Here is a 283,514-nt window from a genome sequence, read left to right as displayed (position 1 = left end):
CACTGGCTTCCTTGTTACCAAGACATTCATGGAATGTCCCTACCTCAGGGCCTTTGCACTTGCTGTTCCCCCTGCCTGGACCTGCTTTCCCCTGGCATCCTTATGGCTCCCTTCCTCATTCTCAAGTCCTTTCTCAAAGGCTACCCTCTGACCCCTCTACCTAAAATTGCAACCCTGCCCCTGGTCTTTCTTTTCCCTATTTCCACTTGATTATTTCCCCTAGACACACCATATATTTCGCTGACTTATTTTTGTCTGTTTTGTGAACATAAGAGCCTGGTATAAATTCGACCCTCAACAAATCTTTGTTGAATGACTTAATTAATAAAAGAGAAACAACTTTATTTCTTGGGTCCCCACTCCCTGACTTCTGTCCCTCCTTCTCCCCAGTACTGCTTCTTAACTCAATGAAGAGGCAAGTTATACAATCCTAGTAGCTGCTGAGAGGCTTAACTTTCTAGAGCCTCAAAGTGTGGTGTACAGACCAGCAGCATCAGTCTCTCCTGGGAACTTGTCAGAAATGCAGATTCTCAGGTCCCACCCTAGACTGCATTGTAACACCATCCCAGGGGACTCATATGCACATTGAATTCCAAGGAACCCTCATCTAGGCTATTTGACCTCAGGCCAAGAAAGGGGGACCAAGGGTCTCTCAGGGACCCAAAGTCAGAACATACAGGTGGAACTAACAAGGCTAGGAGCTGGCGACAGGCAGAACGAGGGACCAAGACTGTCTGTCCATGTGTCTCTCCCCACCCAGTTTACTGTCTCGGCTTCTCTCTGACCACTCTCTGTCCTGCTTCTTTCTGCTTGTACATCAGCCCACACGGACCCCGAGCAGCGGCTCCAGCCCCTGGGACTGTGGCGCCCTTCAGCTTCAGAGACCACCAGCAAGCAGACCCCAGGCCCTGGGCCTCTCGGTTCAAATTCTGCAAAGAGATCCTGATTGCTCAAGCTCGTGGGTCAGGCATCCAATCAGCTGTGGTCAAGGAGTGAAGGGGTCATGTGGGACCAACACGGCAGCAGGGCCACCCTGGAGCTGTGTTCTGCAGGATGGAAGGAGAAGGCGGTGGAGGAGGAGGATGTGGAAGAAAAGGTGGAGGAGGAGGAGGATGTGGAGGAGAAGGTGGAGGAGGAGGATGTGAAGGAGAAGGTGGTGGAGGAGGAGGAGAAGGTGGTGGAGGAGGAGGATGCGGATGCGAAGGAGGAGGAGGAGGATGTGGAGGAGGAGGTGGAGGAGGAGGAGGAGGTGGAGGAGGAGGAGGAGGTGGAGGAGGAGGAGGAGGTGGAGGAGGAGGAGGTGGAGGAGGTGGAGGAGGAGGATGTGGAGGAGGAGGAGGATGCGGAGGAGGAGGAGGATGCGGAGGAGGAGGAGGATGCGGAGGAGGATGTGGAGGAGGAGGAGGGGGTGGAGGAGGTGGAGGAGGAGGATGCGGAGGAGGAGGAGGATGCGGAGGAGGATGTGGAGGAGGAGGAGGGGGTGGAGGAGGTGGAGGAGGAGGATGCGGAGGAGGAGGAGGATGCGGAGGAGGATGTGGAGGAGAAGGTGGAGGAGGAGGAGGATGTGGAGGAGGAGGAGGAGGTGGAGGAGAAGGTGGAGGAGGAGGAGGAGGTGGAGGAGGAGGGGGTGGAGGAGGAGGAGGATGCGGAGGAGGAGGAGGATGCGGAGGAGGAGGAGGATGCGGAGGAGGATGTGGAGGAGAAGGTGGAGGAGGAGGAGGATGTGGAGGAGGAGGAGGAGGTGGAGGAGGAGGATGTGGAGGAGGAGGATGTGGAGGAGGAGAAGGATGCGGAGGAGGATGTGGAGGAGGAGGTGGAGGAGGAGGAGGATGTGGAGGAGAAGGTGGTGGAGGAGGATGTGGAGGAGAAGGTGGTGGAGGAGGATGTGGAGGAGGAGGTGGAGGAGGAGGAGGATGTGGAGGAGGAGGAGGGGGTGGAGGAGGTGGAGGAGGAGGATGTGGAGGAGGAGGAGGAGGATGCGGAGGAGGAGGTGGAGGAGAAGGTGGAGGAGGAGGAGGATGTGGAGGAGGAGGAGGAGGTGGAGGAGGAGGGGGTGGAGGAGGTGGAGGAGGAGGATGTGGAGGAGGAGGAGGATGCGGAGGAGGAGGAGGAGGATGCGGAGGAGGATGTGGAGGAGAAGGTGGAGGAGGAGGAGGATGTGGAGGAGGAGGAGAAGGTGGAGGAGGAGGAGGATGTGGAGGAGGAGGAGGCGGTGGAGGAGGAGGATGCGGAGGAGGAGGCGGCTAAGCTAGAAAGGAAGGCTGGTGAGGTGAGCACATGCACCACGAGCTTTGCAGCACTGTCTCTTTCCCTTCTTGCCCCGAGCTGTGGCCTAAAGAAGGCTCACATGGAGTCTTATGCACAGTCGGTGTCCGCCTGCTCAGAGGCCTGGAGGTGGACAATTATGTCAAATGCCCGCCATAGACATGTGGGTGTTCTCCTTCAGGGAGCCTTCCCCCCTGGCTCTGTCCCCGCTGGGCATTCCTTCCTGCCACCCTCCTAGGCCAGGTCCCTGGATTTAGGCCTGGGGATCTCAGACTGGAGGGAACCTTAGAAGCCCTCTAGCCCTGCATTTTCCGAAGTGTGTTCCATGAACATTTGTTTTCACTTGAACTCCCTAAAAAGGGTTCCCTGGTCTGGAGAGTTTGAAAAATCCTTCTTAGCATGCCCTCCTCTTGGAGAATCACAAGCTTGGCTGCTCATGGAAGTTTCTGACAAATCCTGCAGAAGAGGAACTTGTCTCCCTATGGCTAAGCCAGGGCTGCCCTGAGTTTCCCATGGAGCCCTTGCTTTCACATAAAAACAGCATCTCCCAACTCTGGTGCTCGGTGGAGCCCGCTTTGGGAAACGCTGGTCTGCTGGACCCCTCTTTCCGTTTTATGGGTGGGCAGACTGAGTGTGGTGATTAGGCCTATGTTGACTGCACGTAACTGAAAAATAAAGGCTTAGAAAGGCGGAGTTTGTGTCTCCCTTTTGTAAACAAGGCTGGAAGTGGACAGACGGGTGCCGTGCCCGGCAGGGCTCCTCAGACGAGCCCGGAGAGGAGCAGAGAGGCAGGGACCTGAGGAGAGCGGGAGCAAGATGAGGCGGGCTGGCTCTCTCCGTCCTCCTGTGTCACCTGGGAAGCCTGTGCTCGGCACTCACTAAACACCCCAGACCTGGGAAGAGTTGGTGGCACAAAACTTGAGTTCAGTTCAGCCAACATTGAGGCTCATGTAGCTGTCTTTGGGCCTCTGTCTTCTGATCCCTGAATAGAGCAGCTGGGGCCCTCGCCCCTTTTTTGGGGGAAGCCCAGCCTCCCCTCGCCTTAGCTGCAGGGACTGATACTGGAGACTGGCGGTCCTGCTGGCTGCTGCTCGCTCCCGTCTTCCCCTCCTGATGCACATCTCCACCCTGGAGCCCACGGTGGCCTGCTGCCCTCCGGATGATCTGTGTGGGGCCATCTTTCTGAGTCCTTCCTTCTGTCCTGTGCCACTAACCCAGAGACGTGGTTAGGGTTTTGCCGAGGTTTGGAGTGACAGAGGCGATTCCGGCACAGAGCTGAGCAGGTGACAACTGCCAATGACGTATTAGACGTCACTGCCCTGAAAATTAATTCGCGGTCCCCCACCTCACAGGGTTGCCCCTTCTGAGGTCCTTAGTTATCGCTCTCTTCTCAAACTCTCTGTTTCACTTGACGCCCTTTTCTTCCCTTTCCTAGTTGCCGTCTCCAAAATGCCTGTGACTTGCTTCTGCAGAACAGTTCTCCCTTTCTCACCCAAACCAGGTTTCCAGGAGGCTTAGCGATGCTGAAACTCACCAGGGAACACGGGACCTGGAGCAACCAGTGGGGACTGAGACATTAATTTTTTTTTTAGCATATCCCAGGTCATATCCTTGGAGCCCTTCCACCCGTTTATTGACCACAACACACGCCAGGGCTGAGGTGGGGCTGGGTGGGTTCCTCTCATCCCATAGAGAGTGCCTCCTATGGGCACTGCTGGGTACTGCATCTAGACACACAAGTCACACCAGAGCCCCTCCTCAAGGAGCCCAGACTCTGGGAGGGAAATTTAGCTCCAGCATTAAAAAAATAAGGAGTGGCAAGTGGAGAGAGAGGAGAGGGGACCTTGGGTATTCAGAGCAGTCAGAGTTCTTCAGGTTGGAGGGTCAAGGAGGGCTTCCTCTAGGAGGTGGTATTTGAAGGGGGCCAGATCAGATGGGTTAACTTAGGGACAAGCGTGGGGGCGGCCAACCAGGGTGATGTGTACTTTTTTTTTTTTTTAAACCCTCCCAGCTCCACTTCTGACAGATTTCACCTAAACCAGCCTTGCCAAATCTCAAGCCCCATGAAACCCGTTTCTGTTATAATCTCTCTCTCTTATCTCTTCCTTGCCTTCCTTTCCCATTCTCCTCCCCCAAAGGATGGGAAATTTTCAAAGAAAAAGATGTGTCACTGTAAGTATACAGCCCAAGAAATGGGCCAGATAAATTATTAAAACACATAAAAAGACAGTGGGTTGTGGGGTGGGAAGCTGGTGGAGGCCGAATAGCCACCCCAGGTGGACGGGGGGCTGGTGGCCCCTGGGGAACCCCTCCTCAGAGCCCTGGACAGGCTTCTCCTCTCTGGCTTCTCGCCCCAGGGCCAGGTTGGTGGGGGTGAGGGTGTCACCAGCGGCAGCGGAAGCGGAGTCCCAGGCGCCTGCTGGCCTGGGGAGGGCCGGGCTGAAGGTGGAGGGGCCTTTGTGTTTGGGCTGGACGCTTGGGATTTTCTCCCAAGACTCAAACTGTAACGGCAGAGTTTTAGTTCTTGCTATTATCTCTTTTTGAACTGTAGAAAGAAATTCCCAAGGGGAAGAAGGGATGCTTTTTTCTCATGGAAGAAGAAAGCCATGACCGGTTTAAGGAAGTAACCAACTTTCTGAGCTCTGTGAGGAGACCTCTCAGAGTTCTGTCTGACTTAGCTGCTCCCGGGCACCGGTGGGGGCTGTGCGTGCATGAGAGACCACAGCAACCCCAGCCAATTCCCTTTCCTTTGGAGGGTCTACAGGAAGGCTCCCCCTCTGCCTCAGGCCTCAGAACCCCACCTCCCTCCCACTCCCCACCCCATCATCCTGCTCTGGTTTTCCCCTTTCCTACAGCTCACGGGCACTCACTCTGGCACCATTGACATTTGGGGCTGGGTAATTCTTTGTTTTGGGGGCTGTCCTGTGCATTGTAGGATGTTTAGCAGTGTCCCTCGCCTCTTGCCAAATGATGACTTCAGACCTTGCCAAATGTGCCTTGGGGTACTGGATAAAGGTATTGGATAAAGAATTGCAATATAAAAGAGACAATACTAATATTTTTTATGGTCCCAGCCCTCCTTCAATGAAACCAGCCTGCTAACAGTATTAATGTACCTGCTTGTAAGATGAGCCTTCATTTCCACCAAAAAGGGTGTGTAAAAAGGAAGTTTGGAGGATGGAAGTAAGACACTGCTGGCTGAAGAGATTTATGACTGGAGGGCCTTGCCGTTCCCAATGTCCTTCTGAGACATATCGATGCTCCAGAGCCGTTATGTCCGATATAGCAGCCACTAGCCACACATGGCTACTGATCACTTGAAGTGGCTAGTCGGGGTTGAGATGTGCTCCAAGCATAAATACACAGCAGATTTCAAACACTTAGTGCAAAACAAAGAACGCAAAATATCTCATTATATGTTGAAATTATAATATTTTTGATATATTGGGTTAAATAAAATACATTATTAAATTAATTGCATCTGTTTCTTTTTCCTTTTTTTTTTAATGTGGCTACTAGAAAGTTTAGAATTAGTATGTGGCTCACATTATCTTTCTATGGACAGTGCCGCTCTAAGGAGCCAGCAAAGCGGGCAGAATTGAGCCTCCATTTTACAGATCATAAAACTGAGACTCATACAGAGAATTCGGTCAACGGGGCAAAGCTGGTCTCCTCACTCCTAGCGCAGGGTTTTCTCTTCCCACGCCCAGGCTGCCCGGTACCAGGACGAGTCTAACAACAGACCCAAGGGAGTCCCCAGCAGAGCACGCATTCTTTCTGAGAACCACAAAGGTGGGGTGGAACCCCTTGATGTCGCCCTCCCCTCCGCAGAGACCTCCCCAGACAAAACAAACAAGCCCTTGGGTCTGGCGAACGGCAGCGGGGAGCGGAAACCAAGGAAGATCAAAGACCTAGCGGTTACCCCCTTCCGGGCGGCGCAGCTGGCGGCGCGCCCCGACCCGGGAGGGCACCCACGGGCCCCGGGATCAGCGAATCCGAGTCACTGGCTGGCAACTCGTGGCTTTCGGAAACTTGTGGCCGCCAGCAGTGGGCTGGGACCACACTGGCCCGAGGCGCGTTGGGGCCTTCTCCTGGACTCCCAAATCAAAAACTAGAGGGGCGGCGCAGGGGGGCATGGGGCGGGTAATAAGCGAATATTTTCTGCAAAAGGCAGGTCGTGGGAAGACTGGGAGGGAGCAAGCCAGCAGGCGCGCAGCAGATGCTAGCAAGCGAGCAGCGTCTCCTCTCCCGACCTCAGTTTCATCACCTGTACATTGGATCCTCTGAGTCCTGCCCTGCCCGCTTCAAAGAGAAATTGAGCGGAGGCAAGGCACAGGACTGTCAGCGAGAGGAGCGGTTGTTCTAGAGAGGGCAGGACCCAAGAGGGTGTCTGTCCCAATACGCCTGCTGGCCGGAGCCCCCCAACCCTGGTCCCCAGCCCCCGGCCGGTGGTCGGAGACCGCAGCGTGGAAGAGGGCGCTGTGTCGGGCCGGGCCTCCCCTTGCCGCGCCCGCCCCCGGCCGCCGGCCCCGCCCCCGGCCCGCCCCCTCCGCGGCCCGCCTCGCCTTTGATGCGCCGCGCCCGGCCAATGGGCGCGCGGGGAGGCGCGGGCCGCGGCGGCGGGCTAGGGGCTCGGCGCGCCCGGGCGTCAGTCGGGACGCGGCGACGGCGGCAGGAGCGCGTCCCGGCGCCGCCTCGGTCTCCGCTCGGCTCGGGGCTGCTCCGGGAGGAGAGCGAGGCGCGGCGCGGCGAGCCGCAGGGCCCGCGGGCCGGGCGCATGGCTTAGGGCCGCCCCCGCCCCCGCGGCCCCAGCATGGGGAAACTTCACTCCAAGCCGGGTCAGTGTCCCCGCGCGCGCGCCGGCCCCCGCGCCCCAGCCGCCTGCGCCCCCGCGATTGCTAACTCTCTGCCTCTCCTTTCTTTCCGGCTCCCGCCGCCGCCGCCGCGCGCGACATGCCTGCAGCCGCCGTGTGCAAGCGCAGGGAGAGCCCGGAAGGTAGGGGCGCGCGGGGCGCGGAGCGGGGGGATGGACCGGGAACCACCGCGGACGGCGGCCGAATGGCCTAGCCGGCGGGATCTGATTACCAGGGCCACCCCTAGCCCCAGCCCCAGCTCCGGCCACCGGTCCCACAAATCCGTTCCCGGAGCAGCCTTCGTGCCGCCTCCTCTGTCCTACCTACCCCTTCCCCGCGGTCCTGTGCTCTCTCTTCTGACCCTCAACCCCTCCTCCTCTCGCGCTCCCAGTCCTCCGCGCTCTCTGCGCCCATACTTCAGACTCCCAAGCCCCTTCCCCCAAGATCCTACCCCCTCTCTTTCCGGCCGTTAGCCGCCTCTCTCGAGATCTTGGACCCTGCGCCCACCGCGCCCCCTCTCCTGACCCTCAGTTCCCGTCTTCCCCTTACCCGGTGCTCACTGCACCCGTCTTCTGACCCTCACCCCTCTCCTCCGCAGTCCCGGCTCTTCCTCCCGGGGTATTGCTCCCCCTTCGCGCTCCCCTCTGGGTCGCTGCTCTTGGGGCTTCGCTGAACCCCCTTCTCCTGACTACCTGCGCCCCTCTCTCGGAGTGTGCCCCGAGTCTCAACCCCCTCCCGGCCCCCGCTGCCTCTGCCGCGCCCACTCTTTCCCTCCTCTCTCTGGTAACTTTCGGCCCAGGGGCCAGACTCAGGGGCTTCGTGTCGTCCCCGCCCCAGGTGACAGCTTCGCCGTGAGCGCCGCCTGGGCTCGGAAGGGCATCGAGGAGTGGATCGGGAGGCAGCGCTGCCCGGGCGGCAGCTCCGGACCCCGACAGCTGCGGGCGGCGGGCACCGCTGGCAGAGGAACCCGGGTACGATCCCCACTACCCCCCTTCGCCCTCGGAAATGAGTCCCCATACCACCCACCCCAACTTTTAGCATCCTCTTGGCACAGCTTCTAAGTCCAGAAATCCCCTTTCCAGCTGCCCATGCCCCACCACCATGATTCTGTACCCCCGGTGCCTCCGGGAACCTTACAGGTGATGCAGGTGGCAGTCTCCTGTCCAGTTGGTTTCAGAGGGTGGCCTGGGGGAAAGGTCCTGGGTGAGGAGGTGGTGCAGGTCCAGTCCGCGGGGAAGCTGGTTTGTGCTGGAGGTATTGGGGGGCCTGCTCTGACTTCTGCCTTGTGTCTGTGGCCAGCACTGAGAGGTGGCTCTGGAGACGGGGCTGGGAGTGGGGGAGAGAGGGAAGGCATCTAGGGGTGTCGGGTAGAGGGCAGGCCTGTGCTGGCCTCCAAATGTATTCCTAGTGTCTGTGGCATTCATCAGTACCATCTTTCCAGGAACCCCAGCAGAGCAGGCTGCCGTCTGGGTGCAGAGCTTGGGGGGCACTGAGACCCGGTAGACCCCTGCGCTTGGCCCACAAGGAGAGAGAGGGCCTCATTCTGCTGTAGCCTGGGCTCACCCCTGAGCCTTCACGCAGTGGGTCTCCAAGGTTGGAGTTGTTCCTGGGGGAGCGGTGGACGTGACAGGGGAGTGAGTGAGTCCGACTCCGGCTCCTGGCCTGGGCCTGGTGTTCACAGATGTCCTGTGAGCTCTGGAACTCCGCACGGGGCTCTCAGATGGTCTGCGTGGAACTCGAGCCAGCCAAGGATCAAAGGATGAATCAACTTTTTGATGTGACATTTAATTTTTTTTCTTTAACTTAGAGAGGAACAGACTGAGTTTCAGGCCTGGTTAGTTCTTTGGCCTTGCCCATGGGCTGGGGAGGGGCCAGTGGAGTTTTCAGATGTGTGTGTATCTGGGTGGTGGGACCTGGGCTGGGTACAGCTTGGTTGCAGGGGCCGGCGCTGGGAGGTGAGCCTGCGGGTGAGGGGGACTCTGTGCGTGTATGAGATACCCTCTGTGTCTGGAGACACTCCCATCTCCTCCACCACCGCCGCTTCGCGGGCGCTTTCTCTCTCCGTTTCTCTTCATCCGTTGGCTGGGTTGGAATTGGAGCTGCTCTCCCCTAGTAAAGGTCAAAACTTGATGGGCGGGGGGCACTGCCGTGGGGGCCCTTTATAAACAGAACCACAAACCTCCCTTTCTTCCCCCACCATTTCTAGTTTTTGATCTACTTATTTATTTAAAGCCCACTGAAAATGATCCGATTTAGCCGTATGAACAAATGCATTTGTGGCTCAAGACAGAGGCCGACTGAGTGGATTTCCATTAATCAAGTTTTGAGTTTTTTCGGCCTGTTTATTTTTACAAAATATTCCTGCAGAATGACATTTATTTGCAGTCCCTTTTTTTTTCTTTCCTAAACTGCCAGGCAGCTTGCTCCATGCTTTAGGGGAAACTTGAAATACAGCGCGGGCTCACTTCAATTGACTTTTATCTTCAAAGCCATAACAAATGTTACCCGCATGTTTTTGGTGGGTCTCCTTGGTATCCAGTACTGGAGGATGGGAGGGAGGAGGAAGGAAGGAGAAGGAAACAAAAGTCTGTCGTTTTTAATTAAATAGTAGTGTTCCCAGCAAGAGGAATGTGAGCCAGTAAAAGTTGCCATTGGGGGAAATGAGGGACGGTGGGGAGGGGGCCCAGCTTCAGTCTGTAGCTTTGGTGAAGTCACGGAATTTTGTTGCCTGGTTTCTTCCCCCAGCTGAGGACAGCACGGGATGCCCCTCTCTCCTGCGCCCCCTCTCTCAGAGAAGTGCCGAGGGGCCGTTCATGTGTGTTCAAAGCACTTTTGAAGATGTGAGACGCAGAGCCATCAGCGTGACATATGTTGGGTGGTGGAGGGTGGGCCCTGCCATCACGAATGTTAAGAGGAGGGAACCTCTGCTTCCTTGAGAGTTGTGCTTGGTGACTGGGACCCGGGTGCCTGGGTTCCCACCAGCCCTGGCCCATCTGCGTCTGTAGAGGTGGGGACAGCCAGTCCACCCTGGGAGAAGTCATCGTGAGCCCTAGGGGTGGGGCCACACAGTCAGGGGTCTGTGGGGCGATTTCGGGTGGTACCTGGAGGAATATTTTTTATTTTGATAGTTATGTATTTCTTGTACTGGAAAAAAAATAGGGCATCAAACCCATGATTTCAGGAGTATTATTGTTTAGGATGAAGCTAAGTTGAAAGAAATAGTCTAAAGTCAATTCTGAGAAAAATATTAAGTACAAGTGGTCAAAATTGTGCATGTGGGAATGGAATGCCCAAAGTTTGGGAAACACCAAGATGCTGAACAGCACAGCAATGGGCAGCCCGCAGTCTAGGTGCACGTCCGTGATTCCAGTGGCACGGAAGGGGTAGCTGCAGGTCCTTCTGTTACATCATCAGGGTGTCGGAGGGCATGGGCTCCAAGGTCTGCTGGGTTCCGAGGGCTGACAGAGGTCCCCCCACCAGCCCCAGGCCCATCTTGGGGATGGCCTCTGTCTCCTCTCCTTCACCAGAGTGGCTGGGGACGCAGGAGTGGTGTATCCAGCTAGCATTATTATTATTATTGCCCTGATCACTACTGTTTATTAAGTGCCTGTATATGTCAGGCCCTCTGCTTACATTATCTTAATCCTCCTCATAACTCCATAAAGCTGGTGTGGACTCTGATGTTCTCCCTTTCCGGAGCACTTTCTAGGACCACAGAAGCAATGCATGTGATGCTCTGTGCCAGAGCATCTATCTGGAGGGTTCTGCACTCACTAATTCCCAGCGAGGTGACATGCCGACCAGCTGCTGAGTACTTCAGGGTGAGGCAGGTCGTGGGGCAGGCAGAAGCAGGAGCGGCCCCTGCTTGCCTTCTTCCTCCTGGACGGGGTCTGAGTAGCTTAGTAGCAAGGTCCTGAGGTGTGAGGGGGGGACCTCACTGGCACTAGCCTAACCTGCCCTCCTGAATACAAAAATAAATGAGGTCAGGCTCTGCCACCACAGCTTGTCACCTGGAATAAGCCAGTTTACCTTTGTATACCTTAATTAGCTCATCTGCAAAATGGGTGCGATACCTCTCAGCTCTGGCAGGGTTATGGCTCTTCAGAAAGAGCAGAGCTTGGGAAGAAAGGTACTGAGGGGTTTCCTTTGAAACCAGAGCCGCCCCCCATACATTATAGACTCACTTGGAGGAACACAGGCTGGGGTTCTGCCCTTCCCGTGGGTACAGGATGAACTCCAAGGAGATAGGAGCTCAGAGGAGAAAAATAATAAGAAATGCGAGGTGTACAAGTGCCACGAAAGAAGACCAAAAAAGTGAGCAATTTATGTGCCAGACAAGGATAGAATTAGAAATTAAAATAAGCATAATAATCTCAAAGAGATAAAGGAGGATATTGGAAACACGAAGCAACAACAGGCAGTTACAAAAGAAAACCAAATGGAAATGTTGGGTCTGGAAAATATAATGGGTGGAATAAAAAAAGCATGAGAGATGGATGGATTAGCCTAATGAACACAGAGATTGATAGGAAAACGTGGAAAAGCAACTCTGTGCACGTGCGTGTGGTGTGTACGTATGTGCTTATATGTATGTGTACCCCCAGGTTTAAGACAGTCCTCCCCACCCCTGTGTGGCCCTTTTGTTCTTTTATGGCAGGGCTGCCTGAAGAAAGAGGCTGGATCAAAGGGGGCTACCAGGCGGTTTGGGAATTTGGTTGGGGGCACCCAGTGTTTTGATATTTGGGGAAGGTTAGGAGGGTACAGGCCCGGTTGGAGCCCATGGGGGTGTATTACGCTGGGTGATGTGGTTGGAGGCTGGCCCAGCTGCTGCCCGAGTGCCGGATTCCAGGGGAATTACCCTTGAATGATAGCAGTTGGCACAATTAAAAGGCCTCATGTCTTCAGCATATGGAAAATGTTAGGCCTCCTTACGTGGTTTCGAAGCTATGTGCCGGGAGGTGGACTTGACATTTGAGGTAAGGCATAAATTAAATATTTGGTGTTTCAGAATTAAAAGATGATTTGCTTTGAGGCTGGTGGAGGCCTTTGGGCCTCCACTCGCTGGCATCTTCGAGCTCTCCATGGAGGGTCTGCTTTGCCGTGGCCCCCAGGGCCAGCAGCTCAGCCCCTCCTGGGAGCTTTCTTCACCCTTGGGGAGTGGAGGGAGAGACGAGGGAAGCTTGAGCTGGGCGATGTGCCAGGTGTGGCGTCTGGTTTCCAATAGGCCTGGGTCCCTCAGGATGGTGGGTAGTGGGCAAGGGGGTCGTGTTCTGAGAGCTTTCATGCCTCTCTGATGTGGTCTCTGGTAGAGGCTCTGAAGAGGGTCTCATCCTCCCTCGGAGACCCTTTTTCTTGGAGAGGGACGCTGATCCCCCTGAGTCAGGCTGTGTGTGTGTGTTCCGTTTCCCAGCATTCAGGAGCAGCCCCTCTCCGTTCGCGTGTTGCACTAACTGTAATCAACCCGGAGAAACTCAAGCTTCTTTCACAACCACGGCATGTCCCACGAGGTCTGAGGACTTGGGGGGGGGGTGTCATCCGCTCCCCCAGTGGGGATGTCAGGGGTGACAAGAGGAGGTGGGTGATGGATGGACAGAGAGCAATCTTCCTTGTGCCATGAGGCTCAGGCGCCACACTGTCCCCTTGAGCACTTCAAACTGTAAGGCTGAACTGTCAGCAGCAGAAGAAGCACTTTCCGAGTGATACGTGTTCCTTGTAGGAGCCCCGGGGCACACAGAGGGCGCTCACCGCCTATTTGCTGGGTGAATGAAAGAATGAAGGCATAGAAGATAGACTAGGTCCCCATGCCCGCCTCCTCCTCCCTCAGAGCGTCCTCCTCAGCCAGATGGAACTTAGAAGCAGGAAGAAAGGGAAGGGTGGAATTAGGTCTTTGCGTTCAGGCACTCAGCTGTTGATGAATGATTATCAATAATGAGTTGTTATTAACCGTGAACTCCCTGGCTGTGCCAGCTGTTGAAGACACGGTGGCAGATAAAAGAGATGTGGTCCCCGTCTTCCTGTGGCTTCCAGTCTAATCAAGCAGACACAGCAGAACACGTAAATAGACTCGTGAACAGACAGGAACGCCTGTGAGAAGCCGTGTGAAGGCAGCATTTCCACCCAGACCTGAGAGACGGTGCGGAAAAGGTGGATGGGGGAAGGGCACTTGTGCAAGGAAGAGCTGCCTGAGGCCCCAGGCTCGCTGTTGTCTGTGGAAAACGGGTGGTGGTTGGGTTGGGCAGTCAGGAAGGGCCTGTGGGCTCCAAGTGGCTTTGCAGCCTGTGGGGACTGCAAGTCTGTCCTGGTGCTCAGTCTCTGAAAAGCACTGCATGTTAGTGGCTCTTGGCACATTCGAGCTACCTGTCTCTCTGGACAAGTGTGTGGGGTGGAGCCGCGTGGGCAGTCAGCACGCTGCCCCAGCCACCAGCCTGCTCCTCAGAGCTGGTTAACATGGAGTGTCCTATTCAGGGATTTGGGGACAGTGCTCCAGCTGTTTGGGGGTGTCAGCTGTAGGGCCAGAAGCCCAGCTGTGGCGGGATGTGGGAGGCCTGAGGGGTGGGATTGGCTGCTCAAGGGCAGAGGGAGGCACCCAAGTGCCAGGGGACATGAGGTAGGGACAAGCCAATCCCAGAGAGAGCCCATCCTGCCCCGAACTGCGGGAAGAGGGCCCCTTGCCTTGGTTTACCAGATGTGTCTGAGAAAGGGGAGTGCCAAGTGACCCTCTGGTGAAGGGGCTGGTGCAGCGGTCCACGAGGAGATCTGCTGGCACTGGTGCGTCAGGCACCCCACAATCCTCCTAGCTCGGGCGTTCCTGGGGCCTCGCTCACTGGCTGTAGGTTCACAATGTGCTTTGGTTTAGAAACTTCAGGAATTTGTAGGTTGCTTGTTGGATTCCAGAGCAGGCGCTTCCGGCTGCCTCCCCGCCTTCCCTTTCTCTCTCTCTCACTCACATGTGTTCTTTTTGTGGCTCGTGTCTCTCACAGACATTCTTTCTCTTCCTCTCGCTCTCCCTCTCCCCCTCCCTTCCCCTGCTCCTCACTCTCCCCCTCTCCCCGAGGAAGGAAAAAATTCAGACTCTCACAAACAAAATATCTGCCATTCCATCTGAGGGAGACCTGAGGCCGGAGCCCAGAATATCCTGGAAGAAACGCCAGAGAGAGCTGAAGGCCTCAGTTGTTTAATCTGGAAGGCGGGCTTTGATGTCACCAGGCTCCGTTTATCCTGGGAAGCTGCCTGCTTCTTTATGGCCGGCTTCAGACTCTCCGCATGGAGAATGGCCCGTTCCTTCAGGGGCTGGAGGAAAAGCCTGATCACTCCCCACGGCAGGCCTGGTGATGCTGCCGCTCCTGCCAAGCTCAGGTGGGGTGGAGAACCTTTTCCAAACAAGCGTTTCCAGAGACATAAGTAATTCTTTGATAACTTCCCGGGAAAGCGGAGGGCCTGTTTATCCATGTGGGCCCCCATCACGGGGTTTTGCGAGGAAAGCCTTCAGTCCCTCTCCTGAAGTCATCCTTAGCACACACGAGCTCTCGCCAGCCGCCTCTGCCCACCGGGGTGCGCCCTGGGTGTGAGTTTGTTTAGAGGGCTCCAAGGAATTGGTCTGGGCTTCACTTTCCTTACTTGTGGAGCCATGTGGACTCTGGCCTGTGTGCGTGGCCTTGTGTGTGGCTCACGCCTTTCAGAGGACCCCAGGGTACAGGGTGGGCTTCACAGTGGTGTGGCATCAGCCAAAAGGTGCCTCCTTTCTCTGGGCCTTGGATTTCCAGCAGAAAAGTAGGATAAAATAGTTTATTATAATTCAGCAACTATCTATTGAGTGCATTCTATTCAAATCGTTCATGCCTCTGTGCCATAGATATTGAGTACCTACTTTAGGCCAGATATACATTTTCTCTGTCAATAGAGCATGGTCCTTGTTTTCATGGAGCTTACAATCTAGTAGGAAAAGATACGTATTTTTAAAAACAATTTGCACAATAAATTGTGATATGTGTCTCAAAGGAGAAGTACTGGGTACTTTGAGAACTTTTAATGGGGATCAGACCTAATCTGGGTGGCTATTAATTCCACAAATATTTGAGGGTGCTTAGGATATTATGGAAACTATCAGGACTAGGACATAGTTCCTGCCTCACAGAACTTAGAGTTTAGTGGAACCAAACTCTTATCGTTGCATCTCGTCTGTTTTTCTTATCTTATTGCATTGGTTAGGATCGCCTATACTCTGTTTAATAACCATTAAGTATGATGTTCATTGTCTATCTAGTTAAGAAAGCTTTCTTCTACTGGCTTGCTAAGATTTTTCAAACTAGGAATAATTACTGAATTTTATCAAATGCTGTTGGAGTGTTGAAGGAACTGGTCATTCTTTGCTAATACAATGTATGACTTGGATGCATGATTTACATCACTAGGTTTCCTAGTGTTCAACTTTCTCTGCACTCCTAAACTAAATCCTTCCTTGTCGTTATAGATTGCTCTTTTAAGATGTGGCAATATTTAATTTTCTAATATTTTACTTTGGAATTTTGCTTCTATATTCATCAGATAGGTTGGCTCATGGTTTGGGAAGATGGATACTGAGCAATGAAGACAATGTTCAGGGAATGTTAGAGGACACTCTGGGGCTCTGAGAGTCTAGAGCAGGGAGTGCCAACTGGTCTGGGATCAGTGGTGGTCTCGGCTGTGATTTAAGCCCAAAGTGAATGGGGGGAGGGGCGGTGGTGAGCAAGGCAAGAGGAGGGGATGTGTAATTTCAGTGCGAGTGTTTGTGAGATGGACCAGCAGCATTGTGAGAAAGCCCTGCAGTGAAGAGGGCAGTTCCTTTGAGATGCTGATTGAAGTTCAGTCAGCCTGAACTTGGCCTTCAGGCCAGTTGAAGTTGGCCTTTCCAGTCATGTTATGGAACTTTATCTTCGTCCAGAGGTGAGACAGGTGGCAGGCCCTGTGCTAGGGGCCAGTGGGACAGACAGAGGTGAGCCCTGTGATCTCTGGGGGAGCTCTCGTGCGGGGGAAGAAGGAATGTGGGGATGGGCTCTCGGTTGTAAAAATACTTCGGAGGATAAAGAGGAATCAAGTGGTGACTGTATTCTGTGGGCTCAGTGAGAGATTCTGGAATGTCTGCATTGGTCCAGGCACAGCGCTTGGTTCTCTGGGGGTCGTCCAGGGGACCCTTGAGGAGGCCACAGGCAGGCAAAGGTCCAGGAGAAGTAGAAGGGGGCATAAGGCAGTACAAGGTGGTGGTTAAAGAGTGACGACTCTGGGGCCTGATGTCTTGGGTTCAAATCCTGGCTGCACCATTTTCTAACCACGGGACCTTGGGCATAGTGCCAAACCTCTGTGTCAGTCAGCGTGATAGATGTGCTCCAGAGAGTTTAAATGAAAAGACTTCCACTGGCATGGAGAGCACCCGGGGACTGGTGGGTCCCTGGCACCAACGGGAAGCTGTTACCACCCCTAGGGCAGAAAGGGCTGGGGGAGGAGGTGGCGTTGGATGTTTTGGATAGGATCCCTGTAGGAGCTGCAGCTGAGGGGCAGGGGAGGCCAAGCAGAAGCTATAAATATGCAGCATTAACCGTAGTCAGAGACATGGTGCAGAAATAGTGAGGGGATGGGGAAGAAGTACCCCAACCTCTCTCTCCTTGCACCCTCCAGTTTCCCAGCAGGGCCTCCTGTTGGCTGAATCCACAAGCCAGAGCCCAGGAAGCCGCAGTGAACTGGTCCACAGGGCACAGAGCAGCACAGAGGAGGGTGAGGCATGGATGGGGTGGGGATGGCAAGAGAATGACCAACTCTGTGCCTCAGTTTCCTCATCTGTAAAGCAGGGGTGATAGTAGTGCCTGCTTCCTAGGGTGGTTGTGAGGACTGAGATTGCATACTGGTTATAACTGCCTGGCATGTGGTAAGTGCTCCATACAAGTTAGCTATTAAAGTTAGGAAACTGTAAGAGAGACACAGGGCTATGGAGATTTGGGGAAGACTTTTTGAAGGAGGCAGCGTGTGAGTAGGGCTTTGGAGGATGGTAAGACTGAGACCAGGGGTCAGAATCTAAAGGACCTACAGGGGCCAGAGAAGTCACATTAATGAATGCAGCAGGCTGGGTGGGAGACACCTGGGAGGGGTGGGGACTGGGGCGCCCTGGGGAGCACACGTCATGTCTCAAGAGGGCAGTGCCACTCAGCCCCAGCCAACTGTTGCCATTAGGAACGTGGCCCTGGTCTTGCCACATCTGATCATTAAGAGAATCCAGCCATCTGGGTTTTTATGTGAAATCTTTCTAATTTAAAAGATTTTTGTCAATCAAATAAAATTTTTAGGAAATACCCTGTTTGGTGGTGGACCTAGATAGCTAGATTTGGCCTGTACCTTGGCTTGTGGATTGCTGATTTAGAACTATGAGATTTTGGTGGGGTCTGAGTATGTTAGTGATAGTAGTACGTACAAGTGTGTACTAAAGGTTCTAAACTTTGTGCCTAATGCTTCACATGCGTTCTCTCCATGTGTTGTATTAATCCCCCACGTCCAGATGAGGAGACAGGCTCAGCAAGTTCAAGTCACGAGCCCAGTGGACAGAGCTGGAGTCAGGCTGCATCCACGGTGGAGGGTACGGAGGCTGGGTGCTGGGGAGTCGTGGACAGTGTGTTTCAGTTTGGCAGGAGAACAGGGTGGGAGCGGCAGGTGGGGTGGGTACAGTGAAGATGTGGTTTGGGCCTCTTTATACTGAGGCTCAGCAAGTGCATGAAGTAGGCGCCAGAGTTGTGGTCAGAGCTTTCAGAATCAGATCTCCTGGGTCCAAGTCCCAGGGTACCTCTCCTCTCCCCAGCTGGGTGGCCTCGAGCCGCGTGATGGCTTACCTCTGATCCTCAGTTTTCCCGTCTGTGGAATGGGTGGAGTCATCGTTCCTGCCTCATGGAGTTGTTCTAAGGGTGAGATGAGTTCACTCTGGCAGATCAGGGCGAATAAAGCTGGTGTCATCCCTGCTCTTGGGTTGCAACTCTTCCGTGATTTTATTTTCTTATTGGTGCCTGTTGGCTCTAGCTTCTCTCCTTTCTGGCCGGGTGGGAGGTAGGGGGAGGACCTCTCGGTCACAAGGAGTCACGTCAACCTAGAGGTGATGTGCTGGCCTGCCGGGTGCCGTGTGCCCCTGGCCTTGAGTGTGGAGCTGGGGCCCTTGGGAGGGCGGGACAGAGCATAGAGGGCCCCTGTTAGCAGGATGGGCCTGTCCACCACAGGCCACAGGTGAGGGCTGGGGAAGGCCACAGCCGCCCCAGGGGCCTCAGGCCCAGGGTGTTGTCTAGCTCCAGAAGGCCGCATGGGCTGGCGGGCCCCTGGCACAGAGGCTTGGGCTTGCGGCGGCTCCAGTTGGTTTGGGGTGCTGTGGGGCTGCCATGCCTGGCTTCCAGAGGGACCTGTTATGGGGCAGTTTTGACCTAGACCCCATTGTTTTACCCTTCTTCTCCTGGTGATGTAGATAGACTTGCAAAGCAGAAAGATGATGTACAAAATCTACTACAAACCAGGAACAAAGTTGCTTTTTCTGTGGGCACTTTTTGCTTCTCTTCTCCGTCCCCAGCCCCCGAAATCCAAAGGAGCCCGCTGCCTCGGGCACTCCCGGGTCCGTGCCTCCTTTCTGGCGTGCTGTGGCTACAGCCTCAGTGTGGCTGCGGAGTGCCGGCTGTGTGCCGAGCCTGTGCTGACCCACGGGTGCAGCATTGTCTGCTCTGTGCCGGGCCCAGGCCCAGGGCTGTCCACACCACTCAGTTCTCACAGCACATTAGAGCACGTGCTAGTATTCTCCCCATTTTACTGATGGGGAAACTGAGGCGCTAAATAAGTCTACCTCCTTGCCCAAAGTCACTTGGCTTGGAAGTGGAATCTGACTCCAGCAAGATTCAAATTCAGGTCGGTCTGATTTTAAAACTGTCTTAAATCAGTATAGATGAGGTTTTTTTCTTTCTTAAACTATGTGTTGCAATCCCACTCATGGCTCATGAAATCAATGTAGTGACCAGCATTTAAAAAAATGAAATAGAAAAGAATAAAAATGTGAGAGAACATCACATTTAGTAAGAGTAAATATTGCTTTGTGTTACTTTCTGTTTAGTTTATAGACGTGGATATCCATGTCTATAGATAGATAGATAGATAGATCTAGAACTGTGTATATCTACACATACATCTGTACCCAAACCCATCTCTTCAGGGGCCCATTATAAAATGTCATTCTTACTCTGGGTCATGGTCAGAGTGTTGGAAAACACTGGTCACTGGTGCGGGCTCTGAGCCTGAATGGCAGCTTTCAAGTCCTAGCTCTGCTTCTCACTAGCTGTGTGACCTTGGGCAAGTTCCCTAAACTCTCTGTGCCAGAGTTTTCTTTCTCGGCTTCAGGGCCCTCTGGTCTGTCGACCTTTTGGTCAGCACACGTTCCCCCAGGACTGCTGGGTGCTTTCTCGCTCACCCACTCCCTACGCTCAGGGCGTGAGGAGGATGAGGAGTCCTTTGGGGACCCCGTGTCCTCTCACCCGAGAAACCAACCTCTGAGCATGAACAGCAGCAGCTGCATTCCGGGAGGAAGACAGGGCAGAGTCTTTGGGGGCTGGACGGAGCGCTGTGCTGGGAATCCTGGGCTTGGGGGTGGCCCTGGCTTAGCTGGTAGGTGTCTATTGTGACTCCTCCTGGCTCTTGCTTCCTCCTCTCAGAATGTATTGAAGAAAAGGAGGGTGTTTGGGTCATCTTTTGCTGTGTAACAAATTACTCCAAAACTTACTGACTTAACCATTTTGTGATTTGCTTGAGATTATGCAGTTTGGGCAGGGCTTGGCGGGGGCACCTAGTCTGTGGCTCCATGTGGCGTGGTTGGGCTGGCTCACACAGCTAGGGCCGACTGCAACAGCTGCACTCGGGTCATATGTCTGAGGCCTCAGTTCTCTTCCAGGTGGCCTCACCACGTGGTTAGCTGGGGCTTCCCCGTAGTATGGCGGCCTCAAGGTAATGAGACTTCTTACACGGTGGCTGGCTTCCCCAACGCTGCAGAAGTGGAAACCGCCAGGCCTTCCTGAGGTTCAGGCCTGGAACTGGCAACACCACATTCTCTTGGTTAAAGCAAGTTGCAGGTCCAGCCCAGGTTTGGGAGAAGGGACTGCACGGGGGTGTAAATACTGGGAGGTAGGAGTCATTGGGGGCCATCAAAGTAGTCTCCCAGACAGGATGTGGTTTCCTGGCGAGAAACTGCTGAGGAACTGAGTAGAAAAAGGACTGAAAGGTGTCCATTGGCTCTGGGGTCCTGGTGGTCACAGTTGGGTTTGGCAGGAGCCATCCTGGTGGAGTGACAGCAGAGGAGAGACTGGGGTGGGTCCTGAAGGGACCGAGGAACACTTGTGTGCGAGCAGAAGCACATGCTTGCAAGAACATACATGGCTGCATTATTTGGAAGAGTGAAGCATTTGTAACAACTCAAATATCCATCGCTAGGGGATGGCGAATAAATGGTGGTGTAGCCATTTCGTGGATCTCTCTGCAACTGGGAAAACCAGTCATCGCCTCATGCTGATGCAAGGGAGGCCCTGAAATGCTGCTGAATGAGCAAAGCAAGAGTCAGACATAAGTATAATGTGGTCCTGTTTTTTGCAATATACAAAGGTCTATTCAGGCCTTTGTCTATATATATTGCAGGTGCATTGAGAAAGTTCTGGAAGGATACACTGTCAAAGGCTGCTTCCCTGAGGACTGGGGTGGTGGGAGGTGGGGAGGAGAGAAGGAAATCTGCTTTTCACATTATACATTTTTGCATTGATTGACTTCAATTTTTCAGTGAGCATGTAGAAGTTTTGTGTTTTTCAAAAAGCCAATACATTTTAAAAGAGAATGAGAGGTGAGGAAATAGCACGTGTAGGCAGCTCTATGGAGAATCTTGATTGGAAGGGGTGGAGAGAGAGGCCAGTAGCTGGAGGGGGTGTGGGGTTGGGAAGGACTTGGGTCTGGCCTGAGGACCGCCTGCACCTGAGCCTCCTGAGTGCTGTTGAAGATGCAGGGCCCTGGGAAGCCCCTGAATCAGCCTCCCTGTGTTGGGTGCTGACTGTACTGCCTGGACCCTGTAGGAAAGGTGATGAAGGAGGGCGCAGGAGCGGGGCGGGCTGCGTGGAGATGGCACTCCCCATATGTAGAATTGCGGGGATCAAGTAGTGGCCCTCTGGAGAAGCCGGCACAGTTCCTGACTTATGACAAGCTCTCAGTCGATGGTTCTGTCTCCTTCTGTGTACTCCCCCATAGCGGTGGCTCCTTAAGCCTACGAGTGGGTTTAGAACTTTGTGGACAGTTATTGATACTTGGCCTCTCTGTCGAGGGCTGCCAGGCCCCTCCTTTTATAACTGGAGGGATGGAGATGTTAAAATCCAGCGCTCTGGATTAGCGCCGTCCAATGGAACTTGCTGTGATGCTGGAAACGCTTTGTCTGCAAGGCCGACATGGGAACCATTAGCTGCCTGTGGTTGTTGAGTACTTGGAACGTGGCTGTTGCAACTGAGGGACTGAATGTTAAATATGTTCCATTTGAGTTAAGTTAAATAGCCACACGAGGCTGGAGGCCGCTGCACTGGACAGCCCGGCTCTGGACCAGTGGAGGAGATCCTGCAGTGCAGTGCATCTGGCTAACCCCAACCTGAGGGGGCGTCAAAGGAGTTATTTGCAGAAGGCAGTGATGGAAAGAGAGCTCTGGCCCCGGGAGAGCGCTGGTGAAACCCTCCTTGGGGCGTTTCCAGAGCCTGCTCCTTGGAGGCCTGGCTTCGCTAAAGCTTGGAGGGAGGCAGCCGGCTGGCCACGGCTGCGGTCAGTGATGGGGAGGATCGTGGGGTTCCTTTTGGGTGGGTGGATTGGAGCGCCTTCTCCTGGTGCCATAATCGGGGGCTTCTCTGCCTTCTTAACTTTGGAGGTCCTGCTTGGCAGCTGCTTCTGGGGTTCTTGGGTGAGGACTCGTCCCCTTGGCTCTGGTCTGTGGCTCTAGAAGGCCAAATGCACAGCTGGGTGGGGCTGGAGGCAGTGGCACCAAGTAGCCAGCTTTTCTCCAGTAGCAAGAGCTGGTATTTATCCCGAGCTTTATGATTTGCAAAGCCTTCCTCTCAGTAATTTGTCAGGCATTTAATATTTGCAGAAACCTGGCCAGAGTCAATATTAATACTACGGGGAAACTGAGACCAGACTGCAGAGTTCATGGGGCGGCTTCTGTGTGGCTCACCACTGTATTCTCAGGGCCTTCGGCACTGCTTGGCACGTGGCAGCTGCTCATGGAACGTTTGCTGGGTGGATGAGGCTCAGAGGGGCCTAGCATCTTGGCCAGAGGGCACAGAGCCTCAGAGGGGCAGGAATTCAGGTCCTGCCCTCCAAATCCCCACCTCTTTTCACAGAGCCACACTGGTCTGGGCCTTTGAGGAGAGCCTCTGCTTACTTCTCCCCTGTCCTTCAGAAAGGGTCTCCTTTTTTCTTTTGGTAAATGAAGTCGTGCACGTGGTAAAAAACAAAATAAAAAGGAAAAATTCAAAACAGTAAAGGGTATGTAATCAAAGGAAGCCTCCTACCCTCCTTGACCCCTGGCCTCCTGTGCCCCTCTTCCAAGGCATCTGCTGTTTCCAGTTCCTTGAGGTGCTTCTCACTGTGTTCTGTGTCTATGCACACCTATCCCACTACAGACAGCAGACTCCTGGCCAACAAGACTGGGAAGCATTGGTATCTGTAGGTCAATTGAAAACTTCATTTAAGATGGAGAATCATAAGAAGGTGATAGAGACTGTAAAAATTTTCTTTTAACTTCATTTGCATGTTCTCATCTGGTTCTATACCGTTTTTTTTTTTTTTTTTTTTTGGTGAGGAAGATTTGCCCTGAGCTAACATCTGTTGCCAATCTTCCTCTTTTTTTGCTTGAGGAAGATTAGCCCTGAGCTAACACCCATGCCAGTCTTCCTCTGTGTTGTATGTGGCTTGCTGTCACAGCATGGCTGATGACTGGTGTAGGTCCACACCTGGGATCTGAACCCACAAACCCTGGGCCACCGAAGTGGAGCGTGCCGAACTTAACCGCTATGCCATGGGGCTGGCCCCTGCACCTTGCTTTTTTAACTTACCAGTGTGTCTTGGAAATCATTCCATATCTGTACATGTAATCTTACTGCTCTTCACGCTCTCAGGACTTCCACTGTAAGGATGGACCATAATTTATTGCACTGATCCCCTGTCGTTGGGCATCTAGGTTATTTCTGAGCTTGTGTCTTTAGTCTTCTTTAGCTCAATGGTGTGCATTTCTGTAGCTGTGCTTCTGTGCACATCCCCCTGCCCCAGAGGCACACGCCACCTGCCCGGATGTGATCTCCAGGTGTGACTCTACCACTTTTCTGGCAAAGCCAGAGTTTCTTCCCCAGGCTAGTGCCTTCAAAATCTGGGAGGGAAGCAGCTTCAGGTGGGGTTTGTGGTTAAGTAAGTGCGACCTTTTTCTGTGAGGATTAGTCAGGATGCTTTGGGTCTTAAGCCCATCTCAACTGTTTTGTACAAAGGCACGTTTTTGGCCTGTGTGCCTGGGAAGTTCGGAGGGTGAGTTGAATTCAGGTACAGCTGAGTCCTACAGCTCCACTTCTGTCCCAGGTCCGTGGTCTGTGCCTTCCACTCTGGCTTCTTGTGGGTTGGCTTCATTCTCGGGCGGACTCTCCCCAGTGTGGCCCCTGGCAGCCTGGGCTTCCATCTTCAGCTGGAAGAGAGGGTTCCAGCCAGAGTCCAGGCTAGGCTCCCATTGTTTTGACTGGGGTCACGTGCCCAGCCCAGAACCAGTCCCTGTGCCTCTGGTGGTCCTGGGTCACGTGGCCACCCTCGATTAGGGGCTAGGATCGGTCTCCCACCCCAAACCTCAACGTCTGGGAGGGAGAGGGTGGGTAGTTCCCTAAGGAAAAACCGCCTGTGAGGAGAAGGCTGCGGAATGCACACTGGGTAGATGGAACCAACATCTGTGCACGGCCTGGCCCCTGGAGTGAGACTCACAGACTGCAGCTGCACTGGCAGCTGGCGAGCGTGGGTGGGCAGAGGGCAGCCCGACAGTTAGCTGACCATCTGGGGAGAACCACTTCTTGCCACTGGAATCTGGAAGACCCCGTGTGGTTTGCCACCTCCTCCATGCAGCCCATGTGGGTCACGGCCTTCCTTTCAAGCTTCTAGCTCCTCCCGATGATCGTAGGTCAATGGTTCCTAATCCTCAGGTAGGTAGCAAGACCATTTTGGGAATCCGCTAACCTGATGGTGTCTGTCTTCTCAGAGAAATGCCCTTACACCTTCACCTCCAATTTCAGGGCTCCTGTAGCTCCCAAGTTAAGAACGCCTGCCTTAGTTTGTATGAGTATTTTTTTACCTCATTATTTAACTTTTTATCCTTTCTGGGTCTTTTCTCAATTCCAGGGGCACAGAGCTCTGACCTGGACTTCAAATCTGAGTTTATACTGAACTGTGTTGACATTGGGCCTCAGTTTCTTCACCTGTAAAATAGGAAAGGAGTAAGGCTTGGCATGCAGTAAGCGCTCAGTGAACATACCGAGTAGCCCGGTAAGGCCTCTGGAGCTGCTGGTACGTTCTGGAAGATTCCCAGTAAACCCACTCTGTCTCTCCGGGGCCAAGGCAGCACCTGGAAGGGGCTTGGTAGCTCTTGGATGAATGAACAGGTTTAGAGGGAACATCTTTGTTCGCTCCGGAGTCCCCCAGGGATGCTTCTCCATTTCCAGATGGGAACACTGAGGCCCGGGAGGTTTCAGTGACTTATCCAGGCATCGTGGGGTTAGTTTGGGTTAGTCATGATGCCTTTACGCTCTGATCTTAGGACACTCCTCACTTACTTTATAAACTGTGCCTCCTGCCTAGCCAAGGACAGGCCACAGGTGAGGCCACTTGAAGGAGTTCCCCAATCTTGGTGAGTACTTTCCGGCGCCTGAGCCCCAGCCGGTGTCTCCGCTGCCCGCCTGGCTGGACACCAGGTCCAGGGTGGTGGGTATTGTTCTGTGGAAATGCAAACTGGTGCTTGGAGAGCATTAAGACACCAAGCCCCTGCGGTTAACAGCAAATTAATCACAGAGTTAAGGAGGGACTGTCTGGGTAGACATGACTTCATGAGCTTGTCATAAAGTCGGCCCCTGCCATGTTTCATTCTCCAAGACTTTTGACTTTCAGAAAAGGAACCGCAGATAGAGTTACCAAGTTTTACAGAAATATTTTTACTGGGCAGAAGATTGCTTTATGGTGAGAGCCAGTTATTTTAGGAGACAAGCAAAGAGCCCTTTATTCTCACGTTCTGTGGGAGGAAAATATTATGCTAGTAAGCCCGCTTCTTGGAGGGGCTGTTGGAGAGGCCGGCCCGCGTTTCTGGAGTTGGGAGTGGGTGACATGAGATGGTTTGGGCCTGGGGGCCCCTGAGCACGCGCCCACCTTCTCTTAACCCTGCCTGGGGATTTGGGGCTTGTTTTGCAGGCAGAAGGAAGCCTAAGGTCATAGAGCAGGGAAGGGAGGTGTTCGGAGCTGGGCTTCGACCAGAGGATGCAGGGCCGAGAGAGGCAGAAACGGGAGTGGTACTCCAGTGCATGAGGCCCCAGCGGAGATCTGGCAGGCCTGGGGTCAGAGCGGGCTCTGCCGTCGACCAGCTGTGTGGCTCTGGGTCCCCCCGTTTTCCATTGTGTATTGGGGTAACACAGTTATCCGTCCCACGGGCTTGTTATGAGCATTGAATGAGATCATCTATGTCAGGCGCTTCCTCGTTTACTCAATCCGTGATGTCCGTGGTGATTGTTGGAGGCGGGGAGACGGGCTTCCTTCATCCACATTCCAGAACCGACATCCTGCGCTTCCTTGGCTGGGGCCTTCCAGAGCAGTGGGTGTATTTCCTGAGCCCCAGTGAAGACTTCTGGGCTGATAACGCAGTGGGGGTTTGAAATCTGGGTCACCCCAGCAAGTGGGAGATTTACAGGCCTCATTCCTTGAGCTCCGGTCCAGTTCACGGAAGGGACTCTTCTCTCCTGGAAATTAGGGGAAAAAATATTGGCTCGATTGTACTCCGGGAGGATGGGTTTGACCTTTGTGGATTAAGACTTTGTTCTCCCCTCCCCCCTCGATGTGGAGGAAGGACTCCTGCCAGCAGTTTGTTTGTGTCTGGAGCAGCCGTGTGCCTGATAAGGAGCCGGCCTCCTTGCCCCTTCTTGCTTCTGACCACAATCCCTTTTAAGTCGGCGGTTGGAGAGGGTTGATTTATTTCATTCTCTTCCTCACCTCCCTTTCATTATTTAGAATGTGAGGGAGAGTTTATCTTGTTCTTCAGGAGATCTATCGTTTCGGCTTCGGAATGGTATCCAAGTTTACAGAATGGAGTCTGGTGCCCAGAGCCTTCTGGTAAATATTTTGGGAAGTTGGATTCCACTGGCGTTCTTGCCGGTGGGTTGGGCAGTGGGTGCTTTTCCATGACCGGACGATTGAACTTGGACTCTTCTCGTGTAGTGCCCTGCACGTGGGCTACGTGCTGCACCCAGCATTCCTGCCTCTTAAGGGTCCACGTGCGCTGTGCCTTCCCCCGGGAGTCCACCCATTGCTTCTTCGCTCCCTGCAAGTACACAGGCCCCTTCTTCATCCTCCGAGCCCTGGCTTCCTTCTCACGCAGCCTCCGTCACTCATTCACTCCCGCCTCCCCGAATCCTTCCCCCAAGGCTGCCCGCCTTGTTCCTAAAGGCCTGCACATCGCTTTGCTGGCACCTCCTGTGTTCTGACCTGGGTTGGCCGCGTCACATAGGTGGGCCCTGGGAAAGATCTGTGTTCCCTCAGCCTCAGTTTCCTCATCAGGAAAATGGGATGGAAATAATAGAACCCTTCTTCTAGGGGGAGTCTGAGAATGAGGAGATAATGAGGGGAAGCCTCAGGGCCTGGCGTGCGGTAGGGCTTGGTAAACACTTTTCTCCCTGGCACCCCACCTTAGATGATAAGCTGCTCGTGGGTAGAGGCCGGTTCTTACTCATCTTTGCGTCTCCTTGAGAGCGTCTTAGCGTGCTGTCTTGTCCACGGCAGGCCCTGAGGACAGACTAAGTGGAACCCGCTGGTTAGGAGTGGCAGTGACTCTCCGAAGTGTTCCTCGGGTGGAAAAAGTCCCTCAGAGCTTGATTTTCAAGGCTTTGGGGTAAGATAAACAATATTGCTTTAGCAGAGTGGTTAGAACACTCTGGTAGCCACCAGCCTCACACGGCTGAGCCTGTGAAATATGCCTGGGCTGGATTGTAACTACACGGCAGATTTCAAGGGCTTGGTATGAAAACGAAGAATGTAGAATTTCTCATGAATAATTTTTACACTGATTACATTAATGATAATATTTTGAAATGGCAATATTTTAGATATATTGGCTTAAATAGCATTATTAAAATTAATTTTATCTGTTTCTTTTTTTTTTTTGTGGCTACTAGAAAATTTAAAATCACATAAATGGCTTGCATTCTATTCCTATTGAGCAGCGTTGGTCGTGATTCTAGACCATTCTCAGTGATGAGGATATTGCCCCAAGGATGCAAAAATTGGTTTTTTGGGGGGGCACAAAAAAATCTTACTCTTTTTCGGTATAAAGCACAGACATACATATAGACCTCCGTAAATATACAATATATCTATGGTATTAAAATTTCATGGTGGGGTGATTAGGAAGAAAGCCTAAGTAGGCTCTGTGTGGGGCAGGGGCAGACAGTGAAGACTGAGAAATGCGGCTGCAGAGACAGCTAGACCTGAAGCAGATGCCGGCTGTGCCGCTGATTAGCTGTGTGGCCTGGGGCGAGTTCCTTAACCTCTCTGTGCGGCTGTTGCGTCATCTGTAAAATGGGAGGAGAAATGGTCCTTCCCTCACAGAGCTGTTGTGTAGATTAAATGAGAATGCCTGGGAAACACTTCACTCAGTACCCGACACACAGAAAGCAGGCAATAAACAGGGCAGTTATTGTTATTCATGTTAATGTGTAATAAGCAAGGCCTCTGCAGGCAGAACACGTAGGCCTTCCACTTCCAGAATTGACAGAGTGACCATAATGTATGTTAGCCTCTGTTTTTCTACCTGGAAATGTGTTTCTGGGAGGGCTGTGCCCCACTTCGTGCTGAGTGTGGCGTGTGGCTGGGGGTCTCTGATGATGGGCGCCCCCCACCCCACCCACACAGCACCGCGCCAGTTGCAGGGGTTTCTACACCGAGGGCCGGTCGTTGGCGGCCTTTGCCGGGCTCCTGGCAGGCCCCCCGACTGTTGGGTGTCTAGCTGTCAGGGCCGGGCCAGGGCTGTGCTGGGCATGTCCTTCTCGGGGCTGCCTTCAGAGGGAGGAAGGTGGAGGGCAGGAGGGGCTGCCCGTTGCTGCTCGCACAGACAATTGGATTAAAGGTTCCTTTCAAGGCCTTGGAATTGTCGGTGGCATGGGCCCTGGTCTGGGGACTGCAGATGGCAGCCTTCCAATAGCAAAACCAGATTCCGTCTTCTGAGAGCACGGTGGAGACAGATGCTGAGGCGCTGCCTTCTGGGAGGAGGTGGTGGGGAGAGGCAGTCAGCACCGCAGCCAGGATGAGGATGACTGACTGGCCCCGCAGCCTGGGTCTCGGTGGCACGGGGCTTGGGTGGGAGCCTTGGGAGTTTCAGGTGGTCTGGAGACCCGGGCCCCCGACTTGATACCTCCTCTCGATGTGGCTCGCACACCCAGACATAACATGTCCAGAACTGTCCTCTTCATCTTTTCGTGAAATCCACGAGCACCCCAGGCCTTCCGGGCCCCGTGACGGCCCTCCCTTCACCTGTTGCTCAGGTCAGAACCTAGAGGTCACCCCTGACTCCTCCTCCCTCCCTCAGCTGAAGAGCCGACAGATGGACAACTTTTGTCCATTCTCTGATTAAACGAACCTCAGATTTGTCTGCTGCTCACCACCGCCCCTGTCCTGGTCTATGCCACCATCAGATCACACGTGGAGGAGTCCAGCGGCCTCTGATTTTATCTTCTCTGCTGCAGCCAGGCTGGTCCTGCAGCACATTTTACAGAATCGTGCTCCTACTTCAATCCCCACCGTGACTTCCCATGACCTTTAGAGGAGTGTGTAGAATCCTTCCCATCGTCTATAAGACTGAGCACGATTTGCCCCTTTCCCACCTCTCATTCCTACTGCCTTCCCCCTCAATCCCTCTGTCCCAGCCACTCTGGTCCTCTTTTGAACACACCCATCACGCTCACTCCTCAGGGCCTTTGCACATGCTGTTCCCTCTGCTTGAGGTGCTCTTCCTGATACTCTGTGCCTGGTTCTCCCTCCTCATCCTTCAGGACTCAACTTCCACACCATGGCCTCAGAGCAGCCTTCCCCGAGGCCCCACTCAGAACCGGTCTTCTTCCTCACTGTTCCTCCCTGCTCTTTCCACTTCCTTGGGGTGCTCATCACCGTTGGTCATTAGCCATTTATTCACATGGTAATTGAGTGACTGCTGGCCTCCCACAGGAACAGCGACTCTGGTGTCAGGGGTCGTTACTCTTACTAACTCGTGGGGCCTAGCCTGGTGCCTGACACATAGCAGGCCATTAATATTTGCAGAATGAAATTGCTGTGCTGTGTGCTTTGGACAAGTTCCCTCCCCTCTCTGGGCTTCAGCTGTCCTGTCTGTAAGTAGGGGTGGGGGTGGTTGGACTCAGACACTTCTACATTGCTTCCATCTTGGATATGTTTTGGAATTGACCAGTGCGTTTTCTTTAACCCCATGTGTTACTTGGGGCCTGCTGGAAGGCTGGGTGTGGCAGGGTCATTTGCCCTGCCCCCTTCCTTTGTTCTCTAGGGGTCTGCTGTGGGACCCTGGAAACAGAGCAATCCTCTGGGCAACGACTAGCCGGTCCCTGACACCCCTGTGGTTCCTCTTCTTGTGCAGCTGAGAGGCAGCATGGTGTCAGGCTGGAGTGGCCTCTGGGTCAGGCAGAGCTGGTCCAAAGCCAGTCTCCGCTGAGCCCAGGGAGTGTTGAGGATAGAAGGGGTGCTGGCCTGCCGTGCGGAAGAGGGTGGAGACTGGGCTCTGGAATTGGATGGGCTTGGTCTGGGGCCTGCTGCCTACCGGTTGTGTGACCTTAGGCAAATTTCCTAATCTTTCTGAGGCCTCAGTCTCCCCATCTGTAAAGTGGGACTGCCAGTTGACCCTCCCTCTTGGGGCTGGTGTGTGGATTCAGTAAGATCTTCCGTGTGAACCCCCGTGGCTGGCATAGACGAGGTGCTTGGGAAAGCTACTCTTATTATGACTAGTAATTATTCCCTTCAAGATTGCTTCTTGGGAGAGAGAAGGAGATAGAAGAAGGAAAATCTTACTGAAATTGTTCCCCTAGTGGAAAGGTCTTTGTTATTTCCTTCCTTGCTGGAAAAGCCCCACGTCTGCCCTTCAGTACCACCCTCTCCCCTTCCCTCCATTGTCCCCCTGCACCCTGCCTGGTCACCAGGTAACTCAGTTACTCCAGCTGGAGGTTGCTGTGGAGACCTCTGTCTGCTGAAATTGCCCTGTGGGTGGGTGGACATCTTGTTCACCCCTCAGGCCCAGGGGCTGCGGTCAAGGGTTAAGGGGACACCAGAAGGCTCCGTTTGGAGACTCTGGGTGGCCATCGTCCCCTCGAGCTGCCCTGCAGGGTCAAGGCGGGTGCCTGATCTCTGCCCCGCAGGACCTTCCCCCGTGGACTCCCCTCTTGGGTCAGGGCTGGGAGAGGGTCCCGTCCTGACAGCCCTTGGGAATCTGAGACCCTTTGCAGATGTGCAGCTTCCTGGGGGGGTTAACGTGTGCTCTCAGTGCAGCCTCTGGGCCCTCTCGAGTCTTTCTGGCAGCTGTTCCTAAGACCGCCTCTTGTGCATCCGAATAATTGGGGGAAATGAAACCAATAAATGACTTCTGGGTTCACCCCTGGCGATTCTGCTTCACCAGGTGTCTGAGAACACTACAGAAGTGGGTCAGGCCGCCTCTGCCACGGGGACTGAGAGGGAGGGCTGGTGATGCAACGACCATCAGGGTGGTGTTGTCACAGATGGGGGAGGGGAGCCTGGCCGAACAGTGACAGCTGTTGACTGTATGTCTGGGGGCAGCCCAGGAGTCTCTTTTTAACACGCGTACACACGTATGTGTGTGTATGTATAGTACATGTGTATATAGACATGTACATTTCTAAATTTTATTTGTGCCTTATCGAGACTTTTTGAAGTAGACATTCTCACTCCCATTTTACAGATGGTAAAACAGAGGCTCCGAGTGACAGGGTACCTTCTTCCAGGTCACATGAGTATCGGATGATGGAACTTGATAGTGGCTCCAGACTCAGGACGGCCTGTGCTCATTCCACCTCACTGCTACCTCTCTCGGGACTCAGTTTCCCTGCCTGTCACATGGGTACACTGCACTTGCCTCGACCGCCACCTGGGTGGATGGCACTTGGAGAGTGGGGCTGGGGTTTGGAGACTGGCAGGTGTGAGTCACCCCTCCCGTCTGAGGTGAGCTCCGTGAAGTCAGGGCTGGGGCTGAGGTGTCCTGGGAGGGCCTGTTTGGTTTGGTTGACATTTCCGAGGGGTGCTGGGCCTCACCGGTGCCCTGGCTGAGCAGACACAGCCGTCGTCCCCCAGGGACTAAATTTAGGGTTCCTCAGCCGTTGGCCTGGCCTCTTCTTGTTTTTGGAAAGTCTCCATTTTGTTCCTCCTGCTGCGGGCACCGAGGCCGGGCTACAGCCAAGTGACCGTCCTGCCCACTCTGCACTCGCGCGCTCCGGCCTGAATTGGTCTTGTTGGAGTTAATTAGCAGCTGGCCCCGCAGGCCTGGCCTCCCGTGGGCAGAGGCGCTGGGCCTGGGGTGTGCCAGGAGCCGGGGGGTCCCCTCCCCACACCCCGGCCTCGCGGCCGCCTCGGGCAGAGGCCCTCCGAGGAGGCTCTGGGGTTTTCTTTGGCACTTGGAGAGCAAATGGCTCCCTCTCCCTTTTCTTCTGAGCCCTGTAAAAATAAAAACTTAAAAGACCCTCAAGTTTGAACAGTAAAACCAAATACATGAAACCAAGCTGTTTCCACGTGGGGGCCCCGGACTGTGAACACCCAGGTTTGAAACTTCCTCTCGTTGGAATTTATGAAAGCCTTGGCAACTTTTCCTTTTCCCTTTCAACAGCAGAATTGGCTCAGGGCATTCTTTAAAAGCATAACCCTGGTGCTGCTCACAGCTTGATTTAATACAGCTTGAATACAATAGTAACTTCTGAACCCGGCTCTCTTCAGAGAGAGCTGGAAACTTGTTTCATGACACCAGTAAGTAGGGTTTTTTCTTTTTCCTTTAGCCAAGAAGTATATTCTAAGATTTATTAGATTCTCCACTGCCCTCCCCCTAGTAACCCAGATTTTTGCTCGAAGTAAAGGAAACTTGCTCAGAACAAGTTCTTTAGCTAGGGGCTAGAAGATGCGGAGACCAGTCCTCTGGGGACGTGTTGGCGCTGAGAGATTCACAGGGCCCCGAGGCCGGCTGCTTTTGTGGGAGGGCGGTTCACAAGTATTTGCTTCTGGGCCAGACCCGCGCAGGGCCTGGGCCTTAGGAACGTCAGCAGGAGGGTAATTGTATTTGGGGGAGAAGGGGCAAAGTGGGGGTGGGGACGTTGGTAAGGAAAATCTCTCAGCCTTCCTGCCAAGGGAATCCCGTCCCGGCTTCTGGGGATGGGTCTGTCAGCCTGCGTTCTTTGGAGAGGGCATTTGAAAAGCTGCTGATGTTGTGACATTGTCCCCCTAGAAATAACTCGGATTCCTTATCCGTCTCTGCCTTTGCTGTATGAGTCTCATGTCCGAGGGCTCCTTCCCAGGGCTGTGGGGTCCGAGCTGGGCCTTCAGGGAGCTCAGGGGGTCCAGCGTTGGGCAGGGGGTTACGTCCTTTCTTGTTTTCCTTGTGGACTCAGCAGAGGCCCGGCTGCTGACCTGCACTCACGTTTCTCGGCTCTCACAGCATAAAAAATTTTTAATTAATTAGTTACCAAAATTTGAAAATTGGGACATTTCACATAAAAATCCAGATATGAGAGGATGGAAGATCTGAAAACACGAAGTCTAAATTTTGGCGTGGCCACCATTGGGTGCACTCTTTTTTTTTTTTTTTTTTTTTTTTTGCTGAGGAAGATTGGTCCTGGGCTAACATCCGTGTCCATCTTCCTCTACTTTACATGGGACGCCGCCACAGCATAGCTTGATAAGCAGTGCATCCGTGCTTGCCCGGATCCGAACCTGCGAACCCTGGGCTGCTGAAGCGGAGCATGCGCAGTTAACCGCTGTGCCACCGGGCCTGCCCCGGGTTGCACTGTTTAGAGTGGGGCTTCTTAGTGGGAGCAGGGGACATTGGGCAGTGTCTGGAGACATTCTTGCTTGTCACAGCTGGGGGGAGTGCTACCCGCATCTGGAGTAGAGGCCACGGATGCTGCTAAACATCCTACAGAGCACAGGACAGCCCCCACAACAAAGATTTCTCTGGCCTCACTAGTGCCATCCTGCTGTAGGGGAGCATGTGGGCACCACTTGGCTGCAGCGGTCCCACCAAGCCCACCCCTGGCTTCTAGAAGATTCTGAGTTCCTGTTAGCTTCTGCGGTTATTCCTGCCTTTTGTTCAAAGTTGGGACTGATGCTAATTTGCCCTCACTCCTCCCAGAGCCCTGCTCAGGCCCTGCAAAAATGGATGCTTGGTGTCTGGCGGATGTGTGTGCTGCTAAGCCCCAGAACAGCTGGGGGGAGCAGCTTTCACAACCGCCAGGTCAGGTCACAGGAGGGCATTTGGCCCGTCCCCCCCGCAGGCAGCAAAGTAGATGCAGACCCCCAGTGATAATAATTCCTGGCTTCAATATCCGTAACTCGGGAAAAGGTGTAAAATATTCCAGAGCAAGAGGGGTTGGTGGGAGGGACAGGGGCTTCGATCAAAACCCAGCTCTGCCCCTCCCAGCCGCGTGACCTTGAACAAGCCCTGAGTCTCTTGAGCCCGTGGCCCCCACTTGTCAACAGAGGTGGTAGGAATACCTTTCCAGCAGGTTGTTTGGGTGGGCAGAATACACTCGATAAATAACTAATTTTTTTCTAAAATGACTTTTCATGAGTCGTTCTTAATCAAGATAGTAGGCATGATTAAGTACCCAGGGGTCTTAAAGTTGACCGCTATCTGGGGGCACTCAGGTGGGCTACAAGTGGGAGGTGGTGGCTGGTCTGACTTAGCAAGGTGTGTTTTTCCTGCATTGCTTTTGCCTTGAGCTGCTCACCCTGGTGAGGATTTGTTTTCTTGACCCGTGGCATTTTCTTTTCTTTTCTCTCCTGTTTTAAACTGAGTAACCCTAGTTGTAGCAAATAAACCTTGAGGTTGCAATGGCTCAACACACTGGAATTTTATTGATCACTCACGTACCAGTCTAACACAGTATCTTGCTTGGAAAGTGACTTGTGCCCACACAGTGATTTAGTGGCCCAGGCTCCTTCCATCTTGTGGCTCGTTCGTCTGCCAGGTTGTCTGATTCCATAGCTTCCAACTGGTGAAAGGGGAATGCGAGAAATGGAAAAACTCTGAAAATCCCTGGCTGTGAGATGGCATGTAGCATGTAATCACATGACCCCACCCTGATGCAAGGCATGCTGGGAAATGTAGTCCTGTCTGGGCAGCCACCTCCAGGTGACAACCCCACACTGCAGAAGGGAGCATGAAGCTTTGGGGGCAGGTAGCTCTCTCTGCCACAGCCCCTGCTTGAGTCCCTGTGCCCTTTGCAAAGGCTGTTGGTTCCTGGGCCTTCTTTTCTGCTGACTTCTGCTTCCTCAGCTGGCCATGTCTAGCTCCATGTTCCAGAAGCTCCTGCCTCATTTCCCATGTGGAGTGGTGTTGCCCCCGGGGGGCTGCTAGTGCTTTGCTGAGAGACTCACACCCAGGTTCCAATGGGATGCCCACACTGCGTGTATATCTCGTGCTGCTCTGGCTGTCCATCAGATTCTGAGAACCATCCTTCATGGTTCTGAAAGTGCCCAGGAGGCCTCCTGGAGTCCTGTGGTCCTCCTGGGCAGCTCGGGTGCTGACTGGGCTCAAGACTGGGTCACTTCTTTTGTGACGCCTCATCTCGTCAGGGGCTGCTTTTGTCACTGGGAATGCAATTGTGGCCGTGTCCCCCTGGAAGTCACTTGACACCCATGGGCCTCATCTGTAAACATAAATAAATAAACATTCAGGTAGAGCCCTGGCTGCGTGTCACGAGGGCCATCATGAGGATCTAGTGAGCCCATCGTCATACGAGTACTCCTGTAGTCTAACCTGCTGTGCACAGGCATTCTGTCTGTCCTGCGGGCTATGCCTTCCTTTGTAGTTCTCTCCAGGTGGGTCTTCTGGTTTTATTTTTGGTTTGAGAATGGCTCTCATTTCTGGAAGGGACCTTAGTGTTGTGACACCGTGACAGGTCCCCTTAATGGCCTGGCCACTCCGGCTCCCACTGTGTGCTGGGCTCAGAGCTCACCCCTTCCCGCATATGCCAGGTCGAGCTGGGGGAGCCTTAGCAAAGGCAAAGTCTGCGTCTCTGGGAGCCCTCAATGCGTCCAGCATAAGAGCAGGTACGTGCAGGGAATGCAATTCATGTGATCGGTGAACACGAGAGACAGCACCCAGGACAGCGAGAGCACTCGAACCCTACAGCACTGTTCCCAGAGGGCCCCCTGCCCAGAGACACCTGGGAAACAGGGGACACACCAGTTTAATGAGTGTTTTACTCCCTTGACAGAGATTGCAAATTGGTGGCCTGAATCTAGTCCCCAGAATGTTTTATTTGACCCTCTCAATTTTTTAAAAATTGAAATATTTAAAAATGGGGGATTTCACTTAGAAGTCCGGTTTTCTGACTTCTTTTTAAAAATTGGAAAAGCTGGTAACACTGGCGTCAACTTCTTAGCCGGCGGTATTCAGCTGGAGCTGCGTGTGGCTGTCCCTTTGGACAGGGTGTGCACCCCCAGACTCTCGCGGTGCCCCCCAGTCCTTTCTCTCTCCGTGGCCCTGCGTCATTGCTCTTGCATACGTTTTCTTATAGAGATATCTTTCTTTTATTTTTTTGTTTTTTGTGAGGAAGACCAGCCCTGAGCTAACATCCGATACCAATCCTCCTCTTTTTTTGCTGAGGAAGACTGGCCCTGGGCTAACATCCATGCCCATCTTCCTCCACTTTACATGGGACGCCGCCACAGCATGGCTTAACAAGCGGTGCGTTGTAACGCGCCCGGGATCTGAACCGGCGAACCCCGGGCCGCCGCAGCGGAGTGCGTGCACTTAACCACTTGTGCCACTGGGCCGGGCCCCGAGATATCTTTCTTTTAAATAAATATTTCTATTTCTCTCCTAGAAAAAAATATTGCTGTCAAAGCTGGGGAGAAAAGATGAACCAAGGTGCTTCTTTGTTTTAAGAAAAGTGAGAGAGAGGGTACTTCTTCATGGAGATGAAAGTTTCTGTATGCTCCCAATGCAAGTATTAAACCTGGTCCACTTCACTTCTTTCAATAACCTAGCTCCTGTAGGATTGGAGCTGTGACATGTGCCCTATGTTGATGTAGTGCTTTCTACAGGACAGTATTTCTCAAATATAGTATCCCACTAGATATTCTGGCTGGGAAAAGATTCTATGCTAAAGTAAATTGGGGAAACAATAGATACAATAACCAATTAAACAAGTTTCTTTACTGCAGGACTTCTCAGAGCCTTTATTGTGCTAAGGTGCATTGTGCATCTCGAATATGGGGTTTTAGTATAACTCAGTGATTCTTCAATTTGGTAGCCAGTTTCCCAAGTGTCTCTGGCCAGGGGGACCTCTGGAAGACAGTGCTATAGGATTTGAGTGCTCTCACTGTCTTGGGTGCTCTCTCGTGTTCACTGATCACGCGTATTGCATTCCCTGTGTGTACCTGCTCTTACGCCAGACGCACTGAGGGCTCCCAGAGATGCAGACTTTGCCTTTGCCAGGGTTTTGTCTTCTGCCAGCTCCTCACTGAGATTCTGAGTCCTCCTTGCTGTGCGGGGCCTCTGCCACTTGCTGAGAAGCGACTTGGATTGAGAGAGCTGGCTAAACAGCCTGTGCCCGCTCTCTGTGGTCGATTTGTGGCTCTGGGTACTTTGTGGGCTTCCACAGAGCTGGTGACTTGTTTTTCTGATCCAGGATGATGTTGGGCTGTTTTGCAACAGCTCTCAGTCGCTGTGAGCCTGCAGGGCTTGAAGAGTGGGATCTGGGGAGGGCGGAATCGTGTGTGTAGGAGCTTGCCTGGTTGACCTCCCTGAGCTGTGCGTGCTGTAAGGTGTATTTCCAGCCCGGGAACACGTTGGTCTCTTTGCCCAGCCGTAGCATGGCGGCTCATGGACCAGATGCGAGCCTTGATCTGCTGAGCTCCCTGGGGTGTTTCCGAGAAGGCCAGAGTCTGTTGCCTGCCCAAAGTTGTCTCAACTAATTAGTCCATTAGAGCCGATGGGCCTCAGATCATGAATTTGGAGCTGTCTGCTAATTACGTCTCGAATGTGATTTTAGTTAAACGATTAAGGGCTCTCCCAGGGCTGCCCTCCCTGCTGCCGTCCCTCGGGCCTCTGCCTAGAGCTCTCGCCAAGATGAGATTCTTTTCCGTCCTGGGAGAGAACTGCCCCCTCCCAGGGCCCCAGGGAGGCTAGATCTTGCAGGCGCTCATTTCCAGACTGATGTCTTTGTGAAGAGCGTGGTGGCCTCACACCTTCCAGATGTCCCTGTGTATATGCAGGGGTGGGAACAGCGCCATCCACTGGTCATTCCACACATTCATTCTGGAAGGGGCCTCAGGGGCCTCTGCTGACCCAGCAGGTATTCTGGGGTCCAAAGGCTGCTGCGTTCGTCTGGGTGTTCATCCCAGAACTGTCTGTGGTTCCGGTAGGAACACGCATTTGTTTAGTCAATGCGTGTGCTGCAGACCTGTCCTCGGCCTAAGGTATGCGTTCCTGCTGCACTCCAGGATGTGTGCTGCTGCTGACTTGGCTGTTAGGCTGAGTGCGCTGTGTGTAGGAGGCAAGAGATTGTGCTGGATTGAAGTGGCTGTAACCGCTTTGTCACCCTCCTGTTGAGAGGAGAGTTTATTCTCCTACCTTGAATCTGGGCAGGCCCTGTAACTGCTTTACCCAGTAGAAGGCACTGGACGGAACACCTCAGGAGGCCTGGCAGCTTCTGCCCTTCAGAGCCCCCAGCTGCCATATGAGAAGTCCAGCTACCTGGAGAAACCACGTGGAGAGCTCACATGCGGAGAGGGAGGCTCTGAGACAGAACGGAGCAAGAGAGAGGCCCAGTTATCCCGGGGTCTCAGCTGAACCTGGTCTTCTAGCCATGCCTGCCAAGGCTTCAGACATGGAGTGAACCAGCCCCGTCGAGCTCCTGATGACTGTGCCCCAGCCTCTGTCTGCCAGCAGCCACACAAGAGACACAGGTGCCGCCGCCAGAGCCGCCCAGCTGAGCCCAATCCATCCATAGCATCGTGAGAGACTATAACGTGGTGGTTTTAAGCCACTAAGTTTGGGGGTGGTTTGTTATATAACAGTAGATGACCAAAACAGAGGTGTAGTTAATGTCAGCTTGCATGGAAGACACATATCGTGTCCCTGGCATGTGGCAGAGCATTGCCTCCTAAGTACAGAAGAGAGCAGGGGCAGAGCAATAAATGGTTCCACCTTAGGGACACAGCACACAGGTGTGACGGAGTGACTAGGGTCATGACTGCAGATGTGGCTTGAGCCCTTCGTGGGTGTTGTCAAGAGTCCTAGGGTTCAAAGCCTGTTCTGAATACAGAAACTCATTGGCAATCCCTCATTTAAATCAGACCCCTTGATTTAAATGGGTTTCTCATTCAAAATACTATCACTGTTCACCCTGTTAATCTCAAAAGGTTTATTTCCTATGTCAAAAGAGAATGGGCAGTAGGGGAGAGAGTGTGTGTGTGTGTGTGTGTGTGTGTGTGTGTATATATATTTTATATATATACACACGCACAGTCGTGTGTTGCTTAACGACAGGGATATGTTCTGAGAAATGCGTCATTGGGTGATTTTGTTGTTCTGTGAACATCACAGAGTGTGCTTACACAAACCTGGATGATACAGCCTGCTACACACCTAGGCTGTATGGTGTTAATCTTACAGGACCGCCGTTGTATGTAGGGTCTGTCATTGACCAAAACAGCACGAGTGTGTAAATAGTTAGCTGTTGCTGCATAACAAAACACCCGAAGACTTAGTGACTTACAACAACCAGCAGTTATTCCTCATGCTTCTACAGATTGGCTGGAGCAGTTTCATTGATCTGGGCTGGGCTGATCTGGGTTGGGCTTGCTCATGGTTCTGAGGACAGTTGGCAGGTCAGCTGGCAGCTGCCTGGTCTAGAAGATAGTTGGCTGAGACAAATTGACCCTCCTTTACGTGTGTCTCACATTCTCCCAGCAGGCAAGCCGAGCACGTTTGGTCTCAGTGACCGCATCTAAGAGAGGAAGTGGAAGTCCCAGATGCCTCATCAGGTCTCTGCTAGCATCACATTTGCTGCTGTCCCATTGGTCAGAGCAAGTCACATGGCTAAGCCCAGATTCAGTGCGGGCGGACACCACCAAAGGGTGTGGGTGCAGGAAATGTGGACAAATCAGGGCCTTTAATGCAGTCGGCGTGACACAGCTGGGCTGAGGGATGTTTTTCCTGCCTACAGGTCCTGGAGTTGCCAGTTTCCAAATGTGTAACTTTTGTCATTATTCACCCTGTGTCTCAGTTTTCTCATCTATAAAATGGGCATAATAATAGGAGGGATGTTGTAAGAAGGTAAATGTAAAGCGTGTGGCACGATCCCTGGTGCAGAATGAATGCTTGGTGAATGTCGGCAATTGGTATAATTATCAGCCCACTTGTAAGTGACCCTGGGTCGCAGGCACGTGGTAATTGGTGGCTACCGGGCTGGTTAGTTTCTCTTCTTTGGCCTCCATTGATAAACAAGCCGTCTGTTCCGTCTAGGGTGGCCCCTGCTGAGCTCGTTTCTCCCTGACTGTGGACAGCAGGGGCCTTGTGACACCCCAGCCTCCATCCCGCAGCACGTGTATTCCCAAGGGCTCTGGCCTGTCGTCTGTGACAAGTCCCAGACACCCAGACCAGGGGTCCCCAGACGTGGGCCTGGGTGCCACGGGCTGGCTGCACAGAGCTCCTGATCAAGGGACCTCTGTGGGGCCCAGGTGGTGGCATTTTCCCTGGCCCCCCTAAAGAGTCAAGGATGCTGCTAGGTTCAGGATGTGCTTCTCTGGAGAAGAGAAAAGATTCTCTTTTGTTTCCTTTTTCTCAAAACTTGGCCTTTCACGGATTTTGTTCCAGGGTGGGGAAACCTGTCATTAGATTCAGATTTTGACCAGGTGGGGCCTGCCACCATTCAGGCACTGAAGGACCGAGAGGGGTGGCCAAAGCCCCTCACTGACATTTGTACCAAACATGTGGTGAGGGCAGGGGCTGGGGACACTGGCAGCTCCAGGTTTGTCCACTCAGGAGCTGGACAGGGCCTTGGTGGGAGTGCAGGAGAAGGCGCCCGGCAGCTGGGCCCTGTCAGCCTTGCGGAGCTGTGGTCCCTGCCGGCCAAGGAATTCTGGGCCCAAGTCTGAGATGAGGCCACTTTGGAAGCACATCCCGGGCCCTGGAAGATTCTGAGTGCCCTGGGCAGCCAGCCCGATTGGGGACTTGGGGCCGGAATGCCGGGAACTGAAAGCTGGCCTGACTTCTGAGGCTTGTGGAGCTGGCTCTCCAGAGGCCTCGCTGCCTCCAAGATCCAGCCGCCAAGCTTTTACCCAGGCCGGGCCCGCCCCTCCTCCCCAGCGCTCCTCTCCAGCCCTCAGTCTCACATCCTTTACTCTGTGCCTCGGCCCCCTGGGCGGACGGTGTGGTCTGTGTCGATTTGCTCCTCTTCTCTCCAGTTAGAATCTGGTATAGTAACAAACACGGTAGCAGCAGGAGCGACAGGGAGAACGGCTCCCATTGATGGAGGCTCCGTGAGCCGCAGACATGCCGAGCGAGCGCTCTCGGTTCGTTATTTCCTTGAGTCTTGGCGCTGCTTGCTGAGCGTGACCAGTCAAGCCCACCCTTCTTTTGTATCACGAGGACGTTTGTGTCCACTTTCCGTGTTTATTGATCAGATCCAGTGCTTGCCGTGTGCCCGGCGCTGTCCTGAGTGTTTCGTGAGCTGGGTGCTGTTATCATCTTCCTGTTCCGGTCAGGAGTCTGAGGCCCGGGGTGGTCAGTTCACGTGTCAAGCTGCGATTTCGACTCCGGCTGTCAGACTTGACCCTCGGCCGCGCCGCCTCCGGGTCTGCGTCCCTCTGAATGGGTCCGGGGTCTGACATTTTAGAGGACAGGTTGCCATCAGGGTTTGCTGGTTTCACCTTGCTCTGTGAGCCGAGCACAGATTGCAGTCACTTGAAGGCGCCAGGGAGTGGGGCTGGTTAGGGGAGGCGCTGGCCCATGGGTGGGGGAAGGGGGACTTCTCCTGGGGATTGTCACTGTTTGTGAGAGCTTGGATCACTGAGCCAGAGAGGTATCTCCTTGCTTCAGAGGGGGCGAGGGTGTCTCCCCACCTGTCCCCAGCCAGGGGTCACTTGGCTCTGCTTGTTACCTGAGGACCACCTGTGCCAGAACTGTCTGGAATCTAGGATGAGGAAGGTGTTTGGGCTGGAAGTTTAAAAATAGGCCCCCTCATCTGTTCAGATTCCTAAGGCCACAGAGACTTCTAGGCTCCCAAGGGCCATTGTTATCCAGAGCAGCCCTTGGTGGGGAGGGAGGCAATACTCACCTTCCTGTCCTCACAGCAAATGTAGGAAACATCTTCCTGGCCTTGGGATTAAAGAGGAAAGTCCAAGCCCTTAAGCCTGGCTTCTTCATGAAGCGGGAATCCGGTCCAGTACATCCTGCACAGACGGCCACTCAGCCTCTGCTTGGATACCTCCTGTGACGGGGAGCTCACTATCCTGAGTGGCCTCTTCCTTTGTTGAATGGCTCCGGCTGCCAGAAGGAGAGAGAATTTGGGCCTTCCCTGATGTTGGTCCTGCTCTGCCTTCAAAAGGCACCCAGAATTGGCCTTCTTCCTCTGCTGAGGGGTTGTTCGTCCCCGCGGGAAGGCAGGAAGCCGGCCTCTTCTACCCTCTCCTGCAGGCCAGCTAGGGTCCTCAGCTGCTCCTTGAGTTCCCGCGCCTTCACCATGTGCTATCAGCTCCACCACTCTGAAGCTGGGCGCCCTGGAGTAGGTTACGTAGCCTCTCTGAGTCTTAGTTTCTTTATCTGTGAATTGGGGATAGCGATAGTTCCTACCTCAGACCTCTTGTGAGGGTTAAATGAGTTAATACGTGTAAAGTACTTAAAACAGCGCTTGGTCCCTGCTCAGTAAATAAAGATCAGCTCTAATGATGCAGTCGTCTTTCTGGTCCTCCCAAGGCTGGGGCCTCTCAAACTTGAATGGGCTTATGAGTTGCATGGAGATCAGGTAAAAATGCAGGTTCTGACTTAGAAGGTCAGGTGGGGCCTGAGGCTCTGCACTTCTAACAACTTCCCAGACTCTGTGGAGACTGCTGGCCCGCAGTCCACACTTCGAATAGCAAGGCTGGTATATCCATGTCTTTCTTTACATATGAAACGTCATTTTCCAGGTGGGGTCAATCTTGTCCCAGTGATAGTAGAATTATCATCTCCCATGATAAAGGTATAATACTTCTATTAATGCAGCCTAACGTTGTGTTACTTAGGGGGGAAAAGTATTATCTGGGATATCAAGGTAGCTTTTGTCCTCTGGCTTCTGAGTCCCAACCAGTGATTTATGGAAAAATTGTCCTGCAGTTTGCATACGTCCTTGATGGATCTGAGAGAACCCGAGGGTCTCTGAGACACGTGCCTTGCCCCTGGACTTCCCTCTGCTCCTGGACCTGGGATGTATCGCATGACTAAGCCATGGCTACACCAATCAGGGGAGCCCCAGAGGGTCCTGTCGAGCAGATTTCCCTCAGGGCAGGGGCGGCAAGCACAGCGGGTAGTAAGTGGAGCGGGTCTGGTGGGTGATGGGTCGGCCCGGTGCTGATGCGATTCCCTGACCTCCAGACGACCTCCGCGGGGAGAGGAGCATCTTCGCCCATCGTACTTTCATTGCTCAGTCCATTGAATTATATGTCAATAGACAAACCAATTGTTCTTAAAGATTTAAACTCCAGTTTCAAGTTGAACTCCCATGGACAAGGGGGACTGAGAAATAATGACAGATCAGATACCCCAGCAGCAGATGCGATAGTTATCAACAAATCACTGCATTTACAGTTAAACCCGGTCCAAAGCTGTGGTGTTAATGTTATAGCTTGAACCCATTGTTTCGTAGTTTCTGTGTCTGACCCCGCTGGGCTGGGGTCTGCTCAGAGCTGGAGCGGAGCAGCAGTTCAGCATGGTGGGTAGAGCACAGCCTTGTGCTCCAGGTGGCCTGGGTTTGAGTCCCAGGGCTGCCACTTCTTAGCCACTTGGTCAAGTTTCTTCACTCTGTGCCTCAGTTTCCTCATCTGTAGAGTGAGGAAGATAGCAATGTCTACCTCCTGGTCGTTGTGACGATGAAATGAGTTAGTAGATATGAAGCACTTAGGATGGTGTACAGCCCGTAGTCAGTGCCACACAACAGTGGGCCCCCTCCTGTTTTGCTGTGATCTCACTGTGGCTAAAAGAAATCTAGCATCTTCTCAGAACCTGACGTCACAGGATGCTGCTTGTCAACTGGTTATTCCTGGTGAGCCTTGGACCTCGCTGCTTCTCCCATGATTCGAGGTTAAGCTCTTGATATTCTGGCTTAGCTGCCTCCCCCCGCCACCCCCCAACTTTTAAAAAGTATTTACTATAGAAAATTTCAATCATACACAAAAGTAGAGAGACTATGGGGATGAGTCCCCTTGAACCAGTCACTCAGGTGCAACGGCCAGTCAGCTGTCTTGACTTCCTTTTTAAGTGTTCAACTCCACTTCATAATGGAGCTTTTTAAGCCTGTGCCATTTTCGTGGGTTTTCTTATTTATTTATTTATGCTTTTAAAAAATCTTTTTTGAGGCTGGTCCGGTGGCATAGTGGTTAAGTTCACATGCTCTGCTTCAGCCACCCAGGGTTCGCAGGTGCAGATCGCATGCGCAGACCTACACACCACTCATCAAGCCATGCTGTGGCGGCATCCCACGTACAAAATAGAGGAAGATGGGCATGGATATTAGCTCGGGGCCAATCTTCCTCACCAAAAAAAAAAAAAAAACAAACACCTTCTTATTTTTATTTTACTGTGGTAAGAATGGTTAACATGAGATCTACCCTCAACACATTTTTAAGCGCACAATATGGTATCGTTGACTGTAGGCACAGTGCTGTGCAGCAGATCTCTGGAGCTTATTCATCTTGCTTAACTGAAACCTTATGCCTGTTGATTAGCAGCTCCCTGTAACCTGCCCCCAGCACCCACCATTCTACTCCTCAATTCCATGACCTGCCTGTTTTCCATACTTCATGTAAGTGGGATCAGGCAGCATTTGTCTGTCCGTGACTGGCTTATTTCACATAGCATAATGTCCTCCAGGTTCGTGTGTGTTGTCACATATTGCAGAATTTCTTTCCTTTTTTCTTTTGCTTTTCGAGATGGACCCTGGCACCAGGGTGTGTCCCCCAGAAACCCCCACCTGTGCCTGGGCCCATCCCCACCTGGACCCAACCCAGGACCCAAACAGGGAGCCATGAGTAGGCCTCCAGAATTCCTGGCATCTGTCCCTGGGTCTGGGCTGTGCAGGGATAGCCCGGGCCACAGGCGGGGGCCTCAGCTGGACGCCCTGGGCTTCTAGGGTCCATCGGGCTCCAAAACAGAGCTACTCTCCTTGCTTTTCAAGGCTCAGTAATATTCTATTGTGTGTGTATACCACATTTTCTTTACCCATTCATCTATTGTTGGAAATTTAGCTTATTTATACACCTTGGCTTTGTGAATAGTGCTGCAATGAACATGGGAGTGGTAATAATATCTTTGAGATCCTGATGTATTCAAAGGGCTGAAAGAAAAAAACTGCCAACCAAGAATACTATACCCAGCAAAACTGTCCTTCAAGAACAAAGGAGAGAGAAAGTCTTTCCCAGACAAACAATAGCTGAGGGAGGCCTCCAGACCTGTGTTACAAGAGATGCTAAAGGGAATTCTTCAAGTTGCGCTCAACAGCAACACGACAGCATAAAAAAGTATAAAACTCATTGGTAAGGGTAAATATGTAGACAAACACAGAATGTTGTAATGGCAGTGGGCAAATCACTTTTAATTCTACTGTAAAAATTATGAGACAAACGTATTAAAAATAACTATAGCTAGAAATATGGTAATAGATACATAGTATAAATAGATGTAAATTGTGAGAACAATAAAATAAAATGTAGCAGGGAGGGGGAAAGTAAGTGTTGAGTTTTTGTATGCAATTGAACTTAAGCTTAAAGTAGACTGTTGTAACTGTGAGATATTTTAGGTAACCCCCATGTTAGCCACAAAGAAAATACAGAAATTACACGAAGAAAAAGAGAAAGGAATCAAAGCATATCAATACGAAAAATCAACAAAACACCAAGGAAGACAGCAGGAGAGGAAAAGATGAATAGAACTACAAGACAAACAGAAAAGAGTGAACAAAATAGCAGTATGAGTCCTTCCCTAAAAGAATTACTTTAAACGTAAATGGATTAAACTTCTCATTCAAAAAACATAGAGTGGGGCCGGCCCTGTGGCTTAGCGGTTAAGTGCTCGCACTCTGATGCTGGCAGCCCGGGCTCGGATCCCAGGCATGCACCGATGCACTGCTTCTCCGGCCATGATGAGGCTGTGTCCCACATACAGCAACTAGAAGGATATGCAACTATGACATACAACTATCTACTGGGGCTTTGGCGGAAAAATAAATAAATAAATAAAATGATAAAAAAAAAAAAACATAGAGTGGCTGAATGGATAAAAACATGGCCCAGCTATGTGTTGTCTACAAGAAACTCCTGGGTTTTTGTTTGGTTTTGTGTTTTTGCAGTCCAGCATGCCCCGTGGTTTGGTGGAAGCCCCATGTGGCCACTGCTCACAGCCTGCTCCCCTGGCCTGGTCAGGGGCACTGTGAGACAGGGCTGTGCCTTGCCAGCATGTCCTGTAGTTAGAGGGACCATCCCTAGGGCTGGTCTCCTAGGAGGAGGTGGCTTGAGTCTGGACAGTTCCCGCTCCCCTATAAAGGGATCGGGCAAATGGATCACTTGGGAGCCCTTTGCTGAGGCCTCTTTTGACCTTAGCATTGACCCATAGGCAACCTCTCCTGCCAGTCCAGCCTTCCTGTTTTTGGAAGAGGCCCAACCCTTTCCAGGACTGATGGGCTCAACCTCATTTCCCCATATTGATCTTTCTGTGCTTACACAGATAATACAAGGACATATCCATACCTCATATAAGACTGGCTTATGCCCAAAGGAAGAAGCAAAAACACTCACATACATTCATACCCTCCTCTACATCAAAACCAACACATGCTATAGATATTCACAACAGACATCCTTTTTGTGTGGAGGGTGGGTCATTCTTCTTTTCTATTGCAAGTACATCTTTATGGACTTCATATTAATCTTTATTTCTATTTATTGAACAAACATTTATATAGAGCTTCTCATGAGGCAGGCACTGCTCTAAGTGCCTTGCAAAATTAATTTCATCATCGCAACAACTCCATGAGGTAGATATTGTTATTTCTCCGTGATGCAAAGGAGGAAACTGAGGCACGGGAAGTTAACAACTTGCCCAGCATCACACAGCTGGTAGGTAGCAGAGCCAAGACCCAAACTCCAGGCAGTGTGGGGCAGAATCGGGGCCCCACCCTGCTCAGTGATGCTGCTGGCTCCTTGTGGCACCAGTGTGAGCTCATGGCCATTGGGACTCAAACTATTGTAAAATTAACCCGATGATGATTATTTTTCGAGCCGCGCATTGTCGTGCTGAGGCTCTGGGGTCCTTGCTGGGGTAGCTGTGTGTTTGCTGTTTCTCAGTCTGTGAGCTGCATGTCTCACCATCTGCGGCCACTGCAGCGCCCCTGGGGCAGGGTGTTGGGGCCTGGGAGAGCCATTTGCCGGGGCTGATCCAGAATCTGATTGAGGGACGCATTCACATCCCACAGACCTCTTTCCTTCTCCCCGAGGCACTTTTGCTCCTGAGACAGGCAGTCCTGAGAGACTGACCAGTGGCTTTGCGAGTGGGCGGTGGCCCTTCAGGCTGGCCTGGAGACACCAGAGGAAGGACGGAGGTCCTGGCTGAGTGGACCCTATCATGAGCCCATGGGATCATGGACTGTTGTAGCAGGAAAACCTTTGGAGACACTCTCTTGCCCTGCCTCCCTGCTTTGTACAAATAGGTAAACTGAGGCAGAATACGAGGTTCCCAGGCTAGCGTTTTTCTTCCTAACATAACCACTTGTCTTCCAGTGAGCAGGACTGGGAAGGTAGGGCAAGACTACAGAGGGATTTGAGGTGGTCAGAAGTAGGGAGCCACTGAGGGCTGTAGAGCAGGAGAGTGACCCTGTGAACATAAAGAAGCAGTGGCCATCTGGGTTGGGGTGTGAGCCAAGGAGCTGGTGTGGCAGAGTGCTCTCCAGGTGGCTGACCTCAGGCTGGGAGCCCGCTGAACCAAGAAATCAGGCAGGGAGGCTGCCCTGGGGTGGGCCAGGAAAGCTGTGTGGGAGGGGGCCATGCAACCCAGGGGGGCGCTTTCTGCTCTTGAGTTAAGGACCCGGCTGTGTGTGGCCTGTCGTGGCCTTGGTCTCAGGTTGGGGAGGCCCTTTGCACCTGCCCAATTTGCATTCTGGGCCGTCACTTGGCTGCCGCCGAGGACAGAGCTGGCGGAGGCTGCGGGGGGGATGCCGGGCTTGTGTTTTGAGCGGGAGCCAGAGCTGGATTCTGGGACAGGCGCCCGGCCCAGCTCCAGTGCACGCTGGCTCCAGATCAGTGAAAGCTGTCGCAGGGCCAGTGCGTTGCCGCCACCACCGCCTGGGGGCCTCTGAGCTGGGTGGGGCCCCCCGGGGCCCTGTCCCCAGAGTCCCTGGCTCTGAGAACATTATCAGCATGTGCTAGCCTGCCGGGGCAGGTCCTACCCTGTCCCACGCCCTCCCCACTCCCTGATTCATAGTCCCCTTCGTCGCTGCTTGACGTCTCACCCAAGATGGTTTTATCAGCGCGGAGAAAACAGAGGACCTGCGGAGAGGAGGAAAAGGAGGGTTAGCCATTGACTTTTTTGGCTGCCGTGTTGTGGGTTCCAGGCGCTGTGCCAGGTCTGGAGGGCCTTCAGTAATGAGGAAGAATGTGCGGTCCCTGTCCTCCATGAGTTTGTCTGGCCCAGTGGGAGACTGGAGTAGTCAGACGGAGTGCTAAGGACTAGAATGGGGGCATCGCCGGCGGCCGGGCGCACAGTGGGGGACCACGCTGAGTCTGGGGGTCCCGGTACGCTTCTCCAAGAGGGGGCATTAAAGCTGAGCTGGGAGAAGGGCTTCAGAGGTAGCTAGAAGGAGAGAGTGGGGGGTGGCCTGGCCAGAGGGCAGTGATGGGCAGGGGGTGGATGGACAGGATGGAAGGCGTTGACCTTGGGGGCTGGGGAGGTGGGCAAGATGAGCTGTAGGTGGGCTGCCACTGGCCCGTTCACCCATGACGGTTCCAATCCCTCCTGTCGTCCCGCCTGGTTATTAATAGCGCTTGCTTTCACTCTCCAAAGTGTCGCAGTTGGGCAGTAAGATTATGTGGGCACCCCAGATATAGGCAGTAGTATCCTCATTTTACAGATGAGGAAACCGAGGCTCACGGAGACTTGTGTTAGTTGTTCAAGGCCCTGGGATGGGGACGGGAGAGAGCTGGGATGGGAACGGAGCCTGTCTGACTCGCAAGCCCAGGCTTTCCCACAATCCCACACGTCCTGCCATGGTAAAGTATAAAGTCATAGACATACGCAACTTAAGTATTCTCTGAGCATGGACTCTGCCCAGCCTTGTGCCAGGGGTGGGTGGTGTGAGAGGAGGCTGGAATGAGCAGGACTCATTCAGTAGCCCATGACAGAGAGCAAGCTCAAGCTGGCTTAAGTAAAAAGGGGCAATTTAATGGTTCATGTAATTGAAAAGTCTAGGGAAACAACTAGCTTCAGGTATAGTTTGATCCAGGTGCTCAGCAAATGTTGTCAGGACCCATTTTTCTATTGCTTCACCTCCTGGATCTGTTTTCCTCTGTGTTGGCTTTTTTCTTAGACAGAATCTCCCTGTAAAGAGAGAAAATGTTTTCCTCAGTGTCAGATTCCCTCCCTCACATCTCATTAATGTCAGCAGAAAGAGAGCAGATGTCCTGGGATTGTATGTCTCTGGCCCAGCCTGGATCATGTGCCCAGTCTTGATCAGTCCCTGTGGGCAGGGAGGTGCAGAGTTCTCACTGGTCAGGCCTGGGACATGTGTCCACCCTCGTGGTTAGAGGGGGCAATCAGCCCTGTCCACACCTCATGGATAAAAGTGGTGGAAGGGTAGGGTTTCCAGATAAAGAACAGGACAACCAGTTGAATTTGAACTTCAGATAAATAACACGTAATTTTTTATATAGGTATATCCCAAATACCGCATGAGATATACTAAACAGTTAGTGACTCTGAGATTCAAATTTGACTGAGAGTCCTGTGTTCTTATTTGTGAAGTCTGGCCAGCCTGTGGAGGGCTGCCTCTCCAAGCAAAATCACAGTGTTTCCAGAAGAAGGAGGATGGATGCTGGGGTGGGACTGTGTGTCCATCACAGGTGCCCACTGCAGAGGCACAGAGGGACAAAGAGCCTTCCTTCAGCTGGGATTCCTCCTGAAGGTGCAGTCTGTGAAGTCAGCCCTGGGAGCTGCAGATCTTCAGTGAGAGGGGAGTCCCTGGGGGACGAGGTGCCCAGAAAGGGCTTCCTGTACTTGAATTAGCCCCCAAAGATGGGGAGAGGCATTCTTGAAGTCGGGGTGGGAGGTGGGAGAACATTGAGCCCTGACATCAGGGCCCCTGGCCCCTCACCCTGTGGGACTGGCCGTGGGGTGACCTGTGCCTTTGTCTGAAACTAACCAGCTTGCTGTCCATCAGCCTGTCTGCTCCCTGTGAGTTCACCAAATGTCAGGATTCCTTCAACTACCCAGGTAGTTTCAGTGCAGAGCCATTGGTCCTGCAGAAGCAGAGCCTGAGGCGAGGATCCTGCGCAGGTGGCTCCGTTCTCCCAGGGCAGACCAGTAAGGTAGGGGAGGGAGCAGGGCAGAGGAGGGCAAGAAGGCAAGCAAGATGTGATTTCAGGCAAAGTCCTGGCGTCAGCCTAACCCTGCAGGGAGCTCTGGAGGGTAAAGTGTGCCTCAGAGTTGGTCCCCACTGGAGACAAGGAACCTAGGCTTTCCTTATCCCGCTCCAGGCTGTCACTGGCTCAAGGCTGCCTGGCAGGGGGGCGGGGTGGGAGGGCTTGGGTTCTCTGAAGCTGCAGACAAAGCCCTGGGGCAGTCCTGTGAAGAGACCGCACAGGTGTGGGCTGCTGGCGGGGAGCGCACACCGAACGTGGAAGTGGGGGACACACAGAAATGGTAAGAGACCCTAGGGGAGCCTCCATCGCAGGGCCTAGAGAAATCGGGGAATCCGCATGCTGTGAGCATCTCGAGGGGGTTCCTAATGCAAACTGTCTGTCAAGGCTTCAGAAGTCCTGCAGCCAAGAACCCGGGATCTTCCCCAAACCACGTGGGCCACAGAACCCTGCTCCTGGGAGCACCAGCCTGAGGGTCTGAGCACTTGTGTCCTGGCTTCCAGGGGAGGTGAGGGCATCCGGTCTTTATTTCTGGCCCCTGTGGGGACTGGTTTTGCTGGCTCTTTTACTGCCTGCTTTGGAAGTTCTGGACTCTGATTGTGGCTCTGCCACTCTTTAGCTTTGTGACCCTGGGCAAGTCCTGTCCCTTTTTGAGGGACAGTTTCCCCATCTGTACCCTGAGAGGTTCTTGTTTTTTTTTTTTTTTTGGGGGGAGGAAGATCAGCCCTGAGCTAACATCCGTGCTCATCCTCCTCTTTTCGCTGAGGAAGACCGGCTCTGAGCTAACATCTATTGCCAATCCTCCTCCTTTTTTTTCCCCAAAGCCCCAGTAGATAGTTGTATGTCATAGTTGCACATCCTTCTGGTTGCGGTATGTGGGACGTGGCCCCAGCATGGCTGGAGAAGCGGTGCATCCGTGCGCGCCCAGGATCCGAACCTGGGCCGCCAGTAGTGGAGCGCGCGCACTTAACCGCTAAGCCATGGGGCTGGCCCCCCTGAGAGGTTCTTAACTTAAAGTTTGCAAATGGGCTTGTAGGGAGAGGGTCAATGTGCAATTTTATTCGTGTGGCATTTTTCTGGGGACGTTCTTAGAGGGATTTGGGCGTTCCCACGGATCAGGACCTTTGAACGATGGATCTGGTCTGGCCCCGACACCTGTGGTCTGAGGGCTGTGTGTGAACGTGCTGCAGGCCTCTCTTCTACGTCGAGGAACGCACCAGGTGTCACCTCCCAAGAGCCCTGGCCTTCCTCTCAGGAGGCCTTGGTCCCCCCAGCTGCATCGTGTTCTTGCCTCTCCTCTCAGAGCCACCATCCCCCCACCTGTAAAGGGGGGAGAGCTCCCCGTTGACCTGTCAAGGTGTTGACAGAGGCAGATGGCCCAAGGACTGCAGTGGGACAAGGTACAGCTGTGGTAGATGGACTCACTGCGGTGAATGTCTTCTTGCCCCCAGGCCCGAGAGCATGCTCAGATCTTGGATGCTGGCCACACAGCGTCTCCCAGACCTCCCTGGCTTCCCAGGGGACCCTGTGACAACAGGAGTCCCTGACGTGGGTTGCTGACTAGACCTGCAGGGGCAGGCAGCTGCCTTCTGGATCCCCACAACCGTTTTTTTTTTTTTTGAGCTCTTTGCATGCCTGAGAATGGAAACAGTAGGATTTGGTGTGCAGGGGTTGAGGTGGGGAGGAGAGAGCTGTTACCCTCCCCCGCTCCCAGTGACAGCCCGATTTGACATGCTCTGCTGGCCTCATGCCATTTCTGGAATCAAAGTCTTGTCTGCATTACATGACCACAGAAAGGGGTCTTGCCAGCCCCCCACCCTGGCTTCCTATGCATGCACGGCCGAGAGCAATGAGAAGCAGGCAGGTTTCTGGCCGGGTTCTCCTTGTGGTCTGTGCACGGTGTGGCTGTGGGAGGGAGCGGTGGGGTCTGGGGTGTAGAGAAGCCCATTGCTTCCATCTTCCCTCCCAGCTGGAATCAGAAAACTGCCCATTTCACTGGAAAGTTGCAAACCTCACCACCTGCTAGGGCCAAGACCCTTCTAGCGAACTTCCGTGTGTGAGTCCTCCTGGAACCAACCTGGGTGCCCATTTCTGTTTGCTGTAATCTGTTTTCTTCAAAATGCTTTGCTGTTATTTCTGATTATAGAAATAATCATGTGTGTTCATGGCAAAAAAGTTGATGGTCTTGAATGCAGTGCCCAGGCACAACCTCTGGGGATGTTTTGGTGCCCGTCTCTCCAGATGGGCCTCTCTGACTATGTCGCATGGAAACACATGCAGATAATTTTAGCGGATGCAATCGGATTCTCTCTACTCTTTGGCAACTGTTTTTCTCTTTCAAGAAAATGCGGGGAATGTTTTTCTGAGTCAGTAAATATAGAGCCACATTTAGTTTTTCAACACATATTTGCTGAGTGCCTCCTCTGTCAGGCTTTGATATGTGGTATGTCAGATGGTGGTAAGGGCCCCAGAGAAAACTAAGGCAGAGAAGGGGGTGAGGGAGTGTGGGAGAGGGCCTGCAATTTTAAATAGAGGGGTTTGGAAGACCTCACCCAGGTGATGAGGTGACCGTGAGTCACAACCCGCAGGAGGGAAGAAGGGAGGGGGTAGCTGGAGAAAGAATTCCAGGCAGAGGGAACAGCATGTACAAAGGCCCTGAGGTGGGAGTGTGCCAAGTGTGTTTGCAGCACAGGTGGCTGGGGCAGAGTGAGTGGCTGGGGAAGTAATAGAGGAGGGCAGGGAGCAGATGGGGCAGACAGATTGGGTGGGGCTTTGTAGGGCATTAGTAGGACTTTGGAGAATGGGGTGGGGAGACGAGGGCAGAGACTAGAAAACAAATGCCATCGTCTTGGTGAGAGAGGACGGCCTCTCTCCATGGCCTGGAGCGTGTGGGGGACGTGGAGGCGGTGAGGACCTGTTGGTTTCAGGGTATATTTTGAAAGTAGAGCCAACAGGATGTACTGTGGATTGAACGGAAGGGTTGAAAGAGAAGCGGCAAGATGAGTCCTGGTTTCTGGCCTGAGTGGCAGGAAGGAGGGAGCCGCCCTGGTTGGACCCAGGGAAGACAAGAGGGAGGACAGATTTAGGTCGCAGGAGTCAGTGTGGACACGTGAACTTTGAGACGCCTGTTGAGTAGCTTGGTGTACATGCCCAGTTGGTAGTGGAGCTGCACCAATCTTTTTCTTTCTTTTTTTTTTTTGGTGAGGAAGATTGGCCCTGAGCTAACATCTGTGCTAATCCTCCTCTATTTTATATGTGGGACGCCACCATAGCATGGCTTGATGAGCGGTGTGTAGGTCCATGCCTGGGATCCGAACCTGCGAACCCCCGCATCATTTTTTTTAATGGAACAGCCACTTTAAATGCTTAATTTATTTTTAGTATCAAACCATTGCACGTTCTTGGTTAAAAAAGAGAGAGAGAGAAGAGAAGAGAGACAACAAAAATCCAAATAGTCCAGGAAGCTGGGCAGCAGAAGGGGACGGCCCCCCAGCTCCCTGTTCCTGCCCCCGAGGGAAGCCACTGTTACTGCAGTGTAGCGTGTGCTTCCAGAAACGTTCTGGAGAATACGCCTCTTTTGTTTATTAACACAAGGGAGCTGGGCTCTTGGCTGGTCCTCACCTGCTCTCCCACCTGACGGCCCGGCAGCCCCTGGGCCCTTGCCCCCAAATGGCGCCTTTAACCTCTCTATTCTTTCACGTCTACCTGCTTATGTGACCCTCACAGCACTCCTGTGTCGCAGGCCCATTTTACAGACGTGGACACTGAGATGTCCAGGCCCAGATCTGGTGACACGTACACAGCTAAGATTCCAAAAGCACTGAGTCCTCTGGGAGTGCAGAGGTGCCACCCTTGATTCTGCCCAAATCCGGTGCGGTGGGGATGTAGGGAGTCAGCAGTCACGTGGTGGGGGAGGGATACGGCTTCACCCGGCGGTCAAAGGGAGGGGGCTCTCCCGGCAGAGGAGAGGGCACAGGCGGGTTTGGAGGCCCCGAGGCGGGGGGTCCAGCCTGTGAGAGGGGTGATGAGAGGTTCTCACAGCTGGGGTGTGGGGGCGGGGAGGAGGAGGCCAAGAGGGAGGGAGGGAGGGAGGCCGGCAGGGCCCGGGATCAGAGGGGCAGGAAGATGACTCGGCAAGAGCTTAAGGGCCAGATGGAGTGGACTGAGTGTGTGTGTTATACGAGAGTGTGAGTGTGTGTATGTGTGTAACAGGAGGGTCCCAGAGTCTGGCCCAAACCGTCGTTCTCTTGTTCTCTCGTGACGGTGAGGACTCCTGGGATATACAGAAGGAGAGGATCTTCTTCCATCTCCTTATCTAAGTTAGGAGAAGCAAGAAGCCCAAACCCCGCTCTCCCAAGGCTGAGAGAAATATCCCCCTTCCCTGGTCCCCAGGCCGCACGGGGCTCCCCGCTGGGCTGGCCTCGCCTGGGCAGGGGCGCACGTCCTCTCCCCATGACGAGGTGGCCCGTGGTCTGTGGGGCACCGTTCTCTGGTCGACAGCTGCAGTGCTGTGTGTCACAGCGGCCTGGCTCACAGCCACCCTGCTCGGCAGGGCACGCGCACTGGACGCTGGCAGCAGAGCCGGGGCCTGTCCCGAGGCCAGGAGCTGCTGGCAGAGGCAGCCCCGGCTGCTCTGTGATCAGAGGCGCACCACAGCCCCTTCGGCCTCTCCTGTCATCAGCGCCTGGCTGTGCGGTGTGGCAGGGCGGCGGTGTGGCGGGCTAGCCGTGTGGCCGGCAGTGACATGGCAGGGCGGGCGGTGTGGCCGGCAGTGTGGCCGGCAGTGGAACGGCGGGGCGGGCGGTGTGGCCGGCAGTGGCATGGCCGGCCCGCGGCCAGGCGGGAGGCAGAGACTGAGAAGTGCTGAGCGCAGGCCGCCTGCCGGGGAGGCCGCTCGAGGCCTCGTGGGGGCGGTGGAGGCCCTGCGGGTCTGGCTTTGATCAGCTGCACGGTGTCCCTGAGGACGGGGGCGTGGAAGGGAGGCTGGAAGGGCAGAGAGTGAGAGACGGGGGCCAAGAGGGAGCAGAAGTGACGGCTGCGTCGTGTCGTGCTGCCTGCCTGGCGTGTGCTGAGCGCCTCGCCTGCCCTCTCCCCCCTTCACGGCAGCCCCGCCGGGTGAGCGCTGTCGCCTCCACGTTCAGGTGAGGAAACAGAGGCACAGGCAGGTGACGTCATTTGTATGAGGTCACACAGGATAAAGCGGAGGATCCGGGGCTTAAAATCAGACTGTCAAGTGACTGACTTAACTTCTTTAAGCTTCAGTGGCCTTGTGGCTAAAGTGGGGTGACCGTGGCGCCCGCCCGCAGGGTTGGGCATTCGGCAGTGCACCTGACTGGTGAGCAGAGCCCTGGGCATATGTCAGGCTCTTACGAAAGAAATGCTGGTTGGGAGTCCTCTCTGTTGGTGATCTCAGTTACTCCCACGCCTGACGGGCCCGTCAGATCCTGGTTTCTCCTGGAGAAACTCCTTTGAGCACCGTCTAGTAGGAACATTCCAGTCACACCAGCAGCGACCTCTCCAAACCCCTGCCCTGCTCAGCCCCGAACAGTCTGCCTCGTGTGGGGTCATCTCCTCGTGAGAGTGCTGGAATCCCAAGGGTTGGAGATTAGGGTGGATTCTGGGTAATGCCAAACTTTGCCGTTTTCTGTTGGCATTAGCCATTTTTCTCCAAGCCCAGAAATCACGTTCCAAAACTGTGAGCCCTAGGGGAGGGCCTGTGGCCGGGTGGGAGGAGCGCCTGTCGGGCCGCGAGAGCGTTCTTTCGTCTATCCTCACCAGGTGCTCGCCTCGCCTGGTGTCTCCCCTTCCTCCCCCCACCCCTTCCCACGTGTCAGAACCAGCCTGATCGCTCAGGGTAGGGGTGGGGGGCAGAGGACTTGAACTTGAGGCTCGTCAAACCTTGTGGTTCCCAAAGCATGATCCACACTCTGCTGGGGGGATGGGCTTGAGGGAAGTGGTGGGCATCTCGTATCTTAAGGGTTGTGTATTTGTTTAATATGCATTATGTTTTTTTAAACCCCAACTGTAACTAGGACATCACACCTGTGACTTCACGGGATCTTACTGCTTATGGCAAGACTAGGTTTAAAAAAAGAGAGAGCATCAATTTGAAGAAAAGCGTTAAGTACTCATAGTAGCCCAGATGGGACGGGTTCTGGGGAGGTTGGGACGATGGCGTGTGGATGCCCACAGCTTGCTGGGGTGACAGCCCGGGAGTGGACTCTGCTGCCCCGTGGCTGCCTGTGGCCAGCAGTGTCTCCAGGACTGGGCAAACCCATCTGTGAGGATTATTTGTACCCTGTAGGGTCTAGGGCCTGAGGCTCGGCGGAAGGGAGCTCAGTGGCTGCAGAGTCAGGCCCCAGGGTCGGAAGTCCTTCCGGCTCTACCGTCCCACTGCCCGCCCGCCGTCCACCTTCCTGATCAGCAGTCCCTCCAGTCCAGAGAGCAACCTCAAGCTGCAGTCCCCGGGGTGTGGGGGCAGATCCTGGTACCAGCCCAGGGATTACATCTCGAGCAGATAAAAACAGGGAGAAATCCAAGGAATTTTAATTACCGCACGTCTTTGGCGTCTTGAAGGCCTGGTCCTCCTGGGCCAAACCCGCAGGCCGGCTCTGCAGGCCGCGGCCACGGAGCCCCGTCCCCTCCTCCGCTGGCTCGCTGGGCTCCCGGCTGGGCTGGGGGACGCTGGTGGAGGTGCCCGCTGGCAGCGCAGCACCTTCCTCCCTCTGCCTCGCAAGCTAGGCCGGGAATCTTGGGCTCGGCTTTGAGGAGACCATGGCTGGGTTCTGGGGCTGTGGGGGTCAGAGCTTCCAGCCGCAGGTAACGGAGCCCCACCTGAATTGCCGTAAGCAGCAAGGGCGATTTGGTGGCTTCTGTAACTGTCCCGTCCCCAGGAAAGGCAGGTGAGGCTGGACCTGGCCCCAGGTTCACCCCACAGATGTTTATTGAGTGCCTGCTTTGTATCAGATGCTGTTCTAGAGCAAAACAGACCCAGACCCCTGCCCTTTGGGAGCCCACTTCTAGAGACGACTGGGCCTGAGGCCTTGGACGAGGGCCCTCTCCTCCGCGCTGCCTCCGTCCCCGTCCTGTGTGAGCTCTTTCCTGGGGCGAGCCGTCTCCGGCAGCTAGAGATGAGATTAGACGCAGCCTTGGCACCAGAGAAGACTTCTTTCCTGCCAGTTCTTGTGAACGTGATCCCGGGGGACCACTCCAGTTGGCTTAGCTGTGGCATGGGGACAGGTGCTGGGCACTGGGCGACCTGTGGCTGTGGGAGGCTGCAGTGTCCTCAGGGGAGTGGCCGAGAGTCCTGCCCCACATTTGAGAAGAGATGCATTTCTCTTTGGAAGCAGCCCCTTGAGGTCTAGGTTCTGCTAATATCCAGGAGGAATGAGTCTGTTTCCCTCCCATCCCTGGGGAGGAGGGAATCTCCAGCCCCTCTGGGCCTGTCACTGGAGCCAGGGCCCCCAGGGGCCCCACTAACGCTGCCGCCAATGCCCCGCCCTTTCCTGATGGTTACCTTGCCATGCCAGCTTGTGTGTTGTACAGGTTGGGGTGGGGTGGGTAATTCCCTGCACTTTTTGCCGTGCTTGTGGGTTGAGTGGGCTTTGGAGGCCAGAGAAAGCCCTGGGGGGCAGAAGTAACAGATGTCCACAGGTTAGAGGTGCATGTTGGAGGCAGGTCATTGAGGCCCAGAAAATAGACGGCCCTGGTTTTTCTCCCACTCAATTCCTGGCTGTAGCCCTAGAGAGGGGGTCTGCCCCATTGCTGGGAGGGGGGCTGGAGCCCTGAAGGTCTGTTCCCCAGGGGACAATGAACATCATCCTGGCCTGCTGCCCCATTCTGGAATCGAGGAGCCTGGGGCCTGGGGCGTTCTAACCCAGCTCTGCTACTTTCTCTCCTTAAGTGACCTTGGACCAGTTGCTGATCTCCTGGCTGAGCCTCAGGTCCCCCTTTTGTAAAGTGGGTTATTGTGTGGGGTTTTGTTAAATTAGGTCTTAATGGCCCAAGTAACATATGAATGTACTCATCTTAAAAACTGGAGGGGCTGGCCTGGTGGCATGGTGGTTAAGTTCATGCACTCTGCTTCAGCGGCCTGGGAATCGCAGGTTCAGATCCCGGGCATGGACCTACGCACTGCTCATCAAGCCATGCTGTGGTGGCATCCCACATACAAAATAGAGGAAGATGGGCACAGATGTTAGCTCAGAGCCAATCTTCCTCAGCAAAAAGAGGAAGATTGGCAACAGATGTTAGCTCAGGGCCAATCTTCCTCACCAAAAAAAAAAAAAAGGAGCAATTCTGGTAAGGCTGAAGTTTCTGAACCCCATTCCCCCATCTCTCTTCCCCCTCCCCTCCCTGTGGGTAACCGTGGGTATTGCGTACACTTGGTGATCTTATGGTACGTGTGTGTGTTGGGTGTTTTCTTGGACGTACAGGCAGCATCGTACTCTGTGTGTCTTCCATGGGGCGTGGCGCTCTGCGTGTCGGTGTTTACAGATCTGCCTGGTTCTTTTGAACCACTGTGTGGTATTCCATTGTGTGGCTCTAGCACAGTTTCCTTCGCTGGGCATTCAGCAGGTGTCTGACTGTTGGTTAGTAGGAACAGTGTTGCCCTCCACATCACTGAACTTGAACGTGCCTCCCTGGTGCACACATGTGAGTGTTGTCCCAGGGTGGACACTGAGGCGTTGAGTCACTGGGCATTGGGTTTGTGCAAGGATCAAACGTGAGAATATTCTGAGCACGTGGTGGATGTAGGGTGCTACAGAGAGGGAATACTTAGTGTTCCCCACCTTTGCATCAGATGCCATCCTGGGTGTTTCATCTGCATTTTCTCATTGACTCCTCTTTGACATCTAAATCCCCATTTTAGAGAAGAGCAAGTGATGGCCAGAGGGGAGTCAGCTGCCTGACTCCCGGTCCGGCGAGTTCTGGGAATGGAGCATCCCTGCCCTGGACGGCCGCAGCTTGCTCCCTGCGAGGCCTGCCCACGGTGGCGCCGGTCCCCAGGAACGCCCGGCCGGGCTGTGTCTGTACAGCGTGCTGGGGAAGAGGGAGCTCGCCAGGAATTTCCTGGGGCAGCTCGAGGGCAGACTGCTCGGATCTCAGGGTTACGGGGTGGCTGGGTCCTGCCTCCCACCCTTCTCTTCCGCCGCCTGTCCCAGCCCTGTGCATTCTTGGAATCTATAAGTTGTGCCGTGTTCCGTGGGCACCAGGAGTTTCCTTTGAAACCCATGGCACCAACATCTGTTAGCACTTAGGGAACAGGAAGATTGACAAAGAACTGCTGGGGCAGGCGGTGGGGGAAGACGTTAAGCTCAGGAGTATGAAGTCTCAAAGACAAAGAGGAAAAACCCCAACCGAACTGCAGCCCGCTCCCCCAGGCCCTGCTTTGATGTGGTTTCCCGTCCCTGGAGGCCTTATAAGGCGTTGTGCCTGCAGCTCTGGGCTCTGGGCTGGTGCTGGCCACACACTCAGGCCCGGAGGAGCTGCCCTCTCTTCCTGGGGCCCAGTGTGGGGCACACGAGGGGCAGTGCTGGAAATCAGGAGACGCAAGTCAGGGGCCTGTGGCCTGAAAGGCCACCAAGCCTGGCCACTGGGCAGGGAGCAGCCTGACACCGGGCTGGAAGAGGCAGGAGGTCTGGGCATCAGAACTTGGAGCAGAGGCTGAGGCTGACTGTCCTGGAGGCCAGAGGAGAGGGGGCCTGGGACCAGGGGGCCAGAGTGATGGCTGGGTAGTCAAGGGAAGTGAAGGGAAGTCACTGCATGGCCCCACACTTGGGCTTCTTACAGGGCAGTGGGGAAGGGTGTGGGCTCTGCATTGGGCCGCCTGCCTTCAATCCTGGCTCTGACACTTACTAGCTGTGTGACCTTGGGCAAGTCATTAACCTCTCTGTGCCTCGGTTTTCTCATCTGTGAAGTGGGGATAATGTACTACCTTAAGGGATTCCCTTTAGGATTAGATACAAAGCACTAAAAACAGTGCGCCAGGCAGGAGGGCAGCGTTCTCCATGTCTGTGGGGCAGCTTGGGTCTGGTGAGCCCTTTAGATTCTCCCAGCAGTGTTCTGGTAGCCATCTGACAATAGTATAAAAAGTCATAGACACTAACTACTGATCTTTTGAGCCCCAATTGTGGTATCAGGCACAATGGTAAGCACTTTATATTCAGTGGCTTACTTAATCCTCACACCCACCCAGAGATGTCGTGAGTGCTAGCGTCCCTGTGTACAAATGGGGAGACTGAGGCACACTGGCCCAGATGACGCAGCTTGTGCGAGGCAGAGCTGGGATTTGACCCACGGTCGGACCAACTGCATTTCCATGCCCTGTACCTTCCTGCACCTGTGGGGCTCTTGGCTGTTGAGGGGTCTGAGAGCCTTCCTGCAGGATGGTCCTGAGGACCTGGCCCCACACCTTGTGTGCAGGGCTCCTGGCCAGGGCTCGGCCAGGTCCCAAACCTATGGCAAGGAGCTGTGGGCCTTTGAGTCCCGGGGACAGATGGCAGGACTTGGCCGCTGACCCCCTGGACCTGCTGGCCATGCTGTTTCCCTTGCACCTCCCTAAGTGTGATCCTTGGTCCCTGGCAAGTGCCAGCACGCTTGGCCTCCTCTGTCCCCATGCCCACAGGAACCCTGATTCTACAGACAAACTCAGGCTGGGCATTGAAGGAGCTGGCTTGAACCTCGGCTCTGCCCTCACTTGCTGATGATCAGAGCCGCACGCCTGGCCTCTTGGAGCCTCCTCCTCCTTTAAACACAGGACTAGTGGGAGCGCCGTCCTCCGGGGCTCTTGCGAGGACTCCATCAGTCAGCGCCTCGTACCCCGTGGGTGCTGGGGAAGGATGTGAGGCTGTCATCGGCCTTATTTTCCTGTCTCACATGGTCCTTGAGGGTTGGGGGCACTTTCTTTGTAGGAAAAAAGGAGAACAATTATACCCCTCACTTTACAATTTGCAAATCATTTTTATGAACATTTATTCCTTGAGAGATGGAAGGAACAGGGCTGGTGTGATGATTAAGGAAGATTATATATACATATATATAGATAAAGTGCCTAGCAGGGTGCCTGGCACATAGGGATGCACAGTAAGTGTCAGTTGTCTTATTGTTGTGGTGGTGGGTTATCACTGTGCCCATTTTACAGATAAGTAGACTGAGGTTCCAAGAAGGCAGTGGCTGGCCCCAGGGCCAAGGGCGAGGGAGGCAATGGAGCCAGCTGTGATCCCGTGACTGGCTTAGCGTTCTGCGTTGCCTCTGACCTAGTGATTCAAAGCTGGAGGACCACAGACGCTGCGCTCCACAGGCCGTGGGCTGTCCAGCTGAGTGGATGAAATGGATTTTTGCCGTAGTTGAGCACTGGCACTGCACAGGGTGTCAGCGGAGCATGGTGCTGAAGAGCTTTCAAAGTGTCATATAGAGCAGGGTCTGGTTTAGTGGGAAGAAGCCGACCCCAGAACCTGCCAGAACTCTTCTTTAATATGCAGAGACATTCCTTTAATATGTCAGAGAGCTAGGTCCTCCAGCAGACAGCTCCTCTCAGAGAGCGCTGAAGCCGTCAGCAGAGCGATGAATGGGTGCGTTAGATACACTGCGAGGCACCGTTGCAGGGGTCCCAGACGGCTGCTTTGTTGGCGCTGACGTTTGGAGTCTTGAAACTCCTCCGGTGTGCTAGTAAGAAGACGCGAGGGCTCAAAAGCATCCGTCCCGCAGATGCTGTCAGCCTTGCCGGGAGGGGTCAGGGTGGCGGGCCGGGGTCAGCGCTGAGTCCGCTCTCCAGAAGCCCTCAGTGTGACGAGGTGTGTGGTTCTCTTGAAGACGGCCGCCTGCTCCTGTGAGGAGGTGCTGCCTGCCAGCCTTTCGAGAGAGGCAGCGTCCGTCTTCCTCTGGCATGAAAGATCGGCTTTAATTGGCTGCTGGGGCGTCCCAGCCATCTAATGATGCCACCTGAGTGCATCCCTTTCCTGTCACCGTCTCCCAGTTCCCCTGTCATCTTCAGCTCCTTTAACGCAAGCAGCCAGTTTACAAGCCCCGGAAATGTTTGGTGATTATAATAATTGGCAGAGGAGGAGAAAGAAGCCATCCTGAGTGAGGAATAAAGTTCTGAAGTCAGCGGGGCACCAGGAGTCTGAGTGCACCACCACATTGTGACAACCTTTAAGAAAGAATGTGTAATGCCCCAGAATGATTTGAGAGAAGAAAGTGAACAGAGCAGACCAACCCTAATCCATAAAATGTTAGCTGTTTATCTTTAAAGAACAACACGAGACTTACCCCCAGCTGTGTCTAATTGATAAGATCAGCTATACAAAGCGTTGTCCTTCTCTTGTTAATCAAGGAGAGCAATGGTTTTTCTTTTAAGCATCTAAGATGCAGTTTTTTTTTTTTTCTAATTTTTCAAGGAGAGGGTGTTTTTTCTTTTTCTCTTTGCTTTTTTTCAAAAAGAGAAGTTGGTGACAGCTGCTGAGTCTGGGCTTCTTGATGGCTTGGCTTGTCATTTTGTGGTTCGAGAAGCGCTGGCACAGCATCGTTGTGGACATCAATAGAGATAATGCAGTGCAACCCCACAAACCTCGTCTTTCCCCGAAAGGAGGAGCATTTCCCCAAGTAGGTTCCTTGGAACATGAATCGCATGTGATGCTTTTGAAAAACAAAACTCCGTGGTCTAAACGGGTGTGAGGAATGTAACATAAGCTATACTTGGATATTCACAGTGTCCGTTATCATAGGAAGTCCTGCAGTAAGGGATCTTGTACTTTGTTTAAAACAATCTTTTTTTGATCACAGAACTCTTCTTGGCAGAACACCAATACATACAGGAGACAGTTTGACAAGTGCTGGTCTAGCCGCTTCCATATCTAGAGTCCTCCTGCTGGGGTGGGGTCAGATAGATGGAACCTTTGTTGACATCCCAAGAATTTCCCAGCCTGGGGTCCAACCAAACTCACCTTGCCAACCTGACGACACCTGAGTGGCAGCCCGACTAGGCTGGTTGGGGGCAGCTCTGCCATATGGGATGAGCTTCCAGACGTGTTTAACTCACGTGTGGGGACCAGGCAAGGCATGTGCAAGGATCAGGCTAGTTTCCGGAAGGTGTGTGTGCTGGGGAGACGCAGGAGGCATGGCTGAAGATCAGCTGGAGCCAGAGCACGCACACTTCTGGTTGTTATACTGAAGACTTGGGTTTATGTTAAGGGCGGGAGGGACCCACCCTAGTACAGACTAGGCCCTCTTGATAAACCCACAGGGTCAGCCTGCCTTCTGACTGCTGGGGACCTTCTGTTGGAGGAAGGATCCCAACTGAGATCTCTTCTTGGGGCCCACAGGGGAGGCTTGTTGGTCCTGAGTCCATCAAGTTGGCTCGAAAGGATAGATGAGGGACATTTTCTGATCTTGTCTCTGTCTTTTTCCAGGGTGGAGGGTGGACTTTCCTTTCTGTGGGAGAAGTACGGTCCTGTGTAGTGTTTCGTGATGGGCTGTAGGCTGAGAAAAAGTTACTTCCTAAAAAGCACCGTGAGAATTCACTTTTCAAGTGTGATAGGATCCATCTCAGTTGACCTAAATTCCCATCGGAAGAAGCAGAACAGGGTTCCTGCTTCCTTGCCACCAGCCAGGCACATGTTCAAGATGCCACCTTTACCAACCCAACATTGGGTTCCTACCTGACCCCAATACTTCCTTAATGTCCCTGCTTTGTCTTCCTCTAGGAGCTCGTGGGCGAAGTTTTCAGAGAAACACTCAGCGAGGAGGAAGAGGAAGGCTTTCGGCTAGAAGGTACCAGAATCCCTTGCTCTTCCCCCAGGGAGTAATGAGGTAGGGAAGGGGCCATCTGGTCTACCGTGTGCCCATGTACCTTCTAGAAAGTCTGTAGACCAGGCAGAGGACAGGACTCTGACTCTCGTGGCGGGTGGGCTGAGGGGTGGGTGGGGGTAAGGAGCAGGAGGGATGTGTGGTGCTCCATGGGGCCGAGCCCAGGGTGGAGCCAGACTGCCGAGGGTCGCTGCCTGGCCCTGCTCTGTGTTAGCTGTGGAACCTTGGGCAGGTGGTTTTACCTCAGTTGCCCGTTGAGGGGTGAGGTAGTAGCTATTCATGGGCTCCTCAAGCTGTGTTAGGCACATAGTCAACACTACATAAAGGAGCTGTTACATGTCCTCATTTCTCCATTCCTGTCACTCACCTGGAGCACAATCGTGTACACCCCCACACACAAACACGCGCCGCTGGCCCCTCCCCTTCTCCTCTGTAGCTCTCAGTCCTTCCTCCCTCACGGGGAAGCACTGTGTTGTAGAAAGATTTAGGACACTAGAGTAGAGTGCCAGCGGGCCACTGGAGTGCTAACTCTACCGGGGCAAGCCACGTCACCTTTCGGAGCCTTTGTTTCCATGTTTGCAGGGTGGGCAGGAGGCCTTTTCCCTGCCTGACTCCCTGAGCTGGTTCAAGGAACGAAGGGCATCTGAAAGCGCTTGCTAAGTGGGATAGCGTTTCCATTTTATACTCAGAGAAGAGGATCGCTGAACCGTGGCAGCCTTAGGATAGCGAGGACCTCTCTGCTGAGGTGAGGCCGGCAGCTGGCAGGAAAGCTGGGGGGCCAAGGGTCTCTCGGGGGGATCTAGGCCTTGGGGGTCCTGTGGGGCCCTGAGAGGAGAGCAGACAGTGTCAGGGGATCCTCAAGGGGAGCCTGGGCCGGACTTGAGGACTGTGGCCGCATCCGGCCTGAAGGCTGCTGTAAATGAAGACTTTCGGGCTCCACCCCAGGCTTGCTGAATCCAGTCTGCTTTTAGTCTGCTGCCCAGGTGACTTGTATGCACATTACACTTTGAGAAGCCTCTGTTAAGAGATTCACTCAGTTGCTCAGGAGTTGGAGGCAGGCTGGGGACCCAGGTATCTATGAAACTTTGCTCAAATACGAACAGGTCCTGAATCAAGGGGGAGGAGCCCCATGGACGGAAGGCTTTCCCAGACTGTGGGGTGTTTCCCTGGAGCGTGTTTGTCTGCAGATCTGGTGGCTGCACTCAGGGGCTTAGTAGCTTTGATTCTCATCATTTCCTGGGCCCTCCCAAGCCTCAGCTGTCATCCTTGCCTCTGTGGAGAGATGCCAGCACTGTGCCTAGAGAAGATCTGGGGAGTCAGGTAAAAGTTGCAGGCCCTGGGGATTGAGGTGACCCCAGATATGGATTATGTGGGCTTTAGCACTCGTTCCATTTATCTATTCATTTGCTCATTCACATGGTAACTTTTTAGCAAGTTCATTCTCTGGTTCATCCATCCCTCCATCTATTCCATCCATCACCCACTCACTATCCACCCAGCCACCCGCCTGTGTGCTCATCTATCCATTCATCTACCCGTCACTTACTCATCATCTTCCCATCACCCACCCACCCACTGATCCATGACCCATCACCCAACACTCATCCATTCATGTGTTGCTCCACCGATCACCTTCATCATCTTCCTTCCATATATCGCCTATTTATTCATCTCCCTACTCTGCTGTCACCCATCTATCAGCCAGCCAGCCCTTACCTATCACCTGGCCACCCACCTACAGCCAATCATCCTCTGCCCATCTATTCATCATCGGTCACTCATCGCTTAATCCATTTAACCGTCCTCCAATTATCATCTGTCTAACTCTCCATCTGTCTTTCTATCCATCATTTATTTATTTATTTATTTTTAATTTTTTTTAATTTTTTTTTTTTGTGAGGAAGATTGGCCCTGAGCTAACATCTGCCAATCCTCCTCTTTTTTTTTGCTGAGGAATACTGGCCCTGGGCTAACATCCATGCCCATCTTCCTCCACTTCATATGGGATGCCACCACAGCATGGCCTGACAAGCGGTGCGTCAGTGCACGCCCAGGATCCAAGCAGGCGAACCCCGGGCCGCCGCAGCGGAGCGCGCACACTTAACCGCTTGCGCCACCGGGCCGGCCCCCTATCCATCATTTATTGAGTCCCTGGTTACTGCCAAAAATGAGACACTTCTCTGTCCATTGATGCTCAATCTGAAATCTTGTAATTGATTTCAAATGAGATGTCTTTCCCTGCAAACATACATGAAATGACCTGCCCAGGGAATCCACCTCCCTCTGATAGGGAGGGTCGCTTTGTTCAATGTCTGCGTTCAGAGCATAAGCCCTGTTGTAATGAGGTAGAAGGAACGCTGGCCAGGAGCCCCTCCCAGCTCCAGCAGTGACTTGCTGTGGCTCTGGCCAGGGTGCTCCCTCTCTGGGCCCCCTCGCCCTCTGTAACGTGATGTGCGGGGACGTGGAGCTGGACTTGGTGGGTGCTCAGATGATGTGGGCATCTTGTAGAGAGGATGAACCGCTGTGGGCGGCACTTACAAACACTGGTTGACGGGTGGGGGATAAATATGAGATGCCCAAGGGTCCCAGCTCCTGTTGGGGACAGGATGTGAGGTCGGTGGCACTCGTTCTGACCCCCTGGGCCACCGTGTCAGGCTTTGAGGGCAGTCTGGGTGCCTTGCCAGTCACTGATGGTGTCCAGGCACATCGGTGCCACCACTGACGAGGGAGGGGTTGGGAGCCACTAGCCTGCCTCAGTGTCCTGACTGGAGGTTGGACTAGGTTGTTGGTGGTCAAGCTTTTCAGCCTCTTTCTTCAAACAAAAGCTTACACAGAGGCACAGAATGTAAACCAGTTAGATCAGGTTGCAGAAAGATACAGCACGTTATAGACAGTAGGTTATCTTGTGTGTAAAAAAGTACACTGAACGCTACTTAGATCATTGCCTATCTGGAGGCCTCGACAGACAAAAACAGTAGGTCCTCTGGACATAGGAGGAGGGGACTCAAATTGGGCAGAGAGATCAAAGAGGACTGTAGTATTAACTGTAATCAATGTTTTAACTTTTATAAGAAGAATGTAATCTTATATTCCTTTGAGATGAAGGACTAATAACAGAATTGAAAAGTGAGAACAATAAGTAAAGAAAGCAGTGAGAGTGGGGCTGCTCTGAGTTACATCTGGGCCTGCGAGGCCCTGAGACCCCTGGAGGGATGCTGGACCCAGTGGCCTGTCTGTGGTTCTCTGGCCACCCTTGGCGTCAAGGTCCGAGGTCGCCCACCTCCGGACGGGTGACGTGGCCGTGGACGCAGGCCACCACACGGCCAGGCCCGGTGAGGGCGAGTGCTGCCGAGTCCTGGCCGGAGACGCGTCCACCTGGCCTGGAGCTGGGGCTGCGGGCGTCCCTCCGTGCTACCGGCCAACGAGAGCTAGCTGAAGCCTGAATCTCTCCTTTGTCTTCCTCTTGGCCAAGTTTATCGCCTCTTGGCGGGCTGGAGGGCTGTTTAAGGGGGAAAAAGGGCCATCTGAGGCGTGAAGATAAAAAGAAGTCTTTTGGCCATCCCAAGAGAGGATGGCTTTAGCTCCTGCGTTGTTATGTAAAGCCGGCCCTAATCCTTAACTGGCCAGCTGGGAGCTCGCGGGATGGGGGATTAAGGCTGGGCTTGGAGCAGGGCTGGGGCTGGAGCTCCTTTTGAACTGGGGAGAGAACAAAGTAAACATCAAAAGTTCCACGCTCTGGGAGCTGGCTGGGCGTGGTGGGGGTGGGACACACGGCTGTAGTGGGGAGAAGTGGGGAGGGACCCTCTGCTGACCCAGCAGGGGTCTGAGGACAGGGGAGGCTCGGCCCCATGCTTCCCTCCAGCACCCACCTGACCTCCCCATCTCCCCAGTTGAGCAGGACGACAGGTGGTGGCAGCCCGTGGCTTGTGGTCCAAGGTGAAAACTGGTGCCAGGCCTGTTTGGCAGACTCATGTCACCAAGTGGCCTCCGGGAAGCGCTGTGTCTGGCGGTATCCCCCCACCGGCACAGGCTGCAGCTTCTGCTCTGTGTCCATCGGAAGAGAGAGACCTAGAAATGGTCACAGGCCCCTTCTCTCCGGGTCCCGTCTCTCCCTCCCACCTAGTGCTGTCCCTGCCCCCGCCCGGCCTCTTGGCTCACTCCTGCCTTTCACCCTCTGGCCTCTGCCCCCTGACCCTCCACAGCGTGTCTGTTTCTTGTCTTCCGACCTCTTTGCTTGGGGGTGAAAGCAGGCAGGGTGCAGCCTGCTTGGCATCTCCTGCAGAAGGCTGACTGCACAGAACCCAGTCCAGCCTGCAGTCCTGCCCCTCCTAAAGGAGCCCACAAGGCCACTGAAGTCAGGCAGCCCCTCCTGGGACCAGGCCCTCCCTCCAGGCTTCTGGGGCTGCCGCCAGGCAGGCCTCGCTCTGGTCCTGCCCAGGTTGGCCTGGCAGGGCCCGTGGAGCCCGAGGGTGCATGTCCCTGGAGTAGCTGGTCCTGCCAAGCAGGGCAATGGTGTCGGGACCGAGACCTGGGGGGCCGAGCAGCCCCACTGTGAGCTCAGGGCCTGTCTTAATATACATGGGCCCGGAACTCTGTCTTCCCCCGACCCCATCAGAGTCCACAAGAGTCACCCTCCTCCCTTTATTCTCACTTTCTGGGAATTTGCAAGTCAGACCCTACATCCAGCCTGGCTTTACCACAACTCCCTGTGTGACCTTGGGTGAGTCACTTAACTTCTCTGTGCTTCAGTTTCATAGCACTTCTTCCTCAGTGTTCCTGTGAACATGGTGAGGTCATTTATGAAAGCCTAGAGCACAGCCCAGAGTAGTGCCCAATGTATGTGAGCTGTCGTGATTCGTGTTTCATGGGTCTATCTTTCTTGAAGAGGGGCCAACTGGTATTTGTAATTGTTTACTAGTCCAGATCAAAGGCCCATTGTCAAAGCTTCTTTAATCCTCTTAGAATCTCTGAATGTCTACTGCTTCTATTGTGTGACGTAGAGTCTGGCATACCATAAGTGCTCAATAAATACTTACCAGAAGAGTCAAGTCACTGAAGTCAGGCCACCCCCTCCCTCAGGCCGCCCAGCAGGTCCCGTATACCCCCTTGGAGCCCAGGCCGGTCCCTCCCCAGGTGTGAGATGTCAGCCATTCACAGAGGTGAGGAGCCCCCGGAAGCCTTTAGTCTCCTTCATTTGTGGTGGAAAACAGGCCCAGAGAGGGGACGTGACCTGTCCAACGTCTCACAGCGGACGAGAACAGAACTCAGGCCTCCAGTTCCTCCTCATTCAGCACGTATTTACTGAGTACCTGCTGCAGGTGTGGGGCTGCCTGGGCCTGGCTTCCCAGCCGTGGACACAGTGGGCGGGCCCTGCTGGGAGGGAGGCAGGAAGTGAATCAATAATCTGGGGAGTGAGCACGCGGGTGTCAGGTAGTGGTGCTCTGCGAAGAGGTGACACCCAGGGAAGGGTCGAGTGTGACAGGGCCTCTTTGGGGAGGTGACATTTCAGCTGAGATGCAGATGCCAGGAAGAAGCCGGCCATGGGAGGATGTGAAGGGAGAGCAGCCAGGAGGAGCGAGCAGAACCCCAGAGTGGAAGGAATTTGGGGTTCAGGGAAGAGCAGAAAGGAGGCCCGTGTGCAGGAGGAGATGTGGGGGACGCGGGTGGGCCAGCCAGCGAGGGTGGGACCACGTGCTTGGGTGCGATGCTGCTTTTGAAGAGAAACAGCTAGAAAGTGTTAGGGAGGTGAGTGCCAGATGCTGACTTCCATTTTAACGGGATGGTTGTGGCCTCTGGGAAGGATGGCTTATGCGGAGGGAGGAAGGAGGCAGAGCTAGAGGTGATGGAGGTGATGGCAGGGCTGGTGGGGAGCCGTGGGGCTGGGAGAAGTGGGCGGGTCTGGGGGGTGGGGGTGGATGAGGGAAAGAAAGGGATCCCAGACACACCTTAGACTTTGGCTTAAGGAACTGAAGAAATGGGGGGTGTCACTTCTGACCTGAGGGTTTTGTCAGGTGACAATCAAGGCGCTCGATTTTGGACATGTTGGGCTCAAGATACCTGCGTGACATCCAGGTAGAGATGCCAAGGAGACAGCTGGACCCCGAGTCTGTGGTTCAGGGAGCAGTTCGGGGAGAGAGAGAGGCAGAGGGAGAGGGAGAGAGAGAGGACTTCGCAGACGGCTCCCCCGACGCCCGGGCGAGGCCGGTCAATCGGCGGGGCTGGCTGGGGGTGCCCTGGAAGTCGGGGAGGAAGGGAGTTCACTGGAGAGCAGCAGGGACCCCCAGACGCAGGGGCGGGCGGGCCGGAGCCCGCTGGCGTCCCTCCCTCAGTTCAGAGCCTGTCCTGCCGACCAGCGTCAGCCTCCGACTCCGCTCCACCGCAGTCCCCCGGCGGCCTGGTTTCAGCGGTGACAGCAGTTTCTCTCAAGTCTGTTCCTCATAAAGGCTCAGCTTGAACAGTGGAAACTCTGACTTGTGTCAGATACCGAGGAGGCTTTCGTAGTTTCAAGTAGCTCGGGGTTAGATTTTAAAAGTTGAATTTCATCACATGTTTTAACTTGGGCGGGGACGGGGGGAGGCTGGAAGGGACATGATATTTTTAGCCCAAAGAAGGCTTTTTTCCCTTCCCCTCTCCCTCTCCCGGTGTTTCCCCCTCTGTCCCTGAACAGATGTTTCGTCTCAATCCTATTCAAACCTCAGAGCAGAGTGGCCATCCACCGTGTACTCGGATGAGAAGAAAAGGCCAGAAGGCTATTTGTTGGGAAGGGTTTTTCTTTTTTCTCTTTTTTTTCCTTTCCTCTTTCCCCTCAGTCACAACTGGTCCTTCAATAAAATCTACTTAGAGTAAAATGCAGCCCGGGGAGGCAGGGTTGTGGAGAAAAAGGCCCTGAGTGGCATTTCCGATCTCAGGAATGAGTAGACACCTGCTGGGGGAAACTGCCAGGAGCCACCCTAGAGAGGACTGCAGCGGGTGAATTATTGATTTGGTGATGGATGTTGTCTTTCCTGAGAAGCAGAGGCTCAGAGTGATGGATGGTTAAGTCAGGATTCTTTTGGTTCTTTTGGATACTCAACCCAAATTCGCTTAAGCTTTGGCTCATGAAATTGAAAAATCTTAGGGTAGATCTTGCCTAAAGAGGGCTGGCTGGACCCAAGAGCTCAGACCGTGTCCTCAACACATACGCACTACTCACTCGCTCCCTCTGTCTCTCCCTCCCCATCATCTCTCCCGCCGCAGCCCTTCGGTTAGTCTCTCCTGCTACCCAACTCCAGGTATCCACATGCTGTGGGCTCAGCCACTGCAGCTGCAAGAGAGCTCCTGAGGCTCAATATTCTCGCACAAGTTTGATTCTTACTTTCCTGGTCGAGGTGGATCTAGGTTTTGTGGGACTTGAAGCTTTTCCAATTTTAGGGGGTCTTCTTTAAGAAGAAGAATACACAATTGTTTTATAACTGTCAACCATATATATATATATATATATATATATATATATATATATCCCGCTAAACCTAAATAAATATATCCCCAACTCAACCTCCCTTTGGCTTGATTCCAGAAATGCCTGTGTTCACTCCAACACCACATGACACAAGGAGGGGACGTATGAGAAGTCAGAATGGAAAGAGACGGTGGTCTTAACCGACTGAGGATAAAATACCTAATATTGAAAGTGTCACAAAAACAACCAACCATGTGAACCATTGCTAGGGCCCATTCCAGCATGGGCGGGGCCTGTGCAAGTGAGGGGCCCATAGCTTCATTGGCTTCACGGTGACCTCTCCCTAGTACTGACTAGGACGGGCCCCAGTGGCCGTCAGGATGAGAGAAGCTGGGTGGGGTCTGGTGCTGGGTGTATCCCCGAGGCTGAAGTAGACTCAGCCTTCCATAAACTGCATGGATTGAGATGGGGGCGGGGGCCCCGCCAAAGGAAAGCCAGATGCTATCATCAGGAGAAGGAGAATGGTTGCAGACAGGCAGGGACAGCTGTCAACTATTGCGGTAGGACAGAGAGGAGAGAACAGTGGCCGGGTAGTCAGGAAACTGGGATTTTAGTTCTTCTGTTTCTGCACCTTTTGGGTTCAAATCCTGGTTCCGCTACTTACTGTTGTTTCGTGATGATAGTGCACCTGCATAGAGCGTGCCGGGCATTGTGTGTTGGGGCTACAGGAGGAGGAGTCAATTAAATGAATCAGGATAATAGCGGTTATTACAGGCTCACTGTGCAAGGGAAGCCTAACCCAGCCATGAGGGCATTCTTCTCAGAGATGGCGAGGCTTAAGCCGCAGACCTGCAGGATGAGCGGGAGTTGGCGAGACTGAACGAGTGTTCTTGGCAGGGATAACAGCGTGGGAGCACGGCAGGGTCAAAAAATGAAAAGCAGTTCCGTGGAGAGGCTGGGCTGAGAGACAGCCGCGGGCAGATCATTTCAGCAGGGGAAGGGCTTGATCAAGTTTGCTTTTTAAGCTTAGTTTCCTCTTTTGGAAAATACAAACAGGAACACACCCCGCATGGTGTTAGGAAGTGGACTTAATGAAATAATATATGTACACACTAACTTCACCAGTGTCCCCAGTACAGCCCACTGCAGTGTGCGCTGACAAACACATTCGTGTATCTCTAGCACCCTCGCTCCCTAAGGAGAGCCTCCTGCAGATACTGCAAGAAACCATTTGGGGTGGAATGCACATATGATATCTTTCTCTTTTCACTGGCAGCAGATTACCCGCCTAATTATATTTGGCTAGGCTAATATTAAAATTCATCTGCATTCCCTCAGCAGCTGCTGTTGGAGGGCTGGGGAGTCAGAAACATCCTGGCAAGCCACCCTGGGACTAAAATATTTGCGGGAGATAATCTGTACGTGGACAATTGAGAAAGGCCTGTGGATGTGTTAGGGCGAGCATCCAAGCTCCAGCCAGGAAGCTCTGGCTTGTGTTAAATTGTCTGCTGTATCAACAGAGAACTGGTCAGGTAACCGGGCTAAGAGAGGTGTCTGCTATGCCCTGGAGTGTTAGTCATTTCAGGCTTTTGGTGGGGCTGATTTAGTCATAACTGTGTTTCAAATTTGTCTCTTCTTCCAAAGTTTAATATCAACCAGGCCTTTCTGGATCGTGTTAAAACAAGCTGGCATTTGCCGGTATCATCCAGGGTTTGGATTTTAGCCAAATTTGGGATTCGGGAAAAGACTTGCCCCTTGTCAACCCTCCCCTCTCCCTTGCCAGTTCCCAGTCTCAGTCCCTCCAGAATTTCTGGTGTGTTTGTCGTGCGGCCTTCCTCGTGTCTCCTGGGGGATTTGGTGCAGCCTCGCACGCTGCACTGGAATATCTGCTCTGTGCGCGTATGGTCCGTGCTGTATACTGTGGGCAGCCCGCGGCCGGTAGCCAGCAGGGCCCCAGCACTCAAGCAGCTTTGCGTCCTGGCTGCATGGATGTGGCAGGCTCCTGCGGGTCAATCGGAAGATCCCAGATAGGACTGCACAGAATAAAGTGCTAGACTGAATGGGTTTAGGCAGCGCTCTGCTAGCAACAAATACCCTTGTGCAAATTAGAAGAGGGGGCCCCTCCTCGTGACACCTTTCTGCCATCTGTCAGAAAAATGTAAGCAATACACCATCCTGTGATGTCCAGCACGTGAACAGCGCCTCCTGGAGTTGTCCAGAGCACAGCCTGCGTCCCACAGCCCGCCTCCCAGTGACCCCAAATGACCCTGACCCCAAGCCCAGGGGCAGAGCCTGAGGTGCCCATCCTGCTCAGGAGGGGGGGCTGCGCGAGGGTGGGTCTGTTTTATTTGACGGTCCTTCTTCTCGTGCTGTTTGGGTGGCGCCAGCTGTCAGCGGCTCCAGCTGGGTGGGCTGTGCCACCCTGCGCCCTGGGTCACTGCTATTTGCCAGGGTAAACAGTCCCGAGAAAGTGGCATGCTTCTCCCAGCTTGGGGTCCCAAGTGAGCCGGGGATGCTTCCCACTGGGCCCGGGGTGGGGGCATGGCAATGGGAGTCTAGACCCCTGATCAGAGTTGCCACCATTCAGGTCTTTGCCCCCTCTCCCCAGTCCTCCTCAAGCACTGTCTTCTTTCTCTCTCTTCCTCCCCACCCCTCCCTCTTTTTTCTAAACTGGGGGAGGGGAGAGGGAAGAGACTGTCTTTGATCTCAGCGGAGGAAAAAAGTCTGTTCTGTTCAGGCTTTTGGCTAACACAACAAACAGTGTTTAAAATTTAACTTTGCTTAATTAATTAGTAATTCTGTTTAATGCTGTCTGATCTCCCTCCAAAAGGTATTTTGAAGCTTGAGAAGGGAACATCAAAGGGAGCCGGGTGAAGATGGTCAAGTAATGCATTTAATCTGGCAGTTGCTGGGGGTGGAGAGATGCCAGGCTGGGAGCTAATGTGGGAGAGAACCATCATCTGGTAAACACAGCCCTCCGGCTCCTCGTGGCTGGGGTGTGAGGCGGGGCAGGGAGCAGCTTCCAAAGAGAAGGAGCTCCGTACGCTGCCCCAGGCTCATCTGGGCTGAGAACTGGTGTTAAGAAAGCAGAGTTGACATTTTCTTTCTTCCATGGCTACTGTGTAGGGTTGGGCAGGTTGTGTACTGCACAAGGGTTTCCAAGTAAGCAGGTGAGCAGCACGTAAAATCCGGCCTGCACCCTACTTATCAAGTGTGTACCCTGGTGGGGGTGGAGGGCTGCATTTACCAAAGTGCAGTTCACAAACTCAGTAACGGGCCAGGAGAGTACGTATTTTAGGCTTTGTGGGCCATACAGTCTCTGTTGTGACTAAAGTCTGCCATTGTAGAGTGAAGCAGCCACAGACGATGCGTATGAGCATAACTGTGTCCCAATAAAACTTTATTTACAAATACAGGTGGTGGGCCGGGTTTGGCTCACGGGGCAGTTTGCTGACCCCTGCTCTAGGCCACCCAAACATCCTTCAGAGGCCCGTGAAGGGCTCTGCCTCCTCCTCACGCTCTCCCTTCCCTTCCTTTTTCTCCTACCTTTCCCCCTGCTTTTCTTTCTTCTTTCAAATCAGCAGTATCTCCTGTTGTTACTGCGACTTGCAACTGAAGGGTGATCAGAGTCCCCTGAGATTACGCCCCCCAAAAACCAGCTCTGGGAAGAATATCACTGGGCTGAGCAATGGAAGAGACAGAATGGGCTCGGGCCCTGGTGCCAAGCCGGTCTCGACAAAGTATCCTTCTCACTGCCGGCTGGCTGGACCTGGGCAGCCAGCAGCGAGCACCGTTCACCCCTCTCCCAGCTGCCCGTGAGCAGGGGGTCTGTTCTGCACAGGGATGGCTGGGACCGGTGGCGGTTTGACATCGTTTGGTTTCGGAGGTGGATATAGAAGCAGGGCCCCAGAGTGCCAGCCCCTGCCTCTGGCATTGGGGTCTGCGTGGCTTTCTGATCGATTATCTGCCGCCTCTCTGGCCATTGGGCAGGGGCAGTGAGAGGGTGAAAGGCCCTCTTTGTGGGGGCAAAGGGGTGCTGACTGTCCTCATGCCCAGCCCCACGCTGGGAAGGGGCCCCCTGTGGGCATCTGGGTGGTTTTCTGAGCTGAGATGGAATGAGGGACCCCCTGGTGAAGAGAGGACCATCCAGGCCACCCTGGTCTTTGGAGAAGACGTAGGAAGAGGGTGAGGGGTCGAGGGGGACGTTTTCCAGCTGCCTGGGAGAGGAGAAAGGAAGGGAGGCAGGGAGGCCCTGAGGGAGGACAGGCTGTCCGCATGCGTGTGTGGAGGAGGGTGCCCCGGAGGAGGAGCGAGCAGGGACAGAGGTTTCTTTTCTTTGGGTTTTATCAAGTGGAACTTGAAAGGCAGCATGGAACCTGAAGCTGGTGTTCTGATAGCTTCCCTTTGAACTTGAAGTTCGGCTGCGATAAGCCTGGCCTGCTTACGCCTCCAGCCAGGACCTCTGCGGAGGCAGGCAGCTGCTGTGAAGGTGGAGCTGGCTTTTGTTTTTCTTTCTTCTTTGTCTTCTTCTTCTCCCCACCCCGGGGCGGGGGGAGTGAATAGAGGATGTTGCAGGCCCTGACAGCACCGTCAGCTGGGAGCTTGGCTCATCCACATCTTTGGCAAAGCCAACATTTATTGAACACCACTGCGTGCAGGCCATGGTGCTAAGAGGCACTTTTCTCATCGCCCTCCCAGTAGCCACATGAGGGACAGACCGTCGCATCCCCATTTTACAGATGAGGAGACTGAGATCCAGAGGAGTCAGGCACCTTACCCCAGGCCGCCCAGGCCAATCAGCGGTAGAGTCGGGAGATGAGCCTAGGATGGGAGTCCAGATGTGCTTGTCCACTGGGCCGCTCCCGCCGAGCTCAGCTGCGCCCACTGCAGCTGCTGGGGGCTTGCAGAGCTGAGGGCTTCCCTTATGCTGGGAGCGGGGGGAGACCTGGCTCCCTGACTGGCGCAGACAAGCCTCTGGACCTTTTTGTCTCATTTTATCATCTTTCAAATGGGGGTGACGGAGGTACCTACTGCTTTGTGGGCTGGTGGACACGCTGCGCATCACACCCTGCTGGTCCCATGATGGTGACAGCTCTGGCCCAGCAGGACACCAGTAGATTTGGGATGGAGGAGTCAGGGTGGCCCAGGCTGTATGCTCGGCTGTGCTTGGGTCACTGCCTAATCACCCACCTGACTTCCCCGGAGCTTGGCGTCACCCTGGAGACACCTCCTGGCCATCGAGGTGCTCGCTTTGGAGAAGCAGGAAGCGCCAGATTTGGTTTTATCCACTGCGTCAGAAGTGGTCAGCAACAGGACCTTCCCCCGACAGCCACCCCAACGGGAGGATGCCTTGCCCCACCCTGGAGGTCTCCGAGGAGCCAGATCTTTTAGGTTTGTGCTCATTGGCCTCGTTCTGTGAAACCACCAGGGAGGAGCTGGGGTCTGTGGTGGTGACGGGGTCTCTGGTCAGAGCCCCTGACAGCTCTAGGGAGTTGTTGCCTTGCTGTGGGGGCACCGTGGGCTGGGCGCTCCCCGCATCCTGCTGGGTGTGCCCTGGATGAAGAGAAGGAAGGGGGCACCCAGGCATGGCTGCCCCGGCCCCCAGGCCCAGCTGAGAGGGCAGCTGAGGATGGAGGCGGGTCAGCCAGTGGCCGCCGTGGCCTTCCTGTCCCCGCCTGTCTGGACTGGGGACCGGAGCATACTTATCTTTATCTCCTGCTCCCTTGTCCTGCTCCCCACCCTGGGCTGCCGTATGTGATATGATGCTTTTGTGTCTGTTTGTATTCCAAAGGCCTCAGGTTTTAGACCAAATGTCCTGATTCCCAAAAAATTAAATGTGGAGGGGACCTCACTCCCTGACTGTTCCTACCAGTGGCCGGGCCTGTTCCTAGCCCTTTCCAGTCTTAGCTCCTTGGGTCACATAGAATCCTCTGGGGAGGGGACTGTCATGCCCATTTTACAGTTGGGGAAACTGAGACATCTAGAGAAGTCATGTGACCTGCCCTGGACCACACATGGTGGAGGGAGGCTCAGGACCCAAGCAGAGACCACCCCCTCCCAGGCTGGCTGAAAGAAACGACGCCAGGAATAGCACCAGGGGCTGCCTCGCGGAGGGGTCGTGGGTGTGAGTCAGGCTGCTTGGGTTCAAATCCCAGCCTCGCCATTTACTAGCAAAGCACTCAACCTCTCTGTGCCTCGGTTTCCCACCTGGGAAGTGGAGCCACTGGCAGTACCTGCCTCACAGGGTTGCACTGAGGACCCAGCGAGTCGATGGATGGCAGGTGTTTCGTCAGCACTGCCTCAGGCCTGGGCCTGCGTGAGGTCACCGCCACGTCTTTATGCAGGGAGGCCACCAAGGTGTGAGGGGCGCCATGGGAAGTGCTTCAGATAACTGCCGGAAAGGGCCAGGAGCGAAGCGGGAGAGCGTGGGCCCAGGCCCGACTTGGGGAGCCCCTACCATACCTTCCCCTGCTCCACTCCTAATCTGCAGTGGGTCCTAGTCTGCAGAGCTGGGGTGTGTGAGTGTCGGGGGGACGGGCCGGGGGGAGATGCAAAGCCCCCGCCTAGTTTCCTGGCCTGGTGGCCTCCTTTCTCCAGGCTCCTGACTTCCCAAGAAAGTCCACCCATGGTTGGGGCCGCTGCCCAGGCGTTTCAGCTCCCCACTTGGCCCTCCTGGGCCCCCTGAGGTTGGGCATCGGGGGAGGCCCCTTGAGTGGGAGGCGGGCTCCGTCTGCTCACCTGTGAGGCAGGACAATGGGATCACCGTCCTGGGGAGCTGAGGGATCTAAAGAGAGAGGGGCTGTGAACGTGTTCTGGAAAAGCATGGCCCGGGGAGACCCGAGGCCCCTTATCAGGCCGAGATGAAAGGGGCAGAAGGGGCCGCAGGAGTCCGGTGAGACATTTCAAGATTTGATGGAGCTTTGTAGGCTGGGCCCTCAGTCGGGATGACGGCTGCCACCCTGGGCTGCCCACCTGGCTCCTCCTGGGGGTGTTTGTGGGAAACCGTGTCCGTAGGTCACGGGCTGTCACACCCTCCCTCCCTCTGCTCCTGGAAGGCCACACAAAGGGCCGTGACTTTTGGCGGAGGGGAGGACCCCCTGGGTGAGCAGAGTCTGAATGAAAGGCATGGGTGAGCTCGTTCCTGTAGATCCCATTTTGCGTGTGCGTGTGTGTGTGTGAACGTGCATGTGCACGTGCTGGTGCACACACATGCCCTTCACCATGTCAGCTGAGCTCAATTCCTGTCCCCACTCCTAACCACCCACCGATGTGCTCTATGCTGGGCCTGGGCGGGCGGCGTCTTCTAGGAGGCCAAAATGACAGCACAGAAGGCAGCGAGACTCTGCAGAAAGCGGCCGTGGTCCACGCGCTCCCTCTCGGGCCTCCAGGAGCACCCCTCTGCCCTCATCCACCCGACACTGCCCTGGGGGCCGCAGCCTGCTTCTCTGGGCTGCCGAGGCAGAGCAGAGGACGGAGGCCTGAGAGGCCCACTAGGGTAACCTGAGTGGCCAGCATGGACACCCCCTGGGAAGGGCTCTGCCTGGACATTCCCAGAGGCTGGAGAGCAGAGCAATTTTGACTCCAGCAAACGGGCAGGGCAGGAAGGGGCCCCAGTGCCCTGGCGGTGGTCCTCCACACAGGTCCAGACAAAGCCACAGCGAGTGCGATGGCCCCGCAGCCCGGGGACTGGGCGTGGGGAGGCCCGGAACTCTCCTCCTCATGCTGCCTCACTTGCCTCCCCGCAGTGGCCCTGCCGCCCGAGAAGACGGACGGGCTGGCCAGCGGAGATGAGAAGAGGATGGAGAAGTCGAGCGAATCTTGCCCGGGCTCCAAGAAGCAGCTGAAATTTGAAGTAAGTTTCATTTCCTGGCGCCGGGCCCTGGAGAGGAGAGTTTCTCTTCTCGGTGGTGGTTTTCAAGGGCGGGAACTGAGGCCCATCCGGGTGGGAAGGCCCCTCACCTCCTGCCCCAGCTGGGGCCGCCTCGGCTCAGCACGAGCCCTGAGGACCCCTGCTGCCTGCCCCCATCAGCCCCGGCCCCCAGCCTCTCAACGTGGGGTGGTGGCCAGAGGGTCCCACGGGGCTGTGGCCGGTAGTCTGGGGGAGGGATGTGAGAGTGGACAGGGGAGACCTCGCTCTGGCCCTGGCGCTGCTGTTACTGTACCCGGTGACCACTTCCTCTCTGGGCCTCAGTTTCCTGGTGGGTGAAATAAACCTTTTCTCCAGCTCCCGAGGCTGTTCTGGGGAACGTGTGGGGGCTCTCGGGTGGGTGGACAGCCAGGAGGCAGGAGGCCTTGGGCGAGTCCCTGACTCTGTCTGAGACTCAGTTTCCCCACACGGTTAACAACAAAAGGGACGTGACCTCCCAGGACTCACTGTCCATCCCGCCCCACCCCTGAACAGTGTATTAAGCTCCTTCTGTGCACTGAGCACAGTGCACAGTGCTCTCTTGCTGAGAGCGAGACCCAGACCTGCCCGCCAGAGCTTGCCGGCTCCTCTCCACTCTCCTTTTCCCTCCCACCCTCCTCCCCTGTCTTCCTTCATGAGACCATTGGGGTGCAGCTCTGGGGCCACAGGCCGGGGTTCATATCCCAGCCATGCCGCCGCCTCACTTTCCTCCCCTGTGCAGTGGGGACAGTAACAACATCTATCTCATCGGGATGGTGTAACATGATGAGTTGATGCATGTGAAGTGCATACGGGGGTGTCCAGGACCGAGTAAGCGCTTTCCTTCTTCCTTCCAACCAATGTTGATTGATACCTGCTCATTACCACGGGACCCAGCAGTGACCTGGGGGTGGTTCCTGCCCTCACAGAGCACAGTGTGGTGAGGGGGACAGATGAGTGACCCGGACCCAGAAACTGCACAGTTGGTGATGTGACGGGGATCTGGGAGCATGGGAGTGGGGGCGGTCACCTAAGTCAGGCCGGAGGGGTGTGAATGATGGACACTTTGGCAATTCCAGACTCTCTGTGTGGGGAGGGCGAGTGTCTGAGTTGGCCTCTGAGTGGAGGAGGAAGAGTTGGGAGAGGAGACACATGGGGGCACCTTTGGGATAAGGAGGGCACTTCAGGCCGAGGGAACAGCAGGAGCAAAGTGCCCACATGTTATGTGAGAATAACAGGCTGCATTGTGTGGCTGGCACGTGGAGGGTGGGGAGTGGGGGGAGGTGACACTGGAAAGGGAGTAAGACGGGTCACAAAGGGCCCTCAGTGCAGGAGCTGAGGGGCAGGCAGCGTCCAGTTGAGGATCGGAGTTGCTGGCTTCTTCCTGAGTGCACCCGGGTCCCTGCAGGTCGTCTCGGGATGCTTGGCAAAGCCGAGGCCCGAGCCCAGCGGCAGAGGGAAGGCCCAGACTGGATGGCTCACTTCCCTGGAAGCCGGAGTGGGTCTGTTTCTGGAAGGGGGCCGGCTCACTGCCTGGGACTCCTCCATGGCCCATGAGGAGGACTCACCTGAGGGGTCCTGGTGGGGGGCAAGAAGACGCGCGTGATAGGGGTGGGGGAGGTGGGGAGAGTTTCTGAACTTCAAACCCCAGCTGTCTGTGGAGCCGAGCAGAGGGGCCGGGAAGAGCGAGTCAGGTGAACACGGTGGGGTGGGGGTGTGTTTGTGTGTGCAGGAGCGTGTGTGCAGATGTGTGTACGGGGCGAGTGCTGTGCCACATGAAACGGTGCCTCGGAGAGCAGAGTGGGCACTTGGCAGGCACCAACGGGCATGTCACAACCGAAGGAAGGCTGACTTTGAACTCAGCGTGGGCCGCCCGAGAGCTGCGGGCAGGAACTGGCTTGGAGCTGCAGAAGCCGGGCCAGGGTTGCCGTGCTCGGGCACACGCCCGCCGGCGCTCAGAGGCCAGGTTCCATCTTCTCTCGGGGCCTAAGCCTGTCCTCATGCCGGGCAAGCCGGGGTGCAGGGAAAGGAGAGGTGGGCCGAGGCAAGATGTGGAACAGAATGGTCTGGGAGCATCTTTGCTTGCTTTCATAGAATCTCGTGCATCTTAATGGCCCTTTGTGGAGTCTCTTTCCCCAAATGGCCATCCTTTCTAGAACTCTCTGTCTGGTGTTTGGCTGGCCCCTGCATACGTAACGCTGGTGACTTAGCTCACACTTCCCAGAGTCCCTGTGGTTGGACACCTCGGGTTGTGTGAGCCATGGTAATGAAGTCATTGTTCTGTTAATCATGACAGCAAAGACAGTAGCAGCTACTGCCATTGATCAGACTTTTCTCTGCCCAGCGGTTTCCGTACTTGTTTCCAATTCCTCCAGAGCAGACCCCGGGACAAGGACTTGGGAGGTGATGCTGGGAGCAGGGAAGGAGGGAAGCCAATAACAGGTTAAAGAGGGGATCACCACCAGGGCAGCTGGGCCTCAGTCTCCTGGGGACCCTCCAAGAGCCATGCAGAGCACGCTCAGGTTTGTCCCTATGGGGGCCAGGAGGCTGGGGTCTTATCTAGCGGCTTGGCCCCTCCCTTGGTCAGGTCTGGCCTGGGCATTCAGTCCCCGGCTCCTCAGGGCTGCCCTCGGAGCAGGAGGTCAGGATCTGTCCACCACAGCCACGGGGGAATGCCGAGGTGGGCCGGATGGACATGGGGTAGGCCAGTTAATGCTGCCAACAACACAATGAGGTGGATGCTGTCGTTTTCCATAATTTACATGAGGGGAAACTGAGGCACAGAAAAGACACACCCGGGGTCATGCAGCTGTGGAGGGCCATGCAGGGGCTGGCACCTGGGGCTGACTCTGGCTCTTACTGGTTACCCTTACCTGCCTCCAGGTCAGGTGCCACCCTGGGGGTCCCCCCACAGCTTCCCAAGTTACTGTTCCCTGTGTCTTCCAGGAGCTTCTAGCCCTTGGTCCAAGTTCAGTCTTCCTGAGGCCTCAGACCCCTCCCCCTTGTGTTTCCTTTGCCTTTGAAGACCCAGGAACTGTCTGGCACCCCTGCAGGCATCTCTCCCCAGGCCAAACCTCCCCTCCCCTCCCCTGCCCTCCCCTGCCCTCCCCTCCCCTCCCCTCCCCTGCCTGGCCTGCCCTCTCTCCCTGGCCCATCATGTCTTGTTCCTTGTGCTCTTCCTTACGCAGGGTCTGGGGAGGGCAGCCCCGTGACCTGGCCTCTGGGTGTCACAGCCACTGGGTGACCAGCCACGCCCATGTGTTGTCTGTTTGTGTCCAGGAGCTACAGTGTGACGTGTCTGTGGAGGAGGACAGCCGGCAGGAGTGGACCTTCACCCTGTATGACTTTGACAACAATGGCAAGGTCACCCGAGAGGTGAGTGTGTCTGCCTGGCCTCCGGCCGCTGGCCACGCCCTCGGGCACAGGAACATTCATCGTGAGACTGGCCACGGCTACCCCATCCCCTTCTCCTGAAGTGGGTCCTGCTCCTAAGGGCAGGGTGACAGGCAGCCATGGGGAGGGAGGGTGGAGCAAGGCTGTTGGGGCTTCAGGGAGACCTGCAGGGGCTCCCAGAGCTGCTGGTGAGTGGGCAGAGGTGACAGAGAGGAAGGGGCAGGAGGCAGGCGCAGAGCCCCGAGGCCTCCCCGGAGGAGGGCTCTCTGTGGTCTCGGAGCTCTGGGGCGAGGCTGGGACCACCCAAGGCTCCTTCCCACCTCAGCCAGTCTGCCCCGGCTGGGTGGGCACACGAAGGCCAGGCAGTGGCTCCCTCCACTGCTACAGGAATGAGCACCCCAGCCCTCAGGGCGCGGCCAGCCGCTCTGTCCATGGCCTCGTCATGGCCTGCTCTTCCTCGCCCTGCCCTCAGCCCTCCTCCCACGTCTCTCCTCCCTGTGTTCCCCACTCCCTCTCTTCATATTGAGCACCTGCTGTGTGCATCCACTATGTACTAGGGGCGAGGACACCAGGGAACAGCACAGACACAGTCTCCAACCGTTTTGCCATGAGTTTGTGATGCTTTCAGTGGCCAATTCTGGGTCATGTGCTCATTCTGGAGCTGAGGGAAGTTATTTGATACAGGAGCCACATGGACTGAAAGTGGGCAAGGGGATAGATTTGGCTCACAAAATAAAATCAAGGTACAGTCATTAGGGGAAGGGGGTGGGTTCTGCACAGGCAAAGCCCCAGAGGAGCCTGGTGCTTGGGAAGCGGTGGAGACCCTTCCTGGTTTGGGACCCCACAGAGATGGGGGCTGGCTTAAGTGACCCCCCAAGTCCCCTCCAGCTGTGATGCTTTGTGGGAGGGGTTACTGTTTTTCCAGAGCGAGGAGCCGCTCTTCCTCCCCAGCCTGTTGGGAATGGCAGCTGGGGTGTCATTGTCTTCAGAGAGAAACATGTCACAGACTTGAAACCTGAGTCACTGAGCTGGATTGGGGTGGCCCGGCTGTTTGGGAAGGCCGCGCGGGGGACAGCCAGGCTGGGCTTCTCAGGGGTGTGGGGGCATTGCCCTCTCTTCTGACACGTGCAGCGGCCAAGACGCCGCCGCCTCTGGGAGCTGCAGTCTCCCTTCTTGCTGGTGCAGAACGTGCTGAGGAGCCTCATAGAAGGGTTTGCCCCCCACCTTGGAGGTCTCGTGGAAGCCTGCCAGCAGGCACTGCTTTCTGATTCTGCATCCGCCCTCCTTTACCCCTTGGCCACGAGAGAACCCACAAGGAAGTGAGGGTGCCCTAGCCCACCCTGCAGAAAGCCTTCCCTGGATCGTGTCTTCCTCCTGCCCAGGAGCGGGAAAGTTGGCTTCCAGTCGAGGGAGGACCCAGCCTGGTGTTTCCCCTGGTCTATTTTTAGCCCCAAAGCCACTCCTCAAATCTGGCTATAAATACTGCTCCCCTCCACGCTCTCTGGCCGTCGGCATGCATGTTCCTGTGTGCTAGGGCGGGTGGGCCCCCAGCTCACTGCAGCCGCAGCCCAGAGCTGGTGTCTGGGCCGATCTCCCAACCCAGGAGGAAGTACCTGTTCGTCTTCAGGCATTCATTCGTGCAGCGTGCATTCACTAGCACCTCGTCCTGTGTGCCAGTGTGCAACCCTGTACTGGACTGATTTTCCAGCTGGCATTGCCAAAGCACGCTTGTTCCTGCCCTGAACCAGCCGGGACCTGCTGGGACCACACACCAGGGCCCCAGGCTGGTGTATGTGTATGATGCTTGGTGGGCGATGTTGGCAGACCTCACCTTCCTCATCCATAAAATGGAGATAATGACGTGCCCTTCATGGGCCTCCTAAGATGGTGGGAGAGAGTGCACACGTGGCTGTGCAGAGCCGCTCAAGAGAAGGGGAGGAAGGGAGAAAAGGAGACATCTGTGGGCCTCGCCGGAAGAGCCAGGATTGCTGAGCGAGCCAGCAAGTGAGTGGCTGGAGCCTGGGTCTCAAACTGGCGGCCCCCACAATCCCAATCTAGCCCCCAGATGTTCGGGCCCAGCCCCCTAGAGGGTTTTGTTAAAAACTAAGTTATCACAGGCAACAAAAGTAAAAGTAGATAAATGGGAGTACGTCAAAGTGAAAAACTTCTGCGCATGAAAGGCCACAGTCAACAGGGTGAAAGACAGCTTGCGGAATAGGAGAAAATATCTGCAAATCATCTATCTGATAAGAGATTGAGATTGAGAATATGCAAAGAACTCCTACAACTCAACAACAAGAAACCAAACAACTCAATTAAAAAATGGGCAAAGGATTTAAATAGATATTTCTCCAAAGAAGACATACAAATAGACAATGAGCACATGAAGAGATGTTCAACATCACTAATCATTAGAAAAATGCAAATAAGAACCACGATGAGATTCCACCTTACACCCATTAAGATGGCTACTATAAAAACAAAACAGAAAGAAAATAACAAGTGTTGATGAGGATGTGGCGAAATTGGAACCCTTGTGTTCTGTTGGTGGGAATGCACAATGGTGCAGCTGCTGTGGAAAACAGTATGGTGGTTCCTCAAAAAATCAAACAGAATTACCACATGACCCAGCAATTCCACTTCTGGGTGTATACCCTAAAGAATTGAAAGCAGGGTCTCCAAGAGATACTTGTACACCCATGTTCATGGCAGCATTATTCAAACAGCTAAAAGGTAGAAGCAACCTAGTGTCCATCGATGAATGGACACTAGGTTGATGAATAAAATATGGTATATCTCTACAGTGGAATATTATTCAGCCTTAAAAAGGAAGGAAATTCTGACACGTGACAATATGGATGAACCGTGAGGACATTATGCTAAGTGAAATAAGCCAGTCACGAAAAGACAAATACTGTATGATTCCACTTGTATGAGGTTCCTAGAGTAGTCAAATTCATAGGGACAGAAAATAGAATGGTGCTTGCCAGGGGCTGGGGGGAGAGAGGAATAGTATTGAAAAAAATTAATGTAGTTGCCAGTATCAAAGATTCTGAAGATTTAAAGAGATTCTGGATCTCTGGCTTCTCTGGGATGACTCTCAGCCCACGTTGCCACAGGGAAGTCAGCTGAGCTGTGTGGCCACCACCTCCTGTGGGTGGGGCCAGTGCCCCAGTTGGCCCCACCATTCCCAGTCACCCATCCACATACCTGCCTGGCCACGGCAGTGCTCAGTGTCACCTCTAAGAGCTATGGGTGGGGATCAAGGGATGGCTGAGTCCATCCGTGTTCATGAAGAGTTGCTGGGCAGATAATTGGCCATCTATGGACCTGACCTATAGAGAACAAATACCTTTTCCAGAGGTTTCCAACGTCATTTAAAGCAGGAAGCCTTCCCTCAGACAAACGACCTTAGCAGATGCCGGGAGACCCGGTCACCCCTCTATCCCCCAGTTAGAAGTCTTTGAGACGCCTCAGGGAGCACGGATTGGACACCACTGTTCTGGTTGAGGGGTAACTGAGGCCGGAGAGAAGATGAGATTTGGTCAGGTTCTCACAGAATGGTTTATCTTTAGGGACACATCTACTTCTGCACTTTTCATTCAGAAGGTGCTCATCAGACCTGAAGCAGATGCTGTGGCTGCCCCACCCCCAATACCCCCTGCCCACCTCGGAGTTTGCCTGTGTCTCTGGGGGACAGTGCCCACCGTAAGGGCTTTCTCTGGTGCTGGGAGCTGGTGCAGCCTTGCGGGACAGCCCAGAAGTCTGGGGGATGTAGGGACTCTGGGGGCAGCTCTCAACCAGCGAGGGATGAGAGCTCCCTGAGGCGGGGTCCACACAGTCCCTCCGAGGGCCCCAGTATGCCTGAGCCTGGTTGCCTGCGGCCGTGCCGGGACTTCCAGGTCATTCGCTCTCCCTGCTTCCTCACTCCTACATCCTCAGATTCCCTTCCAAATGGACCTCTTACATCCTAGTTTTGGCCTTAGGCTCAGCTCTGGGGGGACCAGAGGGGTTTCACCGGGCCCTCTGATACCCGTGTTTTAAGTGCACATGTGTGGGTTTCTGCTTCCCTCCCCATCCAGGACATCACCAGCCTGCTGCACACCATCTACGAGGTGGTCGATTCCTCCGTCAACCACTCCCCTGCGTCGAGCAGGACGCTGCGGGTGAAGCTCACCGTGGCCCCCGATGGCAGCCAGGGCAAGAAGAGCGTCCTCCTCAGTCACCCTGGTGAGGGGCTGGAGGGCATCCCAGGGGCCGGTCCTCCCCCAGCTCTCAGGAGGGATCGAATCCCCACCTGGGAGGAGTGGAGGGCAGTCCTGGGGGCTTTCTCCGGGAGCTACTCTGTGGACAGGTGGGACTGGAGCGGGTCCTTGAAGGAGTAGGGTTTGGGTGGGGAGGGGGTTCCAGATGGAAGGCCCTGCATAAGCAAAGCACTGGAGGTGGGCGTGGGCTCCAGCAAAGGCTTGTGTCGTGATGGGGGTGGAGAGGCACAGGGCCTTGAGGGCCAGCTAAGTAGCCTGGGGGAGGGGGTGAGCCTGGGGGAGGGGGTGAGCCTGGGGGAGGGGGTGAGCCTGGGGGAGGAGGTAAACCGCACAGGGAGCTGTGAGACCCGTCTCTCTAGTCCTGGCTCTGTGAACCCTCACACAGAGCCATCGTGAAGCTGCTCTGGGCCAGCTTTCCAGCGCTGCATGCCAGGCAGCTTGGAAAACCTGGGCAGGGCAAAGCTGGAAAACCAGGAGGCTGGCGGGCACAGGAGCAGGCTGCTCATGGGGCTGTTTCTCGGGCGGGACTCAGACCTACAGAGCAGCAGGCCCAGAGCGGAGACCAAGCCCGCCGAGGAGCTGCGAAGCTGGGAAAAGAAGCGGCGCGCCCCCCTCAGGTAGGGTGGGCACGGGCGGCGGCAGCGGCCCAGCGCAGCTGAGCACGTCTTGAGCACCAGCTGTCTACCCGCATCTGAGGGACTCTGAGCAGGAGGTTCCAGTCCTCAGTCTCTTCAGGGGGACCGGCTCACAAATCAAACTCAGTTTTTAAAAATGGTTAAATGTAGGTCCACTTGCTTCTTCCGAAACGCTTTGGGCCAGATTGCTTTGGAGTTCAGCATTTGTGGAGTTGGGGAAGGTGCTTGGTGTATTTCTCATGCATTATATCTGGGATCTGTCAGCCCCTCAGGATTTAGCACGTTGGTATTTCTGCAGGGAGACGGGTGCCTGTTCACACACACGGCATGAAGACTCGAGCGACCGTCACGTCCTTTTAGGGCAGGACTGCCACATGGGTTATGAAAAATCTTTGTTTTCAGGCTTTGTGGATTTCCAAATTGTGGATAAACGATTATAAGGCTGCAATTACCTTTCACCTGTTGTTATTTCTTTAAATGCAAGGAAGGAAGGGAGGGAAGGACGAAAAGAGAGAGACTGTTTAAAGACAAGCATTGAGCAAACAGCAACATGCAATGACAGTAACGTAGGAGGCGTGAGGATATGGTAACCTATCGTGAGAATGGAAAGGAAGTGACGGGTGTTGGAGAAGCACTAGCTATGGGGGAAGAGAGAGGGCTAAGAACCAGGGGCCCCCAGGCTGGCTGCAGATGTGGGGCTGTGCTGGGGTGAGTGGGGAGGCAGGGAGGTCAGGGGGCAGCTCACAGAGGCCCTTGAAGGGGAGGGGCAGGGAGCCCAGAATCCTGCAGGGGGAGAACGGTGGCCTCTGGCAGAGCCTCTCTCCCCGCCCCCTCCGCACACACACTGGGAAGGCCCACTCCGGCCGTTGGGCAGGTTATGCAGTCTGCCAGCCTCAACTCCAGTGGTCTGGGGGCTTCTGCTGCCTGCAGCCCCCAGGGAACCAGGGTTCGAAGGCTGGCTTTGGGGCATCCTTAAGTTCTGACCAGTAATCCCTTTCCTTGGCTGTGGCCTATCCAGTCCTCCGGGAGACCCAGGGCAGCCGGCAGGGGTCTGTGTCTCATCAGCAGGGGAGGAAATGGAGGCACAGAATGCCGAGATGGCCACTCTCTCCCCACCCCCTTCCCAAGACCCCGAAGGGTCCAGAAGGATTTGTCCTGGTGTCTTCCCAGGAGCCCATGCCCACCCGCTCACTTGCCTTCCCGCCCCAGGTTCCAGGGCGACAGCCATCTGGAGCAACCTGGCTGCTACCACCACTGCGTGGATGAGAACATCGAGAGGAGAAACCACTACTTAGATCTCGCCGGGATAGAAAACTACACGTCCCAGTTTGGGCCCGGTAAGGCGCCTTGTGCCCCTGTGAACGGGGAGAGCAGGGCGTGGCTGGTGGGCAGGTGGTGGTCGCTGTTCCCCGGGGGATGGGGGAAGGTGGAGCTTTTATTAGACAGGTTAAAGATATTATTGGAGGAGATGACATTTAAAACATTTTAAAAATTAAAGTAATATGTACACAAAGTTGAACCAAATCAAATAGCATCTGAGGGCTTATATTACAATGGAAAACAACAGGTCCTTGCTGCACCCCAACCCACCCCCGCCCTGCCCCCTGTCTGGCCATTTCTTCCGATGAGGACCCCCGCTTTGCTAAGCAAAACGCTGCTCTGTCTTGATGAGCTCTTGACATCTTAGCTCTTGCTAAGGTAAATGAAGACGTAACCCACTGAATTTCGCTCCCCAACTCCCTTCTCCCCTTCCTCCTCCTGTGTTAATTCCTCTGTGGGTTCCCTCCATGGGTGAAGGAACATGCCTATAGATTTCCTTCGTGCCCAGTGACCTCAGCCAGTTATCAATGTCTCTGGCTCTCTCTTTCGCTTCTCTCTCGAAAGAGAATTCATTTTTTTACGACCTAACAGAGAAACAGTTCTTCTCACTTAGCAGATGGCCAAGTTCCATTCCGGAGAGGTTTCCTGCAAGGCAGTGAGGAGCAGTCAGGGGGAGTGCCAGTGAGGAACAGCTGGTGTTTATCAGTCTTGGAGAACTGGGGGCGGGGGTGATTTCTGGGGCACGGGGCACACCAGCACACAGTAGGTGCTCATTAAATTCTGTTGCATTTTGTTCCTAGGCTCCCCATCAGTGGCCCAGAAGTCAGAACTGCCCTCCCGCATCTCCAACCCCACTCGATCTCGCTCCCATGAGCCGGAAGTCCTCCATGTCCCCCACCACAAGCCCCATGGTGTGGACCCTGGCTCCTTCCACTTCCTTGACACCCCGTTCGCCAAGGTCTCGGAGGTCCAGCAGCGGCTCCGGGGCACCCAGGACGGGAGCAAGCACTTTGTGAGGTCCCCCAAGGCCCAGGGCAAGAGTGTGGGTGTGGGCCACATGGCCAGAGGGGCAAGAAGCAAACCCCCTCTGGGACCCACCATCCCTGCGGTGTCCCCGTCTGCCCACCTGGCTGCCAGCCCGGCCCTCCTCCCCACTCTGGCACCCCTCGGGCACAAGAAGCCCAAGCACCGAGCCAAGGAGAGCCAGCAGGGGTGCCGGGGCCTGCAGGCGCCGCTGGCCCCAGGTGGCGCTGTCATGGGGCGGGACCATGTGAGGGAGCTGCCCACCGTGGTGGTGTATGAGAGCCAGGCCGGCCAGGCGGTCCAGAGACACGAGCATCACCATCATCACGAACACCACCACCATTACCACCACTTCTACCAGACATAGAGCCCCTCCCCAGAGCCCGGCCCACCATATGAAGGACCCCCTCCCCCCACGCCCCCAAGGCATTATTATTCTATTAATTATTGTTATTATGACGATTATTGTTATTAATAATTATTGTTACTCCACTAATATTCAGCTAGCCTCCATGTAGAAGATATATGGAAACACAGAAGTAAACTTTTATTTATATGTTGTGGGGACTGCATAACTTACCCAAGAAATGACTCTGGGTGTGGAAGTGGCCTCTAAGTGGCAGAAGCTCCCTTGGGCTCTGGAGCTGCAGTGTCCATGAAGGAGGGCCCACACCCTTCCCAGCCCTGGGGAGCCCTCCGCCAGAACTCTGCCCACCCCCGTCTCTTCCGGGAGAACACCCTCACCTGGCCCAGCTTCCAGAGACCCTCGAAACCTCCGAGAAGACAAACAGCTGCTACCTCTTAGTATTATTCTGATTTTATCTTGCCCTTAACTGGTTGTAACGCGCTACAAGGCATTTCAGCGGACTACAGGCGCACGACCTCCCCAGCTGTTGTATTTTTGTGTTCCAACCTAGAAACCTGAGCTATCCTTTCTGGAGTTATCATTCACGCCTTTCCAGTGGGATCATGCCCTTGCCCAAAACCAGCCCCATCTTTCTGCCATGTACAACACGAAAATACACTTCTCCTCCTTCCCTCCTTCTCCTCTCTTCTTTAGAAAGACACACACACATATATTTAAAGACTGCCTCTGAAGCCAGGCTTCCCATTTTGGAAACCTCTGGAGAGGGAACCAACCACATGAACAAGCATGGTTTTCCAAGATCGGGCAATTGTGTGTTGTCGGTTGTGACCGAAGATGTGGAAACCTCGTGTTCTACCGTTGGCAAATATATACGTAGCTACGTACCTACATGGTTCTCCAGCGGAGCTCTCTGTATCGATAGGTAGATGCAATCTGTCCATTTCTATGTATCTTTCTATAAATATACACTCTCAGGTACCTTCTCTGGTGTACAGAAATCGGTGGTTTGCTTCCCCAGACACTTCCTGAGCCCAGGCGTGACCCCGCGTGCCTCCCGTTGGGGCCGCTGCCCATCAGGTGCTGGCAGCCACTTGCTTCTCATCAGGGCCCTTTCTCGGGGTTTGGGATCTGACAGATTTTGGAGAGGCCGGCTGGAGTACAGAAGCTTGAAGGGAAATGGGGACAGTGGCCAGAGTGGGGACCCCAGAGCAGTGTCCTCTGCAGAACAGGATCTTGTCTGATGAGGACCTGGGGAGACCAGGAAAAGGACCATCAGCCATTCGGGGACCCCGTGAAAAACAGATGACCCGCACACTGGGTAATTTGAGGAGAGCTTAAAAAGGGAATATTTACAAAGTGTGGGCAAAGCCTCCTGAAAGAGTGCAGAATTCTGGGCCAGCACTGTGGGTGCCACTCCCATCCCTGGGGTGGACGGGGTAGGGGGACCCATCAGCAGGCAGAGGGGTGGGGGTGGCGAGGGCACCTGAAGGAGCCCTGACCTTTGCGTCAGGGACGCAGCCAGCCTTGGGGACCCTACAGGGAAATCAACGTCCTGGCCTCACTCCCTGCCCACCCTGCATCCCGCTGAGGCCGCGTTGGCTGAAGCCCCCGGGAGCCAGAGGGCAAGGGAGCTGGTGATGAAGGTCACACATCCTTCTTCCAGGGCAGAGAGGAGAGTGGAGGTGAATCTGGAGGGACACAAGAAGAAAAAGGGACGCCAGCTGCCTGCCTTTCTGCTGCTCGGTCTCCCAGCTGGCATCCCCTTTTCCACGGCCTGTGGTTTTGGTTGAATGCTGTTGGTGAGGACTTATTTTCGAAGATAGTGGACTTAGTTGTTGTCACCATATTATTAATTTTACTAGTTACCAGTGTGCCTGGGATTGGATTAGTACAGTTAATCCTTACATTTGAGGATTATGAGTGGCCAGTGGAAGCTCAGGGAGCGCATCAGGCTCGGAGAGGTTAAGTAACTCTCTTGAGACCACACAGCAGGTGGCAGGGGTGGGATTCTCGTCTTCGTCTTCCCCATAACCCCTCACCATCAGGTTTGGGCTTCCCTAGTTTTGGGCTATAGGCTTCTGTCAGTCAGGATCTGATGCAAACTGATGGAATGTAACCAACCCAGGGAAGGCAGGGAGGGAGCTGGCTTTGAGACAAAGCATCCAGGATGTGAATGAAGCTGAGACTGGCTGGTTCTTGCCCCTCCCTCTCTGGGTTTATACTTCTGCCCCACATACTTCTTCGTGGTGTGGGACCTGCTGGCACCCTGGGCTGCACAACCAGGATCTGCCACCAAGGAAAAGGAGCTTCCACTAAAGGAAGCCAAGGAAGGATTCTGATTGGCTGGGCTTAGATCCGGTGCCTGTCCCCTAGACCAATCACCGTGGCCCACCTGGGGTCACATGTCCAACCTGCAGCAAGAGGGAGGGGTCTGTGTCAGAAGAAAGGGGAGGAGAGATGCTGAGCAGACGGGAGCTGAGGGCCCCCGGGCCCAGAACTGCTGCGACTGTGGGGACGAGCCAGGAGTTGGGTCCACGCCGGGAGCCTCTCTGTGGCCTGGTGGCTTTAGAGCCCTCAGCCCCTGAGAGGAGATTCCCAGCCGTCTCCCCCAGCCCCACGCCTGTCAGGATTCTGTTATTTTGTGGTAACTGGGATTTACCTAACTTTAAAAAATCATTAAAAAAAATAGTACCATGTGCACATGTAAACGATTCAAATAGTACAAAAAAGGTGCAGTCAACAGTACACTTCCCTCAGCCCCCCTGACTCCAGCCTCCTGGATGCCTTCCCTGGGCTGTTCAGTGTGCATGACGGCTGTGAGCACAGACTTTGGTGCCAGGCTGCCTGGGTTCAAATCCCGACCTCTCCCTTAGTAGCTCTGTGCTCCACCTGAAAAACTGTACCTCTCCAGCCTCAGTTTCCCCTGTATAGAGGGGGATCGTAAGAAACCTAACTCAGACGGTTGTCGTGAGAATTCCGTGAGTTAAAAGTGTGGCTGGCCCGTCTGAGCACTATGAGTGTCAGCTGCCGTTATTTACGAGAATAAACGCATTTATATAAGAGCTCCCCATTTCAATTTTCTTATTTTTTAAAGACTTAATTGTTTTCAGAGCAGTTTTAAGTTCACAACCAAATTGAGAGGAAGGTACAGAGATTTCCCGCAAACCCCCTGCCCCTGCTTATGCATGGCCTCCCCCATTATCAACATCACTCACCAGAATGGCACATTTTTTACCAAAGATGAGCCTACACTGACACATCATTATCACCCAAAGTCCACAGTTTACCTTAGGGTCTACTCCTGGGGGTGTACATTCCACCGGTTTGGACAAATGTATAGTGACGCAATCCATCGTTATAACATCATTCAGACTATTTCCACTGCCCTGAACATCCCCTGTGCTCCGCCTAGTCATCTCTCCCCCACCTCCAATTGTGTTACTTTTAAAAATATTTCAAAGTTTGAAACGGAAAACTGTGTAACAGTAACTGCGAGCTCACCACCCAGATTTTGCAAATGCTGGCATTTTGCAATATTTATCTCAGGTCTATTTTTAGGAAAGAAAATACTGCGGTTACTGCTTAATCCCCTTCCCACCCCGCCCCTTTATTTTTACCCAAGGAGTAGCATAGTATGCATACTTGGGGCCTTCTTCTCTGTGACCCAATGCATTTGGAGATCTTCCCCTCATCACAGAGCTCTGCCCCTTTCTCTGGAACAGCTGCTCAGCCTTCTCTTGCTGGAGGCGCTGTCGCCGACTTGCCCCACCGCTCCCGACAGGCGTGTGGGTCTCTCATCCTAGGCCACAGTGGGCCCTTGTGCCTGGCTGGTCCCGGTGCCCACCAGCCGGAGCACCGGCGACAGAGGCTGCGGACGGAACTGCTGAGTTCAGGAGCACGTGTGATTGCAATGTCGATGCTATTGTAAATGACTGCCAAGAGCAGTTGTACCAGATAACTAGAAGCTGAAGGAAGAAGAGAGAGAAGAAGGAGGGAAGGATGGAGGGAGGGAGGAAGGGAGAGAAGAAGGAAGGGAGGGAGAGAGGGAGGGAAGAAGAAAGGGAGGGAGGGAAGGAAGGAAGGAAGGAAGAAAAGGAAAGATGGAGAGAGGGAGGGAGGAAGGAAGGAAGGAAGGAAAGAAACACACACTAGAAGGAGTCAACCATGCTCCTTGATGAGGCTTTGAGCACATTCCTGCAGGCTGCTGTGGGTGAGTTTTGTCTTGTTTGCACATCTCCTGACGTTCATTCCAGAGGACCTGTTGCAGCTTCCCCAAGACCCTGAGCTCTGAGCCCCGGGCTCCTCTGGGGCCTGGAGAAGCTGTAGGGGTGACTGGACTCCCGGCCTTTCCGGCCTCATGCACACGTGTGCACGAGGACTAGCTGGTCGCTAGGATGCCCCGTTTCTGCTGATTGCCCCTGGGCACTGAGCACTGGTGTGTTAAGGCAGCCGGCCCATGAGGCTCGCAGCTGCCGTGGCCTGCTCTTGTCTCCCAGCGCCACGGGTCGGGGAGTCTGGGGGCTCGTGGCTTCACGGCCAGCCGTGCCAATTACACTTTTTGGCAAAGGAAACAGCCGGGAGCAGTCTTTTGCTTTCCCCACCTTTCTCTCAGCATTTGGATCTCAAATCATTTCTGGGCCAGAGGGAGGGCAGCCTCGGAGGGGGCAGAAGGAGGGGGAAGGCTGCTGGCACCTCAGGTACCGTTTCTGTCAGACGTCGGCACTAATGATCCAGCTTCTGGGAGGCCTGTCAGCGCTCGCGAGAATGAAAAGGGACCCCTGAGATGTGCTCAGAGCCAGCGGGCTGTGCCGCCCCCACCGCCCTCACCTCACTGAGGGTAGGGCAGCCTGCCACCCAGCAGATGCCTGGGACTGCATGCCCCGAAAGACCCCAGGCGGCCTTGCCCTGTCCCCTCAGCCCCAGCATGGCCATCCCAGCCTCTGCCTTTGGTCCCCAGGCTCGCGGCATGGCCCCAGTGTCTCCTCTTCTCCCGATATGTGTGGGGCTGTGTTTTGCAGACCCCCATGCAGGTGGTTCAGCCAAATGCCTTATTGACTCCTAAAAGCTGTCCAAGGGCACCCTTCCCCGATCATTAAAGTTTGATCACTTCCTAAGTCGTGCCCCTTGTTTGGGGCTCTGATCTGGTGTTTGGTGTTGTCACCTTCTCCCAAACCAGCAGACCTCTGAACTCGACCCCTCTTCTCAGGGGGGCCCGCCCTGCAGTGATTTTACTGATGAATGCACGTCCCCGTAAAGCGCTTTCTACCACCCGGCTGCTTCCTTTGGCATGAGAAGGGGGAATGGATGTGAGACCCATTTTCTGGAGCAGAAGGTGACCCTGGGGAGGAATGGCAGAGGCTGGCCTAGACCCTCATCTGCTGCTGACCCACCCATGGGCTTCCTCTCCCCTCCACTCTCTCCCTGCAAAGGAGAAGAATCCTGGTGCATTCAGTCCCCGGGCCCGGCAGAGACAAGAGGGTCTTGACCTCGATATGGACCCTCCAGACGTGACTTGGGCACAGACCAGCCTGTTGGTGGGGAGTGGGGGCGAGCAGAGCGGGATGCTCACAGCTGGTAATTCTCGTCCCATGAGTGCTTCAGAATCGCCTGGGGAAATGGTTAAAAACACCAGTGCCCAGGCCTCACCTCTGACGATGCTGATTCCTGGTCTGGGGTGTGGCCCAGGCATCAAGATGTTCCCAGCTCCTGGGTGACCTCCTGTGCAGCCAGGCTGAGAACCCAGACTCCACGTTTCCCCAGGATGACTTCAGAGGGCCCCACTGAGGGAAATTCCTAACTTCAGGGCCATAAGAATCTCCCTGGGGGGCATGTTAACTGCAGATACCCAGGCCCACCCCCAGAGAGTGAGACTACTTGGTTCTGGGGGTGGGAGCAGGGATCAGTGCTTTTAACAAGCCCCCTGCCTCGCCCCCCCATCCCAGGAAACGGTGTTGCTGTTGGGCCCACAGACCCCAGTGTGAGAAGCCCAGTGGCCTGTGCCTTGGCACAAGCAGAGGGGAGCCCTAGAGGCCCTGCCTTAAGGAGCATGTGCATTAAGGTGTAGGGGAGGCAGAGAGAGGCCCCACGGCCCCGCCTCACCAGGAACCTCCACACATGATGTTGGAGCAAGTGGCCGTGACCACACCGGAGGACGGGACTGGAGAATTCACTGCCAGCCTCCGCGTGCGCCGAACTCTTCTCCTAGTGCCCTGCCCCCGAGGCCTCAGTATCCTCCAGCCCTGCCCCTTGTAAAACTACAGGCACCCAAAGAGCCAGGTTTAGTAAGACTCCCAAGCATGCTTCCAACAAGGGCGGGTCCACTGGCAGTGACCCCTGGCGTGTCGACTGCATCTTCTCTCCTCCCTTGGCTCTTAAGGGAGAGGCGAATCGCCTCTTCCCAATCTTCCCGCTTTGCTTTGGGGCCCTTGCTTCCTGGGGAGGCCCTTGCACCCTTGCTCAAGGCCCGTCTTGGGGAATGGGGGCTTTCTGCAACCACCAGCTGTCCTGCTTGGCTGCACTGTAAGCCCAGGCTTGGTTCTGCAGCTTACAGGCGCCCTGCCCCACCCTTACTAGGGTCTCCTTTGTCATGTCATGTCAGCGGGCTCTTCCCAAGCCCCCACCTCTGGAGGGAAGAGGTATGCAGGGAGGGGCGTTAGAAGGACTTAGAAGAAGGTACAAGCAGCCTCGGCATACCTGCCGGGGTCCCAGGAGGAGGACTGAAGGAGGAGAGCAGTCCTGGGCCCCTGGACCACCGCTCAGATCTCAGGGCGACACGCAGAGCAGGATCAAGACCTTAAGGGCCCCTGAACACTAAAAGGATTACCACTCCCACCCCCACCTTCACTCAAAGCTTTCACTAGCTTTCACTTCCTCCTGCTCCACTAAAGGAACTCTTTCCTAGATATTTCCGGTTGCAAAATTCTGGACAAGTTCATCAAAGCTGACCATTTCTATTTTTTCTTCTCCAGCAAGGCCTCACTTCCCGGAGCCAGCTTCGCTGGTGCCCAGACAGCGGGGCCGTCAGCTGTGGTCACCAGCATCCTTCCTCCTCCGTCTGTAAAGTCCCGCAGGCAGGCACTTCTGTACTGCTGTGTCCTTAGGGCATGCACACAGTAGCTGCTCAATAAATAGAAGAGGGGGAATGACAGATAAAGGAGGGCAGGAGGGGGAAGACTGAGGATTTCACATCCTTTGCTCCACAACTGGAGGATTCAGGGCATCCTCATCCCGAGAGTCCTTGACTGTGGAGTTCTACAAAGCAGCAACATTTCAAATAGGAGTTTGGGAAAGCAACACAGCATCGCCAACTTTTAATTTTGCTAAATGAGAATGAAAAAGAAAACTGCAGTCTCTTACTGTTTAAAGAAAAATTAAAAAAAGAAAGAACATAATTTAGCTTTATTTAAAAAGAAAACACTCTCACTGCCTTGTGTTTCTTCCCCCTTGGAAACCAGTGGAAATGTGGCCAAATGTTCATTGTGTTCAAGAACTAATTGTGGTTGGGCAGAATCACTCTCCCACTTTAGAGATGAGAGAAGGCAGACTCGAGGAGGGGGTGTGTCGTCCAAATGGACGCTTGTTCCAGAAGCTGGGTCCAGACCAGCACTCAGGCCCCTTTTCCGTCTGTGGCCTCGGCTGCCGGCTGGGCGGCATGGGCATGGGCTGGCATCTGTGATATCTGGGGAGGGGGGTTTCCACGGCCTCTGTCACCGGCCAGTGACTCTGTGGGGGTCATTATGGTGATCCTGCCTGTCTGGACAGGGCCCAGCAGCAGCCACGCTGTTCCGGGCCTGTCACGGCCAGTCCAGTGGTCCAGCCACGTGCTGTGCCCCCAGAGTGTGGTGGAGGGGTCGGGGTGGGGCTGAGCCCACTTGCTCAGAGTGATACTCCCCCAGAACTCCAGCCCCCTCCTTCCTGCTCCCTGTCCACTCTGAGCCTCCAGGAGTCCACCCTCTGATCCCAGGAACCATACTCAGCCTGGCCCACCAACACGTCATGGCTGACCCCTCCGGGGTTTCACAAACTTTGAATTAATTTCCCAAACCTGAAGATTTCACCTACAAAATCTGGATTTTTGACTTTTCTCATAAAGACCAAAAAATGTGATCCTGTCAGGCCCGCATTCCCACAAGGCAACAATCTGCAGGAGCTGACAGCATCCCCTGCTTCGGACGGTGTGCATGCTCCCCAGTGCACCCCTCTCAACCTGCTGCACTCATGCCATCCCTAGTCGGCCCCTGCAGCATCTCAGCTCAGGACCCTGAAGACGGTGAAGCACTCACCTTTGGGGGTCAGCTATGCCAATAAATCCTGGGTCTGTTCAAGGCAGAGTTTTATAGAGAAGGATGCTGGTGGGGGTGTAGGTCTTTCGTGGGGAGGTCTTTGGGGCAGTCACGGGCTGGTGACTGAGGCCCAGAGACCCTCCCTCACCACATGGCCCCATTCCTCCTTTAGGTGGGGTGGGGTTGGCTGGGATCCCCTGGCAAAGGGTCCAGCCTGTGAGACCCTGTCTGACACTCCTTAAAGAGACAAGGTGGTGGGAAGAGCCCCAGCTCGAAAGTCCAGGGCTGGATTCCATCTGGCTCTGCTACTTGGAGCTGCTGAGCACAGGCCAGTGACTTCACCTCTCGGCGGCTCAGTTTGCCTTTCTGTAAAGTGGGCCTAGTGTGGCCTGCTTTGCTGTGGCTCCAGCATCTTTGGAGATGTAAGTGAAGTGAGAATGCCCTGGACAAATGCCCCCAGCTCTCTTGGAGGGGGGCAGAAAGGCTGAGATGTGGCGGGGCTCTCAGGGTGGGCCCGTGGGGAAGCCCAGCACTGCCCTGTCCAGGCCTGGCACGGCTGGGACTCCCCGCTCAATGGGCTGCATCTCGCTATCTAGGTTAGAGTTTGGTCCTCTTCCATCTGCAGATCTGGGAGGACGTGGCTCCGAATTCCCAGATCCTGCACATCTGGTTTAGTGGATGGAGTTTGAGAAGGTGATGGGGCCTGGCAGCCGGCACACAGAATGCAGGCGTGGGGCTCGGCTCAGATGGCAGAATGGCCCGTGATTGAGACTATGGACGTTGGAGTCAGGCAGACCCGAACCGAGTCCTGGTTCTGCTACTTCCCAGCTGTGTGACCTTGCTCAAGTGACCTGACCTCTCTGTGCTTCAGTTTCCTTCTCTATAACATGAGGCTAATCAGAGTACCCCCTTCACCGGGCTGTTGTGAGGATCAGATTAAGTAATCCCAATGGGTGTGAAGTGTTCAGTTCAGAGCCTGGCACAGAGGAGGCCCTCAGGAAATGGCAGCTGCTGTTATCAGAATCTGACCCCACAAGGTTATGGGGAAGGAGGCGCAGTCCTGACTGATGGAGGGTGCCCTGCCCCTCCCCAGCTGCAGAGCCCCCGGGGGACAGCTGTTGCAGTGTGCCACCTCTGCTGCACCCTCGAGGGCCACGCCTCCTGCCTTGTTGCTTTTCCCTTCCCCGTTCAGAGGGGTCACTGCAGTCCTTCCAGACCTGACCTCCTGTGTGACTCTAGGCAAGCCTTCATCCTCTCTGGGCCTTAAATGTCACCTTCCCGTGAGACTGCTGCCTCTGGCTCTGACAAGCCAGGCCATGGGGTAGCAGCTCTATGCCCTCAAAGGATGGGGCAGTGGTGGGCCTGGCAGCCTAAAGCCACGCCCAGCAGCTCATTCCCCCTCCAGTCGGGGAGGAGGGAAGCCCCTGGAACAGTTCTTGGCTGCCCTGCATCTGGGACTCTCCTTGTCCTCAAGGAATCCAGCCCTAGGATTGCTGAGGCGTCTAAATTGCCATATCTTCCACTTATGGAGCACCTACTGTACGCTCGGTTGCATTTGCTGAAGTCTTTAGAACAGCTTTGTGGGGAAACTGAGTTACAGTTCAGCTAAGCCACTTGCCAAGGTCACGGTTAATGTGTCGTGGGTTAAACATAAGCTTGACACCTGTCGGTGGGGACAAGCTGTTAGCCCCCGGCCCTCCCTTCCCAGGATCCTGCAGGCATTGACAAAGATTAGCAAGGACGGTCCTACCTCCTCCTCCACCATCACCCCAGCAAGTCCAGGGGAATATGAGTGACTGAAGGAAGCTCTGGAGGATGGGACCGCCGGCCTGGCCCGAGGCCTCCATGGCAGTGAGATGGTGTCCAAGTTCTCGTGGTGTCCAGCCGGTCCCCTTCCTTCATAGCGCTGATCACATCCGTAATTACGGTCGTCCTGTTATTTGTGGTAGTCTCATGTTCTATAAAGTCATGGCTAACACTGAATTAGCCCTGCTGAACCATTGCTCCTAGGGGAAACACAGGGTTAGGTTCCTACAAGCCCCCAGTCACAACGTTTTCATCAACCAATCAAGACATAACCTTGTTTTGTGTGAGTTTCTGTTTAAAGTCACCTGATTTACTATGTATCATTGATTCATTCACATTGAACTCACGGACAACAGCACTATAACTCATGCCCGAACGAAGCTGATCTAACACGTATTTCCTCTGTAGGGCACATCACAGCTTTCTCGTGCTTAGAAACACGAAACAGCACTTCAGCACTATGCTTGGGGGCCATTTTAAGCAGCAAAACCCACAAAAAGCACAAAAATGCAAAAAGCGTGGCACTCAATAGACCACGAAAAGGACACTTACTTGTAATATGAGAGCTGAGACTGAGTTTGACCTCAGCTGGGACCATTCATGTCGAGTGGCTCACATTTTTTGCTGCTCTGCACATGACCGTGAAAGCACCATGAGTATTGATTTTGGGTTACAACTAAATTTTAGTGAATAAGCGAATTCATAAATAAAGAATCTGTGAATAATCAGAACCGACTGTATATACTTGTTTATGCCTCTGATTATTTGGTTAACATCTGTTTCCACGGAAGCACTACCTTCTTCCCCAAAGACTGTTTTGTAATCCCAAAGACCCACAAAGATAGGTGCTTGTTAAATACCTGCTGAGTGACTGAACAACAGCACGTTCCTGGCCTCCAGACCCAGCCCCACAGGAGACCCAGCATACGGCCTGCCCTGAGCACTCAGCACATCTCTGTTGATTGGTTTCATGAAGGGGCAGCATCCCCTCTCGCAGGGTCACTCTCATGCTCATTAACATGTTGATCATACCTGCAGGGAGGGGTAGCAGCATTTGGACAGACTGAAAACCAGGAATGCACTGGGGATGCTCTGGGTGGCGTGGAGGAAAGGGGCAGCACCATGGGGCTCGGCCTGTAGGCTCCCAGCGCAGTCCAGGTACATGGGCCCTGGGTGCCTCTGGGTGGCTCAGTCCCCTGCCCAGATCCCCTCCAGATGGAGAGGGGCACCTGGCCATCTTAACCAAGGTCACCTGATTCCATTTCCTCTGACTCTGTCCTCAAACAGCAGCATCTGATTGTGATTTGTTCAGAAGTCTCTAGCCAGAATATTCTAGTGTGGTCCACGTGACCTTTTTTCCTCCCTCCCTCCCTCCTTCCTTTCTTCTTTCATCACGGAGAAAGAATTGAGCCTTTGAGTATCTCGCTCAGTTCTGCTGTGCAGTTTAGTTACTGCAAGTCAGTCTCGGGTCTGACCTCTACCTGGTGACAGGGAGCTGCCAAAATCGAGCCTGGTCAAGGCTCGGGCAGAGCAAAGGGTGACCCAAACTTGGTACTCACTGCTCAGGAGTTCCTTCTCAGGCCAGCTGGCCCTTCCCTGGCCCACACCTGTCCCAGGTTCATCTCCAGATTCCTTTGTCCATTCGTACTCTCAAACAGTTACTCGTCAACCACTATGTGTCAGGAACCATGCTCAGCACTAAGGAACACAGACATCCCCCCGCCTCCCTTCACAGAGCTTTTAGTCTAGTAGGTAGACAGCTGTCACACAAAAACAACATTGTAATCAACTGTGATAACTTCTGGGGAGACGTGTGAGGGAATAACAGAGGATATGATTGCGATTGGGGGTTGGAGAGGGCCTCTCCAGGAAGCCACATTTAGGTGGAAATCTCAAGGATGAGGAGGAATTAGCCAGGTGAAAAGCTAGAGGAAACAGCTCGTGCAAAGCCCCTGAGGTGGGAGAGAGGGTGGGCCATTGGACGAACTGTTGGAGCCCAGTGAGGCTGAGCGCAGACAGCAAGGGGGAGACAGAGCGGTCAGGGCCTGGGTGGGGGGCCCATGGTAGAGAGTTTGCTCACGACCCTGAGGACACATTAAGAAATTGGAAGGTTGGGGGGGGGTGAGGGGAACAACAAGATGTGACCCCCCTGGCCACTGCATGGAGAACAGATTGGAAACAGCAGCCTGGAGAGGGGGCTCTCATCACAGGACACAAAGGCGGCCGGATGGATAGAACGTTCTTACCCATAAAAGTGCTAAGGATCCACTTGTTTGTCTACACCTGGGATCAGCAATACCTTCCCTGCTGTTGAACAACATCTTAAGTGGAGGAAGGAACAGAAAGCAAAGTTGGACAGAACAAGAGGGCAGAGACTGAGGGAGAAAGAGGCTTCCATTTCCCCTCTCTGGTAATTGCTGAATTGGCGTGCGTGAAGGCAGGAAAGGGCCGCTGACTTCTGTGCCTCTGCCAGGAGAAGGGAGAGAAGGGAGGCATGATATTGACTTAAACGTGGGGGATTTAAAAGGCCCCTATGTTCCCACTTTGTGCCTGGCTTCTAACAGACAGCCTGGGACCTTTGAAGTCGGCCTGACCCAGTGGGGGGCGGGCTTCTGTGGAGACAAGATGCTAACGGGGGCGGGGGAAGGGGGCTAGGGGGCGGCTGAAACTCTATTAGGCATGCTCTAGCAAAAAGAAAGGCAAATCCAATGATAATGTACATCTGTTTCAGGGAATTTATAAGCTTTGAACATTTTTTATAGGCAGATAAGTGGGTCCTTTTCTTACCATAACTTAAAACTTCAAAGCTGAGTGTGTGGATAATGCAAATTGCTGAAATATGAGATTTTCCCTACAAAGAGGTTTCCAAAAAAGACGAGGAAGAAAAAGAGAGAAGGGGAGAGAGGGAACGAAGGCTAATTGACGCCACAGTCTTTTATGTACACGGCCAAAACGGGACAGAAATTGATTTTTATGAAATAAGAAAGTGATGGGAGAGACAAGGGGAGGAGGAGGAGAGGCCATGAGGCAGGTTGGGGCTGGGCCTGGGGCCCAGCTGGTCAGCCCAGGCTGGGGACACAGCCCTGTCCCTGTAGGAGCCCTCACCCTTCGTGGGGAAGACGAGACAAACGCACACAAGGACACAGCAGAGCCAGCCCAGGGCCAGGTCCATCCAGGGTCCAAGGGGACTCAGGGCAGGGCGGAGCCTGGAAGCCTGGGTACATCAGGAAATCTCCTGGAGGGGAGTGGCTCTATGGGGCAGGTATGATCCTGGGGTAAGGGCATTCTAGATGGCGAGACGGCTGAATCACGGGATCCCTGGGGTTATGCCTGCCACTCAGGCCCCACCACACTCAGCCCTCTGTGCTTTCCTTGTCTCCCCAGCCTCATCCCCCAGAAGTAGCCTGTGAACTCCTTGAGGGCAGGGACAGAGTAAACGCTCAATATATGCTTGTTGAATGAATGAATGAATGAATGAATGGCATGGAGGGTCAACCAGCACTTCTTTTCACTATTTCACCTGTCTGCGGTGGAAGATTCAGACTGGAAGGGAAGGCAGGGCATGTTTTGGTCCTGTGGTTGACCCCAACATCCTTTCTGCCCCTAGATGATTAGTCTAAGCCAGTCTTTTTTTTTTTTTTTTTTTTTTGACTTACTGCAATTTGGTTTAAATATTTACAAATTAACCAAATATGAATTTTTGAGCTTATCAAGTTGTTCTTTTGGCATCACAAATTTGGGTTCTTTTTCTTCTTTTTTTTTCTTCTCCCTCCCCCCCTTCCTCTTCCTCCTCTTCCTCTTTCTCCTCCTTCCTCTTTAACAAATTCACAGGAGTAGGACGTCTTCTCTCTTAATTTTAGTTTGCCTAAGCCAGTCCGGGCAAAGCCACCCCTTTGCAGTGATTGGTTCAAGGCATGTCATGTGACCCTATTCTGGCCAATGAGACCCGAAGGGTCTGTTGAGGGACTTGAAGGCGTCGTGGTGGCCGCCATCTTGCTCCCTGCCCGAGGACCACAGAGCGCAGGTGCGCAGAGAACCCACGTCCCAGAGGATGTCCCCGAGCTGCCGCTTGTAGGGCAGCTGGCAGCCACTCGGCGTCTGCGCTCCAGTGGCCTGGCTTTCCTGGGGAGAAGATTCTGAGATGAGGATTCGAGAGCAAGGCGTTTATTTTGAGGTCCACTGGGAAAGGCTGTAGGGGAGTGAGGAAGAGAGACAGAGAAGGAGCTGCGGACAACGGGAGCCTGATCCCGATAGGAGCCCCGGGGACCCAGGTGGAGCACCCCTGAGTTACCCACCTGCGAGCAAGGGAGCCGGGGTATCTGTGCCCCTTCCCTGCCCGCCCTGGGTGAGGGCTGCTCGCACCCGCAGGAGCGGGCTCTGCTGGCTGGCTGGAGGCCTCCTTCCCCAAAGAGTGGAAAGCAAGGTGGACCCGCAGGTGCAGAAATGATCCATGAGGGACTCGGCCGGACGCTGCCGTCCTCTGTGCCTCGGGGTTTCTGCTGCGAGAAGCATCCTAATCCAGGCCGGGTGATCACGGAGGGCTCAAGGGGAGGGTGCGGGGTTTGGACATTTCCCTGGGAACCCACTCAAGGTTTTAGGCTGTATCCTAAGGATCACGAGCACGTAGAAGAGCGGGGTGTGTTGGGGGCGCCTGGGATTGCTCTCAGGAAGCCCGGGGTCTGCCTCCACCACATCCTGCGGGCCTCCTGGGGGCTAGCACCTGCCTGGACCCCATCCCTCGGTTTTCTCACCTCCCCCCTCCAAAGACCTCGTTTTCCTCTCCTCTCTAGCCACCCCCGCCTTGCCCCTCTGTGGACCCAGAAGTGCCCCCCCTCGGAAGCCACAAGCACTGTCACCTCCCTGTGTCCTCACTCCTGATCTCAGCCCCTCTTGGCTCTTCCCAGCACACCAGCTCCCTGTGGCTCCCCATCTCCATGTCCTGCTTGCTCTGCGGTAGCCCGTGGTCCGGGTCCCCCGCTCTCTGACCAGGACCCTCCCCTCCATCACCTTCTCTTTCCGTCCCACCCACCTGACCAAAGCCCCCTCAGGAAAAAGTGGAGCGCTCAGGCTCTGGGGCTGTGTGGTCAGATGGACAATTGTCTTTATCCCTGCCAAGTTGCCGTTGGCGTTTTTGTCTCTAAATCCAGTGGGTGTTTCAGTAGCTGCCTTTCTGGACTTCTTGGCTGTATTTCATGGTGGGGAGCATATCCTCCCTTTCAGAACACGCTCTGCCTTTGGATTCTGGGAACGGGCTGCTAGTTTCTCCCCTGTATCCATTCTCCTTTTGTTCTTGGTAGTAGACCCTCTGGTTCTGAGTTCAAGAATAAAGATTATAGTTCGCAGACTCTTTTGCGACTAAATTTTGTGACTAAATTCTAGTCAACAGGAAGTGTCACGTGGCAGCTCCTGGGACTCGTCCTTAAGAGACAGCTTATTTATTTCCATTGTCCCTTTTCTTCTCCATCCCTTCTTCCATTCTGCTGCCTGGAAAGCAGATGCGATGGCTGGAATTCTACCCACCATTTTGGACCCCGAGGACAAGGACAATACCCTAGAGATGTTGGAGTAGCTGAAAGAAGCCTGTGTCCCTGAGGGCTTAGAGGAACAGGGCTTCTATTCCAGCCCTGGACGCCTACATGTAGACTACTAAATGAAGTAGAATTCAGCCTCTCACTTGTTTAAACCGCTCTCACTTGCAGCCAAACTAAATCCTAACTGAAACTGCTTTGCTGACATCCAGCCCTGTTGGATTTTCTCCAGCCTCCCTGGGCCACTTTAAGCCATCGGCTTTGCCTAATCCTCCTTTAAAAACTGCAGCATTGAACCTGGGTACATGGGACCTCTATGTACTGTCTTTGCAGAATCTGTAAGTATTTCAAAATAAAGAACTTTTGAAGTGGTAGTGTTGCTCCGACCTCAGTCCTGGCACCCTCGTCTTCTCCACGGACTCACTTCCTTGGTCTTATCCACCGCCGTGGCCTCGATGACCGTCTTAGGCTGCTGACAAGGAGTTCCAACTACCTGTCCCGAAGCGAGCGTGTCCTCCCGCCCCAGAACTTGTCCGAGCTCAGTACATGGCAAGACAGTGCACCCAGTAGGCCAGCTGGTGCCCGGTGTCCTCCTCCACGCCTCCCCTCCCTCACCCCTAATCCATTCACCAGGGTCTACACCCTGAAGAGAATTCACCTCTACCCAGCCCCTCCATCCCAGCTGCACCAACCCTGGTGGAGAGCCTGGCAGCTGTCCCCTGGCCCGGTCACCTCCTGTTCCAGCATTTCTCCCTCCCTCGGTCCCCACACTGCAGACGGAAGGTGCTTTTTCAAACACCAGTCTGACTAGGCCACTTCTCTGCTGCAAGCCCATCCCGTTGCCCTCAGGACAAGGTCCCAACACCCAGCCCTCGGTGGACTGCCCCTGCCCACTTCCCGCCTCGCCTCCCGGCACTTCCCACCTTCCCTGTCTGCCCTGCCGCACCTGGTGGCCCTTGAAATATGGAGGCCTCCGCCTCCCCTTCCACCCCAGAGGATGCTGCTCCTCCCTGCAAACCTGTTCGTGCCCCTGGTCTTAGCCTGGCTTCCCCAGGGCGGAGCCTGAGACAAGGACACGGGGCAGCTGGTGCTTTGTTAGAGCCATGCCCGGAAGAGGAGGGCGGGGAGCAGGGCAGTGGGAGGGAAGGGACGAGCTGACACGAGGTGTGTTGCCAAGGTTGCCGCTGGAGGCGGTGGGCTTGGGATGTGTGCAGAGCACTCGGGGCGGTCCACCTAGGACGGAAGGTGGGAACGTGTGTTCACCATTCCCAGCCTGTGTCTCCTGGCTGCCTTGCCAGGGGTGTTGATGCCTCCTCACTTCCGGCCCGTGTGCTTGCCAGCAGGCTCCTGCAGGCCTGGAGACGGCCCTGGGAACCTGCAGGGAGACAGGGAACAGCATGAGATGTGATTCTGCCGGGGCGGGGTGAGCTGAGCCTCCTGGATGGTCCCTGGCAGCCAGAGCCGAAGCTGCAGGCGGCTGTGGGTCTGCGGTGCATCTGCCGCACTCTTGCTTCAAGACCAGCTCCTCCAGGAAGCCCTCCCTGACCCCCACGGCCGGGCAGGTGCCCCTCCTGGGCCTCCCGCATGTCTTCCACGTCACAACCGCTTCTCTGTTGTCCCTGCTTGGCTGTGACCGCTTTAAGGCACAGATGAGATGAGGTGATAGGGCTGCAGGTAAGGCTGTGGAAGCCAAGTCGGGGCAGAGGGAGGGCACCGTGGCGACGCTTTACATTTATAGAAAGCCGTCGTGGGGCAGTAACAGTCTAGAGGGGCCTGAGGAGCCCTGGGGTCGCGGTGAGGAAGCAGCCTCCTCCGTGCTCTGGGCCCTCTGAGAAGCCACGGGGCCAAAGTCCTGCTGGAGGCAAAGCGGCCCTTTAGGCAAAGCACGGCCCGTTGAGCCCTCACAGCGACTCCCTGGGGTGGGTTCCTACACGTACATTTCACAGAGGAGCCAGGTAAGGCTGGGAGGACGTGTGATTTCTCTAAGGCATTTGACCCAATCAGGTCGCAAAGCTCGCGGCCTGTGGCATTCTCTCTCTCTCTCTCTCCTCTGCCCTCCCGCCTCCATTCCTTCCCTGAGCATCTCCCGACCACACACGCCCCATGGGAGCCTCACATCTCCCATCCCGTCGGCTGAAGCCCGCTCCACGCTAAGGGGGCAGGAGATGAAAATCCGCTGGACCATCGTGCGTCTGTCACGCGTGCGAACTCGGCGGGAGGCCGCTCCTGGGCGTTGGGTGAACTGAGTGATCCCAGCCCGGCTGCCCATTTGCTCTGCCGTCTTGAGGAAATCATTTCCCCTTTGTGGGTGTTAGTTTCCCCATCTACGCAAGGGGGTTAATAACGCCGTAAGTCACCGGCTAGTGTGAGCTGGGAGGGTGGCCTCTGGGGCCGCCGATGGGAGGGGGGGCTGCACACAGTCGAAAGCCATGCGGAAGGCGGTGACTCCACATCACTCCCCCGCGCTGATTTGCAGCCAGTTCCATCTGACCCGGGGTCCAGCTCGACCAGTTTCCATGGATGGCAGCCGCCCTGGCCCCACTCCACCGCCATCCCCCGGACTCCATGCCTGCTCAGACAACCTCGTGGAATGTTCTGGAAGCCTCCCTGGCTCCCCTTCTCATGGCTGAGGGTTGCCGGGGGAGGGGTGTCGAGATGGCCAGAGGACCGGCAGGCCTTCCCATAAACAGTCGGCCGGGCATCACGTGCCACCCGCCCACGGGTGGCTTCAGATGCAGGGATTGTGAAAAGACAGAATACAATTTCCTGATAAAATAGAAGAGGCGATTAAGTTAATGAAGGATCATTTTGCCGGTTTGAAAACTGTAATTAACGGGCATTAACTGTATATTTGGGAGTTTAGCGTGGTGCGGGCTCGGGAGCCGCCCTCAAACACAATGACACCATCAGCGCTGCGGAAGAAAGACGGGGCCCAGATGGTCCTCACAGCCCCTGACGAGAGCTTTGCGCCGGGCTGCTGTAATGATGAAACATGCCACTCGCTGTTCTGCTCTTCTGTTAACGACATCCTTTCTGAGAGGATGCTCATCGTTTGTGCTTTCATCTTCCGTTAAATAGCGTATGGCCCCGGCTGATTAAACCTCCTCCTGGTTTTAATCAGCGACTCGGGGTCAGGTTTCTAATGGTGGTGGTGGTGGGCTTACTGCCCCGTGGTAAACTTTTCAATCACATCTAAGTCTGGAGGAAGGGCAGTGGGGGGCGAGGGGCTTGGAGCTGGCCCTGTCCTCGTCCCGGGTGGCAGGAGAGTGGCTATGGCCCTCCTGGAGCAACCTGAGCTAGGGGCTGGTTCCAGAGATGCCTCGGAGATCAGGTCTGGCTGGCTCAAGTTGTCTTCAGGGGACCAAGTTGGCTCGAGGCCAGGCCTGGCTAACTTGGCTGTGGCTGGAAGGCTGGGCCCTCAGATCGCTTCCTTCTTATAGAAAGCTTAAAAGGTTGAGAGAAACTCTGCAGGGGCCACTCACCCAGGGAGGCGGAGGCAGGGCCATTGAAGAGACGCAAACAGGGGAATCAGATGGATGGCATTTGAATCCTGGCTCTGCTGCCCGCGGCTGTGAGGCTTCACCACCCTGAGACTCACTGTTCTCACTATCCTTGGTGACTTCTGTTAGTCTCTTATTGTCCCCATTATACAGATGAGGAAACTGAGGCTCATTCAAGGTTGAGAGCTGACTAAACTTGGTGCATCAGGAAGGATAGTGATGCTGTGACAAAGAGGGGACACAGGAATGGGGGCCTGGGGGCTTTGGTGAGGGTCTGCTTGGTCTTCCACCGTCCCCCAGCCCCTGGTGTGAGCTCCTTCAGGGCCGGGACCGTTCTGTCCTGTTCACAGCAGGGGACCCGGTGCTGCACACGGTGCCCGGCCTCTGTCAGTCCTCAGCAGGTGTTTGCTGAGGGCATAACCGCACCCATGGGAGGTGGCAGAGTGGACCACAGCCGGGGGTGTCCAACGGGTAGATGGCAGAGATGTCTACGGATCACCAGCTCCCCGCGTGGTCTCCACGTGTCCCAGCCCCCTCGCAGCTACGCGAGGCCATGAGGTGGGTTCTGGCCAGTGGGCTGCAGGTGGAAGTGACCTGGGTGGGATTTAGGAGCCCGTGTGTGTCCTCCAGTTCTCTCTGCCCCTAAAGCCTTGTGCTGAGATGGCAGAGCTGCAGGAGCGGCCGGGCTTGCTGAGACATTGCACAGAAGAAAAATGTCCGAGAAAGTCGCTCGCCTTGCCCTGGCCTGTGTGAGAACCAGAAAGGAAGGTGTGATGTATCAAGCCCCTGGGGTGTCAGGCTAGTCTGTTCCTGCCACATAACCCAGCCTTGTCCTGAGTCCTGCAAGGAGGAGTTGCTGACCTGGAGGAGGGACAGGGCTGCCGTCAGGGATCTGGCTGGCACTGGTCCTAGTGTGTCCGGCTAAAGGCCGTCTGGTCAACCCCCGCCCTGTGGGCCGTCTCCTCTCTGTGTGCCAGGCCTGGCAGGCTGCCGCCTGGGGCTCCTCAGGAGGAGGGTCCTCAGGAGGAGGGTCCCCAGGAACAGGCCAAGGCAGAGGGGCTTGGAGGGGCGTGAGGGGGTGGCCGTCCCTTGCCTTGCCACCTGCTTGGTGTGGGCCCACGGGAGAGGCACGGGGGTCCCTGCACCAGCCTGTATCGCTGCTGAGGGTCCCTGAGACATGTGTGAGCAGGAGATCTCATAGCTAGGCTCTGGGCTCCCCACATCTCTTCTCGATAGTAAATAACTTGCTCTCTTCACTGCGCATATTTAATGTATTTAAATGTGTAAACCAGTGGCGCTGAAGCTGTATTCAGCATCAGAATCCCCTGGAGGGCTTGTTAGAACACAGTTCGATGGCCCACCCAGTTTCTGCTTCAGCAGGTCTGGGCGGGGTCTGAGAATCTGCATCTCTAACGAGTTCCCAGGCGATGCTGTTGCCGCTGCTGGTCCAGAGACCCCATTCTGAGAACCATTGGTCTGAGGCATCTACGGCCTGGGTAACTGGGCAGGTCCACGGAATGCCTGAGCTTCCTGAGACAGGTCTTCTTCCTGACCTCTGGGGCTGCCTGGATACAGCTGTTCCATTTGTTCCATGACACAGAGCCCCTCAGAGATTTGAAGGCAGCTATGTAATCAGGACAGTTGGTTGGTTAACTGACAGAATCCCAACTCAACCTGGCTTAAGCCCCAAAGAGGATTTATTGGCTCTTGAAGGATCCAAGAGATAGGTCTAGCGCCTTCAGGCACAGTTGGATCCAGGAGCACAATTAGTGTTGTCAGCATTCAGCCTCCCTCTCTCCTAGCTGTAAGGCGGAGGGTTAAGTAGTGAGTGTGTGTCAAGATGAGGAGATGAGAGTAGGAGTGTCAGATGTCCCTTGTCCCCTCACCTGTAAAATGGTTCAAGGAGAGTGACAGAGGTTGCAGGAGTCACAGGGCTGTGAGGACGTTTTATCCACTCCTCTGGGCTGTCTCTTGGGTGGGAGGGTACCCAGGCAGAGACAGCCCCAGAGGTGCGACCCATCCCGGGACCTCTCCTTGTGGTATCCACTTGAGTGGGCCCTGGTTTCCCCATCTGGCCTTGTGCCCTCTCACAGAGAGTCTTCCAGTGTCGGTGTGTGATGAGCCTGGAAGGCGCTGAAATTGTGCCGGACAACGTGGCAAATGGAGGGAATGGTATTTGCCAAGTCCTTGGGAGAGGGAGGGGGCACTGTGGGGAGTCAGGTGCCTGAAGACACGTGTTCAGGGATAAGAGATGAGCGTGAAATGGCCATCTTTTGTCACAATGAGAGAAAAACCTCAACTCAACAGGTTAGGCAAAAAAAGGGAGTTGTTTGCTTCCATAGCCAGGTGTGGTTTGATCTAGGAGCTTGAGATCGTCAGGACTCAGAGCCTGTCCCTTTCTCCCTACATTTTTTGGCTCCACGGGTTTAGGGCCTCTTGGGCAAGCTTCCTAGCAGCTCCAGGCCTGCTCCCTACCCCACCAAGATGGCCGGAAGTGCTGTCCGCTCGTCCAGCGGTCAGTCCAATCCGAGCCCCAGCGTTGCTCCCCCGTGGTTCTGACTGGTTCACACACCCACCTCGAACCCAATCACTGGGGCCAGGAGAACACAAGACCCGGCCGGGCCCGGGCCGAGCCACACATAGCCCACAGCTGGGGCTGGGGCTGGAGTCGACGCTCCGAACCAGACGAGGTGGCGGAAGCGTGGTGCCCACAAGGCGGAGCTGGCCGGCTCTGCCCAGAAGAAGGGGAAATGCGTTCTGGGAGGCCCACCCAACCGTGTCAGCTACTGGCACCAAATTATCAGCCTGCCTGAGGTCCCCTCCACCCCTCCCTGGAACCTCCGCCCTCGTCTCTGCTCCCACCCCCCAACTCCCAAAGACCACCCAGCCCCAGCCGCCCTGCCAGCCTCGCTCCTCCCGGAGAAGGGGAGGGGGCGGTGACCACTTTCTCTCATTAGTGTCTCTGCCGTCTTTTGTCACCTATCAGGGGAACAAGCAAGTCCTTTGATCACAGCAAAAGGAGAAAGAGGATTTAAAACACGGCCTGCGAAGATTTGCTGAGCAGAAGGTGGGAAAGGCAGTCGGTGGCAGTTTTCACAGCAGACAATGATTTCTAGTCTCCAATTTGCCTGGCTGAGGAGACTTCTCCTGCAGCTTGGGTTTTCAAATGGGCCCAAAACCCCTGAGGTGGGGGGGTCCCGAAGGGACCTGGTGGAAGGGGGTTCCTGGGGGGAGAGTGGCAGCCCAGCCTTTCATCCATCAGCAGTCACAGGCCATTAAGGCTGAATGGGCAGCCGGAGGAGAGCACCGGGCTGGGAGTCCGGAGAACCGGCATCACCCCGGCCCTACGTGGGACCACAGATGCATCCCCTCCCGGCTCTGGGCCTCGGTGTCCCTTCCGTATCAGAGCCTGGACCAGAGTTCAGAACTCCCCTCTTCTTTCGCTCAGGACCTCCAACGACTTCTGCCACATCCACCGACACCTGGCCGTTATTTACAGAGATCCCCTTTTCCCAACTTAAATGCATTTAATTGAATAAAGAACATTGATGTCACGACGATAAATGACAACACGAAACAAAACAAAACAGTATCATGCCCATAGTAAGAAAAATAACCATAAAAATAAATACAGTGGAAAGCAACATGTTGTTAAGTCCTAGCCGGATACTGTTGCCCCCCGGAGGCAGCATGAGGAGCCGGCTCCTTCTGTTATGAGGGGAGATGGGCAAGGGCGAGGGCGGTGTCTGGGGGGCTTTCTCCTGGAGAGAAAGGGGACTGGCGTCTCACTCTGGGCTTCAGGTGGTTTAAGGGGCTGGGCGGGCTGCACCCCCACGCTGGGACAGGCTGGACCCGAGGAGCGGGAGGCCCCTCCTGTGCTGGGCATCCAGCTGTACACCTGGCCATCCAGGTGTGGCCACCGAGTGAGTGAGTTCATCGTGTGGGTTCCTGAGAGGGGGGAGCAGCAGGGAGGTCCCTGCAGCCTGTCTCCCCCTCTCCCCAGCCTCGCAGCCCCTGTTTCTGAGGCGTCTTCAGGGGCCCAGGGACAGAGGTGGGGGATTTAAGTTTGGGCTCGTCCCTTCCCCACTCCCCACCCCATCTCCCAGGCAATCTCCCCCTTTCTGCTGCTCTGCTGAAGCTCGGGTGAGGGCCTGGCTCAGCTCTCAGAAGGCGATTTGGGGGGAGGGCAAGGCACAGGGTCTGCCTCCCCAAGGGGATGCTGTGGCCCCATTCAGTAATTATTTACTGAGTGTCTTCCACGTGCCGGGCACCAGGACAGGCAGCATAATTTATGAGGGCTGGTGCTAAATCAAAGTGCGAGACCCTTGTTCACAAAGTGTTGAGAATTTCAAGACGGTGACAGCACAGCATTAAACCGCGTGAGGGCCCTTCTAGGCCTGGGGCCCTGTGCAGCTGCAGAGGTCAGCCACCCTGACACCAACACTCCTCTAGGTACCAAGGGCAAGTGCCTGTGAGCTGTGCCCCAAAGGGACTCACTCAGAGGGGAGAGAGACAGCGAGCAGACCCCAAGACAATCTCCCGCGGGGGGACGGGCTATTATAGAAGTAAGTGGAAGCAGGAGAAAGATCACTGGGGTCACTAGATGCAGAGGCGTCAGGGAGGGCCTCCTGGGGGAGCCTCCCCGTGGGAAGGGCGCTCCAAGCAGATGGACCAGCAGGAGCAGAGGCCCTGCCTGATTCTGGAAAGATGTCGGGGATTCTGAGGATCGAGGGGGCCCGTGCGGCAGAGGGGAGAGGGCAGAAATGAGGCGGGAGAAGTGGTCTGGGGCTGGGGAGGGGAGGAGTTTCGATTGTGAGATAGTCCATTTATCCTTCTAAAAGCTCTCTCGGACGCTGTGTGGAGAAAGCATCGGAGAGGCGAGCCGGGAGCCGGGAGCCCTGTGAGGAAGATGTGCGTGTCGTCCACGGGAGAGCCCGTGCTGCTGGGGCCCGGGGGGAACTGGGGCGGGGCGGGTGGGGAGGAGGTTGGGGGGGCGCAGGGGGAAGGGGGTTGGGTTCAGGGCATATTTGGAGGTCGAACCCAGAGGATTCACAGACAGATCCAAGGCCTGGCGTCCGCTCACTTACCCCCCAGATGCCCGGGGGGAGATATGGAGGAAACAGACCCATCCCCACCATCCAACAGCGGAGAGGAGGTAGGAACCGCGCCTTAAGGGTGGCGCACACAGGGTGCGGCCAGATCCCGTGGGGTCGGGCTAGACCTTGACCACTAGGGCCAGAGGAGGTGACACTGGATAAACTATTGTTTGGTTCAGTCCTTGAAACATCACTTATTTCACAAAATCCCAGGAGGTCAGGTGGGCAGGCAGCTAGAAACCCCTCACCTCTGTTGTGGGTTGAACTGTGTCCCCCGAAGAGATGTTCAAGTTCTAACCCAGGTATCTGTGAATGGACTTTGTTTGGAAATAGGGTCTTTGCCGATGTGATGGGGTTAGGAGGAGGTCATAGTGGGTCGGGGTGGGCCCTAATCCAATGACTGTGCCCTTGTAAGGGGGAAATTTGACGCGGACACACGGAGGGGACAAGGCCACGGGAAGGTGGGGGCAGAGACTGGAGCAATGCTCCACAGACAGGGAACGCCAAGGGTGCCGGAGCCACCAGAAGGCCGGAGCGGCCTGGGTCTTCCCCAGAACTTCAGGGGGAGCACGGCCCTGCTGCCCCCTTGATCTCAGACTTCCAGCCTCCAGAACTGGGAGAGAATAAACTTCTGCTGTTTTAAGTCACTTAGTTTGTGCTTATTTGTGACAGCATTCCTGGGACACTAGTACAACTTACGAGCAGAGACACTGAGGCCCAATAAGGGGAGGAGCTGGCCCAAGGGCAGCCAGTGTGCCAGCCCACCCAAACTACGTGGACAGAGAGCCAGGGAGGGGTGGCTCCCCAAAGGAGAATAACCAGACGCTAATTCCAGAAGGAGCAAGGCAGGCAAAACTCAGAGACGACCAGTGCATGACTCCCAGCTCCTTCCCTGGCCTCTTTGGCTCCTCGCGGACCTGGGAATGCTCTGGAGCATCTTCTCGCATGTGCAGACACCTGCAGCCTGTCCATCACTCCAGGAGGTGGAGAGGTTGTGAAAACTCTGGGGAAATCTGCTTTAGGGGGTAGCTGCTCTGCAGGGAGCTGGCTACACAAGGGCTACACCTGTGCAGTGAGGTGAAGTGAGAGAAATGAAGGGAGATGACCTCAGGAAAAAGAGTCCAGGGTCCCAGTGGATCCCAAGCTAAACAAGACAAAGTAATAAACAGGGTCCTGAAATTTGAAGACTGAACAATTCTATTCTAGTGACTAGGTGAGAAGCCAAGTGCACCATTTTGGATGGAAAAATGGATGTTAAAAAAAAAGAATCAGGTTTATGCCTTCCTTTTGGAATCAGTGTTTTTGTTTCTGAATACCTGGAACAGAAGAATAAGCTCAGGGGTGGGAGGCAGGAGATCTGAGTTCAAGTCTTGGCTCTTCTATTCTAGAGCTCTGTGACCTTGAGACTCTTTTCCATCAGCAAAACGACCAGGCTGGGCCACCACAGTGGTTCTCAAACGGTGCTCCATGGAGCCCCAGGGGGGCCCCAAATGGGCCCAAGACAGAGCTCCCTGGCCTCCCAGCCTGAAAAGCCTGGCTTTGCTCTCTTATGTGTTAGGTTTCTATATCAGATTTCATTTGAAGAAGACTCTGTGGCTTAACAAAGTCTGAAACTTGGACTGGATTAGGTCTTTCGTCCCCTAAACACAAATATTCCAAGATTCTCCGTCAGAATGACAAAGTGTTCCTCTACAGTTCACCCTGGTTAGAAGCGGCTGCAAAGCATCCTTTCCGCTGTTTCCTGTAAACCGGCCTCTTGTTTATCTCCAGGAACCACTGTCGTCTGGGGCATGATGGCTGCTGAGCACGATCCTCATGCTGGGGAACTGGGTGGCCCCCAGGGAGAGGAGAAGGCGAGCAGAGGGAGGCAGCGGCCTGTTTTTGAGATCCCTAAGGCTTGGCATCCTGAGATTGGGGAAGATGCTTCTGGAGAGCTGGCTGGGACGGGCAGGCAGGATGGCACCAGTGGGCAAAGCGCAGGCTCTGAAGTCAGATCCCCGCTCTCTCTCTTACAAGCCACGTGACCTGGGCTGGTCATCTACCCTCTTGTCCTCAGTCTTCTCATCTGTAAAATGGGGGTGATAATGGTGCCTGTCCAGTAGGGCCGTCATAAGGGTGAAGTGGGAGAGGTGTGTGAGGTGCTGAACACTGGGCCTGGCATGAGTGCTCTCTGCACACCAGGCATCAGTGGCCCCAGTGGTAACACTGACGTGGAGGCTGCTTCAAAGGGAATCCGGAGAAGGCAGGGGTGCTGGCCCGACTGGCACTGACCACTTCCCGGCCTGAGCAGCTCCTTTCAGGAACCTCTTCCAACGAGTCCTCAGACCCCACAGCTGTCTACAGACAATGTATCAGTTAGCTGTGTCTGCATAACACACAGGCCCAAAATTCAGTGGCTTAAAACAACTTATTATTCGAGTTCACGAATCGCATGGTTGAGAGATGGCTGATCTTGGCTGAGTTCCCCCGTGTGGCTGGGAGTCGGCCGCTGTCATGAGGTCTCGGTTGCCCTTGGCTCTGCTCCAGGAGTCTCTCATCCTGCAGGAGGACACCCTGGGCGTGTTCTTCTCATGACAACGGCGGAAGCTGCAGAGTGCAAGTGAAGCAGGCAAGATCTCCCGAGGCCAAGGCTGGGAACTGGCACACGGTCCCTTCTGCCACATCACTGTGGCCAAAGCCACGTCCAGGGCAGCCCGGACTCAAGGGTGGACCCTGCCTGCAGTGAGGAGATCTGCAGTGTCACATGGCAAATGGCCCAGAGTCAGAGAGGGATGAACTACTGGCCCCACCCCTGAAACGCACCACACACTATTGCTGTAATGAGACACCTGTAGGGCTCTCCCCGCCCCCTTAACTGACTGTAGTTCCCCAGGGTCCCCTCTCGTGACTCATTCCTGGGTTCAGGGAAAGCGTGGATCTGGACTCAGAGCACCACGCCAGCTGGGTAGCATGAAGTATCTCTGTCTGCACTGGCCACTAGTCTGAGCCTCAAGTCTGTGTAATTACACGCCCCCGCCCACCCCACCCAGATGGTTTAGCATCAGGAGGCAGCACAGGCTGGGGCAGGAGCCGGGCTTCAAATTCTGAGTGTCGCAGTACTTGGTGCATAATAAATATTGAGCTCATGTTTGCTGCATCCATTCATTCTCTTATTAAAATATTTTTATTGTGAAATATAACAAACAGAAAGTGCATAAGTATAGGTGTGCAGCAGAACAAATCCCTACAAAGCAAATACCCTTGTAACTATCCCCCAGAACCAAGAATAGAACACCCACCGTCACCGCTGAGATGCTCCCTGCCTCCTCCCATCAACCTCCCCTCCCTCTCCCACTGTCTCCACTTGCATGGTAACCCCTTCTGCTTGTTTTTCTTTTAGGAGTTTGCCATCTAACTAAGCATCCTTAATCCCTATCATTTAGTTTCTCCTCTTCTTGAACTTCATTCAGTGGAATCATACAGCCTGCCCTCTTTGTGTCTGGCTTCTTTCACTCAATCTTACTTGTAAGATTCATCCACTCATTGTGTATAAGCGTCATTTGTTTTCATGGCTGTATAATATTCCAACATACGAATATACCACAATTTACCTGTTTTACTGCTCATGGACATTTGGGTTGCTTTCATTTGGTGGATATTATTGGGAGTAGTCCTGCTCTGAAATTCTAGTTCCTGTCTTTGGGTGAACGGGCTTGCCCATCTATCTGTAGGGGATGTCCCCGAGAGTGCATTGTGGGGTCCTCACAGGGCACTCTACGCTCAGCTTCAGTACAGGGTGCCAAGTGGTTTTCCTTAGTGGTTGTACCGATTTACACTCTAACCAGCAAAGCGGATTTCTTTTTTTTTTCCCCTCCCACTCTCTCTCCCTCTTCCTTCCTTCCGTTTGCTTGTTCATTCAACCCACCTGTACCAACCGTCTCGGACTGGGTGCCGGTTCGAGTATCTGAAGGTGAAAGAAGTCCAAGTGTGCTCTCCCCCCGCCCCCAATTCAGTAGGCAGATGGATGGGAAGCCCCCAGCACCCCCTGAGGCCTCCAAAGGTAGAAGGTGGGATCTGGGGGAGCGTGGCGCCCAAACCCTCCCTCCTGGAAAGCCACGTGGCAGGGGCTCTGGGGCGCCCACGCCCCCTCCCCGATGTCGGAGGAGGGGCCTCCGCCCGTACTGAGGGAGGCTTAACCAAGCCCCTCCGGCGCCCGCCGGTTCGACATCAGCCCCCGCGGGGCGGCCCCCGGGCCCGCGTGCTCCTGGAGCTCCCGCCTTGTTTTCTGCGCCCTGGTTGGTTAGGAGCTGCGGGGTTCGCCTGCTTGCCTCTGATGGGCCGAGGAGGCGGAGGGGCGGCGGGGGGGCCTCCTCCCGCCCCCTGGGGTCTCTGGGCTGCGGGGAGAGGATGGGGGCAGAAACGGAGAAGTGAGGTCCTGAATCCCAAGTGGCGGTGGCCCGGGGACCCCGGCCAGCACAGGCGGTGGGGGCGGCGCCGAAGCAGGCAGCGAAGCATCAGCGCTCTCCCGGCAGAGCTCTTTCTCTCCGGCACTGTTTCAACCCCTTGGAACGGTTCTTCAAAGCCTCCCCTGCCTCTCTCGGGAGACACGCTCGCTTCCCCCCCGGCGTCTCGTCTCCAGCGCGGCCCCCGCAGCTCCGGGGCCGCCGCGGCGCCGGCGCCATCTGCCGGCCGCTTTGGGAACTGCGGGGCGAGACGGCCGGGAAGGGAAAAAGCAACATTTTCATCACCTTGAGCGCCGTAAAAATGAACAGCCGGCCTAAGAGAAATGTTCGATCAAAATCATTGAAAGCTTATGACTCAGAAATACCACTGTGAGAAGTTGCCTGAAGAGCGCACGAGTCCCAGCAAGCCGCCGGGTCACGGCGTTGGCTGCAGTGCTGCCGCGGTAGGGAACACGCGGCCCAGCGCAAGGTGAAAATATGGCAGGTGCCTGGAGGACAAGGACACTGCGAAAAATCAGGCGGAGGAATGCTGTATGTTACAGAGAAATGCGGCTGATATCTAGATAAAGGTGAACCATGCTGTAATCACACTTCAATTCTCTTGTCCTCGGTGTGATATTGTAGAGGATACATGGTGGATACATCCGCCCAAACCCAGAGGCTGTAACACCAGGCTGCACCCTAGTGAGAGCCGTGGAGTCTGCGTGACAATGAGGTGTCACTGTAGGCTCATGGATTGTAACAAATGTATCACTCTGGTGGGGGGTGTTGATAACGGGGGAGGCTATGCATGCCTGGGGTCGGGGGGTATATGGAAATCTCTGTGCCCTCCCCTCAATTTTGCTGTGAACTTAAAACCTCTCTAAAAAATAAAGGCTATTTAAACATTTAAAAAGCAGATTACAAAACAATGTGCTAAGACCTATTTGCGTTGTGGTCTGGGCCAGCTCATCGTGGTTGCTGTCCTGTAGGGTGGGGGGCTGCCCTGTTTGGGCTCCTCAGGAGAGGATGGGCGGGTGTTCCCGGCGTCTCCTCCAGACAGAGCTTCACAGGAACCGCGGCGGGACCCTCTGGGGTTGCCGAGAAGGGAGCATAGGCGCCTGGTGCTGCTACAGTCGTCTTGTTGCCAGGAGCAGAGCTTGTAGAGACAGAAAGCAAAGCGGGGGAAAGCAGAACTGAGAGACAGAGAAAGCGAAAGTGGGGAGAGAGACCGGATGGCAAGGTTGGAGTGTTTGCGTCCAGCCCGTCTTGAAGCTGGTCTGTTCCTGGACTTTTCAGATAATAAAGTCCTCTCTTGCCAGATTACCCTGGCTTTCTGTTGCTTGTAACCCAAAGAGTCTGTGAGCCCTAAACCAAGCTCCCCAGCAACGAGCCAGTTACTGGAGATGGGCGACGGCACGGGGGTCTTTCTGTCCTCACCTGGAACCTTCCTGTCGGCGAGCACAGCAGGTGGCACGTTGGGGAGGTGCCGTCCCGGGCCTGCCTCCTTCCCGGGCCCAGTCCTGGGTCCCCAGGGATGGAAGAGGTTCCTGCCTCGGGGTTGGTCTTCTGCTTTCCCTCTGCCTAAAATTCTCCCCTCCCCACGGCCCGGTGCTGCCTCCCTAGCTTCCCCTGCAGCTCCCTCACACACCCCCTCCTCCGAGAAGCCTGCCCTGGATGAAGGAGACCATTCTGTCCCAGCTTCTGTTTGCCCTGCGGGTGGCTCCCTTCTAACCTGTCACCTTGATGACGGTGGGGTCTGGGTCTGTCCTGTTCACGGCTGTGTTCCCAGTTTTTCCCAGGGTCCGGCACACAGTAGGAGCATCACCAATCGTTGTTCACTGAGAAAATGAGAAGGTGCGTAGCTAGGCGGATATGGCTGGTGAGGGGCCTACTCTGGGTGCGGACTGGGAGGGTGGGGCTCGGGCACGGCCTCTTCCCGAGAGGGGCCTTCTCTTGCTTTTACCGGAGGGTGGGGGCACAGTGACACCAACCAGAGGACACGCTGCAGGGTCAGGCTTTGACCGACCCAGAACTCCCCCTCCCTTTGGGGGTCTTACCTGGTATCAGGGTGTGTAGCCAGGAGCGGGAGCCCGGGCATCACCTCTTCACTGGGGAGTTAAAAGCCAGAGATGTCAAGCAAAGCCCAAACCAGGCCCATGACAGAGGCTGGGGAGCAACTGAGTACAGGGCTTAGGGCCTGGGGGACCAGGGCCAGGGGGCCAAGGAGCAGACGATGCACAGACAACGTCGGATGATCCTGCCACGCCGTCCAACACTTACTGCCTTTTGCAGTATTTTCCAGTCCTTCTGAGTAAATCTGAGAGAAGGCTCAGCTTAGCGATAACAGGTCCCTAACGCTTGTCTCTGGCTCTTTCCACAGAGGACCTCGGGCAGCCCAGACAAAGGCCTGAGGTGTAGTAACTGTGACAGGTTTCACTGTGTTTATTTTTATAGCTACCTTCTAAGTATAGCAATTCTGATTCCCCATTTAGGGTAGTAACAGGAAGTTTCTTTTTCAAATGAATTTACATAAATAAAAGGAGACTACTAGGAGGGAAATGGCAAGTGGATGACAGAACAGGCGGGCGGTGGCGTTGTTGGCCACTGAGGGAGGGGGCGTGTGACTGAGCCCGTGAGGGGCTGGCTGGGGCTGTGGGGGCGCCCCCTCCCCTACCCGCGGGTGGAAATGGAGCTGGTTGAGCTGCTCAGAGTCACAGCCCTAGGGGAACAGCACAGAGTGAAGGGCAGGTAGGCGTTGGGGGCACCCTCTGCCCAGGCTCAATTCTGACCCTGTGCCCCCAGGTCCCTCTGGGTGACCCCAAACAGCCTCTTGGAATTCCAACCTGGGGTTATTCTGTCTGCCCGCCTGCCAGATCCCATCACTCTGATGTGGACACCCCAGGTATGGTCCTGGAGCTGTCCCCACTGTGTGACCTTGAGTGAGTCCCCTCTCCAGCCCTCAGTTTCCCCACTTGTAAGCAGAGATGAGTGAAACGACCTTTAAGGGCCCTTAAGGGTGAGAGGACCAGGGACACCCCCAGCCCTCTCCTCCCGTTCCCCCAACATGGGGCTCAGGAGAGCACAGGCGTGGGGTCACACAGGCCTACGCTTAATTTCCTGCTCTACCCACACTTACCCTCTCAGAGTGTCTGTGTCCTTGTCTGTTACATGGGATGAGAACATCTCCCGAGCTGGCTGGGCTAGCAGTGATGAGGGAAGCCCTGACACACAGAAGGGCTCCGAAAGTGCTGCGAGCTCCGGTTTTTAGCGCACGGGCGGCCACTGGCAATGCCGCTTCCCCATCCTGGCTTGGGGGTTAGAGACCCGGCAGCATCCGAGGGCACGGGTCTCACATGGATGCCTGATCCTGTCCACAGGGGCGACCTTGGGGCTCTGCGTCCCGGCTGGCAGGAGGGAGCGGCTGCTGGAGCGGGCCTTCGTGTCCACGAGCCCCCCACAGGCGCCGGGCTGAGTGCCCAGAGGGGGTTCCTGGGAGTGGGTGAGGCAGGCATGACGCTCCCACCTAGAGCTTCCGGGCCGGGGCTGGGGCTGGGGCTGGGGCATGTGTGTGGGAGAAGACGGGGCGGGAGGAACCCGCACAGCAGGCTGCCCAGGCTCTGCGATGATTTTCATCAAGGCGCCTTCCAGTCAGTTCCACACAGGGCTTCTCCCACTTTAAGCTACATGGGAGGCACTTGTGATGGGAGGTGAGGGGCTCTTGCTAACATGCAGATTCTCATGCAGCAGGTCTAGGGCGGGGCCTGAAGTTCTGCATTTCTAACAAGCTCCCCGCGATGCTGGTGCCTCTGGTCTCGGGGGCCCACCCTGACTCTCGAGGTCATGCACTCTCACCTCTCCTGCGGGCTCAGCTTTTGAGAATCAGGAGAAGAGAGTCCAGTCCCAGCTGCCACCACGCAGCTGCCCAAGTCCCATGGAAACACAGACTAAGCAATACAGGTGGGGTAGGAGGGGGCCCAAGCAAACAAGGAAGTGGGGTACCCTGGTGGGGTCACGGTGGACCACAAGGAAAGCTTCCTGGAGGAGGGGGCTTGAGGAATTCAAGGATGTGTTCCAGGAATCCAAGAAATGAGTGGGTGTCTGACTTCAGCAAATGAGAGATGCCAGAAGGAGATGGCCATTGTGGGTCCCCCCCGGCCATCAGACACCTGTAGTGGATGAAGACACAGTGTGTATGGCCAGAAGTAACACCAGTGGATCCACAGGCCAAGGCCTTCCGAAGAACTGGGAAGGCAGCGTCAAGTGCCACTCAGAAGAGGCAGGGTGGGAGCCTGGAAGCAGCCCTGGGTGAGCAGTCCCTTTTCAGGAAGCAGAGTAAGTCCATTCCCTGTGCGCTCTGTGGGGAGCTGGCCCTTCTTCAGCGCTCCTGATGGGGAACTCCCCAATATGATGTTATAGATCCCTCTACCCCATATAGGTTTTTTTAATTCTCTCTATCCCCTTCTCCCATATATATATGTGATTTGAGATGCACATTTCCCCCCACGTTTTGGCACCTCTGAACTCAACGGCGCCTTGCCCTCTCTGTTGGCCTGGATGGAGACTGACCGTCTTCAGAGAGAATCTGCATTTGCAGGGCCGGGTACCCGGACCTCCACCTGAGACCACTTCCACGTGACCTCTCTGCTCGAGGAATTTTGGCCTATGCTGTGTGTATCCAGACCCCGAACCTTGCAGTTCACATTCTAGCAGGAGATTCCCCGCCCAGGGCCATGTTTCATTCCTGCAAGTTTCCTCACAGCCCCTTTCTACGTAGCTGGTTTATTCCACATTGACCCTTTCACGGGGGGCTAACTCTGCCTCCCAGCTTTTTGCTGGAATCTCCTATTAAACTCCGCATGTTGGGCATTTTTCCTTTCTTAGTGAATGTTTGGTGCATCTAACAGCTGACAGCATTTGATGAAATAACTTGTAAAACCAGTATGATCCTCTTCACCATTACAAATAGATTCACAGCTCTTTCACTTTCCCATTTAACACTTTAATTTTCCCTATGCCCAGATTTTCAAGAAGTCCAGTATCCCCCCCTTGAAGTGTCCTTCTCCTGGAGTAAACTGAGAGACCTGAAGGCTCTCCTTGTCCAAAGGTGTCAGCCTGGCTGTAGCCCCCAGCACAGAGCCTGATGGGGCCACTACACTTGTTGCCACATGGTGTCGCTGTTGAACACATTCTGGTGCAGTTTGGTGAATGCCCGTCCACTGCTATGGTGAACCCTTTGCTGAGCCAGATCCCTGCACAGGCCGAAGTGGTGCCCCACATTCAGGTCCCCGAGTTACAGCCTCTCTAGTTCACCCTTCTAGGCTCAGCCAGATGGTTTACGTCTTCAGGGACTTCCGGCCTTAAACACATATTGGGCCCAAACCAGCCTGTACCATCAGCTCAGGCCCCGTATTGAACCCAGGTCATTGGTCCAGACTCCTCTTCACTCAGGGGCCCTTGGTGTCGTTTCCTGACTGCAGGCTTCAGTCAAGAGCATCCCAATCCATCAGAGAGCTTCCAGAACATTGTCCCTCAAATGGGGACGTGTGGAGCATTCAATCTCTTTCTACCCAGGGGCCCCACTGAGTATCTTCCTCCCTCCCTTCAGGGCCGTGTCTACATAACCCAGGGAGCCCATTCAAGCCACAGTTGCCTTACAAGTGAAAACCCACCCCTGGCCTATGAGGTGTGCCATCCTAACCTAACAGTTAGATCCCAACGATTTCTCTAATCGGTGGCAACTTCCCTTGCTGAAAATGCCTTGCATCAGAGAATCTTAAGGCATAATTGTGTTCTGGCCCAGGATCCTCCCACCCCTCAAAGGATGGCATACACCCCACCCTGGGGACGAGGAGCAGTAGGTGAGCTTTTGTTTTGCTGAGTTGGGTCTACACACTAAGAGGGAGAAGCTAGAATACTTAGGATAATGGGTGGGAATATTTCGAGCAACACGGAGGGGGAGGAGCAGAGAGAAAAGACTCAGGACAGCTGGGGAGAGCCCTCTGCAAGGAAATGGATCACGCTTTGTCCACGGTGTGCAATGTGACCTCTCCTCCAGCTACCCACAAAAACACCAGTAAGGTGGATATTACTCTCCCGTGTTTTGGCAGCTGGGTTTGTGGTTCTGAGATGAAGTGGGCCTGGCATCAAGGGGACACAGGACACAAGCAGAGGCTTCCAAGGATGCACGGGAACACCTCTGCTCGACGCAGATGGGAGACCAGAGGAGGGGCTGGGCCAAAGGCACCCAGCAAGTCAGAGCCCAAAGTGGCTCTTCCCGTTAACAATGAACCCAAACAGCCCACCGTGCAATGGTGACCCCAAATCCCAGCTTCCCTGCAGAGCGCTCAGTACAGATACTCTCGGACGGTGAGTTCCTTCAGCGTGAAGCCCCGGAGGGTGGGCTTCCGCAGCTGGCTCTCCTCCAGCCTCTGTTGCAGCGACGCAAAGTCCTTGCCCAGCGCGTAGGCCAGGCGGATCATGGCGTCCAGCAGGGGCGCGTAGTAGCGGTGGCCCTCCCGGGCCTGCAGGCACTGCAGGGCCCTCTCGCCGGCCGCGAAGGCCTCGGCCGGGCGCTCGAGGTCGCGGTGGCACACCAGCATGGCGCAGAGGGCCGGCACCAGCATCACGGGGCAGTGGGCCGTCAGCTTCTCCAGCAGCGGCGCCACGCGCACCAGGATGTCCAGGGCCTTGGTGTACTGGCCGGCGCGCAGGCAGCCGAAGGCCTCCCGCAGCTCGGGCCGCGTGAGGAAGTCGATGAACTCCCGGGAGCGGCGCACGCAGCGGATGGCGTACAGCAGGCTCAGGTACTCCTTGAAGGCCAGCTTGCGCTCCGAGATCATCTCCTCCGTGAAGTTCCCCGTCAGGTGCTTCCTGGGGAAGACCACGTCTTCGATCTCTTCCCTGAAGGTCTTCTGGAGGTTTTTCTGGAGCGTCTCGAAGTCCGAATAGCGCCGTTCCAGGACGGCTTTGTTGCTGTCAAAGCTCCCCGTCTGGATGACGACGATTTGGTACATCTACGGAGCAAAGAGAGAGAGCCTTCGACGACATCCTAACGGAGGGTTTTAACCAACAGAGAGCTCCGGAGAGTAAAAATAATGATGATCATAATTTAAAGCATACCCTGAAAATGGGTATGGTGGTGTGCAATTCTGTGTTCAGTTGCCATCGGCATCAGTGAAACTGTAAAGCGAATCATGACAGGACTCAACCCGAGAATAACCACGCAGAGACATGGAGGCATCTCAGGGGAGAGAGGGCGCAGGAACGGCTGTGCAGGGGGCCTGGGGCGCTCTTGGCTTTCCATCGTCAAAACTGGGCCTCAGGTTCCTGAACTGGGGTTAGATCTGAGCTTGGATTAGATATGTGTTTTCCACATATGGGACACTTGGGAGAAGGTTTTAGGTGTATACTGGCAGTGATGTTATATAGCAAGAAAATTATTCTTTTTCAATTCTCTTTCAAGAGAATACTGATTCAGGGCACAGACTACTTGGGTTAGAAATCCAGCCCCACTGCAGTCTAGCCGTGTGGTCTTAGGGAGGTAGTTTAACCTCTCTGGGCCTCAGTTTTCTCATCCTTAAAACAAAGACAGTAATAGTACCTACCTCACTGGGTGAGGATTAAACGAGTTAATGCACTGAGACCGTGTGGGACTGAGCCCAATGTGCAGCCAGCACTCAGCGTCAGCTATTATTATTATTCCAGTCCTAGGTAAGGGAGGGGAGGCTGAGTGGGGCTCTTCTGTAGTATTAGTATCTCCCCAACACGGCCAGAGAGAGCAGCCCCAGAACACAGAGCCTCTCACCAGCCACGGCAGCTGGCTAGAATTTAACAGCAGCCTTAGCTCTCCCTGTGTTTACTTTTGTGATCACCTTTTCTTTATGCCACGTGGTACTGGTTTTCCATTTAAGGTATTTCCCTTTGAAATAAATATATTTAGTGTTCTTAAAAAGTGATCCAATTTAAAGAAAACATTAGATAAATAATAATATAAATGGTAGAGGGATATGGCACAGACGGTGAAGGAGGGACCCGGCTGACTAATACTGGATGACTTGGGGTTGATCTAGAGCAGCTCCCTCTTAGGATCAGGGACGGGACACACATCACTACTCCTTACAGTACCTAGCACAGTGCCGAGTGAGAAATCTTGCTTTTTGACCATTTCTCCTGAAGAACTCTGTGAGTTACAGTGCATCAACCCATTCCATGGTTGGGAAAGCTGAGGCCCAGGGCCAGGAAGGAGGCAGCGAAAGGCACTCCATCATTTCCTGATCTCCGCTTACCACGAACTTGGAGACCTTCCTCTCCTCGATGCGGGCCGAGCTGATCTCAAAGAGCAGTTTGACGCGCCGCCAGCAGCCCTTCTCGCCGCGCCAGTACTCCTGCAGCTCCCGTGTGGTCATGCTGGAGTTGGAGCCGGGGCTGCTGCGGGCCTCTGGAAGGACGGCATCAGGTCAGTGCACTTCGGGGGCAAGGGCTCGGGGACATGGCTGGGTCTGTCTGAGAGGGGACGTCAGAATCTGGAAGAGCTGTGAATATCCCCCTCCCCATCCCGCCCTTTATAGGCTCCGTCAGGCATCACCCAGACCCCCATGCCCGACCTGGCTGAACCCATCCTACCACGGGCAGCTTCAGATAGTCCATCAACCCCACGTGGTTTCTTGGTTGTGAAATGCAGTGAATTTGTGTTGCATTGTCCACTTCCGGCCTGCAGACTGGCCACTGTGAAACCCCACGCTCCCGACAAGCGGGACTGTGGCTTGTTCATTTCTGCACTCCCTACAACGCTGACTCTGCGGCTGTGGCCAGGCCTCCTGAGCACATGTCCCTGGATGGTGGAGGGAGCCGTGAGGGGGCTGGGCTCCAGGCTCAGCCGGGCGGGCCCCTTCTAACTCTCTCATCTCATTTCCCACAGTCTCTGCTTTTCCTTGCACGTGGCACTCTTTCTGCCTTAAATGCAGTCCTCCTCTTTCCCTGCCTGGAAAGCGAACACAGTGTTTCTTGAACCTCACTTGAGCGCTGAGCTATTGTGAGAATCTTGGGAAAGATTAGAATCCTTCCCCACCAAAAATGTACAAATCATTGTGCATTTTATTTTAATGGATACTGGTCCCAGGAGCCCTTCTCCAACGTGTCCTTCAAGACCCAGCCAACACGTCACTTCAGCTGCCCCTCAGCATTAGAGTAAGAGCCTGCCACCTTGCCCCTATAGCCTTGTCCGTGGCATCTCAAATTATTTTTCACAGATCCGTTTTCCTAGCAAACTTGAGGGCCAGCACAGTGTTTGATTCGCTTCTGTTTCCCCAGGGCCTTGCACAGGGCCGGGAACAGAGCAGGCGTTCAGTGGGCGCATCTTGCACCATTGCATGAATGAGTAAACGACTAGTAGAGATTTGCTCCAGGAGATGGCGCTATAGCGGATGCTGTCACGCAGGGCCCTGCCCCTCGGCACTCCCTGTTCTGGAACACCCCACTGGCTTCCTACCGGAAGCACCTACAGACTGTCGACTGTCACCTTGCGGGCTTTCTTGGGCCACAGCAGCATGTTCTGGAGCATCCCTCAGCCGATGAGGGATGGGACTGGTGGATGACAGCCTGGCCTCCTCGCCTCTCGGATGGGACAACCCACAGTCTCCCAGAGGACCCTTGCTGGGACGGAGCCCCCGTTGCCCACAGCACTAATCTGTTTATGGACACCTCATCCTGGCTTCCTGCCCTTCCTTTCCTCACTTTCCACTGCCCTGCCATACCTCCTGCGATCATCTCCCAGATAAAGCACTTGCACCGAATCCTTGTCTCAGTGTCCGCACTGGGATAACCCACGTTAAGAGAGCTGCCCCACTCTCTTGTGGCATCCACTGAAGTACCCACATTTGTATTTCAAATGTCTTCAAACCTCTATCCCCCAACCACGCCCCAAGCCTCAAGCCCACCTAAGTGCCCTTCAGGTCCCGGACGTGGGAGGTCTGGGCCCGTGGCTGATGTTTCCTGCTTGGTCCCTGCCATGCACTGGGCTCCGTGTCCCATCCATCCAGGGCCCCCAGGGTGCTTGGGACTTGCCATGCTCCAAGGCTGCCTGGGGACAAGAGAGAAAAGTGAGTGCCCACTCACGTCGGGGTTCCTGGTGGGTGCTAGTGTGCCCAGGATCCGTGTCACGGTCCCCACTGCTGAGCCCTCCACTGCCCACCTAGCTGTCCACCTAGCCACCAGATGCTGGGTCTGGCCCTTTCCTGGACTGATCACTCCGAGGCTGAGCAGACCCTCCTCTTGTTGTTAGGATCCTTATCTTATCAAGTTGCTCCGAACTTTAAATGAGGTGATTTCAAGCATGGGTAATGGCTTTAGTATAACGTGGGAGAAAGATGCTGGCTTGTCCAGAAAAATGTCCCAATACTCCATTTTATTTTACATATGTAAATGAATCTCAGCGGCTGAAGTGGGGATACTGGCATGCCTCTTTCCTCTCTCTCGCTCTCTATCTTTAAGCAAACATTCATTGACCACTTGTTACACCCACTTCATACGCACCTAGGTTCCCCACATCCACTATCTTATTTAACACCCACAGAAATCTACCACCACTCCCAATAACAGATGAGGAAACTGAGGTTTAGCCCAAGGTCACGTGGTGGGTGGGTGTGCCAATGAGCAAAGCCACATGCTCTTATCGTTCCAGGCTGTGCACGCTGCTCTCAACACCCACTGTCGCACGTAATCTGAATCCGTGTGTGGTTGGAATTTGTAGCCTTCGTTATGGTAAAGGAACCGAGACTTAGAGTAGCTCACGATCAAGAGCCAGCACGTGGTGGGCTGGACACAGACACAGGCTGGTTGGACCTCAGCATCCTCTCCACCCCCTCGGGGGAGGCAGGCAGCCGGAGTCCTGGGGTTCAGGGTGTGCAGTACCTGTCTGTGACCCAGATAAGTGACCGAGGTGACCTGGGGCCTGGCAAATTACTTAACTTCCCTGTGCCTCAGTTCCCTAAAAAGGGGCAAAATAACAGAACTACCTTCGTGAGGCTGGTGTGAGTGTTAAATCAGGCAGACCACGTAAAGCGTCAGCTCAGGGCTCCGCACACACCAGGCACTGCCTAATAGTTCCTCTTAGTATCTGACGCATGATAGAGGCTTTGAGAAATATTTGAGAAATAAATGACTCTAAAGAAACGTGTCAGTTGGAATAGAATTGAAAATGTCTGGGGCCGGCCTGGTGGCGTAGTGGTTAAGTTTGAATGCTCCACTTCGGCAGCCTGGGGTTTGCAGGTTCGGATCCCGGGTGTGGACCTACGCACCGCTTGTCATGCCATGCTGTGGCAGCGTCCCATATAAAGTAGAGGAAGATGGGCACGGATGTTAGCCCAGGGCCAGTCTTCCTCAGCAAAAAGAGGAGGATTGGCATTAGACGTTAGCTCAGGGCTGATCTTCCTCACACACAAAATATAAATAACTAAAATAAAATGTCTGGGACAAATTAGAAAAAGGGACAAATAAAACATTAGCTCGGCTGGAGCGAGTAGCTAGGGCACCACTTAGGCACAGAAATTCAAAATAAGAAGGGTGCACAAGACCTTACCTCCTTCTTAACAGGATCTGAGAGAGCTGCAAGTGGGACAGAGGGGGCTGGAACTGCAACCCTTGTCCGTCAGACCGCACGCCCAGGTTGGACCCTATGCTGACTGTGGCCTGGAGAGAGGTGAGGCCCCTGCTGCTTTCGAGTCTTAGCCACGGCCCCGGGTATGGCCAGAACTCGTCCCTGCGCCAGGGCTGAGGGCCTCCTGGGGTCGGCCTGCCTGGGGAGAGGTGAGGTCAGCTGGGGCAAGGAGCCCGCGTCAGGTGAAAGGAACCCTGGGACATTCTCCAGGTGGCTGGGCACAGTTGTCCAGTGGGTGGCTCTTGGGGACTGTCCCTCCAACCTCACCTTATACAGACGGGAAACTGAGGCACGCGGCAGGGGCATAGCTGGCCCAGCCGTCACAGGCTTGAGCTCGCATACCTCATTTCTCTCTCGTCTTCCTTAATGAGTCAGGCCTCCCATCCCACCCAATGGTGGGCCCGTAGGCAAGGTATTTCATATCTCCAGGCAAGTTATCTAATATTTCTCCAGCTGAGAAGTATGGCCACAAGCCCTGTCCTGCTGACAAGATGAGGGATGGCTAGGGACAGTTTCCCTACATTCTGGTGGGTGCTCAGGTAAGATAGCTTGTCCGCACACTCTCTTACCTAATGGACTCTTGGTGGGCGAGATACTTGGGGGCCCAGTGTTTCCTGTGGGCACTCCTATGCACCTCCTCAGTTAGCTCATCTGTAAAATGGGTGATGGCAAATGGCATTGGCCTCAGTGGTCCCAGCCTTTCCGGCTCTGCTGTCCTGACCAGGCAGCTGGTGCCAGGTCAGAAGCAGGGCGCTCTTTGCCCAGAGACCCTGTGAGACCAGGGCCTTGGCTGGACGTTCCAGTAAAGACCTGGGAAAGCTGAGCGTGAACCCAGGGCTGAGAAGAAAAGTTAAATTCAGCAGCCAAAGCCGGCCCCCTTACATCTTCTCTTGTGAGATCGGCTGGGAGTCACCCACTACAGAGGAGTGGGGAGGAGAAAGTTGTACATTCGTGCATGGAGTCTTAGGCAGCCTCCTGTTCCTCTCTAGCCTCAGTTTCCTCATCTGTGAAATGGGGAAAGCCATCCTGTCGCTCCACAAGCTCTTTGGGGACAGCTACACAGGGGTTCTGTGGGCCCTTCCCTCCGCTCCCCTCTCCACACCCTGTACAGCAAAGATTTCTAGACTTTACAACAAAATACTGCAAGTGTTGGTGCTGTGGCTTGGAGGCCTGTCCTTGGTCCAGGGGACAGAGCAGCTTCCCAGCCTCTTCCGCCATCCGTGTGCAGCCATTCTGTTCCTTCCCTTCCAGGCGCCCTGAGCATCACTCCTCCCTCCAAGGGCTGCCTGCCGTGTCCAGTCCTTCTCCTGATGGGCATACAGGGCCACCTTCAGAGCCCAGGCCACCTTCCCGAGGGGGCTGCAGAGGATTGTCCATCGGGGGTGAGACTCCAGTGGAGCAGAGTAAAGCTGCCTGGCCTGACCTGGGAGACAGACCATCCTGGACGTTGGATGGGCATGTTCCTAGACGTGCATCAGGGTGGGGGGGGGTGCTGGGGGCTTGTGAAAAGCAGATTTCCTGGTTTCCAACATCAGAGAGTCCAATCTAGCAGATCTGGGGGTGGGGGCGGCCTGGAGTCTGCATTTTACACACGTCCCCCAAGGCTCTGCTTATACGGGGGTTCCCTGGCACCACTTTTTGAGAAACGCAGGTGTGGTGAATTATTCCCTAGGCTCATGAGGGGTGGTAGAAGCATCGGCACTTAAAAAGGATTGAGGTGATGGAGGGTCGAGGAGCCGTCCCTACTCTGCCCCAGTGCGCTAAGGAGAGCCCCGCACATAGAGGCAGTCAGCAACCCTTCACCGTCCCACCCTGCCCCCAACAGGCACTGAGGGAGGGTTCCAGGAGAAGGGGGTGGAGAGGCCCACTGGGCTTGGGGTTGAACACTGACCTGAAGCCTCTGGCCCTGCGCGTGTCCGGGGGTCCAGAGCGTGTCAGATGGCCCCTTCAGCTCTCCATTCAAGGCCCCGGCAAGCAGTCGAGCAGCTGCCGCTTCACTCAGTTCCCGGTTTGAAAACAGGAAATAGGCTGTGTGACCTGCCCCTGGTCGCCCCCGCCCACTGGCTGGTGAAAGAGTGTACTGAACCCAATTGACAGGCTGAGACGGCTGCAGGGCCGGGCAGGACGGCAGGTGCAGCTCTAACTCGAAGGGATCTAGCTGGGCCTCTTGTCCCCATTGCCCTGCAGCAGCCTGGCTGTCCCTCGGAGTCTGCGACAGACTCTGGCATTCGGACAGTAGCTCTCAAAGCTCTGCAATGTTCATGATCCTACCCTGTGAGCTAGGCATGATGGGCCATCATGCCCCATTAACAGATGGAGAAACTAAGGCTTGGAGCACAGAGCTGGTGGGATGCAGAGCCAGAGCCTGAGGTGGAAAGGAGGTGGGGTAGACCCACGGTCTCATTTGGTGCCTTTCTCTGGGCAAAGCTGCACCCAACCCTCCGACAGAAAGGACCAGGGAAGCCAAACCTCTGGGCAGTGGTGTGATTCACGGCCGCCAGTACTGTGGCCTTGAGGGCTGGAGGCTGGGACAAGGCAAATAGGACCTCGCCAGCCCCCACAGAAGTCCTGTGTGTCTCTTCTCTCCCAGCAGAGGTGATCAATCCTGATTCTGATGGGCGTCACTTCCTTGCTTTTTTTTTTTTTTGTAAATTTACCATCTATGGACAGACCCCCAAACAATAGAATTTCATTTTACTCATTTTTGAATTTTATGTAAATTGAGCCATACATACTGTTTGTATGCTTTGGTGTCTTACTTCTTTCATTCAACCTTTATGTGAAAAAGATTTATCAGTGTTTTTTTGTGTAGCTGGAGTGTTTTCACTTTTATTGTTGTGTTGTTCCATTATTTGAATACATCATAATTTATCCTTTTTTTTGGAGGGGGCTGTTGATGCACATTTGGGTTGTTTCTAGTTTGGGCCATCATGATCAATGCTGCTGGGAATATTCTCACACATTTATCCACGTGCACATATTCATCTGAGGTGAAATTACTGGGTCTTAGAGCATGAAGAGCCTCAACTGTGCTAGATTGTGCTAGATTATGCCAAACATTTTCCTGAGTGGCTGTGTCATTTTGCACTCCCACCAGCAGGATGTGAGAGTTCTAGGTGGTCCACATCCTCACCTACACTTGATGTAGTCAGTATTCTTTATTTTAGCCATTCTAATGGGTATGTAGTGTTTTTCTCATTATGGTTTTAAGTTGCATTTCCCTAATGACTAGTGATGTTGAGCATCTTTTCATGGGCTTATTTGCCATTCTTATATCCTTTTCAGTGAAGTGCCTGTTCAAGTGCACTGCTCTTTTTTTTTTTTTTTTTGGTGAGGAAGATTGGCCCCTAGCTAACATCTGTTGCCAATTTTCCTCTTTTTGTTGAGGAAGATTGGCTCTGAGCTAACGTCTGTGCCCAGCCTCCTTTATTTTTTATGTGGGATGCCGCCACAGCATGGTTTGATGAGCGGTATGTAGGTCCACACCCGGGATTTGAACCTGCAAACCCTGGGCCGCCGAAGCCGAGTGCGAGCACTTAACCGCTACACCACCGGGCCGGCCCTCCACTGCTCACTTTTTGATTGGATTATTTTCTTAATGGTTTGTAGGTGTTCTTTATCTATTCATTTGGGTGCATGGGCTTCTCAGTATCTTTTCCCATCCTGTGGTGCATTTGTACTCTCTTAGTGGGGTATTTTGATGAATAGAAGTTGCTGACTTTAAAGTATTCAACCATATTGATCTTTTCTTTCACAGCCAAGGTCTGGCGATTTCTCCTTTATTGTTCTTCTTTGTTGTTGCTTCTGCGACAGCTACAAGGGCCATTGTGAGGCTTAAGATGAGTGCAGATGCACAAAGCACTTAGAACGATGCTGGTGGTAAGCACTATATCAGTACTGGCCTGTCTTGTTATTCTGAAACCTTTCTAGTCTGCCTTTCTCATTTGGCACTCTAGAACACACTTAGGGTAGATTTTTGTGTGGGGTGTGAGGTAGGAGGTCTGGTGTCTTTTTCCCTGTGTTTACTTACTGGCCCACTGCTCTGCAGTGCCATCGCTGTTATAAAAAGAGGACCCATATATGTCAGGTTGGTTTAGCTCAAGGAGAGTGCCATGAATGGTGGCCTCTGGCCTGCTAGCTGGTGAGCCCCTTGAGTGCGGGGCAGTATCTCATTCATCTCTGTCTTGCACTGCCCCACAGACGGCCTGGTGTGGCGGGGAGACGCGGCCTCCCCGGGATTTGTAGAGCATGGCTGGAACTCTCTCCCCCTCCTCCCCCTGGGTCCTGTCCTGCAGCTTTCCAGTTTCCTCCCTCACTCTCTACCTGAGCCCAGAACGTGCGAGACGCCAGGGTAGACTCTGAGCCCTTCTCTGCTGCCTGTGAGCCTCTCACGCAGCAGCCAGCAACCATAGGCAAGAGTGTGGAAGCCACTGCTTCCTCTTCTCAGGGTGGGAGACGCTCTTTGGAAACCCCCGGACATACAGGGGTGTCTGGCCTGCATAGGAAGTACCTAGCTGGACCAGAGTGACCGGGAGACCCCAAGCTTGCCCACCGGCCGGGTGTTGGCTGTTCTCTGCAGCACAGAGCTTTACGTGTCCGCAAGGACAGGCAAGGCCCCGCGGTCCTGGTGGGAGACACCGGCGTAGGCATCTCCCCCCTGCAGTACTGAAGCCAGATGGTGAGAAGGGGAGCCAGAAGGGAAATGCTGCATCTCAGAGTCTAGGAGTGTCTTACAGAATTCAAACTCTTCAAGAATTCAAACTGCTTGGACCCTTCGGTGGCTTCGCACGGCACTCAGAGTAAGTCCAGCCTCTCTCTGAAGCCTCTGTGGTCTGCTGCTGCTCGCCGCCCGACCTCATTTCGCGCCACTCCCTGCGTCGCCTACCACACACAGGCCGTCGCGGCCTGCTTTCGGTTCCTAAGACGTGCCTCCCGGCCTTTGTCCTCGCGATTCCTTCAGCCGGCAGTGGCTCTTCCACGACTGGCTCTTTCTTATCCTCAGGATGCAGCGCGGCTGCCTCACCTTTGTGCGGCTTTCCCTGACCCCTCTGTCGAGACCCATCGTGGTTTTGTTTATTTGTTTATTCCACGGTCTCAAATGCCACGATGGCGGGGACTCTGTGTCAGCATTCTGTCCCCAGTGCTACTGCAGTGCCCGCCCCACGGTGGGTGCTCAGTAATCGTGTGAATGAATGAATGAATGAATGAGCGTGTGAATGTGGACGCGTGGTGACCAGGGCTGAGGCTCCAGCTCAGCCCTGACTCGCTGTGTGACTCGGGCAGCCCACCGCTCCTCTCTGAATCTCAGTTTCCCTAATTGCAACATGAGATTAAGTCAAGGATCCTCCCAGCGCCACTGGGCAAATACCTGAATCCCCTCCTCACCGGCGCTTCGCGGGCTGACAAGCTGGGGACGCCAACACGACACACCTCCTTTGACAAATTCAACGAGACCTGATCACTCACAGCTGTGCCCCCACAGGCCTGCAAAGAAAACACAAGCCTGCGAGGTGTGTGTTTGCAGGTGACACAGAACCCACTCACATCAATCTTGCTTTTCCCCAGCTGGGGGTACACACAGAAACTTTTAAAAATCTCAACAGGGGCCGGCCCTGTGGCTTAGCAGTTAAGTGCGCGCACTCTGCTACTGGCGGCCCAGGTTCAGATCCTGGGCACGCACCGACGCACCGCTTCTCCGGCCATGCTGAGACCGTGTCCCACATACAGCAACTAGAAGGATGTGCAGCTATGACATACAACTATCTACTGGGGCTTTGGGGGAAAAAATAAATAAATAAAATTATAAAAATCTCAACGGTTTTCTACCATATGATCCAGCACGTCCACTTCTGGGTATTTATCCGAAGAAAACAAAAATACTAACTCAAAAAGATGTATGCACCCCCACGTTCATGGCAGCATTATTTACGATAGCCAAGATATGGAAACAATCTAAATGTCCGTTGATGGATGGATGGATAAAGAATTGTGATATATAGATACAACGGAATATTATTCAGCCAAAAAAAAGAGAATGAAATCTTGGCATTTGCAACAACATGGATGGATCTTGAGGGCATTATGCTAAGTGAAATAAGTCAGACAGAGAAAGACAAATACTGTATCACCTCACTTATATATGGAATCTAGGAAAAAAAAAAAGCTCATAGATACAGAGAACAGACTAGTGGTTGCCAGAGGTGGGGATGGGAGGTGGGCAAAATGGGTCAAAAGGTACAAATGCCCAGTTATAAAATAAATAAGTCATGGGGATATAATGTACAGCGTAGTCACTATAGTTAATAGTACTGTTAATAATACTGTATTGCATATTTGAAAGTTGCTTAGAGAGTAGATCTTAAAAAAAGAATTCTATGACTACGTATGGTGACAGACAGTAACTAGACTTATTGTGGCGATCATTTCATAATATATACAAATATCAAATCGTTATGATGTATCCCTGAAACTAATATTGTTATAAAAAAAATTCTTTTTCAAAATAACCCTCAAAGCTTCTTAATATGGTAGGATTTTAAAATTGGGGCCACAGACAGAGTGCGATGTGGGGCGCCGCTGTGGCTGTACTGAGACATGACAGAGGGGTCTGGGGTGTGGGCCTCGATTCTACACAGCAGGGTGGGGGACGCCTCAGCCCCTCCTGGGCCTCACCCAGCTTCAGGACTGTCAGGACCTCTGATCTGTGTAAGGACTCGTGGCTCAGATGTGGGGAGAATCGAACTTTAGTGATCAGCAGAACACACACACCTTGTGTTCCCGGGAGATCTGTTTCTTCGGGTGAAGCCTTTGATGAGTAGTTTGGGTGACGGTTTAGGGCCATCGTATAGTTTTAAGGTCTGTGTCCTACACAGAGCGCCTGAAAAGGCAGCACTCTGCTTCTCCAAGAAGGCATCTGTGTCCACGCAGATGAAGGAGGTGCCTTTTTTTCAAGTTTAAAAAGAAGCATGTGGTGGGCTGGCTGTGAGTTAATTAGATGGAGGATTGAGGAACTGTTTTTCAAAGACAGTGAGTTCCGCTGGTGGAACATTTTGTTTTGCTGAAGCGGAATGTGTTAGTTTGGGGTTAGAATGGAAGGGTTTGAGAAAACGGAGGCGATTCTGGAAACCATATGGCAGAGGAGAAGAAGAGAGAAGAGACACATCAAGGGGTCTGCGGAGGAGGGGCCTGTTCTTCAGGGCAGCTGGATTATGTTTGATGGGTGTCTGATCCTCAGCAAAACTTGCCCAATTCCCTGGTGAGCTTGGAGTTGGGTGAGGGCACAAGGCGGAGGGAAGTGACGAAATGCTGGGTCTTGTCTTATGGTGGAAATGGAGTGAGGCCAGACGCTGCCCAAGAGACCAAGGCACGTCGGTTCCCCAGGTTTGAGGCAGCTCCGTGGAAAGCTGCCTGCTCTGATGTGTCCTTCCCTCACACATTATCCCTCTTTTAATGTCACTCAACAAACAAACTCGGGCCAAGCACTGGGCCAGAGCCTGAGGTCCAGCAACGATAAAGTGATGTCCAGAGCCCTCAAGGGAACACAGGATGGACACATGAGTGTGAGCTGAAACAGAACGCCATCTAGGCCGAGAGCAAACGAGCGTACAGGCAGGCTGCTCCTCGGCACTTCAGAGGACTGAGAGAGTCCTGTGGGGATGGTGGGGGTCTGGGCAGCTTCCTTGAGGGAGGTGGGCATTGAAGGATAGGTACGGCCCCAATAAAAGGAGGGAAAAGTGGGCTTGACTAACACTGCCACCATTCTGTAGCTGGGTCACCTTACGCAAATTATTTACCCCTGGGAACCTTAGACTCTTCATCTCGAGAGTGGGGACAAAGAATAGTACCCATTTCATAAAGATGTTGTGAGGATCTTATGACAGATGAGAGTACAGTGCCTGGCATACAGTAAGTGCTCAATAAATGGTAACATTCATATTATAAAGTGTTTAGTGCTTTCTATGTGCAGGAAATGTGCCAAGTCCTAGTATATGTATTCCTCATGACAAGATCTAAGTGGATCGTCAGCACCACTTAACTGTTTTAGGGAAACTGAGGCCAAGGTCAAATCACTGGCTCAAGGGCATAGAGCTAATAAGTAGAGCTGGGATTCAAATCCAGGTTCGCTTGAGTCCAAAGCCCATGCTCTTTCCACCTGTTGCCTCCCAGTGGAGCACAGAGTGAGCAAAACCTAGAGGCAGGAGGACGAGAGCGTAAGGACGCTGGTGCATCTGGGCGTGGGGAAGCCATTCGTGTGTTCATCCATCTGGGCTGGTTGTGGAAGGGTTTGGACTCGGGTGGGTGGGCTGCTTGGAGGGGGGACCAGCATGGAGGCTGCAGCCTGGTGTGAGGCCAGGTGACCTTCTGTGTCAGCAGCAGCAGCTACGCTGGGCAGGGCCTCTTCCCTCCCAGACCTGCCAGAGATAGTCCTAGCTCCTGGGGCAGCCCTGGGGCACAGGCAACTGGCGATCTGTCCCTCCACCAGCCTCCTGACCAGGGAGAACTTTAAATGACACAATCTGGAGGGTTTCTCCTGAAGAGGAAAAGTCCCAGGCCTGGGGATTCCCAGGAGCTTTGTCCTCCTGCCCCTTCTGAGCACTGCCTGGCTGGTGCCTGGGTCAGAGCACTTGGGGACAGGAATGTCACCAATGGGTCCCAAATGCCTGTCCCTGGTATAGGGTCCTGAACACAGAAAGGTTTTGATAGATGCCTCTTAACTCACTGAAAAGTTTTATAAAATTATTATTATACAAGTAACATATACTTATTAGGAAATACAGGTTAGCAAAAACAGTTTTAAAAATCCTCTTACGGTTGTAAGTAAATTTTGAAGGATAGTCTTTTAGGTTTTTCAATGCACATATTCATAGAATTTTATTACAGACTAGGGGCATACTACACAAAACATTTTTGAAACCCACTTGTTTTCTATTGAGATATAATTCACATAGCATAAAATTCATCCTTTTAAGGTATATAATTCAGTGGTTTTTAATATATTCACAAGGTTGTGTAGCCATCATCATGATCTAATTCCAGAACATTTTCATCATGCCAAAAAGAAACCTGGTTCCCATTCAGTCACTCCCCATTTCTTCTTCCTCCCAGGCTCTGGCAACCATGACTCTCCTTTCTGTCTCTACAGGTTTGCCTAGTCTGGACATTTCATATATACTGATTCATACAATACGTGGCATTTTGTGTCTGGCTTCTTTCACTTAGCATAATGTTTTCAAGGTCTGTCTATGTTGTAGCAGGTTTCAATACCTCATTCCTTTTTATGGCTGAATAATATTCCATTGTATGGATATACCACATTTTATTTTTCCAATCATTGGTTGATGGGCATTTGGGTTGTTTCTACATTTTGGCTATCGTGAATAACACTGCTATGAACATATGTGTACAAGTTTTTGTGTGCACATATGTTTTCCATTCTCTTGAGTACACACCCTGGAGTAGAGTTGCTGGGTCATATGGTAACTCTCTGTTTAACTTTTTGAAGAACCGCCAAACTATTTTCCACATCAGCAGCACCATTTACGTCCCTACCAGCAATGTATGAGGGTTTCAACTTCTCCACATTCTTGCCAACACTTGTTGTTTTCTATCTTTTTGATTATAGCCACCTCTATGGGTGTGAAGTGGTATCTCATTGTGGTTTTGATTTGTATTTCCCTAATGACTCGTGATGTTGAGCATCTTTTCATGTGTTTATTGGCCACATCTCCCTTGGAGTAATGTCCACTCCAATCCTTTACTCATTTAAAAAATTGCATTAGTCTTTTCATTGTTGAGTTTTAGGAGTCCTTTGTATATTCTGAACATGATTTGCAAATATTTTCTCCCATTCTCTTGGTTGTCTTTTCACTTTCTTGATAGTGTTCTTTGAAGCACAAAAGTTCGTGATTTTAATCAAGTCCAATTTATTTTTCTTTGGTTGCTTGTGCTTAGGTGTCATCTGAGAAATCACTGCCCCAGCCAAGGTCAGGAAGAGTCACACCTAGACTGACTTCCAGGACTTTTATATTTTAGCTCTTACATTGAGGTCTTTGATCCATTTTGAATTAGTTTTTGTATATAGTATGAGGTGGGGGGTCCAAATTCGTTCTTTTGCATGAGGCTATCCAATTTTCCCAGCACCATTTGTTGAAAACACTACTCTTTCCCCATGAGTTGTCTTGGCATTCTTCTTGAAAAGCAACTTACCTTATGAATTTAGCCTTATACTATGGATGTTTCTGTATGCTAATAAACATGCCTCTATAGCATCTTTTCAAAATAAGTTTCTAGGGGCCGGGCCGGTGGCGCAGCGGTTAAGTGCACACGCTCCGCTTTGGCGGCCCGAGGTTTCCGCAGGTTCGGATCCCGGCTGCGTGCGCACTGACGCACCGCTTGTCAGGCCATGCTGTGGTAGTGTCCCATATAAAGTGGAGGAAGATGGGCACGGATGTTAGCCCAGGGCCAGTCTTCCTCAGCAAGAAGAGGAGGATTGGCATTGGTTGGATGTTAGCTCAGAGCTGATCTTCCTCACACACGCAAAAATAAATAAATAAAATAAATAAATTTCTATTAAAATATAACAAGCATAAAGGAAAATGCAAATATCATAAGTGTTTAGCTTGGTCAGTTTTCACAAAGTATTTGCACCCATGTGGCCACCACTCAGATAAAAAAAAAACGTAGAACACTACTAGCACCCCAGAAATCCCCTTTGTCCCCGTCCTGGTCACTACCTCCAACCTCCTCCCCAGTGGTAACCTCTATCCTGGCTCCTATCCCTGTAATTTAGTTTTTCCTGCTTTTGAACTTTATATAAATGACATCGGACAGTATTATGCTTTTGCACCTGGATTCTTTCACTCAACGTGATGTTTGTGAGGCTGCAATAGTTCATTCACTTTCATTGGTTATTAGAATTACAGCATCATTTGTGGTACATTCACATAACAAATATTTATTGCATGCCAGTCCCCATGCTAGGCCCTGGGATGAGGCAGGGAACAAGATAGAAAGGTTCCTGTTCCTCAGAGCTCATGTTCTTTTGTGTGAGAGACTGACACCAAAGATGATAAATACGTAAATATATAGGATGTTGTGTACAGATAAGTGCAATAGAGAAAAATACAAAATAAAGCAGGCAAAGGGATGTGGGGGGAGTGGCTGCAATTGTACACAGGATGGTCAGGGAAGGCCTCGCCGAGAAAGTCACACTGAAGCAAAGGCCTGAGAGAGGAGAAGGAGGGAGCCATGTAGATTTCTAGAGGAAGGGCATTCCAGGCAGAGGGAGGAGCAAATGCAAAGGCCCAGAGGTGGCAGCAGGCTTGGCATTTTCCAGAAACAGCCAGGAGACCAGTGGCTGGAGCAGAATGAATGAGTGGAGAATGAGGAGGGGTTCAGAGAGGGCACTGGGCACAAACAGCAATTGTAAGGATTTCTTTGACTGTTACTCTGAGATGGGACTCACTGGAGGGGTTTCAGCAGAGGAATGACATAATTTGACCTTTTTTACAGGCTCACTGTGGCTGCTGTGTTGAAGAGAGACTGTAGCTGGAATAATGGAGAGTGGCTAGGAGCTCTTGCCGTAACCCAGGTGAGACGCATGGTGATTTGGACCCAGGCGGTAATGGTAGATGTAGTACAAAATAGCTGCCTTCTGGATATATTTTGAAGGTCAAGCTGGAAAATTTGCTCCCAGGTTGGATTGGGGTATGAGAGAAGATGAGTCAGTTAAGTTTTCCAGGCTCAGTTGCCCTGTCAGTTTCTTAAGTAATCTCCTATTATTGGGCAATCAGGAGGCTTCCAGCTTTTCGCCGTTACAGAGAAGATGGTGGTGAACATCCTCGTAGACAGAGCTGTACACCATCCAGGATTTCCCTGGGGTAGTGTCCGTCCTTGGAACGCAGCATTCAACCTTCAACCTCAGCCGACTGTGCACCCCCCTGCAGTGTGCACAGTGCACAGTGTATCTGGGGGCAGTGTAGGGTAGTGGTTAGAGCACAACCTTTGGAGCCAGGCGCCTGGGGGCAAATCTTGGCTCTGCTGTCACTACTTGGGCAGGCGAACAAACTTGTCCGTGCCTCAGTTTGTTTATTTATAAACTGAGGATAACGATAGTCACTACCCTGCAGATAGGATTAACTGAGTTAAGGTGTGTACAGCCTGGCACATAGTAAGCTCTTTGTTAATGTCAGGATTTTCCTTTAAATTGAATTCCATTTAAAATTTTCCAAATACAAGTGTTTTAAAAGGAACGTTTATATTAATACCTTCGATAGAAAACCAGTGTGGCGTGCTCGGAAGAATAGGAAATCATAAAATAAAATAGATTTAATTCAATGGAAAGGAAACAGTGCTGTCCAGTTCTGTTTAGATATTGCCGCAGGGCCGGAGGACCGGCAGTGTGAGAGAGTCTGTGAGTGCTACACCGAGACGCGGCTCCTGAACTCCAACAGAAGGGTGCCAAGGAAAAGGAAGAAAGAGGAACTGTGATGCCCTCGCCTACCACGTCACCCACCCCGCTCCAGAGGCGGCTGCTCTGGGACTCCACAACGTCAAGGCTTGAGATGCCTGAGGACTTCCCGACTTGTCCTGAGGGACTCTCGGGTTGAGAGGGGACGCACCTGGCGGGTCACAGCACAGCCGCCCCGCCCCGCGGGCGCCCGGCCTCCTCCCGCCGCTCTCCGCTCGCGCTCGGAGCGCTGGGGGCGGCCGGGGGCGGCGCCGGGGGCGGGGCGCGGGGACCGCAGGGGCGTGGCCGGCCGCGCAGGGGTGGGGTGGGCGGCAGCGGGGGCGGGTGCCCGGGGACAGGGCCCGCCCGCGGCGGGGGCACGGCGGGCGGACCGAGAGCCCGCGCAGCCCGGGCCGGAGCGGAGCGGGGCCCGGAGTGGCGGCCGCGGTGAGTGCCCCTGAGCCGGCGCGGGGACGGCGGGGACACGGCGGGCGCCCAGGCTCCCGCCCCGGGACTCGGACAGCTGGCCTCGGAGCCGGCCCGGCCGCCAGGCTTAGGGAGGGGCTGCCTCGGTTTCCCCTTGGGGGAGTCCCGGGGACTAGATGGAAGGTAGAAGGAAAGGGGGCGTCTCGAGGATGGGGAGCCCCCTGGCGGGCCGTGGCTACAGAGGATCAGGGGGCTTGGGGATGTGGGCGGAACTTCCAGACCCCAGGAGCTTTTGAGGTCTGGGGAGAGCTGTGATTTGGGGATGAGGGGCTGTGGAGGGAGAGCCTGCTTGATGAGAAGTCCTGAGCTCCGGGCTGGCCTGGGAATGAGGAGGCCAGGCTTCAGGTCTCAGCAGAGGCTACTCTCTGTCGAGTCCCTTCCTCTCTCCCGGCCTCAGTTTCCCCATGTCTGTGAATGGGTGGGTGTAAGCGAGACAGTGCCTCAGGGGAGTCACCCCATGGGAGTCTCCTCCCCCTCCTTGGTGTGTGTGGAGACCCTGCTCATCCCCCATGGCGGCCCAGACAGGCCCTCACCAGGGGCGGCCCAGCATCGGATTCTCCGTGTCTTTTGCCCTCTCCTTTGCCCCTCATGTTGGGGAGCAGCCGTCTGATCTGCTTGCTTTCCAACAAACGAAAAAGCCCCCAAATCTCCCTGGGGAGGGCCTCCCCCAGCTGACCCCTGGCTCTGGGTCTGCTCTCGCTTCTTCCCCTCTTTCTGAGCCCTTAGCTTCTCCCTGCCAATGGCCTTGGTCTCCCCATGGGCTGTTCCCGGCCATAGGATCCTCGTCCCATAGAGGGGACAAGCCTGCCGTGTCACCTGTCCCCTGACGCTGTGGTGAAGAAGACCAGAGTGACATCCCTGTTGCCTCTGTTCTCCTGTCCCAATTGCTCCGCCCCTAAGTTTGTTGGTTACTCAGATCTTTGCCAATTTGCACCCTGGGATCTGAGGCTGGAAGGGACCCCAGCCAGCCCACCTCCCCCCAACCCGGTGCAGGATCCCTTTGCTGCATTTGCTCAGGGACTGCGAGCTCGTTCCTTATGAGGTGGCTGTTCAGCGTCCCGCAGCTCTCGTCTCACTTAGCTGAAATCTGTGCCTTGCTGATTCCACCCCTTGGCTCCACTGCTGCCTTCTGGAACCTGCGGTTAATTCCTTCTTTTATTCTTTCACACAATCTTTGTCGGTGAGACACTGGGGATATCGCAATGAAAAAATCAGACCCAGCTCCCTGCCCTCACGGAGTTCTTATTCTAGAAAAGAGTGGGACAGCAGGCAAATAAGTAAATACATGGTATGTCAGGTGGGGGGAAGTACCATGGAGAAAAATAAAGCAGGCGGGGAGATGAGGTGTTGGGGTGGGTATTGCAATTTTCTATCACCTAGTCAGGGATGGGCTCCCTGAGGTGGTGACCACTGAGCAAAGCCTTGAAGGAGGGAGGGGTGAGCTCTGGGGGGGAAGGGACAGTGCAGAGGGAAGAGCTCTGCAGAGGAAACAGCACCTGCAGAGGCGCCCCGGCAGGAGCATGCCCTGCAGGAGCAGGTCTGGCTGTTCCAGGAACAAGGAGGAGTCCAGTGTGGCTGGAGCAGGGTGGTGAGGAGCCAGTGGGGCATTAGTAGTAAATGAGTGCAGAGAGGTAAGGGGGGAACTGGGGGTCCAGTGCCTGGGGCCTTGAAGGTCACGGCGAGGGCTGTGGTTTTCACTCTGAGTGCAATGGCAGCCGCTGGAGGGCGTTGAGCAGAGAAGTCACCTGCTCTGACTTAGGGGTTAGCAGGTGCATCTGGCTGTGGCGGGAGAAGAGACTGTAGGGTGTGAGGGCAGAAAGGGGGGACTGGTGAGGGGCCCACTGTTGTCATTCTGGGAGATACCATGGGAGCTTGTACCCATGGCGTAGAGGTGGCGACATAATCTCGGTTTCAGATTTGGGATATATTTTGAAGGTAGGGTGGATAGGATTTGGGGTGCGAGAGAAAGGTGGAGTCGAGGATGACTTGGAGTTTCTGGGGCCCGAGCATCCAGAAGTTTGGAGCTGCCATTGACTGAAATGGGAGCTGTTTAGGGGAAGATATGGAGTTTGGTTTTGTGCTTGTTAAGTTTGAGATGCCCATTAGGCATCCATATGAAGATATCCAGTAGGCAGCTGGGAAAAGTTTAGTGGAGAGGGTGGAGCAAGAAACAAATTTTGGGCGTCCTCACCATTTAGCTGGCATTTAAAGCTGGAAGAGCAGGTGGGCTCGCTTAGGGATGGAGTGATAGGGAAAAAAGAGGTCAAACCAGGGGATTCCGGTGCTCCCAGCGTTAGGGACCAGCCAAGGAGACAGAAAGGGCAGCCGGTGAGAGGGGAGGTAAAATCAGAGGGCTGGGGTGTCCTGGACGGCAACACAGAAAGTGCTCCAAGGAGGAGGGAGGGAGCGATTATGACAGCCGCCTTTGACAGAGCAAGCAAGATGAGGGCTGAGAGTGGAGCAACGTGGAGGTCACTGGTGACCACGCTGAAAGCAGTCTGGGGGGCGCGGGGGACCGTCATTGGAGGGGATGGGGGAGGACTTGAGGACAGCAGTACAGACAACAGACAAGGAGTCCTGCTGTGAAGGGGGGCAGAGAAATGAGGTTGGACCTGAAAGGGGAAGTGGGGGTAGAGAGAGGGCTTTACTTTTAGAATGGAGAAATTACAGTCTGGTTGTGTGCTGGTGGGAAGTGCTTTCCTAGAGACAAGTTCGGTGAAGGGGGCGAGGATGGAGGATGGCTGCAGGAGGGCAGGGGGATGGATCCCGTGCCCCAGGGAGGCTTGGTGCCAGCTGAAAGCCAGGACAGTTCAACAGCTGGCCTTCCCTGGGCCTCCCTCCCTCTCCTGTCTGCAGGGGCCCAGTGGACTGAGATTTCAGCACTTAAACACATTAACTGGCTCGGGGCCCCAGAGAAACCAGGCTGGCTGTGGTCTCAGGAAGGAAGAAGGTGTCAGGGCTTGGGGATAAGGGAGGACCCACGTGTGTTGCCCCTTCTGCTTGATCCTCTTTCAGCAAGGAAGTGCCCCTCCCTTTGCATGGGTGGGCTTCACTTTCCTGGAGGAGAGACTGTAATGACTCCAAAGGTGTGGTCACTGAAGTGGAGAAGAAAAGGCACTGCGATAGGCTGATGTATTTAGTCTGAAGGGGGGAAGTCTGAGCAGGTGATCAAGGGGCAAGAGGCAGGATTTTAGGGACAGTTTTTATGAAATAGGTGATGAGTGGACATGTATTTTCTTTCTCCCAATTTGAATTGAAGCAGGAGAAACTTAAGCTAGATATAAGGAGGAGCTTCCTGAGCTGGTTAGGGAGGACAGTAAGAAGGCCAGATCCTCCCCCCTCAGTGTTTAAGATGGGAGAGGACAATGCCTGTTCAGAGACAGGGGGCTGGCCAAATTGGTCCTTGGGGATTCTCCCTGCTCTGAGGTTTCCGGAAGAAAGCCAGGGCAGAAGATGGAACTTTCCAGCTGCTAGGGGGAGGACAGAGTGCCGAACCTTATGGCTTGGCCTGCCTCTCCCTCCTGGTGTCCACAGAGCCCTGATGTCACTGGCTTGGGTGTGTGTGGCTTGAGCGTCCATCGGGCTGCCCCAGACTTGGTGTGTTCAGGAAGGGCCCTGCTTACTCACAGCTTGTCCCTCTGTGGGTGAGCACTTCTGTGGGCGTGTCTCAGGTCCCAGCGGGGTCTCTCAGTGTGGGTCATGGTGGACGCACAAGGCTTTGCACCAGAACTGCTGAGAATTACCTATTTCTGCACAGCTGGTTGGACAACTCTGGCTTCTGGCTCATCCTTCCGGGGTTTCCCCGGAAGCTAGGGTCTCTGGGCAGATCCAGGCCTGTCAGTCCTGTTCCACTCGGCTGTTGCCTTCTTGCTTGAGGCCTGCCCGCGGATGACTGAGCCATGCTTGCTCCACCTCGCCTGATGAGCTCTGATGGGGGGAGGATGGTCCCGGCTCTGCCCATGTGGAGGAGAGAGTAGCCGTCCATCGTTAGGCATCTCCTGGGTGAGAGGAGCAGGCATCGTCCTGTCTCATGTTAACTTTCAACTTGTTAATTCCTGGCTGCGCACATGCCCTCCAAGTGTCAGGTCAGAGAGAGAGTGCCGACCCCATTTCTGGGCTGTTCCCATTTCCGGGTGAATGGTTCTCTTCCCCAGGACCTGGGCAGGGGGGTGGTGGAGCTGGTGTTTCCACAGCTGAGGACCGCTCCAGGGCCAAGCCCAGAGCTCTTCCTACCCCTTCCTGTTCTCTCTTCTCCCCCTCTCCACCTCTACCCTCTTGGCTCCTCGGCTTAGCCTTGGCCGTGGGCACAAGGAGGCAGCCTGCTTGGCTGCAGAGAACTATTTTAGCTACAGCAGTTGGTTTACAGTGGCTTCTGCACTGGGGATGCTCTCCGTCCCAGGCTGCAGACATGCGGGTAACCTCGCTGCCTCCGTTTCCTCGTCTGGCCGGCACAGGCTTCCAGTCTAAGTGTTGGCAGCATTCTGAGTTGGAGATTTCTCCTTTCGCTCACCTTGGCTGGCATTTGAAGGTGGCACAGAATGTTCCAGCCCCTTCCCTTGCTCCGTGGATGTTTGATTCATGAACATTCCCACTGTGCCTCCCCTGGGCCCAGCCCTGTGCCAAGCTTAGGAACGGATGCCAGGGTGAGTAGGACCCAGGCTTCAGCTAGGGCCAGGAAGGGAGTGAGACACCGAAACCACCGATAGGAAGGATGCAAGTCTCTCGAGGGCTGCTCCCTTCGGTTTCTCGGAATGTCCCTGTTTCATAAAAAGAAGCAGACGTTCCTCTTCTTTTTCCATACCTACACTCTTTCGCTTTCATTTTCTCTGGGCACTGCACCAGCCCACGTCCCTGGACCATGTGACAGTGGCAGAATGGAACCTGCTGAGAGATTCTCTCTGCTGCTTGGGAACCCGCTCAGGGCTTGAAGCTCCGAGAGATCGCGTCCCCTCGAATTCCCAGAACCCGGAGTCTGAGGGCTGAGGCCAGAGCAAGCCGTTGGCAGAGGCAACAGCATGTAATGTGTGGTGGTGAGGGGGTGGGAGGGAGAGGAGGGCTGGGGGCAGTTGGGAAGGGGGCAGTGGTGACCGGATCAACACACCTGTAAGCTTTGAGACCTCTTCGTTTGCACCGTGCTTTTCCTTTCACCTGGGTTGGGATCTTTATAGCAATCTCTAGGTCTGCCCCTTGGGGTAGCAGTGGGTTACCTACACAAGCATGGGTTCAGGGCCCCTGAGCCAGCCCGGATATAAGGGAAGTGAAGGCATGCATTCTGGAGTCGCCCCGCTTGGGATCAAATCCTACCTCCCCCTCATGTAGCTGTGAGCCCTTGTACAAGTCACTTAGCCTCTCTGTGCTTCAGTTTCGTCATCCGTAGAATGGGGCTGATCGTAGCACCTACTTCAGAGTGGTGGGGAGAGTTAAATGAATTCACACATGAAAGCACTTAGGATGGTGCCTGGCACATGGTGTGTGCTTAATAAATATTAGCCGTTATTGGGCTGGCCCCGTGGCTTAGCGGTTAAGTGCGCGTGCTCCGCTACTGGCGGCCCGATTTCGGATCCTAGGCGCGCACCGACACACCGCTTCTCCGGCCATGCTGAGGCCGCGTCCCACTTACAGCAACTAGAAGGATGTGCAACTATGACATACAACTATCTACTGGGGCTTTGGGGGTGAAAAAAAAAAAAAGGAGGAGGATTGGCAATAGATGTTAGCTCAGAGCCGGTCTTCCTCAGCAAAAAGAGAAGGATTAGCATGGATGTTAGCTCAGGGCTGATCTTCCTCACACACACAAAAAAATAGCCATTATTGAAGAAGGAGCTGCTGTAGCCGGAATCTGAGGAGCATGGAAGGCCCCTCATAAGGCCTCAAAGAGAATTAATTCCCTGCTTCCTTGGGAGACATGGCTCCTAATATTAGCTCCATATTTTGGGCTTCCTAACTTTTTAAACTTCTTAAGCCAGGGATGTAGCGTGGATGTGGGAACCAGGTCCTGATTTAACTCTTGGCTGCTTCAAATTCTCTGTGGGACCTGGAGCCTGTTGCTTGCCCTCTCTGGGCCCCAGACTGCACAGCTGTACCATGGGGAGCGTGGGTTGGGTAGTGTCTGAGGGTGGAAGGGCTGTGGCCGGCTTGGACTCGGGGTGGGGCAGACTTGCCACCTCCACTGCCCCCCACCCGCTTCCGGAGAAGTCCTGACATCGCTCTCCTCCCCAGGTTGTGAAATGTGCACGCAGGAGGCGTTCCAGGCGCAGAGGAGCCAGCTGGTGGGGCTGCTGGTCTCGGGGTCCCTGGAGGGCTTTGAGAGTGTCCTGGACTGGCTGCTTTCCTGGGAAGTCCTCTCCCGGGAAGACTACGAGACCCTCAGCCTCCTGGGCCAGCCCCTCTCCCACTTGGCCAGGCACCTTCTGGACACTGTCTGGAAGAAGGGTGCCTGGGGCTGTGAACAGCTCATCGCGGCTGTCCAGGAGGCCCAGGCTGACAGCCAGTCCCCTGAGCTTCCTTGTGGCTGGGACCCCCACTCAGCCCACCCAGCCCGTGACTTGCAGAGTCACCGGCCAGCCATTGTCAGGAGACTCTACAGCCATGTGGAGGGCGTGCTGGACCTGGCGCATGAGCGGGGCTTTGTCAGCCGGTACGAATGTGATGAAATCAGGTTGCCCATCTTCACGTCATCCCAGCGGGTAAGGCGCTTCCGTCTTGGGTAATCAGAGTTCATTGCAAAAGGGTGCTTAGTCACCAGATGAATTTGTCTTCGTGAAGTCAGCCCTGTGGGGAGACACGGGTCATGGGATTCCCTCTGAAAAGGCAGCCAGGCAGGTAAAAGTTGCTCTGGATTTTTGGTGTCGTAGCACTACTGATGAGAGAAAGTGTTGTGCGGTGGCCAAGGGCGTGGATTCTGGAGTCAGAATGACACAGGCTCAGGGGCAGCTGTGTGTGACTGCGGGCTTCTCTAGGCATACTCTCCATCCTTCACCTCTCCTTCCCAGTTTCCTCATCTGTAAAACGTCTATAAGGTTCTTGGGAGACTTCAGTGAGTCGATTTGTGTAACACTTAGAACAGTGTGGTGCACGGTAAGCGCTCCTTAGCATGACACTTGGCTGCCATCGATGCTGTTTTCAGTGATATCAGTACTTGTACACTTCTATTTCTTCTGTTTTAATAACAGCTCAACAGATCATAACAATTCATTAAATTAACCTGTATTTAATAATTATTATAGCATGCTATGTACTAACGTAGTTTACACGCCCACATAGGATTTCTTTTTTTTTTTTAATTTTTTGTTTATTGCAGTAACATTGGTTTATAACATTGTAAAAATTTCAGGTGTACATCATTGTACTTCTATTTCTGCACATAGGATTTCTGATGTGAAATTGTGTTAGATTGTAGACGTTCAGAGTTGGGATATAACTGCCTCTGAAAATGCCATTCCACAAGAGCTGAACAGTGTCTTTGGGTATTTTTGAAACTCTTTGTTTTATTTTCCCCCAGACAGCGACCCTCGGCCCTCCTGTGATGTGGCTGGAATCGTCATTAACATCCCCCTTTATAGATTGGGAAATTGAGGCCCAGAAAGGTGGTTTGAGTTAGCTCACAGTAGTTGATGAGAGGGCCAGTGCTGTAGCCAGTGCCTTGACTTATTCATTTATCATTAATTTCTTCATTCATTTATTTAGCCAGAATCTGTTTAGATGCCTACTATGTGCCAGGCTCTGTCTTAAAGCTTATTATACTCAGAGTGCCTTGCACATAGTAGGCACTCAGTCAATACTTGTTGATGAAATACATGAATTATTGAATGAATTGGAATTACATTGCAGTGTTAGGATGGGCTAGCTTGGGGGACTTTCTAGTTTTTTAGTTTTGTCTATTTTTTAAAAAAATGTATTTGGTGTCCAGGTGAGTTTAGGTAAGCCTAGGTTGAGACTGATGGTATAAGCCGGTCTGTCTTCAAGGCTGTTTTAAAGCCGGCTCAAGGTGGCCAAGTATTTACAGAGCAGACATGGTGTGGTCCCCTCTCATTAGTGCATGTGAGACTTACAATCATACCCTGAGACCATCTCTGTGAGCCTGGCCCCGTGGGGATTACAGAAGACATGTTAGTTATTGTACCTACCTTGGTCTCTTTTGTGATATGTTGGGGGGATCAAATCAGCCCACGTGGGAAGTTACAGGATTGCGTCTTATCCTCTTTGATCAAGTGTTCAACAGCATAGTCTTGTCTGGATGCCCTGAGGGGTTTGGAGAAGATAGCCTAGAACCCTAGGGCCCGGAGGAGACAGAGAATGAATAGAGGAAGTATTTGGATTGATGAAGAAAAGAAAATAGGATAACTGATGAGTCAAAGAAGAAATCATAATAGAAATCTGAAAATATTCAGAACCAAACAATAATGAGAATATGATTTATAAAAATTATGGGATACAGCTAAAGCAGAACATAGAGGAAAATTTATAACCTTATAGTAGGAAAGAAGAAAGGCTGTATTTTAATGAGCTAAGAATCCATCTTAAGAAATGGCTAGGTAAACAGCAAAAACGTTGAGGGTGGGATGGAGCTGAGCACGTGGAAAGGATAGCAGACAAGAGATCTGAGGATCGTAGGAGTTTACAAAGGGACTAGGCTGCCTGGGGTTTAAGTTTGTAGAATCCAGCTCTCTCTGAGCCTCTGTTGAGCTCTGGCATTTATGATTCTTTAACTTAGTAGCTGAATTTCTGATTCAATGTGGGTGACACTTGTGGTATGTCCAAGTACCATATCCCCCCAGTCCAGGACTGCCTTGTATACTCTCATGATGATTTCCTATAAAGAGGTAGTTGTCATGGCCTGCGAGGTGGGGACTAAAAAATGCTGTGGAATGAAACACAGTGCAAGGTAAAGAACTAAATCCCTAAAATACCCATTGCTGCTATTTCCTGAGTGAGTGCCTACCGTATGCCAGGCCTTGTGCTCAGCCCTCTATGTTTATTATCTCATTTAAGCCACATCCCTACCTTCCAAGGTATAGTGTGGCCACACTGTTTCTTAACAATGAAGAAACTGGGAAGTGGCCCAGCTAGAATTTGAATCCAGGCCTGTTTGTCTCCATAGCTTGTGATCTTCTCTCTCTGTCATGAAATGTGAGGGCTTCATGGGGTAAACTTGCTCACTTGGGCATAACAGTTAGCAAACGTGAGGCTCGAACACCAGCTGTAATACCAGCTGTCCATATGACTCATGCAGCTGCTAAAGTTGATAGGGCCTGGGTGTCAGACTGCATTGCTTAGATCCTTCACAGTATTAACTTAACACATTTAACTTGGGAAAGGTACCATGCCTACAGAAAAGTGTATAATTTCATATGTTATGGCATAAACGTATTCCCATCACCCAGGTGAAGACATAGAATGTCACCAGTACCTTGCTCAATTGCGACCACTAGTGGTAACCACTAGCCTGACTTTTATGTTAATCATTTGTTTGCTTTTCTTTATAGTTTTAATAACTTATACAATTAATCCTCAAACATTGTATTGTTTTGTTTTGAAAAACTGCATAGCAAGCATAAACGTAGCTGTGTCAGGAAAGCGCAGTGTTACCTTTCCTTCCTGGAAGAAAGTCCCAGGAGCAGGGAAGCTGATCAGGGTCTCAGGGACAAGGTCTGGCTGTACCTTCTTGGGGGGTTTGTGAGGGCCCCTGGGGGGAAGTCAGTGGGCAAGGTCATGAGTGAGTCTTGGGAAAGACAGGGCTCCCCACAGCTGGAGGATCTGGTAGGGTGGGTGCGAGTCAGGGGCTGGATGTCCAGTAGGAATACGGTCAGAGGAAGTGGGCTGCTCTGTACGTTCAGTTGTAAGCTTGCCAAAGGCTCCTCCAGCTCCCAGGTATGGGGCAAAGCCAACACTGTGTGGGGTGAAATGAGTGATCTCAGCTGACCCAGGCAGCAGGGGTTGATAGAAAGAATGATATTAACCCCTGGAGCAGACAAGCCAAATATAGATAAGGATTAGAGCCAGGCCTGTCTGGACATCTAGTAGATAACTGCCCTCAATATATCTGTGTCTTGGGTCACACTGCTCCAGTCTGTATGGACTGGTGGCCCTCTGCTTGTAGTACAGAGCTATCATTCTGAGATTTCTCTTCATGATCCTCCTGTGTTAGTTCTCCTGTATCCTGAATACTATCTCTTCTTTCTTGGTTTGCTCCACTTTGGTAGATCATATCCTCTAGTCAATTCTTTGGAATGAGTGTATGGGAATTAAAATGTCTGAGCTTTTACATGTCTAAAAGTTTCCTAATACTTGATCGATAGTTTGGCTGGGTATAAAATTCTGAGTGGGTCATCATTTTCCTTCATAATTTTGAGAGCAATACTCCCTTATCTTCTCTCTTCCAGAGAAGAATTGCTGGAAGAATTCCAAAACCATTTTGTAACTCTTTCTGGAAACTTACAAAATTTTCTTTTGGTCCCTAAAATTCTGAAATTTCACAATTATGTACTGTGGTGTTCTTCCATTGTGCTAGGCACGCAAGAGGCACTTTGAATTTGGAAACTCATATCTTTATGTTCTGGAAAATTTTCTTGATTAGTTTATTGATGATTTCTTCCTATTTTCTCTCTTCTTTCTTTACAGAACTATTTAAATTTTAGAACTCCTGGACTGATCCTCCAATTTTTTTCAATTTCTCATCTATTTTCCATCTCTAAGTGTGTTCTTGCTCTGCTTTCTGTATGATACCCTCAGCTTTATCTTTAAACCCTTGAGTTTTTCATTTTGCTATCATTCTTTTAATTCCAAAAGCTCTTTTTGAATGTTCCTTATTATAGTATCCTGTTCTTGTTTTATGGATGAAAAATATTCTCTTACTTAAGGATCATAATGATAGGGTATTTTAAAATATTTTTTGTAATTTCTTTACACCATGCATAACCTTTTTATCCTTCAAGTTGCTTTATCCTCCCCCACTTATTTGACTTCCATCTCCCATATTAGATGCTTTCTTTGGACATGTGATAATCCTTGGTTGTCTGCTCATGACTGAAATAAAGTACTTCAAAACTTACTGGACAGTCAGAGCATGGAGGTGAGACTTGTCTACTTTGAGTTTCACTGTAGACATTTTGGGAAATGGCAGTGTTTGTATCTTTAGACCTTTCCTCCTGGGTTGGTTGAGTCCCCAGTGTAGACTTCACAGACCTCTTGCCTGGAGGTAGAGGTCTGATGGCCAGAGTTGTGGGAGCCGAGTGAGTGAGAGGGCCGGGCATTGATGGTGGTGGGAGGCTGGGCATTCAGCACTCATTTTGCATATGCTCATTTAAAACCTCTGTTTGGGGGGTAATCCCCCCCTCCTTCATTGTACCCAGTGCCTCACTGTCTAGGGACTCTGTTTTAGCCTTTCCAGATTATAACTCTTCACACTTGGCCATGGCAGGGCAGGGACAATTGCTAGTGGCTTGGAGTGGGTAAAGGGAACTGGAGATCTGTTTCATAAAGCACTCTGACTCAGCCTTCCTTGATTTAATCGTTTCCTTCAGTTCCAGCAGCCTTTATAGATTCTGAGATACATTGTGTGGTTTTCAATTTCCCCATTGTTGGCTTAGGGTTTGGCATTCTGGGCTCTCCTAAGTCTATTACTATTCATTCATCTGGCAAGTCCTTGAGCACCTACTCTGTGCCAGGCACTCGTCTAGGTGTTGGGGATACAGCAATGAACAAAACAGACAAAAATCCTCGTCTTGGAGATGCTCACATTCCAGTGGGGCGAAATAGACAATAAGCAAAAGGAAGTAAATGACAGAATATGTTAGAAGGTGATACGTGCTGTAAAAAACAGTAGAGTGGGTTTGGGGGTTGAGAGTCACAGGGGCCGGGGGTCCGTGATTGCAATTTTAGATAGACTGGTCAGGGAGTTCGCACTGAGAAGGTGAAATCTGAGCAAAGACTTAAAGGAGGTGAGGGAATTAGTCATGTGGATAGCTGGGGGAAGGACATGCCAGGCAGCGGGGACAGCCAGGGCAAGGGCCCAGAGGTGGGTGCATGCTTGGTATTTTCAGGAAACAGGAGGCTGGTGTGCTGAGTGGAGTGGGCAAGGGGAAGAGGAGTAAGAGATGAGACCAGAGAAGTAACCAGGATCCAGATGATCCCAGGCAGGACTTTTGTCTGGTTGGGGCCTTGTTGGTTACTGTTGGACTTAGGCTTCTACTCTGAGAAATGACGGAACTGTTGGGACATATGTAACAGGAATAGTGTGGTCTGGCTTTTACTTTCAAAGAATTACACTCCAACTGTGGTGTTGAGAACAGATGTTGGATACAGGGACAGAAGCAGAGAGACCAGTTATGCAGCCTTTGCAGTTTTCTAGGTGAGCAATGGTGGTGGTCTGGACCGGGTTGGCAGTAGAGGAGATGACGATAAGAGGTGGGGCTCTATTGCTGTGTATCCAACTTGGTAGACACTGGCCACATGTGGCTAATGAGCACTTGAAACGTGGTTGGTCTACAATGAGATTCTGTTTCAAAGACTTAATACGAAAGAAAGAATGTAAAATATCTCACTAATTTTTTATATTGGTTACATGTTGAAATGGTAATATTTTTGCTATACTGGATTAAATAAAATATATGATTAAAATTAGTTTCATCTTTTTTTTAATCTTTAAAAATATGGCTATTAGGAGACTCAAAATGACACATGTGTCTGGCATTATACTTCTATTGGACAATGCTGTTCTGGGTATACTTTGAAGGTGGAGCCAACAGGAGATGCTGGTGGATTGCAGAAGAGAGGCTTCAAGGATGATTCTAGAACTTTGGGGCTGAGCAACTGGAAGGATGGAGTTGATGTTAGCTGAGATGAGGAAGGCTGTGGGTTTGGCATGTGTGTGCAGATTAGGAGTTTAGTTTTGGATATGTTAAGTTGGAGGTGTTTGTGAGACTTCTAAGTGGAGATGGAGATGAGACTTCTAAGAGTGGATGTGTTGTCCAATGTTCGGGGGAGTAGTTCAGGTTGGAGATGAAAATGTGGGAGTCATGCGCAGAGATGGCATTTCAAGCCACAAGACCCAATGAAATCACCTCTCTTCCAAATGATTTGCAGCTTTCCAAATTGTTTTTCCTATCCTCGTAGGTTTATAGGTTTATGTCTTTTTTTTTTTTTTTTAAGTTATTCTCTCTTTTGGTGGGTTTTGAGAGGCAGCCAGATTGGATGTGTGTATTTAAGTGTTCATTTCACCACCTAATGCTGCATTGACTTTTTAAAACTCATCTTGTTGTTTTGATGTTTTTCCGGCCTTTTATTGTGGTGGAAGAGAGATGCCTATGAAATTGTAGTAATCAGTAGAAACCTTCCCTCTGTCACCTTTTCTGGAAAAATAATGGCCTTTGCTTTCCCCGTAGGCAAGAAGGCTCCTCGATCTTGCCACAGTGAAGGCGAATGGATTGGCTGCCTTCCTTCTACAACATGTTCAAGAATTACCAGTCCAGTTAGCCCTGCCTTTCGAAGGTATTTATATGTTCTTCTCAGTTCATCAGCAAGGGAGACAAAAGCTGTGTAGATTCATGGTTAAGAGCAAAAACTCCAGGGCCGGCCCCATGGCTTAGCTGTTAAGTGCACGCGCTCCGCTGCTGGCGGCCCGGGTTCGGATCCCGGGCGCACACCGACGCACCACTTCTCCGGCCATGCTGAGGCCGCGTCCCACATACAGCAACTAGAAGGCTGTGCAACTATGACATACAACTATCTACTGGGGCTTTGGGGGGAAAAAATAAATTAAAAAAAAAAAAAAGAGCAAAAACTCCAGAGTGAGACACGGCTGTTAGAATCCCACTTACTGGCTGTGCAAGTCTCCCTAAGACTCAGTTTCCTCCTTTTAAGGATAACACCACCGCTGTCTCATCAGGCTACTGGGAGGATTAAAAGGATGAACATGTGTAATATGAGGGTTAGCTTTTGTTATTTCCCACACTGCAGAATGCTAATTGGAGCTACGGTGTATTGAGGGCTAGTGCAGGCGTTCCTTACTAGCCAAACGTTATCTGTACTGAAAAGATGTGGATACACTTTTTGAGATAGGGCTGGTATCTCTTGATCTCTGCAATTCAGCTACTCACTATGAGAAACTCAAGAACCAAATGGATTTAGATAACGTGAGATCTCCCATTGCACATGGTCACCAGCCCAAGTCAGGAACCCGAGAGGCGTGGATGGCACAGCTTGAATGTCCTAGGCATCCTGCCAGGCCCTTTGTTTACGATATCTGTGCTTTGTGACAACCCTGAGAAGTAGGTGTCATGTTGTCCACTTTACAGACGTGAAAACTGAGACAGGGAGATGGAGTGACGCGATAGGGGAGGGTAGGTCTGGTTTGAGACTGTCTCCACCTCTGCTTAGAGAATGGATCGTCAGTTGTAAAGAGAGGACACTTTACAGTGGCGCTTTTCCACATCACCGCGGGGAAAGCTCCTTGGCACTGGGGCCCCTGACCTGTGTGTGGTGCTGGCAGATGGCTTTCTCACCCTGGGCCCTGCCCTCTGGGCAGCGAGCGTGCTTGTGGGAGGGATGGCTGGAAGCTGGTGCCTGGGTGTGCACCCTCTCACCCGAGAACAGCACACAGACATCCGGGCAGGACAGGGGTGCAGGCACAGAGCACGGTGCCCGGCTGGGCCCTTGGTTAATGTCTGCTCTTGATATCATCAAACACAGCTGGCCATCCATGCATCGAAACACTGTGCCGTGGTGTAAGATTCCCCAGGGTGACGAACTGAAAGGTGATGACTGACATGTGATTGTTTGTTTTTAAAATGAGAGAGGATTTTTTTTCTGGAGAATTTTTATGTCATTGGTGATGGCTGGAAAACCTGCATTGGAAATCAGGGTATTAGAGAGGGAAAAATATATTTTGTGGTCTCCGTTCAGCGCTCCTGGTATATCCAGAGGGGCATTAAGAGCAACGATAATCATCAGCTCTGGGAACAGAAGAGGAGATGCAAACACAGGGCATCTCCTTTGTACGACTAGAGATACAACTTCGATGTGCTCGGAAGTACGTGTTAGCCTTGGCTTGAGAACAAATGGGCAGAACTTGGTTTGGGGCAGTGAGGCTGTGACGCAGTGACCCATGCGCTGAGGTGCCACCACCCTGGGGCTCTGGACCACCACTTCCCCATTTCCTAAAAGGAGAACCAATCCCTGCCACAGGAAGTGGTTTGTTCACGTTGGCATAAGTTGATAAAGGAAAAGCAGCCCTGCAGACACACCCTGGCATGAGAACGCGTCCTGCAGCGGATTGTGTGCAGAGGATGGGGAAGCGGATCTTGATCAGGGGGTCTTGTCCAAGTGCTTGACCTGGGCATCCCAGTGACCCTGAGGCCATCCAGTGCTAGGTCCCCCCACACAATCCAGGGTAATCTCCCCATCTCGAGGTCTTTAGCTTAATCACCTCTGTCTAGTCCCTTTTGCAAGTAAGGTAACATGTTCACAGATCCTGAGGATTGGGATGTGGACGTCTTTGAGGGGCCACTGTTGTGCCTACCACACCTACTAATAATGATGAAAATAAACACTGTTTTTTTGAGAGTTTACCAAATGTCAGAAATTCTTTTAAACTCTATTTTATCTCCTTTCCTCTTGAAACAATCCTTCAAGGTATGGATTGTCCCCATTTTTACAGATAAGCATAGGGAGGCCAGAAAGTCTCAGTGGCTTGCCTAAACTCATGGCGGACCCAGGTTTCAAGCTCAGGTGTGTCTGCAGAAACTGGGCTCCTGAGCCCTTAAACCTCCTGTTTCCCTTTACAAAGATGCGCCTGAGGCTGCGTGGTGAAGGGACTCATCTAAGGCCACCTAGTCCATATGTGGGACAGGCATCAGAATGCAGGTCTTCTGATGCCAGCCCAGTGCTCCTTCCAGTCTACAGCTCTTCCTGATGTAGTAATAATAAGAGCGCCAGCTAATGTCTTTTGAGCACACACTTCACGTTGGACACTGAACGAATCATTGACGTGCATTATCTTGATTGATCCATGTAAAAACCCTCTAAGGTAGGGACCACCATTTCATCCACTTCACAGGGGAGGAAACTGAGGCTTTGGAAGGTTACATGACTGTCCTCAACGTCCATTGAGAGTGGAGGGCCAGGACTGGCGCCTGCTGGCTATTCCCTCCCGTCTGTATCATCACAGTACCCCATGCAGCCCACTCTCTGGTCGGGTCCCATCGTCCCCGTGGTCCCACCTCATTTGCCTCTTCCATCTCCAGATGCCGCCTGTAAGAAGTACATGTCCAAGCTGAGGACCACGGTGTCTGCTCAGGCCCGTTTTCTCAACACCTACGACGGGGCAGAAAATCTTTGCCTGGAGGAAATATACACAGAGAACGTTCTGGAGATCCGGACGGAGGTGGGCATGGCTGGAGCCCCGCAGAAGAGCCCTGCCACCCTGGGCCTTGAGGACCTCTTCAGCACCCCCGGCCACCTCAACAAGGATGCGGACACCGTGCTGGTAGTGGGCGAGGCGGGCAGCGGCAAGAGCACGCTCCTGCAGCGGCTGCACCTGCTGTGGGCCACGGGGCGGGACTTCCAGGAGTTTCTCTTCGTCTTCCCGTTCAGCTGCCGGCAGCTGCAGTGCGTGGCGAAGCCGCTCTCCGTGCGCGCGCTGCTCTTCGAGCACTGCTGTTGGCCGGACCTTGGCCAGCAGGACGTCTTCCAGTTCCTCCTTGACCACCCCGACCGCGTCCTCCTCACCTTCGACGGCTTTGACGAGTTCAGGTTCAGGTTCACGGATCGCGAGCGTCACTGCTCTCCCACCGACCCCGTGTCTGTCCAGAGTCTGCTCTTCAACCTTCTGCAGGGCAACCTGCTGAAGAACGCCCGCAAGGTGCTGACCAGCCGTCCGGACGCGGTGTCGGCGTTCCTCAGGAAGTACGTGCGCACGGAACTCAGCCTCAAGGGCTTCTCGGAAGAGGGCATCGAGCTGTACCTGAGGAAGTGCCATCGCGAGCCCGGGGTGGCCGACCGCCTCATCTGCCTGCTTAAAGCGACCTCAGCCCTGCACGGTTTGTGCCACCTTCCTGTCGTTTCGTGGATGGTGTCCAAGTGCCACCAGGAGCTGTTGCTGCAGGGCAGGGGGTCCCCGAAGACCACCACAGATATGTACCTGCTGATCCTGCAGCATTTCCTGCTGCATGCCTCCCCAGCAGACTCAGCCCCCCACGATCCGGGACCTGGCCTGCTTCGAGGCAGGCTCCCCACTGTCCTGCACCTCGGCCAGCTGGCCCTCTGGGGCCTGGGCACGTGCTGCTACGTGTTCTCCGCCAAGCAGCTCCAGGCAGCACACGTCGACAGTGAGGACGTTTCTCTCGGCTTCCTGGTGCGGGCCAAAAGGGTTGTGCCAGGCAGCGTGGCCCCCCTGGAATTCCTGCACATCACTTTCCAGTGCTTTTTTGCTGCGTTCTACCTCGTACTCAGTGCTGACACGCCGCCGTCCTCGCTCAGATACCTCTTCAATTGTCGCAGGCCAGGCAGCTCGCTGCTGGCCAGGCTGCTGCCTGCCATGTGCGTGCAGGGCTCGCGGTGCAGGGAGGGCAGCGTGGAAGCTTTGCTGCAGGGGGCCGAGCCTCACAACCTCCAGATCACAGCGGCCTTCCTGGCAGGACTGTTGTCCCGGGAGCACCGGGGCCTGCTGGCCGAGTGCCAGGGGTCTGAGAAGGCCCTGCTCCGGCGCCAGGCCTGTGCCCGGTGGTGTCTGGCCCGCAGCCTCCACAAGCATTTCCACTCCATCCCGCCAGCTGTGCCGGGCGAGGCCAAGAGCATGCACGCCATGCCCGAGTTCGTCTGGCTCATCCGGAGCCTGTACGAGATGCAGGAGGAGCGGCTGGCGAAGGAGGCTGTGCGTGGGCTGGACGTCGGGCACCTTAAGCTCACGTTTTGCAGCGTGGGCCCGGCCGAGTGTGCCGCCCTGGCCTTCGTGCTGCGGCACCTCCGGCGGCCTGTGGCCTTGCAGCTGGACCACAACTCTGTGGGTGACATTGGCGTGGAGCAGCTGCTGCCTTGCCTCGGCAGCTGCACGGCTCTGTAGTGAGTGTTGCTGGGTGATGCTGGCTGGGCGTGGTGGGAATGACACCATCGAGGTGCAGGTGCGGGAGCACCGTGCTGGGATCCAGGAGTTCAGGCCCACCCCAGCCCTGCCACCCCTTCTGTGTAAGGACCCCACCCGTCCCTTCTCCAGTCTGGGCCTTAGTTTAAATATAGGATAATGATAGCCATGATTCATTGAACGTCCTACGTGACAGCCACTTTGCTAATCACTTCCTGGAATTACCTCCTTTGCTCCCCCCGCCCTCCCTGGTCTGCAGCAGGCACATTCTTATCCCCATCATCCTAAACTCGAGGCTCAGAGAAGCCAAGTAACTTGTCCAGGGTCACGTAGGAAGTGGCAGAGCTGGGATTCACAGATCACATCTCTCTGGTTAGAAGCCCTTCCCCCGACAAGCAGCCTGTCTGTGGACGGGCTTCAGAGGATCTGTGACAACCTTGAAGTCACACGCAGAGTTTTGTCTAATATATGTCTGTATTAGGAACTGCCCCAAATCGGAGGTGACTTCTGCCCCATCAGAAACTTTAAAATCCCAACGAGATGGGAATTTCGGGACCCGAGAAAGAGAAAGTGGCTGCAGAGTCTCGCCTGCGCCTTTATTCCTTACGTAGTGCTGTGTCCACGCGAGATTTTGCCGTCACCCTTGCTGCTTTCCGCCGCTGTCGGAAGGTGTGAGGTCCCCCCTCTGGAACGTCTGTGCCCCAGCACCCGGGAGCCTCTCTCCATGTCTTGGGCCAGGTGAGGGCAGAGTGTATCCAGGTGTGGCCAGGTAAAGGAAGGATGGCCAGTACAATACTCTATTTCCCTGGGAAGGAGGAATCATGATATTTTCACTCAGGAATTTCGAGACCTGTCTGTGGGGCTATCTTCCTGAGCACGCTGCAGGCTCCCCAACTCCCCTTCCAGCCCTGAAAGGGGGTGTCCTGGTCCCTATTTATAACCTCTGAGGAAGCAGAAGTTGTAGCTTAAAGTCTACTCTCAGCCTCCCAGGGCTTTTGGTCTACCCCGGGTGACGTTATTTGACCGTAATTAAGGGACTTACCTCTCCTTGTATATATTAGGATGACATTCCTTCTCGAGGCCACAGCAGCAGGATTTTTTTCCTCTGTGGAGCAGACACACAGATATCTACTAGAAACTGTGCGGTGACCTTTGTCATCTCTTACATAGGAACTGTGATCATAAGTTGATAAATATGATGTAATAATATAATGTATAACATATCATATGGAGTTAATATGTATATTATATGTAATTAATATATATGATAAATATGAATATATCAGGAGGAAACAGATGACGCACTTAAATCGGATGATTTGAGGAGAGTTTAATAAGGGACTGTTTACACGTCTTGGGTAGGAGTTAGGAAGAGCAAAAAGGGATGGTGCAAGGTCCTGGGGTAGTAACAGTGGGGGTGGGCCGGGGTCGTTATCCTCCTTAGGCCTGACAGACAGGGCAGGGAAGGAGTAGTTATTAGCTGAGAGGACGGTATGGAGAGGGCAGCCTGATGGGAACTGCAGCAGCCCGGAAGGGTGGGGTCTGGGGGAATAAGGCCCAGCCCTTACTCTCCTCCCCATTCTTGCCTTCCACCGGGGCCTTCTGCTAGCTAAACCCAACAGGGAGCCAGAGCTGGGTGCCTGCTGCTGTAGTCGATGGGAATCAGCCCCCCAGCACCGAGAGCCAGGTAGAGAAGGGGGAGAGTGGATCTGGCCAGGTAAACGGAGGATGGCTGGTACAATACTCTATTTCCCTAGGAAGGAAGAATTGCGATATTTTCACTCAGGAATTTCGAAACCTGTCTGTGGAGCTATTTTCTTGAATGTGCATTTTTCTGGATAGCGGACCCCTAGTTCTCAAAGGGGTCCTTGAACCCCAAGAGGTCAGGAAGCACTGGCGTGGATGATCCACATAGATCCATCCCTAGGATGAATGGATCCTTTCTCCTTGGTTAGGAAGGCCCACGTGAGTCCCATGGCGTGTGGAGGAGCTGAGTGGAGGCTGGGGGCCTGTCTCTCTTTTCAGAGAAAGGTAAGGATGGTCTGGCTCTAGTGCTCAGACTCTGGTGTGCAAAGGGGCTTGTGGAAATGAGATTCTCGGGCCTGTCTCTGGCGATTCCCATCCTGAAGGTCTGGGGTGGGAGCTCAGGAATCTGTTTTTAACACAGTGATTCTGATACAAGCAGTTCAGAGGCCAGACTGTGAAGACTGCTGGCCTGTGGGAACCAGCTTGATTCTCCATTAGCAGTTAAAGCCCTTAACCAAGTTGCACTGCTGTTCCCCTCCACACACGCGGTATTGACGTTGCCAACACGGTGTGGAGGGGAAACAACCGTGAGGTTGCTGAGTTGGCGTTTCCTGTGTGAGGGAGAGTCAGAGAGGCAGAAAGACAGAGAGGGAGGGAGGGAGCGAGGGGAAGAGAGGCTCCTCTCACGCAGAGCCACGCTACATCTCTCCCACTTGAAGTGTTCCCATGCCAACTGACACCCTCAGCCCCCAGGAAGCCCCGTGTACAAAGTGCCCCTCTGTGGGTGTCTTTAGACCCTGGCTGTGACTCTAGGGGGATGGCTTTCGAAGGTTTGTGACCGTGACCCCCAGTGAGAGAGGGTGTGAGTGGGCACACAGGCGTGCAAAACTGAAACCAGAGCTGCACAGATTGACTTTCCCTTATTTACTCCGATACGCTCTCCTCTCTTCTTCTTTTCTGTTCTTTTTCCATTTAAAACAGTGCTGCTCGAGGGCCAGCCCTGTGGCCTAGTGGTTAAGTTCGGTGCACTCTGCTTTGGCAGTCTGGGTTCGCAGGTTCGGATCCCGGGCGCAGACCTATAGCACTCGTCTGCCACGCTGTGGTGGCGAGCCACATGGAAGATAGAGGAAGACTGGCACAGATGATAGCTCAGGGTGAATCTTTCTCACCAAAAAACAAAAAAAAGCTGCTCAGAACCTTCAGAGGTCACCAATGGGTCATGACATCTGACCTTAGAGCCCAGAGAAGGCCAGAAAGGAGAGGCCACACAACGTCATGGTAAAGAGTAGGCTTTGGAGCCAGACCACCTAGGCCCAAATCCTTTAGGCGCTGTGCCACCTTGGCAAGGTAACTTCACTTGCTGTGCCTTATTTCTAATGGACATCAGCATAATACCTACTTCAGGGCTGTGGGCATTAAATGCCGTTACTCCTGGGCAGTGCTTAGGACAGTGGCAGCACGTCAGAAGCTCCGTACCTCTGACCATCATGATCACAGGTAGCTTTTACCTTGTGCCAGGTGCTCACTGTCTGTGTGCACTGTGTCGGGTGCACTGTCTCTTTAAATCCTCACCAGGGCCGGTGAGGTCAGTAACAGCATCCTTCCCTTTTCACAGATGAGGGGACCAGCAAATAGCTAGTAAGTGGCCACTTGGGATCAGGACTTCCGCTGACGGAGTCCCGATCCTGAGCTATTACGCTTCAAGACAGGGCCTCCCCTTCCCCAGTCTGCCTGCAGGTGAAGAGCGTGAGTACCCTGGGAGTCTGTATTTTAGGGAAGCTTTCAGACCGTCTTGTCATCAGGCCAGTTTTGGGAACGCTGCCCGGAGAGGAGTGTCAGAGGGGACCTGCTAGGCAGGCTGTGGCCTGTAGGAGTGATGTCGTTGGGGTGAAGGGCTGGTCAGCAGGGCCTCACTAACCACCCATTGCATGCTGGTTTTGGCCACTCTCGTCTGACTGGTCTGCCATGTGCTCACCTGGACAGAGGTAACATCATCTCCCCCAGGGGTCGCCTGCCTGGTTCCCTGTCCCTTCCCATGCGTCAGCTCCTGTCCGCCTCAGCCTCAGAACCTTCTGCAAGGCCACTGTGATTCTCGTTTCCGTTTTACAGAACTGCGAATTAGGACGGTGACTTCCCGGGGATTCCATGTTCATCAGGAGGGGCCCTGAGTCCCCACCTCCTGAGCTGTCCCCCATGTAGTTAGTGCATGACATTAGTACCCTGGCCAGGGATGGAGGGAGTCGCCACTTTTCTGGGGTGCTCCGTCTTTGTGGCATTTCCCAGAAGCACAGATGCTGGCACCTTGGGGATGAGTGGAAGTCTTTTGGGGTTTGGTTCCTGTTTTTTTCCGCTCTCATCAGCTCTGTTTTCAAATCTATTTTGTGTTTTTTAGCTTACGAGATAATAATATCTCAGACCGAGGCATCTGCAAGCTCATCGAACATGCCCTTCACTGTGAGCAGCTGCAGAAGTTAGCGTAAGTTGGGCTGACCACGGACATCAGGCCCCATGTCCCCAACCCCACTCCAGGCCACGCCCCCTGGGCCACAGCCGTGAGCAAGTGACGGGCTGGGGCAGGGGTGTTTGCGTGTCTAGAGGGCGTGGGGTGACGCCTGTCTGGAGGGAACGGGCTACCCTGGGTTTGGGTGGTCATTTTCCTTGACTGTGCCTTGTCTCCATGTCGCCTCTCTCTCGGAACTTTCCAGTCTATTCAACAACAAATTGACGGATGGCTGTGCACACTCCATGGCCAGGCTCCTTGCGTGCAAGCAGAACTTCTTGGCATTGAGGTGAGCCTAGGGCTTCCCTGTTCCCTGGAAACTGTTTTCTTCCCCATGGCTGAGTCAGTTCGGTCTGGTCTCTGCCCTGGCTCGCCCACACTGGGCTCCTGATCTCCTGGCTGAATCCAGGGGCAGGGTCTCCTTTTGAGCAGGGTTTTGCTAATGGATTGACCTCCACAGCAAACCCTGGACCAGCTTTGCCACGGGCTCCCTGTCCTTTGACCTTAGCCGCCAGGGCTGAAGAGGGTTTCCAGGCCCTTTTCCTTCCCTGTGTCTAGGAGCGTCCCAAGGTCTCCGGGCTTCCCTGGTGTACGTGGAGCCCGTGCTGCGAGGGGAGGCACACAGCAGACACTCGCCACCTCAGCTGTGACAGCTAGTTGCTGAGAAGCTCCCAGAAGATCCCTTCACTGCTTGGCGGGTCCCGGGTTTCCACTCAGTCTGGGACGCCTGCAATTCCGCTCCTCCCGGCCCTCCTGGCCTCAGCTGGAGTCTCTCTCCTCTCTGAAGCCATTAAATGGCCCCTCCAGCTGGTCTCGGGCTGGCCTGGCTTCTCTCTTTCTGGGATATTCTTGTCCCTGGCAGTAATTTTACGAGGCAGTAAAGAAGACAGAGTGAAGAACTGCTGCCCTCCATTCTTTCTACCTGCTCGGCTGGGTTTGGGGATGGGGGCTGCCATTTTTAAATAGTTGACCACGTCGCTCAGTCACAGGCAGGGCTGCTGAGGCCAGTGCCACAGGTGCCATTCTGTACAGAGGACTCTGTTGTGCTGCCACCACCTGCTCCCCCAGACTCACAGACCTGAGAGTGGCCGTGGCCAGACCTGGGCTGGCCCAACCCCAGGGAGGGCTATGGGCAGCGGAAAGGTGCTGCACTTGGAGTTGGAGGCATGGGGTTTTGGCTAACAGAGCATCATGGTTGAGATCATGGGGCTCTGGAGTCAGACCGAGTGAGGTTTGAATCTAGGATCCCTGAGATTTGAATCCTCATTAGATGTGTGACCTTGGGTCAGACCAATGTCTCTGTGCCTCTGTTTCCCTTTCTGTAAAATGGAGATAGTAATAATAGCTACCTCACAGGTTGTTGTGATGATTAATTAAGCGAGTTACTATACGTATATACAATATAGTAAGTGCTTTATAGAGTGAGTTGAGAGATCGTGGGTAAATCACATAAGTTCTCAGTGTGTTTAGTCCAGCCTTCCAAGGAGGGCTTAGATGTGCAACACATTTACTGGGAAAATGCCTATGAGGGGAAATGGGGAAGGGAGCTGGGGAGGCTGGGAGAGTCATCAGATTGCAACACAGGTCTGACCCTGAATGAGGGAGAGAGGGAAAGGAGTGTGGTTGACTTCAGTGCAGTTCTGAGAGAGTACGGAAGGCTGTGGGGAGGCCTCCAGCCAAGCCTGCCCGCAGAGGAGTCTCATGGCTCCTGGGCACTGGCTGGGAGCAGGCTGTGGGGAGCAAGGCTTGGTGCAGAGGTGACGTTGGAATTCCCAGCACAGCAGTTAGGCAACCTGTGGTCGGAGGTGTGAGAGGCCGCCCCATCCGTTCTCGAAGGGGATGATGATACCTGCCCTGTAGGATTGTTGTGAGTCGCAGTGGCTTAATGTGTATGAAAGTTCTCTGAAAAAATGAAAGCGTGTTATTATTCCAGGAAGCCTGAGTTTGTGGTGAGAGTTCTGGGGTCCTCTCTGAAGCTCTCTGAGGGGTCTGGATTTTGCTGAAACCCCCTTGCCAACCCCTGCCCAGAGGCTCAGTAGGATCCCTTCCTCTGTCCCAGCCCCTGGGCCTGCCCAGGCTCTTTCAAAACAGGTGAATGCTACCTGTAACCACAATGGATCTGGAACGCTGCAGGGGGCACGCTGGAGTCTAGTGTCGGCAGACCAGCAGGCGGCTGGGACGGGAAGGTGTGACAGTGAGTCACCCTTGCTCCCCTGGGGAAACCGCCTCCCAGACGGCTGTCTATTGTGCCTCCTGCCCTGCCAGTCACACTGCTTTGCAAAACAGGCTCCCCCAGTCCTTTCCCTTTGCTGGTGGAAAATGAAATCGTGGGAGCCAGTGAGTAAGCTCCCCTCTCACCCCCCAGCACAGACAGCACACATTATGTCTGCTGGGAGGGGCAGGAGCCAGGGGACGGCTCCTGTGTCCCGCAGAGAGGGCCTCCAAGCTTTGTTCTGTGTTTCTCTGTCCACGCCTCACTTTCCCCACCAGCCCCAGGCCTCCACGGTGCTAATGGTCCTCATGTCCTGCATCCTTTCTGTCTTCCCTTCCAGGCTGGGGAATAACCACATCACTGCCGCGGGCGCCGTGGTGCTGGCTGAGGGTCTCCGAGCCAACACTTCCCTGCAGTTCCTGGGGTAGGCTGGATTCTGGGGCAGAGGGGCTACACGGAGGGGCGTGGGGCTTGTAATTTAGGGGAAGGTGAAACCCTTCAGCAGGAAGGCCCCAGAGGCAGCCCAAGCTACAGTGGGAGGGCGAGGCAGGAGAGAGTAGGTGGCCCTTGGCTGCCTCGGCGCTTGCTTGTCACTCGATAAACAGGAAGTTCAGGATGTCTGGGGTGGCAGGGGGGCAGTGCCCACGCTGCTGGCAGGAAGCCCTCTGGTCCTTGCTGGTGCTAGGGCTGTGCTTCTCACCTTTGTCTTGCATTGGAGCCACTTGGGAGCCACGCCATTGCCTGAGCCCCACCCCAGACAAATTAAATCAAGTATCTAGATACGGTGCCCAGGGATCAGTAATTTTGAAAAGCTCCCAGAGGATGCGCAGCCAGGGGTGAGAACCCAGGGAAGAGAAGGAAGTGAGGAAGGCTGGAGACTGCAGCTAAGATGGTGGGGTTTCGCCAGCCCCTTCAGAGCTCTTGCTTGCTGCACAGCCACGCCAGGCCTGCAGGGAGGGGAGGGGAGTCAGACGCAGGTGGGAGGGCAGTCCAGTGGACCCAGGGCCCCAGTGGGGCTTATTCTGTTTGCTGGGCAGAGCGACTGCCCCCCAGGGTTGCACCCACGCAGTGCCCTGCAGCCCCTCTTCTGTCCCTTCTTGTCCTGGTGTGAACTGAGGTCCATTTGACAAGAACTGGGGGTTTTAGAACCCAAGACTAGAGGAGGAGAGAATAACCTTAGCGCCCAGGTGTTCCAGCCCATTTCACAGACAGGCACGTTGCCCACAAGCTCAGTTGAGCCAGGAGAGGGACTGCGTTCCTGGAGAGATCAGCACCTTTTCCAGGCTGCATTAGTAGCAGCACAGAGTCTAGAACAAGGGGGGCCACAGCCCCACTGAGCTCTTTCCTGCTTGAGGTCACGTCTGGCACGTCTGGGTCTTTATCCTTCATATATATTAAGGCCCCTGTCTGGGCCGGGCACTGTGCTAAAACCCCAAGCACTATCACGTGACACACACTGTGCTGTAACTTGCATTGTGTATCTTAACGATATGTGGGCATATTTTCACATCATATGACTCATTTTTTAAAGAATAGCTGCTTAGTATTCCACTGGTGGGAGGCCGTAATCTATTTAACTGGTCTCCTGCTGATGCACACTTAGGTCGTTTCCAGGTTTTTTGCTGTTGCAGTGTCATATCCATATCCATATATGTCATATCCATAGCTCAATAAATATTTACCTGATGAATGGAAGTGCAGGGAACATTCTGGCTCAGCTCTCTTGCGTGCTTGTGCACATTCTCGTCCAGCCTGACTTCCTGTGTGTAAAGTAGCCGGTGCCAAGGGATGAGCTGGGAAGGGATGTTTCCAAATCACAGTGGGTCTGAGGAGGATGAGCCCGAAGGTGAAGGGGTTAGACACCGTGAAGGACCTGGGGATGTGAGAAGGAGCAAGAGATGAAGAGCTGGCTTGTGGAAGAAGAGTTAGACTTGTTCTGGGTGGTCCCAGGGGGTAGTTAAGGACGTGTGGGTGGCACTTACCAGGAAGCAGATCTGACCTAAATGTCAGGAAAAATGTCACAACCGTGTGAATTGCCGTTGAGAGTGAGTTCCCCGTCCCTGAGGGTATGTGCTGGGTGGGCCTCTACTATTCTGTAAATCTGATTTAAAGCAACTAAAAAATCTGAGTGACGTTTGGCCATCCCTCCAAAAAGATGGAGGCAGGTCTATTTTGCTGGGACCTAGGAGGCCCACTGAGACCTGTCTGCAATTGGGGCTCCTGCCCCACTGGCTGGGGCCATAGAGAGGAGGGGCACTGTTGGCAAATGTCTAGAACACGTGGCAGGTACTCACTGACATTGACTCTGTTGGCCTTTTCAGGTTCTGGGGCAACAAGGTGGGCGACAAGGGGGCCCAGGCCTTGGCTGAAGCCTTGGGTAGTCACCCCAGCTTGAAGTGGCTCAGGTGAGCTTCAGTGTCTGTCTGCAGTTGTCATGGGGAGCCAGCATGAGGAGGGCAGAGCTTGGACCAGTTATGAAGGTCTTCGAACTTCAGTTTTACCCCCCATGTTAGGGGGTGGGATGGAAAGAAAGACCGTTGGGTTTGGAGGCAGGACACTTGAGTCTTTGTGGGTGACTTTGGAGATGATGTCCCTTCTCCTCTCAACGGTCTTGATTCCCTATCTGTAAATTGAAGATCTTGAGCTGGATCAGATACATTTTATCTCAAGGACCAATTCCAATCCATTGGAGGTGGCTGCCTAGTACACCATGTTGTGAAGGATTCTAAGGCTGCTTCTGAGCTTAACGAAAGAGTACTGTAATCAAGTAGTGATGTCTGAAATGGAGCAAATGAGGACATGGGCCTATGTGTGCCATGTGTTCTGCCCTTCATGGGTTAGCTTATCTCTGAGGTCCCTCCCTGCTCTGACACGCTTTTGTTCCTCGATTACATCCAGCCTGGTGGGGAACAACATTGGCAGTGTGGGTGCTCAAGCCTTGGCGTTGATGCTGGAAAAGAACGTGGCCCTGGAAGAACTCTGGTGAGTTCGGGGGATTCCCTGCTCTGGGAGATTCTTCCTTCCCTGGCCTCATCCGTGGAAGCAGTTGTTTGGAGAAGACAAAGGTGGATGACTGAGCAACTGGGTGATTAAGCTTGTCTTTCTGTGTCCTGGGTGGCATGAAGCTTCTAGAGCCTGTCATATTTAATTCTAAGCCTTTTTATTTAATTCTATTTATTGGTTTGTTGGTTTGTTTACTGCTTCCACATGGCATAACGGTTGAGAGCACAGACTCTGGGATCAAGCAGGCTGAGCTTCAAGGCCTGCTGTGATCTTGGGCAAGTTAAACACAATCTGAATCTCAGGTTTCTTACCTGCAAAATGAGGGTACGAATGCTTCCAACTATAAAACACGTTTGTAGAAATTAAATGAGGTCATGAGTGTAAAGAGCTTAATGTAGTGCCTGACATATGTGTAAGCACTCCACAAATGTTACATTGTAATGGTATTACTCCAGTATTAGTAGTATTACTCCAGTATTAGTAGTACTGTATGCAGTATTACTGCTACTATTGCTGCTGCTGTGCTACAGCTGCTACTAGTACCGTGATTGCTACTACAGCTAATAACATTTTGTTATTTCAGAGTGAATGGGAGGGCCTAAGAACACTGGGTATTGGAGTCAGGGTCACCTCGAAAGGTGGAGTGGACTTTGGGGGAAGATAAAAGATGAACCAGGAATCGTATTTACACTATTGACCCAAAACTAATTCCAAGTCTTCCATGCTTTCGATGCCACTAGTGTGGTCTTCTTGTGACGTGTTCTGGGAAGTTCCAAATTATATCAGGGAGATAAAATGCTGCTTTTTCTAGAAAGCAGAAGGGCACTGACACCCATGAGCATTGTCACCGATGGATATTGTCGGTGGGCCTTGGCGGTTGGCAGGCTCACTAGCTCTGCCGATGTCCAGTTGATTGTATCCTGATTGGATTTTGCCCCTCGGAATTTCTTGTTAGAAGAGCTCCCCACTGTGAGTGTATCAGTTATGATTACGTGAGGCTGCAAGTGAGGGAAAACCTCCATCTACAGTGGCTTAAAGCAGTAAAGGACTTATTTTTTCATGTGCAAGCAGTCTGGAGGTAGGCAGCATAAGGCCGGTATGGTGGCTACAGTAGGCCAGCAGGGTCTGGACTCTGTCTCTGTTCCATCACATCCTCAGTCTGTGGCTTCATCCTCATGATTGGTTGCCCTCACGGCCACAAGATGGCTGCTGCACCCACCTGTAGCACTACTGCTATATTCCAGGATTCAGGCCGTATATCCAGAGAGGGCAAAAGGCACGGGCCAGCTAGGTCTCTCCCGTTTAAAGGGCATTTGCAGGAGCCCTATCTGTCAGCTTCCCCTGATGCGTTAATGGATGTGGGTGCTGCTTGGCCAACCCTGGCTACAGTGGAGAGTGGGAAATGGAGTTTTTCACCGAGCACATGGCTGCCCCAAATGAAATAGGCTTCCATTCATAAGAAAGAAAGGGAAAATGGATACTGAGTCCCTGGGACAGGAGGAAACTTCTTATGCAGTGCAGCCCTGGGGCAAATTCTCTCCCAGAGATGTCCCTGGAATTGAGAAGCCTCACACCCTGTTTTGTCTGTTCTTACTTTATTAGTCAATGTGGATTTTCCAAATGGGGGACACATGGATTCATCTTTATTGACATCATCTTCTATAACAAACATTACCGTGTCAACTGGGTTTTCTCTCTTGTTCTTGCCAGTCTGGAGGAGAACCATCTCCAGGATGAAGGTGTGTGTTCTCTCGCCGAAGGACTTAAGAGAAATTCGAGTCTGAAAGTCCTGAAGTAAGGAAGCCGGGAGCAGGAGCCGGGACAAGAATGACTGGCCTCTGGAGGGGGGGTTTCTGAATCGGAGATCTGGGCAGCTCCCCAGCCTGGCTGACGCACACAAGGTGGCCTAGTGGAGAACACCTGGCGTTGTCTAGGTTCCCCCAAACGCAGGCTGAGACTCCGGTGCAGGGTGTTTACTGGGGAGGTGGTCCCCCCCAACACTGGTGAGAGAGTAGTGAAGTCAGGCAGGGAAGGAAGGGTACCAAGAAAGGGGGTGTCATCACCAGTTATCACCGAGGGCAGTGGGCGCAATCCTGCTGGGGAAGTGCAGGACCCCCACCCAATCGAGGGTCGAGACAGCAGGGGTATTGATCCACCAACTGTCTGTCCTTCATAGGTTGGTGTGTGCTTGTGGGGATGTTAATGTTAATCTGGCACTTCTGGTTTGCCCTGTGCATGCCTGAGCACGCTCCCAGGGTCCATAGAAAGGCCCGAGGCACAGAGTGGAAGTCTTCCCAGCAAGCAGCCCTCAGAGTTGGAGGTGAAAGCTGAGGGAGTATGGGCGGGTTATCCACTGCCTCTGCTACGGGGCTTGCAGGAGGTGCCACATGTCCAGGGGCGCCCTCTGGCTCGGGCAAGAGCATTCTTCTGATGGTCGTCTCCAGTGGTTCCTAATGTTGTGCTGTGCAGGTGGGCATGCTCGTGTTTATCCACGTGTACATTCATTCATTTGTCATGCACTCATACAAACATTCATCCGTCTATGTATTGATACCAGAAGTGTTTCTAGAGCACCCACTCCGTGCCAGGCACTGAGGAAAGAGTGGTAAAAAGGACAGAGCAGCCCCTGCTCACATAGCTCTTAAATTCTAATGAGAGAGACAGATAATGAACAAGTAAGTACACAAGGTCATTTCTGTTATACAGTCGTGCATCACATAATGACGTTTCGGTCAATGACTGACTGCATATGTGACAGTGGTCCCATAAGATTAGTACCATAGAGCCTGGGTGCGCAGTAGGCTATATCATCTAAGTTTGTGTAAATACACTCTATCATGTGCGCACAATGATGAAATCACCTAATGACACATTTCTCAAAACGTGTCCCTGTCGTTAAGTGACACAAGACTGTAATAAGGGCTCTACAGAGAATTTGAGAGGGAGATGTGACAGGGAGTGACCAGAGAGGGTGGGGTTGCTGCTGCTCAGGCAAGGCCTCTCTGAGAAGGTGGCATTTGAGTTGAAAACTGAATAACAAGAAGGTTTCTGCTATGCTGAGGTCTCAGGGAAGCACATTCCTGATGGATAGAACAGCAAGTGCAGAGACCCTGTGGCAGAAAGGAGCTTGGAGGTTTTGAGGACAGAAAGAAGGCCTGTGTGGTTGGACTATAGTGGAGAGTGGAGTGGGGCAGAGGCAGGGGAGCAGGCCACATGGGCCTCAGTGCCATGGGAAGGGTTTGGGGTTTATTCTAAGGGCATTAAGAAGCTTTTGGAGGGTTTTAATGAGGGTAGTGACATGATCTGATTTTCATCATAAAAAGATCACCCTTGCTGCTTTGTGCAGAACAGATGGAAGAGGGGTAAGGTGAAGGCAGGGAGACCAGTCAGGAGGCTCCCGCCGTCTTCCAAGGGAGAGATGACGGAGACTTGGATCAGGCTGAAGGCAGTGGAGAACGCTGTGGAAGGGGGCAGGAGCTCGTGGAGGTCCTGTGCGTCCAGGTGCTGGAGGGCTGGACAGTGGCAGCGTTGGTGGGGAAGTGATCGGGGACCACTGGTGGTGGACTCAGTGGGCAGGGACCCATTCCACAAGGAACGGAATGGCAGAGGTGAGCAGGAGCTCACAGGCTAGTGACCATCACAGGCTTATGTCGACGCTCTCCGAGGCTGGCGCCACACCGGCCGTGGTGCCAGAGGTCCCGTTTCACAGGGACGTCAGAGCATCATCAGACGGCTGCTTTTGCTGGAGGCGGGTGGCATCTGCCCTGGCAATGTGGCCCGAGGAAAAAACTCTCCTTCAGAGCCAGGCAGACGGCTGCCTCTGGGAGAGCATCTGCTTCGCTGCCAGCCTGCCATCCACTCTGGCAACACTTGTTTGTGCTGCTTTGCAGGGGCTAGGAAGTTGCCAAATGTTTGGGGAAAACACTTCCACTCAGCACATGGGTGAAAGTGGGCCAGGAGGCCCGGGGGAAGCCGGGATTTGTCTGAGCTGGGGTGCCAGGCTTTGCACACAGGGGGACCTCTGGCAATACCTGGTTTAGTATCGCCCAGGTGTGGAGGTAGCAAATTTGTCCTCCCTTGTTGTCATAGACTGACCCCACTCGATCCCTACAGATGCCAGGCAGAGGCAGCAGGAGTTGTCCCACGCTGCCTGTTGAGAGTCTTGTATTTCAGCATCACTGAACCATATCATCCTCCGCTGTTTCCCCGTAAAAATCGAGCTTTTCATATATCTTAAAAAAGAAAGAAAAAAAAAAAAAGATGCCTACATGCTTCTTTTTCCAGGCGTAGTCACTGCCAAGCATTGGTAAGAAGCAGGCTCTGGAGCCTGGCAGCCTGGGTGTGCACCCCAGCCCCCCGTTACCACCTGTCTCTCCTTGGACTGGTGCTTGGGTTGCCCTGAGTGTAAATGGGGATACTAATGGGAGCTCCTCACAGGGTTGTGAGCAGGCACTGAGATGATGTAGGTGATGAGCTGGCACGTAGTAAGAGCTCAACGAGTATTGGCTGTTATTAGTATTAGCATTGCTTTAGCGTCAGCTTCGGAGAAGGTCCTGATATTGTGGAGGTAGAAGGCAGGGAGCATAGATTATCTAGAAGGCCACACTATGAGCACAAGAACAGCATGGGGAACCATGGCTCTTCCCGTGCTGTCCCTGACAGCGTGCCATCTCCCCTCCCCATTCCCAACTTCGTATTTTCTCTAATCTGTGTCCCTGTGCCCCCAAGCCCTCCCAGATGAAAATGTTACTGTTCTTCGATTGTTTTCTCTCAGTTAAGTATGGTGTCAAGTGCTTTCGAATATGCCATTCTTTAATTCCTATCCTCCATGAGGTGGGTACTCTTTTAGGTCCATTTTACAGATGAGGAAATTGGGACTAATTTGCTTGAGATCTAAAAGGAAGTGGTGTAAGTTGGATTTGAGCCCAGGAAGTCTGGCCCCCAGGAAGAAAAATGCCCGTCCTTAACCACCATGCTATATAGCATCTTCCTAAAGGGGTAGCTACTAAATTAGATAAACGAATCTGGTGAACGGAGGAGAGGGGGGTGCCTTTCATCTTAGGCATTGAGCCTTGTGGATGGGCTCGTTGGAAATCTCAGACAGGAGAGGGCCATGTCAAGGGGGCAGGTGGCCTGCAGTAGGGCAGCCAACTCCTAAAGCCTCCTTTAATTGGACAGGCTCGAGAGGAGAAGCAAGCATCGTTGAGGCTCACCATTCTCTCTTCCTCTCCAGGCTGTCCAACAACTGTATCACCTACCTTGGGGCAGAAGCCCTCCTGCACACCCTTGAAAGGAATGACATCATCCTGGAAGTCTGGTAAGGCCCCTGGGCAGGCCTCTCTACGTCTCTGAGCCTCAGTTTTCCAGTCTGTAAAATGGGGCAAGGGGAGAGAGGAAGTTCAGCATTTCTAAGACCCCTTCCGGTGGCTTTCTGCATGTGATGGATCTTGTTCTCTCTCTGGGAAGGCTGTCTTCATGTCGCTAAGCAGGGACCAATTCTTTTATTTATTTATTTATTTTTAAAATTTTATTTATTTTTCCCCCAAAGCCCCAGTAGATAGTTGTGTGTCATAGCTGCACATCCTTCTAGTTGCTGTATGTGGGACGCGGCCCCAGCACGGCCGGAGGAGCGGCGTGTGGGTGAGCGCCCGGGACCCGAACCCAGGCCGCCAGCAGCAGAGCGCGCGCACTTAACCACTAAGCCAAGGGGCCGGCCCCAATTCTTTTATTTTTAAATCATGAATTCAGAAATGTCCCTGTTCTAGGCAATAGTGTGGGAATGGGGGTGTGGTTGAAGAATGAAATAAAAAACTCAGCTCGTGCCCTCCTGGGCGTTACATCCACCCTCACAGGTCAAGGCTGTTGCATCAGATTCTCTGCAGTTCTGGATGGAGGCGACACAGGGTGGGAACTGTTGCACAGTGTTTCCAAATCTTTATCATTAAAGGCCATATTCCCCTATGTATTTGAAAAAAGCATTGAGTCACAACTTCAAAGATTTAGCCTCCTTCTTTCTAAGGGTTTATTCATCACTCAGATAATAAGCAGAAAGTTTTCCCCTGGTTTAACATGTTATGAGTAAATGTCACTATATATGTTTCAGGCACTGGGCTAGAAAGCAATATTTTAAAACTAGGAGATTCCTTATAAAAATCCATGTTTTTAGAATTTTCTCAAAAAAGCTGGCAACTCTGGACCCCCATTCAAAATGCCAGTAATTAAGCAGAGCAGAGGAAGGGCTGACTCCACTGAGCTGGGCAAACCGACTCAGGCTGACCACAGACGCGCCCAGCTGGTTGTTTTGGTCCAGGCCCCTTTGGTTGCTGTGCATTACCTGCCTCATCCCGGGAAGCTTGTGTCCTCTGCTGTGAATATGCAGACTTGTCCCTCCCTTAAAAAGCATATCAGGGCAGCAGATATCAAATAGATAGATATCAAATGATGAGGTTAAAAATAAAGACTTCTAAAAATCTGTCCTGTGATAGAGAGATGTTTTTTTGTACAATTGTGTAATCCCTGTACCCCGTGAGGTCCTCATGTCCTGGCCAGAGTGTGGGTATTTTTTTAAAACCATTGCACAGTCCTAAGAAATGTCACATTCTGTGTCCTGGCAGAGCAAGCCAGCATCAGGTTGATATTTTAAGGGTTCTGATGTTATTTGCTGCCTGTTGGTGAAGCTTGGGAGGGCAGCCGGACTTGCTCATTGCATTCTTGACAGATTCTGCTGTTGCTTTAAAAAGAATCACCGGCCTTGGGGAGTCGAGGCCGGCTGGGTCCGGTGGGGACTCTTTGTGCAGAGTCACAGAGCCTTGTTTCATCATGCACGATGATTCATGAGCCGCCCCGGCCGGCAGAGGGTAAAACTAGCCCAGACTTCCCTCCCAGGAGAGCCGCAGCTGGGCAGAGGGTCAAGCCATCCAGGCAAGGGTTGAGAAAGCGGCAGCTTCCGTTTGAAAGCACTGTTCTCATTCTGTCCTCACTCCAGCCTCTCTTTGCTTGATCCCCGTTAGGCTCCGAGGAAACACTTTCTCTCCAGAGGAAATTGAGAAGCTCAGCCACAGGGACACCAGACTGCTGCTTTGATGTCTCCCGGCCAACGTTCGTCTCAGTTTGTTTGTGAGCAGGCCTTGGCTTTGGAGCCCAGCGGCTGGGTTACAGCCAGCAGCAGCCGGACCTGACAGATCCCTGTCCTGCCCAGGGCGAATACAATAGGTCACCTTTGTTCTGGCAGAGGAAGGAGCATCGCTGCCCTTCAGAATAGACTTTTCCAAAGCCTACTATTGCCATCAAGTTCTTCCCAAGATTAAATCCATGGGAAGTTGAGAGGGGGAGCCGCCCCTCTACATTACGGGGCTAGTTTCCAGCTGATCTGATGTGGGTCTGTGGGGCCCACGGATGTTACTGAGTGTTTATTGGTGTAGAGACCTGGATCCACGTGAAAGGCTCCTGCCCGCTTTTCTCACAATGAAGAGGGGGATTCAGGAAGAAGCTTTCTGCCACGTCTCAACTCATGGGTCCTCCATCCAGGCTGTTCCGGCGTGTGGTTCCTCCGCTCATCCTGGACCCCTGCACATGGCACTTCCTCCGTGGCTGAGAATTCAAAATATTGGTGTTCTCAGCTTTGATATTTCCCTTATAGCCACTCCCTACCCCCTACTTTCGTTACCCAGGGTGGGAGGGGCTACAATTTACCCTGCTTTCCTTTCTGGTATTATTGGAAGGGGACACATGGCAGCCATTTATTCCCTAAGACATTCTATATTTGCAAGAAAAATACAACCACACTACAGCTGGTATCACACTTGGACTTTTATTTCCAGTGAAATCAATTACTCTTTGGTTAAGACTTTGGGAGCCAGCCCTGGCGGTCTAGTGGTTAAGCTTTGGCGCTCTTACTGCCAGGGCCTGGGTTCGTTTCCCGGTCAGGGAACCACAGCACCTGTCTGTTGGTTGTCATACTGTGGCGGCTGCATGTGGCTGTGACGCTGAAAGCTATGCCACCGGTGTTTCAAATACCAGCGGGGTCACCCATGGTGGACAGGTTTCAGTGGAGCTTCCAGACTGAGACAGACTAGGAAGAAGGACCCAGCCACCCACTTCTGAAAAAATTGTCCATGAAAACCCTGTGAACAGCAGCGGAGTATTGTCTGATACAGCGCCAGAAGATGAGAGGATGGTGTAAGAAGACCCAGCAGGGTTCCCCGCTCCACTGTACACGGGGTCGCTAGGAGTCAGAATTGACTTGTAGGCACTAACAACAATAAGCCTTTGGAAACAACTCCTCATCCAAATGCAGCCTTTTAAAATTAATCTGGACCAGAATTTTGAGCAGCCCCACCAGGTCTCTGGTTGATGCCTGTGAACTGAACTCTTGACAGCAGACTTCCAAAATATATTCATAAGAGATGGTTCCATTTTATTTGTGCCAGAATGCTTTAGGATATAAAGTTATGGATCAAAAGTTTACAGGGACAAAATCAAAGGCCCTTCCTTATAAAGTACCTGTTTTTCTGGATTTTTCAAAAGGATGCATGTCGAAGCCTTTGTAAACTGTCAAATGCTGTGCAAGTGTTATTATTTTAAACATTATTATTTGTGAAAACTGGTTAATATTTATAAACCACTTTGTTTTATTCTCCGAAGATTATATTTTTATAAAAAACACGACTATGAATTTTATGCTGTAAATAATCACAGAGGAGAAAACTATTGTCACCAAAGCTATCTTCATTGTGACCAAACATTTTTAAATATTCTTGAAATGTGTCAGATATTAAAGCACAATTTTCTACTCAAAGGGGGAAAAATGATGTTTGCAACCAGATAATTTATTGCCTAAGGCAAAAGCAATTCTTAGAAATAGACTTGCCATTGAAACACATTTGGCTTCGGCTTAGAAAAGTCTGACCCAGCGTGATGTTTTAAGCTGTGTGTTTTAAGCTGAGCCTCACGGGGCCCCCGCTGAAAGGCTGCAGCAGGAGAAAAGACCCCTGGGCCTCCCTCGATCCTCTCCAAGTGGTTCTAGGATGGAGAAGATTTGGGGACAGCTCTCCTCAGTGAGCAGCCTCCTATGTAGGCCTTGTTGAAATAATTCTTAGCTGCATTGAATGAGCAGGGGCTCAGGTGGCTGCTTACCTTGCAAGGTTTCGTGTGTGCCTGGCTCCCTAAATGCTGTGGCATCTCCCTGGGCTCCTGCGTGTGAGCGTGTCTGTGTGTTCTCTTTGTTGGTGGTGTTAGGTTCTCTGCAGACCATTGTTTCTGATGGAGAAGATCAGGAGGAAGAGGGAGATGCCTTCTCCCAGGAGTAAACATGGAGGACTATTTGCATGGCGCCATCTTGGATTGTAAATTCATCTTCCTTAAATTCAGTCAGCAATTATGTATTAGCCAGTTATGTTAGGATAATCAGTGGATGAACAAAACAGACACAGTCCCTGTGCTCAAGGCGCTTATGGCGAGGGGAGAGGGAGAGGTAGGCAGAAAACAAGTAAACTGGAAAATATAGGACATAAGGTCCCTGGTGGTAAGTGCAAGGAAGGAAATCAAGGAAGGTTCAAGAGAGAGGGAAACCTTCTTCAGAGTGGGGGTTGGTCAGAGACAGGTTCTGTGAGGAGGTGACAGGTGAGCTGTGTGACTCCAAGAATGAGGTGGGGCTGGCTGTGCAAAGAATGACGGGGGAGGGGAGCATTCCAGTCACGGGAAACAAGCTGTACAAAGACCCTGTCATGGGAAAGAACTTGGTACATGTGCTAGGCTGAATAATGGCCCCCAAAGATCTCCAGGGCCTAATCCCTGAAACTTGTGAATGTTGCCTTATATGGCAAAAGGAACTTGAAAGATGTGATGAAGTTAAGGCTCTTGAGATAAGGAGATTATCCTGGATTATCTGCATAGACCCTAAATGCAACCACAAGTGTCCTTATAAGAGAGAGGCAGAGGGAGATTTGACACAGAAGAAGAGGGTCATGTGGCCACTGGAGTAAGATGCTGCCCCCCTGGCTTTGAAGGTAGAGGGAGGGGCCCCATGGGCAAGGAATGCAGCTCTCGAAGCTGGAAAAGGCAAGGACACAGATTTTCCCCTAGAACTTCGGGAGGGAGTGCAGCCCTGCTGCCCCCTTGGTCCCAGCCCATTTTGGACTTCTAGCCTCAAGGACTGTAAGGGAATAAATCTGTGTCATTTTAAGCCACCAAGTTTGTGGCAATTTGTTACAGTAGCCATAGGAAACTAATTCAGTCTGTTTGAGATGAGCTAAGGGGAGAGTGTTGCCAGATGGGTTTGAAGAGGTAGGTAGGGCCAGTCATGAACTAGTTGGTCACGGTCAAGAGTTTGGTCTTGATCTTAGCTTAGAATAATGGCAAGCCACGGAGAGTTCTAAGCACGGTGGATGCAACCCAATTACATTTAAAGAAGATCTCTTGTTCCTGGGCGGAGAAGGGACTGTAATGCATAGGGGTGGGGGTAAGGGGAAGAGGAAGTGGGGAGACCATCTAGGACCACCTAGGAGCTATTGCAGGTGAGAGGCAGTTGGCAGCCTAAGGTGGTGTCAGTGGAGGTGGAGAACAAATGATGGATTCCAGAGACATTCTAGAGGTCGATTCCCAAGGGTTTACAAGTAGATTGGATGAGAGGGATGAGGGAAAGGGAAGAATCAAAGATGACTCCTAAATTTCTGACTTGAATAACTGGGAGACTGGAGAAGACAGGTAGGAAACAAGTTTGAAAGTGGGAGGGACTTCTGTTTAGGATCGTCAAGTTTGAGACTCCTAAGTGGAGAAGCCAAGTGGAGACGTCGTTATGGTGTGAGTCTGGAGCCCGTGGGAGAGGTCGCTGCCAGATAGAATAGCATGGGCATCCTCAGCATCAAAGGGGGAATGGGGTCCATGGGCCTGGATGACACAACCCAGGGAGAGACTGTGGAGAAAGGAGAGTTCCAGAGGGCCCAGGTAAGAGCGCTACTGAGATCTCCATATGTGATTACTGTCACGGCTCAGAGTATGACAAGTTTCCTACCTTTGGAAAGGCAGCAGATCCTGAGAGCGTTCTAGGCCTGTGCAGGTAACTCGTGAACTAGGACTCTTTAAAGTTCCCTGAAGGGAGGTTACCTGTGCTCATGGCCAGTGGCTTATCCAGGAGCAGACAGATTCCAGATTTGTGGCTAAGAATACATAATTCTTAGGTGCAGGAAAAAAAGGTATCGGAGCAGGAGAATTTTTTAAAAAGCCTCAGACTTTAATTATATTCACCATGATCCTAGAAGGAAAAAAAAAATGTCAATCTGAGTGTTTTCCCCCCAAAACCAGATGCTGAGATGAATACACCCCACAGAAATGTGGGAGGTGAATCATATTCCACGCGGGCTGAGTTGAGACTACAGCATCATTTTGTTATCGCGCCAACACACCTTCATGCCTCCCTTCCCGCTCAGGAGACTGGTGCCGCCCAGTGGGTGAAGCACACAGCAGTCGGGCACACACTCTGGCAGTGCCCGCACACGAGGGAGCGCATAGCCTCGGGCCCTGGGTGGCAGGTTGCAGGTGAACAGCAAGGTCATGAACGACATCGGGGACGGCCTGAGCAGTTTCCCTTGGAGAATTACATGGCGAGAGACTGCAGCTGTGCAGACTGGCAATCTGAGATCTTTTGATTCCCCAAGATACCCTTTTATTTTGCTCTAAATGTAACCTCAACCTATCATCACTTCCAGAACAATCCACAAATCCAGTCCTCTAAACATCACCCCTCCACCTGTCAATCACCCTGAAAATCCTTCCTCTCAGGAGTGCTGCCTCTCCTTTTTATTTGCGACTTCCTTGACGTCTTCAGTTCCACATTCCCCTCCCCCTCAGCTGCTCTCCCCCACCCCCAGGAAACAAGGGGCTCCTTTGCAGCCCACCCTTGCCTGGATCACTGCATGAGTCTCCCGACTGGTCTCCCTGCTTCTGCCCTTGACCCTTGGAGTGAGCCTGTTAAAACATAAAGCAGATCAGCCACTGCTCTGATCTGAGCTCTCCAGGACTTTCCCATCTGGCGCAGGGTGCAAGTCAAGGTCTCATGCTGGCCTTCCCTTTGCCACTCACACCCCCAATCTCTGTGCTCTGGCCACACCATTTCTTGGCTGTTCCTTGACAATGCCAAGCACACTGCTGCTTCCAGACCTTTGCACCTGCCTATTTCCTCTTGCGGGAACATTCTTCGCTAGATAGCGGCATGTCTGGCTTCCTCATTTCCTTCAGGTCTTTGTTCAAATGTACCTCATTGAGGGAGTCCTTTCCTGAACAATCTACCTAAAATAGTGGCCCCCAACCACTCTCCGCCCCAGCCCTGCTTCGTGTTGTCTTCTCAGCATGCACTACCTGATGTACATTTGTTTCTTCCTTCTCCTAGAACCTCAGCTCCAGGAGAACAGGGACCACGCTCACTGTAGTGTCCTCAGAGTCTAGACGGTGCCTAGTGCATGGTAGGTGCCCAAATATTTGTTGAAGGAATGGAGAGTCCACCCTACTTAAAGGGTGCAGATTATAATAGTGGATCACCTCTTTCCTGACACCGTGACTGTCTCCTTCCTAAGAGAGGAAGGTTTCCTGGGATATGGGATCATTCCTAATGCATCTACGGCTCAGAATGGGATTCGAGATGTAGCACAATGGTCCCAGTGAAGAGCATTAGACCCTTTTTCTCTCTGTGTGTGTTTTTCAAATCACTCAGAAATCATTTGTCATTGATAGCAGCAAATAACTCAAACAGGAGAGCATGGATTTAGAGTTCAGTGGTATTAGTTTAAAGATGATTAAAGTAATCCCTTTTATCTTATCAAAAAGAGCTTTTAGGTGACCGGAGGAAAAGCCCCCAGACAGAATGTTCAGTTGCACCTGGAGTTTTCCCCCCGGCTAAGAGATAAGCACATCCCGGAGATGGAGGACTCTCGACTCATCCACTGGTTGACTCACCGCGCTGGGCTGCTATGCAGAAAGCCCCGGAACAGCATCCTTGCCTGCGAGGATGCCTGGTCCTGTTGGCCCTGTGGTTTAGAGTTCATTCTGAATGTGCCTCTTCACAAGAGTGGTGGGAAAATGGCTGGAAGCATGGGGGGCTGGATGAACAACTGGAAGTTGCCATTTACTGAGATGGGGGAGGCAGAAGGGTAGCAGTGGGAGTGGGGAATATCAGGAATTCACTTTTGGCTGTGTGGAGTGGAGATGCAGGGTGGGCAGGAGGATTTAAAATAAACACTGAATTTGGTGAGGCTGGAAGTAGGAGGTAGCCTCTGGTAGCCATTTGAGAAACATGGGGCAGGGTCTAAGGAATAACCATGACCAGTGCTACTGAGAAGGTTTTGTTGAGTCCTGACTAGGTGTTACGCTAAGTCATAGGTCCCTACCAGGCTGCCAGGAGGGTCCCAGCTCCCAGGGGAGAGAGCTCCCTTGCATTCGGTGGCTTTGGTTGGGCTCCTGCTGTGTGCAATAAGACAACCAAGAGAGACAGTTTAGAAACACAGTTAACTACCCTGCTTACAACCCTTCAGAGGGTTCCCACTGCTCTTGGGATAAAGACCGACACTTGGCCCTGGCTCACAAGCCCTGCCTGACTGGGTGCTTTGCGCCCCCCTTTTCTGTGCTCTGCCTCTTTTAGTTCCTTCAGCATGTCACACACATTCCTGTTCCCTCTGCCGGGAGTGCTCCCCCCCCCGCCCCCGACCGCCAGGCATCTTTCCTACCTCGTCTCAAAGGTGACTTCCTCAAACAAGCCTTCCCGAGTGCCCAACCACCGAGTGCCCAACCACCTACGTGTGTTCAGAGCAGTTCTCCTTCTGAGGCTAACTCTGACCTCAGTAATTAAGTAGGTGATCGTGTAATTAGTTGTTTAAGGTCTGCCTTCCTTGCCAGAGGGCAAGGTGGCATCTCTCTTGTAGCTGCTGTTTCCTAGTTACCTGCCCAGTTACTCAGCCACTGGTTGTGTGAACCCAGGGCCAGGCTGAGTGGGACAGGCTGTGGAGTGGTGGATAGACAGGTGATCAGCGGGGCCTGGAACCATCCGCAAAGACCCTTGGAAAAGAGTAGACTTTGGCTGGTCCTTAAATGAAGGTAGGATTTGGAAGGCAGAGAGGATGGGCATTTCAGTTGGAGAATCCATTTAAACAGAAGTGGAAAGAGCCCTGGCTTGAAATCAGGAGAATCAGGGTCTCAGCTCGTCTCCTGGGTGACTGGGGACAAGTTATTTTCCCTGTCTGGACCTTAGTCTCCGATTGTAAAATGAGAGCTGGCTTATCAAGGACTGCAAATAATAGCACCATGACACTATTCCCCCATCTCCTCCCTGGCAGACATCTCTCTTCCCCGTGAGCCTGAATACAGCTTCAGAATTGTTTTCAACAGAATGTTCTAGGCAGCCATTACCAATCGATAGGAGACGGTCATTGAGATAAGCCCTGTATATCTGGCCTGGCTTGGAATATCTCTTGGATGAAGTCAGGCCCTGACACTGCCTGATTCAGGAAACGTGTGACAGGAGGCCTGAGCAAGGGATCTGACCACTGCTGGTAGGGAAGAAAGCCCCACTGAAGCAGAGGGCTCAGCAGCACCAAACACCACCATCAGAAAGGACAGAAAGGTGTTCTAGTCCAGAGGTGGCCAACTCAAATGCCTTCAGGGGCCAGTAGATAATGTAAATGAGAGAAGTGGGCCAGGAGGATAGAACAGGCCATGGTGAGGTGTATGGCAAACCGGAGAAAGGGGAGTACTTACCCTGTCTAAAAGGATTCAAAATCTTTCTCTCCCACTTGATGTCTTCTCGTTCCTCCTCCTCACTGTATGGGTCAAGGAAAAAAAAGGCTTCAGGCTGAATTTTTCTCCCTGACAACCAGACTATGACCTCTGAGTCCTAACAACTTTATTAGGGAATCCAGATCTAGAAGGGAACAGTGTTGTCTAAGGCCACACTGCGAGCTACGCCTGTTGATTCCCATTTTATTGCTTTTTACGCAGTGTGGTCATGAAACAGGATAAGGTTGGGAAACAGGATAAGGATGGACTAAGGAGGGATGAGAGTGGATTAAGGCTTAGGTTTTCAAAAAGACGTCCATTATATTTTAGGTGCTTATGGCAAGGGAGATGGGTGGCCTGTTTACTACTGCTGTTAGTAATCACTCATGTGACTTCTTTTATGTAGTCACCGGTTTAAATTCCCCAGATCTTCAGAAATGTCACTTTCCACTGGGAAAATTTCCCCTCTCATGATTAAACACATACACACACACCCCTCTTCCTCCCTCAGTATTAATCACCTTCTCCCCTAATTGGTACTTAAAATGTCAAAGGAGAAGGAATTAATTAACAGGAGTATCCAGTGCAGCAAGCCATGCTGCAGGGTTCTGGGACTGATTATAAAAAGCACTTCCTTAAATATTTTGAGCACTTTTGGGAATCAGAAACCTCCCTTCTAATTGAAAGATCCTTAACTACACCCCAAGTCCTGGCTGGTGGCCAGGGGTGCAGAGCTGAGCAAGGCGGTGTGTGGACACCGCTTCTTCACCACCCTAGGGATACTTCGCTCCAAACTTGGATAGGAGGCAACAGAGGTCACAAAGAGCAGGGGTCCCAGGCTGGGTCTGAGAAAGAGGAAGAGATTTGATATTACTGAGCTCCTGCTGTGTGTCAGGAACTTTATATTCGGTACTAAACAACGATCCTGTAAGACAGGTGACTGGATTATGTCCATTTTACAGATGAGGAAATCGAGGCTCAGCGTGGTTGTGAGTTCCCCAGATCACGCAGTAACTAACTGAAAGCGCAAAGAATTCAAACTTAGGTCTGATTCTAAAGCTTTGCTTTTTCATGGAATCCTGAAATCCTGGTCCCGGCTCGCGTCTGGACTGCTCCCCACCCCAGCCCCAAACTCGCGGTCTACCGTGGTTTGACAGCTAAGCCAAGAGCCCAGACCGGGCAGGGGAGGTGGAGCGGGGAGAAGCACAGCGCCCCGCCCCGGCTCGAGTGTCAGCCAATGGTACGCGGCTCCCACAGTCTTTCGTCCAATCAGCCAGAACTCCCCGCCCCCACCCCCGCTCCTCCTCCCCTCCCCTCCGCTTTCCCTTTGGCTCGACCGAGCTTGACGGAGCGGAAAGTCCCTTCAGTCCGGGCCGGCAGCCATTGGAGGAAGGTCTGTCACAGGGCGGCCCAATCAGAGGGTGCGCAGGCACGCAGCCCGGGCTGCGATTGGCTAGCGGGGCGGTAGCCCCTCCGCCCACGCCCCTCCCTCCCCGCCGGGCGGCTCGGAGGCGGGGCAGGTGGGGGCGGGCCCAGGTAGCAGGTTCGGCTGCGCGGGGGCCGCGCGTCGGAGGTAAATACTAGGGCGGTGGGTGTGGGGCGCCGGGCCGGCCCGGGACGCGGGCTGGCGAGGCCGGGGAGGCGGCGACGCGCGCCGCCCGAGGTGAGTGAGGCAGCGGGCGGCCCCGCTGGCCAGCGGCGGGCGGCGCGGTGCCCTGGGCGCCCCCCGGCCTGAGGGCGCCTGGAGCGGCCGCGGCGGCCGTTGGGCCCTCGGCAGCGGCCCGTTAGCTGCCCGGCCCCGAGGCGGCCGGCCTCTGGGGGTGCCGGGCCCGCTGACGTCACCCGGGCTTCCCCCCGCCGGGCTTCCCCGCCCCCCGGGCCTTCCGGAGGGGGCTCCCGGGGCGGGGGAGCGTGGTGGCCGCCGCGGGGACCTCCGCGGGAGAGAGGACTTGGGGTGGGAGCGGCGCCGGAGACCCTCTCCGCCCTCGGCCCCCACTGCAGATGGGGAAACCGCGGCACGGGCCGCGGGCCGGGCCCCCACGGCCCGGGTAGGCATGGAGAGCCCGGGGCTGCAACCTGTGCCCTCTGCGCCGCGGGGCGCGTCGATCGGCCGGATTCGGGGGGTTCGTGGCTCCCATCCAGGAAGAGCGGTCGGGGCTCTGGCCTGGTTCATGGCGTGTTCTGCTTTTTCTTTCAGTTTCCCCCCTTCCAGGCTGAGGATGGTTTTACACAACAACCTGGAGCCCTTGAGTTGAAAGGTGCGCTCTGTTGAAACAAGGTATTCCTTCTTTTCCTTTGTGTTTCTCTTTATTACCGTGTTCCCGACCTGTGGGGAAATCGTGAGTCTGCACTGCACGGACGATAGTGTTGCTGGGTTTGGTTCTCGGCTGGGTCAGCTGCCCGGTTCTTCATGTACTTGGCATCTTTTCTAGTGCACCCCGGGGCATTTGCATGTTTCAGGATGGTTGTCATCTTTCAGCCACCAGGCCTTTCCGTCTCTGAGCCCCCAGCATTGCTGCCCCTTCCTCTCTCCAGTCTCCCTCGAAAGTTGTATCCTTGGCTCAGCTCAGGAGCGTTCCCTACCTTGCTTTTGAATTCGGGCTAATAGGGATCTTAACAAGATTGTTCCCTTTGCAGTCATTGGCTCCCAGAGAAAAATCCAGGCCTGGAGAGAGGGCGTTCATTCAAGTGTTGGTTTTCTGCACACCCCCTCACGCCCCAAATAGGTTGAATGGCCCTAGGAATTTAGCCTGCCAGTTCCCACTGGGTAGTGGGTGGATTTGAACTAGAACAGTATTAGGAGAAAATGATTTGCTGGAAATTCTTGTTAAAGTTCATGTACTGTGAATGTCAACAACACCCAGAACATTCTCTAATGTGCTGCTGCAAAATTACACGGTATTCACGCGAAGAAGCCTTCCTTTGGATGGTTACTTTTGTGAAGAGCTGATAAGACCAGGGCACTTGTTATATAAAACAGACATTCAGCATCAGATTTCTTGTTGGCGTGCCTGAACTGTGATTTTGTTTGATTTAAGGAAGTCTTTAACACAAGGAGAGAAACAGGAGTAATTATCCTGTTCATCAGACTGTTAGTATTTTGTTCCTGATTTTCACTCCATGATCTAAAATTTGTTGAGGTATTTTCATTGGTTATACAGAATTTATAGGCATCAGACATGGTATGAGGATCTAGGGAGCCAGTTTCAAATGAATCTCGAAACAAATTGTTTTTGTAATTGTGAAATTTTCCTTGTTTCTTCTTGTATGTGTAACAATGAAGTGTTGTAGAAATTGACCATGATTTCTTTTATCCAGAGAATTAGAATTACTATTTATCCAGAGAATTAGGTAAAAAATCATAAAATACTCCCAACTTCTGAGTCTTTTTCTTTTCTCTTTTTCTTCTTTTCACTTGGAAGAAGCTTTTAGTCACTTAAACAATTAGGATAGGAAATGAAATTTTGGCTTGCACTGTTGTCACCTGAGATAACCAAGTCATTCATTCCTTTTTCACGTACTGATGGGCTACCACATTGTCAGGTACTGGTTTGGGCGTTGGGAATATGAAGATGAAGCCCTGGGGGAATTCGCAGTTTGGAAGTGTAGTGGCCGGGCTTACCTCTAGTGAGACAGCAGTGTTCCTAGTTCTTCTGACATGAATCTGCAGATGCGGGAGCCAGACTTTTTTTTAACCTCATAAATCCCACTTGTTTTAGAGACTGAATACTTGTGTACTTGGGTCGTAAGTTAATCTATGAGGAAAATTAAAACTCTCTCTTTTCTGGTCATAGAGTCTCTGTATTTCTATTCTTTAGCTGTTTAGGAATATGACAACTTGTTCTTTTAGTGAGAGATGTTCTTTTTAAAACGGTAATTATTCTAGCTATCTTGAGCGTTTGGAAGAAGTCCCTGTGTCTTTTTTCTTTGGTGTTCATGCTGACCTTCCTACCTCTTTGCCTTCTGTAATTAGGGGAAGTATTTTAGTATTGTAATTTTTATTCTGATTTAGGTAGCCTCCTGTGGTTTTTAGAACAGGTCAGTTTATCTCAGGAAATGCAAAATGTTTTTGAGTTAGATCTGTCTGTTTTCTTTATTAAAGTTCTTTGAACAGTATAACCCGACGTCTTGAGAATCAAAATGACATTGTATCTTCTAGATAAGTTACCGTTGTCAATTTTATGTAGCTAATGCTGTTCATTTGTACTATATGTTATCTTTTAGAACATGGTAATTCTGACTTTTAATATTTTTCTATAAAACTTATTTCTTGATCATCTTCTTTTCATTGCATTGATAGGAAACTGGTATTTGTTCCTTCCAATTCTCATCTTGGTTTAATGACTTTATTTTAATACAGTTAAAGTCTCCTTTACTCATAATCCAGACCATCAAGAAGCTTAGATAACCAGATACGTTTTCAAATCTATGTGACCTTGAACTGTTCCCTCATCTCTGATGTTGTCAAAAGAAAGGCCTTCTGTTCAATGTGATTTTAGGGTTAAATATATTACTGTATTCCAACTCTTTGGTAATCCTCATTCAGTACTTATAACAATTATCAGGATATTCATAATCACTTAATTTTCCAGCCTGAAATAAGTATGATGGTATTTGTTGAATCATAAAGTGAAGTGTATTATTAGAGGCAATTTTTAAACAATGACCTGAAGAGTAGTAAGAGAACACAAATGAGGGCAGCCATCATATCTGAAATCTTCTGTATTTTTCAGTGTCTTACACTGTGCTGAGTGCATAAAAATGCTAAACAAAATAATACACTTTCTTGATTGATAAGGAACTCATTGACGGTTGATATGAATCTTTCCCATGTGTCTTCAGTCAGTTTTTACTGCTTGGGGTTCTTCAGACTTAATTTCACTATTGTGCTTATCGCAGTGAAAGAAGATTGTTGGCATTATGTTCATTTCTATTTCTACAGTGGGAGGAAAGTCTCTTTATTCTGCTGTAATGTCGGTATATTGAGATATTAATCATCGTTAGATTTACTGTCTTGTATACCTCTAGTACAGCCATAAAGTTCCCCATTCAACTTTCTCTATCAATTGCAATGAAGAGCATCAGTTTTTAATATGGTTGTTCCAAACCTATTCTTTTTTACTGTATTCTTTCTAAGAGAAGAATGACCGCATCCTTTTTTATTTTTGGATAATGCTTTTTAAATATTTTGTACCTTTTGCTCTGGCTGTTCTAGTTGTCTCACATGACCCATCCTGTTAGTGAGTTTAAGCTCACTCTTCTCTTGTGCTACTGCAGTTTAGAAAAAGGTACTGCTCCTTGTGTAGCTCACTTTAAATATGGCCTTTGGTAACTATTGTTAAATTGCCCTCAATCTTTTAATAACCAAAGTCATTATATCAAATTTTGTTGTGGACTGTCTCTTAAATGATTCGCAAAGAACGCTTTCGTAATCAAATTCATTTAAAATATAGTGTCCTAATGCATTACATAGAGTAATTTAGTTTTATCTTGGTAATATTTCATTAGCACTGGTGGTTTTTATTTTAAATTGTGACATGAATTGTTAAGCTAGAGAACCAATAGAGTAGGAGTTGTTGGCATATAATAATTATTAAGATTTAAGGAAGTTGTTAATTTTAATATTTGAATACATAATTTTTAGGAATAAAAAAATTATTTCTTTTCAAAATAGAATTGCCATACTTTAAAACCAATTTTTGGCCAAAAATATTTAAATACATTTTAAAGAGAACAAAACAACTACTCACTTTTTTAGAAGTTGCTTTTTGACCATCTCAACCTTCTGGGGGCAACCAAAGTAATGTGTATGCAGTAAGGCCTGTGCAGTTTACTCCTAAAAGACCCATTCAGAAATTTATGTATTCCTCTCTTTGTTATTGTTTTGTTTGTTGTTTTAAACACACAAACATAGTGTCATCACCTGGCTTCTCAGAACAGATTAGAAGCAGTAAGTTGGAAAGCAGCAAAGCCATAAAAGGAGTCAAATGCATACTGCAGGAAACCACAGAAAATGGCTGAGTGCAAGGGAAAAGTATAGGCGGAAAGTCAACAGAAAGCAGACTCAAGGATCGGACAGCACAATGGAAAGCCTTTGAACAAAGTAACACCTTTGCATACTGAGAGTCACACATAATAGTTTATATTCATATGGATAATTCGGTGATCAAGAAAAAAATGAGGCTATATCCTTGTTGAAAAATGTTGACATGTAGAAAGAATTTTATTCAGAAATAAGCAACACTTCATTTGGTACTTTAAAGAAATAGAGCCAAATTATGGGTTTGGGTAGCCCTCATAAGGGGTTTTGTTTATATCGTGCCAAGATAGGGGTTTTCACAGGTATCTTATATAAGTGGCAAAGATAAATTGATCCTATTCCTGCTGAAGTAGACAGTGCCCTCAAGTGGAATTAAGACAAGCACATTATAACAAAAGAAAAAAGAGAGAACCACTTGATGCTAGCTCTGCTCCTGCCCTCACTAAATGTTGCACCGATATTTCAATGAGGTTGGTTTGGAGGGGTGCCAGATTCTTTACCCTGTCTTGGGTAATCTACATGTCTCTTTCTAGCTTGGAGAGGGACAGACTTTTAGAAACTTTACCGTTATAGAGTACCTCCTTATCTAGCAATGCATTCTAAAAGAAATGCTGCTCTCTGTCTAGATTTGCCAGATTATTTAATCATTAAGTTAAATGGCTAAATTGAAAATTGCATTCTTTAGTTTTAGGAGCAATTATTTTTTAATTCCAAGAATAAGATAGATAAATATGATAGTGCTATCAACTGCTGCTGTTACCCAGAATAATGGAAATGGATACCTCGGCCTCCCAGAAGGATGGAATAACTAGTGTATTTTGAAACCAAATAGCTACAGTAATGTGACAGAGACTACATAGGAACTATTGTTTTCAGTAAGATAATTAATTAATGAATCTTAAAGTCTTAATTTGAATTAATGAAATTGTATAGTTTTTAACCATCAGTTAAAGTATGGTTGAGGAGGCTGTTTTAATTGTTAAAGATTAGTATTCTTGTAAAAATTTTAAATGAAAATTTGAGACTGAAAAAGAAATAATAGTTTGTATATTCCTTTCTAGTATAAATAGTTAAAATTGTGTTATGAAAACATTTTATATTTAATACTATACTGCAATTATGTTTCCTTGTTGCGTAGTCTGAGTTTTGATGGCTACAAAATTGATATTTAAAGATATCTTTAATATAATCAGATTTATATCTGATATTTATGATTATGAGAAATTAAATGACAGCTGTGATTAACATTTGCCTATTGTAAGGACAAAATGTACAAGATTAAGGAAATGAAACGGAGTCAGAGATAAAATGTCCCATTTTTAAAATATGGCACACAGATAAATGAATTGTGGTTAAAGTTTCAGAATGTGATTTTATGATATTTTTATTGATAAAAGATGTTTAACATAATAATTATTGATGGATAACTTTTTACTTAAACTACATGTACAGAAATAATAGCCTTTTTGATATATGTGTGTTTTGCCCAAATACAGCAGTTTATCTATTTAAGTTAGACAGAATCTATTAAAAATGCTACTTTTTAAAGTTTAAAAATGCCAGAATATGTATATAAGGTTATCTTTTACTAGAATTTGATTTTATAAATTTCAGTACCTTGGGAACAAACATTTGTGTATTGTCTTTGAAGATACTTTACAATTGGATCTCCTTAATTAAATATGCAAAAGTACACTAGATACAAGTAATATATACCTTTTAACCTTTTTAGGTATTTTTGGAAGTATTTCATTTGTGTGTGTGTTTTTACTAGTCGAATGAGATTTTAAGAAATCTTCAACCTTAATTTTAGCTTACGTAGAATGAAGTGTCAAGTTTCTTTTTGCTTGTCCTCCAGGCATTTTGATTTGCTGTTTTTTTTTACAGCATGGACACCAAATTGCTAAAAACTTGCTTTGGGACTGCCAGTGAATTTATCTTTTGCGGTTTTACTACAAATTTAGTAGTTCCCTTTTTTTTGAGTTAATATTTTGGAGTTAATATCACAATGAGTTCGGGCTTATGGAGCCAAGAAAAAGTTACTTCACCCTACTGGGAAGAGCGGATTTTTTATTTGCTTCTTCAAGAATGCAGCGTTACAGACAAACAAACTCAAAAGCTCCTTAAAGTACCAAAGGGGAGTATAGGACAGTACATCCAAGATCGTTCAGTGGGGCATTCAAGGATTCCTTCTACAAAAGGCAAGAAAAATCAGATTGGATTAAAAATTCTAGAGCAACCACATGCAGTTCTCTTTGTTGATGAAAAGGATGTTGTAGAAATAAATGAAAAATTCACAGAGTTACTTTTGGCAATTACCAATTGTGAAGAGAGGTTCAGCCTGTTTAAAAACAGAAACAGACTAAGTAAAGGCCTCCAAATAGATGTGGGCTGCCCTGTGAAAGTACAACTGAGATCTGGGGAAGAAAAATTTCCTGGAGTTGTGCGCTTCAGAGGACCCTTATTAGCAGAGAGGACAATATCGGGAATATTCTTTGGAGTAGAACTACTGGTAAGTTTGATAAACCATTTTAGTGAGCTGAGTATGTGTGTTGTGTCTGTGTATATTTGTATACACCCATATTTTTTTCCCTTTTAAATACAAAATAAGTTTTCCTAGACATCTTCTGTAATTTTATAATATTCATAATCCTTAGGATTTACTTTCTGATGATAAATTGAGATGATGCAAAGATGATGAATTGAAATCTTTTTAAAAACTACCTACCACAGTAGGAAATACAAATAGATCACGTAATTATTGGAGACTTTCATATCTTGGAAATTTTAACATAGTCTATGTTAAAAATGAACTCTAGGGGCCGGCCTGGTGGTGTAGTGGTTAAGTTTTCACACTCTGCTTCAGTGGCCCAGGGTTTGTGGGTTTGGATCTTGGGCACGGACCTACACACTGCTCATCAAGCCATGCTGTGGTGGTGTCCCACGTACAAAATAGAGGAAGATTGGCACAGATGTTAGCTCAGGCCCAATCTTCCTCACTAAAAGAAATGAACTCTACCTGTTGTAAACTAATTAATCACTTCACAAAATTGTTTGTTGTCTTGTGACATTATTGTCTATGTGTTTCTCAGTTTTTCTTAATGTGTGCTATTAAGTAATAAAATTTGGATATAAGATTTTTTTAATGAGTTGCATCAATTTAAACTTACTTTTAGTTGTCCCTGATAATATATGTGAAAATCGTCTTGGAATTTATTCCTACTGAAAAGAGAACGAAGAATTCTGTGACAGGTTTCCAGAATTAATATTAATTTTCAAGGACTTAAATGTCAGTTACATTTTGACATCCTTGCAAATATTCATAAATATATATTTCATGCCTTGTTTGCTTCTTGATTTAATTTTTAAAGCAGTAATTGTAAAACAATTAGAGATCTGAATCCCAGCCAGTCCATTTACTAGCTGGGTTACCAGGTTACTTAACTAACCTACTTCTCTAGTCTGCTTCCTCATCTGTGAATTAGTGATCCTGGTGCACAACTTGCAGTGTTGTGATACATCGGTTCAGCATTTATTTAGCATGGTGGCTGGCTCATAGAAAGTACTCAGTAAATGGAGCTAACGTGACTGTTTTTTAAAGTAAATTTTTCTTTTTATGACAGAATTGTTGTTAAAACACAAAGTAGGATCCAGCCCAGCTCTCTCACAGTGGAATTATGATTTGAAATTATCAAGTCATTTTACTTCAGCATCAGATATAGCTTCTTCATTATTTTTTTAAACACCCTAAATCCAACAGCAACTGCTCATAATTATATTTCTTATGTGTCATTTAGAATTTTTCCAGTGATTTCCCTGAAATTCCCAGAGTGGATATTTTTTCTTATGGATCATGTTTATCTGTCTATTTTATCTATCAATTGATTTTTTTTTCCTCTCTCCTTTAAAAACTAGGAAGAAGGTCGTGGCCAAGGTTTCACTGATGGGATATATCAAGGGAAACAGCTATTTCAGTGTGATGAAGATTGTGGGGTATTTGTTGCCTTGGACAAGCTAGAAATCATAGAAGATGACGACAATGGATTGGAAAGTGATTATGCAGGTCCAGTGGACACAATGCAGGTTGAACTTCCCCCTCTGGAAATAAACTCCAGAGTTTCTTTGAAGCTTGGAGAAACTATAGAATCTGGAACAGTCATATTTTGTGATCTTTTGCCGGGAAAAGAAAGCTTAGGCTATTTTGTTGGTGTAGACATGGTAAGAAGCTTTTGGATTATATTATCTTTGTGAATATATCTGTTAGTTTTATGACCACTTTAGGTACAGATTAAACACTTTGAATATTTAAAGTGGACTAATTTGGAATATGTAAAGAAGATGTTCTAATTTGTGTTTGGTAAAGGAATACTGATATGGGACAAGAGTCTAGACATGGACTTACATTTACTCCTTTTTCCAGTTTGAATAAACTGGAATAATGTTTTCAATCTTTAAATTTACTGTGTGATAGCTGACCAATGGACAGAAAAACAAAACACCCAAATTTATTACATGACGTCTTATTTTTCTTTGTTTGAAAACTTTTTTTTTGTAATCAGAGTGTTTTCTTAGTATACAACTCACTCAAAAATATTTTTTTATTGAGGTAAATTATATGTAACATGAAATTTGTCAACACCCAAATTTATTACATGACGTCTTATTTTTCTTTGTTTTGAAAACTTTTTTTTTGTAATCAGAGTGTTTTCTTAGTATACAACTCACTCAAAAATATTTTTTTTATTGAGGTAAATTATATGTAACATGAAATTTGTCATTTCAACCATTTTTAAGTGTACAATTCAGTGACATTAAGTACATTCACTTTATTGTGCAACCGTTACCCCTGTGCATCTCCAGAATGCACATCATCCCAGACTGAAACTCTGTACCCATCAAACAGTAACTCCCCATTACTCACTCCCCTCAGCCACTAGTCTACTGGTAACCAGTATTCTGCTTTCTGTCTCTGTGAATTTGCCTATTCTAGGTACCTCATATAGGTGGAATCATCCAATATTTGTCATTTTGTTTGTGTCACTCATTTTTAGTGTTATCTTACAGTCATATTAGTTAGTAATGGATACATTCCAGTATGGCATGTTGAATGTTACTTGTGGAATTAAGAGAAAGAGAAGAAAAAGGCTGAGAACATTTTCATCATAGATTGAAAATATGAACAAGAATTTGTTAGATATAAAGAAGGAAATTCATACGGAATTATTAAACACTAGAATGAGTTAGGAGAGGATGTGAGTAATAGACTCTTGTACTCAGGATGTTTTTAGTGAGTACTCACATCATTTCAGTGAGTACATTTAGTTTTATCTATTCAAGTATACTTTTTGACAGGGTATGAATGTTCTAGCATAAGTTTCTCTTATCCTGTGCTTGGAAATTCTAGGAAATTCTATTTGATACCCATTAGTTAGACAAACATCACTATGTTGTTCAGACAAACATTTATTGAACCGTGTGAACAGTTAGAGCCAGAGTAAAACATGTGAGTCCCTCAGGATAGCTCACGATAAAGCACATTCTTAAACCATTCTTCTTTATATATTCAGGATTTGTGTAGAGGAGAGATTGTGGGCTTGGGTGGAGGGAAGGTTGGAGAAAGAGGGCCACTCGTCACTGGGGTTGGTTTCCCCCTGCTTCAGGTCATTTGGCTAAATGCTTCAACTTCCCCCTGCTTCAACTTGGCTAAAGCCACTTAGGCCTTCCCCTCCTAAGGTGGCAGTCTAGGGATCATGTTGTTTACTGGGGCGGGCTGCCTAGAGGTTTGCCCCACCAGCCTTTCCCCCTGCCTCTGTCTGTCCTCCAGCTGGCTTGTGCAAGCTTTCACTCCCAACCTCTCTACTACACTCCTGGAAAGGAGAGTTGTGGCAAACGCAATGTTCTTCATCTTGTATTTCCAATGACATTTAGCACGTTGTACACATTGGTGCTCAGGGCAGTTGTCTGACTGTCCATCTCTTAATGTAACTCCGTGAACAGCGCTGGACTAGTTGGTGCAACATTGGAATATAAGATAATTAAATATAAAAATCTCCGTTTTGGAGGGAGTTCTTGCATACGCATAAAATGACAAAAGAACAATTGAAAAATAGACTTTGTATGTACAGAAAGGCATACAGGAGTTCAAATTGAGTATTTAAGAGCCCAGGGAATGTAAAAGAGTGATACGAATAAGTTGGGGTTAATAAGGGGCAGATTTCTGAGTGAAACAATGTATTATTAATAAATCTCCCTATGCAGATGGATGTTACTGTATAGACTAGGATGGTTGTCCAGTCAGGTAGGACAGATACTTTTGATTCCTTGCTCATCTGTTGGTTTACTGTAGTTGATTATTCTTGGATCTCATTTTTCCAAAAACGAAAGCAAAAAACAAATAAAAATAAACAAAAACCTTATTACTGTACCAATTATTCCTGATATATTCTTTTTTTCTTTTAGGAAAAATAGTTAAAATGTACCAATGTAAGATGTTTTGGAGGATCCTTTTCTGGAAAATATGGACTTTCATATTTACGTTTTATTGAGGAGGGTTTTAAAGTTTATTCTGTTACTTAACTTCTAGGATAATCCTATTGGCAACTGGGATGGAAGATTTGATGGAGTACAGCTTTGTAGTTTTGCAAGTGTTGAAAGTACAATTCTTTTACATATCAATGATATCATCCCAGGTATGTTTTCTTTGTGTTTTGTATATTAATAAGGCAGTTTCTAAGATGTTTTGTGAGGATGTAAATATGAGCTTCAAGATGTGTTTTTGGAACTTGACTTTTATATTATGGAATTGTTAAATAGAATATCCTTTCTTACACTCAAATGAAAACAATACTTAAAGATTTTTATTTCCAAAAGTATGTGAGTGTGGGGTGGTGTTTATACATTATCCTTCACTTTTTCATCACCTGTCCATTCTAAGTGGGGGAAAAAAGCCCTTTCTGATAATTAGAAGTGTCAGAAAATGTGATAAACTGCCACCTGTTTGAGTGAAAGGCTTGTTTAAACTAGAAGCCTTTAAGCAGAAGCTGGCCGTTTAATATAATCTAATATGCTGTGGGAGGGTTCTTGATGGATGCCCTGCAAGATCCCTTCCAGTTTTGAGATGGTGTAATTGATCAGGCTTCCTGACTCTGTATTCAGAAACAGATCACTGAACTGTACATCTTAAAAAAAATCATGAGCAACCTTTTATTTTACCTCAAACAAGAGTACCTGTGGACTGCTGTCAACTAATTGATACATTCCTATTGGTAGCGACATCAACAGCACCTTCCCCCTGCTCTTAGTAGAATTCCAGTTATAGGCTAGTCAATTAATAGTATGTTAATCATAAAACTAACAGAGGCAACCAGATGATTCTTGTTGAGCATTATGCAAGTCTGAATAAAATGAATAACATGTCAGAAAACCTGCATTCAGTAGCCACAAATGTACAAATCCTTGAATTAGATGACATCTACTTTTTTACTTTCTTGACAGACTTATAAGGTAGGTCTTAATTATCCCCATCTTGCTGATAAGAAACTGGGGCTCAGGTAGGGCTAAGATTGCCTAGGATCAAGTCGGTGGTGGAGCCAGAATTGGGCTCCAGAGCCGTCTGGTTATCAAGCTCCACTCTTTTCAGTACCTCCTCACCCCACAACCTGTGTGTACTTAGGATGTGAAGAACATAGTTTTCTGCGTAGAAAAACATACTTCTCTGCCTCGCATGTATACTTAGGAATATTGTTTCCATGGAGATGTATTTTGTGTCTAATTCTTTAAAAGCTGAATTTTACTATAGCAAGGATTACAACTGAACAAAATGGTTTTTTTTTTGCTTCCAGTGTTTTTCCATTATTGCACATTTTGACCCAGAACACTTTTCAGTTCCCCACAGGTCATTTCAGGTCCTCAGTTTCTTTTTTTTGTAAAAATGAAGAGGCTAATACTAGATGATCCTTAAGGTGCCTCCTAGCCTGGACTGTTTGCCCTTCCTGTTTTCCTGTTGGCTTGGCAAGTAATAAATGCTTGTTTTGCTGAGTTAGAAAGTGCTTTCTACTTGAGCTTTTAGCTTTACAGCAAGAGTACATTAATTTAGTTGGAGGTATCGGATCACATGATAGGTTTATTTCAATTTTGCTTTGTAAAAGTCTAACATACTTGCTTTTCTTGATTTCTTTAAAATGAGTTTTTAGTTTCTTGCAAATTGGATTCCTAACTATTTCTTTGCTTCTTTTTGGGAACAGGTGGTTCACATTTAGGGGAAAGCATACGTGTGCTTGATATTTTATCTAGTGATGTTTAATTTACCTTTTCATGCTTGTTTATGGAAATAACACAATTTATGATTTTATGTATCAAATACTTTTTAATGTTATAATAAATGCTCATTGTTTAAAAAGGAATTTTATAAAAGGTTGTTCCTTCATTAAAATATTACTAAGCTCTTCCTTAGGTTTCTTTTAGGAGTTGAGGATATATATAGTAGGAAGCAAAATAGATAAAAATTCTTCCCACATGGAGCTTTCATTCTAGTGAGTGGAGACAGACAATAAATAAGTAAAATTTATGGTCAATTAGATGATAATTGATGGAGAATGATGAACAAGGTGAGGGGGAAAGGAGGTGCTGGGTTGGGGGGTGGGATTTTCTATTTTCTGTCATGTGGTCCCAGTGAGCCTCTCTAATGCGGTGACATTTGAGCTCTTGACAGGAAGGAGATTTGCCAGTGAGCCACGTGGATTCTGAGGGAAGGCCTGAGGCTGCAGCTGGCTTGGCCAGTTGGAGGAGTAGCCAGGAGTTCACTGTGGCTGGAGCAGGTCAGGCGAAGGAGTGATAGATAGGACAGGTAGCCGGAGCTGGAACAGGCCAGGGGAAGGGGGCTGGTGTATGGGTTCTTGGCTTCTACTCTGAGGGAGATGGGGAGCTAGAGGTGGGTGTTGAGCAAAGGACAACCTACCCTAATTTACATGTTAAAATGATCACTCTGGCTGTATGTTAGAGGGCAGAAACAGGGAGACCAGGAAGGAGACAGTTGCAGTTATCCGCATGAGAGATGATGATCGCTTGGATTGGGGTGGTATATAATTATGTTGTTTAGTTTAACCTGTTTTTAAACCTAATATAAATAGAATTGTACTGACTGTATTCTCTAATTACTTGCATCATTTACTTAAAATGTATTTTGAGATTCTTTCCTGTGGAGGAGGATATTAATAGTTTACTCACCTTCACTGCTTCATACTGAATTTCGTTGTGTGAATATCTCACGATTTAATAGCCCATTCTAATGTTAATGGACGTTTGGGTTTTGGAGTATTTCCATAATCCACTTCAACACTTGGTACTGATTAAAATTTTTGCCAATCTGATGCCTGAGAAATGGTATCTCAAGGTGTTTTAATTTGTAGTTCCCTGATTAAAAGTAAGGTTGAATAACTTTTCATACATTTATGGAACATTTGTGTTTTCTGTTGAATACCTGCTTTGTGTCTTTGCTCATTTTTCTGTTGAATTGTTTATTGATTCGTGAGTTCTCTATTTAAAAATTTCAATAAATTTTTTTTCAACATTTTATTATGAAATTTTCAAACATACAGAAGAGTTGAAAGAATTTTGTATTGAACATTCCTATTTCTACCACCTAGATTCTACAATTAAAGTTTAATTGTACTTTATCATATATCTATCCATCCCTCTATGCATGCACTAATCCATCTTATTTTTTATGCATTTCAAGGTAAGTTACAGATATCAGTATACTTCCTCCTAAATACTTCAGCATGCATATCAATTAGAGATAAGTACTTAGGTTCTTTTTTCTTTTTGAGATAAAAGACATCTTTCATAAAATGAAATGCACATTGTGTCATTTGAGTTTTGTCTAATTCATATACCCTTGAATGTAGTAACTTTTAAGTTACTAAAATAAGTTTTAATAAGAAATACATTCACATATCTCAAATCAAAATAATAAAAAAGTACAGTAGAGTATCTTGTTTCCGTTCTTATCCCCTCGACTCTGATTGCCCTGTCACTCCATCCCTTGCCTCCCACTAGTAACTTTTTATTAGTTTCTTGTATATCTTTCCAGAGTCTCTTTATACAATATAAATACATATTCTCCCTTCCCTTTTTATGCATAAAGCATAATATTTACACTTTTCTGCACACTGCTTTATTCCCTTAACTTTATATCTTGGAGCTCTTTGTGTATCTGAATAGAGGGGTTCTTCTTGTTTTTTGCAGCATATAGTTTTCTGTTGTATTGTTCCATAATTTATTTAACCAGATTCCTATTGATGGATATTTGGATTGTTTCTAACTTTTTACTATTACAAACAATGCTGCAATAACCTGTACATATATATTTCCCACATGTGCTAGCATATCTACAGGAGAAAGTCCCAGAAGTGGGTTGTTTGATGAAAAGGTGCATGCATTTGTATTGTTCTAGATATTGCTAAATTGCCTTCAGTAGTGGATATAACAATTTATATTCCTACAAGCAGAATGTGAGGGGGACTTTTTTGATAATCTTGCCATGAGAGTATGTTGCTAAATTTTTTTCCCAGTCTCATAGGTGGAAAATATATTTCAGGATAGTTTTAATTTGCATTTCTCTGATGAATGAGGTTGAGCATCTTTTCATACGATTAAGGGCAATTTGTATTTTTCTTTCTGTGAACTGTTTACTCATATCGTATCTGTTGTTTATTTTTTGAATTGGATTATTATTCTTTTTTCTTACCAGTTTCTTCTTTATGTGTTAGGGTGGTAAACGCTTGTGGTATGAGGTGCAAATGTTCCCCACTCCCCAGGCCTCATTTGTCATTAGCTTTTTGTCATTTTTTTGTTGTTAATCTGGTTGTCCTCATATTTTAAAATTGTGGTAAAATATACATAACAAGATTTACATTTTAACCATTTGTAAGTGTACAATTCAGTGGCATAAAGTACATTTACAATGATGTGCAACCATCACCACTATTTCCAGACTTTTTTCATCATCTCATACAGAAACTCTATACCCATTAAGAAGTAACTCCCCATTCTTCCCTTCCCTCAGTCCCTGGTAACTTCTGTTCTCTAGTTTCTGTCTTAAAAATTTGCCTGTTCTGTATACCTCATATAAAAGGAATCCATACAATATTTGTCCTTTGTATATGGCTTATTTCACGTTGTCTTTTGACTTTGCTTTAGGTGTATTTTTGTCATGCAGGACTTTTTTGTTATGTAGTTGAATTTATCAGATTTGTTATTGGCATCTGGGTTTTGAGTTGCTCCAAGGTTTTAAAGGAATTTCTCCATGTTTTCTTCTAGTACTCTTGTGGTACTTCTAGTACTCTTTATTTTTTACAAATATAAATATATCTTTGATCCATTTTTATTTTATGTGGTGTATGATGTGAAATTTGGGTCTAATTTAGTTTCCACGCCCCCTGCCCAGATAGTTACTCAGTTGTCTCAACATCATTTGTTAAAATAAGTCCATCTCAGGGCCGGCCCTGTGGCCTAGTGGTTAAGTTTGGCGCACTCTGCCTGAGCGCCCTGGGTTTGGTTCCCAGGCGTGGACCTACCACTCGTCGGTGGCTGTGCTGTGGTGATGACCCACACACAAAATAGAGGAAGACTGGCACAGATGTTAGCCCTGGAAAAAAAGTCCATCTTTTTCCTACTCTTTTGAGATGCTACTTTCATCATAGTAAATTCCCACGCGTACTTCTGTGTATTTCTGGACTTTCTTTTTTGTCTTATGCTGCAGTACCACATTGTTTTTAATGATTCTTTAGAGTATGTTCTAACATGAGCACTAGTCCTCTCTCATTGCTCCTCTGAATTTCCTGCTGTTCTACGTTGTCTTCTGAAAGGTGAATAGTTTTGCCTTTCACATTTAATCTGTAATCCATCTGGATTTTATTTTGTGTCTGATATGAGGTACGCATACCCAGTTTGATCTGCCATGCTTGCTGTGCATAAATCAAGTTTCAACAAATGTATATATGGATCTCTTTCCGGGCTGTATTCTTTCCCTACACTAAGACCTCTAGGTCTAGGCCTTCATTATCATAGCTCTAGAAGAGGTCTCGATAGTTCTAAGAGTACATTTCCCTTCTTGTTCTTTTTCTTAATGAGTGTCTTGGCTGTTGTTGGCCGTTGACTCTTCATTGTAAATTTAACAATCAGCTTCTCAAATATTATAAGAGTTCCTTTGGGATTTTGATTGGAATTGCAGTTAATCTGTAGAACAACTTGAGGAGAACTGCCATTTCTATTATATTGTAACTTCTAATACATGAAAATTCTATAGCCTTTCATTTATTTAATCTCTTTTTAGTAAAACTTTAATTTTATCCATTTCTTGCCTGTGTTCTGATACATTATAAAGTAAAACATATTTTCTTACAGTTTTTTGATGATACGTAGAAATTGACTTTTTAAAAAAAACAGCTGTATTGAGGTCTAATTCACATACAATATAATTCACTCAAACTGTACGATTCAATGTATTGTAGTATATTTACAGATATGTGCAATCATCATTATAGTCAATTGTAGAACATTTTCTTCTCCTCAAAAAGAAACTGTACCTTTTAGCTGTCACTCCACTATCCCTTCATCCTCCTTAGTCCTAGGCAACCATTAATCTACTGTCGACTGAGGAAAACATCACTACAATTCAAACAGCAGGTATTTATTTGGGCAATTAGAATTGCAATTTGGGAGACACAGAGTCAGGCAGAAACCCACAGGGTGCTCTGAGGAAGACAAAGGCGGCAAAGGTTTATAAAGGCAAGGAGAGATACATCACACAGGGTGTTTTGCTGAATTTGTGATTGGTGCCGGCAGCAACTGTGACTTCTTGGCCACACGTGATTGGTTGCTAAGGCCATCTCTAAGGCAGAGGTTCTTATCATGAGGGTAGGCATATTTCTTGAGAGAAGGTCAAGCTGGCAGCAGTAAAACACAGTTTCAAAGTTGCATTTCATCTGGATAGAGATGTACATAAGCACCACTTCCTTAATGGCCTCCCAGCTCCATTTTAGAAGCCTTGGCAGGTGTTACTGCATTTTGTCATCGCTGTCCACACTACTTTCTATCTCTGTATGTTTGCCTATTCTGGACATTTCATATAAATAGAATCATATAATATGTGGTCTTTTGTGACTGGCTTCTTTCACTTAGCATAATATTTTCAAGGTTCATACATGTTATAGCATGTGTCAGTACGTCATTCCTTTTTATGCCTGAATAATATTCCCTTGTATGAATATATCAGTTTGTTTATCTATTCATCTGTTGATGGACGCTTGGGTTCTTTCCATCTTTTGGCTGTAATGTATAATGCTGCTACAGACATTCATGTACAAACTTTTGTGTGGATGTATGTTTTCATCTCTGCTAGGTATATATCTAGGAATGGAATTGTTGGGTCATATGGTAGATTCTATGTTTAATCATTTGTGGAACTACCAGACTGTTTTCCAAAACTGCTTTACATTCCCACCAGCAGTGTACGAGGGTTCTGATTTCTTCACATCCTGTCAACACTTGTTATTATCTGACTTTGATTGTAGCCATCTTAGTGGATGTGAAGTGATATCTCAGTTGACTTTTTTTGTGTGCTTTTTGTTATAAACAAAGTCTTTTATTCACAATTTGTGTGTAGATTACTTTTTAAGTAACTAATCATCATTTGCAAATACTAACAGTTTTGCCTCTTCCTTCTAATTTTTTTATCTTTTATTTTAAAATATGGTTTAAAATATGGTTTCTTATCTAGCTGCCCTAGCTAGAACTTCTAAATATAGTATTGAATACAAGAGGTGATCACAAGCATGTTGGTCTTGCTCCTGATCTTAAAGGGAATGCTTTCAGCATTTCACTAGTAAGTATGATGTTGTCATAGGATTTTATTGTTGTAGCTGTCATTTATCAGATGAGAGAAGTTACCTACTGTTTCCCATTTTCCAAGAGTTTTATCGTGAATGGATATTGAATTTACCAAACATTTTTCTTCATCTATTGAGATAATCCTATGTTTATTTTCTTTCAATCTTCTAATTTTCTAATATTAAATCAACCTTACATTCCTCATATAAATCCAACTTCATCATGATTCATAGGTTGCTTGGTCTGGTTTGCTAATTTTTGCATGTTAAAAAGTTTCTTTTTTGTGAGGAAGATTAGCCCTGCGCTAACATCTGCCAATGCTCCTCTTTTTACTGAGGAATATTGGCCCTGGGCTAACATCCATGCCCATCTTCCTCTACTTTATATGGGACGCCGCCACATCATGGCTTGACAAGCGGTGCGTTGGTGTGCGCCCGGGATCCGAACCTGCGAACCCTTGGGCTGCCGAAGCAGAGTGCACACACTTAACTGCTACACCACCAGCTGGCCTCCTAAAAGGTTTTTTTTGTTGTTGTTGTTGTTGAGTCTTAGGAGTTGTCTATATACTCTAATTAATATTAATCCCTTATCAGATATATGATTTGCAAATATTTTCTCCCATTCTGTGGGTTGCCTTTTTTTAATAGTACTCTCTTATAATCCTTTTTATTTCTGTGGAATTTATTTCTGTGTCTGCACTTTTCATTTCTGATTTCGGTAATTTGAGTATTCTTTCTTTTTACTTCGTCCATCTAGCTAAAGTTTTGTCAATTTTGTTGATCCTTTCAAAGATCCAACTTTTAGTTTCATTGATTTTCTCTATTGTTTATCTATTCTGTATTTCATTTATCTCTACTCTAAGTTTATTATTTCCTTCCTTCTGCTAGCTTTGGGTTTACTTTGTTCTTTTTCTAGTGCTTTAAGTTGTAAAGTTTGGTTGTTGATTTGCAATCTTTCTTGTTTTTTAATGTAAATGTTTATAGCTATAAATTTCCCTCTTAATACTGCTTTTGCTGTATCCCCTAAGTTTTGGTATGCTGTGTTTCTGTTATCATTCATGTCTAAGTATTTTTAATTTCCCTGTGATTTCTTCTTTGATTATTGGTTGTTTAAGAGTGTGTTGTTTAATTTCCACAAATTTTTGAATTTTCCAGTTTTACTTCTGTTATTGATTTATAATTTCATCCCATTGTGGTCAGAGAAGATACTTGGTATGATATCTCTCTTTTAAATCTATTGAGACTTAATTTGTGGCCTACTGTATGGTCTGTCCTAGAAAATTTCCCATATGCGCTTGAGGAGAATGTGTATACTGTTATTGGGCGGAGTGTTCTGTATGTGTCTGTTAGATCTAGTTGGTTTATTGTGTCATTCAAGACCTCTATTTCTTTACTGATCTCCTGTTTGCTTGTTCTATCCATTATTGAGAGTGGGGTATTGAAGTTGCCAACTATTATTATAGAACTATTTCTCCCTTCAATTCTGTTTGTTTTTGCTTCATATATTTTGCTGATCTGTTGTTAGGTATGTAAATGTTTATAATTGTTATATATTCTTGCTGCATTGAACCTTTTATTAACATATACTGTCCTTATTTGTCTCTTGTAACCTTTTTTTAATTTAAAGTCTATTTTGTCTGATATTAATATAGCCACCCCTGTTCTCTTTTGTTTACTGTTTGCATAGAATATCTATTTCCATCCTTCCACTTTCAATCTCATTGTGTTTTTGGATCTAAAATGAGTCTCTTGTAGACAGCGTGTAGTTGGATCATGTGTTTTTATCCATCTGCCAGTCTCTTGTCTTTTAATTGGAAAGTTTAATCCATTTACATTTAAAGTAATTACTGGTCAGGAGGGACTTATTTCTGTCATTTTGCTATTTGTTTTCTATATGCCTCATGGCTTTTTTGTGCCTCATTTCCTGTGTTACTGTCTTCTTTTCTGTTTAGTTGATTTTTTGTTGTGAAACATTTAAATTTCTTTCTCATTTCCTTTTGTGTATATTCTGTAGCTGTTGTCTTTACCATAGGATTACATTTAACACACTAAAGTTTTAATACTCTAGTTTGAATTTATACCAGCTTAACTTAAATGACACACAAAAACTGCACCTGTACAGCTCCATCCCCACGTCTTTCAGTTGTTGATGTCACAGAGTTACATCTTTATACATTGTACGTCCGAAAACAAACTAGTAAGTATTATAAATGCATTAGTCTCTTCAATCATGTAGAAAACAAACTGTGGAGGTGCAAACCAAAGTTATAATAACACTGGCTTTTAGACTAATTGTTTTATTACAATGTATGTCTCTTAAATCATGTAAAAAACAAAAAGTGTTACAAACCATTATTACAATGCTAGCTTTTATAATTGCCAGTGTACTTACCTTTATTGAGATGTTTCTTTCATCATATGGCTTCAGGTTGCTGCCTAGTGTCCTTTCATTTCACCCTGGAGGACTCACTTGAGCATTTCTTGCAGGGCAAGTCTAGTAGAAACAAACTCCCTTAGTTTTCATTTGTCTGGGAATATCTTAATTTCTCAGTTTTGAAGGACAGTTTTGCCAGATGTGGGATTCTTTGTTCACAGTTTCTTTTTTTGCACCTTGAATATATCGGCCCACTGCCTTTGGCCTCCAAAGTTTCTGATGACAAATCTGCTAGTGTTCTTATTGAGAATCCTTGTATGTGATGAGTCGCTTCTCTCTTTGGCTTTGGCTTTTGAAAGTTTAATTATGTGTTTGGTGGCAGATCTCTTTCAATTCATCTTACTTGGAGTTTGTTGAGCTTCTTGGATATTTATATTCATGTCTTTCCTCAAATTTGGGAATTTTTCAGCCATTATTTCTTCAAATATTCTCTCTGCCCCTTTCTCGCTCTCTCTCCTTCTGGAATTCCCACAATGTGTATGTTGGTCTGCTTCATGGTATCCCACAGGTCCCTTAGGCTCTGTTCACTTTTCTTCAATCTTTTTTCCTTCCGTTCCTCAGACTTGCTAATTTCTATTGTCCTGTCTTCAAGTTTGCCAGTTCTGTCTTCTGCATGCTCAAATCTGCCATCAAATCTCTAGTGAATTTTTTCATTTCAGTTTATTGTAATTTTCAGCTGCAGAATTTTTTTTTGGTTTCTTTTTAGGTTTTCTATCCCTTTATTGATATTTTCATTTTGTGCATACTTCATTTTCTTAATTTTCTCCACATTATCCCCTCGTCTTTGAGCATCTTTAAGACAGTTGTTTAAAAGCTTTGTCTAGTAGATCTGCTGTCAGTTCTTTTTCAGGGAAAGATTCTGTTGATTTATTTTTTTCCTTTGAATGGACCATACTTTCTATTTCTTTATATGTCTTGTGTTCTTTTGCTGAAAATTGGAATTTGGATTTAATAATGCGGTAACTCTGGAAATCAGATTCTCCCCTTTCCCCAGGGTTTGCTGTTTTTTGTTATTGTTTTTGGTTTTTTCTTTTTTTGATTGTTGTTGACTGTCTCTGTACCAAGGATCAGCCTGAGGTGTAAATTTAAGGTCTCTTCAGGTCTTTTCTGAGTCTGTGCCTTTCCCCGGGCATGTGCAGTCACTTTCTAATTTTCTCTCTATATACTATTCCTTTTGAATGTTCTAGTCTTTAATGTCTAGCTTCCAAAAGAGGAAACAGAAAATTGAAAGAGGGTATAAATAGGGTGCCAACCCTTTAAATCCCCTGGAAGTCACTTAGCCAGGGGGGCTTGTGGCAATGGTGGGAGGCACGACAACAGTAGCCCCTGTCTCTTTGTCCATACTCCTGTGATCAGAAGCAGCAAACAGTGATCACCGCACCCTAATAGTTATTGGGCAGGGTTCTCTTTGTCGGCTCTGGCTCCCACAAGCTCTGTGCAAGCTGCTTCAGGAACACATGCACAGCTGCCTGCCCCAGGGCTGGGGGTGGGGGATGGGTAGCTGCTACTGTGCTAAGAGCTGAAATTGACCAGAATTAATGCAATTTACCATTTAAACCTTCCTCTGGAACTTGCAAGCCTTCAAACATAGTTGTATCAGACAGATACTGCTGGTGCAATTGTTGTCCAGGTGGGGAGACAGATTCCTGGTGCTTCCTACTCTGCCATCTTCCCCGAATCCTGTCCTATCTGTGTTTTGAGTGCCTTTTGTAAGTTTTATTGTTTAAATTAAGAATTTTTTTTCCAGCTTTATTGAGATGTAGTTGACACATAACATTGTATAAGTTTAAGGTGTACAATGTGTTGATTTGATACATTTATAAATTGAAAAATTATTGCCGCCATAGTATTAGCTACCACCTCCATCCCATCACATAGTTACCGTTTCTTTTTTGTAGTGAGAACTCTGAAGATCTGTTCTCTTAGTAACATTCAGGTATATTACACAGTATTATTAGCTATAAACACCATGTTATACATTAGATCCCCAAACTTATTAATCTTATAACTGGAAGTTTGTACCTTTGAGCAATATCTCCCCTTTTCCCCCACTGCCCATTTCCTGGTAACCACCACTCTACTCTATGTTTCTCTGAGTTTTTCCTTTTTAGATTCCATATGTAAGTGATATCATACAGTATTCATCTTTTTCTGTTTGACTTATTTCACTTAGCATAATGCCATCAAGGTCCATGTAAGTTGTTGCAAGTGGCAGCATTTCCTTCTTTCTCATGGCTGAATAATATTCCATTATATATATATATATATACCATATCTTCTTTATCCATTCATCCATTAATGGACACTTATATTGTTTCCATATCTTGGCTGTTGTGAGTAATGCTGAAAGAAACATGGGAGCACAGTATTTTGTTTTCATTTTCTTTGGATATGTACCCAGAAGTGGGATTGCTGGATCATATGGTAGTTCTATTTTTAATTTTTTTAGGAACCTCCATACTGTTTTCCATAGCGACTGCACCAATTTACATTCCTACTGACAGTGCACAAGGGTCCCTTTTATGCACACCCTCACCAACAGTTATCATCTCTTGTTTTTTTGATGACAGCCATTCTAACTGGTGTGAGGTGATATCTCATTGTGGTTTTGATTTACATTTCCCTGATGATTATTGATATTGAGCACCTTTTCATGTGCCTGTTGGCCGTTTGTATGTCTTCTTTGGAAAACTGTTCAGTTCCTCTGCTCATTTTTTTATCGAATTGTTAGTTTTTTTTGCTGTTGAGTTGTATGAATTCTTTATATATTTTGGATAATAACCCCTTATCAGTTATATGATTTGCAAATATTTTCTCCCATTCTGTAGGTTGCATTTTCATTTTATTGATGGTTTCCTTTGCTCTGCAGAAGCTATTTAGTTTGATGTAGTCTCACTTGTTTATTTTTGCTTTGGTTGCTTGTGCTTTTGCTGTCATATTTAAGAAATTGCTGCTGAGACCAATGTTAAGGAGCTTTTCCCCTATGTTTTCTTCTAGGAGTTTTACAGTTTCAGGCCTTAAATTTAAGTCTTTAATCCATTTCGAGTTCGTTTTTGTGAGTGGTGTAAGATAGGGCTCCAATTTCATTCTTTTGCATGGGGTTATCCAGTTTTTCCAGCACCATTTGTTGAAGTGACTATCCTTTCCCCATTGAGTATTCTTGGCTCCCTTGTCAAATATTAGTTGACCGTATATACGGGGGTTTATTTCTGGGCTGTCAAATCTGTTTCATTAGTCTGTATGTTTTGATCACTGTAGCTTTGTAGTATAGTTGGAAATCAGAAAGTGTGATGCCTTTGGCTTTGTTGTTCTTTCTCAGGATTGCTGTGGCTATTTGGGGTCTTTTGTGGAAGTTTTACTTTTTTAATGAATTTTTCCATTTAATCTTTATTTTCAAAGTTTTTGGTGTACATTCCTACCTTAGAGTTACTGCTGGTTCAGTTCCGGATCACCTCAGTAAAGCAAATACTGCAATAAAGCGAGTCACATGAATTGTTTGGTTTCCCAGTGCATATAAAAAGTTATGTTTACACTCTACTGTAGTCTGTTCAGTGTGCGATACAGCATTATGTCTAAAAAACAATGTACATAGCTTAATTAAAAAATACTTTAATGCTGAAAAAGACTAACCATCATCTGAGCCTTCAGTGAGTCATAATCTTTTTGCTAGTGGAGGAACTTTCCTCGATGTTGATGGCTGCTGAGTGAGCAGGGTGGTGGGTGCTGGGGGCTGTGGCAATTTCTTAAAATAGGACAATGGTGAAGTGTGCCTCGTCAATTGACTCATCCTTTCGTGAACGATTTCTCTGTAGTGTGTGATGCTGTTTGATAGCATTTTACCCACAGTAGAACGTCTTTCAAAATGGGAGTCAATCCTCTCAAACCCTGCCGCTGCTTTATCAACTGAGTTATGTCATATTCTAAATCCTTAGTTGTCATTTCAACAACCTTCACAGCATCTTCAGCAGGAGTAGATTCCATCTCAAGAAACCGCTTTCTTTGCTCATCCATGAGAAGCAACTCCTCATCCATTAAAGTTTTGTCATGAGATTGCAGCGATTCAGTCACATCTTCAGGCTCCATGTTTAAGTCTAGTTCTCTTGCTCTTTCCACCACATCTGCAGTTACTTCCTCCTCTGAAATCTTGAACCTCTCAAAGTCATCCATGAGGGCTGGAATCAACTTCTTCCAAACTCCTGTTAATATTGATATTTTCACCTCTTCTCCTGAATCACAAATGTTCTTAGTGCATCTAGAATGGTGAATCCTGCCAGAAGGTTTTCAATTTACTTTACCACAAACCTTCAATTTGTAAAAAACACAGTATCTGTGAAGTGCAATAAAACGAGATATGCCTATACCATTGTTCATAAAATCCTCTTGTTTTCTGTTCAATCTCTGTAGCATCTGCAGTTGTGTCCCTGTTTTCATCCAAAAACTTGTGCCCTTCTGTTTTCTTCAACAATCTTCAAAGTGAGAAATAGGTTTCTTACTTTCATTTATTCATAAAACTATCTTTCGGCTTTCTTAATCCTTTCTAGGTATATTTTTTTCTATTTTAATAATTTATCTTTTAAAATTATTTTTTCCTTTGACTTTTTGTGGATTTATTCTTTCTTTTTCTAACTCCTTAAGTTTGAGAGCTTAGCATATTTTCAGTCTTTTTTCTAGTATAAAGCATCTAAGGCTATAGATTCTCTTTATGTACCCACATACACAATATGTGATATGTATTTATCATGTTATCATTAAATTTGAAGTATTTTATAATTTATTTCATAATTTTTTTTGTGTGTAACCCATGAGCTATTTTAAAATGTGCTTTTAAATTTTCAGGCATCTGTTTTTTTATTTTTGTCATTATTAATTTTCAGTTCAATTGCAGTAAGGTCAGAGAATATGACACCAATCCTTCGACATTTGTTGAAGCTAGCTGTACAACCTAGTACATGATCAGTTTTCAGAATAATCTGTGTATACTTGAAGAGAATGTGTTTTCTCCACTTGTAGTTGCATGCATTGAATGCATATTTTATATGTCCCTTAGGTCAAGGTAATTTATTATGCTATTCCAATTTTATGTATCATTATTGAGTTTTTAATTGCTACATCTATCAGTTACTGAACAAGGTATGGTGAAACTTCTCAATATGATGATGGATTTGTTAACTTTTTCTTAATTCTGTGTTTGCTTTAATTTTGAAATTGCTGTTTGCTGCATACAAGTGTAGAATTTTTAGGTAGCTAGAGTTTGGACTTCTTATATTTTCCAGGTGATTTGAACTGTTTATCATTATGTAAGGACCATCTCCATCTCTAGTAATTCTTTTGCCTTGAATTCTGTTTTGTATAATATATATAGGTTTTCTTTTGGCTAGTATTTTCCAGGTATTTCTCTTTGTCATCGTTTATGTTTTAGGTATGTCTCTTAAAACAGCGTATAGTTGGTATTCTTTCTTAATCTAGTTTATCAGTTTTTGTATTTTAACTGAAAATTTTAATCTATTAATATTTATTTATTTATTTTTGTGTGAGGAAGATCAGCCCTGAGCTAACATCCGTGCTAATCCTCCTCTTTTTGCTGAGGAAGACCGGCTCTGAGTTAACATCTATTGCCAATCCTCCTCCTTTTTTTTCCCCAAAGCCCCGGTAGATAGTTGTACGTCATAGTTGCACATCCCTCTAGTTGCTGTATGTGGGATGCGGCCTCAGCATGGCCGGAGAAGCGGTGCGTGGGTGTGCGCCTGGGATCCGAACCCGGGCCGCCAGTAGTGGAGCGCGTGCACTTAACCGCTAAGCCACGGGGCCGGCTGTAATCTATTAATAGTTATCATTACTGATAACTGGATTTATTTCTACCATCTCCTTTGTTTTGTATTTGTCCTACATTTTCTGCCCCTACCCCTAATGTGTTTTTTGGAATGAGATGTTTTTTTCCCCCTTCCTCATTCCATTTTCCCACTCTATCCCACTTCATTTTTTTTAGACAGCATATTTTCTTTTTAATCCATACTGATGATCTCTGTCTTTTCAATGTTGTGTTTAATTTATTAACATTTAATGTAATTTGTTGGTATTATTGCGTTTAGGACTATCATTCTATTATCTGTTTCCTATTTGTCGCTCTGTTTTTCATTCCTTTTATACTCCTTTTATGCCTTTTTTGTAGATTATTGAAAAATTTTAAGAATTGTATGTTAATCTATTGTTTTTTTAGCTATATTTCATGGTAATATTGCTTTTAGTGGTTTACAATATATATCCTTAATGTGTCAGTCTAGAGTTAATGTTGTACCACTTTATGTAAAATGTAGAAGCCTTACAACTGTATAAGTCTAGTTACCTCTTCCCCATGGTTTATGCTATTTTCATGTACATTATATCTATGTACATTAAAAATCTGTAAGAAAATGTTATAGGGGCCAGCCCCGTGGCTTAGCGGTTAAGTGCACGCGCTCCGCTGCTGGCGGCCCGGGTTCAGATCCTGAGCGCGCACCGACACACCGCTTCTCTGGCCATGCTGAGGCCGCGTCCCACGTACAGCAACTAGAAGGATGTGCAGCTATGACATACAACTATCTACTGGGGCTTTGGGGGGAAAAAAAATAAAATTATTCAAAAAAAAAAAAAAGAAAATGTTATATTTTTTGCTGAAATAGTCATATATATTTTAAAGAAATTGAAAGATCCGAGTAGCCACCTGTTATCGTTTTCCTTCCTCCTGAAGAACTCCTTGTGGTCTTTATTGAGTGCAGGTCTTCTAGAGATGAATTTCTTTTAATTTTATTTTATCTGAAAATGTCTTTATTTTGCTTTCATATTTAGAGGCTATTTTGGGTGTATATAGAATTCTGGGTTAGTATGTTTTCTTTTCTTTCTGCTTTAAAGTTGATTTTCCACTACTTTCTGGCCTCCATAGTTTCTTTTTTTTTAATTTTAATTTTTATTTATTTTTTTTCCCCAAAGCCCCGGTAGATAGTTGTATGTCATAGTTGCACATCCTTCTAGTTGCTGTATGTGGGATGCGGCCTCAGCATGGCTGGAGAAGCGGTGCCTCGGTGTGCACCCGGGATCCGAACCCCGGGCCGCCAGCAGCGGAGCGTGCACACTTAACCACTAAGCCACGGGGCCGGTCCAGGCCTCCATAGTTTCTGATGAAAAGTCAGCGGTCTTTTGAGTCATTGTTCCCCTGTATGTAACATAATATGTTGTTTTTCTCTGCATGCTTTGAAGAGTTTCTCTTTATATTTGGTTTACAGCAGTTTGACTATCACGTGCCTAGTGTGGTTTTCTTCATTTATCCTGCTTGGGGTTTCTTCAACTTCTTGGGGAATTGTAAATTTATATCTTTCAGCAAAGTCGGAAACATTCTAACCATTATTCCTTCGAATCCTTTTTCTGTCCCTTTCAGTCTTCTCTCTTTCTGTCACTTCAATTAAATATATGTAAGAATTTTTGATATTGTTCCTTAAGTCTTTGAGGCTCTGTTAATTTTTTTCAAACTTCTATTTCCCTGTTCTTTAAATAATTTTTATTGTTCTATCTTCAATTTTAACTGATTTTGTTCTCTTTTATCCCCGTTGTGTTGTTTAGCTCATCCAATGAATTATTTTTTCAGATATTGTCTTTTTAAGTTTTTAAAAATATTTTTAACATTTTGCATCTGTTTCTTTTTTTGTTTCTTTAAATAGTTTTTATTTCTCTAATGAGATACTGCTACCTTCTCCTTCACTGTGAGCGTATTTCTTTTACCTCATTACGTGTAGTTATAATAGCCTTTTTAAAATTCTTCTCTGCCAATTCCAGCATTATCTATGGATTGGTATCCATTGTGGTTTTTTCTTTTGAGAATGGGTCACAGCTTTCTTTTTTTGGTATGTTGAGAAATTTTGGGTTATATCCTTGTATTGTTGCTTCTTCCAAATTTTGAGTCTTCTCCATAATCTACCTGCTTTTTTCACTCTCCAGTGCCTGTAGGTAATTGTTTTTAGTGTTTCGTCCAAGTTTTTATCTATTATTTCAGGAGAAATGGTCTGGTATGAGCTTACTCCATCGTAACAGTTATATTTTTAAATATATATTTTGGCATATGGAGAGCATTTATTCAAGACAAAAAGAGGGATTTCTCTGGGTAGGTATGATGGCTTTTATGATTAGATTTTATTTTTTAATTTTTGATTGAAATACGGTATTGTTTCACACTGTAACTATTGAATTTTTAAGGTTTTTTCCTTTTTTTTTTTTTTTAGCATTAGTACAAAACCTTTATAAGAAGGTCATTTCAGTTATAAGCCAGTAGTTCTAAACCTGGGGTGATTTTATCTCCAGGGAACATTTGGCAGTGTCTGGAGACATTTTTGATTGTCACATCTGGGGTCAGAGTACTACTTGAATCTAGTGCCTGGGGACAGAGATGCTGCTAAACATCCTACAGTGCAGAGAGCAGCCCTCACAACAGAAAATGATCTAGTCCAGAATGTTGGTATTGCTGACGTTAAGAAACCCTGTCTTAAGCAAATTCTGCAAGTTATGCTAATTTTATAATGTTAGCTTGCTGTATGGCTAAGGGGAATCCCATGTAAAATAAAATTTCTTTAATTATTTATATATTCTTACAGGGGTAACCAATTCTGTGCTAGTATTATTTCTCCAAAGTCACATGGATAAATATAATTTAACTTGTCTTACCAAATAAAATAAGTTTGTGGGTTTCCTTTTTTCTTTTCTTTTTTTTGGTTGAAATTTCCAAAGGGTACTTTTGAAAGCTCAAAACCTTATTAATTTAGGGGCCGGCCCCGTGGCTTGGTGGTTAAGTGAGCGCGCTCCACTGCTGGCGACCCGGGTTCGGATCCCGGGCGCGCACCGACGCGCTGCTTCTCCGGCCATGCTGAGGCCGCGTCCCACATGCAGCAACTAGAAGGATGTGCAGCTATGACACACAGCTATCTACTGGGGCTTTGGGGGAAAAAATAAATAAATAAAATCTTTAAAAAAAAAAAAAAAAAAAACCTTATTAATTTAGCCATCCTTTTTATACCTGCCTTAATTGAATTCTTTGAATTTTGCATTTTACTACTGAATATAATTCATTATATTGAATAAGTTGGGAGACTAGGGAAATCATTAGTTTAGATTATAATTGAAGAAAGAAAAAGATACCTGAAATATGAAGTTGGCTTATGTATAATTGATTGTATTTTTCTTAGTCTGCAGTAAAATAAAGATTTGAAATGCTTTTCTTTTTCCCCAAACTCTAGAGCTCTTTCTGTATATTTTTTTCCACATCTCAATTTGGTTTGAAATGTAAATCATCTTGGGTTCTACAGTGGCACTTAAAAACAAAAGGAAAGAGAAAGCTACCATTTTTATTTTTCCTATGATGGGATTATATATAACCTGACAAGGAATTCTTCTTTAGTAGTATTTATCTTCAAAAACACAATTCTATTTTATTTAAATAGTGATATTGGATTAAAATAATAAAAATTAGTTACACAAATCTCTTGGGAGTCACTTGTCAGGCACACTTTGATCTTATAGATCAGTGGCTATCATTCTCCTTATTACTGGCTCTCAGAGCAGTGACAAGAAAGAAAAAGAATGCTTTTATTTCTTTTAAAGCTTGATTTTTGTAAACCCTCTATAGCAGATAATTAAGACGGATACCAGCTTTTGTAACATAATACACAAATTATACTTTTTTGCCAACAGAATAAAGCTTGCAAATAGAGTTTAACAAGTAAAGTTGTCTAAATGAAAATTAATTTAGTTTATTTGAATGGGGCTTCATCTATATTTAATGTCATCATTAACATCCTTTTCTTGAGAGAAAAAAAGTCATAGTGTCTCCTTCAGTTCCTTCATTTCTTTTTCTCACCCAATTTTCTTCATTTGTAGGACAAAATTAATATTTCCATCATTTAAACCATTTTTTTGAAGCAGTTGAACAGCTGGTGAGATCAGGAAGGAATTCTTCCCAGTTTATTGCTTGCTGCAGTAGGCTTCTGAAGACTCGAAGATGCAGGAGTCTTCAACCTGTTGTCAAATTGTTCCTCTCTTCATTTTTGTTTCGAATACTTAAAAGCTCTAATATATTGAATTTGACGTTATATTCAGGTTCTTAAAGCTGTCGTGATGAAGCATATCATTTAGTGCTGCCCCTAAATTATACTTCTCTGCTTTTTCTAGTCCAGTCTATCTTCTTTTTTAGTTTTAGGGGTTGGGAACATAATGCTAGTTTTATTTTTTAGACTCTGCGGTGCATCCACATTTGCACAGAATTTTAAAAGGGAATATGAGAACTTTCCCTCCTAACATTGACCCCCAACTACCTAATTTCCTTTTGTGTCTTTCTTGATTAATTTTTTCCTTAGTGTTATTCAACATTTGCATATTTTATATACGTTTTGCACCTCCTTTCAAAAATTTTAACAGTTTTGGGTCAGCCTGGTGTTGTAGTAGTTAAGTTCGTGAGCTCCGCTTCGGCGGCCTGGGGTTCGCAGGTTTGGATCCCGGGTGCGGACCTACACACTACTCATCAAGCCATGCTGTGGCGGTGTCCCACATACAAAATAGAGGAAGGTTGGCACAGATGTTAGCTCAGGGCCAATCTTCCTCACCAAAAAAAAAAAAAAAATTAACATTTTTAATGAGATATAGTTGACATACAATACACTGCACATATTTAAAGTATATAATTGATATGTTTTAACATATCTATATGCATGTGAAACCATCACCACAATCAAGATAGTGGGCATATGCCCTTTGGGATCACTCTCTCCCACTTCTACTTGACCCCCCAAATCCAGACAACCACTGATCATCTTTGTGTCAGTATCCATTTGTTCACATTTTCTAGAATTTTATAAAAATGAAGTAACTTGGGATGTACTCTTTTTTTGTCTGACTTATTTCACTGAACATAATTATTTTTTGACTCATCCATGTGTCGTTTTTATTGCTGAGAAGTATTCCATTCTGTGGTGTGAAATAATATACATATTTCATATATGTATAAGTATATATATGGCTCTGTCCCCGCTTTTTGCTAGGATTTGGTCTTTGACCCAGATCCCTGACACGGAGCTCCTAAAACCCTGTAATTTCCTGAGTGATAAGAGTGTGTGACACAGAGCTCCTGAATCCCTTGGAATTTCTGAGTGATAGGAGTGTCTTTTGTTCTAATGAGGTGACTCTTTGTGGGCTTTTGGATGGGGGTGCTGCTCACTAGAAAGACCAAGCCATGATTACAAGCTTGAACATTAGCCCCAGTCCCCATCCTCTGGGGAGGGGAGAGGGGCTGGAAATGGAGTTAAGAATCGATCATGCCTCTCTGATGGAGTCTCCATAAAAATCCCCTAAGTACATGGTTTAGAGAGCTTCCAGGTTGCTGAGCACTTGGAGATGCTGGGAGAGTGGTGCGTCTGGATAGGGTGTGGAAGCTCGGTGCCCCTTCCCCACACCTTGTCCTATGTATCTCTGCATCTGGCTGTTCGTCTGTATCGTTTATTACATCCTTTATAATGAACTGGTAAATGTGAGTGTTTCCCTGAGTTTGTGAGCCATTCTAGCAAATTATTGAACCCACGGAGGGGGTCATGGGAACCCTCATTTATAGCTGGTCAGTCAGAAGTACTGGGGACAACCTGGGACTGCGATTAGTATCTGAAGTGGGGGCAGTCTTGTGGGACTGAGCCCTTAACTTGTGATTTGTTGCTAACTCCAGGTAGATAGTATCAGGACTGAATTGAATTGTAGGACACCCAGCTGGTGTCACAGTTTGGTGTGGGAAAACTCCCAACGCATTTGTAACCAGAAGCGTTAGAAGTGTTGTGAGTGTGAGAGTAGAGGAGAACACAGTGTGTTTTCCCCATAAAGATGTGGATATACCAGTTTGTTTATCCGTTCATTTGTTGATGGCCACCTGGGTTGTTTCTAGTTTTGGGCTATTATGAATAATGCTGCTGTGAAAATTCTCGTACGAGTCTTTGTATGGACATAGGCTTTCATTTCTCTTGGGTAGATACCTAGGTGTAGAATGGCTAGTACTATTGTAGGTGATTGTTTAACTTAAAAAAAAAATCAAAGCTGCCGAACTGTCCCTCCTAAGTGGGTGTACTGTTTTACATTCCCAGCAGCAGTGCTGGAGAATTCCAGTTCTTCCGCACCCTCGCCAACACTTGGTATGGTCAGTCTTATAAATTGTAGCCATTCTAATAGGTGTATAGTGGCCTCTAATTGTGCTTTAAATTTGTATTTCCCTGATGACCACTCATGTTGAACATCTTTTTATGTGCTTATTTGTCATCGTGTGTATCTTCCGTGGTGGAGTTTCTGTGCAAATCTTTTGCCAATTTTTTTTATGGGTTTTGTTTTTATTATTGAGTTTTGGGAATTCTTTATAGATTCTGACTGTAAGCCCTTTATTAGATATAGGATTTGAAAATATTTGAGATTCTTATAGATTTGCATGCAGTTGTAAGAAATAATACGGAGAGATCCTGTGTACCCTTTACACAGTTTTCTCCAATGGTAACTTCTTGTGAAACTAGAGTACAATATCACAAGCAGGATATTGACATTGATACAGTCAAGATACAGAACGTTCCCATCACGACAAGGATCCTTCATGTTGCCCTTTATCGCCACATCCTTTCTTCCTACCCTCACCCCCTCCTTAACCTCTGGCCACCACTAATGTGTTCTCCATTTCTATAATTCTGTCACTTCAAGAATGTTATATAAATGGAATTGGACAGTAGGTAATCTTTTGAGATTGGCTTTTTCACTCAGCATTCTCTGGAGATTCATGCATGTTGTATGTATCACTGGTTTACTCCTTTTTATTGCTGAGTAATATTCCATGTTATGGACATACCATTGTTTACACTTCACAGATACTGTGTTTTTTACAAGACCCTCCACCAGCAGAAAGATTATGATTCACTGAAGGCTCAAATGATGATTAGCCTTTTTTAGCATTAAAGTATTTTTAATTAAGTTATGTACATTGTTTTTTAGACATAATGCTATTGCACACATAAGAGACTACAGTAGAGTGTAAACATAACTTTTATATGCACTAGGAAACCAAAAAATTTGTGTGACTCACTTTATTGCAATATTCACTTTACTGTTTAGCTATTTAAACTGGTTTCTTTCCAGTTTTTGGCTGTTATAAATAGTGCTTTCATAAACATTTGTGTACAGTGAACACAAGTGAAGATGTAAATCTTCATTTCTCTGGCATAAATGTCCAGGTGTGCAATTGTTGGTCAGATGGTATTTGCATGTGTAGTCTTTTAAGAAACTGCTAAACTTTTCCACAGTGGCTGTACCATTTTACATTACCACCAACAATTTATACGTGATTAATTTTTCCACATCCTCACCAGCATTCGGTGTTGTCACTATTTTTTACTTTAGCCATTCTGAGATATGTGTGGTGATATCTCATTGTGGTTTTAATTTGAATGTCCCTGGGTGGCTCGTGATGCCGAGCATCTTTTTATATGCCTATTGCCATCTGTATATCTTCTTCAGTGAAACGTCTCTTCATCTCTTTTGCCCATGTTTTAATTGGATTGTTTGCTCTATTACTGTTGAGTTTTGAGAATTCTTATGTAATCTAGATACTAGTCCCTTGTTAGATATGTGGTTTGCAAATCTTTTCTCCCAGTTTGCAGTTTGTCTTTTCATCCTCTTAACAGGATCTTTCACAAAGCAAAAGATTTTGATTTTTATGAAGTCCAATGTACAAATTTTTCTTTTGTCGAGTGTGCTTTTGGTGTTAGGTCTAACAACTTTTGCCTAGCTCGAGATACAGAACATTTTCTCCTAAGTTTATAAAAATTGAGATATAATTCACGTACTGTAATATTCACCCCTTTAAAATGTACAATTCAGTGACATTAGGAGCATTCACAATGTTGTGCAATCATCATCACTGTCTAGTTCCAGAACTTTTTCGTCACCTCAAATCGAAACTCTGTACCCATTGAGCAGTCATTCTCCGTGCCCTCCTCGTGTCAGTCCCTAGCAACTGGTGATCTGCTCTCTGTCTCTATGGATTTGCCTATGTACATATGCTATATGGACATTTCACATACAAGCATACCTCGTAGATATTGCGAGTTTGGTCCCAGATCACCGCAGTAAAACGAATGTTACAATAAAGCGAGTCACAGGAATGTTTTTGTTTCCCAGTGCATGTAAAAGTTATGTTTACACTATACTGTTGTCTCTTAAGTGTTCAGTAGCATTATGTCTAAAAAAATAATGTACGTAACTTAATTAAAATACTTTAATGCTAAAAAAGGCTAACCATCATCTCAGCCTTCAGTGAATCATAATCTTTTTGCTGGTGGAGGGTCTTGTAAAAAACATAATATCTGTGAAGTGTAATAAAATGAAGCACAATAAAACGAGGTATGCCTGTAAATGGAATAAAGAATATATATGGCCTTTTGTGTCAGGCTTCTTTTATTTAAGTATTATCTTTTCAAAGTTTATCCATGCTATAACATGAATCAGTGCTTCGGTCCTTGTTGTGGCTGAATAATATTCCATTGTATGGATATGCTATAGTTTATTTATCCATTCATCAGTTGGTGGACATTTGGATTGCTTCCAGTTTTTGACTATTTATGAAAAATGCTGCTATGAACATTCATGTACAAGTTTTTGTGTGGACATATGTTTTCAGTTCTCTTGGGTATGTGCTTAGGATTGGAATTGCTGGGTCGCATGGTAACTGTATATTTAATCATTTGTAGAACTGCCAGACTGTTTTCCAAAGTGGCTGCACATTTTACATTCCTACCAGCAATGTATGAGAGTTCTGATTTCTTCACATCCTCGTTCTTCTATTATTTTTTAAAAGTTTCATAGTTTTTCATTTTACTTTTAAGTCCACGATTCATTTTGAGTTAATTTTTTATAAGGTATGAGATGTAAGTAGGGGTTCTTTTTCTTTCTTTTTTTAACCTATGGATGTCTAATTGCTCCACCACCATTTGTTGAAAAGATATCTTTCTTCCATTGAATTGCTTTTGTCCTTTTGTCAAAAATCAGTTGGGCGTATTTGTATGGGTCTATTTCTTGGTTCTTGGCTCTGTTACATTGACCTGTATGTCTATCCCACTTCCATTACAACACAGTCTCGATTACTGTAGCTAAATAAAAAGTTTTGCTGTCGGGTGAACTGGATTCCTCCTACTTTATTCCTCTTTTTCAAAATTATTTTAGCTATCCTAGAGCTTTTGCCTTTTCATATCAATTTTAGAAGAATTTTATGTACATCTACACAAGATCTTGCTAGGATTTTGATAGAATTGCATTAAACCTATATATAAATATGGGGAGAATTGACATCTTTACTGTGTTGAGTCTTCTAATCCATAAAGATGGTGTGTCTCTTCATTTATTAGATTTTTAAAAATTTCTTTTGTCAGTGTTGTGTAAATTTAGCATAGAAGTCTTTTACATGTCTTGTTAGAGTTACACCTAAATATTTCATTTTTTGAGTGATTGTAAACGTATTTTTAATTTTGGAGTCCACACGTTCATTGCTGGTATATAGAAATACAATTGATTTTTATCTTGTAACCTGCAACCTTACTGATGTTTGTTCAAGGAGTTTTTTGTTTTTGTAGATTCTTTGGGATTTTCTATATAGACAATCATGTTATCTATAGATAGGGACAGTTTTATTTCTCCTTTTTTGATCAATATGCCTTTTATTTCCTTTTTTTGGCTTTGTTGCACTGGATGGAACTTCTAGCACTATGTTAAGTAAGAGTGGTGAGGGCAGACATCCTTGTCTTGTTTCTGATCTTAAGGGAGAAAGCATTAAGTCTTTTACTGTTAAGAGTATGGTAGGTTTTTTTGTAGATGCTCTTATCAAGTTCAAGAAGTTTCCGTCTATTCCTAGTTTTCTGAGAGTTTTTTTCATGAATGGGAATTGAATTTTTTCAAATGCTTTTTTTGCATTCATTGATATGATCATGTGATTTTTCTTCTTCAACTTGTTAATAGGGTATATTATATTCGTTGATTTTCAAACATTGAACCAGCTTTGCCTCTCTGGAATAATCTCCTCTTGGTCATGGTGTATAACTCTTTTTATTTGCTAATATTTTGTTAAGAATTTTTGTGTTTATTTTCATGGGAGATACTGGACTGTAGTTTCCTCTTTTTGTACTGTCTTTGGTTTTGGTATCAAAGTAATAGTAGTAGCTTTGTATGAATGAATTCAGAAGCTATACTAAATTGAATTCTGAAGTGTTCTCTCCTCTTTTGTTCTCTCCTCTTCTCTTTTCTGGAAGAGATTGTGTAGAATTGGTGTTAATTCTTTAAACTTTGGTAGAATTATCCAGTTTAACCATCTGGGTCTGAAGATTTCCTTCTATTTGTGTGAGTTTTAAAATTGTGAATCAGTTTTCTTAATAATTGTATAATTATTCAGATTATATATTTCATGTTGGGTTAGTTGTGGTAGCTTGTGTTTTCAAGGAATTGGTCTGTGTCATCTAAGTTGTCAAATTTGTGTATGTTAGTTTTTCATTGTATTCCCTTATTATTCTTTTGATGTCTACAAGGTCTCTAGTGATAATCCCCTGTTTCATTCCTGATGTTGGTAATCTATGTCTTCTCTCTTCTATGTCAGCCTTGCTAGAGGTTTGTCAATTTTATTGATCTTTTCAAAGAGCCAGAGTTTAGCTTCACTGATTTTTCTCTATTGTCTTTCTATTTTTAATTCTATTGATTTCTGCTCTTCCTGATTTCCTTCTTTCTGCTTGTATCAGGTTATATAAGCTCTTGTTTGTCTAGGTTCTTCAGGTGGGAGCTTAGATTATTGGTTTGAGATTTTTCTTCTTTTTTAATGTAAGCATTTAATACTGTAAATTTCCCTCTCAGCACTGCGTTAGCTGTGTCTCAAACATTTTGATAGGTTGTATTTTCATTTTCTAGTTCAATATATATATATTTTGTGTGAGGAAGATTAGCCCTGAGTTAACATCTGTTGCCAATCCTCCTCTATTTGCTGAGGAAGGTTGGCCCTGGGGTGACATCTGTGCCCATCTTCCTCTACTTTGTATGGGACGCTGCCACAGCATGACTTGATAAGCGGTGCGTTGGTCTGCGCCCAGGATCCCAACCCCGGGCTGCTGAAGCAGAGTGCATGAACTTAACCGCTATGCCACTGGGCTGGCCCCCTCAATGTATTTTTTGATTAACCTTGAGGCTTCCTTTTTAACCCATGAATTATTTAGAAGTGTGTTGTTTAGTTTCCAAGTGTTTGAAAATTTTCCTATTATCTCACTGTTACTGATTTCTAGTTTATTTTCTTTGTTGTTAGAGAATACACTCTGTATGATTTCAGATATTTTAAATTTGTTTTATGGCCCAGACCAGTATATGATTTAACTTGGTTATGTCCCATCGGCACTTGAAAAGAACGTGTGTTCTACTGTTATTCGGTGGAGTGTTCTATAAATGTTGATTAGATCCTGTTGGTTAATGGTATTGTTGAGTTCTTCTATCTTCTTGCTGATTTTTTGTCTACTTGTTCTATCAGTTGTTGAGAGAGTGATGTTGAAGTCTCCAACTATAATTGTAGTATTAATCTTTTTCTTCTTTCAGATCTATCAGTTTTTGCTTCACATATTTTGCAGCTCTTTTGTTTGGTGCATATACATTTAGGATTGTTATGTCTTCTTGGTGAATTGACCCTTTTATCACTATGTAATGTCCTATCTGTATCCAGCAATTTTATTTTCTCTGAAGTCTACTTTATAGTAGATTAATATAGCCACTCCTGTTTTTTTGTATTAATATTTATATGATATATCATTTTCCAACCTTTTACTTTGAACCTGCCATATTATTATATTTGAAGTGGGTTCCTTATAGACAACATATAGTTGAGTCATGTTAATCTACTCTGCCAATTTCTGTCTTTTGATTGGTCTGTTTAGACTGTTTACATTTAGCGTAACTATGGGTGTGTTAAGGACTTAAGTCCGACATTTTGTTTTCTGTTTGTTCTCTCTTTCATTTCTCTGTTTTTTTTTCCTGCCTTCCTCTGGGTCACTTGAACATTATTTAGAATTCCATTTTGATGTATCTGTAGTATTTTGGAGTGTATCTTTTTGTATAGCTTTTTTAGTTACTGCTCTAGATATTATGTTCTGTATGCTGATCTAATCACAGTTTGCTGGTGTCATGATTTTGCCAGTTTGAGTAAAGTATAAAAACTTTATCTCCCTCCTTTATATCCCTTTACTCTTTTCCATTTATAATATAATTGTCTTAAATGTTTCCTTGACATACATTTAAAACCACACCAGATGGTGTTATAGTTTTTGCTTCAACCATTAAGCATAGTTTAGAAAACTTGAGAGAAGAAGGAAAGCCTATTATATTTAATCATATTTTTCTCTTTCTGTTGTTCTTTCTTCCTTTCTAATGTTCCAAGATTCCTTTTTTGATCATTTCTTTTTTCTTTAGAGAACTTTCTTTAGCCATTCTTTTAAGATAGGTCTACTAGTGACAGATTATCTTAGTTTTCCTTCATCTGAGAAGTCTTGATTTCCCCTTGATTCCTGAAGGATGTTTTCACTGATTATAGGATTCTGGGTTGACAGTTCTTTTCTCTCAGCACGTGAAAAATATTGTACCACTTCCTTTGATCCTCCCTGGTTTCTGATGAGAAACCTGTTATTCGAATTGTTTTTTCTCCTATAGGTTTTGATTTTCCCTAGCTGCTTTCAGGAGTTTTTCTTTACCTTTAGTTTTCAAAGTTTAATTATGATGTGTCTTGGCATAGAATTTCTTTGAGTTTATCCTGTTTGGTGTTCACTCAGCTTCTTGAATTGATAAGTTTATGTCTCTTGCCACATTTAGTTAGTTTCAGCCATTCCTTCTTTGAGGACTTTTTCAGCCCTGCTCCTGTTCTCCTCTCCTTCAAAGATTCTGAAGACATACATGTTAGAGCTTTTGTAAAGCCCCACAGGTCCCTGAGTCTCTCCTCTGTCTCCTCCATTTTACTGTTGAGTCCATCCACTGAGCTTTTTATTTTGGTTATTGTATTTTTCAGTTCTAAAATTTCCATTTCATTCTTCTTTATATCTTCTTTTTCTTTGCTAAGACTGTATTTCTTTGATGAGGTTTCTATTCTTTCATTTTTTTCCAAATGTGTTTGTAATTGCTTATTGAAGCATTTTTATCATGGTTGCTTTAAAGCCTTTGTCAGAGAATTCTAACATCTCTGTCTTCTCAATTTTGGCATTTATTAACTGTCTTTTAAAATTCTTCTGGGGATCTTCCTAGTTCTTGGTATAATAAGTGATTTTTGTTGAAACCTGGACAGTTAGGTATTATGTTCTGAGACTCTAGAAGTTATTTAAAGCTTAGTTTTAGCCAGCTTTCTTTGACACTGCTTTCACTGAGGAAGGCGGGGTGCACACCACCTCATTATTGCCAGGTGAAGGTAGAAGTCTAGATTCCTCACTTGGCCTCACTTGAGCAACCTGAGAGGGTGGCTCCTCATTACTGCTGGGTGGAGGTGTGTACTGTGGCTCTCTACGTGGTCTCCACTGACACTGTGATGGGTGTGGCCTCAATACTGCTGGGCTGTGACAGAAGTCCTGACTCTCTACTAGACCTCCTCTGGTACCCCCCCAGCAGGGAGTCAGAGACGGAAGTCTGGGCTCTCCATGTGGTCTCCACCGACACTGTGATGGGTGTGGCCTCAATACTGCTGGGCTGTGACAGAAGTCCTGACTCTCCACTAGACTTCCTCTGGTACCCCCCCAGCCGGGAGGCAGAGACGGAACTCTAGGCTCTCCACGTGGTCTCCACTGACACCATGACCATGAGGGAGGAGGAACTTTATTATCAGGTGGGGGGGATGAAATCTAGCCTCCCTCCTTGGCTTTATCTGACATCACCCACCTGGGGTGTTGGAGCACTTTGTAACAGCCTCACATGAGTAGAAGTCTAGGCTCCCCTCTTGGCCTTTGTTGGAGTGGATGGGGCCTCTGTTTTTTCTGTGATGTTTGGCTGGAGTAGAGTGATTATTGTCTAAAAATTTTTTTGTCTTACTAGGTTTCCCCTTTTCTCATTCTTTGACTAGAAAGAGCTGACTTTTATTGGGGCTTTCTTTTGTCTGTGCCACTTGGTGTTTCCAGGTTGCTGGCTTCTTCAGCTCTAAGTCTGGGATTTGTGAGGCGAGAAGAAGACCCAGAGGGATCTCCACTGTATTGGTCCTTAGGTCCTGAGGTCCCTGGCTGATCTGCCTTCTCCTCTCCACCTTTCAGAGTCTTCTAACTGTTGTTTTATATGTTACATTCAGAGTTTTTAGTTGTACTTATCAGGAGGAATAGGAAAAAGTATGTTTACTCGTCTTCCCAAAGTGGAAGTTGCACCTTTTTTTTAAGTTAACAATAGGTCTTAGGGATCATTTCATATTAGTACATAAATTGCATACCTAATCTTTTGTTTAAATTATACATTGTATTTCATTTTATGAATATACCATAAATTTTTTAACCAGTCCCCTACTGATGGACATTTAGGTTGTTTTCAGTCTTTTGCTATTATCAACAGTGCTTCAGTGAATCACTTGATATATATGTATCAGTTTGCATGTGTGCCAGTGTAGCTAAAAGATAAGTTCCCATCTTATTATCTGTATCTTCTTAGAGAGCTATGTTTTCATTTGATAAAAGAGTCATTATCTCCTAAAGGAAATTAAAATATTTCACTTTAGACAGATCTCATTGTGAAAAAGTCACTCCTTCTGTGATGCGTGCTTATATCTCCCTTCCTACAGCTTCCCTCATTGATTCTAGTTCTGAACAGGGGTGAAGATAGGACAAATCCAGCCCCTCTTCCTTACAACAACCCTCAGATATTCAAAGATGAGTGTCTTGATACCTACATCTTATGCTCTCCAGCCTAAATGGTTTGAGTCATTTTAGCCATTTTTCCTATGGCATGATTTCCAGATATCCTGAATAAGGCCTGGTTTGTTGAAGATACCCTTGCACTTGGGTGCCTAGAGGGGAACAGAATACTGTAGTCCATATGTGGGCTAATGGTTGCTGTAGAATAGGACATTGACAGAGAAAATTGGCGGGGGGCCCTGTCGCAGTCTGAATTACGGTCCCAGGGACCACTGTAGTGCCTTCCCGGCGTGGAGCGGCTAGTATCTCTTGAGTGAATGAATGCACTTATAAAGCAACGAATTAATGAATACTGAACTTACTCTTGACTTAAATCCTCAGTTTTGTTCACGTGTACTTCTGCTCCTGCTTCTACTTGTGTGGTTGATTTGGGGACATAAGGCAGGACTTCACTCTTGCCCCTAGTAAACTTTGTCACTAGAGGTATCTAGTCTTCCGACGTTTTCGGATCATTTTGGATACTAATTCTTGTCCTTTCATGTCCTTTTTCTCGCTCTCAACACATGTCATCTGTAGATTTTTCCTTTGTGTCATCGATATACTCATCTGAGTATTTAAATGGGATATATTTTGCTCATATTCATATAAAATAGTCATAAGATCTTTAAAAAAAGGTAACTTCCTGGAAGTAGAGTGGCTGGGCCAAAGCGTATGTGTATTTGCATTTTGATAGATAATGCTAAACGGTCTTTCATCAAGTTTGATTGGCAGTCTGTACCACCCTGAATGTTGTCTGTATGGGTAGGGCTTCCGCTCACAGGAGACACTTAGGGCCCAAAAGTTTATTTTGGAGTGCTGGATCTCAGTGTGCCACTCTGATGTTATCTGATGGGACCTTCCAGCATTTCCTGAACAATTTTTCGTATAAAATTATCTAAAAATATAAAGAAAGTATTTATTTTGATCAGTAGTCTTGCCTTATAGGGATTTTTGGATAGTTGCTATGTGTAGTATGTTGGTGTCAGGTTTTATAAGATCTCCTTTTACCCAAGTAAACTTTTATTTTCTTCAGTAGATTTCTCTGTGGATATTAAATTCGCATTTGCGTCTGAATTATGCTCTTGTGGCTGATAATGTTAAGTAGTACATCAATTAAGCAGTTTTTCTCAATTTAAATTTTTCTCAATTCAAATTCACAGACATTTCTTGTGGTTTGATTATTGTTCACTAGCTTTTTATTATGATTTCCAACCCAAGATTCTCCAAGGAGTTTTTCTTTTTTGATTAAATCCACAAGAGCCATGGATGAGCTGCTACTTTTATCATTTTGAGTGCAGTCCTGCTGGGTGTATATAATGGGTACTTTTGATCTGGTTCCTTTTATTCAACACAATGTCCTTATTGTGTATATCAATAGTTTATTCTTTTTTTATGGCTGTGTAATATTCCATTGTATGAACAGATCACAATTTGTTTATCCATTCTCTCATAGAATGGATCGTTCCAGCTTTTGGTTATCATGAATAAGTTTTTGTACATGCCATTTCGTGGACATATCATGCTATCTCTTTTAATATCTCTTAATCAGGATTGTTTTCATCTCACAAAATTATCTGCTGAAGTTATTCCTTGTCTTGTTTACTTTCCCTTACTTACCTTTCCCTGAAATGGTAATCTCTTAAAATTCGTTCAAGGTAGAAGGCTTTGTTTTGGATCATGAACATAGTTGTGACAAAGAAACAAGAAATATTTGGTATATAATTGCTGGAGGGCAAGATAGATATGGCATGTGACCCTTTATCTGCATAGACTTCTATAGGAATGTCCTGCTCCTCAAAATTGGTATTTGACCCCCTCTCAGACAAAGTCTTTGGCGGAAGATAACCACTGTTTCCAACTCCAGTGCCCTCCGTGTTCCCAACCTTTGGAGCCCTCCCCTAGCATCACTAGCTGAGCTGTCACGAGTGGCTCATGCATTTGGCCCTCTGGTACTGCCAGGCTGCCTCAGTGAAGACCAGTTGCTGCCTTTATTATAACCGCCACTAAGTCTATAATGTGTATAGATTATAGTATACCTGTGACTCTCTTTTTAAAATGGACATGCGTGCAATGAGTTACAGTTAATAGTGGAAATTAGTTTTTTTTAGTCAGTTTATATGCTGTAATTTGGGAACCTTTACCCTTCACAGTAGCTCTCGTTTGTGACATTTGGAGATATTTGAATGGTAACATCATTGATATCACTTGACTAAGACCATGATTATTCAGTATAATTTTTGAATTAAAATAATATTACATTTGATCATATTCTGAGATGTTTAAGATATAGTTTAATGATGCAATCCCCTCTCCTTCCAACCATGGAAAAAGTTACCAAGCATCATTTATATATATTTAGTTCAGTATTATTTCCTTTTTTTAAAAAAATGGCCTTTCCCTTGTGTTTAAAATGTAAAAATTTTCCTATTTTTCTTTCTGTTCTCGAAAATCCACTGTGGGTGATACCGTTTTGCTGGTACACAGATTTATCAGGTATGGCTCCTCAATGTCGTGTTGGACTCCACAGATGTGTTGTTGAACTTTCCAGGGGAAAAATTTTCCAGACTGACTTTTCTACATTTACTTGATCAGTATTTGTGAATATCTTATGAAAATTACTGGCCTTTAAGGGTTAGAGTGGTCTTTGTATCAAAAACAACTTTGCCAAATTTATTACACCTATATTTCAAAAACAAGTTTTGAGTGTTTTCCTCAAAAATATTATTGATATTTGTCTCTGGCTTTCTGCGTCGTTAATCTGTGTATAGTTCTCTGTGTTTTTCCTATTTATATGTATATGTGTTTGTATACACATCAGTGTTACTCTTAAAGTATATATGCTTTTTAAAACTGATACATATTCCTAACCAGACTTTTTCCAAACTGTTGCATGAAATACATTAATCTGAGATGTTAGGTAGAGTGGCACAAAAAATATTGTCAACTAAGGTTATTGTATCCCTTTTTGAGAGATTCACAATGCACATTATCATATTAAAGGTTCTGGTGTTATGCAGTAAAGACGCCTGTTTCTCTCAGCATCTTCTAGAAATGTTTGCGTCTGGAACACTTTATAGCACACAGAGGTGTTCTGGGGTTACTGATTTGGGAAATCCTGCAAAAAACTGAGTAAGGTTTTCCTTGTAGTGTTTTAGTACATCGAATAAAATTGACTAAAAGTGATTAAATTTTCAAGAAGTTAAAGCATTTAGCTGAATTGTATTTGGGGAGTATATTTTCTTATAGAAATTACATTTTGAAGTACAGTATTTATTGTTTTTTCCAGCATTATCTCTTTCAGTACTTTTGATGGCCTTTAAAAATTTGTAACACTACTGCAAAAATGCTGCTTTTTTGTTAGAAAGAGGTTTTTTTTATTGTTATTGTCATTGTTTGCTCGATTGTTTCTCTTCTATAAGAATTTGCTGTTATCTTTAAAAAACATGTTTACTGTTTCAGATAGCGCAACACAGGAAAGGAGGCCTCCCAAACTTGCCTTTATGTCAAGAGGTGTTGGGGACAAGGGTTCATCCAGTCATAATAAACCAAAGGCTACAGGTATGGATTAATAGAATATGATTCTTAGTTATTTACATAATATCTGATTTGCCACAGCATTGAAAAAATGTTCAAAGGAATTACTCCTTAATGTATATGTCAACTGGATTCTTTCAAACATTTTTTTTTGTGAGGAAGATCAGCCCTGAGCTAACATCTGCCAATCCTCCTCTGTTTGCTGAGGAAGACTGGCCCTGGGCTAACATCCGTGCCCATCTTCCTCCACTTTATGTGGGACACTGCCACAGCATGGCCTGACAAGCGGTGCGTCGGTGTGCGCCTGGGATCCAAACCCGGGCCGCCAGCAGCTGAGCCCATGCACTTAACCGCTAAGCCATGAGGCCGGCCCCCTCTTTCAAACATTTTTAATAGTTTACTAAAAAGTTTTTATAGATGTTGTTGCTTAAGCCAAAAGTTCCCAACCTTTTTCAGTTGAAGTTTCCCTTGAGGACCTGTGTCTTTTGCTGGTCCCTATCAGCTGCTTTTAGGAACCCCTTACTTGTGACATTTGTGTATATAGAGTTGCAACTGTACAAAATAACCATATATGGATAATGTTATGTAGGATAAAGTATACTAGAGGTTAGTTATGTGGACTTTGCTAACTAAATGCGGCGCAAATTAAATTCTAAATTGTTAAGCAAAAATTTTTGTCTGTCTTCCAGAAAACTCCTTCACAACACATGTGGAGTTCTTAGCTCTTTTTTTTTAGCGTCCACATATTTCATAGATTTGTAGGGTGGTAGTTATACAAGCTAAACAGCTCATTTAAAAAGAATTTTTGTTAACTCAAATGTGGGTTAGGAGAAGAATATTTTTTCCTCAATTATCTAGTGAACAAAGCTAATTTCGGCTTGTTTTAAAGGAAATTGTTCTTTAAGAGATGTTTCATGTGACTTTGGACCCTGGGACACTTAGAATTAAAGAGGATATATAGGTAATAGTATTTTTTATGTTACCCTGTAGATCTAGATAGGATAGCTCAAACTTGCTACTGTCACTTAAATATAAATAGCCTAAAGATTTTCTTAAGATGTGTGTGACTTGTGTTGTAGCAGATCTGAGTTATGGGTATTAAGTATAGAACCGTCTACTTTAAATTGGAAAAAACAAATCAGATTTTGTCTGGATTCTGGAGACCCCACTGCTCTCAACTCGGGCACCTCTTCCTCTTAGCACCGAGGCGGGGTACCGTCTTGAAGTGTCTGTGGCGTAGCCACCCTGACTCCTTCTTATTTTAATGTCTAATATAGAATAAATAATACTGCTTCAGTTTTTCAAAGACATACAGAAATTAAGCAAGGGATTTGATGACCAACATTTCCAAAATGTTTAAACCTTGAATCTTTTAAACTTAATTTGTGTATCGATTATATACAACATTTGAAGATGACCTTCTTCTGAGAGCAACTGTTTTAAAATAATAGATTAAATTTGTGAACCAACAGGTTTGTCAAATGAAATTGGGGAATAATGATTCTGACATTTGGAAATAAGCCATAGTACATGAAATAGTTTTTTCAAGCAGTTTGTTAAAAAAAAAAAAAAATGAGCTTTTCTTTGAACTTACTCCTGTTCCCCTCCTATATTGACTCTTGGGTGGAAGACTCTTTTTGACATTGCCAAAATGGTTACAAAGTTTTTAAAGGCTGAAGACACTGAAATTATATTGTGTTTGTATATACCTGTTGGTTGTGTAAACCATTTTTAACACGATATGCATATTCATTTCTCTTACGGAAAAACTTCACACCATATTGACTTTATTTTTAAAAGGAACTTTTCTTGTTCCGTAGGATCTACCTCAGACCCTGGAAATAGAAACAGATCTGAATTATTTTATACCTTAAACGGGTCTTCTGTTGACTCACAACCACAATCCAAATCAAAAAATACGTGGTACATTGATGAAGGTAATCTATAATTTTAGTGTTCTTTGTAACGATCCTCTCCTTTTAACTCATCAGAGAAAAATGGCTTTCTCGCCAATATATGTAGCTTTCGGAAACAGAATGAGTAGAGTAGAGTAATCTTTATTAATATTGCTGAACTAAAATAGTGTACACAATTTGAACTGCACTGCTGTTAAGATTAATAAAACATTTAGAAAATATATTAGCAGGTTGTTCTCTTCCCTTCGCTGATCTGTTTAGGGTAGATCTCTAGAATCAATTGAGTCATTTAAAGACTTCTGTCTGGTTCTGTCTTTCTTTTTTCTTTTTTTTTGTGAGGAAGATTAGCCCTAAGCTCACATCCGATGCCAATCCTCCTCTTTTTGCAGAGGAAGATTGGCCCTGAGCTAACATTCATGCCCATCTTCCTCTACTTTATATGTAGGATGCCTGCCACAGCATGGCTTGACAAGCGGTGCATGGGGCCACGCCCAGGATCCGAAGCTGCGAACCCTGGGCCACCGCAGTGGAGTGTGTGCACTTAACCGCTATGCCACCGGGCCGGCCCTATCTGGGTCTTTGTTGATCTGTAAAGCGCTCCCTTTTTAAACTTCTACCTTCCCTTGGTTCTGGGACATCATTTTCGTCTGGTTTGTTCTTTTCTTTGTTCATATATTCAACAAATATTTCTTGAGTGCTTGCTATGTGCCAGGCATTCTTCTAGGCACCGAGGTTACAATGGTGGGGAAAAAACAGACATGGTCCTGCGCTTTCTGAGTTTACGATCAAGTTGTTAAGATAGACGTTAATCAAACAATCGCAGAACCAGATGTAGAACTGCAGTTGTGATGAGTGCAATGAAGGTAGATGATGCTTTGAGAGTATATTAAAGGGTGATTTTACTTAGGGGGCTCCAGGGTGTTTCTCTGAGGAAGTGACATGAGCTTAGATTTACTGAGGGGTGGTAGGTAACAAAGTGAAAGGGACAGAAGAACCTTTTAGGCAGAAGGAGTAGCACAAAGGCCTCCGGGAAGAATGGAGCTGGTGTTTCAAGGACTAAAAAGAGCCAGAGAAGCTAGAACAGAGAGAGAAGTATAACATTTTATGAGATGAGAGTGGAAAGGCAAACAGGGCCAGGCCATGTAGAGCCTGGTGTGCCCTATTAAAAGGAAATGGGAAGCCACTGAAGGATTTTCAGCAAGGGGTGACATTGCCAAGTTTGCCTTTTGAAAACATCATTCTGGCTGCAGGGTAGACAGTGGATTGAAGCAGGGACTGTGTGAATGCAAGGACACCATTGAAGGCTGTTGGAGGATTCAGTCATAGATTATAGTAGCTGGGACTAGACTTTTTGGAGAAAAGATGGGGAGAGGCAGAGGCTATAACAGATTTTTAGGAAGTAAATGGATAGGTCTCACAGATTGGAAGTGAGAGCTGGGCAGGAAAGAGATGTAAATGATGACTGGTTTTCTGGCTTGCATACTTAAATGATTGTGGAGGAAGGTAATGAACTTGACTTTGAATATGTTGAGTTTGAAAGGGGCCTTTTAAATTTCCTAGAGCTGATTTGTCAAGTAGACAGTTGGCTATACAGGTCTGGAGCTTACAAGAGAGATAAGAGCTGGAGGAATAAATTTGTAGATTGCCCTCACGTATTTTGTGATTAAAGTCCTGTGGATAATACTACCTAAGGAGAGAGTGGGGATGGAGGGTGTGGGTTAAGGCTGAGCCTTGAGGAACTTAATGGCTGGGAGGAGGAGAAGTCTTCAAAGGAGACAGAGAAAAAATGACCAGAGGGATGTGGAGAAAACCAGGAGGTTGTTGGACTGTTGGGTCCAATAGTGGATGGACTGCACTAATGAATGCTCCTGAGAGGGCAAGTAAGATTAAGACCACACAAATACCTATTGGATTTAGTCAGTGGAAGTTATCAATGACCTTAGTGAGTTATGTTTTTATGGAGTGAGGAAATGGAGACGTGAGTTCAGTTGCCTAAAACAGAAGGTTGGGCTTCATCCTGGACTTCCTCTGTCTCTCTCATTGGTCACAATGTGTTATCACCAAATCTTCTGGATTTCCTCCTCTTCAGTGTCACTAGCGTCTTTCCCCTCTTCTTTATTTCTGTGTTAGTTGAGATCCTTTGTTTGTTGCTGTCTGGACTAATATAGAGGCCTTATAACTGGATTGTCTGCCTCAGTCTTGTTTCTTTTAAATTTATTCTGAGCAGTAATAGCCATCATCATCGTCATCTTCATCATCACCATCAACGTCATCACTGCAGCTAACATTTCCTGACTACTTATTACCATGCCAGGTGTTGTGCTAGGTACTTTATATGTGTTTTATCCTCATAACACCTTTGTGAGGTAGGTGTTTTTACTTTCTCTGTTGTTACAGTGGTTAGACAACTTGCCTAGGGTCACACAGCTGGTAATAGTGGTGCCAGGATTCCAACCCAGATCTTTTTGACACCAGAGCTCACACTTTTGATCGCCACACTGTGTTTCTCTTCTCATTACTCTCCGAGTGATTTTTCTGAAGATATATCTGCTCATGTCTCTTCTTTGCTTAATATCTGTTGAGGTTTCCCTAGCCCTTGAAGATAAAAGTCCAGACTCCATACTTTGGCCTGTTGGACTCTTTATGGCTGCCCTCTCACTTGTCTCTGTCATTTCCCTTGCATTCCTGCTCCAGCCGTGCTGGACCGGGGTCTTTCTTGGAACGCGCCATGCTTTCTCTTTTTTTGGCGCATGTTGTTCCTGCTGCCTGGAAATCCTTCTTCCTGTTCCTCCTGCTTCATTGTCTGGCTTACTTCTATCCATCTGTTAAATCTCAGCTTGGGTATTAGTTTCTCCTGAAAGCCTTTCCTTTCCCACTTCTCCTAGATTAGGTGAAGTGTCATCCTAACTGTTTTGTTGACTTGCCTGCCTCCTCCGCCAGACTGTGAGTCCCTAGTGCCTGGCACAGGGCTTGGCATATAGCAGGTTTAGTAATTGTGTGCAAATTAAATGAAAATAAGAATTTAAGAGAACTGTAGAACTCTATAATGACTTTTTAGCTATCATATGTCATTTAGTTATATTATCCATCCACAGATGTAACCATAAAAGTCTACTATTACATATATGAAGTCAGATACTCACATGGGAAATTTGAGTGAACTCACTTTGATTTTCTCTTCTCCATGCCTTCCTTTCTACCTGGATAGGTGTTGTGAAGATAGGCAGTCAGGGCCTTTGATCCCCAAGAAGTCTTCCTGGGCACAGAGCAGGCAGCTTATTTAAATGATGCTTCTCCAGGAAGTCCTGTCTCCCGATAGACTACTTTTGTTAAGGTTTGGCCCATATGTTAGCAATTATCAGCTCTCTAAAAATTCTTCTGGAGAGTGCTGAAGCACCAACGACTGGCAGGGTCCTTTGGTGAGTCACAGCCCTGCTGGCCTCTAGATGTGCGTAGGGACTATCCAGGGTGGTTACGGTGCAGCCCCACTCTCTTCCCCTGTTGTTACTGGCAGATTTGCTAATGTTTTTCCTGTGTACTAATTTATTTCTAAGGAAAGGAAAATAGTAAAAACATAGGTTTTTCATAATCTAGGTAACGTTAATTCTTCAAATTTATGTAATTTTATCATTCTTATACATTTTCTGTATTGTGGTAGAATATTCCTAACTTATTGGTTCTACTAGAATCTGGTCTAATGTATAATAATTTCATGTGAGAATATTGGTCCTAAAGACCTAGATGGGACATATAAAGTAATGAAATTTCTATGGAGTAGGCTTTCATCCTTAAATTAGACAGCAGAAGTAATTTAGGTATAAAAGAACATTGTTTCTGTAATTAATTTCACTTATACATTTAAAAGGCTTTTCTCTATAACATTTGATTCATATATTCACTTTTTTTTTTTACAAATATTGAGTATTTTCTTGTGTTAGCGGGTATACTAAGTGCTATGGATTACACCATGGAAAAGATTAACAAAAATCCTGTTCTTACGGAGCTTACATTCTAGTTGGTATGACAGACAGTAAACAGTTGTGACATGTGCGATGAAGGGAGTGAACAGGGTGATGAGCAGCTGGTAGGAAGTGGCTGCCATGGAGTGGTTTGGAAAATACTCTTTGAGGACAGGATATTTGGGTTGAGATTTGGATCATGAGAATGAACCTGCCAGAGAAAGAGCTTGGGAAGAGCATTCCAGGCAGAGGAAATAGTAAGGGCAAAGGCCATGAGGTGAGAAAGTGTATGTGAGGAACAGGAATTAGGCCAGAGTGGCTACAGCATAGTCAGCAAGGAAAGGAGGCATATGAAATGAGTTTGGATAGGAAGGTAGGAGCTAGATCTTCTAGGACCTTATAGGTCTTGGTAAGAAATTTATTATTTGTTCTAAGAATACTGGAGAGTCATCAAAAGGTTTTAAATAGGGGAATGATATAAGATCATGTAAGATCTTTAAAATTTAAGAAGATCTCAGTTGTTGTATGGTGACTAGATTGGAGAGGGGCAAGAAGGGGGACAGAGAAACCAGGTTAGAGACTGGTTACAGGGTGAAAGATGATAGTGGCTTAGATTAGGGAGATGATGGTGGAGGTAATGAGAAGTGGGTGAATTTGAGAAATATTTTGGAGCTAGAACCAACAGAACTTGCTTTATGGATTTGGGTGTTGGGCTTAGGGGTTGAGGGTTTGGGAAAGAAAAGAATAACTTTTAAAAATCTTAGATTAAATATCACTACTTAACAGTCTTAAATGGATAAGGTATAAAGAACAATAAGATATAAAGTAAAATGAACACCCGTGTAGTCACTACTTGCTTTAAGAAAAAGAATATTATCATTATCTTTGAAATCCCCTCGGTGCCTATTCCTAGTGCCATTCCCTTCACTCTCTCTTCTGAGCTACCATCATCTTTAATTTAGTGTTTATTGTTCTCTTGTTTTTCATTATAGCTTTATAAATTTGTGTATCTAAACAGCACACTGTTAGTTCTGCATGTTTTGAGCTTTATATACAAGGAATCAGACTGTATGCATGCTGTGTGATCCCCTCCCCCCAACATTGTTCCTAAGATTCATCCAAGGTGTAGTATGTGATTATAATTTATTCCTTTTCATTGATGTAGGGTATTCTATTCCATTCCATTTCATTGCTGTGAAATATATGAATATACTGCAGTGTAATTATCCCTTTGACCATTGATGGATATTTGAATTGTTTTTATTTTCCTGCTATTATTAACAGCTTTGCTCTTAACATTCTTACACAGGTGTAGGGTATATAACTAGGAGTGGGATTACTGGGTCATGGGATATGCACATCTTTCCTTTACTAAATAATGCCAAATTGTTTCCCAAAGTAGTTAAACCAATTTATACTCCCTTCAGCATTGTGTAACAGTGTCATCTGCTCCTCATCCTTGCCAACAGTTAATGTTCTAAGAGCCTTAACTTTAGAAATGATACCTCCTGTTGGTTTTGACTTTCTTTTATCTATTTACTACTAGTCAGGGTAAGAATCTTTTTGTTGATTTGTTGGTGATTTGGGTTTATTCTTCTGTGAGTTGCCTTTTCAAGTACTTTGTCCTTTTTTTTCTAGGTTTTGTTTTGTTTTGTTTTTTCTTATTGACTTATAGACCTTTTTCAAATTCTAATCCTTTGTCAGATATACTTTGCAAGTATTTTCTTGTTGATTGTAGCTCATATTTTCACTCTCACTTGATTCCTTTTAATACACAAGTAACTCTTAATTTTAATGTGGTCCTATTTGTCATTTTCTTCCTTTATGGTTTGTATACTTATGTTTAAGAAATTTCCCTCTACCTTAAAGTCGTAAAGAACACTCTTCTATATTGTCTTCCAAAAGTTTATAGTTTTGCCTTTCACATTTGTCTTTAAGCCACCTGGAAATTATTTTTGTGTGGAGTATGAGGTAGGAATCCAGTTTAATTTTTTAAAAAATATGGATAGTTGATTCTCTCAACACTATTTATTGAGAAGTTCATTCTTTCTCCACTGATCTACAGTGCCTACCTGGCAAATATGTTGGTCATTTTAAGGAAACAGCTCTGGCTTTGCTTCTCTTTATTGTATGTTTGTTTTCTCTTAAATTATTGTCTTTTTTTGTGTTATTCTGGCTTTGATCTTCTTTATTGTTTGTTTGTTTCTTCTTTCATTAAAATCTGTTTTTGTGTTTATTCTTCCCTCTTGACTACTTTTTGGGAAGTTCTTCTCTTCTTCTTCTAACTTCCTAAGTTGTACGCTGAGTTCATTAATATTACCTTTTTTCCCTAAAATAAACTATTAAGTCTGTAAATTTCCTTGACCAATATTACTTTAGCTGTGTTCCACAAGCGTTCTTTCTTTCTCTCTTTTTTTTCTTTATTTTTAAATTTTACATTGTCATTTCTTCTTTGATTTGTTATTTAGAAGTATCTTTCATAAATTTTTTGGTATCTTTTTGTACTGGTTTCTAACTTAATTGTATTATGGACAGAGAATATAACCTGTATGGTACCAATCAGTAATGGATTTTTTTGGTTTCTACAGTTGGGTGCCATTTACTGAGGTAGAAGAATGTGGAGGTGGGGAGGAGAGTCAAGGACACTGTTTTGGAGATATTAAGTTTGTGATGCTTTTGAGAATCCTAATAGAGAGGTCAAGAAGGCAGTTAGACTAGATGTGTATATTAATTTTTAGGGATGTAGGGCATATTTAATATTCTTGTGTAAATTTCTCTAATTAAGAATAATATTTTACAGTTGCTGAAGACCCTGCAAAATCGCTTACAGAGATCTCTCCAGACTTTGGACATGCGTCACCACCACTGCAGCCTCCTTCCATGAACTCATTATCCAGTGAAAACAGATTTCACTCTTTACCATTCAGTCTGACAAAGATGCCCAACACCAATGGAAGTATCGGCCACAGTCCCCTTTCTCTGTCAGTTCAGTCTGTGATGGGAGAGCTAAACAGTGCACCTGTGCAGGAGAGCCCACCCCTGGCCCTGTCTTCTGGTAACTCACATGGTCTGGAAGTGGGCTCACTAGCCGAAGTCAAAGAGAATCCTCCTTTCTATGGGGTCATCCGTTGGATTGGTCAGCCACCGGGACTCAGTGAAGTACTAGCTGGACTGGAACTGGTAATTTAATTTGACCTAAAAATTGCAGTTCTTCTCTCTCTGGGGTTTGTGCAGATTTTTCCCTATTATATGGGTTTTGGCAAAATGTTATATTTGTCAAAAAAGCCATCACGGGCCGGCCCCGTGGCTTAGCGGTTAAGTGCGCGCGCTCCGCTACTGGCAGCCCGGGTTCAGATCCCGGGCGCGCACCGATGCACCGCTTCTCCGGCCATGCTGAGGCTGCGTCCCACATACAGCAACTAGAAGGATGTGCAACTATGACATACAACTATCTACTGGGGCTTTGGGGGAAAAAAAGGGGAGGAGGATTGGCAATAGATGTTAGCTCAGAGCCGGTCTTCCTCAGCAAAAAGAGGAAGATTAGCACGGATGTTAGCTCAGGGCTGATCTTCCTCACACAAAAACAAACAAACAAAAAATAGCCATCACTGGAGAAAAATTTTATTACCGTGTTGCCTGACTTCCTTTGCCACCCATTGAACATCTGACTCACTTGTTCCTAATGTAGTTGATCTTTGTTCAAGGAATGAAAATAGATGTTTAGGGTAATATGTTTAGACTCATTATATTAAACAGAACACAGTAAGAAAACAAATCTGTTACCAGCTTTTCTCTTTCTTTCTCAGCCTCTATCCCCCAACCGGTTCTAATACTCAGATCATGGGCTTTAAGATGAATTGCCATTTCTAGAGATCTTTTGAGATCTTTGGTATGGGGAAAGATTTTCCCTTTGGAGATTAGGAAAGCACATTGTCTGGCATTTCGTAATCAGGAAAGGAGAATTTGAGTACATTTAGCTTTTATTTACATATATTTCCTTTTTTTTTAATTTGTTTGTTTGCATGCTAGGGAATGCTATTTTTCTTTTTGTGTTGTTAAAATAATTAGCTTCCTCCTTCCCTTCTCCTCTGTAGTTTTTTTTTGAGGGGGCGGGGGGAGGAAGATCAGCCCTGAGCTAACATCCGATGCCAGTCCTCCTCTTTTTGCTGAGGAAGATTGGCCCCGGGCTAACATCCATGCCCATCTTCCTCTACTTTACATGGGATGCCGCCACAGCATGGCTTGACAAGCAGTGCCTTGGTCCACGCCTGGGATCCAAACCTGTGAACCTGGGCCACCGCAGTGGAGCGCGAAAACTTAACCACTACGCCACCGGGCTGGCCCCTCCCCCCTAGTTTTAATACTTGTGGAAATGGTGCAGGAAAGTCAGTTAACCAGGGAAGGTTTAAGCATGCATTCTGAGGACTTCATGCTGGAGAAAGGAATTAATTTCTTCAGTCATTAGCTGTGGGCTGAAGCACCAATTGGTCAACCCCTTTTTCCAGGTGGAGTTCTCAGTACAGGTGAATTCTGAGAGAGGGTAAACTAGAAACAAATCTTAGAAACCTTAGTTCTTTATATACTATCTTTGCAAGATGCAGAATAACGCTTATGGAAGCATTTCATTTTCAGGAAGACGAATGTGCGGGCTGTACAGACGGGACCTTTAGGGGCACCCGCTATTTCACCTGTGCCCTGAAGAAGGCGCTGTTCGTCAAACTGAAGAGCTGCAGGCCCGACTCGAGGTTTGCGTCCCTGCAGCCGGTTTCCAACCAGATTGAGCGCTGTAACTCTCTAGGTATTCCGATGCTTTCATTGCTTTACCAATCTGGAATGACTCTAGTTCTCATCTCATGCCGTTTTGTAGTAGGTGGCAGTGACACTGCTTAAATATGCTTCTTGCCAATGTTCATCAAGCTTTTAAATCAGTAAAAATTGTTATTTGGTGTATAAGAAAGTTACAGTTAACCTGAGAGGGGACATTTAAAAAAAGTATTAGGAGAATGTGTTTGAGACTTAAAAAGCGAAAAATAGTGGGGTTTATTTTTCTCTTCCTGTTGATTACAGACATTTAATTTTCAACTGCACAGGAAGTAGGGATTGAAACGTGACCTTCTTTTTGGCACTGACTTCCCTCTCAGTGTATTGTTCGAGCACATTAGTAAGCATATCTTATCGAGAATGACTTTCCTCTCTCGCTGTACTGTTTCAGTACATTAAGAAGCGTGTCTTATGTAGAAGGCAGGATTATCGTAAGTCATAGTTTTGGGTTGACTGATGAAGGACAGAGCTCCTCATCACTTGCACTAGGAGGCAGTTTCCTGATGCTGTCCCTCTCTAGTTTTGGTTAAGAGTGCTGAAGCGTTGGAAGGTTAAGCAGGTGTAAATAGGAAAGCCATTTTTATGATAACGTTTTTCATTACAGTTGAAATAGAACTTTGGAATTTTTTGTTTCCTTTTCCAACTTGAAAGTGAAACATCTTCAGACAAATAATAGAATGTTTGGGCAACAAAATCTTTTACTTGGCAGATGCTTTTTACACATTACTTAATACTCTAAAGTGTTTTTTAAATTGTGGAGGAGGTGAGGTTGAAAATGAACAGTAGCATTTTTTACAAGCCAAGCTAAATAACAACCAAAACCTACCTTTAACTTAGTTCTAAATTGAGGAACAAATTTTGCATCAAAATACAAAAATATATTTTAAAATGAAGAAATATATGTGGGAATACCTATACGTATTGTAATAGTTGAAAAGCATTCTTTTCGTTTTCATTTTTATCTTTTCAGCATTTGGAGGCTACTTAAGTGAAGTAGTAGAAGAAAATACTCCACCAAAAATGGAAAAAGAAGGTTTAGAGATAATGATTGGAAAGAAGAAAGGTATCCAGGGCCATTACAATTCTTGTTACTTAGACTCGACCTTATTCTGGTAAGTTTAAAATTAATGCCGCTCGTGCATAGGTATAGCTCGTGCCGTAGGGCAGGGACACCTGTGTGTGTGTGTGTGTGTGTCTGTGTGTGTGTGTGTGTCTGTGTGTGTGTGTGTGTGTGAAAGAAACTGCTAACTGCCTCTGGGTAGGGAAGCTAGGCGGCTGGGGGTCGTCAGGAAAGAAAGGAAATTTGCATTTCACTGTATACTCGTTGGAGCCTATTGAATGTTGTCTCATGTGCCTATATCCAAAAAATTAATATAAAAAAGTAATGCAGTGAATGCTGAGGAAGAGGTGAATGGTAGCGTTACAAGTGGGACAGATGTTCCAAGGGTGTCTGGGAGTCATAAGACTGAAGAGAATATGTACAGTATTGTGATGCACATATCAAATAACACGACTTGAGTAAGCCTTGGGCTGGTGTGTGTTTGTTTTACTGGACAGAGACAATCATAAAATTACGTATTTTAAAGAATTATTCCAGTAGAAGCATGGTTGCTCTTGTATATGTAATTTATTCCACAGTGGAACAACTTAACATGGCAGGAATTTTTACACTCTGAAGATTGAACCAAGCATGTTGCCCGGTAAATTGAGTGTAATCTACCAGCTCTGTGCAGCCGTATCACAAGCATTAGGAAGTTAGTGGGATGTTAAAGTTTTGTAAGTAGGGAGAAGAATGAAATAGGTGGGCCATTTTTTTTCCCAGAATACTTGCAATCGCTCAGATATGCTGACAAAAACAAGCCTTACAGAACTGGTATCATAATCTTTAGATTTCCTGATAAAAATCTATATTAGCCAAATACTCTTTTTCTTTGATACCAGCAAGTTATTGCTGTTAGTCACTCACAACTGATTTTTGCATTTAAAGAAATTTAGATCTCTGCAAAGGAGTGTGGGGAGAGAGTACGGTATCTAGCGTGGGTTATATATTGGGCATGTGTTTTTCTTGGGAGACAGTTTCCAGACATCCTCCTCTGTTGTCTGTTGCTAGTTTGACTCAGATTTGTAGGCCCTCTTTCAACCTTTGCAAAGAAGTTTTCTTAATATACTATATGCATATTTTTATCCTTTAACACTGTCAATCTGTGGTTTGCCTTCTCGATATTAGTATTCTCCTTAACTTGGAAGGACCTCTAGGCCCTGATGATCGACCCATGGGGACCTTAACAGGGGTCTGGGCACCTGTGTTAATGAAAAACACTAATTTGTATGTTATTTTTCTCCAGACTTTGCAATTTTTCTCTTCATATTCTTTTTTTTTTTTTTTTTTTTTGTGAGGAAGAGTGTCCCTGAGCTAACATCTGCCAGTCCTCCTCTTTCTGCTGAGGAAGACTGGCCCTGGGCTAACGTCCGTGCCCATCTTCCTCTGCTTTATATGGGACGCCACCACAGCATGGCTTGCCAAGCAGTGCATCAGTGCGCGCCCAGGATACGAACTGGCGAACCCCGGGCCGCCGCAGTGGAGCATGTGCACTTAACCATTTGCGCCACCGGGCCAGCCCCTCTTCATATTCTTTTTTGTATTTGTTTCTCAAAAAAATATGAGGAAAAATATCCTTTTTATTTTGCAGCTTGTTTGCTTTTAGTTCTGTTCTGGACACTGTGTTACTTAGACCCAAAGAAAAGAATGATGTAGAATATTATAGTGAAACTCAAGAGCTGCTGAGGACAGAAATCGTAAATCCTCTGAGAATGTAAGTAGAAGATATATAGTTCTTCTGCCTGTAGATGTTGTCCTATTTGCTGTGTTTTGGTACAGTAATTAATTTATACCTTGCTTTCATTTAATAAGAAATGGGTTAAAATTTGTTCTCTTGATGAAGTATTAACAATTTTTTTAAGCTTTGGTCTCTGTACTGTCTTTGCTTATTTAATTTCTTAGATCTGGCCAAGGTGTAGCACATAGTGTGTGCTGTGAAATGGTTACAACATTTCGATAGAGTATACTACAAATTTAGCAATCGCAGTAGGTCTAGAGAAGCTGATGGAAAGTACTTGGGATTCTTATCTTCTGAAATAGTTTATTCCAACAGCACCCCTAACAGTAATCATACTTATGAGTCCAGTTGGTACAGTCTGGCTTCTTAAACATAATTTTATCAGAAAGAAAAGGAGCAAGGGAAATTTTTTATTTATAGAATGGCTAGTATTTAATACTTTTGTATTAGAAACAAATGACATGTATTTTATTAACACATTTTTTGGTTAAAGGAATATATTGAGGCCTCCCTCCACCTTCCTTAAAAGGTGATTTTTTTGGTCATTTCCTAATTTAAGAATTACAGATATGTCTTTCTTTGGCCACAGGAAGCAATGTGTAATGGTACAAGCACAAGTGATGAGACAGCTAGTCAAGACTTTTTATAAGTGGTAGTAGTTATGTTTGATAATGTTGCACTATAAATTTAAACTCTGAAGAGTTAGGGCCATAGACCATGACACACCTCTATTCATTCAGGAATATAGAGAAAAAACTATGTAATTTAAAGTTCATATTCAGATAAATTTAAACTTTGTGACATACTTTTCTTATTTAACTATTAAAATTAAAAAATAGTTTGATATATTATTTTGACCAAAAAATGCAGAATACTGAAATATAATAAGCATTCAGAATGACCTACTATATAGCATACTAAGAAAGTAAATTTTAAGAGAATAAAATTTCCCACATATCTTTTGTTTTCCTTAAATTCCAAAAATGACTGTAGTTTTTACCCTTTAAGATAATTATGAGTCTTGATTTTTACATCAACTGTTTTGCCTTAGCAAATTTTTAAACTTATCGTCTATTTTTCCCCCAAGTAATTGATATTAGAACAAGACAAATCAAATCCAAAACTCTAAGGCATGTTACCATTTCCTTCTGTCCCTCCAAGATACCATAAGTCTGTTAATAAACACTATTGAGATACTGTGGTCCAACTTGTGTTGGACAGTACTGTGTCCTGTAGTCAGACAAGAGTGAGAGAGAAGGTCGTCATTATGATGACTGGTTTAATTGCAGATTTTAGATGTTCAATTTCTTATCAGTGCTTTCTCCATTCCCTTTGGTGGCTATTTCATCCTTGGTATTAAAAGGACTCTCTCTGTTTCAAAATTGTCTATTCTGTTTATGAAGTAAGTGCTTTAATTTCTTAAGCAAATTGTATTAAAAAGCCAGTCATCATAAATTAAAAATATTTTTTCTTGTATCAGTATATAACAGATATTTTTAGGGTATAATAATGTGTCTGGGATAATTCTGATTTTAGATTTTTAATTTTTCAAACCTCAAGAAGAAGTCTATAATTGTATTTTTCAAAATAATTGTCTAGCCTATTGATTTATGACATGCTCGAGTTATATAAGAAATGTGTGATTATCAAAATGTCTTATATTAGTTAAATATGTATGCCAGTATTAATTAATAGTTTTTTACTAACATAGATATGGATATGTGTGTGCAACAAAGATTATGAAATTGAGGAAAATACTTGAAAAAGTTGAGGCTGCATCAGGATTTACCTCTGAAGAAAAAGGTGACTGTCTTAATTTATAGGATATGCATTAAAAATAACTCAAAAGCATATGCTAAATTATTGGCTGAAATGTGTGTCTGTGTAGTTTTGGGGTTTTATTTTAAATTAGAAATTTCTTTCTATGTGACATACAATTTTCTCCCCTTTCTGTAAATACTTTCTCTCTTCTAAAAGGGAGAGATGATGTGGAATAATGAACCCCTTGGAAAAGCTGGCTGGTTCTAGTACATTAAATGAGTGACTGAGTTCTTTCCTGCCCAGCCACAGTGACATTGGAGCTGTTTCCCTCTCCGAATGTGGTGCTGAAGGGCGGCCTTGAGTCATCCACATTTTCCCACTGAGCTTTCCTTGCTGCTAAGGGAGTTACCACATGGCCGACTGGGGTTAAGTTTACAGTCAGACAGTGTTTTAATCTATTCATTGCGAATGGATTTACTCAGAGATTCAACTCCTGGCTTTGAATGTGATAGCCGCGTAATGTAACTAGCTATAATGTTTAGAGACTGGATAATTATTTAAATAGCAGGAAAAAAACAAGGTGATACTTCAGGTTTTATTCCACTTATCTGAAACCCCTCAAAAGAAATTAAAATTATTTCACTATATGTGAATTATTATACCCTTTCAAATGCAGTAAGTTATAAAAAATTGGAACATTAATACTTTTTCATAACTTTTGAATATCCTTTTTTCATTAGGAAAACTTGACAACTATGATTTTAATTGAAATAATATTGATTATGAAATTGAATTCAGTATAGCAATATGACTATTATAAATAAAAAATAGAGTGATTTAAAAATTTTTTCTGTGACTTATTTGATTTTCTGTTTTTTCCTAGATCCTGAAGAATTCTTGAATATCCTGTTTCATCATATTTTAAGGGTAGAACCATTGTTAAAAATAAGGTAACTTTTAAATTGTTACAAAAGTATTGGAAAAATAGACAATCATTATTTCTTTGTCCATCATTCAGTAGAAATGATTTCCTTAGTGATTACTTAATATTGTATTTGGTTAGGGATCTTAATATGTTGGTTCCTACACTGCAGAGTAATTTTAATCATTGTCTTCTCCGTAGTATTATACTTACCCTGAAGAACGAATCCAATGTAAATTTTTGCTTTTAATTTTAAGCACAGTAATAACTACTATTGCAAGTCATTTCATTATAAAACTGTCTAAATAATTTTGTAATTTAAATTAATGAACCATTTAAGAGAATCTTATTCTAACCTAATCAAACACTGTGACAACACTAATTTTGACTATGCAGCACTCAAAGAATTAATTTAGCTTTGATTAGCTCTCTTGTTCCCAGTTTTGTAACTTGGTCTTTTTTCCCCCCTTCTTGAATGAAAGCCTTGAATCTAATGCAGTAAAGTTCTTAGTGAGATGTTTTAATGGATGAACTTTCCAGATAGTTTAATTTTCACAGTCTAAATGCGGGACCTTTTTACATTTTAGCCTGGGTTTCTCTGTTGAAAATCTTGCTAATATAGCATTTACTTCCCTAAAAGCTCATCACAGACAAGTACTCTTAACGTGTCTCTGTCTTAAGTGATGTTGTTTGATGCCATTGTTGAATTGATGGATAAGAAGAAGGAAGGAAGGGTAGATAATACCACCATTATAGTTTGATATTGTTTTGGAAGTTCTAACTAATGAAATAAGACATGATATGTAAACACCAAGAATACATATTTATTATCTATTCAAAGATGGTAATAGCTGTATGTACACCTAGAAAATCGTAGAGAATTGTTTTGAAACTACTAGAATTAACAAAATAATTTTTTTTTTTTGGTGAGGAAGATTGGCCCTGAGCTAACAGCTGTGCCAATCTTCCTCTATTTGTTTGTATGTGGGAGGCTGCCACAGCATGGCTTGATGAGTGGTGTGTAGGTCCACACCTAGGATCCGAACCCTCAAACCTTGGGCTGCTGAAGTGGAGTGGGCAAACTTAACCACTAAGCCACTGGGCTGGCCCCAATAAAATAATTTTTAATTTGGCCCTGTAGAAAATAACCATGGAGAAATCGATAACTTTTCTGTATACCTTGTAGCAAATATGGAAAAGGGATAATTTTATACTTCATGAAAGTATAAAATGCCAAGAAGTCAATTTGATTGTGATAGGCTTTTTAAAAGACTTGTACATAGCTAAAAAGTGATTTGATTAATTAGTGAGAAAGATTGTGTTCCAGGTAGGAAGATTAAATAACTTAAAGATATTAATTTTTTACATAATAATTTGCACATAAGCAAGATCTTAACATTTTTTTTGGAACTCAGTAAAGTGATTTTAGAGTTCTCTACAAGATGAAATAGGTGAAAATATTGAAGTTTTTAAAAAAGAGTTCTTTATAAGCTATAAATTGCTTATAAGCTATAAAGGCAAAGCAGTAGACATTAAAACAGTGTGATACTGGTATAAAATTAGAAATGTGGATCAACAGAACTGAATAGAGTGGTCAGAAATAGAATTAACTATATGTGGTATTTCAGCATTAAGTCATCCTTCAAACACAAATGAGGAAGGAAAGATATGTTTAATACTTGGTGTAGGAAATCGAGCAATTTGGAGAAAAAAGGCATTTCATTTTTCATTTTGAAGAGATGAATTCCAGATGATTAAAATGGTTGTCATTCTTGTTTCTCCTAGCCCAACATGCCGTAGGGATGTAATACACTCCCAGTAATGACACAGGATGCATACTGCAGTCATTCCTACAGGGGTGAGAAGGGGTCAGATGCATCTAGGAATACATCTCAGGCTCTGAAGGTCTTGTGGAGTTTGAAGAAGGCCCTGGGAAGCTCTGACACCCTTGAGAGGTGTACTGCCTCCCCTCCCACTTCAGCAACCTCTTCATATTGAGAATCACTGGTTTAAAGACTATGAAAAGATACTTTGAAAATTAGCCCTTTTTTTTTTTTGCCAACTGTCATTCTTCTCCTCCATGAGCCTTTCTTTTTGACTGAGGGAGAGTCAGCTGATGCAACAAGTAGGAAGATGAGTCCTTAAAAATCTGAAATAGTAAAACAGTCTAAAAGAGACTACAAAATATTCTTAAATGATTGACGAGACAAAAGGACTTAGAGACGTATGGAAGATAAATGCAGATTTGATAACAAATAACATCAAATAAGCAAAAATAGAATTCCCAGAAATAGAATAAAAAATATATCTCCATATATAAAATATCTGGCTGAGAGGGTACGAGTATCCCCCTGGATGCAATATGTACAGCTAAAGAGAGAATTGCTCATTTGGAAGATAGATCTAAAGAAAGTACCCAGAATGTAGCCCAAAGGAATAAAGAGTTGGAAAATAAGAGAGGCTAAGAGACGTGGAAGATAGATTCTAATTATAGTTCTAGAAGGAGACACGAGAGAGAGTAGGGAACAAGCAGTATTTTGAGAGATAATAGCTGAAGATTTTTCAGAATTTTTGACAGACTTAAATTCTAGGAATAAAGATGCACAGAATTCGTGAGCAGGAGGAACCAGGACTAAATTACCACTCAGAGACTTATGACACGATATTCTTCAGTAAGACAAAACTGAATTTAGAATAAAGGAGTTATATGCAAGAAACAAGGAAAAATCAAGATATTGGTAAATGTGGGTAAATTAAGCCTTCATATTTAAAAAACAGTAACAATGATGGTAGTAGTAATAATAATGACTAATTGTGTGTAAGGTGTTAAAGATAAGGTGAAACTAAAGTCGTAGCCGCTAACAAGGGAAGGTAGTGAACGGAGGCAAAGCATTCCAAGAAAAATGATGGAATAAAATGAGCAATCAAGAAGCAAAGATATAGGGCAATTTTCAGATTGTATCACTAATTACCTCTGCTTATAGAACTTGGTCTGGGTCGTCTTATTACGTGGATTTGTTACGTTCCATAGTGCTAGATAACCCAGAATCTGTAGAGAGTTTGGTGGCTACCCATTATGGTCTGTGTTATGAAGGTAGATAGACCAATATTATACAAATCCATGAATGTTTTTATCTTCTCTGTAGATGTCTGTTTTTTTCCTAAAGTTAATGCAACATTTGTACCCTCCTGCTCTTAGATTTTCTTAGTGGAAAACGGCAATGTAAATTGTACAGTTTGGTACAATAGCACCAACTTGGTTGAGATTCTTGTATATTTGCGTCTTAGTGAGCGGCTAACTCCTTGAGGGTTTTAGCCTTCTGAAGCTTCAGGAACGGGGTCTGAGTGGTTGTTGTCCCCCACCCTCCCGGGTCTTCTGTCCCAGTCTCACTGCTGATCCTCTCAGTGTGGGCCGCTTCGTGCTCCCTTCAGCCACCATCCCCTGCTCTGCCACCATTATTGTTTCTAGTTGTCACGACTACTGACTTCTGCTATGTTCTGCTTTCTTAGTCTTCTGTCTTGTTTTTTTGTTACCTACAAATTTTTTTTATGCTTTTGGCTTTCATAGTCATCAGCAACCAATGAAAATACTGATACGGCATAACCTTCAGGTTTTTTCATTATAATTTGTTTGTATTTGCTGTGGGTTCTCAAGAATCTCTTGCTTTATCACCAGATAAGTTTTGTTTATTTTGGGGTATATGTTGCTTTGGGAAGCTGAAGGTTTCTAAAGGTTGGACTCTGAGTAGCTGAGGTTTTATTACAAAAACTAAAATATCTTGAAATCTAGCTATAAAGTCTGATTCTATACCCAGAAATTCTGGTAAAAAGGTAAATAGTAAACTTAAAGATCACCAGTCCTTTTGGTAGAGTTAGTCTTAAAAATAATGGCATTCTGTAGTTAAATATTTAGAAGGGAAAATGTTCAATATAGGGTTAACACCGTGATTGGCAGAAGTAGGCGCTTACTTGGTCTGTGTTGAGTAAATGAGTGACCTGACTGTCTAAAGGGCGGCTGTCGTGGAAAGAGTAGTAAGTGGTTGTTAGCACACCTGGGTTCCACACCCTGCTCTGCTATTGAGTTGCTGGGAAGTGATTATCCTTCCCTAGAACTCAGGACCGTCATTTTAGAAATGATAAGTTCCGTCTCAAGGTCTCTAAGGGCCTGTCCCATTCAGGCATATAGGAATTTGTTTTCCTGTTTCAAGCATTAAATACAGTTTGCTTCTCTCTAGATTTGGGCAGTTAAGTTGAGCAAGTGAGTTTAGCTTCTGGTTATTACTGTTCACACAGTGCTTGTTGATTGTGGATGTTATTCCATTATTTTTATGCTGATCACTAAGGGAATTTTTCAATATGAAAACTAAAATAAATCATTTTTAAGGTCTTATGCACAAGTACGTTTAATTATTTAATCTAAATTATTGTCTTTCCCCTGTTGTTCTGACTATCCATAGTTGCACCATCAATTTCATAGCTTTTCTGTTCTCTAATACTGCTGGAACAACGTCACATTTTGATTTAAGCATTTCATAAATAAATTATATGTGTTTTTTCTGCATGTTTTTAGATCAGCAGGTCAAAAAGTGCAAGATTGTTACTTCTATCAAATTTTTATGGAAAAAAATGAGAAAGTTGGGGTTCCTACAATTCAGCAGTTGTTAGAATGGTCTTTTATCAACAGTAACCTGAAATTTGCAGAGGTTAGTGATAATTACTTATTGTATTTTACATAAAAGTCCTTAGTATTCTTAAGACTACTCTTAAGACTACTATTAATGACTATTAAGACTACTCAGTATCTATTAATTTTATCCCACTGAGAACAGTTAGAAACACAAACTGTTAACAAAACACAAATTTAAAAATATATGGTGTTTTAAATGTGTCCTTGTAGAAATGCTTTAGAATTAAGATTGAACTTTTTGGTTTTTTGATGCCAAAGAAAATAGCAAACTGATTGGTAACTTGAAAACTTTTAAGTAGTATTTCAAGGAAAAGGAAAGGGTTTTTCTTTTACTTTTTACTGAGTGTCTTCGTGATAGTAGTAGTACATGCTTGTGGTTTATTTTTATTGTATTCATTTCTGAAGGAATGTTCTAGTAAAACCTTAACAGCCACAGTTATTTATTTGTTGAAATTTCAGGAATAGTGTCATTCAGTGACGACAGTTTCTTTATTATACTTGCAAAAATAATTTTTCCAAAACCTTTATTAAATATAAACCCAAAGTAGACTGTCACTCTAGATAGTCATCAACTTATTAGAGACCAAAGGCTGTTGACTGCTGACCTCTGAGTGTGTCTGTGTCCCTGAGGTTTTGGACTGTTTGAAGACTTGTGCCTCCACACTCCACATTCACACGTGGATCCTGTCTTAGAGGCCATCGATGTTATGGGGAAACCACCGTTTGGAGACAGCCAGGCCTGTTTTAGTTTCATTGGGAAAATTTTTTTCAGCACATTTTTTCTAAAAATATATATCTTTTTTTTAGGCACCATCTTGTCTGATTATTCAGATGCCTCGATTTGGAAAAGACTTTAAACTATTTAAAAAAATTTTTCCTTCTCTGGAATTAAATATAACAGATTTACTTGAAGACAGTAAGTATACTGCTTGACAGTAAGTATACTGTCTGATTTTTTAGTTTGTTTTTCCGAAATAGTCTGTCAGGTCATTCTCATTAATTGTGAGTAAGAGTCTAACAGGAGCCAAGTCTTCTAAAAGGCAATTCAACATCTGAAGAGCCTGGAAATGTTAAGCTAGTACTTTCAGTTCTAGGGATTTATTCTGAGAAAATAATCAGACATGCAAATAAATATTTTGTATGCAAATATGTTTATTGTTACATGATTAAGAAACTAGAAACAATCTATGTATTAACAAGAGAAGAGTAGTTAAATGAATTGTGATGTGGCTATATAACAAAACTACTGCCATTAAAATGCATGTTTTTGAAGACCAGTGTGTACGAGAGTGGTCATGACGTAATGTTAAATACAAAGGTAAGGATGCTAACACTTTCCACAAGAGGAGCTACACACACATGTGCACGTGTGCACACACATGGTTCTGTAAATATGCAGATATAAAAGTATTGGAGAAAATTCACAGTAGTATTGACCATGGTTCTCTCTTGCTAACTGAAATTGTAGATGCTTTCAGTTTTCTTCTTTATGCTTTCTTGTATCTTTGAGTTTTAATCAATAGACATTATATAATCGGGAGGAAACACCCTTAAATATATTATTTTAAAAAATTGTCGTTTGGTCAGAGAAAATGTCTTTAAAGATATCCTGAATCCAAGGAAATCCAACATAAAGTTTATGGCGATGGGAAGGGATAGACTTTTTTGAGTCCATGAACATTATCTTTTTTAAAGCTTAACTTTTCTTTTTAATCTTTTTAATGAAAGAATGCATTTTGTGAAGGCTTCTAACTCCCTCGCACCCCTGCCCTCTAGCCCCCAGGCAGTGCCGAATCTGTGGAGGCCTTGCCATGTATGAGTGCAGAGAGTGCTATGAGGATCCCGACATCTCTGCGGGGAAGATCAAGCAGTTCTGTAAGACCTGCAACACCCAAGTAAGTCTGGCTTCACTTAGTGGATGCTCTCTTATTAAATAGGAAATTATTTTTCATTGAAAACAGATTTAAGATTTTGAAAAGTTTTCAAAATCATAATTAAGTCTAAAAAATTCATAACTAAATGGCATTGTTTATGCCTCTTCTGTTTACGTGATAGACTTCTGTGAAGTACTTGGTTGCTGTTTGTAGGGTGGATTCTGTTAGAGTAAGTGGAGTTCATTCACTGGAAACGTTGTTTGGTTCATTAATGACATTCTCTTCATCCTCCGTTCTAGGTCCACCTTCATCCCAAGAGACTGAATCACAAATATAACCCAGTGTCACTTCCCAAAGATCTCCCTGACTGGGACTGGCGACACGGCTGCATTCCCTGCCAGAAGATGGAATTATTTGCTGTTCTCTGCATCGAGACAAGCCACTATGTTGCCTTTGTGAAGTACGGGAAAGACGACTCTGCCTGGCTCTTCTTTGACAGCATGGCTGATCGAGATGGTATTTTAAACACCTTTCTTCTCTGTGTGGCGCCCTGTTAGTTTGTAGTGGGACAGTTCAGAGTGGGATAGCCTGTTCTGAGTAATAAAGTACTTTGTGTGAACAGCCTTTCAGGAGAATCTTGGTGACACAGTCTTAAATCTTGAAATGCATTAACAGCCCTGCTACCAAACTGAGAAATAATATTGTTGTGGTGTGTTGACATGCATATGGCCTTTGTTAAAAAAAGTGCCAAAATTCGTATTTTAGGGCTGAGTGGCTTTATTGTCGGCTTTGTCTTTTACTTTCAGGCTCCTCTCGTTTTTTGTACAAGCCGTAGTCGCCATTTATTAAGTGCCTGTGTGCCAAGCTCTCTGAGAAGTACATTAAGTCATTATACCCAAATCCTTCCTTGCAAGAGGGGAATTATCCCTGTTTTCCTGTTATTGAGGCTGAGGTTTAAGGTGCCTGAGGTCATGTAGCTGATATTTAACGCAGTCTTTCTGACCTCAGTGCTTATGTTTTTATACTAAACCATGTTGTCTTCCCAAAGACAAAGCTAAGAAGGGGTGCAAATATCTTCTTTGGTAAAATAAGCCTATTCTGCATGTAATGTGTTTCTTCCTGAAATGGGGAATATACTATAGCTTCTGGGCCATTTTCTGGAATACTGAGTCGTTATGTAACAGATATGTGATGAGTGCGTGTGAAGTGCAGGTGCTCTAGTAGGTGTCAGGGAGGAAACGACTGTCCAGCAGCCCCACGCCTGCCTGTGTGCCGCATACAGATCAGGACCCGTCCCGGGCCAGGCTGGGAGGTGTGACCTCGCCTTCCTCTGTTCTTCTCCTATAGCCCCGTTTTTCCTTTGGCCCTTCTCTCAAGCTCCAGTCCCCCAAGGACACTCCCTTGTGGCAGCCTCTTGACCCGAGGCCCAAGCTCTCAAGCAAGGGTTCTCAGCATTTTCTCAGCTCTCAGACTCTTGAGGGGCACAGCACAGCCCCGCCTGTAGAGGCATGCCTACCTCCGTTAGATTTGCATTAACAGTGTGACTCAAAAGCGTAGGGGTTTCAGATGTTTGGAAAAGCTGTTGGGAGGCCAACGCAGAGAGCCTTTCCTGGAATCCCTAAAACCACCCCTGCAGCATCTTCATTCAGTCTAGTGATATGTAAAACAAAACCTGTGGGAGTTGCACAAATACATTTTTAAAGTTTAGGGAAGTAAAATGGTATTCATTTTACTAGATCTGCTCTGAACTGGACAGTCTCATGGTGAAGTGTACAGGGTGCTTGCGTTGGGAAGGGATGTGGGAATGTGAAGAGTTGACTGTTGTGTGCGTGTGTTTATGTAACACTCTTCCCTAGGTGAACAGAGACAGAAGTCTGGAAAGTAGGTTTTGGACTTTGCTCAGGGTGTGTGTCCTTTTACCAGTTTTATTCACTATTGGCCCTAGAATCCTTTCAGAAACCAAGAAGTGAGAAAACTGTTAAAAGTTAAAAAGAGGCTTTAGCTTCTAGAAATGAGAAGTAAAATAAGGTCTTTCAGATCCTCAAAAGTAGAAACTAAATTATAGAATTGTAGTTGCTTTGGTGGGGCAGGGCAGCACAGGGTTTAGAACTTGACTGCCCTGAATATAGCTCTCCCTCTTTCTCGTAGGTGGTCAGAACGGCTTCAACATTCCTCAAGTTACCCCGTGCCCAGAAGTAGGAGAGTACTTGAAAATGTCTCTCGAAGACCTGCATTCCTTGGACTCCAGAAGAATCCAAGGCTGTGCGCGAAGACTTCTCTGTGACGCGTACATGTGCATGTACCAGAGTCCAACAATGAGTTTGTACAAATGAGTGGGGTCATCTGGATAGGCGCAGAAACCCAGCGCAAAATTCTAACGTTGCGTTTTCCCCGAGCTGGCAGTCTTGTTCCCCGTCCATTGCCGGCAATGGATGTCTCTGTGGGGTGATCCTTCAGAAAAGGATTCCTGTGTTTAAAAACAAATTGCTTTTGTGTTACTGGAGTATTTAATAAGAAGCATTTTGCACTCTAGAAAGTATGTTTGTGTTTGTTTTTTAAGGAGTCTAAATGAAGTTATTAATACCTGAAGCTTTAAGTTAAATGCATTATGATATGATATTTTTGGAAGCATAAAATTTTAATTGTGACAGTTTAAAACCTCTTTTGGTCCATTGAGAATGTAAATAAATGCGTCTTCTTTATGGACCAAGGATATGAATCATTATTCCTTTGTAGCTAATGGTTGCCTTGAGGAAGGAATATTTTGGTTTTATTAAGAGTCTACTTTCAATCCAGTTATTAAAGTTGTACTGAGTGTGATGTGTTAATTCTTTCCTATCCAGTGCTGACTCCTGCATGTCTGCAATCTGCTGGGTTTCTGTGTTTCTGCAGTAGTGTTCAGAAAAGTACTTCAACTCCCTGAATAGTGTTGTTTTCTATTTGTTCTGGTTTTGAGATAAATGAGTGATTTTGTCATAAAACATCCATTTTTGATGTAATTTTCCTGGGGGATTAGAGTAAACAGCAGTTGAAGCTCTTCATTCATAGTAGTAACTGTCAGCTAACAGTTTTTTTGGAAGCTCTCCCTTTTGTGGAAAGGGGCACAGTAAGTTTTATTAAAGGAGCGGGGTGAGAAGTATGATGTCTTCCTACCCAAATATATGGTCCACAAGAAGATAAATTTGGTGTATAGAATTATTCATTAAAATGTCCCTGCAGAGATGTGTTGGGTATCTGAACCTCTACTATTGTGAATAGAACTGTCCAGAACTTAAGTTCATCAGTCAGTCCGTCCCCCCACTAAATTCAGTCTGATTTCACTTGAGATAATGACAGTTATGAATCTTACATGTTATTGAAATGTTAGCAGCAGCTTCATCCTCCTTCTGGTTAAATAGAAAATGGGTGTTTCCTTAGCTAATCTCCATAGTGTGTCCAGACCTCGAGTGATGTTGTAGCCTAGAAGCGTAGGTTGTAAATGTCAGTGCTGTGGCCTGTGTGTCCTCCCGGTGTTGTTCTGTGGCATTGTTGTCTTTTTGGAAACTTCTTAATCATGCAGAAAGACAGAAAAGTTGTCATATGTCTATAGCATATGACTTCATAAAACATTTAATTTAAAAAAAAAGGAAAGAATCTTTACCAACCCTGCAATTATTTTTTTTAAGGCACATTTACCCTTTGGTTCTGTCATTCCGTTTTGCAATACTTATTAGCTTCATAAATAACAATAAGGTACAAAAATTCTTTCATCTTGTAGTTTTTTCATTTTTGAAATGAAAAAGTACATACATTTTGCATGAAGTAGGGTGGTGAGATGGAGACTAGATCAAGGGGTTGGGGGTGAGGAACCCTGGGCTGTAGGGTTCCTCCAACCCTGGGCCCTGCCTCCATCACCCTCGAGGAAATGAGGGGCGTGGGATGCAAGATGCCCAAGGTCTCTTCCAGCTCTGCCCATCCACAAGTCCCGTCAGCTCTTCAGAAATGTGTCTTGAATGAATAAGTGGATGGATGAGCTCATCAGTGTGATTTTAAGAGAGGATCTAGAGGAATGATTAGGAATCTATATCTAGGTAAGACTGGATTTAACAGTTAAAGGGCAAAAGAAGAGAAGACCGTTCCTTTTCTGTAAAAATTAAAACAAGGTACAAGCTGAGGAAGGTCCGTCCTGCCAGCCTCCCCAGCTGACCCTGAAGAAGACTTGTTTGGACGCATGTGCAGTGTTGCCCGGGGTGCGCAGGCTCCTCCGTAAACTGTCTCTAAGGACATTTTCTTCAGGAGAGCTTCTCGTGTTGCCTGGGGAGGGAGCACTCAGTAAGGGGTGCAAGGGCCAGCTGTGGTCCCTGGGTCCCCCCGGGCAGTACCCCCTTGTCCCTGCTGCAGCACCGCCCCGTGTGTCAAGTGGGCACAGACGGGGCCGGGCTGTGTGGCAACAGTGCCCCATGCGCCTGTTGATTTATTTAATTTTTAACCTTAAACATTCTTTGCTATTTTCCTGTTGGCTTTTTAAATGTTTTGGTTATCTTTTTTCCACGTCCTGTCTACAGTCAAGATGGCAATATGGTAGAATTATTTATAATGTGGTTCATGATTCATAGCTACAAGTAGAAAATATAACAAGTCATGTCCCCCCACCTCCAAATAAATACACATGTGTAAGTGTGTGTGTGTGTGTGTGTGTGTGTGAATTTATAGATATAGGGGGAGAGAGAGAGAGGAGCAGCCATGTCATAGCGGAGGGGCTACATGTGTTCCGTCCCTCACTATCAGCTTTATAAAGGAGGTGACTCCACCCACAAAAGAATGTTTTGTAAGACTGGGAAAACATGTTGAAAAACCAAGAGAAATGTAACAAAACTCAAAGAAAATATAGTTGTTACAATTGCTAAGGATTATCTCCTTAGAATAGCTTAGGATTTTTATAATTCATATTTGCCAAATGTGATAGGTAAACGGCTTCTTTCTATCCCTTGGATTCATTTATTTTTTCACCTAGTTCACATAATTTGGGAACAAGGGGAAGACATGGTAATTAATCTTATGGAACTTGTATTGTCATTCAAATTCCTGTTGTCTGGACATGGCATCTTTATAAATCCAGGCGTTACTACTCCCTCAGGTGGATCTCGATACCCAGATAAATAATTTTGCCTCTGCTTGGATGACAGTAGACAAAGATGTGAGCAGTGAATACAATATTAGACCTGAGATGAGTGACTGCCAACCAGCAAGTATTTATTAGACATTTATTACCAGGAACTGTGTCAGAAGGAATATGAGACGGGGTCCCTGCCCTCGGACAGCTTGCCACCTGCTCCTAGTGACAGAAAGTCTACTAGTGGTTGCTTAGCTTGGGTGGAGGGGGCCAGGCGTGGGGAAGCTCCGGGAGGCAGCGTGGTGGAGCAGAGAGAGCAGTGGGCCGGGGGCAAGTGGCCTGGGGCTGGCCCGCCTCTGCCGCTTCTCCGTTAGCCGTAGATGACATCCTGACTTCTCTGGACTCGGTGCCCTCCTCTGTGTGACAGAGGGGTTGGAATATCAAATTCTGTGGGAAAACACCCTGTAAAATTCTGGGTCCCAAGCCGTGCCTGCTGGATCTGACTTCACGAATGGGCCTCAGGAATTTGTTAGGAGAAAGCTCCGCCAGGTGAGCCTGCTGCTGGCTGGGCTTGAAGACCACTGAACGCACTAAAAGATCTCAAGACTGTCTTTTCTTTACGTAATTGTGTGATCACATAATGTTGTTGCATCAATTACTCCACATAAACGTGGACGATCGGATATTTATCATTGTCGATCTGTGTTTACATATGAATTTATGTAAGACATGCATTTCAGTATACATACCTCAACCTGCTGTTTCCTGGAGGTGTTAGCATTCTCTGGAACACGGATAAGTCTTTAAGAGGACAGTTGATGTTACTCACCTGGACGTTTGCCTTCCGTTTCATTTCTTTAGGGGAAACAAGGCCCTGAGAACCAAAGAAATGGAAAAACAAAATTGTCATGCAAAGTTAAAGAAAAAGCTTCCATTATTTCTTAGCATCTGCTACTTTATGATGAAAATTTTAACATTCTATGAGAAGATTCTCAGCTGGGGTTACACATTCTCTTGTCATAAAGTAAAATGTCCTTGTGAAAGTAGAACTATAAGGCTTACAGTTAAAAATGAGAGCACCTTCCCTAGGGGGTGGTGATGTTAACAACACACCCATGGTTCCCCTTCAGTGGAAATAATACTTGAATTCCCCAGGACAGGCGGGGGTGGAGGAGGAGAGAGCACATTAAAATGGAAGCAGGTGTGCAGGAGAGGGTGGAGGGGAGAAGGCGGAACCCTCAAAGCGGCCGTGGCCTCTGTATGCCCCCGGGGTCGTGTGCCTGGTCAGAGACCAGGATCTTAGAGCTTGAGGCTGCCTGCGGGGAGTTAGAACTGGACTTGTCTATTTCCCTTTCAGACGCTTGATTGGAGGGTAAAGAGAGAGAACAAGACTATCTTATTCTAAATCCTGGAGCAGCCACAGGGTCTCTCTCGAGTCAGAAAGCAGTGGGGAAAAGCTACCCAGCAGATGTGGCCAAGGGCAACGAAGAAGCGGGGAAGAAAGCTAGTCCTTCCTCCTGGTCCTGGAAAACCTCAGCATTTGTAGCCGGCCACTCAAGAGTCCGTCTTGGCAGGGTGCCATCTTGTTTCACCGTATTTTAAGGCTGTCTGTCATACAGGTCGGGGGGAAGCCAGTTACGGAGGGCTCTGCCTTTCAAGCACCAAATCTTCAGATCTCATTCTCTTGCCCTTAACTGTCCGCTTTTGCTTTTTATTTTTTCTAGAGAGATTGTGTGGGAGACTCAGCTGTCCTTGGTTTTATTTTCTAAAATAAATGGCCTATAGTACTGTGGGATTTTAACTCCAGAAAGTCTTAGCATCCTGTCATAAACGTTCATTTTTTTTAAAAAATCCCATTTGAAACTTCCCCAGGAAGCCGTGGTTATTAGTAAATTGGTGTAAGGGAGCACATTTTGTACTGCATTTCCCATGTCTGGTATCTTGTTCAACATTTCTTTTTAGTTTTTTGCCTGATGAACATCCTATATTTATGAAGACATTCTTTAAAAATAACACCATATAAAATACCCCTTTACTATCAGATTGCTCTGATTTAGCCTTAATTTTGTTAAATTTTTTAGAGATGAATGAAGTGCTGCTGTGGAAAGAAATGTACTATATACTATTTCTGTATCATTAAAATTAAATTTTTATGGTTCTTTTTCCTTGATTTCTTTGGGGAAGGGTTTTGGGTTGTGGGAAAACTGGAATTGAGAACAACTTGTTAAATTTTTGCAGTGGTGCCAGGAAAGAAGGTTCCTTTAGGAAAATGCTGTACGGACACACCTGTTTCTTTGTCAAGTCTCTGCCCTCATTGTGATTGTTTTACAAACTTTTTTTTTTTTTTTTAAAGATTTTATTTATTTATTTATTTTCCCCCCAAAGCCCCAGTAGATAGTTGTATGTCATAGCTGCACATTCTTCTAGTTGCTGTATGTGGGACACGGCCTCAGCGTGGCCGGAGAAGCGGTGGGTCAGTGCGCGCCCGGATCCCAACCCGGGCCGCCAGCAGCGGAGCGCGCGCACTTAACCACTAAGCCACGGGGCCGGCCCTGTGATTGTTTTAGAAAACCTCAGACTTGCCTTGTTCTGGGAGATGTGCCAGTGGTCTCGGGGTTGCCCCCTGGCATCATGACTCTGTGTAGTTTCTTGAAGTAGCTTGGCATTTCCAAGCTCTTATCCTCATTAAAGCTCAGGTCCTCCAGTCTCTAAGCCACTCCAACCAGAAATTGTTCCTCCTGTGCGTCATTTCATCATCTCCGAACATGGGCCGAAAGCTATGTACTATAGAATAGTGTGTCCTGGTCCCCCATAGCGGCCAAGGCGGCAATTAAATGCCTTACTTTTCTGTATAATCCAGAGAAATGATTACGTGATGCTATATGGGCTTTTATATAGAAGTTTTACTTTTAGATAACTGATGTAGCAAGTCTTGCTCAGGAATTACTTGGAGTTTGTCACTTCTTTTTTTTTGATGAGGAAGATTGGCCCTGAGCTAACATCTGTGCCCATCTTCCTCCATTTTGTATGTGGGATGCCACCACAGTGTGGCTTGACAAGGAGTGTGTAGGTCCACCCCTGTGATTGAACCCACGAACCCCAGGCTGCCAAAGCAGAGCGTGCAAACTTAACCACTACGCCACTGGGCTGGCCCTTAAGTCACTTCTTATGCCAAAGTAGGAAAGCTAGAATGGTCTGTGTTGGTAATATTGGTATTAATAGCACATTCAAGAACTCTCCTGTTTCAGAAATCCACAGTGGAATGAACACATTGGTGAGAAAGAAACTATGTCATGCTAACTCCACTCTGACTTTCCCTTGGTCAGACTCAATGCATGCTTTTTCATAGATCCCGTTCTTTCTGACTCCCTGTGGGCATATTAGTGTGACAGTTACAGTAGACAAGTGAGAATGAGTCCTCGTCAGAGGAGAGCTGACCGGCTGGCAGAGGAGCCGTTGGCCCAGCGCTGAGCCTCTTTGCCTGGCCTGGCTCGCTGCTCTTTTCCTGACTCACTGAGGCACGTCGTCCCTCATTAAAACCTGAAGAACGCATGTACTGCCTGGAAGGGCCCTTCTCCATCCTGGCTGCACGTTGAATTCACGTGTGGAGACTTGAAGGATCCTAAAGCCTGTGCCCACCCAAACCTGCTGGAAGCTCTGCAGGCAGAGCCAGGCGCTTGGTATTTACAAAGCTTGGTACATCGGCCCAACGTGCAGCCAGGACTGGGGGCCACTTGTCAGGAGGAATGGGGTTTTCTGAGGGACACACAATCTACTTGTCATTCCTAGTGGAACTTTCTGCTCTGGTGAAAGACAGAGGATTGTGGACTTGGACAAGCTCCAAAGGGGAAGTAGAAAATCTGCTCTAAACCTCCTGGCCCGGGCTCTTGAGAAAGAGCCTTGGAAATATACGTTGGACGTGATCTGGAGGCAGGAGAAGAGATCTGCAAGCAGGACGAATTTCACTACTTCTGAAGAGGACTTGAAGGAAGATATCCTTAAAGGGTGTGATGAAGATGCTATTCTCTTTGTTCAGGAAATAGTCCAAAGATTGTATAAACTTAGATGTCATAAACAGGAAAGGAAAACCACCAGGTTGACGAGGTAAGAAGGTAGAGAGCTCTCAGGAAGGGACTCAGTGTTCTGGGCAGCCTTCAGCCTGGACTGTGGACCCTCAGGTCTGTGTGAGCTGCCGACTGTGGAGGACTGTTTGCAGAGCTGAATTTTATTGGAGAAGGAGTAGTTTCGGAGGTCTAATTAAAGTGATTAGGTGAGCACAGATTGAACTGGACATCATAAAAATAGAGTGATTCATCCAGCGGTGACCTTCATCACAAAAGCACAGCTGATATTTCAAGTTATGTCCACCACTTTGACCTTGCCAACTTTCCAGGAGTTTATGAAAGCTCTTAAATTTCACGCATCAAATCATCACCTTACGAATGACACCCAAGTCTTTTTACATATTGCCTTTTCCAAAGTAGTTTGAGGTTGCGCTCGGGTTTAAAGAGTTGGCGTGGAAGTTGACTTTGCCAGTGCCGCCTCCCTGAGTCCCTCTCCTCCATCCCTCCTACTTTGTGAGACATCGAATGGGACCTCTAAGGTCTAATTTTGCGGGATTTGGTGGCGGGCAGGGTCTCACCAGCCTGTGGAATAAAAGAGGTCAGGCCATGGCCCCGACGCGTGGCTTCTCAGCTGTGCATTCTAAATGGCTCACGAGAGGCCGGGCTGCTCCGTAGAGTGGCCGTGGTGGAGTGAGGGTATTGGAATCTCTATATTTTAAACAAATGTGCACTTTGCTCTTTCTGGCCATCTCGGCAAACTTTAGACTGTTTTGTTCAGACATTTCCAAACCGCGCCCTGTAGGTCGCCCCTTGTGGGTGAGATGGGCAGCAGGATGGAGACACTAAGTGCAGTTTCAGGTTTCTCTTCGGAGGTCACCTCCTCAAAGATGCCTTCACAGACCACATTAGCCCGTGATGTGTCAGCAAATGTTTAGCCACCAGCCGTCCAGGGGAAAAGAGCCCCGATCTGTCGCGTTTGCCAATTTTGTGGGGTAAATACTCTCACTGTGGCGGCCTGCTAGCTACCTGTGTGACGTCACTGAAGGTGGATTTGGGAAGAGGTGGAGGTAGGATTACACACAAGCGTTCAGCATTTCCACTGCACGGGGACGACAGAGAGAACTACCTGAGCAGAGACCAGGGGTCCGCAAACTACGGCCCGCGGGCCAGACCTAGCCCACTGCCTGTCTTTGTAAATAACATTTGTTGGAACAGTCACGTCCACGCACGCTGCCCACCTACGGCTGCTTCTGTGCTATCACGGCAGAGCCGAGCAGCTGCGACAGAAACCACGTGGCCTGCACGGCCTAAAATAGTCCCTCTCTCGTCCTTCACAGAAAAAGTCTGCTCACCTTCAGCATCGATAACCGTAAAATGTAAAATAATTCGAAAGTGAGGAGTTTTGAGTATTTATTACGCTTGTTTTAAATATAACATTTAATTAGATTTAATTATAATTTTTAAATATAACATTTAATTGTAAATTTACATAATTTACTGTACTTAAGAACTGGCTCGCACAATTCCTGAAAGGTTAACAATTGCTCTTGTGAGCTGGTGGGAGCCAACTCCGGTGGGCCACTGACCTCCCCCAAAAGGCACCTGCAGGCACTTTCCGGCCCCCATCTTCCTCCTTTTCTGCCCCAGACCTAAGGCGTATGGTGGTCTCTGCACTAGAAGCAGGGACTTGCTCTGGTTCCTTCAGTTCTCTCTCCTTAGCGCCTTGAACAGTGCCTGGCACTAAGTAGATGCTCAAATCTTGGCTGAATGAAAGAAGGAACTTTTAGGCTTTTATGCACAGAAGCCACTCCATTCACTATTGTTGATGTGGCCAGAATTAGGTCATTGTCCTCATTTCCTTTGAGAAAGCACAAGAGACCCAGCCTCTGGCTCCCCACATAATGCTTCCTCTCAGAAGTGGAGACGTCGTAGACTTCTTCACAAGGCTCCATGAGCTTGAAACGAGACTGTGTTTGTAAACTGCTCATCACAGCCTGGCACTCAGTAACCCCTCGGTAAAGGGTGGCCGCTAGGAGCAGCAGCAGTAGTTCTGGTGTTATAATCACGAACTAGAAGCACAGGTTGCAAGTCTGATCAACATGTCTCTTTCCACCTCTCTTTCCACTTCACAATCTTATTTTCAGGTCATACTCTTAAGTTTTAGACTGTTTCGTAAGATTTAAATTCTTAAGCATCTTCTCGCTCTGGAGCAGCAGCGCCATCGTGTGGCCATAATGGGTTATGGCAAGTCCCAGATCTTAACTTCCAGCTAGCTTCCAGTAGCCAAAGCAGTTCCCGTGGTTGGGAAGGAGCAGGTGATTTTCCAAACAAATGTTGCAATTCGTCAGGGCGACACACTAGACTACAAATTACACCCAGGAGGGTTTAAGCTTCCCCTGTATCATTTCAGCTGGTTAGCGGTGGACATTGCTGCTTGTGACTGTCCTCTCTCACTGGCTCTGTCCTGCCCTTTCTCTGTCTCCATCTATCTTGAGCTTTCAGCCTCCTTTTACAAGTGGTATTTAAGATGAGTGAGTGCCACCTACTGGGCAAACGCTGTAAGGTCAGATGTGAGGTCTGGGACGTTTGCAGAGGAATGAATTACAAATCTGTAGCTGCAGGGGAAGAAAGTCAGCGAGTGATAGGATCCCGAGGGGGAGCCCCTTAATTGGTGCGCGTTTCTCCCTTTATTAGAAACATTCTTCTGTGGGGAACGGGGTGCGGAAAAGACTGTCAGTGTGAGCCTGAGATCTACTGTAAAAGTTGTTGGGGTCTCGGTATGAAAATCAACCACACTCATCAATGTCTCCTCAAAAGTGGTCTGTGGAACACCGGCATGCGAGTCATCAGGGGACTTGAAGAATGCAGGCTCAGAGGCCCCACACAAAACGTAGGGAAGCAAACTCTGAGAGCCGCGGCCCTGGAATCTGCACTTTGAACACCTCCCCCTCCCCCGACCAAGTGTTTCTTACACACACTGAAGTTTGAGAACCACTGCTTTAGTCCCCGCCGCTGTGGAAAAGACTTGTTTCTTTCAGCAAAATCTAGAAAGAGTTTGCGTTTGGATTAAGGCTTGCATAAACCACTTTTTGTGCATTTGAGAGCAGGAATCTCTCACAAAGCCCTAGTTCCCACCTTCGCTCATTTCGCAGTGGGGACTAAGTGATGACAGATCCCTTGGACCTGCGCCCAGCACATCACAGGTGCTCACGTTGGTTGCTGCTCTCAGCCATTCTCTCCTGCTCCTGCCCTGCTTGGAGTGGTTCACTCTCCCTTACCGAGGCCCAACCTGCCACCACGCACGGCCTGTTCCTCCTGAGCAGGGCTCACTCTAAAGAGGGCTTGGGGCTGTGCGGGAAAGATTCCAGACCTGGAGGTCGCCGCCTTCCTGGGGGCTTCTCTCTGAGCCTCGGTATCTCCACCCCTAACACAGGGGGATCCGACCCGGGTCTCTACCGCCCTCTGACATTCAGGGGCCCTGCTGCTTTCTAAGCCCCTCTCCCCTGTTGCCCTTCAATGGTGTTTGGGTCCGGCGTGTGCACAGACCCCTCCTCAGACCCCTGACTTCCCTTGCTTTGGTTCTTCCTCAGCCCCCTGACCCTAAACAATTACACGCAAATTGGGAATCATGTGGGTGTTCAATTCACGTGTGCTTATTTTTCAAGAGCCTTAATGGCTGTATACCTTAGACCGGGCATTCTATCGCTAGGACATGATGATCGCAGGGGGCCCACGGTTAGCCATGAGACTGCAGGCAGCATTGTCTATAATGTGGCCAAACTTGACAAACGTAAACGAGCCGCACTTTGATCAATTTATGGTATAGGCTAGACTATGGAGTCCTTGACAGCCATTAAAGATCCTTCCAGAACGTCATTTGTTAATGACGTGAGCAAAGGTCCACAATATATTAGGAGAAAAAAGTGGGTAATAAAAACATGTATCAGAATAGATCTAATTTTGTTTGTAGAAAGATTTGTCTGAGGGCACTGAAAAGTTTGTTAGCAGCGACTGCACTGGTCTATGTAGGTTACAGTGACTGCAGATGACTTTTCCGGTTTTGTGTTTTCCCTTGTCAGTATCATCCACATGGAACCCTGTGGTTGACTGAATGACGGGATGTGCAGGGAGGGTGGCGGGGCAGGGCCATTTAGTGGAAGGAGATGGGGACGTGAGAAGGTTTGTGAGCGTAAATCAAACGCTGTTAGGACACTGGGGTTTGGAGGGGCAATTCTGGAGGTCACTGAGCACGAAAAAGACCCAGGCATTTCTACCGGCTTTGGAGGCAGATGACACTCATCTCCTGGCAGTCCTGGGGAGAAAAGACCACTTCTGGGAAAAGGGAAGGAAGGCTGGATGGCCGCGGAGACCAGAGGGCTTTTATGAGCCCAGGGAGGGGGGAATTGTAGCTGGGACTGGAGGGCGAGGCCGCCAGGAGTCACCACATCACAGGAAGGGTGGGCTGGCGGGGGCCTGGGGGCTGCCAGTGGCCGGATCCACACAGAAGCTGTTCCCAGACCAGGAGGACCATTCTCTGTGAGGGGGTCTTGAAGGGGCAGCATAAACCGTCAGGATCACACTGGGGAGACCGAGGCAGCCGAGCAGCCTTCAGGCGTGAGGTGGCAAAGGAAGAGGAGGACTGTGTCCCCTGTGGTTTGGTGTCAAACAGACTCGGCCGGGATCACACTCTGGACATATCTGCTCCACTCTCTGCTCGGTGGTCAATCCTTCCAGTAGCCGCCAGAAGACACTCTACACCCTTCATCCTTACCCTCTGAACACGCAGAGTGGACCCGTTCAGAGAAGCTGAGGCCAAAGGAGCTAGGGGTTTGGCTGGAGTTCGAGGCTAAGCAGACTTCTACTGCGGTGCTCTCTGAAATCTGAGCCCGCCTTTCCGGTCGGTGGGACCAGAGCAGCAGGCAACGGGTCCCTCGCGGGGGGCCATGAGCACCCAGCCCTCTGCCTGCTTCTTCCAGAGGATGGAGGGAGAGAATATGGGGAGCGCCCCCACCAAATGTCACTCCCTTCTCAGCCTCGGGTGCTGGGGGTGCTGGATGGGGGCCTCCTGACCAAGGAGCGCTGGGGAGGCGGGGAGGGAGCCGTGAGAGGCGAGGTGGTCCGGGTCAACACGAAGGGCACTGGTGGGTAGGACTGTGTGTCTTGGATGCCCAGAGCAGGGGACAGGAAGGAACACGGGACTGCACGTGCTCCTGCTGGTGGTAGGATGGCCTGGGGAGTGGGGCTGGAGGAGAAGGCACAGAGCTCTGCAGCCCTGGGGCCGACAGGCGCGAGATGTGGCTGCGCCCTGGGCGAGGCGTGTCCATCTGCTGCCTGGGTCTCAGTTTCCCTATTTGGTGACCGTCAGGCCCTGGGTTAGGTGCTTTTATATGTGCTCGCTCATTCTTATAAGAATCTTGTCCCCAGTTCCCAGATGAGGAAACTGAGCCCAGGCAGAACCGGTGGGACTTGAATTCAGGGCCACCTGGCTCCAGAGGCCTGGCGTGGACTCTAAAATGGGGGTGGGGTAGGGGGAGTTCGGCCCAAGACGGTTCCCTCGGGTCTCACTTGCTTCTGCTGTCTTTCTGGACATGCCTGCAGGGCCCTGCTCCACCCAGGTGCCCCTCCGGCAGGAAGCCCTTGGCAGGGTCACTGCTGTCCACCAGGTAAGGGCCCAGTCTGATCTGTCAGTGTGAATGGGCGTTCAGAGCCGTCCTCTGGCCCACGTGCAGAGAGCATGCCATCACCCCTGCCTGGGAGGAGTGACTGTGCCCGGCAGCGCTGCGCTGGGGTCATGTTTAGGGAACCGCAGCCCACCACAGAGCCATGGGCAGGAGCCCCGGCCTCCGACCTGTGCCAGAGTCTGGAGGATGCACTGCTGCCCGCCCAGAGCACCCTGGGCGGGTCTGCGTGGGCCTTCGGCCTGTCTCTCTTCCTGATTGGGAGGTACCCGATGTAAGGACACTTGTCTTCTGTGTAGGGCCCCAGGAATTTTACATGTCCGTACTCCCCAGACAACTCCGGGGACTTTTCCAGCACCTGGCAGGCCCCTTTTGCTCTGCCCCGTCAGGTCCCCCTGCTCCCCCCACGGATACCCACTATTTTGACTTCGGTCACCATGGACTCATTTTGCAGGTTTTGCACTTGACGTAAAGGGAGACACAGGTGCTGTGCACCAACATCGTGTCCGTGATTTTCACCCACCGGTGTCCATTAGTAGTCCTATTTCACTGCTGTGTGGTGCTCTATTCTGTGAATACACCGTGATTTGTTATTGGTTCTCCTGCTGATGGAGGTTTGGGTTGTTTCCAGCTGGGGGCTGTTATGAGAAACGCTGCTGTGAGCCTTCTGGGGCTGGTGTTTTGGTGCCCACTCAGAAGCCCTTTTCCCAGGAACACCCGGAGGCAGATCTGCTGGGTCCCAGGAGAGGCGCAGGTTTAACTTTTGTGGACACTGCTGCACCGTTTTCCAAAGAGGTTTCCAATTTGCACTCCCTCCTTTATTTTCAAACCAATGTTAAAGTAATTAAACAACGAGGCCATTGGACTAGGGAGGCTCTAATGCCACGGTGGCCTAAATCATCAACCAGAACCCAAGCCAGAGTCAGGCCCTCAAATCCAAGACAATGAAACTGAAGAACAACCAATCACAAACAGCCAACCGGGCTTTGCCAAATAAGGCGGCTGCTGCAGCTGTGACCAACCGAGTCACGTCCTTGCTTCGCCTCCCGACTTCTCCATAAAAACCTCTCCCCTAAGTCCATGGAGGCTCCTAACCACCTTTGGTTTGGCGCTGCCTGGTTCCAATCGGTGTATGCTCAGATAAACTCTTGAAAATTTTAATGCGCCTCAGTTTATCTCAACACCAGCTTCACTGAGGTATAACTTACATACAATATTTTAAGCAAGCACTTTGATTTTACTTTTGACCACTTTCTTTTTGCATTGAAGTTCAGTAACTTTGATTCGTTACCTCCAGCTCAAGGTCTGTGTGTGTGTGTGTGTGCATGTGTGTGTGTGTGTCCCCTCCGTTTCTTTTTAAAACCCACACCCAGTGCAGGAGGAGAAAAGGATCCAGGCCTTTTCTGCAGTGCCATCAGCCTCAGGGGCCTGGCTCATTGGAGCGGTGGAGATTGGGTCCAAGCCTTTATTTTAAAGCTGGAGACCCTGCAACCTACAGCCTAAGGAGGAAGGGCCTGGTGGTCTGGGCCCTTCCACTCCTGGGGGCGTTGTTTGCAGAGCAGCCCACAGGTGCTGAGCTGAGCGGGGCTGGTGCGTGGTCCTGCGCCCTGCAGGCTCTCCTCGGTGGAGATGGACCTGCTCCTGTGACGCATGCTGGGCTGTCCCTAAGTGGCAGGGGGTGGGGTGGCCCAAACTCTGACCTTCCTTGGCCTTTTTGGGTGTAGGGATTCCAAAGCCTGACAGCGGTGGCCTCAGACGCTCCCTCCGCAGCCCGGGTGTCCGTCTCCAGCTCCGGGTTTGCCCAGTGGTCCGCGGCTTCCCCGTGCCCTCGCTAACTCGGCCTTCTGGGCCTCAGACCTGCTCCTCCCTACCTCTCCTCCTCACCAAGCTGCACCTCCTGCCTCAGGCTCGCACAGGAAGGGTTCAAGGCTTTCCCTGTAGAAATGCTACTCTCACTTTCCTGAGTGCAGAGGAAGGCCCGGGCTCACCTCTAGGTCTCAAACAGCCTGTCCGTATCCCCGAGGAACTCCTCCCCCAGACACCCCAAGACTCCCTGGACTTCCACACTGCCTTACACTTACCTGGCGGCTCCGGTAGTGGGGCCACAAGGAGGCGAAAGCCATGTTGTCTCTGTCTCATCAGCATCCACCATGAGAGGCCCCAACCAGGGGCATTCCGTGTCCATTGGGAGATTGAATGATCCACATAAAGGTCATTTTTCAAGGGCGTTTCCAAGCTGAATGTTCCTTTGTGCACATGCTATTTCAGTTGTCAGGACTTTTCTCTTCTGGTCCCCTCCTTCACCCACAGACCTCAGAGATCCCACGTAGGGTAGGGAAGCATTTCCCCTGCCCAACCAAAGAATCTGGGATGAGCTGGCCTCAGCCTGTTGTTGCCAGCTGAAACACCCACCACAATGGTGTTGGTCCCTCCTCACCCCTACATTTCAGCCTCGAGTTCGGCACAGTCTCCGCTCGCCAGGCCTCACCCGCTCTACAGCAGGGAGAGGGTCCACTCACCGACAGGGCCACCTCCCCTCAGCCCCCAACTTGGCCTAGGTGCTCTGTGAAACCAGCCACACCTGGACTACTTGGAGCCTGGTCACCATGTGCTCCTTGGCGAGACTGTCTCTCTCTGGGCCTCAGTTTCCCCACCTATAAAGTGAGGAGGTGCTCTCAGGCTCCCCTGCCTGGAGGGGCCAGGCAGGTAACAGAAGGGAAGGAAGAGAGTTGGTGTGGGGAAGCGAGGAGGGGAAGCAGACCGTGTATTCAGACTTTTCAAAGTCAGGGTTTTCCAAGAAAAGTGAGATCTCCCAATGTGTAAAATTCTGGCGGAAATCACATTTTTTGTTTGTTTGTTTTTAAACACCGTGTGGGCCACCAATTCGTGAGCTCTGGCCTAGACATTCTGTACTGGTCCCTCTGTTCTGTCTCTCTGAGTCTACATCCCTTCCGTACGGGGCATTGGTTGGTGGTGGTGGGGTGGGAGACCCCGAAACTCTCGGGGCTCAAATTCTGCCTGCATCTGGGCCCGCCCCCAGCTCAGCAGCTGTCCCATCACAGGCCCTCTGTAGCAGGATCGCCTTCCTTTGGAGCGCCTGAGCTGGTGTATGAATTTTTGATCAGATTGCCTTTTGAATGAGTTGACTGTCATGAATAATAGGGCAAAGGGCGCCAGCATTGTGTCTTTAACTATAACTATTCCAATTAATTATGGGTTTAATTAGCATACATTGAGAGCAGCCCGGAAAATAATACTTCATGGGTTACAGATGCCCTGGCAGCTGTTACATGAAGTGTGATACCGGGCTAGGGTAGAGATAGTTATTAATAAATTACTCCCATTGTCAGAGACCCTTATTTATACAAATTAGCAGGGGATACATAATCAACTTTAACTGTATAATTTATAATAATTGATTTCATTTTGACTGACCACTAGTCGCTTACCAAATACCCTCGGAAGAAAAATTGCCCTATTAGGGTAAGTTTAATCCTAAACATAGCTAATGAATCCTATTACTTTAAGGTCATATTTGAAGCTTTTGTTAATTGTCAGAACCATTTTAAATTGATTAGAGTTAAATTAAATCAATGTAATGTTTAGAAAAACAATATTTCTAATGGATGAGGCCAGGCTGACCTCGAATAAACATATTTATCAACCGATTCCTGGTGACGAGAAGGGGAACAGCTGGGCCCATAATTCACATTTGTCTATAATATGGGAAATGTCACCAGGCAATTAGTTATGTCAGGTAATGAATAGGGAGCATGGGGACTCCCCTCTGGCAGCTGGGGTGGACGGGGGTAGAATGTTCCGGACATAAGTGGCTGCTTACGTCCTGATGGCTTCCCTTCCCCGACCTCAGCTCAGAGCTTCCCAGCGCCCTCATTTGCCCATTCCCCAGAGCTCACCTGTGCCCCCTCTACCCCCACTCTCCCGGGCACCCTGGCTTTCCTCCAGGGGCTGGATGCCCCTTGGCCTCGCCCCGCCCCTCAGCACCCCTCAGGTTTCTCTGGAGCATCACTGGCGTGGGGAAGCCTCACGTGGCCCCACCAGCCCCATCAAGTCCCTCAAGTATGGGCTCTCCGGCAACATGGGTGCCCGTCCCAGCTGGTCTTTTACATCCGTGTGACTCTCTGACGGCCGGCTGGGTCCCGCACCAGGTTACAAGCCCTGTTGGAGCCGCCCTGTTGCTTTACTTAGCACTGGGTTCCCGGGTTCTGAACCGTAGCAGGAACTCATGGAGACTTGCTGAATGAATGGAGGAATGAATGATACAGGATGAGATTATGCTGCTCTGCAAGTTCTGGCTGGAAGGAGAAGAGGACCATCTACGGCTTGCTGGACATTTACCAAGGCCAAGCGATTGACACATATTCGGCTAGTTTTTGTGACATTCCCACGAGGCGGGCCTTGGTACCTCCATTTTGCAAAGCAGGAAACTCACCCAGGATGTCTCAGCAAAGCAGCCGTGGAGCCAGAGTTCAAACTCAGGTCCAAGAGAATCCAGAGCCCTTTCTGGGGCCTTCGTCCAGTCAGCAGGGCTTCCAGCAGGAGGTAGTGTGGGGAGCCTTGAAGAAAGGTTGGGAATTCCCGAGGGGACCGGGTGGCTGCTGGAGGCTAACTCTCGAGGGAACAAGATCAGGGCAGGAAGAGCGGATGTGGAGAGGAGGAAGGAGATGGTCCATTCCAGTGGCCTCCTGCTACTTCTCCAGCCCAGAGGGATGAAAACCGCGGTGGAATTCCTGGGGGAGGCCTAGACCTGGGGTGAGCCCACCATCAGAAACTCGTTCACCATGTTGACTTGGGCAGTTCACCCTGGCCTCAGTTTCCAGGGCTGTGAAATGGGCTCCCAGACGCTCATTGCTCAGAGGAGGGGCATGGAGCGCAGCCCTGTGTCCATCACCCTGGGCAGGCAGATGCCAACCACAGGCGAGTCGGATTAGTTGTAGGGATGGGGATCTCTCACTTCATTCAGCTTCTGCATGGGACCCTGAGGGCAGAGTCGAGGAGGCAGGCAGGCTGGGGTCTTTCGAGCCTGCTGAAGCCTGAAAGAGGACCCCTTGAACAGACCAGGGGGCCCAGGATAGGAAAGACATCTGGACTCCCTGCCTGGGGAGACAGCTTTGAGAATCACCTGATGCAACTTTGTCGTGCCACCCAAACTCGGAGGATTCCAGAGCTCTTACGTCTTCAACCCTGAGGGAGGCAGGACGGCAGCTTCATGAGCCCCGCCTCACAGATGAGAAAACTCAGGCCTGGAGGGGACACAGCTGGCCCAGGTGGCAGAGCCAGAGGCAAGCTGCAGCTAAAGTCAGGCCTCCTGTCTCCAACCTTTCTAACTCTGCCCGGCCTTCCCCCTCCTCTAGGGTGTGGTTGACCCTCTGCCCACTATTGCTGATGACCAGAACCGAGGGGGGAAACCGAGTGTGCAGGGACCCCAAACCCGCCCAGCCCCCAGCAAGCCAATGACAACCACAGCTACGGTTACCGGGTGCTCTGCTTGTGCCAAGCATTCTAAACGCTATCCAGATACTGTCGTAATCGAAACTTACAACAATTTGGGGGTAGGAAGTATTATTATTTATCCTAATCATCCCATTTTTTGGATGTTTCCACTGAGGCACTGAGAGGTTCCCACCTTGCCCAAAATTGCACAGTTTGTAAGTGGCAGAGCTGGGATTTGAACCGTCGTCTCACTCTGGGGGCTGAGCCCAACACCACTTCCCAGGACTTGCTCCCCTGGCATGGAAGATTGAGGCCTGGGAAGAATTTCTGATGATCTCAGGCAACCGTATCCCTGCCCACAGGCTCCTTAAATAACAGTAGGTTTTTATCACTAAAAACCATTTGAAAAAACAAATATAGCCAAAGCTGGAATAATTTTGGCAACAAAATAAATAGCCACGGTATTGGATTATAACCCAAAGGATAAAATAAATACCCATGAGTCCATATTGATATAAATACATGATTGAATAAATAAAACAATGGGGCAGAAGGGCCAAATCTCCCTTTCAGAAAATTACGAACAACAGATGCTCCCAGCTCAAGGAGGTGGGACCCCTTCTCCCTGAGTGTGGACTGGACTCAGGGACTTGCTTCTGAAGAACCGGGTGTAGAAAGGAAAGGACGGCAACGTCGGCAGAGAAACTGGGCGACACCAACCAGGTGACCGAGGTTAACATGGCCTGCGGTCAGTCGAGCGGCTCTCACGTGGCCCAATGCCGTGTGACGAAAAGGACACGTCACCTCCGTGCTGTTCCTCCCCCAAACCCACACCTCCAGTGTGATCACCAGAAAATAGACCAACTCAAACTAAGGGGCATTTGGCAAAGTATCTGACCCCTCCTCTCCAAGAGTGTTGAAGTCAGGAAAACAAGGGGAAAGTCGGAGAAACTCTCACCCACTTGGGAGACCAAGGAGACGTGGTGACACGGGAGGTGCAACGGGGGGTCCTGGATGGGAACTTGGAACAGAAAGAGGCCATTTGTGTAAAAACCGGCGAGACCTGGATAAAGCCCGTAGTTCAGTTAATAGGATTATACCAATGTCAATTTTTTTAGCTTTGACAAATGTACCATAGTTACGCTAACGTTAAGGGAAACCAGATGAAGGGTAGATGGGAACTCCGTTATCTTTGCAAATCTTCTGTAAATCTAAAAATATTCCCTCCCAAAAGTTGATTAAAATCTCACTAATAGAATCATGTGGTTAAAAAGACGTCCAACAGTATAAATGTGAAAAGCAAACCTCCCTATTCCCTCCCCTAGAGTTAAACATTTTGCCCAGTTTCTTATTTTCTTCCAGAAATATTCATTTCACGAACAGACACAGGCAAATAAATACACACCAAAGGGGCCCCCTCCGTGCTGGGCTCTGGGCTCTCCTTATCCATTAACCACACAGCTGGGCCCCGTGGCTTCTGTGCACGGCTGCAGAGTGTTCTATGGTTCGGCTGTGCCATCATTAATTTAGCCATTTAGGTTGTTTCCAGACTGTAGCTTGTTCTTTTTCTTCCTGTTTTTTAAGGATTGGTAGATGGCAGGAGAGAAACTGCTTTTCTAGGTGCTTTTATAATGTCACAGGCTCTCTCCAGGCTGTCTTGAGGCCCTTCCCAGATGCAAGTGGCCATGGAGGGGAAGAGCTTTTCTTTATCAACTCTGAGTCCTTCCGTCCCCACACCTCTCTCATTGGAGGGACCCGTGTGTCGCTTTGAGCAGAGGTGGCTGCTGTGGGCGGGCGCGTGGCTGGTAGAGGGGCCTGCGGCAGGTGGGTGGCTGGCAGGGCAGCGGGGCCTCGGTGGGGGGAGTCTCATGATTATAAGGGGCCCTGCATGTGTCAAGCGCCTGGTAGCCCGGTATTGATCTCTGTCTCCAGCCGAGAAAGGGCACCTTGATCAACACACTCCAGAGGCAGAAAAGCTGGGTTCTGACCTTTCATTACTAGGGGGGAGGATAGGGGAGGAGGGGCGGGGCTCATCAGCATACACTTGGAACTGTAGAGTCTCTGGTGGGTGTGGACTGTTCGCCCAGGCAGCCCTGGGGGTGGGTTGGCCTTAAAGGATGGGATTGGTCTACTTCTTCTAAAGTTTTACCCCCGCTGGGGAAAGCGATGGAGGCCGTGAACCATCGTCTTTTCTCTGCTGCGTGGAGGTTGCAAACTTGAAGCCTTCATGGTATTTGGAAATAAATGGGAACAGTTGCCAGTATTTAAAAAATAGAAGAGTTCACATAAAATTTGGGTCTCCAGCTTTTCTTGAAAGACTGGAAGAGTTGGTGTGTTGGGGCCCGTTTTCTGGAAGGGCAACCAGAGGCTGGAGCTGACAGCAGAGGACCCCTGTGACAAGACTGTGCTCTATATCCCCACCTGGCCGCCTTGCCCAAGGCCTGGCCACCAGAGATAATTGAGTTTGCAACCCCTGGCATAAAAGGAGGTCTCCTAGGGCCCATGGATGCTATCTCCAGGAAAGGTTAACGCCAGCCTTATTTTAAGGGGAAGGAAATCTCATAGACTCATATGCTAGAGGGGAGAGAAAGGAGCAGAGAAGTGACGTTTTCTGAGAGCTAACTCCGTGCCACGCACTGTAAAAGGCACTTCATAGACACAGCTTACTCTTCCAATAATCCTGTTGGTGGGTTCTAGTTCCGTTTTCCAGATAAGAAAGCAGAGGATCCAAGACATCAAGACTGCGTGCCTGACAGCTGGCGCCTCAGTAGACCTTCAATAAATACTTCTCAGGATGAATGAATGAATGAATGAATCAGGGTGTGAACTGTGTGACAGTTGAGGGTGTGAATATCAAAGATGGGCTGGGCTCTGCGTGTGGGGAGGAGGTGGAAGTACCACGTGGAGCGGGGGAGTTCGCTCTCGAGTCTTCACTACAGTCTCCAGCCACCCAAACAGTCCTCTTCTCGGCTGGCGTCCTGCTCTCCTTGGACCTTGCTGAGTTGCCCGATAACGTGATGTTGCTGAGCTGTTATGGGTGATTCCGGCCTCCTGGGTCCCCTGCCAGGTGATGGGTTTGGATTTTAGAGGCTGGTGCCTTCTGGCTTTTCAGGGGCCCCTTCCATTGTGTGCAGTTAGAGGGCTGGGAGTAGATTCAGACAAATGGAGACTGATTCCTGTCCAGTTAAGAAGCTGTAACTAGATAAAACTTTTGCCCTAATAGTAATGCTTTCTCATTTCAGGTTAATAACAATTCTGTGAGCCAGGTATTATTAACACCATTTTACAGTCGAGGAAACTGAGGTGCAGAGATATTAACCACTTGACTGGCACTTGTTCATATTTGTAGCTAGTTAGCGGTGGAGTGGAAACTCCGTAACGGGGGTATTTGACTCCATGGTTAGTATCCTTAGCCCTTATGCTAATGAGGGTGTCGTAGGCCCATGAAAGAAGGAAGGTTCATTTTTTTTTTAGGATAAACAGTGTATTAGTTTGCTAGGGCTGCCATAACAAAGTACCACCAACTGGGTGGCTTAAGCTACAGAAACTTGTTGTCTCATAGTTCTGGATGCTCAAAGTCCAAGATCAAGGTGTCAATGGGGCTGGTTACTTTTGAGGGCCGTGACGAAGGATCTGCTCCAGCCTCTCTCCTTGGCTTGTAGATGGCCATCTTCTCCCTGTGTCTCTTCTCATGGCCTTCCCTCTATGTGTGTCTGTCTCTGTGTCCAAATTTCCCCTTTTTATAAAGACACCACTCTAACGACCTCATTTTAACTTTTTTACCTCTGTAAAAAGACACTGTCTCCAAATATGGTCACGTTCAAAGGTGCTGGCGGTTAGGACTCTAACAAATCTTTTTGGAGGACATAATTCAATTCATGACAGGTGACTGTAGGAGCCAACTTCGTCTGGCCATTGAGTGACAGTTATCTCACTTTCTCCTCAGTGCCACTAATTCTATTGACAACCTACATCAGGGATGACTTGTACACAACTGTCCCCCTTTCCTGATTCCATAGCAGACATCATTAATTGATCACAGAGCTGTTTTATTGAGCCTGGATGTGGCCTCAGAATCCTTCTAAACACAGCTGTCCCGGTACCTACTCCTGATCTATTCATCATCCCTGACCTAGGCCTTTATTCTGCTTGGTTCAACTCTATTCCCCCTGCTTGGACGTGCCCTCAAAGCTCAGTTCAAGTGTCTTCTTTCTCCCTCTGTAAAGCTTTCCCTGATTACTCAAGCAAAGAGTATCTCTTCTTCCATGGGCCCCAACAGCACTAGTTCTGGAATTTTCCCTGTAGGAAGGGCTTTCATTGGAAGAAAGGGACCTGATAGGATGTATTTGTATAAACTTTGCCCAGGAGTCAGACAAGCTCAATTGTTTACCTCAAAGTAAGGGAGGTGGGCTGATGGGGAGGGGGAGGCAAGGCCCCTCACCCCTTTGTCACCCTCTGTCACCCTTGGTACTAAGGACTCACTTGATTTATCTCATTTTGTTACATCCTCACAATGATCTGTTTCCCTGTGTAGATGAAGAGAACTTCTGTCAGACGGAAATGACAAGTCAACCTGTTTTGCCTTTGAAGGAGGCCTGTGGCCTGTTTCTCGGGTGGTTTGAGGGGAGGGTGGGCCTTCCCCGGAGCTGAAGAGAAACATCTTCCTCTCCTTCAGGCACCGGAGAGCGAGCAGTCGTGTTTTTTTTGAGGAAGACTGGCCCTGAGCTAACACGTATGGCCAAACTTTCTCTTTTTCTTTTTTCTCCCCAAAGCCCCAGTACATAGTTGTGTATCATAGTTGTAGAGCTGTAGCTCTTCTATGTGGGACGCCGCCTCAGCATGGCTTGATGAGTGGTGAGTAGGTCCATGCCCAGGATCTGAACCTGCGAACCCTGGGCCGCTGAAGTGGAACACGCGAACTTAACCACAACGCCACTGGGCCGGCCCCGAGCAGTGGTATTTTTTAAGACTAGGCCCTCCCTGCTCTTGAAAAATGGGGATCTCAGCCTTTGGCTTGCTAATGATTTGGGCTCTGGGTTTTAGTATCAGATGGAGATTTTTCCTGAATGGCTATAGAGGGGAGGGGTGGAAAACAGGAGGGAGGGGCTGATCCTGGAGGAGTAGAGCCTGGAGGAGGTGGGTTGAATAGCAGTCCCTAAAAGATATATCCACTCTGAATCTCAGAATGTGACTTTGTTTGCAAAAAAGGGTCTTTGTAGATGTAATTAAGCTAAGGATCTTGAGATGGGATTATCCCGGATTCGGGTGGACCCTCAATTCAATGAGTATCTTTATACGAGACAGAAAAGAAGACACAGTCACACAGGAGAGAAGGTGACATGAAGATGAAGGGAGGGATCAGGGTGATGAGTCCACAGATGTGAAGGTGGAGGCAGAGATCAGGGTGAGGAGTCCACGTGCTAAGGAACACCAAGGAACACCAGGTGCTGAGAAGGATTCTCCCTCAGAGCCTCAGAAGGAGTGTGGCCCTGCCGATACCTCGATTTAGGAATTCTGACCTCCAGAACTGTGAGAGAATCTATTTCCGCTGTATTCAGACACTAAGTTTGTGGTAATTTGTTACCACAGCCCCAGGAAACAAACACACTGGCAATAATTTTTGTTGACCTGGCAGTTGTTAAGACCATGATGGAAAGACTTCAGGCGAGACAGGACTATGATGCTCACAGCAAAGGTCTGTAAACTGGGGTGCGTTTTTTGTGCCCCTTCACAGCTTCCCAAGATCTGGGTCCCATCTTCTGCCAAGACTTCTCTGAGTTTGCCATCCACCGCGTTAGATCCTGGCGTGGCCTCAGGCTGAGGGCCTTTGTGAGAGAACACAAAAGAACACACCTTTGGTGGGAGGCTAAGGGCTGTGGGGCAGTTCCGGGAGCTGGTGGGAAGGAGCAGAGTGGGTGGTTGGGAAGGAATAGAGAAGGAGGCCGGAGCCCTGAAGACTGGAGTCCCCAAAAGTGAGGCTGCTGTCCCAGTCAGGCTGCGTATCGGGCGGAGAGAAGGTCTATGAGGGATGCTGCCGAAATGCCCCACGGCTGGTTGGCTTGGAGCCCTGGGCACCTGACTACAAACGGTTCCTGTGGGTCAGCACAGTCCCTGAAATTCCCCTACTGAGTCCTCCTGGAAGAGCTGGGAGGGGTGGACCCTACAGCAGTTACAACTCAGTCTTCTTTTTATAAATGGCATCCACGATGCATGGTCAGCTACAAGCGATTTCAGTTTTCTAAAGGCACAGCGAGAACTTAAAGACGCTTGTGAAGCAATCTGAATACATAAGCCTAGATTTCTATGATATTTTCTCTTAACTTTTTCTAGTTGCCTTGCCCACATCTATTTCTACAATGTATTTAAAGCAAATTACCCTTATGGAGTCTTCAAATCAGATACCTTCAGATTACTTTCAAAATTTTTCCTGTTCGTATTTCAGAGGTTGAATAATATTTAATTCATTTGCAGGCACACTGGCATAAATGGGTTTGAGAACATACACAGTTGATTCGCAGTCATCATCCAACTCACCCAGGGGGCGGAGGCGGAAGTGAGCTTGCGACTACACCGGAGCTTCTCAAGCTTTCTTGTGCACAGGAACTATCGGGGGGTCTGGTTCAAATGCGGGTTCTGACTCGCGGACGTGAGCTGGGGTGTGCAGTTTTGTATTGCTAACCCCCCAGGCGATGCTGATCCTGCTGGTCTGGGGACCACACTTTGAGGAAGGAGGCGGAGAGAGCACATCTCAGCCGTGGCGACAGTCACCATGTTCTCCGGGAGCGAGGGGGAGCCCTGCTTAACCAGACAGTGGTTACTAGAGGTGGTTAGGAGGACCCTGCATTGAGCTGATTTCTGCTCTGTTCCTATCCTTTCTCCCTTGGTTCCAGTTCTGGCCTTGGAACCATGAAGAATAAATGGTTAAGTGACTGTAAACTTCATGAGGACAGCATCAGCTCAGTGCATGGTATGTAGTTGGAGCTCCTTAAATTTTTAATTTTCCTCAGGTTTATTGAGGTATAATTTACATATAGTAAAAGTCACTTTAAAAAGTGTACAGTTCAATGAGTTTTGACAATATCTATAGTCGTGTAACAGGCACAATTAGGACATAGCACACTTTCTGCAACAAAAAATATTTCCTTAAGTCCTTTTGTAGTCAATTCCCTCTCCCCACTCCTAGTCCCTGGTAACCACTGATTTGATTTCTGTTCTTATAGTTTTGTATTTTCTGGAATATCATATAAATTAAATTATACAAATTGAGTCTGGCTTCTTTCACTTATCATAATGCTTTTGAGATTCATTCATATTGTTGCACACATCCGTGGTTCACTGTTTTTATTGCCAAGCAGTATTCCATCCTATCCATTCATTGGTCAACAGATTTTTGGGTTGTTTCTAGTTTCCATTGGTTAATAGCTTTTTGGGTTGTTTCTAGTTTAGGCTAATAT

General features: G+C 49.0%; 4 protein-coding genes across 11 annotated transcripts; 3 read left to right on the top strand and 1 right to left on the bottom strand.

Annotated features, from left to right (window-relative positions):
• Positions 1-6,940: 6,940 nt before the first annotated feature.
• On the top strand, positions 6,941-91,610 carry NKD1 (NKD inhibitor of Wnt signaling pathway 1). 2 transcript variants are annotated; one of them, XM_087420277.1, is made up of 11 exons: positions 6,941-7,103; positions 7,229-7,261; positions 7,956-8,089; positions 64,199-64,265; positions 76,945-77,130; positions 79,485-79,591; positions 82,904-82,999; positions 87,100-87,247; positions 87,815-87,899; positions 89,127-89,254; positions 90,038-91,610. In XM_087420277.1, exons 1-11 carry the CDS (start codon positions 7,079-7,081, stop codon positions 90,625-90,627), a joined length of 1,599 nt encoding a protein of 532 aa, XP_087276403.1. In that variant the 5' UTR covers positions 6,941-7,078; the 3' UTR covers positions 90,628-91,610. The 2 variants fall into 2 exon arrangements, with proteins under 2 accessions (XP_087276403.1, XP_087276404.1); XM_087420278.1 differs by lacking the exon at positions 76,945-77,130 and having other exon boundaries at positions 6,942-7,103.
• A 32,630-nt stretch (positions 91,611-124,240) lies between these two features.
• On the bottom strand, positions 124,241-132,918 carry SNX20 (sorting nexin 20). 2 transcript variants are annotated; one of them, XM_087420275.1, is made up of 4 exons: positions 132,808-132,918; positions 129,199-129,341; positions 127,549-127,700; positions 124,241-126,276 (listed from the first exon to the last, which is right to left on the bottom strand). In XM_087420275.1, exons 2-4 carry the CDS (start codon positions 129,326-129,328, stop codon positions 125,608-125,610), a joined length of 951 nt encoding a protein of 316 aa, XP_087276401.1. In that variant the 5' UTR covers positions 129,329-129,341; positions 132,808-132,918; the 3' UTR covers positions 124,241-125,607. The 2 variants fall into 2 exon arrangements, with proteins under 2 accessions (XP_087276401.1, XP_087276402.1); XM_087420276.1 differs by lacking the exon at positions 129,199-129,341.
• Positions 132,919-150,056: 17,138 nt separating this feature from the next.
• NOD2 (nucleotide binding oligomerization domain containing 2) lies at positions 150,057-178,593 on the top strand. The gene is made up of 11 exons (XM_014788374.2): positions 150,057-150,536; positions 157,233-157,338; positions 160,092-161,907; positions 166,065-166,148; positions 166,378-166,461; positions 168,725-168,808; positions 170,706-170,789; positions 171,283-171,366; positions 173,098-173,181; positions 176,621-176,704; positions 178,398-178,593. The coding sequence occupies exons 1-11, from the start codon at positions 150,078-150,080 to the stop codon at positions 178,468-178,470; spliced, it is 3,042 nt and encodes a 1,013-aa protein (XP_014643860.1). The 5' UTR covers positions 150,057-150,077; the 3' UTR covers positions 178,471-178,593.
• Positions 178,594-187,703: 9,110 nt separating this feature from the next.
• CYLD (CYLD lysine 63 deubiquitinase) lies at positions 187,704-263,023 on the top strand. Of its 6 annotated transcripts, none has more exons than XM_087420271.1 (18): positions 187,704-187,720; positions 188,345-188,425; positions 194,075-194,699; positions 196,103-196,405; positions 198,771-198,876; positions 232,921-233,019; positions 234,816-234,932; positions 241,671-242,050; positions 243,503-243,668; positions 244,662-244,803; positions 246,382-246,504; positions 248,240-248,331; positions 249,173-249,239; positions 253,782-253,914; positions 254,706-254,814; positions 255,675-255,793; positions 256,072-256,288; positions 257,921-263,023. In XM_087420271.1, the coding sequence occupies exons 3-18, from the start codon at positions 194,196-194,198 to the stop codon at positions 258,103-258,105; spliced, it is 2,862 nt and encodes a 953-aa protein (XP_087276397.1). In that variant the 5' UTR covers positions 187,704-187,720; positions 188,345-188,425; positions 194,075-194,195; the 3' UTR covers positions 258,106-263,023. The 6 variants fall into 6 exon arrangements, with proteins under 6 accessions (XP_087276397.1, XP_087276399.1, XP_087276396.1 ...); XM_087420273.1 differs by lacking the exon at positions 187,704-187,720 and adding an exon at positions 187,729-187,810 and having other exon boundaries at positions 188,345-188,405; XM_087420270.1 differs by lacking the exon at positions 187,704-187,720 and adding an exon at positions 187,729-187,810.
• The last annotated feature ends 20,491 nt before the right edge of the window (positions 263,024-283,514 follow it).

The sequence above is a fragment of the Ceratotherium simum genome, chromosome 30 (genome assembly GCF_057802395.1).
Source record: "Ceratotherium simum simum isolate JZ-2026a chromosome 30, ASM5780239v1, whole genome shotgun sequence".
Taxonomy (NCBI): Eukaryota; Metazoa; Chordata; class Mammalia; order Perissodactyla; family Rhinocerotidae; genus Ceratotherium; species Ceratotherium simum.
This window is presented reverse-complemented; position numbering and strand designations above follow the sequence as displayed.

What these genes read in the sequence shown, in the direction of transcription:
- NKD1 (XM_087420277.1), top strand. Translation starts at nt 7,079, where the DNA reads ATGGGGAAACTTCACTCCAAGCCGG. An exon ending in GGAAGGCTTTCGGCTAGAAG is followed by an intron (nt 64,266 to 76,944) that starts GTACCAGAATCC and finishes ACTTCCCCGGAG; the next exon opens with CTTGGCGTCACCCTGGAGAC. An exon ending in ATGGCAAGGTCACCCGAGAG is followed by an intron (nt 83,000 to 87,099) that starts GTGAGTGTGTCT and finishes CTCCCCATCCAG; the next exon opens with GACATCACCAGCCTGCTGCA.
- SNX20 (XM_087420275.1), bottom strand. Translation starts at nt 129,328, where the DNA reads ATGGCAAGTCCCAAGCACCCTGGGGGCCCTGGATGGATGGGACACGGA. An exon ending in GGGACCTGAAGGGCACTTAG is followed by an intron (nt 127,701 to 129,198) that starts GTGGGCTTGAGG and finishes CCGTCCTTCCAG; the next exon opens with AGGCCCGCAGCAGCCCCGGC. An exon ending in GGAAGGTCTCCAAGTTCGTG is followed by an intron (nt 126,277 to 127,548) that starts GTAAGCGGAGAT and finishes TTTGCTCCGTAG; the next exon opens with ATGTACCAAATCGTCGTCAT.
- NOD2 (XM_014788374.2), top strand. Translation starts at nt 150,078, where the DNA reads ATGTGCACGCAGGAGGCGTTCCAGGCGCAGAGGAGCCAGCTGGTGGGG. An exon ending in GGCAGCTGCACGGCTCTGTA is followed by an intron (nt 161,908 to 166,064) that starts GTGAGTGTTGCT and finishes TGTGTTTTTTAG; the next exon opens with CTTACGAGATAATAATATCT. An exon ending in CAGAACTTCTTGGCATTGAG is followed by an intron (nt 166,462 to 168,724) that starts GTGAGCCTAGGG and finishes CTTCCCTTCCAG; the next exon opens with GCTGGGGAATAACCACATCA.
- CYLD (XM_087420271.1), top strand. Translation starts at nt 194,196, where the DNA reads ATGAGTTCGGGCTTATGGAGCCAAGAAAAAGTTACTTCACCCTACTGG. An exon ending in TGAGCGCTGTAACTCTCTAG is followed by an intron (nt 243,669 to 244,661) that starts GTATTCCGATGC and finishes TTATCTTTTCAG; the next exon opens with CATTTGGAGGCTACTTAAGT. An exon ending in GAACCATTGTTAAAAATAAG is followed by an intron (nt 249,240 to 253,781) that starts GTAACTTTTAAA and finishes GCATGTTTTTAG; the next exon opens with ATCAGCAGGTCAAAAAGTGC.